This window comes from Erythrolamprus reginae, chromosome 1, assembly GCF_031021105.1.
Source record: "Erythrolamprus reginae isolate rEryReg1 chromosome 1, rEryReg1.hap1, whole genome shotgun sequence".
NCBI classification, from domain to species: Eukaryota; Metazoa; Chordata; class Lepidosauria; order Squamata; family Dipsadidae; genus Erythrolamprus; species Erythrolamprus reginae.
Window position 1 is genome coordinate 155,591,792 of NC_091950.1, and position 260,226 is coordinate 155,852,017.

The 260,226-nt window shown below is 39.9% G+C and overlaps 2 protein-coding genes across 5 annotated transcripts; both read left to right on the plus strand.

The window, feature by feature from the left end:
• The first annotated feature begins 21,828 nt into the window (after positions 1–21,828).
• On the plus strand, positions 21,829–158,780 carry PTPN4 (protein tyrosine phosphatase non-receptor type 4). Of its 3 annotated transcripts, none has more exons than XM_070730088.1 (27): positions 21,829–22,699; positions 82,179–82,333; positions 87,209–87,316; positions 89,808–89,850; positions 89,960–90,038; positions 93,969–94,013; positions 95,782–95,834; positions 101,951–102,071; positions 102,507–102,594; positions 104,488–104,576; positions 106,864–106,927; positions 107,528–107,700; positions 115,406–115,474; positions 119,414–119,548; positions 121,140–121,298; positions 124,776–124,941; positions 126,557–126,640; positions 126,733–126,789; positions 129,887–130,043; positions 134,114–134,280; positions 141,483–141,573; positions 141,653–141,714; positions 141,988–142,134; positions 144,359–144,487; positions 149,581–149,729; positions 151,202–151,337; positions 155,299–158,780. In XM_070730088.1, exons 2-27 carry the CDS (start codon positions 82,196–82,198, stop codon positions 155,383–155,385), a joined length of 2,796 nt encoding a protein of 931 aa, XP_070586189.1. In that variant the 5' UTR covers positions 21,829–22,699; positions 82,179–82,195; the 3' UTR covers positions 155,386–158,780. The 3 variants fall into 3 exon arrangements, with proteins under 3 accessions (XP_070586189.1, XP_070586171.1, XP_070586178.1); XM_070730070.1 differs by having other exon boundaries at positions 22,022–22,699; positions 95,782–95,846; XM_070730077.1 differs by lacking the exon at positions 21,829–22,699 and adding an exon at positions 25,206–25,280 and having other exon boundaries at positions 95,782–95,846.
• Positions 158,781–171,935: 13,155 nt separating this feature from the next.
• Positions 171,936–255,604, plus strand: EPB41L5 (erythrocyte membrane protein band 4.1 like 5). 2 transcript variants are annotated; one of them, XM_070730097.1, is made up of 26 exons: positions 171,936–172,134; positions 179,117–179,301; positions 186,066–186,170; positions 196,482–196,524; positions 198,937–199,015; positions 203,226–203,270; positions 204,583–204,635; positions 207,620–207,740; positions 208,484–208,571; positions 209,533–209,621; positions 211,938–212,007; positions 217,246–217,415; positions 218,984–219,090; positions 222,917–222,944; positions 223,499–223,541; positions 224,623–224,729; positions 238,429–238,595; positions 240,108–240,202; positions 244,697–244,825; positions 245,945–246,006; positions 247,491–247,604; positions 249,665–249,758; positions 252,619–252,696; positions 252,899–252,937; positions 253,988–254,118; positions 255,464–255,604. In XM_070730097.1, the coding sequence occupies exons 2-26, from the start codon at positions 179,122–179,124 to the stop codon at positions 255,516–255,518; spliced, it is 2,292 nt and encodes a 763-aa protein (XP_070586198.1). In that variant the 5' UTR covers positions 171,936–172,134; positions 179,117–179,121; the 3' UTR covers positions 255,519–255,604. The 2 variants fall into 2 exon arrangements, with proteins under 2 accessions (XP_070586198.1, XP_070586207.1); XM_070730106.1 differs by lacking the exon at positions 171,936–172,134 and adding an exon at positions 172,551–172,618.
• Positions 255,605–260,226: the final 4,622 nt, after the last annotated feature.

The window sequence follows — 260,226 nt, forward strand, 5'->3', positions numbered from 1 at the left end:
CTCCATTTTTGCTACCCCACTGCGTTCCCCCCCATCCGGGCAGCAGCCCACCCCTAACCAAACCTTATTCTTTTAATATTTCCTCCTCAATCACTCTGCCTGCTTCGTTGTCAGCTTTGCCGCTGTAACAACATTAACTGCACTTCTGATACAGATCTTGGGGGTATGAACTTTGATTAGAGCTGGTGCTAATCTTAAAACTCAAGCAAGGTATTTAAGTCTTAGTGGACTTTAATATACCGTAGTATATATGGCCTACTGGCTGTATGAATAGTCCAGCTGTTAGATAGCCGGGATGTTGCTGGCTTGAAAGAATCTGAGAAGCTTGTCTGAACAGGAACCATTTATTCAGCACCACAAATTAGCTGACAGCAACAACAACTGAGGGCTGACAGCCCTCAGTTGTTGAGAGCTAGAAGAGATATGAGAGTTATCAGTTGCTCAGCCAATCAGAACAGTCCATTCTCCCGCTCTCTGGCTACCGGCGCCTCAACTAATCAGATTGAGGCAGAAACTAGCGCAGTTGTATGTTGAAACCTTGCAGGGTCGTAAGCCAAAGGCTTCTGGATATAACACCGTGATGCTGAAATAAACATCTATCTTATTATTTTGCTTACTACTATAAGTAAGCATTATTGTGCAATTTCACAAAAACAAACTTTCCCTATCATTCTGTCTAAGGAACCTGTTTCTTTAGCTGAGAAAATGAAGATTTAAGAAAGTCTGCTGGACTGTTTGGAGCTGGATTTTGAATTAACAGAACTGCAGAAATCAGCTAACTCTAGTTTCAATTTCTAGTTTTCCTCAAAGGTTCATCAGGACTACTGCCAATTCACAGAGCTTCCTGATCTTGGTGCTCCAGTTCTTTAACATCTGAGTGAATGAACAATAAAAGACAATGAGTGGTTAGCTCTGACATATACTATATCTTGCCTTTTCTTTATCGTTGTTAACACCTACTAGATCCAGAAAGGGGAAAAAAATGAGTAGTGACAATGGTGTCAAGGAAAAGATGAAGCTACACAGGAAAAGGAAACCCTTTTGGCCAGCAACCCCACCCCATCCCAAACTTCGCAATTGGCAGCGTATCCGACTTTACTAAACATGTATTTTTAAATTCAATACAATTTTTACAATATCCATTGTTCTGTGACTGCTATTATTGATTCTAAAGTTGCTTTAGAAAGGACATAACTAATGTGCTCTTAGTGCAGGGGTCACCAACCTTTCGGACCTCAGGGACAACTACATTTACAAATATTGCAGACTGTAATATGATTTTTTTAAAAGGTAAATAGTATTTAGTGCAATATAAAAAAATGTCAATATTTTTTCTCATGGACCCCCAGTGGTCCATTGACTACTAGTTGGTGACCGCTGCCTTAGTGGACTGGCAGTGGTGCATTCTTTAATAGTGATATTGGCTCTATTCTGATGTCAGAAATTCAGATGTTTAGTTGTAGCATTTTTAGAGTTGTTTCTGTAGGTAATACAGTATTAAGATCCTGTAATGTCTGTCTATTTGGAGTTCATTGCAGGTCAAAGTTCAGGCATTATTTCTAGGTTTATGCAACCAGCTATGCTGTCCATGTAGTCCTTGTTTCATGTCCACTCATTCAGTGATCATTCGAAGTTGCAATGATGCTGAATGATTTACAATAGGTCCTCACAGTTGTGGCAATCATGTAAACAAGTGATTCAATTTGGATGCTTGCATCTGCCTACAATTACTTATGTATGATTCTATGGCATCCTATGGACATCTGTCCCAGCAGTGGGTTGCTCCCGGTTCAGACCAGTTCTTAGAACCAGTAGCAGTGGTGTGGGGAGGTTCCGACCACCCGTCTGGGATACATGCGCAAACTGATTCAGAACCCACCAGTGATCTCTCCCTTTTATTTTTTATTTTTATTCTTTTAATTTTAAACTTGTATTAGTCCTTATATTCTCAATTGTTGTATTTTAATTTTTTTTATAAAATACATACATCAAAAGTTCCTACCCATCTTAAGGTGCACTTGGTGAGATCCATAATTAATTATTTTGTGTTTTCATGTTCCAACCTGCCTATAAATTGAAAGTAACCTAACCCTGTCCAGAAACATGGATGCAGATTATGATGCAGTTAATTCCACAGTTTCACTGTTGAACTTGTTTGGAATGGTTGATGTTACACTTCATCGAGAGGAGAAAAAGATTTTCTAATGTTGGTCACATCAATGCAATGCATATCAATGCAGCTCTAATTGGGAATAATCAGAGCTGGGTGAATGATGAGAAACTATGTAACTTTTTAAAATAAATAAATATTGTAAAATTAAAACCAAAGGAAATAATGTGCATGTTAATTCATCCCCATCAATCTGGACTTTGTGATTGAATAATGTTTAAATGCAATATAATGCATCCTGAAGTCAACTGAAATGTTATTCTTTTCGGGCAGAAGTTTCCAGAAAAATTTGTATCTGGCTGAATTTGACTAGGTTGAGAACAAAAGATGATTGGATGGCTAATTGAGTTATTTCAAGTGAAGGAAGCTATCTACCCATCATGGATGTTCTGATGAGAGCTTTAGTAGTTTAGCATATTTTTAGGCCTCCGGTCTAGATGAAATCTCTGAATTATGCAAAGCTTATGAGTACAGCTAACTGTTTATCAAGGGCTGACTGATCATTGTATCATTACCATTAAGTGGCAAACTTGAAGTAAATTCAACAATTTCTTTGCTTCTTCACTGTGGCAGATATGAAGCCGATACCTATGACTGAATTGACTTTCTCAGGAAAGGAGCCTAAAAATATTAAGTGAATAGTGATGAACCAATATTATATACTGTACTAAGCCAACGGCGAAAGAGATCTCCGAGTCTTGGTGGATAATCAACTAAACATGAGCCAACAATGTGCAGCAGCAGCCAAAAAATCCAATACAATCCTAAGCTGCATCAACAGGGGAATACACTCCAAGACCAGAGAAGTCTTAATACCACTCTACTATGCCCTGGTCAGACCATACCTGGAGTACTGTGTTCAGTTCTGGTCACCACACTTCAAAAAAGACATTGAAACTCTGGAGAAGGTGCAGAAAAGAGCAACCAAAATGATCAGGGGTCTAGAAACCAAGACTTACGAAGAGAGACTGTGGGAACTGGACATGGATAGCCTAGAGAAAAGGAGGGCCAGAGCAGACATGATAGCAGTCTACAGGTATACGAGGGGTTGCCACAGAGAGGAGGGGATCACTTTATTCTCCAGGGCACCGGAGGGCCGGACGAGGAACAACGGCTGGAAGCTGACCAAGGAGAGATTCAACCTGGAAATAGGGAAGAACTTCCTGACGGTCAGAACGATCAACCAGTGGAACAACCTACCAACGGACGTTGTGAACTCCAATACTCTGGACATTTTTAAGAGGAAATTGGACTGCCATTTGGCTGGGATGCTATAGAGTTCCTGCTTAGGCAGGGGGTTGGACTTGATGACCCGCATGGTCCCTTCCAACTCTAACAATAAATAAAATAAATAAATAAGCCTTTCTGGTAAACTGGAAATAGATATATCATTGAATCCAGATGAAATCCATCCAGGCAATTATTTTTTTAAAACTGTAAGTTAACCTGCTGATCTTCCAAAAGGAATAGGCAACTTTTTCTCAGTTCTGTACCAAATAATGGTCAATCTAATGCTATACTTTTTTTAAAAAAAATCAAGAATATATTAATGTAATCTTTTTGCTTAAGCAAATTACTACATAAATTACCAGGCAGTATGATATTGCTAATATTTTATAATCTAAGAGATTATAAAGAACCCCAAACAGATTTCTCCAAAAGGAAAACAGGGTAAATCTAATTGCAACTATATTTCAATGTAAGAAATTTAAATTGTTACAGTTTGAGCTAAAAATAAATAAAATCCTAAATGCATATATATCTCAGATATGTTAACTGACAAAATAAATTATTTACACATTGCATTAACTTATGATTATTTTAGCCATGAGTTGTTAAGTGAGTCATGCTAGCTGGTTTCAATATGCTATTAAACATAATTTACAAACCACACTGGTTATGTTAATACATCACACTAAACCTCAACCAAGCAAACAGGCTCTAATTAAAAAATTAGAGGCAATATTACGCATAAGAACATAAATGTGTTTATGCAGTTTAATAAAAACCCTTTCCTTCCTCCACCTATTTGGCTACAGAAGGAAGGAAGGAAGGAAGGAAGGAAGGAAGGAAGGAAGGAAGGAAGGAAGGAAGGAAGGGTTTTTTTCATTTTTAAAGAATTTAATCTGTTATTTTCCACTTATACTTACTACAGTATAGAGAATGTATAAAGTGCAGTAATCATATAACATACATGATCATGTCCAGTGATATGGTGATGAATAATGTTTCAATTCTTGCACAGGAAAATATTTTGCATATGTATGTCTTCTCCAGAAGGCGATAACATTAGATTATCATTAACTCATTGCCAAAATATTTGACTGGTTAGAGGGTACATATGTAATTTGATTCTGTTCTCCTACTACATGTCATCCTCTCAACTCTCCAAGCATGTAGTTAGAACTGATTTAGGTAGGTTGATTCTTCAAAATCAGCTGGAAAGGAAAATGTTTATATTTCGCCTCCAAAACCCAAAGTAGTCTCCCCTACATAAATCTGTTTTTCAAGCCAAAACAGATTTATGACTTCCAGGCAACAGAAGAAAACAAAATGGTCTTTCACCGTGACTGCCAAAATCAAATGATATTCCAGGATTCATTAGATCTTCGCCGTTAGAAAAGTGATGTTCCAAATTATCAGCCTTCTCAGCCAACTAAATGCGAAACAAGATTCATGTGCTGTTATTAGGTGCAGAGAAAATTGCATATTGCTAAGTGATGATTGACTCCTACTGATTTTATTCTAAAAAGAAAGCGTGCCATAAATGGGAGATATTATACACAGAAGAAAATAGTTTAGTATGCAAATCTGACCACCCCTAAGGAATGGCAGGGCTCCTCCTTTACCGAGTGTTGTTCAGAAGCATTGGATAAAGTTGGCAAGCATTAAAAGTATTCCAACGGCAAATAAACAAGTATCTGAGTTTGTCAAGATTGACCTGTTCTTTTAAAACACAAACATTGCCTGAAAACCTCCAATAGGTGCCACACCCTGAAACATTCCCCAAGTTGGAGTACAGTCAAGATTATGCAACAACTAAGAGCATAATTGCCCTTGATAGTATTCATTCGTTTCAGCGAATGTACAACACCTTCATTTAATGATACCTAGCTTGCTCTCTGGTATGAACTGTAGGAAGGGCTGAGTGAGTAATCCTTTGAACTGAGAAGTGTAACATTCCTTTTTAGCCAAAGATAGAGAAAAATGGGTCATGGTTTATTAATTCAACGTATCTGATTCACCTACAATATATTTCCATTTGAGTAATTGTTGGTATAATGGCATTTGCAAATTACCGCTTTGCTTCAAACTGGTTAGCTGCGCTGTATAAGTTGCTACATATAAGTCATGACTATTCCTTGCACATGTTTGCAACCTGATTTAGATATCCTAAACTAGGTTTTGCATAAGTTTAGTTTTGCGAAGCTACAAAAAATGAAGGCTTCATACATTTCACCGAGCCATAAATCATGGCATGTAGTCTACCATGATTAATTCCATATTATGCCAAAGCCAAACTACACTAAAACTAGGTATGATTTTAAAATCCAGACTTTTTAAATTTCCAATGTACAGGTATGTCCTTTTTTTTTTTTTTTTGGCTAGCCTTGCTATAAAAGCCTTCTAATCAGTAGAAATGATGAACCTTGGACCTTATGCTCTGTCAAGTAGACAAAGTCTACATCACATGCTCTACTGCTGAGCTGTAAGTCTCAAATAGCCTTGCTTAACAGGCATGTCTAGTTTTGTGCACTGCCAAGATATGCAGAACTGAACCTAGGGCTTTGGCGTGCAGCAGCTGATTTGACTGACACTCATCTGGGAACCAGTTCTACTGGAACACCCAAAGACTCGAGAGATTCCTAAAACAAGATTCAGTATTGGACAGTTATAAGTCAGAATCTCTACACACACAGCTTTAAAAAAAAAGAAGCAAGTGTGGTTTAGCGGATGCATTTCCCATCTGAACATATCTCCGGCCCCATCCTGTTTTCAAGGTTCTCCATCTCCAGATTTCCAATTTTTTTTTAATGAAAGTGCTTTTAATACCCCTTGGGAGTCCATGCCTTATTCCCTCCCCCTTGTCTATATTCTGCTCTTATTTGGCTATAATCCTAAAACAACCCAGAGCATTTTAAGTTTATATTAAAGTAATAACTGTTTGACATATAGAAAATGCATCAGTATCTGTGTATGCATATACTCCTGCCGCATGAGTCCCAGCGACCGGTTAGGTTCCATAGAGTCGGCCTTCTCCAAGTCCTGTCGACTAGGTAATGTCGCTTGGCGGGATCTAGGGGAAGGGCCTTCTCTGTGGGAGGTCCGGCCCCCTGGAATCAGCTCCCCCCCCCCAGAGATTTGTACTGCCTCCCACTCTCCTCGCCTTCTGTAAGACCTTGAAAATCCATCTATGCTGCCAGGATTGGGGTCACTAACCTCTGGCCGACGAGTGTCATGTATGCTTGTTCGAATGTGAATGAATGATTTTTAATGTTCTAGGGTTTTTAGAACAGTTAGTTATGTTAATTGGATTTTAGATACTTATATTGTATACTGTTTTCTGATATGTTGTGAGCCGTCCTGAGTCCTAGGAGAGGGGCAGCATACAAATCCAATTAATAAAAATAAATAAAATAAAAAATATGAACATGTACAGAGACAGCAGTAAAGTGTACAATGTTTCCTGGTAAGCATATTGTCTGTGATTATTTGCATTATATTCATATACTTACATTTATATTTTTAACAGTATATACTGAATTATCTTCCACCTTTGATATCAGAGCCTCACAGCCAGTTTTCTTTTATCAGTATTCAACTGCAGCAGAAACGCAAAACTCCCCCCAAAAAACAAAACAAAAAAAGGGACACATTTTCTCTCATGTTTTCTAGTTTCCTACTGATGTCAATGATGCTTCACTGAATCCTGCATGAACTATATGATGAAAAACAGGTCACAGGATTCGGCTTGAATGGCACCAGGCGGGAGGTCAGCACCGCATTCATCTTCACTGGAATTATCTCAAATGTTAATGCATGAGAATGTGCAGTTAATTTTCACAGCATCTCTTCTGTTAATGGAGAAAAAAGTATGGTAATTCTCCAAGAGACTGCACTGAACGAGGTCTTTAGGAAACTTCCCCTTAGAGAAGCCTTCAGGAGACAGCTTTGAATACGGCCCTTTGAGAGATCCATGGGGATCCAGGAAACATCGGTTGTGATTCCTGCTGTCTGAAATGAACTTCTATGTGGCTCCTAATCTGTTGGCATTCTAGAGCAGGGGTCTCCAACCTTGGCAACTTTCAGCCTGGAGGGCTGTTAGCACTATGTACAAAACAGTTGGGTTTGCAATACAGTGATCCCTCGATTATCGCGAGGGTTCCGTTCCAAGACCCCTCGCGATAATCGATTTTTCGCGATGTAGGGTTGCAGAAGTAAAAACACCATCTGCGCATGCGCGCCTTTTTCATGGCCGCGCATGCGCAGATGGTGGAGGTGGGGAGCGGCGAAAGTGCGGAAGCCGACAGATTGCAGCACCCGCTCGCCCGCCGTTCACCGCTCACCCGCCCTTCGCCCGGCCACCCGCCGTTCGCTCGCTGCTCGCCCGGCCACCCGGGTTCGGGGGGGTGCTGGGAAGCCCCCCAGGCCGGCTGCGACCTTTTAAAACAGCCGCGCCGCTTCCCAGCTGAGTCCTGAAGCCAAACGCGGAAGTGGGGTTTTTTTAAATTAATATTTTTTTAAAAATCGCGATATAGCGTTTCGCGAAGATCGAGATCGCGAAACTCGAGGGATCACTGTATATAAACAAGCTAACGTATTGAAGTATGTGTTAGTGTTGCAAATTTCCATAAGAGAGAGCCAGAAAGCATGATTCTCTCTCTGCTGATTCACTCCGACTGACATAGTGTGAACTCTGTGTGTTCGATGGTAGTTTAATGTATTTGTAAGCTGTAATGTATGTCTGACATGTAAGACAAAGACAGGCTTGTAATATTACTATTGTATTGAGAGAGATTGGCTGATTTGAATGTGAATGATCGGACTGTTTAACTTGACTGTGCTATTTCTAAAGTAAACACTATTTTATACACTTTAATGTATTTGTTTTGTATGACTGAATAATTACTCATATCACCTGGATATGTGCTGGAATCCCATGTTTTCCTGTGGGCATGTCCTTGATAACTCAACGGTTCTGCACACTCCTTAAAAGGGACTTCAACTCCCAGAATCCACCAGGCTTAAGGAGACCCCTGTCCGCCAAGGTTAGAGACCCCTGTTCTAGAAGGCCTTAAAGATCTGGCTGGTCCCAAGTCTTGGGCTGTGGTGGCAGATGGCTGGTATACACATGGATGCTCTGGATTAGATTAATTATCTTAGGGGGGGGGGGGTTCAGGCAAAGAATTTTTTTTATTTTTCTCTCCATTCACAATACAATAAAAAAAATACCAACAACATCACGTTGCTTTACAATAGATCAATTTCACAAATTGTGGTATGCAAAAACCAATGCTACCTCCTTGACTTGCTCAGTTTATGTTGTACAAATGCTATTAGCTAAAACCTCCTTTAAACTGTTCTACATTTTAAATATCTCAAGATGACTAGGCTGTAAAATTTCAAATTTCTCCATGTTTCTTCTATGTCAATTTTCATGTATGTTTAAAAACCTTTTTAGATAATAAGCGCCCATTAACAAGAAATCTCTAAAAAAAACCCACCAAAAAACTTCAAATACTGTATCATTTTTTATTATTGTATTTGAAAATCATTTTATTGTCAGCTGCTGCCTAAATTGAACTGAATTATACCTACCTCTAAACCAATTCCTTTTCCTGTTTAATATGCTGTGATTTTGAGTTATTTTCCTTGAGATCAAAATTTATCCCATAATTTAAAAGTAGTCATGCATTCTTCTGGCCTCTTGATTTTTTTTTAATTCAAAAAAGGGGGAGGACTCAAAATATTTTAAATCAATCAAGCAACTAATCAAGCACTTCTGTAATGTCTTCAAGAAAACCCCTGTTCTCTCAACACTGGAACAAAAGATGGTAGGTCCTAATCTCATAGCCTTTTGAAAGGAATTGCGGTAAAATCACAAACTGCATCCTAGGAAGTATTGTACAGAAGGTAATTCAGAAGTAGCTGTGTTTGTTTTTAAATGCAGATTTCTCACCTGAAATTCTTGAAGATTGTTTAGAAGGAATAGCACATATTTACATGGGATGGAAATGGGACTTGCATGTTTAGAAAATACTTATGTGTATGTTGTGTATGTGTGTGTGTATTACTGGGAGACAGAGGCAGATTTTTCCCCTTTGTTGTCCTCCCACAAAACGAAGGTGTGTCTTATACAGTGGTACCTCAAGATACGAACCCCTCGTCTTACGAACAACTCGTGATATGAACCCGGGGTTCAGAAAAATTTTGCCTCTTCTTACGAACTTTTTTCGAGTTACGAACCGGCGTTCGGAGACAGCTGGGAATCCACGCGGCTGTTTTAAAAGGTGACAGCCGGGCGGTGGGGCTTCCCAGCAGCCTCCCGAACACCGGTTCGTAACTCAAAAAAAGTTCGTAAGAAGAGACAAAATTTTTCTGAACCCCGGGTTCAGTTCGGGAGGTTGCTGGGAAGACCCCAGCCCGGCTGTGACCTTTTAAAACAGCCGCGCGGCTTCCCAGCTCTCTCCGAACGCCGAACGCGGAAGTTCGGCTTTGGCGTTTGGCTTCGGGAGACAGCTGGGAAGCCGCGCGGCTGTTTTAAAAAGTCACAGCCGCGCTGGGGGGCTTCCCAGCACCCCCCCGAACCCCGAACCCGGAAGTTCGGCAAAAGTTCGGGGTTCGGGGTGGTGGTGGGAAGCCCCCCAGCGCGGCTGTGACCTTTTAAAACAGCCGTGCGGCTTCCCAGCTGTCTCCCGAAGCCGAACGCCAAAGCCGAACTTCCGCGTTCGGCATTCGGAGACAGCTGGGAAGCCGCACGGCTGTTTTAAAAGGTCACAGCCGTGCTGGGGGGCTTCCCAGCACCCCCCCAACCCGGAAGTTCGGCAAAAGTTCAGGGTTCGGGGGGGTGCTGGGAAGCCCCCCAGCGTGGCTGTGACATTTTAAAACAGCCGCGCGGCTTCCCAGCCATCTCCCGAAGCCAAACGCCAAACCCAAACTTCCGCGTTTGGCGTTTGGAGGCTGCTGGAAAGCCGCGCGGCTGTTTTAAAAGGTGACAGCCGGGCTGGGGGGCTTTCCAGCAGCCTCCAAACGCCAAACGCAGAAGTTTGGGTTTGGCGTTTGGCTTCGGGAGACGGCTGCGAAGCCGCGCGGCCGTTTTAAAAGGTCACAGCCGGGCGGCAGCGGTTTTTTTTGCGGGGGGGTTTTTGGTTGCACGGATTAATTGACTTTACATTGTTTCCTATGGGAAACAATGTTTCGTCTTACGAACCTTTCGTGTTACGAACCTCCCCCTGGAACCAATTAGGTTCGTATCTTGAGGTTCCACTGTACTCTGAAAAATATGGCAATTACTTTTACTCCTTTCTGTTTTAAAACTTTCAGTTCACATTGCTTTTTTAAAAAATTAATGGTAATCACAAATTGCTATTACTATTATTCATTTAACAGGCTGATTAGAGAAGCATCTATATACTATGAAAACTCTTGTGTTTGTATCTTTTAAATGTGAAACAGGGCATCATAGAGCAACAATTTTTGAACCAAGATACCTTAAATGGGCTGTCTTACAGAACGCATTCAAAATCTGAGACCAGGATCACGCCTGTGGAATTGAAGTTTGGCAAAATTGTTGCTGCCTCAGCGCTACTGTGCTTTCTGACTACACTTTGCAGAAATCTGAAGATTGGGTTGGCGCAAGCAAAGATGTAAGGGTGTATCCCAATCTGATGGTGGCAACACCAACAGGCAACCAACACCTGGTTGCTTTCAAATCAAGCTGACCACCTTTGAATTCTTTTAACAGCCGTGAGCAGCAGGGAAAAGACAAGGAAGTGACTTGGTTTGCCTGCTGGTGTAGTAGGGCTGGATGGGAGACACTGGTGATTGAAGGTTAAGCATGCTTCCTCCTTGGTGGGGGGGCTCTTGAGGACACACAAGGATGAAGAATGGGGGGTTCATGATCCTTGGCTCACTTTGTTCCTCCTTCCTCCCAGCAAAGTGGCAGGCAGTTCCACGGGACAGTCAAGGAGGATGAAGAGCTACTTTCAACACAAACACCATCACTAGAGAAATAAGCAGGAAGTCAGAAGTTACTCACATTCCCACTGCATTTTCTGGCTGCCCACTTTCACTCTGTTTCTTTGCTTGGGTAAGAGAATATCTTGGTCATGGATTGTGTAATTGTCCATTGACTGAATGTCCATTAAATCGTAAATGGGACATTGTGAACCAAAAAACATACTTGTGCATTAATAATTTTCCTTGATTTGATAGCAGTGTAAAACACTTTTGCGGGGAAACAGCTGGGGGGGGGGGGATCTGTTATTGCCTGAAAATTGGACAAAACTCATGAAACAGTAGACTCATTCCATTAAATGCAAAGCCTGCTAAACTGAGTCTATTAAATCAAAGGGTCGATGTAGCCCTTAATTTAAAATGAGAAACATTATTCACTATTATCTTGACTACCATATTTTTCAGCTTATAAGACACACCTTTTTACCTCCAGTGGAGAGTGAACACTTGGGTGCGTCCTATACACCGAATGTAGCCCCAACCAGCCACCCCCACCCTTTGGCCTCTGCCTCCCAGCAATTTACCTCCTTGCAGCAAACAGTGCAGAGCCTGATTAGTACATGCAGGTGATTATTGGCCTCCTGACCAGCAGCTGACTGAGGCTGCAGGCAGGCCCACATGCTAAAATGAAAGTGAAACTAAAACTTCAAGAAGGCAAATTGCTGGGAGGGAAAGGCAGAGGCAGAATTTTATTTACTTGTGCTAATCAGTTACTGAAACTGTATGCAAGGAGGTAAGTCAATAGCTATAAATGTCTATAGAATGTTCATATTAGACTTATTTTTTGAAGATTGCTTTATTATTGTTCTAAATAACTTAACAAAGTGAAGCTTTTTAAAATAAACGCTTGATCTGAAGAGGCCCAGTGCTATTGTTACTTCTTTTAAATAGCAGAGAATAATGTAAACTTCCAGAAAGCCACATCAATTTTATCAGCATCTGTTCAAATATAATCTGAAATGTAACAATGTCCTGTTTAGTATTAAGATAAGGCAACTGAGTTAAACCCTGACCTAGTCATGTTTGGAGTAGATTTATTTATATAATTGGGAGGTGTTAGTGTGACTAAATTTAAGAAAACCTTCTGGCATTAATGTACTGCCATAATGTACCATTAATATGTGCCATTAATATGCTGCCATAATGTACATTTCTCCAATTCTTTGCTTTTTCTATGGGTCAGGCACACATGCACAGAAATACAAAGCAAACAGTGTATATCATCTGTACTGTTTGATGTTTGCTGGGAGACAGAGGCAGATTTTTTCCCTTTGTCGTCCTCCCACAAAACTAAGGTGTGTCTTATACTCAAGCGCGTCTTATACTCTGAAAAATATGGTAATTATTTTTATTCCTTTCTGTTTTAAAGTTTCAGTTCACATTACTTTTTTTAAAAAAGTAATGGTAATCACAAACTGCTATTACTATTATGAAACCAATAACAAAGCTATCCAGTAATAAAATTCTTTGTTTTTTCCCCACCCCACCCCAGAATTATGTCTATGGAACTTAAGAGAGGGAAAATATTTCATTCCGCTCTGCATATCCAAATATTGTCTAGTGACAGAAAAGGTTCCAGGGCATATTTAGGAAATACAGATAAGCAGGCAGCAAATTGCTGCTGTGCAAATAAACCTTCATTTATATCACCTTGGATTTCAGCCTAAATATTTTTTTAAAAAAATATTTAATGTAGTGAAAAATACAATATTCAGGGTCTATCAAACTAACACTTTTTGTAAACACTGCATAGAAATACTTTTAAGAAGAGCATATTTATCAAATCTGACAATATAACAGATGGTATCAAAATCATTCCTGCCAGTAAGTCTAATGTTGTCGTCCAAAATTCTGGCTAAATTTAGACATCTTAGAGTTTTATGAGTTTCATGACAAGTCCTAGATGTTAAATGCCATATTTCTTTGTGAAAAGAACTGTTCCCCATACATAAGGACAGAAAAGCCATTGTGGTACAGGCCATAGGTCCAAATAATTCAGTGACCCAAATAATTCAGTGACCAACTGGGTGCAATTGGAAAGTTCACAAAATTGAACTGGACTTTAATTTTTCCTTCCATCAACAAATTATTACAGCCTGCTATTTTTCAGGCGTAATAAATGAGTATTATTAGCCATTGATGGCTTAGTCACTGTTGACCTTACCTATACTCTTTTAAAATCATCTAATGAATACGTCAAGCTCCAAAACTGTCAGGGATGGAGGAAACCTTTTCTTGTTATTAATGCTATGCATGTTCTTTTATGATGTACCTCCCTTACTCATCTTCATTCCATGTTAATGGAACCCAATTGCTGTAGATTTCCTCATAGGAGTTTTATGCCAACTCTGAACATTGTGGTTGTCCTGTCTTTTAAATCTATATTTTTAAAGGGTGACCAAAATGATACCAATCTCTTTATAGACACAATTATCATTGCAAAGTTCATTTTCTTTCTAAAGATCTAAAGCATGAATTTGCATATCCTTTCTTTTCTAACAGCAGTTGACATTTTCATCAAATGGTTGACCATGATTCCAAGTTTCCTCTTCCTTCCTACTGCAAAATTAAAACCCGTACAGGTGAAGTAATTTTATGTCAGCATAAATATTTTACGCTTGTCTGCATTGTATTTGCCATTTTGAAATTGTTCATTTTATCCGAATAGCCCCTTTTGCAGGACTTCCTTTCTTTTTCAATTGTTTATTCTAAACTTAATAATACCAACAGATAAAACCACTCTCTCTAGTTTATATCACTACTCTGTAGTGATATACACCAGCTACAAAGTTATAATGCACTGATCTCTGGTAGACTCTCACTAGTAAGAACTGCTCACCGATTCCTCTTGAAGGATGATTTTTTTTTTTTGTCTTTAATAGCATCCCCTATCTGGTCCATTGGCCAATTTGGCACTCCACTGGATGTAGGAAGCTTCATTCTCTTGACTGCTATGGCATCATCATATGGACTGGGGTAATGCTATTTCACCCAAAAAGGTCACTCCCAGATTCTCTAATTCAATTGTGTTGGGCCTACAGGAACAAATTAGTTTGATGACACTCAAGCACTCATTGCATTAATCACGCACACACAATTTCTGCCAAGCAGTGAAGCCATGACACAAATGACATTCTGTGCAAAAAACTGAATATCACCACACCCTTTCTGTTTCATCTTTGATATATTAATTTTCAGATATTCTTCACTGTGTTATGCCCTCTAAGATGTACTGCAAGTCACTTGAAGTCTTAGTCAACAATATGGCATTGTCTCCATACTAAAGTTTATAGTATTCACATTTATATCTCCGAGCAATACTTGCCTAATGTCACCAAAAGCATTCTTGATATATTTGTTCAAAATAAGCTCAACAAGTCAGAACACCACACATCCTTATCTTATTCCATGGTCCATCTGGAACCATTTGCTAACCATTCCAATTAAATTTTATCCATATTTTACTACCATCATATACAGCTCATACTGACCTGGTTTTTAACTAAATGAATTCTTGCCAAATTTGAATCTTATTGATCAGTCTTTTCACGACATAAAGAAAACCCAATTCCAATTCAGTTACAGTTAGTTTTGAGTGCTTTTCCTACTTCAGCAATTCTCTGAAAATTAGGTTTTAACTTGAAATGTCAGGATTGAGGTTTTGTAATAAAGTACTTGTCAACCAAATGTCTTTCTTTTTCATCTCCTTGTTCTGCTACATGTTCTGCTGCTTTTTATTCATTACTGAAATCGCATCTCAAGGTCATGGCAAAAATATTTCAGTCCTTAAAACACAAAAACTATTGTTTTGTTAAAATAGGATATTCCAACACAGTACAGGTATCTCCACATTCATACAAATATCTATTTTAATTATATTTTTAAGCTGCCTATAAAAAGAAACTGTATAGACATTTAAAAATTAGCACGAGTAATTTAGAAGTTTCAGAAGTTATTAGCACATCAAAAATGCATTTTAACTGAATATATTGCCATTTAGAAGGTTTAGGACTATCTAAATTCTTCTTTCAATATATCAATGTTGGAGAAGTTATTCAAAACAATATGATCCACAGCATTAAAGTCATTTTTGCATAAATAGGGCGTTTGTGTGCAGATTAGCGGGGGGGAGGGCATTGCATTACTGGTATGTGCACGCTATTGCGTTGTGTGCACACTCTTTTAGCACCCAAGCAAAAAAAAGGTTCACCATCACTGGTATAGCAACTGTCTACAATCGTCTAAGTCAGATCATCTCAATCATTTTTTTATGTGCACAGAGGTCAAATTTAAACTTTTGTCCCTAAGTACTCCATATAGCTCTTACAATCTTTAATTCCAGAAAAAAAAGTTGAAAGGAAAACTAAATTCCTCCCAAAAGAGGAGGGTTTATATATGTACTTCAGGGGTGCAATTCAACTGGTTTGGATGAACCGGTACAGGTGATTTGAAACGGTTCGCCGAACCAGTACTTCCGGTCACTTGCCCCACCCTCCCACCACCGCCCACCTTATATATGTTCTCTTCACCACTTAGCCCAGATAACTCTCACCAGTCGCCTCACCTGTTCAGTTCAGTTCACCAAAGATAAGCAATTCATGTAACCCATTTGCCCTTCGCCTTGGGTCTGTGCACCATTCCCCAAGGCCCTGGAGCCACTGCCCACTCACTGCCTGCCTTACGAGCTCTGACCTTGTACTACAGCCACCACCCACTCATTGCCTACTCATCCTCTGCCTCGCTCACCTACCTTTGCAGCTTGGGGGGGGGGGGGACACGAGGAGGCTTGGCCGCCTCTCATGCAGAGATGCTTCCAACCATCGGTGGTCATTTCTGGCTGCCTTCTGAGCATCTCTGCTGTGAAGAGAGGGAGAAAAGTTCAGTTTCTCTCTGTGGCTGCTTTTCTCCTCCTTCTTGGGCTCATACACACAGAGCAAAGATGAAGGTGGTGAGAAATAGCCAGGTGGTAGGAGACTTAGCCGAACTTTTCTGTTGGATCTGTGGGTGTGGCTTGGTGGGGTGGTGCTCACTCAGCCACATGACCCCTACCAAGCCACACTTATAGAACAGGTAGGGAAATTTTTTGAATTTCCTCCATGGTGTACTTGTGTCCAAAATCACTTGCATTCGAACTAAAGAGCATCTCCATCTATACAAGAAAGTTGCAGTCTAGATTTAAAAAAACAACCCTCAAAGGACTATCTTTGTAACTGTAACTTTACATCTGTAAAGTCTATTGCCAGAAAAATTAACATAAGGATACTCCTTAGACTATTACTAGAGATACAATATTTATTTAATATTTATTCTTACCAGAAATAAATATTAAATAAATATTATATCTCTAGTAATAGTCTAAGGAGTATTCTTGTTTAATCTAGTTTTCTATTGATATAATAAGTAGTTAAAATAATTTAATTTTAACTACTTATATCAATAGAAAACTAGATTAAACAGTCTAAAATGCTTAAAAGAAGTGATATTTTTTTAAAAAAACAATATCAATATTTTTTTTTAAATGCCTCAAGTTTGACAAATTTCACAGATATGCTAAGCTCCAATAAATGACAATCTCTCAAACAGCTGTACACCATTCTTTTCCACATTTCACATTCATGCACCCTTTGATTTTGGAATAATTCAGAGGCACAGACTAGTTCCCAGTCTTAGTTGTACCCATGCCACAAACCTCACAGGCTATTCTATGAAAAATTAAAATCTCTGATCAAAACTGCTGCCAGAATCTTGCCACCCAGGAGAGACTTGTATTGTGCAATCACACAGCCAGGATGTGGTAGTACTGGGACAAGGGAAAAATGCTATATTATTTCTTAGATAATAATGCCATTGAAAGGGCTCAAACTAAGTTTTAAATCATTTATGTGCAATAATAAGACTGATTTGCATACAGCTTTCCATACAGAAAGATCCACATGAGTTTAATACACACACACATTGTAGTTTAGCTTAAAAACTAAAACTCATGGCATTGAAGACTGAACACTTTCAAACAGCCTACATATTATTAATGCATTATGCAAAGGTTGGGCCAATTGATAGCATCTCTTAGCTTATGAAATACCAGCTACTAGCCCAAAAGGATGACTCATGGTAAGGTTAAACAAGATCATCAACAGAGAATGCATTAAACTGAGTTCTTAACCAGCAAACATAATTGTAATTCATTAAAAAGTAGCTTTCATCAATAGCTGCCTTATTTTTAAACTGCTTACGCAGGTTGCCTATTCTGTGGAGAACATCTTTTTATACAGAGACCTGGCTTTCTCCATCTAGTGAATGCAAAGGTAGTATCTGAGAGAAGGCTATGCTGGTAAAATGTTTTGGAACCCTTCAGAATGCAATACTGCAATTCCTTAATGCAATCACACACACCTTGAGGACCATTCGCAAAGTGGTTTTCTCCACAGTATCCTAATCCTGAAATAGATACAACTGCTTTAATGAGTTGCATTTGCACCTGAACCATCTCTTCCAAATAGGAAGTGCAGCTAGAATACTAACAGCCTTATTATTTAATTTACAGTAATTTCTTTATGCAAGACAGCTATTCTTTTTCATTGGCAACTAATGCTGTTTTGTTTAAACAGGTAGAATACTGGTGAATATATATTTGCAAAACCTAACCCAGTTTCACATTTTTGTTTTTGTTTTGAAGATTACTAAGTGAATTTGAACAAAGCTAAATTTGATCCATCCTGTAGTTATTAGATTTGCTCATTCCCCTTTTTAGTGAATATATCAATAAATGTGGAATTATTTATGCCCAGAGATAGCAGCTACAGCCCTTCCTAGAGCATCAATTCCTGCAATGTATTTGACTTGCCCAAATGCTGCAGTGGATACAAAATGCAGTGGCCCATTTGTATAAGCTTGAGAGCCATCGGCGCCCTGTAACTGTTTTTCTGAGCAGTGCATTGACTGCCAATAAGTTTCAGGATACAGTTTGAAATGCTTGTTTTAAACTTTATACCTTGGTGCTTCAGTATGCACAGAACTGCCTGCTTTTGCTAAAACTTATTGGTCTGGTTTATTTAGCCAGTATAAGAATGCTGACTGAGCATCCTTGCTGGTAAAATTAGAAAAAAGGGCTAGAACTTGGTCCCCCCCCCCCCTCTAGATATGCTCTAGTATTTTGGAACATATCTCCAAGGATCCGGCCTCCCCTAACACCCTTGCAGAACATTTAATGATGAGAAAGAAGAGAGTTATTACTGAATGCTGGATGTTGCTAGGGATAGGATTTTTTTTAATGTTTCTATGTTTCATGAGTAATTTCTGTAAACTGTCAAGAGACCTTGGAGAGTCAGCAGTATAGAAATGATGTAAGTAAATAAATAGGTTTTCAAAAACATAAAACCGTGGTGCTGGGAGAAGTATCATGAGAGCTTCCTATGATTGACTGCTCTATTTTCCAATTTTAAAAAAGTTTTATGAAGAAAATGTCAGGGATTTTTCAATTACCAAAAGATATTATTATTATTATTATTATTATTATTATTATTATTATTATTATTATTATTATTATTGTATGCCGCCCCTCTCCATAGACTATGATATATACCTTGCAATCTTCAAGAACCTTTTAAATTCATAACCTTTTAAGTGACTCATGCATCACATTCCATGGTTGTTTTATTTATTTGTTTGTTTTTTGGATTTATGTGCCGCCCCTCTCCGAGGATATTAACACAAGGAGCACCGATAATTCTCAAGCTAATAAATACCCTGTAAAACTGGTGAGTTTTTTAAATAACGCATTAGAAATAATAGTTCTGAAAATGATTTGGAGTCTTTAGTTGGCATAGGACACAGGAGCCAACATGTTTTTTTAAAAAGAAAAAAAAATCAAGCCTGTCCATAGCTTTTTTATTTCAAGAGCTCCATGGGGTACTGGTCATCTTCCAAACCCAACATAAGAACTGGTGGGGTTCTTTTTCTATTCAAAGTTGTCTGGCAGCATTCTATGTTTTCTCCCTATCTTTCCCCCTTAAACCATCACAATCTGCACCATCTATGTCTTCATTACAGAGTTTTAATGCACAATTTTCCCTCTTTGATCTACCACTTTCTGCATACTGGACAGGTTTTTTGTTCAGCTGCCTCTACCCATCATTGAGGTAATTACCAAGGGAAACTACCCTCCCTCAAGCATCATGGATACTTTGGGATGTGAATTTTACTGGCAATTTTCTTTAGTACTCTAAGTCTAAGAACTTTTATGGGGCAGGGAAAGGGGTCCAAACATTTTCATCTCTCATTTTTAACAATATCACAGCCTCTCACTACCTCTTTTCTTTTTCCTATTACAACAAAAAAAGATACACTGCACAATATCTTTTGACTCAGAGCTATAGATCTTCCATCTGAGGGTTTCTAGAGCAGAAGCCAAAAATTCATTAGTGATAAGATATCAAGAGTACCTTGAAACAATGGCTACCATGACGTCAGCTTAGCTTTGCCTTTCCCACTGTGGTGCATATGTACCGTATGTATATTATTAATAGTATGAAGAAATTAAGGGAAAGAAAGGTTGTCCCTTATTATGGAAAAAAAATTCTGCATCCATGACAAATTATGAGTATGTGCATGTATGGCAAAAAAACATTATATTTATGTCTGCAAAAGAAACCTTTGCTCTCATCTATGTAAGAAAAGAGCAGAAGAATATGATGTATATGTGTGCAAGCAAGAGAAGGCTGCATGTATTGGGCGGTTGCCCTCATTGCTCAGTTTTGCATACATAAAAATGATCCCCTGAAGACTTAATTTATGTGTCCTGGGGCTAATCCTATAAGTGTCTACTCAAGCAAGACACAGGTTTTAATACATTAAAAGTTTCAGAATTCTGAACAATTTAAAGACTATAGAACTGCATCATGAAGTGTTTACTTCTCTACTGGTAATGTGTTACATTACATATATTTACATATGTAAATAAGCATAATTTAAAAAATATAAAATTAACAAAGGAACAAAAGAGGAAAAGGAAAGAAAACACATAATCAATAAACAGTAGAAAAAGTTGAAGAAACAGAAAAGAAAGCCAGATGTAAAGAAGTGGCTTCCTATAATCTTCACAGTAGATTATACAAATATACAGGTATTCTTTGACTTACAACGGTTCATTTAGTGACCATTCAAAGTGACAACAGCATTGAAAAAAAGTGACTTATGACTGTTTTTCACAATTACAACCATTGCAGCATCCCCATGGTCACAAGATCAAAATTTAGATGCTTGGCAACTGGTTCCTATTTATGACAGTTGTCATTTTCTGTGGTCATGTAATCAGTTTCTGACAAGCAAAGTCAATATGGAAGCCAGATCCACTTAACAACCCTATTACTAACTTAATAACTGCAATTATTCAGTTAACTGCTTCAAGAAAGGTTACAAAATGAGGCAAAACACATTTAACAAATATCTCACTTAGTAACATAAATTTTGGGCTCAATTGTATTTGTAAGTAGAGGACTACCTGTTTTTCCAACTTCTCTCTCCCAATTTACATTGCATATTTTTGTGTATAATCTTCTAAACTGTCTAATCATCAAAACCATACACCACAAGTTATTTTTTTCCATGTTCATGCAAAAAAGTCTGTAAGAGGTTTCTAGCCATCAATGAACGTAGATAGTAAAAAAAAAATATTTAATAAAAAAAATTATTCCTTTCAAAAAATAAATCTTGTGACTTCACCAACCAGTGGGAAGAGTCAGATCTTTTTATTTCCATAATCTCACTGCTGTAATCATATAGTGAAATAGTATTCCAAGGCTGTTTTTAACATTGTTTATCCATTAAATCCTAAAAGGAAACGATCATGGGCATATATAATAACTATTAAAAATTGAATTCAAATACATACAGTGGATTTGAAACTCAACTGAAGCCGAAACTTTATTTTTTTTTTAGAATGGATAGATTTAAATTGCTTTTCCTAATTTTTAGACTTCTATTTGGAAACACCCCCCCCCCCACCTAACTACCATCCAAGGATGAAACGAACATCAAAGAAGACACAGGTAATACACACGGACCAGCAAATACACGTTTTTCGAAGAGTCGCCCCCTCCAGACATACCAACAGATGTCCCTTCTGCTCTGCAATACAAGTGCCTTCAATCTCCCTTTTCTCTATCCCACCACCAACGGTCTCCCCCCAAATGCCAAAACCCCACAAAACCATCCCGAGCGCCCCGAAATGTAATTCGGGCCTGAGTAGGTTTTTTTTAAGTTCTTCAAACAATAACAGACGTGCTTAGCCAACCAATAAGCCGGCCCGAGAAAAAGGAAAGGGTAGAGCTTCAGGTAAAGCAACGTCCAATCACCGCGGCGGACCTCTAAGGCGAAGCAAACCAGGCCCCCAGCGAAAGAAGGCGCGTCCTGCGGGGAAAAAAGAGAGGAAGAGGCGGTGGAAAAGTCGGGAGCTCTCGCGAGAGCTGTTTCCCCACTCTTTCCTCCCTCCCCCCCCGTTCCGTGTCTGCTCGCGACTGGGTGAATGCGCAGCTGCCATGTTGGTTGCTATGCTGCTGCCTGTCTGAGGGGCAGGCGGAAGGGGAAGAAAAAAAAAAGGAAGGAGGGAGGGAGGCTGGCTCTGGGGAGGGGAGGAAGACGAGAGGAGGAGGCGGCGGCAGCACCAGCACCCGCGATTGCTGCCAATCCTCGCCCCCCCCCCTTTCGAGCTTCTTTCCTCAGCGCAGACAGGCATTGCCCTGCTGGATAGCTACCGCCTTCTCCACCCCCTCCCCTTCCTCACCCTCCGGCTCCAGGCGAAGGAAGCGAGAGAGAAGAGGAAAGAAATCCTCCTTGGGGGTGGGTGGGGTAAGAGACGGAGGGGTGCTTTTCCCTCAGGGAGGCGACGACCGAACACCCCACCACCACACACACACGCATAACCTTCGCTCGGTTTGTCCCCCCCCCGTGGCTGGGGAGGCGGGAAGACTCTCCTGTTCCCCCCCTCCCTCCCTCCATCCTCGCCTTTTTTCTGCTTGCAGGAGGAATGTGGGGGGGCCTTGAGTGGAGAGTGGGGCGCTGGGGGCAACGGCTGCGGGAGACCCCCCTTCCTTTCGGCCTGGTGGTGTTGCGCGGGGGCACAAGAACTAAACTGAACTGAGCGGAGGGCTTGAACTCGCCCTTTTTTGGGGGGGGGATACCCCCCCATTCCTCCTCCCCTCCACTTTTTTTTTAAAAAAATAACCTTTCGGCTTTCGAGTTGGTTTATTGCTTCGTTGCCGTTCCCTGGAAGGACGAGGCTTGTTATATATGAAGGTAAGGAAATATCTCTTCTTTTTAATATATTTAGATCTCTCTCTTCCCCCCCCCTCTCTCTTTATCTATATCTATCATCTATCTAATCTATAAAAGAAACTTGTCAGGTTAAAGTGGGAGAAACTCCCCACAGCCACCCTCTCTCCCCCCCCCCCTCTACTGCTCCGAAATATTATTACGTCGTTTCTCTATACTTAGTTAAAAGGTGGAGGAGAGGATACCCGCCAAATCGCCACTCCGCTCTCTGCGGATTGCTCGGGTTCTTGAGTGTGAATTCTGGGTTGAACCCCCCCCCCCCCCCCAACATATAGATGTTGGACGGTAACTCGGAAAAGGTGCCTGAGGTTGGTTGGTTGATGGCTTGGAAGTGGCCGGGACGACATTGCTCGCCTTGGTGTCCCAGGAAATTTTGGAATTTCCTGGGACACCCCCACCCTGGAGGAACACCACGTCCCTTCAAAGATTATTAGTTCCAATTGCTCTAGAAACATTTGGGGGGGGGAGAGGGGCGGTTAGGGTAATAAGCTGGTGTCTTGTCTGCTGGCGAAAGATCCCCCCATGACTTTTTAAAATTATTATATTTTATTCTCCCCTTTTCTTATCCTGCGAAGCTGTGCCACGGCAGTTAGCAGAGTGGCTGACATAACTCAAAAAATTACATGCGTTTCGAAAATCCAATGGCTGTCCTGAAGCGTGCGGTGTTGCGTCGCGTCCTATTATATTAGCCGGAGCAGCAGCAGCAGCAGCAAAGATTACGTTATTCTTTAGAGGGAGTGAAGAAACGACAAAAAAAAAATTAGATCGCCTGCAGGCATGCTGAGGTCCCCCTCGCCTCCCAATTGAATTACTTAGTTGCAGAGATAAAAAGATATTTGGGAAATAAGTACTGTAATAGGAAATGATTTATAATCCAAAACGGAACTGTATTTTTTCCCCGAGCCAAATTAAGATAGATGAAATGTTTTTAAAAATATTGAAAAGGCCCCTCCTAGCCTTTTATCTTAAAGCATGTTTCCTATAGCTACTCTGAGAGTTAAAAATGAAACTAAGGTTATATTACTTTACCTGTTTAAGAGATGCATATGTATATATTGAGTTACCTCTGTCAAGGATATTTGATTGGGGCAGTATCACAATCTCAAAGCAACCACTTCCGTACCGGCATGGGCAATGTAGCATAGTAAAATGTTGTTAAATCATGAAGGAAGATCCTCTGTAGTTTTGTTTTACAATTCTAAAGTAAACCTTTGGGATGATAGTCTACCTGAATACCTCATGTAAAACTACCTTTTCTCCTTTTGTCATAGGAAAATCTGTATTAAGCTAGAAACTGAGGTTCAGAATGCCATTCAGAAAAATAGAAAGGAATAGTGGTAGTACATGTTATGTAGGGATTCCAATGTGCAACTTTAAAGCATGAAAAGAATCTTAAATACAGTACTAAGATTAAACTAGACCACTCTACTGATATATTAGCTTATTTGTGGTTGTGTATTAATGTAGAAAATTGTTTCTAACCTATTATCAAAATTCCAATCCATTATCAAAATTCTAATCTATCTGGATTCTTTCTATGCCTAGCTTACATACAGTACTTGCTGAATGTATTCCATGCTATGTTGTCACTTGGAAAGAAAAATGATTATATGTGGGCTATAATTTTAAATTTAGATATTGCTAATATCAAAATGATATACTCATGTAATAGTCATTTATAAAAGTAGCGTAATTTGAATTTCAGAAACAAAATTGTAAAACAGTGTAACTTCAGTATCAGCTTTCTGATTTTTGAAAATCCAAAACTATCGTTTGCATATATTAACTGAAAACCATATTATTTATATATACAGTATATAATAAAATTATATACTGTGTATGTGTGTGTGTGTGTGTGTGAGAGAGAGAGACAGTTAATATTTTTAGCTTATAATTTTTTAAATTTTGTATTAACTAAGGAAGGAATATATTTGTATCTTGAGGCGTTTACAAAATTTTCAGTCTATACTAGGAAGTCAATAAATTATACCCATCATATGTTTTGGACTACAGTTCTCAAACTCCTTGGCCATATTTGGATGTTGTTGATGGAGGTTGTATTCCCCTCAAAGAGAAAGCACATGAAGTTACTGCAATTTAGTTATTACTATTATTATTATTATTATTATTATTATTATTATTATTATTTATTAATTAGATTTGTATGCCGCTCTTCTCCGAAGACTCGGGGCAGCTCATAGAATACAAAAAAACTATACGACAACAAATCTAATAATTAAAAATTACTACTAAAATCCCATAAACATTAAAACCAATCAGACAACTCATTCAGTTTTGCACCACTTTTTATATATACATTAACCTTGGTATATGATATAGCTTTATCAATATAATCACATTATATAAATATATGTTTATGTTTATTTGATTTTTATCTCACTTTTATTACTTTATAAGAAATTCAAGGTAGTGAACCTGCATAATACTCCTTCCTCCTCTTATTTTCCCAACAACAATAACCCTTTGAGATGTGTTGGGATGAGAATAAATGACTGGCCCAAGGACACCCAGTTTCATGCCTAAGGCAAGATTAGAACTCAGTCTCTTCATTTCTAGGCCAGCACCTTAAGCACTATATCAAACTGCTGTATATTAACCCTATCGTAATTTTTGCTAGGCTCTGCATGGATCTGGATTCAAAATGTACAATGTGTCTCAGTGCTTACAAATGGGCATGCAAGAAGCAACTATCGGGCATGCAATTGCTTTCTTCAGCTGCAGACAAACCCAGGAAAAGGCATTCGTTCAAAATGTTTCTGCTACATGTGATTTAATGGATACCCTGAATTGCATTTTTACTTTTGAATCCAGATAACTGCACTGCTTTTACACTTGTATTCATTATTTTTAATTTTATATTTAATACATTTTTTCTCAATACATTTTATGGGATAAATTCAAAGTATACATTATACCAGTCATTTTAATAATAAAACATATTTAGGATGTTTCATTGGAAGCTACATTACAAGTTGTATGCTCTGGAGGAAGTCACTTAGTTAAATTATACTTTTTTGACTCAGTGACTGGCAGCAATCTAATGTGATCTTGGAAGCTAAGCAGAGTCGACTTTTAATATGTGGATGGGTGCTCTCCGATTATTTCATAGTTGATGGATGACAAGATTGACAATTTTAAAAAAAATCTTGGAAGAAATGGTAGATCACTTCCATTAAGTTGCTAAGAAAACTGTATGGATGGAGTTTGACTTAATAATGTGTTCTACTTGTTTTAACTCTTGATTTCATTTTGGTTAAAGGTTCTTTTGGCACGTCATGCTATTAACATTTGGGAAAGATTTGTTGTACAAATGTATTGTCATGTTCTGCTTTTATTGAAAACATGCTATAAGCATATTGAAATTAGTTTTGCTAAGAATCAGTGATCCACATCTGCAAACAGGTTTCTCTGCATCCTGTTATATAGTATGGCTTATCACATCTGTTTAATTAAGTGGTGGTGGTGATCTCTTGTTATTCTGTAAATCTGCTCAGTTTTCTCCTGCACTAGAGCTGGAAAAGGTAACAGCAAAAAGCATTGGATTGGATGAAATGGGAGGTGTCAGTGTCAAGTTACCTGTTTATATAGATTAAGTTGAAAGGAAGGCAAAGAGAAGAGAACTACAGGTATTTCATTTATATGATAACAAGTCAATTGAAAAGGCATGGAAATGAACTGCTTTTACCTTGTGGATTTAGGCTACTCTCACTATAAGATTAAATGATGACAAGTATTTGTTTAAATAATGCTATGGTTTTAAAGCCAAATTGAAGATCTTTTAGAGAAATATTACTAGTAACAAGCACTTTTACTTGCAATTTAATTGAGGTTCAATCTTTTCTAATCTTTAGTTTTGGGAGAAAAATATTTCTTTAAAGTTATTCTGAAAATATCTATTTTTTTCCAAAAAGGCAAAGGATGTATTTGTATTTTGTATATATCTCTTTTTACATCTATTACGTGCAGTATGTGATGCTGCAAAATATTACGTGGATTACACAGAATAACAAAAGCGTATATTCCCTTTCCTAGTTCCCATTTCTTGTAGATCCAGACAACTTCAGGCTAAGAAGTTGAATCAACACTTGATGTGTGAACTAGTGTGATTCAAAACATAATTTACTAGTTTCAAGAATCTAAATATGACAATATCTTTATTTGACCTGGATATATTTCAAAAAGATACTGGAAGGATTAAATATTACAAGAACTCTTCAGAGTTTATTTGGGTTGCATTTTGTCCTTTCAGATTATTGTAGAATTCTTAAAATAGTCTGATTTCGAGCAGGAGATACCTTGCCTGCATTACATTAAAACTGGACTACAACAGAACTGTATCACACAACTAGATCTGTAGACCACTTTTTCAGAAAATGGCATATCCTTGTGTCTGTCTATATTGTTTGTAACTTGCTCGTGTACTGTAGCTCAAGATAAAAGAATAGAAGAAAATGGGGAAAAAAGTGTACAATACAGTGTTCCCTCGATTTTCGCGGGTTTGAACTTCGCGAATAGCCTATACCACGGTTTTTCAAAAAATATTAATTAAAAAATACTTCATTTTTTTCCCTATACCACGGTTTTTCCCACCCAATGACGTCATATGTCATCACCAAAATAATAATTTTTGCAAATAAATAACAAAAAAAATGATTATTGTTAATAAATAATTATGTTTATAAATATCAGGATCACTAAGTGTCTTATTCAATAGTGAGTACCAGTAATAATGGTGAGTAAATGGTTGTTAAGGGAATGGGAAATGGTAATTTAGGGGTTTAAAGTGTTAAGGGAAGGCTTGTGATACTGTCCATAGCCAAAAATGGTGTATGTACTTCCCCATCCCTACTTCGCGGAAATTCAACTTTCGCGGGCAGTCTCGGAACGCATCCCCAGCGGAAATCGAGGGAACACTGTATTACATTACATGATTGAGTTATATTGGTAGCACTATTTTGGATTGGATTGAAATTTGAAGTAAATGAATGCATTTTAATATGTTTGTCATCTAAAGTTTCATCTCATTGACTTCCATACATTTAAATATTTCAAAACACAAACAAAATTGATTTTTGTAATATGCATTCATTCAGCATTGTTCTAACATAGGTATATAGATTCTGAATACATATGACATGATTTGTTTCTTTTGCTCCCTGAAGAAAAAAAAGGATGTGTGTGTGTCTTTTTGCTCAACCACTGAAACAGGTAGTGTTGGAAAGTACTATTCCAGTTACATTTGGTATGCATCCTCTCCTTAGGAGAAAACTAGCAGTTTGCTTTATGCTATACACATGTAATCACCACAAATGTAACTTGTATGTACAAGGAAGCTAGAACCTGCTGCAATTTCCTATTATAGTGGCAAGCCAGTAAATGGAATTGCCACACCTAAACTCAATTAAAGGTAATTATAAAGTGCTGGGTTTCTTTTTTTATTTTATATGCATTGAATCCAATGATAATGCTCCTCTTCATACCTTTGAGTTTTTCCTACAGTTGCTATGGCTTGTTTTCTGGTAATTTGGAATCAAGATTTTTCTGTAGTCATTCTGAGTTTCTGGAAATCATTCTGTGCTGTGTTGGAAGGATTTGGCCTTTTTGTAGCTTTCTAGAAGGACCCATAAGACATTGTTTTAAATACATTTTAGTTGTTGATTATTTCTAATTTTAACTTTAATGTATCTAATTTTAATTTTGGTCTTGTGATTTTTAGTGTGTACTACAGAATGATTTTGATACATATTGTACAGATAGTCCTGTAGGGCTCAGTTGTAGTCCCACAATAGTCCCACAATTCAGCCCAAAATTTCTGCTGCTAAGCAAGGCAGTTGTTGAATTTTGTTCCATTTTATGACCTTGCCACAGTTGATAAGTGAATCACTGCTGTTGTTTAGTAACATTGTTGTTAAATGAATCTGGCTTCCTTGTTGAGTTTGCTTGTTAGAAGTTTGCAAAAGATGATTCCATGAGCTTAGACTCTGCAATCCTCATAAACATGCCAACTTGTCAACCATCTAAATTTTGATTATATAATCATGAGAATGCTGCAGTGGTTGTAAGTGTGAAAAACAGTCATATATCACTTTTTCAATGCTGTTGTAACTTTGGTCACTAAATGAATGATTATAAGCTGAAGACTAACTGTAGTATATTACATTTAACAAACATGTACAATTTATTTCTTTATTGGATTTTTCCTTGGTAACAATGCATCCATGCCTTTTTTTAACAGATAACTTACTGATCTTTTGATCTACAATTCTGCATGTGCAGTTAACACTAAGTTATATATAGGATCACATCTACAAAAACATTTAAATTGCCTATTTTTTTCTTCCAACACAGAAATTACGTTCCCCCCTTTTCTATTAAGCTGCTGTTATATATGCTGGTTGGGGAATAATATAGTTAATGGGAATGGTATAAAGAGAAACATGGAGGATTCAGTCCCCTTCAGTAATGTCTGTTGTGTTGATGTTGCTGGATAATTAAATCTCCCTTCTAATGATCCCATTTTATTTTACTCTTTGGCTGTTATATTGGGATTATAGTTAGCACAAAAGATATACCACAAATGTCCTTTATGGATTGCATAAATCCTTTGGCTTGACCATCCTTTTGTTTGCAGAATCCAGATAAACTGTTTTAATGTGACAACTATAACTAATAGTGGGCTATTGAAAAAGACTTGGTATTAAAAATTAATCTGCATCAGTGACTAATTGATTTAAAAGAAGGCAAGTTTTCTTTCTAAAAGGGAGGAGGTTTTGCAGACATTTGATCTTGAATTACTGAGCTGAATTTTTGCAGAGTTAGGAGTGCTATGATAAATGGTTAAGAAAAATGGTTGTATCTGGCATTAGCAAGATACTATTGTGATATTAAAAAGTAGCATGTCTGGAAGAAAACTTGTACAGTATATATAACTTACGTACATTTTAACAATTTGTTAAAGAAGGCATGAAATATCTTCCTAAGTGTTACTGAATTGGGTTCCTTTTTTTATCTTAGGTCTTTTTATTTTCAAATTGACTAATCATAAGCTTTCAGTATGACTTTCTGTGCCACCTATTATCCACACTATAAACATTAGTGAACAAGCACATCTTTCTTTGGAATCTAACAACTGTTCTTTCTTTTGTGCCATGTGCATTCTGGTACCATCACTGCTTGTAAAGTACAGTAATAGAAAGCCACCAATCATACTGCTTTTAACCAAACTGCTATAACATTATTTATAGAAGGATAATGTTGCAAGTAGTCAAGGTATAACAGGAATGGTAAAGGTAAGAAATTACAACTGATCAGTTGTTTGATGAGATGGGCAGCTATATAAATTTGAAGAATAAATAAATAAAACTTTTGCTTCATAATTCAGCTGTTGCCTGTCTCTTGACTAAATTTGATGACATTATAGCTGCAGTAGTCTTTTCTAAACTACCGGTACTGATTGTGTCTCATTGATTCCAGTTGTCAATGTGAGTAGCAAATTTAATGTGCCAAAACTGACTGTCTCAATAACTCTTAACAGCTTTAAAGAAGTGGCATATAGATTGTCTGTTTGATTGGTTAACAATTATTGCTGAATTAAATATTAAAATGTGAAAATGTTTTCAAAAATTAAATATACAACAGAACTGAGTATCAGTGTTTAAAGGTGTGCAGTGTTTGTCTTCAAAGTGGGAAAGGTACTTCAAATTTGGTCTTGGCCCACCTGCTGTACCTTCCTCACTTTTCTGGACTCATTTGATAGCTATGTGGTTATAGAAATATCCTTGTTTTGAGTTAGGTACCTATGAATGAGTTCAGAGGTGTCAAGATCTGGCATCACAACAACGTCATGTAGTGTATCGGGATATTTTTTCCTCTTCACTAAACTGGTGGGGATAGAGCCAGCCCGTGATGTATCTGGCCCGTGGCTCGCAAGTTTGACACCCCTGTATTAGCTTGTTGTAGAATAATATAGGTAGTCATCAACTTACAATCATTTGTTTTGTGACTGAAGTTACAAAGGCTACTGAAAAAAATATTTTCACACTTATTGCCATTTCAGCATCCCCAGAATCGCTTGATCAAAATTCGGGCACTTGGGAACTGGCATGTATTTATGATAGTTGTGCTGCCCTGGGGTCATCTGATCACCATTTGCAACCTTCCCGGATGGCTTCCAAGAAGTAAAGTCAATGAGGACACCAGATTTGTACAATTCACTTAATAACTGCGGCAAAAAGGTTGTAAAATGAGGCAAAACTCTTTAACAACTGTCTTGCTTAGCAATGGAAACTTTGGACTGAGGAGTGGTCATCAGTTGAGGGCTTCCTGTAGTGTAATCCATCTAAGTCAGGAGTTTCAAACTTGATTTAATTTATGGACACATCAGGGGTGTGTTTGACCACAAGCGGTTGGTGTGGGTGTGGGTGTGGGTGATGTGGGAGTGGCCAGCTCAACATCACTCATGTTGGGGGATCCTGTGGTGACCTGAGTACTGTGCCAGTGAAAATGGGCCCCCACGCTCCATTTTTGGCTGCAACAGCTTCCTGCAGTCCTCTTCCAGTGGCCTCTTGAGCTGCGTTTTTGCTGGCAGAAGCACTGTGGGCCGATCCTTTGCTGTTTCCAGGGCAGTCCCATGGGTCAGATCTAAGTACCCTGTGGGCCGGATTTGGCTCCTAGGCCTTGAGTTTGACACCACAGATTTAAATGTTCCTCATTGCATCTCATATTAATGATAAAGGAATTCACTACTACTTTACAATAGTTAATAATGCTTTGGGTGAAGATATTTGTCTGTTGACATTCAGTGTCATAATGTGATTCCTCTTTTTGTAAATTCAGGAACGGGGAAGATACAGTACAGTATTTCATAACTGCTGAATTTCAAACTAGAATGGCTTAACCAGCAGTTCTTCTTTTGTAAGATGCTCCAACCTATGGGTCCTCAAACTGTGAGCCGCATGCAGCCTATCAAAGCCATTAATCCAACCCGCACAAGACCATTCATTCATTCATTCATTCATTCATTCGCCTTCTATGCCGCCCAATCCCGAAGGACTCAAGGCGGCTTACAAAACAATAATACAATATAAAAAGGTACAAAGCAATAAAAGAAATTGAATATAATATCTAAAAACTAAACCCCATAATAAAACCCATTTATTATAAAAGGGGCATAATGGCATACATACAAACCATTCATACATTTTGGCCATGAAAGATGTACAATTCATAGCCCCCAGGCTTGTTGGCAGAGCCAGGTCTTTGTAGCCTTATACGGCCAGTAGGGTGGGAGTAGTATGGACATTGGGGGGAAGTTGGTTCCATAGAGCCAGGGCAGCCACAGAGAAGGCCCTCCCTCGTGGTCCTGCCAACCTACATTGCTTAGTCGACGAGACCTGGAGGAGGCCAACCATGAGGCTACCCTGCCCACATCGCCCCATCTACCCTTCGGTCAAGCACAGAATCTATCTTTGCGAACAACCTGTTAAGGTAAGGCCAACAAATTTTGTCCTCCCGAATGCTGCCGGGGTGAAAAATGAGGCTTATAGACGCCCCAGGAGGCCAAAAAAAGTGTGAAAATGACTCACCTTTTTCCTCAAAAAACCCCTGGCGTTTCACCCGTTTTTGGCCTGCAGGATGCTGTGTGAGTGGGAGAAGTGAAAAATGGGCCCACAGACACAGCAGTAGGCCAAAAAACCTGGACAAATTCAGCTTGCTTTTGGTCCAAAAAAAGGGCCATTTTCACCCGTTTCTGGCCTGCAAAATGCTGCTGAAGGCAGGGGAAGTGAAAAATGGGGCACACAAATGCCCCGGGAAGCAAAAAAACTGGCAAAAACTTCCTGGTTTTTTACCTCCCCCACCTCTAGAAGAAAGAGAGAGAGAGAGAGAGAGAAAGAGAAAAAAGGACAGAGACAGAGATTTCTCAAAATCCTTGGGGCTGAGAAGAATTGCTAAAAAACTGAGTTTCCTGAAGTGGACCACTAGACTCCTAAACATCCGAAAAAATGATTAGTAAAAAGAAAAGTCAAGGAAAAGAGCAAAATGTGAATAAAAGCAAATACCGCTCCACTCTCCTCGCCTTTCAAAAGGTGTTAAAAACCTCATGCCAGCAGGCCAGTAGTATGAATGAGGGATGACTGAATGTTATTTATACTGGGTTTTAATTTTTACTTGTTTTTATTCATTGTATAGTAGTATTTTAATCTTAGTTACTATTTTATTGCTATAAGCTGCCTTGAATCTGCTAGAAGAGCAGCCTAAAAATTTGAAAAATCAATCAATAAAAAAGATAAAACACCCTGAGGAACAAAATAAATTAAAGTTTAATTTGTGTGCATTGTTTAATGGACTGTTAAATTGGCCACACCCACATAGTCATGTAACCTAACCAGGCCCACCTAGCCGGTCTGGCCCCTCAACAGTCTGAATTGGCCCTCTGTTTAAAAGGTTTGAGGACCCCTGCTCCAACCCATTGACTAGTTCACACATCACACTAAGTCATAATGTAGCTTATCATATTATGTACATCCAATAAATTATATTTAATTTGATAAGCAATTTTGCAATAAATAATAGCTTTTAAAAGGCCAGTCACTGGATTCAATCTGGACTACTTATGGATGATTTTAAAGTATCCCACTGGATACTTCTTCAATCAAAGAAGAGGGAGAAACGATTTTAGTTTGAAAAGTTGTTTTGAATTTTTTTTCCAGATAGTTGGAAATTTCTACAAAGTAACATAAGTAAATGTTGCTGCAGGCTGAATGTATTATGAAAATCATCTCTTCCCCCTTTACCTTATTTCATTTCATTGCTTAATAGATTTCATTTCATTTTGTTTCACTGGTGAAATCTTTTGCCATCTGGAGGTGGGGGGATTTATTCTAGGATCTCCTACAGTATATTCATTGGACAATGTTTTTGTGATCCTCAGCTCAAACATTAGCTAAAACACCTGATATGCAGATCGGCTCAAATGCTTTTCATGGAACTGTTGAAGGATGTTAAAGGGCTCAGTTGCCCCTTCCCTAATCAAGATCAATCCTCAGATTCCTAGTCTATATTTTAATATCAAGGCACTCAAGAAACCACTATATGAGGCACACCTCGAAATTCTGACACAATCTTTCTTCAGAAATATATGTGGGAAAAGGTGGAAAGCCTCTTCCTGTTCCCATGTTAATTTCTCAATAGCCCTTGCTTTTGGTAGGCCTTAAGGGTGGAGAAGTGAATGGGAGTTCTCCTGGAAGGTAAATCCTCTTTTTCTTACATTTAAAATAATCCCAACCCTCTGAAAAATTAGAAATTGTGCTGAAAGAAAAAAAAAATGACTTCATTTTGGGAAGGGGAGGGTTAAAGGTGGGATTGCAGTAATGATTTCCAAAATCCACCTGTTTCCATTTTCATCCATAATTCTCCTGCATACCAAAAAAAAAAAAGAGGTGAAACATTTTGGACCATTCTTTCTGATAGTATCACCCAAAATACCTAAGTTTACTAAGACTGTTTATTTCATGGAATATAATGCATAGTAAGTAATTGACTAAAATAATGGATATGTGTGGATAAATGGTGGCATAGTCCGCAAGTACAAGTATGTACTATATAATAGTTTTGTCTCTTGTGAAAGTTTTACTGATATGCTTATTGATTATTTTAAATCTTTGGTTGTACATTTATACAAAAATTACCAATTTCCCTAGCAAAATGTTAAACCAGTGGAAAAAAGAGGGTGCAGAGCATGGTATAAAATCTTATAACACAAATGTAAATATTCTCATACATTTATTCTTAAGCACTATGTTACTCAACCATCTTTGCTTTCTTGTCTCATCTTGTGTGTGCAGTGAAATAATTGTACCAATTTTGCTGTTTTTTTTTTAAAATGCTCATGGATATCTGGCAGATAAAGAGGTAGAATACATCAAAGCATAAGAATTAGCATTTATAATATTGTGCACCATAATTTTGCCCATGTTAAAAGCTCATCTTAGGACTGAAGATGCAGTTCCGCTTCAACACAATGTAACACCTCTAACTTTGCTTCTGATATTGGGTAGCTCATTTTCATTTTGCACGACATGTTGATGGTCTATTTAAAGCCATAATAAAAGTATCAACTATTGCAGGTTTGGAAGTTGGAGACAGGATGCACAACTAGAATAACCATGGTAAATGTATGAGTAAAGATGAAGAGGTTTTAGTAAGAAAATATGTGAGTGGTTTTAATGGGAAGAAATCTTGGCATTTTTCACAAATTTTTGGTATAAAATAACTGGTGCAAATTGCACATTGCCATGCTTCCCTGAAAATAAGACCCGGTCATATTTTCTTTTGGCCTCCGAAATAAGCACTAGGGCTTATTTTGGGGGGATGTCTTGTTTCTTTTGAGTGCCACTTCTGCAAGGTGGGGGGGGGGGGGGGTGGACATCTACCTTGCCTCATGGTACCATCCCACTTCTTCCAGCACTGGCGCGACACTGAAGCAGGAGGCCAAGAGATGTACTGGTGCTGCGGCCGCAATGCGAGGCACTTGTTGAGGCATGGATAGCCTGGCTGCGGGGGCCCTGAGCAGCTCCACCACTACCCCCATCTCGCGGCAGTGGCACCAGCATGTTTCTCAGTCTCCTGCTCTGGTGTAGACTCCTGTTAAACATGGCTACTGGTGCTGCTGCCATGAGGCAGTTGTCGGTGCATGGATGGCCTGGCTGCGGGGCCCTGAGGTAAGTTGGTGTGCATGTGACACAGCTCCACCCTCCCTCACCTCACTTATTCTCACATCGGCAGTACTGCAAGCAACCAGACAGAATGGGCAGCCGGCTAGCTGCACAGGCGCTTAAGTAGGGCTTATTTGTGGGGTAGGGCTTAAATTAGGCATACACACAAAAAACACACTAGTCTTATTTTCAGGGAAACAGTAGTAAATTCTTGGGTGAGAATTAACAATTGCTTAAAGTTACTGAAACCAATATTTAAGTTTTACAAATGTCTACTCCTCATATTGTCTGTTTATAATTCAGTTTTTAGGTATGGAAAATTGTGTAGCATTTCTTAAAGGTGAAGTTGGTTTGATAGCTATGTTTTGTAATAAACTGTAGTCATTAACAATAGATTGCCTTATGTTGATGTTGCTCTTATCATCTTGTAAGTGAGAGGATGAAGTTTTATTGCCCGAAATCAACCCTGTGCATAATCTGGGGTCCTCCTGGACTCATCACTCCTGAAAAAGCAGATATCAATCATGGCTAGAAGAGCCTTTAATTATGCTACCTGTTGTACCCTGCTCATGGTCGCTGATGCCCTGGGTCCTTTCCAGTTGGATTATTGCAATGCCTTCCAAATGAAATTGCCCTTGAGGAATATCCACCTACTTCACCTACTGCAAATTGTAGGAACACATGTAGTTATGTGTGTTGCTGGTAGAACACATTGCAATAGCAATAGCACTTAGACTCATACACCGCTTTGCAGTGTTTCACAGCCCTCTAAGCAGTTTACAAAGTCCGCATACTTCCCTCAACAATTTGGCTTCTCATTTGAGTCAATCTTGAGATTTGATCTGCCAAATTGCAGTCAGCCGGCAGTCAGAAAAAGTAGCCTGCAAAAGTAGACTGCTCTACTGCATTCTAACCACTGTACCAGATGTTATATCTCTACTTCATGAGCTGTATGAACCAGTTTGTTTCTGGGTCTAATTCAAGTTGTTAGTGTTAACTTGTAAAGGTCTGCATGGCATGGTACCAGATTATTTGAGGGACCACTGTCCCTGATTTCATCTGCTTGACCCACCCAACTGTTACACGTTCAGTTTCCCACACAGTTACAGTCATGTGAAGAAGAAAGTACATTACAGTAGTCCCTCACCTATCGCTGGTGTTACGTTCCAGACCTGGCCGCGATAGGTGAAATCCGCGATGGGGAATTTATCGACTTATAGTACTTATTTAAGTATTTATATTGTAATTGTTTGGTAAGTTTTCATTGTTTTAAGTGTTTATAAACCCTTCCCACACAGTATTTATTTTAGATACAGTATTTAAATACAGTATTTACAATTTTAGATATATATTTTTTTTAAAAAAAAAAACCTGCCGATCGAGTTCGGCGGGCTGTTTAAATCTGCCGATCGACTTCCTCAGAAACCCACGATGAAGTGAAGCCGCAGTAGGTGAAGCGCGGTATTGCGAGGGACTACTGTATCATTGAGTTCTGTGGTTTTATATATCAGGACATAGTAAAAATTGTCTAGTCCTTAGAGAGAACTACTAAAAGTAGGTAACTAGAACCTCAGATGAACAACACATGGTGTTGTACATATGGTGGATCTTCTTTGCTATAGTCCCCATATTGTAGAATCATCTCCCTCTGACAGGAGGATGGATGCATCTCTTCTGAGCTTCTGAAGCTTTCTCAAGACCTGGTTATGCCAAAAAGCCTAGGGAGCTCAAGGACAGGTGGAAAAGTGAGCTGGCTCTATTATTATTAGCATTCCTTTGTCTACTATTTGTTTTAGCCCTGCTTGCATTTTCTAAATAATAATTATTCTAGATATTATTTTGGTTTTGTTGTACACCGTCCATAACCACTTATTTGTGAGATGTTGCTGTGTAAATTAGATGAAGAACGCATAGGTAAAGAAAAGATAAAAGATTATAAAAAAGTTGTTTCCAATATTTTCAAAGTTATAAACACATTTAGCCTGTCCCTCTAAAAATACATCATAATTTACTTCTTTCCATAATTTACCTTTTAAAATAATCAGACTTATAAATCACCAGTTCATTTTTCTTTTTTTCAACAAAAAGCCTATAAGGGGGTGCTAGTTACTAATGAATGAAGTTGTTGTCCTTTTTCCAAATCAGATTAGTCAGTTTTCCCATCTCTGCTTATTATGTTATCTTCAACATTGTCTTCTGTTGGTATTTCAGAGTTTTTCCATTTTTGTGCATGTAATAGTCCAACAGCTCCTATCACACATAAAAACAATATTCCATAATTATTTTCTTATTGTGTATCCATTAGTTCCAGCAAAGGAAAAAAATGGTTTCAGCAGGGATGGGTTCCAACTTAACTCGCTGCTGGTTCGCTTCCTTCAGCGCCGTGTGGCTGCATTTTTGTGGGCAATACAAAAACCCCTCCAAAATTATTTTTAAAAAACACCAAAACAAAATGGCAACTACAGACACAGTGCCAGAAATTTGGTTCTGCGCATGCTCAGAAGAAAAATAAATTAAAAAATCGTTTTTTTAAAAAGATAGCAGCACCCATAGACCGGCACCAACTGATTTGGTTCAGTGATGTCATTGTGATATCACAAGAAGGTTGCTACCTGTTTGAGTGAACTGGTCCAAACTGGGAGGAAGCCACCCCTGGGTTTTAGTTACATGTGGCCATTAACATTTTTGATATCACTGTATGTATTTGAATCCCAAATCTCCTGTTTTTCTTTTTTTTTTTACAAATCCAGTAGGCAAGGTTAAATTATTATTCGTGTTATCCACATCATCATTATAGATTTGAGGCACTTTTATACATTCTGGATAATTATTTGGGAATCATGTACCAATATTATAACATTTTACCAGCATTTTCTTTTAAGTTATAATATAATTTTCATTCCTTTCAACCATATGTTCTGCCATATGTCCTCTTATATTATGCCCAAAATTCTTAACCCATTTTAACATATGTCAGATTATACTTCTAATGGTAAGTTGGAGGGAACCTATTTTATCTTGAAATAGTCCACATTTAGTTAATTTTATGAAAGTAAATAAAAAGAATGAAGCAAATGGTATTGTACTGATATTTGGTGTGTATATACAGTGATACCTTGTCTTACAAACTTAATTGGTTCCGGGATGAGGTTCTTAAGGTGAAAAGTTTGTAAGACGAAACAATGTTTCCCATAGGAATCAATGGAAAAGCGATTAATGCGTGCAAGCCCAAAATTCACCCCTTTTGCCAGCCGAAGCGTCCGTTTTTGCACTGCTGGGATTCCCCTGAGGCTCCCCTCCATGGGAAACCCCACCTCTGGACTTCTGTGTTTTTACAATGCTGTAGGGGAATTCCAGCAGCACAAAAACAGGTGCTTCATTGGCAACGGAAGTCCGGAGTTGGGGTTTCCCAGCGAAGGGAGCATAAGTGAAATTGCAGAATCGCAAAAACATCGAAGTCCTTGAAACCCCACCTCCGGACCTCTGTGTTTTTGCGATGCTGCGATTTCACTGAGGCTCCCCTTGCTGGGAAACTCCAACTCCGGACTTCTGTTGCCAGCGAAGCGCCCATTTTTGCGCTGCTGGGATTCCCTTGCAGCATCACAAAAACACGTAGGTCCGGAGGTGGGATTTCCCATGGAGGGGAGCCTCAGGGGAATCCCAGCAGCGCAGAAACAGGTGATTCCCTGGCAACGGAAGTCCGGAGGCGGTCCATCCCAGCGGCGGCGGTGGGTTTGTAAGGTGAAAATAGTTTGTAAGAAGAGGCAAAAAAATCTTAAACCCCGGGTTTGTATCTCGAAAAGTTTGTATGACGAGGCGTTTGTAAGATGAGGTATCACTGTACTTATTTTTATAGATCCTGAAGATAACAGCAGAAATATGCAAATATAAATCAATGTATTCATACTTGAAATAATGTTTTAATTCAGGAAGACAGATCTGTTGGCTTGAGAGATCAACTTAACTTGATTTTCAATAACAAAACACCACATTTCAAGAGGAGTTCTAAGAACAATTTGTTATATGAAATGCAAGTGAATTGCTCACATTAAAAACATACTTGTAGCGCATGGACATATAATGTGTTCCCTTTCTCTCTTTTATTATTTCTTTGTATATGAAAGCATTGCACAGAATGGAAATTTTTATTTTTCTGAATTCCTTCATAAAACTATTTTTATTCATTTTTCTGCTACATATATGCATTTAAAAATGATTTGTATCTTGCATTTTCTCTCTAGAGCTCTAGATCTACGAGGTTCGTATTGAGTAAAATAAGAATTTTCAGTTATCCTCTTTTGTTTTAAAAAAAGTTCACTAATCATAATATGTGAAATGAACCCAATTTATGTTTGCGCTACATTTTAACTGCCACCTTTTACTCAGATTCCAAATCAGAATAATATTTTGAAAAATGGCAGCTTTACATATTCATTGCCAATTAGAAAAGAAACTCATCCTGCAACTGGTGTTTATGTTAGAATGGGGTGCCATTTATAGTCTAGGATCAGTATAGGCAGCAGTGTTCCCTCTAATTTTTTTGGGGGGTGGGCGGAAAAGTATAGTGTCTGAGTGGCAGTCCCTTCGGGACTGGGCGGCACTCTTTCCCTCTCACTCTTTCCCTCTCGGCTTCTGGGCAGGTTTGAAAAACTCTGAGTTGATGATGATTTTTAAGTGAGCCATTGCTCACTGCTCAGCTTAGAGGGAACTATGATAGGCAGTCCTTGCTACCACAACTGAGCCCAAAATTTCCATTGCTAAACAAGGCAGTTTGTTGTCAAGCAAGTTTTTTCCTGTTTTATGATTTTTCTTCCCTTGTTAAACAAATCACTACAGTTGTTAAATGAATCATGAAGTCGTTAAGTGAATCTGATTTATCCCATTGCCTTTGCTTGTTGGAAGCTGGCTGGGAAATTACAAATGGTGGTTTCATGACCTTAGGACAGTGCAACTATCATAAATACATGCCAGTTGCCAAATGCCCAAATTTTGATCACGTTACCCAGGGGGATGCTGCAACGGTAATAACTGTGAAAACTGGTCATAAGTTACTTTCTTCAGTGCCATTGTAATTTTGAGTGGTCACTAAACAAATGGTTGTAAGTCAAGGACCATCCATGCCATTTGGGGAGCTGAAATCTGCTTAGATTCACAGGGATTTTGTAACTGCTCTTTAAATTCTGAGATTTTAAAACAGCATCTAGATACTGTATTTTGAGACACTATTTATTACTTTTGAAGACGTAATTGCACCAACCAAATTTTAAGCAACTAAGTGAAGTAATTTTGGCCTAGACAATATGTCCAGTAAAATTTATTGGCTATCAGTTCAATAATTTAGAAGATCGCATATAGGTCAGTTATGTTTATGGTGAGGCTTGGACAGTAAATTAATTAATTGAAATGGGGAAGGTAGAATTTAGAAGAATGGAAAGCTAGAATAAAGATTAGAAGGAAAAGGATACAATTAGAGAGCAAAGGCAAATTCGCTAGATAATATGAAAGTTGAAATGTGTATGCAAAAAGTAAATAATAGATTTTTTAAAAATGTCTTCTAAAGCACTCTCTTTTAACTAGAAGATATACGTATTAGTTATTTCTTCATCTGGCATCTTTCCATTTCAAATAAAGAAAGTTGGCGTACAAATTTACTCAGAGCCAAAATTAGTTTTCAGATTTTGCAAAGAATTGTTAGATTTATTATTCAATATAAAAAGCCAGGTAGGGTAAATAACTCTTCTCCGTACTGAAGGAGCGGGTCCAGCAGTCACATGGGTTGCTCATGTCCAATCCGGTGGAACTGAGCCTAGTATTAAAAAAGCTTGCCGGATCCGCCCCTTCCCCAGAATTCGCTCAGTTCGCATATCCTGCGGTTGTATTGTGAATGCTCGTTCAACATTCTAACACCTTCCCTTCGACCTTTCCTTCAAAAAAGTAGTAAGATTTATTGTCTTTATTCAATTACTTGCACTAATTGCGCCAGCCGCTTAAAAGAAAAAAAGAAATAAAGCGGCTCGGTTTTTTCCTTGGGAGAAGTTGCGGTTTCGTTTTCCCCCGGCGGTTTTGCCGGTTACGATTCCTGCGGCCGCTTGTGGATTCTTCTAATCCCTTGGCCTGGAGGTTCTGGTGCAAGTATTTATCATTGAATTATTATTGTATACAAATATTTAAGGGCTTATAAAATACCTCCTGCGGAGTGAGACGCCTTCTAGTCTCCTGGACTTAGTCGATCGCTTTTCCCTTAAGAAATTCTACGGAGCGATTTTTTTCGGCGCGAAGGCCTTCGCGCCCTTTTTTTTAAAAATATCTAGGCCTCTCGTGTTGGCCTTCTGCCAGCCGCGTAGGCCTCAGTCCACCGCGTGGATCCGGGAGCGGGCCTTGGGGGTCCCAGGCTAAATTCTCCACCGGCTAAGCCTCCAACCAGAGTGCCTTGGTTTTACTTAATTGCAAAGTTTAGGGAGGCTGGCCCCGCTGGATTTGGGGGCACGAACTCTGGGTTTGCCCAGATTGTCCTCACGTCTCAGCAGCTTCGAGGCCTCGAAGCAGGATCCATTCCTCTTGGGAAGTCCTTGAAATCTTCTCCTTATAATTTAGTTATTGGCTCAGCCTTGTCTTCTGTTAATTGTCAGACTATGGCTACTTTTCCCAAGAGAGGCACAACTAAAGGTCCCAGAGAGGCCAGGCCTACAGGCGATGAGATTACTAGTATCCCCCAGGCCTCTTCCTCCTCTTCTCCAGGGGCCCGTCCCTCGACCAAGGTCACCAGGGCTGAGAAGAGAAGGGACCTAGCCCTACAAAAAATTCATGACAAATCAGCAAAACGTTTGAAAGTGCAGGCCCAAGTAATCTGTAGTCAAGACCCACCAGAGGCCTCTAGTCTGCCTCCTTCTGGGGTCCCTGTGTTATCTCTGGATGAGCCAAACCTAGACAGACCCCAACCTAACCTATGGGGCATAGGTCCAGAGGAACCAGATATTATTGAAGATTCCCCCCAGCCAGGATCCTCCCAGGCCTTTAGGAATTCTTCTGCCATTTCTGCTGATATTTCCACTTTACCTCCTGAGTTCCAATCTATTTTTGCTGTGTTGTCCAAAGCCATTGATGCCAAACTCTCCTCCATCAATGAGCTTCCTTTACCTCTTCCTCCTTCTCGTTCCTCCCGCCCCTTGGGTTCTTCCCCAGCGGTCAGAGCTCCTATTCAGGATGATTCAGAATCCTCCCAGGATGAATATGAGGATGTAGAGGAGGATGAAGTCCCTTTCCAGGGCTTATCAGAGGATGAGGAATCCCAAATAAAGGTCCCTCCTCCAATTACTATTTTCCCTTCTCAACTATTCAAATCTCTCCTCCTCAAAGCTAGAATTTCTACGGGATTAGCAGCCCAGGAGAAACAAGCCTCCACTTCCACTGATCCCCCGGAGGAGAATTTACCTTACTTCACAGAGGAACAGGAGGATAATGAGGTAATTCCTATGCCTAAATTGTTTAAAGATGCCTTACTCAAACAGTGGGATTTTCCAGCCTCTGGCCTTAATCCCTCTACCAAGGACAGAAAGTTGTATAAACTCTCCTCTTCCTATGAAGAGCTTCTATCTTTTCCCAAACCAGATGAACCTGTCAAAATTCTTCACTCGGCAGCGGCTGTGCCAGGCGAGGCGGAGGAAGTCCTCCGTCCAGAGGACAAGCGCATCGAGCAAATGCTCAAAAGAGGATTCTCCGCTGATTCCTGGGCCATTAAAAGTTCTGCAGCAGCCTCCTTCTTCTCCAGAGCCATGCTGCTGTGGCTTCGCCAACTTCAACAGCACATTCCTCCCGATGACTTGAGAGGTCAACAAGACTTCAACAAGGTCTTTGCAGCTGCCCAGTACGTGGCTGATGCCACCTTGCAATCTACTAGATTTTCTGCTAAGTCAATTGCAGCCTCTACAACGGCAAGAAGACTCCTATGGATTCGCCCTTGGCAAGCGGGAGTTCGCCAAAAGTGGCAGTTATCCCAGGGCCCCTTAAAGCGCGACCTTCTCTTCGGTGATCTTCTCGATCCACTCCTCACGGAGACCACGGACAAGAAAAAGGTTTTGGGTCCAACCACCAAAAAGGTTACCAAAACGCAGTCCTTTCGTCGCCCAGGGCGCCAGCAAGATCAAGCGGCTTCCTATCAGAGATCTCCAGGTCAGTATTCCCCCCGCTTTCGTTCCCAAGGTAGGAACTCCAGGGGTAGAGGGTTTCGTTTCCAAAGGGGAGCTTCCTCTAACAGGGCTTCAAAAAAACCTAGATGGTAATCTTACCTCCATTCCCATAGGGGGTCGCCTAGCTCATTTCGCCTCAAATTGGCGTCTCACCTCCAAGGACCCTTGGGTCATTGACACTGTTCAAACAGGCCTTCTTTTAGAATTTATTTCTCCTCCCCCAAAACGTTTTATTTCCTGCCCTTCTCCCAGGTCATCCTCAGATTGTAACCGTATGGAGGAGGCCATTTCTCATCTTTTGTCCATCAGAGCCATTCAGCCGGTCCCTTCTAGTCAGAAGGGCCTAGGTTTTTACTCCATCCTATTTATGGTTCCAAAGTCCTCCGGAGGTTGGAGAGCCATTTTGGATTTAAAGAAACTAAACCTATTCATCAAATATAGGAAGTTTAAGATGCACTCCTTGTCTTCTATTTTGGCCGCCATTCACTCGGGAGATTTCATGGTCTCCCTAGACCTCACTGAAGCTTACCTTCACATTCCTATAGCCAAATGCCACAGAAAATATTTACGTTTTTCCTTTCAAGGCAGGCATTTCCAGTATAGGGCGATGCCATTTGGCCTTTCCTCGGCCCCTCGGGTCTTTACAAAGCTCTTGGGGTCCCTGGCGGCCTATATCCGGGCGTCTCCCATCCACATTTTATGTTATCTTGATGATATTTTAATTCATGGGAACTCCCTAGAGAGAGTGAAAACAGACCTTTCTGTCACCATGTCAGTCCTTCAGGACCATGGATTTTCCATCAACTTTGATAAAAGTCACCTCCAACCATCCACTTCCATTTCTCACCTGGGATCCATTATTGATTCAAAATCCTCCCAGGTTTTTCTCTCCCCCGAGAGAAAACTCAGTATAGTGGAGTTAATTTCTAACATTTTATCTAATCCTTCAGTATCCATAGTTACTCTATCTTCCCTTTTGGGGAAGATGGTGTCATGCATAGGCATCATTCCCTGGGCTCGCCTTCATGCTAGGGAACTCCAGTGGCTACTGTTGCCTTTTCAGAGATCGGGGCACAGCAACTCAAATCGACGCATTGTCATCCCACTGAGTGTTCGCAGATCCTTCAAGTGGTGGAAGTCTCCGGCCATGGACAGAGGATCCCCGTTCAGGTGCCCGGATCAATTTGTCATCACCACAGATGCCAGTCTATCGGGATGGGGCGCCCACGCCCAGGGGATGATAGCCCAGGGCACGTGGTCCCCGGAGGAAGCTTCCAGGCCAATCAATTGGCTAGAATTAAGAGCCGTTTCCCTGGCTCTGAAGCACTTCTCTCCTCGCATTCCCAACCGGCACGTTCTCATTCTCACCGACAACATTGCCACAAAAAGCCATATCTGCAGACAGGGGGGCACGAGATCCAAGGCTCTCATGAGGGAGGCCCTCAAGTTGGGCCTTTGGGCGGAAAAACATCTCCAGTCGCTCCTAGCCGATCACATCTCGGGGAGCCTCAACGTCCAGGCGGATTGGCTATCCCGAGCAACGATAGACCCAGGAGAGTGGAACCTCCATCAAGACCTGTTCCATCAAATCACCCTCAGATTCGGCCTACCAGTCCTGGATCTCTTCGCGACCAATGCGAACGCCCAACTCCCTCGCTTCTATTCCAGATTTCCATCCCCGGGAGCGGAAGCAATCAATGCCCTCCGGAGTCCATGGCCTCCAGGCCTACTCTACGCATTTCCTCCAATTCCAATCCTCCCGGACGTGATTCACAAGGTCCTCACCGAGAGGGCCCGAGTAATCTTAATCGCCCCTCATTGGCCCCGCCGGCCCTGGTTCGCGGATCTCCAACAGCTGTCCGTCCAGGACCCTTGGCGACTCCCCGTTTCGGGGGATATGCTGCGGCAGGGGGCCTCTTTCCATCCAGACCCGGAGTGGTTCCACCTCACCGCCTGGCTGTTATCAGGAGAGATTTAGAGCTGCGTGGTCATGACCCCGATTCAGTGGAGGTCATCCTAAAGGCCAGGAGGGGCTCGACCAATCGAATCTACGACCACACGTGGTCCAAGTTTCACCAGTGGTGTCTACAGGAAGGTCTCTCCCCTCTGTGCATCCCCATACACAGAATTATTTCCTTCCTTATGCAAGGCTTCCATAAAGGACTTTCCACCAGCACCCTCCGGCGTCATCTGGCAGCCATTTCATCTGTCCTAGGGGGTCCCCGCAGACAGCCTCTCCGATCCTTCCCTGAAGTTCAGGAATTCCTCAAGGGCATAGCCAACCTCAGACCTTCCAAGGTCCACAGGTATCCATCCTGGGATTTGCCACGGGTTCTCCATTCCCTCACGCAGGCACCATACGAACCCCTAAAATCGGCATCCCTCAGGTACCTATCCTTTAAGGTAGCCTTCCTGGTGGCTATTACCTCTGCCCGGCGCATTTCGGAGCTGGCTGCCCTCTCAATCAGGCAGGACCTTTGTCAATTCCATCAGGACAAGGTAGTCTTGCGACTGGACCCTACCTTCTTACCCAAGGTCAGTTCCATGTTCCACAGATCTCAGGATATTGTCCTACCTTCCTTCTGCCTCCAACGAGACCATCCCTTGGCAATTAGATGGCACACCCTGGATCTCACCAGAGCGCTGAGAATATATATCCAACGCACAGGACCCTTTCGGAGGTCAGAAGCACTTTTTGTAGCCTATCATCCCAGAGTCATGGGGGCCAAAGTGTCTTCAACAGTAATAGGCCGTTGGATCAGAGGGACTATATCTAAGGCCTATGAGTCGGCCTCCCTCTCAGTTCCAAGGAACATCACTGCGCATTCCACCAGGAGCGCAGCCACCTCGGCCGCTTGGGCGACTCAAGCCCCGTTGGAGGAGGTCTGCAAAGCAGCCACTTGGGCCTCGCCAAATTCCTTCATCAGGCACTACAAAATTGATTCTTACGCTTCAGCGGACGCTGCCTTCGGCAGAAGGGTACTCCAATCCGTTATCTCACACGATAGCAAGCTAATCCCACCCTAGGGACCATCTATTGGGTATGTCCCATGTGACTGCTGGACCCGCTCCTTCAGTACGGAGAATAGGCGTTGATTGCTTACCTGAACGCCTCTTCTCGTACGGTGAGCGGGTACAGCAGTCACTTCCCGCCCTTGTATGTGTCTTCTTTACCTTTCTATATCTTTCTTCCTCTAACAATGAGAGTTGAACACTACAGAGCTTCACAACTGAGCCTAGTCTATGGATTCGCGAATTCTGGGGAAGGGGCGGATCCGGCAAGCTTTTTTAATACTAGGCTCAGTTCCACCGGATTGGACATGAGCAACCCATGTGACTGCTGTACCCGCTCACCGTACGAGAAGAGGCGTTCAGGTAAGCAATCAACGCCTATTTCTTTCTTTTTGGGATAGGGTGGTGGTGGTGGTAGGTTTCTTGGCTGAACTGAGCAGAAAATCATAAATCTTACTGGCTTTAAATGTGTTTCTGTGCTGGGGCTTAACAGAACAGTGACAGACATAGTGTAGCTTAGTGTTTTTCAACCTTTTTTCTTCAGGGGAACCCTTTGGTGTCGTCAGATTTCTGGTGGAACCCTGGTTGAAAAACACCGCATTAAGCTGTACATCCAGAAGTTGAAATAGAAATCTTTTATTGGCCAAGTGTGATTGGACACACAAGGAATTTGTCTTTGGTGCATATGCTCTCAGTGTACATTAAAAAAGATACATTTGTCAAGAATCATGAGGTACAACCCTTAATGATTGTCATAGGGGTCAAATAAACAATCAAGAAACAATATAAATCATAAGGATACAAGCGACATGTTACAGTCATAATCATAAGTGGGAGATCGGTGATAGGAATGATGATAGTAATAGTAATAGTAATGCAGCCTTTGAGAATGGAGGCAGAATCAGCAAGTGCTGCTACCACATGGGAGAGAGAGAGAGAGAGAGGCTGTGCCGCGTACCCTCGCCAGGAGTGCCAGGCCTGAATGGGGCAATAAGTACAGGCCATTAGCTCCATTCCACCCACTTTACCTCCCCGTTTTTGGCAGCTGCGGGAGCTGGTGGGAGGATCAGAGTGAAGGCAAAACTGGAGCAAATGCCTTCCACTCTGCCTTCTGCTCCTCCTGCCCTTTCAGGCCCCGAGCGTGAGGGGAGTAGTAGGGCATGCTTTCTTACAGTGCCCTGCACAGGGAAAAGGGAGAGAATGAGTTGGGCACTTAGTCGAGCATGGCGGCGTGTATGCAGGTGCAGGAAGGAGGTTTGAGGAAGAACAGGAGAGAACTTTAAACTGCCTGGCACGCCCCGGCCCTGGACTGGGAAGCTCTGCATCAGAGGTGCTGGAGAGGCAACCGCTCCCGCCTCCTCTTCCTCCTGCTGCTGCAGTCTGCGCTTTGGCCCCGCTGCTGCAGCGAGGGGCTAGAGGGGCACTGCCACTCTTCCTCTGGTTTGGTGGCTGCTGCTGCTGAGCATGGTTGATCTGCTAGACACGAGATGGAAGAAGAGGCTGCTCTGCTGCAGAAGCAGGGGGGATTGAAGGGGGGGGCTGCCTTGCCTTGTTATTAAGTGGCGGAACCCCTGATTGGCCCTTGCGGAACCCTGGTTGAAAAACACTGGTGTAGCTAGTTAAGAAATTTTATTGTATTCATGAAAGAAGTGCATTTTTGCTAGTGTGAAATGTGTTTTTTATACCCATTGCAACTTTTTCTTCCTATATTTCTCATAAATTAACAGATTGTGCTGTACTTTATGGCCTTGAAGTGAGAAGTTATTGAGTATTTACATAACTGCCAACTCTACTCTTAAACTGTTGGCTCAACCTACTACTGATAAGTAAAGATTCAGAACATAAATCTTGTCATGTAATACATGACGGCATGTCTTCTTGCATACTGCATAATGGGGGAAAAGATGTTCAGACATTTCATAATAAAGGAAACTGGATATCATTGTTTTAATAAAATTAATTTCTGCAAGTTTTCTTAGTACTTATGCAAAATGTTTGCACAAGAAGATCCTTATTTCTGAAATATTCCTGAAATATACACGTTTCCATGAAAATGAGACCTATCCAGACAATAAGCCCTGGGTTGATTTTACACGTGTTCCCAATATAAACCCTACCCCTGAATTAAGTCCTAGTTACCATGTTTCCTCAAATATAAGACCCTATCTTATATTTTTTTGAACCTTGAAATAAGTGCTTGGCCTTTTTTCGGGGAGGTCTTATTTTAGGGTGCGCGGAAGAAGACGGGATTCCTCTTGCTGTCTTATCTGATTTGCAGCTCTCTCTCCTTACCCCTAACCAGAGGAAGTGGCAGAGAGAGGCTGCACATGCTTTTAAACATTTTTGGGGAGGTCTTATTTTTGGGGAAACATGGTAAGATCCTGCCCACTCTGTTACACAGGTAAAAATCAAGCTAGGGTGGGGATGGAGGTGAAGCTGCTCCATATGCCCCATTCCCAGTTTACCTTCAGACAGTTGCAGCCAGGCCTTGCACACCCCAGCACCTGCCTCACCGGTTCACTTCTTCAGCCACCTGCATGCATTGCCCTGGCTTCTGTTTCACTGGAAAGGGCTTTCAGAGTAGGCCTCTCAACCGAGAAATGAGGTCTGGATTGACATGTGCGACATCCCCTGACCCACATTTCGCCATCAGAGGCACCATCATAGCTCACTTCTCAGCTGCAGAGGCCTTTCCTGAAGGCCTCTGACAGCGAAACAGAGGCCAAGGGTGCTGCACTTGAGTGGAGGCAAGCAATGGCAGAAGTGGGATGGCAGCAGCCATATAGGCTCCTGCTGGGCAAGGCTGTCTGTGTCACTGCAGCAAGTTGAGACATCTCTCACAAATAAGACCTAATGCCACTTTTGGAGGGGGGAAACACGATGTGTGTACAGTACTCAATTTTTGCAAGTTTTACAGGTTCTTAACATAATCCCATATTCCAGGAAAGGGATTTTACCAACATTGAGCTCTTCGAAGGTTTTTCATAATATTGGTAGCCATTTTTCTTTTCATCTCCTTTGTCTTTTTAAATAAAAGAATAAAGCACATTTTTAACTAGGAGCGAAAGCATTGCATTTTATAGGACTTTGGCTTTCTTTGAACTTTTCTGTTACCATGAAATTTATTTGTAGTAATAAATTCGACATCTAATCATTTTGTGAGTAATCAATAGATTCTAAAGAGTTTCTGACAGACGTATATCCTACTAGACTTAAATATATACTTCAGGTACAATTCATCTGATCACTTTAATTGCATGGTTTAAAGTTTACTTTCAAGTAAACAGCACTAAATCAATAAAACATTCTTCTGAGTTCATATTTATGGAATGTAAATATTTGTAATTAAACTTTGGAACAACTTTTTCTTATTTGCCAAAAGGGGCAATTCAATATAAATACTACTAATCTTTGTGCCATTGTTATATTTTTGACTCTTTTGAATTAAATGTATTTAGTTATCCTGTTTTTTTCTTAATGGAAGCTTTCTAAACATTATCAAGGAGGAGCTCCAATGATAGCAGCTTGTTGTCATAGTAAATTGACTATTTAATCATAATTACACTTTTTTAAATAGCTTGAATAAATGCTTCATTGAGAGAAAGCTTATACTGTACTAGGAGAACAATACTTGTAAATACTTATACAATTTCATAATATTTATGTATTTGCATTCAGTATAAAAACAAATGCTACCTTATTTTCAAATAACATATAGTGTTATGTGGATTTGTGTTGTGAGCAGCTCCGAGTCCTCGGAGAGGGGCGGCATACAAATCCAATAAATAATAATAATAATAATAATAATAATAATAATAATAATAATAATAATTTGTATACATACACACTAATTCATGTCTATATAAGAGAATTGTCCAATTCATACTTACTACCTGCACTACATAATAACATTGTAATCAGTTTTATTCATTGGCCTTGTTGACTCTGCTATAATGCCTATTCAAACAAATACCACTCCATACATTTTATTGGTTTCAAATTGAATTAAGATTATTTTAAAGCTTTCTATGGCATTGGTAATAGTTACTTGATCATTTAAAAACATTCATATATATGGATTAAGTCTGTTCAATAAAATGTAGATGTATCTCTGTTATTATTCAGGCATATACCTAGCCCTTCGGGTATGTCAGCTCTTGTATTACACTAAAATATTTGTGTGAGTCACTTAATATAGCCACCCATATAGAGAACTCAACCAACCTGTTATCAGGCCTATATCTATTTTATAGAAATAAAGGTGACAATATAATATGTGTTATTTTTATTCATGTATTAATGTAAAGATGAAAAATCAGGCTTAGTGGAGTTGCATACTTCTGGACATAGCCATTATGGCCAGAGGAGCCTTTGCACAGATACATCTTACACACCAGTTGCACTCATTCCTGCAATAGCTGTATTCTTTCCTTACTCATTTTCTGACTGGATTATTGCTATGTGCTTTACAAAGCGCTTACACTTGGAAGCTTTAACTTGTACAGCAGGTTCAATTTTGGGTACTCCAGAATCCCCCTGTGCAAGATGCTTAAGCCACATTGGCTTCCAGTCCATCTTCAAGGTGGCATTTGTCACTTTTAAAGCCCTACATGGCATATGATCACATCACCCTACAGGATTTCCTGTCTTTGAGGGTTCTCCCATTCAACCACATTCAACGGGATAAGTATACTCCCTGCTGTTAAACAGTATCATTCTGCAAGAATGAGCAGTGCCAAACTTACCTCCTGAGATTCAAAGGGTCCGTCTTGACCTTCCAAGAGGCCATTTAATATCTCTTTTTCTCCTCAGATATTAGCCTCATATACAAGTGTTAGTTATATAAAATTATTATATGACGGCTCAGGGTTTTTTGTTTGTTTCTTTGTTTTGTTAGAGGATTCTTTTTGTTTAATTTTTTTGTTTTTGTAAATGGGTAAGTAACTCAGAATTACTTGTTTAAAAAGTGACCACATAACATTTCTAAATACAATAAACTAAATATTTCTATATTGCCCAATGTATAGCTTTGTTAAAAGAACATAATTGTAGAATAAATATAATTCAAATTTGGATTTAGTTGGGGTACAGTAAGTAATCAATTTTATTCTTTAAATGCTGGTAATTGTGTATAATGGGCTGGATTTGATAATTGCGTTAAGATTTAATACCAATCCATTCACCTGAACATATGTAGAGTCATATAAATCATGCATGCTAATAGTACTTTTATTATAAGATTAAAGTAACCAAATCTTGCCAGTTTGAATGTGCTTCTCCACCTTCATCACTTTATTTTGTGAGAACTAGGAAGTTATTTTATCTGTCTGGGACCTTCAGAAAGAAGACAACATATTAGGTGCCTGTAAATATGGAAAAGGATTTTAAAAGATCTCCAGACAATTGGACATCACCTTCCAGAAAATCATCTACAAGCAGGAAGATTTCAAACAGCTGCCAATTTGCCCAGTCCAGATCATCGCAGCAAATTCAGCCTGATAGCAGAACACAGGAGGCTGAGAGAAATCTCTGAGAAGTCCAGAAATTTATCAGGCAATCTAAGGTAGCTCTCACCACAGTAGAAGTCAGAGTACAGGTGTTTAGAAAGAAGCTGCACAATGCTTCTCCTGCCTTGCTCTGCTTGCTTCAAACTCCTACCGCCTGCCTGCCTACTTGATTGATTGATTAATTGATTGGATTTGTATGCCGCCCCTCTCCGCAGACTTTCCACCCCATCTCTGCCCTTTTGACCACCCTGAACTCCACTGCCCCCAGTTGATCATCACCGTCTTTCTCCTCCTGACAATGTGCGCCTAGACTGACCCTTTGGAAGGCTACTGAATATTTTCAAGAAGATCACTATTGTATTGTACATTGCCCAATGCCCCTCTCTGAGGGAGATGTAATGAAATATGTTAAATAAATAAAATTCTAGAGTAAAATTTAAAAAAACAGGCAAGGAAAACAAGACTATGAAACAAGACAATCTAGTCTTGCTGATTTATTTCTGAAACAATATCTGTTATGTGTCACTGAATATGGGAATTACAGTCAGAATACCAGATTTATTGCCTAGAACATAATAATATAAATACCTGATTTTTTAATTAGCACTGGAGAAGTTCTAAGATAAAATCTTCATTCTTCACCTTCAAACCAATTGATGCACAGATATGTTAGGTAATCCTATTACTAAAATTTGTTCCATATTATAAACAAAACAAGCTGTAGCCTAGCTAATCAACATTAACAGTTTCCAGAAGATGGTTAAAATGGGATTTTTTTTTCATGGTCTACCAGTTTCTACAAGAATGATGCTTTTCCATAATTTTTTGTGATTCTTTCACCTATTTGATAAGGGCTAACTTGGATTTAGCAAAATTGGATTTTACAAATTACCTAAAGATGTGCTTTGTTCTGAAATTATTTCTCAATGTTTGCTAATAGAAAAAATTCTCTAAATTTGATCATTTTTTTCATAGCTTATTTTTAACTACTGCAATAGAACAGCTTGAATATTACTGCCATATGCTTTGAAAATGAATACAATAGGACCAGATGCCTCAACTGTGTATGAAACAATGTCATTGCCAGGATTGAGCTTCTATTTTAGATCATTAATAAAAATGTTCAGGTGAAGGTCTTTGGGATATCTATGTAGGAAATAATGCTTTGTATTCATTATTTCAGTTTGAGCACAGTGGTGAATCTTAGCTGGATTAAAACATTGTATTAATTAATTAATTAATTAAGTATACCATTATTTGAATACATAAGATGACTACAAATACAAGGGAACATTTGGACAGAGACAGTAGGCACGCTGGTACGCATTTCCAGACAGTTGAGCTGTATTCAAGATTGGTCTGGTGAATGTTTTGTATGCTCTGGTTAGTAGTGTAATATTACTGGAGAAGAAGCTACATAAGATTAGGTTTACAACTCTTAATGCCTTTTTGGCAATATTGTTCCACTGGGCTTTGGCACTTAGATCATTAGATATGAATACTCCTACGTCTTTGACGGAGCGAGGGTCATCTGCAAGGTCATGTCCATTCAGCTTGTATTGGTGTTCTGATTCTTTTTGCCAATGTGTAGGACAGAGCATTTGTTGGTTGAGATTTGGAGTTGCCAGTAGTTCAATCATTCTGACACAAAGTCGAGGTCTTTATGAAGCGTAGTAGTGTTGCCAGTGATGTTAAAAGGTTTTACATCATTGGCGAAGAGAACACAGTCGCTTACGATGTGATCACAAAGGTCATTTATATAAAGTATAAAGAGTGTTGGTCCTAGTATGCTGCCTTGGGGAACATCATGGTTAACATTTAACGGGATTTGATAGGGCGCTCTATATTTTGACCATTTGTTGTCTATTTGACAGGAATGCAGATATACATAGAAACATAGAAGTCTGACGGCAGAAAAAGACCTCCTGGTCCATCTAGTCTGCCCTTATACTATTTTCTGTATTTTATCTTAGGATGGATATACTGTATGTTTATCCCAGGCATGTTTAAATTCAGTTACTGTGGATTTATCTACCACGTCTGCTGGAACATTGTTCCAAGGATCTACTACTCTTTCAGTAAAATAATATTTTCTCATGTTGCTTTTGATCTTTCCCCCAACTAACTTCAGATTGTGTCCCCTTGTTCTTGTGTTCACTTTCCTTTTAAAAACACTTCCCTCCTGGACCTTATTTAACCCTTTAATATATTTAAATGTTTCGATCATGTCCCCCCTTTTCCTTCTGTCCTCCAGACTATACAGAAGTTCATTAAGTCTTTCCTGATACGTTTTATGCTTAAGACCTTCCACCATTCTTGTAGCCCGTCTTTGGACCCGTTCAATTTTGTCAATATCTTTTTGTAGGTGAGGTCTCCAGTTATTTAGAGGTCCAGAGATGCCATAAGATTTTAGTTTCAGAAGTAGTTTGTTGTGTACAACTAAGGCTTTACAGAAGTCTATGTAAATTGCGTCAGTTGTTTTGCCCTGGTCAAATTTTGAAGTCCATAGGTTTTTGCAATGTAGTAATTGTAGATTAAAGGATATTTTTTTCTTAAAACCAAATTTCTTGTTTGAGATAGCTTGTTTGCTTCTAGGTGGAGGGTAATGGATTGATTTATGATTGATTCCATGACTTTTGCAGGTGACACAGCATAAAGAAATTGGTCTGTAATTTTGAAGGACTTTTCAAAGATTATGTTTAATGGTTCAGCCATAGCAGTGGAGAGTTTTTTAAGGAAGTATGCACATAGCCCATCAGGTCTGATTGATAGGGATGGTTTTAGATTGCATAGTGCTTTTTCAACGTTATCTTCTGTGAAACCTATTTGTGTTAAATCATTGTAATTATTACTGGTATGACTAGAGAATGGGCATGAGCCATTGCTGTTTACAAAGACCGAGCCACTGTAGATTGAGACAAAAGTCGATTGTGCTGTGGTTGCTGTTGGAAAAGGATTTTATTTATAGTCCATAAATTGAGCTTAAGCTGTTGCAGAAGATGAGTTCAAGGCCGTTGTTGAGTCTAGTGTTGTTAGTTACTAGTTGATCTAGTCCCAGATTTGTAACAGTGTTGTATAAGGTTGCATGGATGGGTTCAGTCGTACATTCATTTAGGGTCCATTTAATAAAAGTTACATTGAGGTCACCAAGAAAGATAAATAGGGCATGGGCAGGAGGTTAGCAGTGAGGTTAATTTGTTTGTATGTGTGATGTCAAAGTCAGTAGGAAGCGAAGTGTGGTATTTAAGGACAGTTCGCAGACGATAGTTTCAGGAAGAGTGAGCTCATGTGTAACTTGGATATTTTTTAGGTTTAGAAGATAGCTATTCTGCCTCCTCTTCAGGTTTTATGGTCAGATAAACAAAATAGTTTCTTGCTCTGATGATGGAATCTGGGAATCATGCATTTAGCCATAATTTTGATTGTGGCAGTATTTAATGAGGAGTTGGAGCATTTTGTTAGCAATGCTTCTTTCATTTATTAGTTTGCATTTGAGATTAGTATTGGATTCTGTTGAGGAAGTAAGAGGTGCGCTTACCTACTTTTGGTTGATGGTGTATTGGATGTTGGTTTCTTGTTGGGGGATGGTGGGTTGAATGTTGAGAGATGGATTGTGGGGTCTTGCTTTTGATGCAGTCGGTGTCGCCAAGTTCTTGGTGTCTTTTGAGTTCTGCACCGAGTTCTCAGGAGAAGATACGTTGTCATAAGGATAGATCCAATATTGATCTTAGTTTGCTGTGGGTGGTGTTGGTTATGGCTATGGAGTTTATGGTGTAAATAAAGTTCCATTCGCTTGACTCATTTTTATATACTATTTTGCAGAATTGGGAAGCCACCAAGCCATCGTTGTTTTTGTGCTCTGGAAACTTCAATGATTTCGTTGGGGGTGATGATTTGTGTATGATGGCTGCTGCTGATGTTGTGTACTTTAGTGATATCTGGCTCATTGTCATGTAATACAAATAAAATTGCATTATGACATTTTTGTTCGTGCTCAATGGTATCTTTGATGAGAATGGAGATGTTCGTGATTTGATTGATAGATCCTTGTGGTTGTGGTTGAGGTTGATGTGATGGTTGTTGAGTTGGGATAGGTATTTGTTTTGTTGAGTTTTGATTTTTCTGTGCTGAAACCCCCCCCCCCCCCCCCCGCAAAGATGTAAAACATGATTCTAGGCATGCTAGTTATTATGCTTCCAAATTGCTGAGTCTTTATGATTGTTTCTAGGATATGGATTCTGTCAGACTTAGCGATGAAATTATCCAATTTTAGTTAGGGAAATGTAGTAGTTTCTTGGAGAAAGTTGGCTACATGTTAGTTTATTCCTAGGCAGGTGTGGTGGGCATATTTGGCATATGCGGCATTTCTTGAATTTATCTTATCCATTGATAGCATCATTGTATTTGTAGTATGTGCTGGGATTGTTTTGGTTATTATTGTCAACTATATCTTTTGTTTGTGCGTGTTTAGTAGTGGTGTTTTTTGAGTTTGTACCTGGCATAGTCTATGGTCAGCCAATGTTTGACAAAGATAATTGATCAATGTCAATAATAAATCAATGATTAGTAAATTAATTAATGAGTGAGTGATTAATTAATATTATCTGACCAGTCTGATAATTAGTTAAATTAATCTATTGGTGCTTAATTGATTAATTAATATTAGTGCCTAACCAATCAGATAATCAATTGAACAATCAGGCAATCATATACACAATTTGCAATCAATCAATGCCTTAATTTTTGTTTTTTGCCTTTGTTTTTTTTTGCCTTGCCTTTTGGAATTTTATTTTGTTTGAATTGGAGATTTTGAAGTACAGTGATCCCCCGGTTATTGCCTCCCCGACCATTGCGAACAGGGTAATTTGCGATTTTTGAACCCGGAAGTCAAAACACCATCTGCGCATGCGTGCCCTTTTTTCTATGGGCACGCATGCGTAGATGGCGCCGGGCAGATCAGCTGCTGGGCGGCTTCCCTGGGTCTTCCCCCTCTTGCTGGCGGGAGGGCGAAGCCCCCCCAGCACCCGCTCGCCCGCCCTTCGCCCGGGAAGTTCGCCAGGAGTCAGCGGAGAACGGCGCGCCTGTTTTAAAACGATCGGAGCCGGCCTGGGGGATCGGAGCCGGCCTGGGGGGATCGGGGCCGGCCTGGGGGGGCTTTCCCTTTCAGGGCGGGTGAGCCGCGGGCGCGGCAGCAGCGAGGAGTTTGCGTGGGCGGCGGGGAAACCCCAATCTTCGGCTCCTTGCTGCTGGGAAGTAAAAACACCATCTGCGCATGCGCAGATGGTGTTTTTACTTCCGTAGCGCTACTTCGCAAAAACCCGCTCGTTGCGGGGGGTCCTGGAACGGAACCCTCGCAACGAGCGGGGGATCACTGTAATAGACACTTTTGATCTGGTGCTGACCTTTTTTTCAAGTTCAGGGATTCACCAGTGGATGGGATCAGTGCTCCTCAGGGCACGCGCTACAGCAGACTAAGCTGGACTCCGGGAATCAGAGGGGGGATTCAGGGGATCATTCTATGGATATTGCAGGGCTGCAGGTATGCTCTGGGTTCCAGGGAAGGTGCTTTCTAGTTCTGGGAATAATTAGTGGATGGGATCAACGCTCCTCAGGGCATACACTGAGGCAGGGCTCACGGGGCTCCGTAGTGGTGTGCCGTGTGATCACGGGGACAGATCTCAGCTGGGCTTCTTAGGGGAACACTCTCCGGGCTTTGTGGAGCTGCAGTTACACACTGGACTATGGGGGAAATTTAGTCACTGGGGCAGAACTCATCCAGGCGTTGAGAACTAGTTGCTCTGCCAGAGGATCGCTCATCAGACTCTGCTGTGGATCACTCTCGGGATAGCTCACAGAAATCGCAGAAATATTACCCATGAGAATTGCTGTGAAATCTAGTGTTCTGGTCTCTCTCAGTTGTGGTGTAATACCTGATCTCTGGCCCCTGGAGGATGGCAGCAAGGTAGTCTCAGTTTTCCACCTGCCTTTTTCGCAGCTGGCTTCGACTTCCACGTGGTTCATTGTTTTCCATTTTTAAAATATGGCTCTGCTCGTCCTAGACCCTAGCTATTATCATATTAATACTTGGGACTTAATCTAATTCTTTTTTCTTAGTTTAGTCGTTTCTAATTCTTTCTCTAACCCTAGGATTTTTGGTATTTTCTCTACTCCTAATCTCTAGCGAAGTGGCTAGGTGTATGCCTTGACACCTAGCCACTTCCACCTAGCCCTTAGCATTCTCCGTACTGAAGGAGCGGGTCCAGCAGTCACGTGGGTTGCTCCTGTCCAATCCGATGGGACTGAGCCTAGTATTAAAAAAGCCTGCTGGATCCGCCCCTTCCCCAGAATTCGCTCAGTCCCCGCATCCAGCGGGTCTCGTGAAGGCTCGTTCCTCTCAAAAACACCTTCCCTTCGATCATTTCTCTTCAGCAAAAGTAAGATTATTTTACTATTAAAGCTTGCCGGCATTGTAAAGAACTCAGCCGTACCAGGCTTGGAGTTGGGGGAGAAGTTTGGCAGCGCAGCCATTCGCGGCTTTTTTCCCCTCCGTGCTGCCGCTGCGGCCGGATTGGAATTTTCCCTTATTCCTTTCGGCCTGGAGGTCCTGCCGGGCAAGCTATTGTTATTATTATTATTATTGAAAGAATAAAGGGCTATTTACCTCCTGCGGTGTGGGACTTGTTTTGTCTCCCGGACTTAGTTCCCTCCGATTGCAAACGGAGCGGGTTTTTTTGGCGCGAAGGCCCTCGCGCCCAGTAATTGCGCACTTTCGGTTTGCCCTTCTTGGTCACCCATTAAGTGCTTCCAGTCCACCGCTTGACCCTGGAATAGCTGTGAGTTTCCTCAGGTCCATTCTCCATCGGCGTGGCCTCCAACCAGTGTGCCTTGGTTTACTTAAGTTAAGTTTAGCGAGGCCTGCCACGCTGCATTTAGGGACACGAACTCTGGTTCCGTCCAGATTGCCCCTAAGTCGCAGTCGCTCCTTCTCCTCTTGGGAAAGCTCATCAAACCTTCTCCCCCCAATATCTACCTTTGGCTCAAGCCTTGTCTTCTGTAATTTGTTCAGACTATGGCTTCTTTTCCCAAGAGAGGCACTACCAAAGGTCCCAGAGAGGTTAGGCCTACTGGTGATGAATCCACTAATATCCCCCAGGCCTCTTCCTCCTCTTCTTCAGGATCCCATTCTTTGGCCAAGTCCACCAGGGCTGAGAAGAGAAGGGACCTAGCCCTGCAAAAAATACATGATAAATCAGCCAAACGTTTAAAGGTGCAGGCCCAAGTGCACATAAATCCAGCCCCCCCAGAGGCCTCTAATCTGCCTCTCTCTGGGGCTACTGTGCTTTCTCTGGATGAGCCAAACCTAAATCCTCCCCAACCTAACCTATGGGGCTTAGGTCCAGAGGAGCCAGATATTACTGAAGATTCCTCCCAGCCAGAAACTTCTCAGGCCTTCAGGGATTCTTCTAACCTTCCAGCTGATATTTCTTCCTTACCTCCGGAGTTTCAATCTATATTGTCTGTATTGTCTAAAGCCATTGATGCTAAGCTCTCAGCTATCAATGTGCCTTCTCTGTCTCATCCCCCTCCACGCACCTCCCGTCCCGTGAGCTCTCCTCCTTCCCATAGAGCCCCAGTCATTGAGGACTCAGATTCTTCTCAGGAAGAGAATGAGGACGTGGATGCAGAAGAGGATGATGACCCCTTTCAGCGTCTGTCGGAAGATGAGGAATCTCAAATTAAGATTCCAGCCCCGGCGGCCATTTTTCCATCTCAACTCTTCAAATCTCTCCTCCTCAAGGCAAGAGCATCCACAGGGCTAGCCGGGCAAGAAAAGCAGGCTACTCCTTCCACAGACCCTCCGGAGGAAAATCTACCTTATTTCATGGAAGAACAGGAAGATAATGAGGTAATTCCTATGCCAAAATTGTTCAAGGACGCCTTTCTTAAACAGTGGGACCATCCAGCCTCTGGCTTTAACCCCACTTCCAAGGATAAAAAGTTGTACAAGCTCTCTCCTTCTTATGAGGAGCTCCTAGCCTGCCCCAAACCAGATGAACCAGTTAAGACCCTCCACTCTGCAGCAGCCATGCCTGGCGAAGCAGAAGAGGTCCTCCGTCCAGAAGACGAGCGTCTTGAGCAGATGCTCAAGAGAGGCTTCTTCGCAGATTCATGGGCCATTAAAAGTGCTGCAGCAGCCTCTTTCTTCTCCAGAGCTATGCTCTTGTGGCTTCGTCAGCTCCAACAACATCTACCTCCAGATGACCTACGAGGCCAACAAGACTTCAACAAAATTTTCGCAGCTGCCCAATATGTAGCGGATGCTACTCTGCAATCTTCCAGGTTTGCGGCCAGGTCAGTAGCGGCCTCCACAACGGCCAGAAGACTATTATGGCTCCGCCCTTGGCAGGCGGGAGTAAGACAAAAGTGGCAGTTAGCCATGGGTCCACTGAAACGCAATCTCCTCTTCGGGGACCTTCTGGACCCTCTCCTCACAGAGACCACGGACAAGAAAAAGGTCTTAGGACCCACCACCAAGAAGGTCACTAAGCCGCAGTCCTTTCGGTGCCCAGGTCGTCAACAAGATCAGGGGTTCGCCTTTCAAAGAAATCCAGGTCAGTATTCCCCTTGGTTTCGATCCCAATCTAGGAACACCAGGGGCAGAGGTTCCCACTACCAGAGAGGATCCTCCTCGACCAGGGCTTCCAAAAAACCCAGATGGTGAGTTTTCTACCTTTCCCATAGGCGGTCGCCTAGCTTGGTTCTCCACCAGTTGGCACCGTTCCTGTAAGGACCCCTGGGTCATTGACACTGTGGAAAGGGGTTTCTGTTTAGAGTTTATTTCTCCCCCCCCTAAACGTTTTATTTCTTGTCCTTCTCCCAGCTCTTCTCCATCTCGTATCCGAATGGAGGAAGCTATTTCCCACTTGTTAGCTATTAAAGCTATCCAACCGGTCCCCTCTCTCCAGAGAGGTTTGGGCTTCTACTCCATCCTCTTCATGGTCCCTAAGACCTCTGGAGGCTGGAGAGCCATCTTAGACCTAAAAAATTTGAACCAATTCATTAAATACAGGAAATTTAAAATGCATTCCTTATCTTCCATCTTAGCCGCCCTACATCCTGGGGACTTTATGGTCTCATTGGATCTTACGGAAGCCTACCTCCATATTCCCATTGCCAAATGCCATAGGAAATTTTTACGTTTTGCCTTCCAGGGCAGACACTTTCAGTATAGGGCTATGCCTTTTGGGCTTTCCTCGGCCCCTAGAGTCTTTACCAAGCTCTTGGGATCCCTGGCGGCACATATCCGGGCCACGCCCATCCATATTTTATGTTATTTAGATGACATTTTAATTCATGGAAATTCTAAAGATGGAGTGGCTGCAGATCTTTCCTCCACCATGTCAGTTCTACAGAACCATGGGTTTTCCATAAATTTCAGTAAGAGCCACCTTAGGCCATCTACTTCCGTTCTACATCTGGGAACCATCATTAATTCAGAGATATCCCAGGTTTTCCTCTCTTCTGAGAGAAAACACAGAATAGTGGATCTTATTTCACGTATTCTATCTCAACACTCAGCCTCCATAGTCACCCTATCCTCCCTACTGGGAAAGATGGTGTCGTGCATTGGCATTATCCCCTGGGCTGTCTTCATGCCAGGGAACTACAGTGGCTTTGTTACCATTCCAGAGATCGGGGCACAGCAACTCGACTCGTCGCATCGCCATTCCACCGGCAGTTCGCAGATCCCTCAAGTGGTGGACTTCTCCAGCCCTGGACAAGAGATCTCCCTTCAGGTGCCCAGACCAGTTTGTTGTCACCACAGATGCCAGCCTATTGGGCTGGGGAGCCCATGCCCAGGGCCTAATAGCCCAGGGCACATGGTCACCGGAGGAAGCCTCCAGGCCCATCAATTGGCTAGAATTGAGAGCTGTTTCTCTGGCCCTCAAACAGTTCAAACCTCACATCATCAACCAGCATGTTCTGATCCTTACGGACAACATAGCCACAAAAAGCCACATTTGCAGACAGGGAGGCACAAGATCCAAGGCCCTCATGAGGGAGGCCCTAAAATTAGGCCTTTGGGCGGAGAGACATCTCCAGTCGCTACTAGCCGATCATATCTCGGGGAGCCTCAACGTCCAAGCGGACTGGCTCTCGCGAGCGACTATAGATCCAGGAGAGTGGAATCTCCATCAGGCATTGTTCCACCAGATCTGCCTCAGGTTCGGTCAACCAGTACTAGACTTGTTTGCGACCGAAACCAATGCCCAGCTCCCTCGCTTCATCTCCAGGTTTCCATCCCCGGGAGCAGAGGCAATCAATGCTCTCAGGATTCCTTGGCCTCCAGGTCTACTGTATGCCTTCCCTCCAATTCCAATTCTTCCAGACATGATCCACAAAATCATCCTAGAGAGGGCTCGAGTAATCCTGATCGCCCCTCACTGGCCTTGCCGGCCCTGGTTCGCGGACCTCCAACATCTGTCCGTCCAGGACCCCTGGCGACTCCCCGTTTCGGAGGATATGTTGCGGCAGGGGGCCTCATTCCATCCAGACCCGGAGTGGTTCCACCTCACCGCCTGGCTATTATCCGGAGAGACCTAGACCTGCGAGGGTACGACCTGGACACAGTGGAAATCATCCTGAAGGCCAGAAGAGGGTCTACCAATCGGATCTACGACCATACTTGGTCCAAATTCCATCAGTGGTGCTTGCAGGAGGGTTTATCTCCCCTGTGTCTTCCCATTCACAGGATAATCTCCTTCCTCATGAAAGGTTTCCATCAAGGCCTTTCTACCAGCACCATCCGTCACCACCTGGCAGCTATTTCTTCTGTCTTGGCAGGGCCTCGCAGGCAGCCTCTCCGTTCCTTTCTGGAAATCCAATAATTTCTCAGAGGTATGGCCAACCTCAGGCCTTCTAAGGTCCACAGATATCCTTCCTGGGACTTGCCACAGGTTCTCCATTCCCTTACTCAGGCACCCTATGAACCCCTGAAATCAGCGTCCCTCAGGTACCTATCTTTTAAGGTAGCATTCCTGGTGGTGATTACATCCGCCCGACGCATATCTGAGTTGGCAGCTCTCTCAATCAGACAGGACCTCTGCCAGTTCCATCAGGACAAGGTGGTTCTGCGCCTGGACCCCACCTTTCTACCCAAGGTCAGTTCCATGTTCCATAGATCCCAGGATATTGTCTTACCTTCCTTCTGTCTCCAATGGGATCATCCCCTGGCAATTAGATGGCACACTCTGGACCTTACTAGAGCGCTGAAAATTTATATTCAACGCATAGGACCCATTCGGAGGTCTGAAGCACTCTTCGTGGCCTATCATCCCAGATCCATGGGATCCAAAGTGTCTTCAACAATAATAGGCCGTTGGATCAGAGGGACCATCTCTAAGGCCTATGAGTCAGCTTCCCTCTCCATTCCAAAGAATATTACAGTGCACTCTACCAGAAGTGCTGCCACATCTGCCGCTTGGGTGACTCAAGCCCCGTTGGAAGAAGTATGCAAAGCAGCCACTTGGGCCTCGCCAAACTCCTTCATAAGACACTACAAGATCGATTCTTACGCCTCAGCGGACGCTGCCTTCGGCAGAAGGGTACTCCAATCCATTATCTCTCACGATAGCGAACTAATCCCACCCTAGGGACTTATCTATTGGGTATGTCCCACGTGACTGCTGGACCCGCTCCTTCAGTACGGAGAATAGGCGTTGATTGCTTACCTGAACGCCTCTTCTCGTACGGTGAGCGGGTACAGCAGTCACTTCCCTCCCTTTTATGTGGTCCTCTATGACTTCTATAACCTACCTTTCTTCTAACACACGAGAGTTGAACATTATTGAGCCTTCACATCTGAGCCTAAGTCTACGGATTCGCGAATTCTGGGGAAGGGGCGGATCCAGCAGGCTTTTTTAATACTAGGCTCAGTCCCATTGGATTGGACAGGAGCAACCCACTTGACTGCTGTACCCACTCACCGTATGAGAAGAGGCGTTCAGGTAAGCAATCAACGCCTATTTTACAGTATTAAGTCACATTTAATACATTTTATGTATTATTTATTTTGCTTTATTTTACTTTATTTTACTTTACTTTACTTTATTTATTTATTTGCTTGCTTACTTACTTACTTACTTACTTACTTACTTACTTACTTACTTACTTACTTACTTACTTATTTATTTTCTATGCCGCCCTTCTCCTGAGACTCAGGGCGGCTTACAACAGAGCAAATACAAAATATGCAAGAAATCTAACATTTAAAATACTAAAAACCTTCAATATAAAAAATCTAGCAAGAATCATGTTCTAAAACTCCAATTCATTTAAGAAACCAATTATCCACATTTCATCCAAACATACATTATTAATTCAATCATAGGCCAGGGTAGATGTTAGGATTCAGTGACCCCAAGCCTGTTGGCAGATGCATTTTTAAGGTTTGCTGGAAGGCTGGAGGGTGGGGGCAGTATGAATCTCTGGGGGGAGTTGTTTCCAAGGGCTGGAGCCGCCACAGAGAAGGCTCTTCCCCTTGGCAAGTGATGGCCAACCTATATATGCTGGCACATGAGCTGTTGCCCTAGTTCAGCTCCAATATGCATTTTTGGCTTCCAGAGAGCCTCGGGGGGGGGGGGGAGGTATTTTTTATCTTCCTCCGGCTCCAGGGAAGCCTTTGGAGTCTGGGGAGGGTGAAACATGAGCCTACTAGGCCCACCAGAAGTTGGGAAACAGGCCGTTTCCAGCCTACAGAGGGCCTCCAGGGGGGTAGGGGAAGCTGTTTATGCCCTCCCCAGGCATTGAATTATGGGTGTTGGCACTCATGCACCCGAGGAAAAAAAGGTTCACCATCACTGTCCTAGGCCCTGCCAGGCAGCATTGGCTGATGGGAACTGGAGAAGGCTAACTCTTTGGGACCTGAGTGGCCGCTGGGATACATGAGGCAGAAAAAGATCCCGCAAGTAATGTGGTCGCATGCCATGTAGGACTTTATAGGTCATAACCAACACTTTGAATTGCATTCAGAGACCAATCGGCAGCCAATACAGCTGTATTGTACTTATATTAAGTCACACCTTGCTTAAAATATAACCTATTGGGGAGGAAAAAACTAGTAAAGTGGTTTGTTCAGTGTTGAACATAAAAGCATAATGAATAAATTTGGGTTCATACACTGCACTGCACTAAACTAAAGGAATTACATTGTGGCTTAATATATGTAATACCCAGTTTATCTTAATATGTAGTTTAGTAAAGTATTTCTGCAAGCTCTGTTGCTAAGGCAATAAGGGGTGAAACATTTTCTAAACCCAGAATATCTTAATAACATTCAGAAGCAGGTCATGCAACGATTTCCCTAATTTTCTGAAGTATAAGGAGGACCAAACACAACACGATCAGATTTTTAAGATTATGATATTATAACCAGCATCAGTTACAATAGCTCTAACCTTCTTGTAGGGTTTATTTCTTAGTCTGGGTTTACTTAGTAGAGTCATATTTGTACAACTAAAATCTCCTTCTTCCAGAAATACAAGCATTGTGAGTTTTCCTGTATCTTGTTAAGATCAAACTTGAAATGGTAATTATTAGGGGAATATTTTCCAACTATATTTATGTTAATGTTAACTATATAAGTCATTTAATTTGTTAATTATATAATCAACTTTTCATATGTGTATTAGCATTAGCTACTAAGATCTGCTTGGAATTAATACGTAGATGTAAAATTAAAATAATAAAAACCCTGGTTTAAAAAGTTATGTTGTACAGTTTTTGTATTAAAAGATCTTCAGCTTCTGCAGCACAGAAAACTGGAACTCCCATTGATGAACTTGTCGCAAGTGTTGGGAAACCTTTTTGAGGTGATCTCAACAAATAAAGGGTAGTCGTCTAGAAAGAGGCATTGTGAAAAGTAGCATGGAACCCAGGCCATCTATCTAGTGAACAGTCTTTTGTCTTTCAGTTGGAAACAAAGGAGCAGCCAGTGCAAAGTGTTGTCATTGAGTTGTCCCAGAAACCAACCTAGCTGCTGAGTTCTGTAGAATTGAACTTTTGGATTAGGCACTTGGCAGCCCACATAGATGTATTTTAGTTGTCAATCAGGAAACCACTAACATGTGCCTTCCAAGTTTAAAATTATTTCATCAAAGCAATCATATCATCTAAAACAGTGTTTTTCAACTAGTGTGCCATGAGACATAGTCAGGTGTGCTGTGAGGAAATTAAACATGGGTCCCCAAACTACAGTCCGTGTGCTGGATACGGCCCAATTTATCCAGCCCACTGCTAGCCGCCTCCTTCTGAACATAAACATTCCCCTCACAATCCCTCCAGCTATCAGCGACAGGAAGAGTGGAGGCACAGGGAACGCTCACTGACCAATCGCCTTCTAGGATTCATCCCGACCACTAGCGATGAACCAATAGCAGGCCGCCTCTCATCCACACCCAGGAAGGTCCCCGCTCGGGCTGCTGCACACTTGTCATTGTGTGGCTGCGGCGAGTAGTTAAAGCTGCTACTCCTCCCCATGGTCCCGATTTCTAATCCGGGTCAGGACTGGAGGTAAATGTTGCCACCACTAGATGTTCATCGAAACAGGCCCAGGTTTCACACTAAGTTAGTATAAATACATTTAGAAACTATATTATTAACTATATGTATAATATGTACTGTGTTAGAGTGTCATTAGTTGGTGGTGTGCCCCAGGATTTTGTAAATGTAAAAAATGTGCTACATTTAGTGTATAAGACGCACCCAAGTTTTCACCATCTTTTTGGAGGTAAAAAAAGTGCATCTTATGCTCCAAAAAAATACGATATATAAAATATATATAGTGTGCATCTCATTTTATCTACAGATTTATCTTTTTTAATTGCACCAAAGGAGCTCAAAATCTGTGGCTGTGGTTGTGACTGCTCCTACACATTTTTTATTCTTTACAAACTTCCTATGAAAAATATTGTTTTATGAGCAGTTAATATTATGTAAGAGATTTAAATGTATACTTCTCTGGCCAATATTTTTTAATTGGTGCATATTTCTGTTATATTTACATTATTTATGGTTATGTGAATGCTATTCTGAATCTTGTGAGTTGTTGATTTGAAATCTCATTGCGTTCTTTATCTTCGTGTGAATTAATTCATTTTTAATGTCCTTAATCCTCTTAGAGGCAGCTACATTTTTCATTTGCTATTTGGTACATTATTCACCAATATTTATATATTCTGCCCTGTAAGAAATTAGTTATGCATTTTAAAATGAGGTAAAATTAATTTAACACATCTGAATGTGTCCCAGAGATGCTTGGTTTTAATGTTTTGCGTGTGAATATGTACACATGTTTTAAGGGACAAACTTACTTCTCCGTACTGAAGGAGCGGGTCCAGCAGTCACATGGGTTGCTCATGTCCAATCCGGTGGAACTGAGCCTAGTATTAAAAAAGCTTGCCGGATCCGCCCCTTCCCCAGAATTCGCTCAGTTCGCATATCCTGCGGTTGTATTGTGAATGCTCGTTCAACATTCTAACACCTTCCCTTCGACCTTTCCTTCAAAAAAGTAGTAAGATTTATTGTCTTTATTCAATTACTTGCACTAATTGCGCCAGCCGCTTAAAAGAAAAAAAGAAATAAAGCGGCTCGGTTTTTTTTCCTTGGGAGAAGTTGCGGTTTCGTTTTCCCCCGGCGGTTTTGCCGGTTACGATTCCTGCGGCCGCTTGTGGATTCTTCTAATCCCTTGGCCTGGAGGTTCTGGTGCAAGTATTTATCATTGAATTATTATTGTATACAAATATTTAAGGGCTTATAAAATACCTCCTGCGGAGTGAGACGCCTTCTAGTCTCCTGGACTTAGTCGATCGCTTTTCCCTTAAGAAATTCTACGGAGCGATTTTTTTCGGCGCGAAGGCCTTCGCGCCCTTTTTTAAAATATCTAGGCCTCTCGTGTTGGCCTTCTGCCAGCCGCGTAGGCCTCAGTCCACCGCGTGGATCCGGGAGCGGGCCTTGGGGGTCCCAGGCTAAATTCTCCACCGGCTAAGCCTCCAACCAGAGTGCCTTGGTTTTACTTAATTGCAAAGTTTAGGGAGGCTGGCCCCGCTGGATTTGGGGGCACGAACTCTGGGTTTGCCCAGATTGTCCTCACGTCTCAGCAGCTTCGAGGCCTCGAAGCAGGATCCATTCCTCTTGGGAAGTCCTTGAAATCTTCTCCTTATAATTTAGTTATTGGCTCAGCCTTGTCTTCTGTTAATTGTCAGACTATGGCTACCTTTCCCAAGAGAGGCACAACTAAAGGTCCCAGAGAGGCCAGGCCTACAGGCGATGAGATTACTAGTATCCCCCAGGCCTCTTCCTCCTCTTCTCCAGGGGCCCGTCCCTCGACCAAGGTCACCAGGGCTGAGAAGAGAAGGGACCTAGCCCTACAAAAAATTCATGACAAATCAGCAAAACGTTTGAAAGTGCAGGCCCAAGTAATCTGTAGTCAAGACCCACCAGAGGCCTCTAGTCTGCCTCCTTCTGGGGTCCCTGTGTTATCTCTGGATGAGCCAAACCTAGACAGACCCCAACCTAACCTATGGGGCATAGGTCCAGAGGAACCAGATATTATTGAAGATTCCCCCCAGCCAGGATCCTCCCAGGCCTTTAGGAATTCTTCTGCCATTTCTGCTGATATTTCCACTTTACCTCCTGAGTTCCAATCTATTTTTGCTGTGTTGTCCAAAGCCATTGATGCCAAACTCTCCTCCATCAATGAGCTTCCTTTACCTCTTCCTCCTTCTCGTTCCTCCCGCCCCTTGGGTTCTTCCCCAGCGGTCAGAGCTCCTATTCAGGATGATTCAGAATCCTCCCAGGATGAATATGAGGATGTAGAGGAGGATGAAGACCCTTTCCAGGGCTTATCAGAGGATGAGGAATCCCAAATAAAGGTCCCTCCTCCAATTACTATTTTCCCTTCTCAACTATTCAAATCTCTCCTCCTCAAAGCTAGAATTTCTACGGGATTAGCAGCCCAGGAGAAACAAGCCTCCACTTCCACTGATCCCCCGGAGGAGAATTTACCTTACTTCACAGAGGAACAGGAGGATAATGAGGTAATTCCTATGCCTAAATTGTTTAAAGATGCCTTACTCAAACAGTGGGATTTTCCAGCCTCTGGCCTTAATCCCTCTACCAAGGACAGAAAGTTGTATAAACTCTCCTCTTCCTATGAAGAGCTTCTATCTTTTCCCAAACCAGATGAACCTGTCAAAATTCTTCACTCGGCAGCGGCTGTGCCAGGCGAGGCGGAGGAAGTCCTCCGTCCAGAGGACAAGCGCATCGAGCAAATGCTCAAAAGAGGATTCTCCGCTGATTCCTGGGCCATTAAAAGTTCTGCAGCAGCCTCCTTCTTCTCCAGAGCCATGCTGCTGTGGCTTCGCCAACTTCAACAGCACATTCCTCCCGATGACTTGAGAGGTCAACAAGACTTCAACAAGGTCTTTGCAGCTGCCCAGTACGTGGCTGATGCCACCTTGCAATCTACTAGATTTTCTGCTAAGTCAATTGCAGCCTCTACAACGGCAAGAAGACTCCTATGGATTCGCCCTTGGCAAGCGGGAGTTCGCCAAAAGTGGCAGTTATCTCAGGGCCCCTTAAAGCGCGACCTTCTCTTCGGTGATCTTCTCGATCCACTCCTCACGGAGACCACGGACAAGAAAAAGGTTTTGGGTCCAACCACCAAAAAGGTTACCAAAACGCAGTCCTTTCGTCGCCCAGGGCGCCAGCAAGATCAAGCGGCTTCCTATCAGAGATCTCCAGGTCAGTATTCCCCCCGCTTTCGTTCCCAAGGTAGGAACTCCAGGGGTAGAGGGTTTCGTTTCCAAAGGGGAGCTTCCTCTAACAGGGCTTCAAAAAAACCTAGATGGTAATCTTACCTCCATTCCCATAGGGGGTCGCCTAGCTCATTTCGCCTCAAATTGGCGTCTCACCTCCAAGGACCCTTGGGTCATTGACACTGTTCAAACAGGCCTTCTTTTAGAATTTATTTCTCCTCCCCCAAAACGTTTTATTTCCTGCCCTTCTCCCAGGTCATCCTCAGATTGTAACCGTATGGAGGAGGCCATTTCTCATCTTTTGTCCATCAGAGCCATTCAGCCGGTCCCTTCTAGTCAGAAGGGCCTAGGTTTTTACTCCATCCTATTTATGGTTCCAAAGTCCTCCGGAGGTTGGAGAGCCATTTTGGATTTAAAGAAACTAAACCTATTCATCAAATATAGGAAGTTTAAGATGCACTCCTTGTCTTCTATTTTGGCCGCCATTCACTCGGGAGATTTCATGGTCTCCCTAGACCTCACTGAAGCTTACCTTCACATTCCTATAGCCAAATGCCACAGAAAATATTTACGTTTTTCCTTTCAAGGCAGGCATTTCCAGTATAGGGCGATGCCATTTGGCCTTTCCTCGGCCCCTCGGGTCTTTACAAAGCTCTTGGGGTCCCTGGCGGCCTATATCCGGGCGTCTCCCATCCACATTTTATGTTATCTTGATGATATTTTAATTCATGGGAACTCCCTAGAGAGAGTGAAAACAGACCTTTCTGTCACCATGTCAGTCCTTCAGGACCATGGATTTTCCATCAACTTTGATAAAAGTCACCTCCAACCATCCACTTCCATTTCTCACCTGGGATCCATTATTGATTCAAAATCCTCCCAGGTTTTTCTCTCCCCCGAGAGAAAACTCAGTATAGTGGAGTTAATTTCTAACATTTTATCTAATCCTTCAGTATCCATAGTTACTCTATCTTCCCTTTTGGGGAAGATGGTGTCATGCATAGGCATCATTCCCTGGGCTCGCCTTCATGCTAGGGAACTCCAGTGGCTACTGTTGCCTTTTCAGAGATCGGGGCACAGCAACTCAAATCGACGCATTGTCATCCCACTGAGTGTTCGCAGATCCTTCAAGTGGTGGAAGTCTCCGGCCATGGACAGAGGATCCCCGTTCAGGTGCCCGGATCAATTTGTCATCACCACAGATGCCAGTCTATCGGGATGGGGCGCCCACGCCCAGGGGATGATAGCCCAGGGCACGTGGTCCCCGGAGGAAGCTTCCAGGCCAATCAATTGGCTAGAATTAAGAGCCGTTTCCCTGGCTCTGAAGCACTTCTCTCCTCGCATTCCCAACCGGCACGTTCTCATTCTCACCGACAACATTGCCACAAAAAGCCATATCTGCAGACAGGGGGGCACGAGATCCAAGGCTCTCATGAGGGAGGCCCTCAAGTTGGGCCTTTGGGCGGAAAAACATCTCCAGTCGCTCCTAGCCGATCACATCTCGGGGAGCCTCAACGTCCAGGCGGATTGGCTATCCCGAGCAACGATAGACCCAGGAGAGTGGAACCTCCATCAAGACCTGTTCCATCAAATCACCCTCAGATTCGGCCTACCAGTCCTGGATCTCTTCGCGACCAATGCGAACGCCCAACTCCCTCGCTTCTATTCCAGATTTCCATCCCCGGGAGCGGAAGCAATCAATGCCCTCCGGAGTCCATGGCCTCCAGGCCTACTCTACGCATTTCCTCCAATTCCAATCCTCCCGGACGTGATTCACAAGGTCCTCACCGAGAGGGCCCGAGTAATCTTAATCGCCCCTCATTGGCCCCGCCGGCCCTGGTTCGCGGATCTCCAACAGCTGTCCGTCCAGGACCCTTGGCGACTCCCCGTTTCGGGGGATATGCTGCGGCAGGGGGCCTCTTTCCATCCAGACCCGGAGTGGTTCCACCTCACCGCCTGGCTGTTATCAGGAGAGATTTAGAGCTGCGTGGTCATGACCCCGATTCAGTGGAGGTCATCCTAAAGGCCAGGAGGGGCTCGACCAATCGAATCTACGACCACACGTGGTCCAAGTTTCACCAGTGGTGTCTACAGGAAGGTCTCTCCCCTCTGTGCATCCCCATACACAGAATTATTTCCTTCCTTATGCAAGGCTTCCATAAAGGACTTTCCACCAGCACCCTCCGGCGTCATCTGGCAGCCATTTCATCTGTCCTAGGGGGTCCCCGCAGACAGCCTCTCCGATCCTTCCCTGAAGTTCAGGAATTCCTCAAGGGCATAGCCAACCTCAGACCTTCCAAGGTCCACAGGTATCCATCCTGGGATTTGCCACGGGTTCTCCATTCCCTCACGCAGGCACCATACGAACCCCTAAAATCGGCATCCCTCAGGTACCTATCCTTTAAGGTAGCCTTCCTGGTGGCTATTACCTCTGCCCGGCGCATTTCGGAGCTGGCTGCCCTCTCAATCAGGCAGGACCTTTGTCAATTCCATCAGGACAAGGTAGTCTTGCGACTGGACCCTACCTTCTTACCCAAGGTCAGTTCCATGTTCCACAGATCTCAGGATATTGTCCTACCTTCCTTCTGCCTCCAACGAGACCATCCCTTGGCAATTAGATGGCACACCCTGGATCTCACCAGAGCGCTGAGAATATATATCCAACGCACAGGACCCTTTCGGAGGTCAGAAGCACTTTTTGTAGCCTATCATCCCAGAGTCATGGGGGCCAAAGTGTCTTCAACAGTAATAGGCCGTTGGATCAGAGGGACTATATCTAAGGCCTATGAGTCGGCCTCCCTCTCAGTTCCAAGGAACATCACTGCGCATTCCACCAGGAGCGCAGCCACCTCGGCCGCTTGGGCGACTCAAGCCCCGTTGGAGGAGGTCTGCAAAGCAGCCACTTGGGCCTCGCCAAATTCCTTCATCAGGCACTACAAAATTGATTCTTACGCTTCAGCGGACGCTGCCTTCGGCAGAAGGGTACTCCAATCCGTTATCTCACACGATAGCAAGCTAATCCCACCCTAGGGACCATCTATTGGGTATGTCCCATGTGACTGCTGGACCCGCTCCTTCAGTACGGAGAATAGGCGTTGATTGCTTACCTGAACGCCTCTTCTCGTACGGTGAGCGGGTACAGCAGTCACTTCCCGCCCTTGTATGTGTCTTCTTTACCTTTCTATATCTTTCTTCCTCTAACAATGAGAGTTGAACACTACAGAGCTTCACAACTGAGCCTAGTCTATGGATTCGCGAATTCTGGGGAAGGGGCGGATCCGGCAAGCTTTTTTAATACTAGGCTCAGTTCCACCGGATTGGACATGAGCAACCCATGTGACTGCTGTACCCGCTCACCGTACGAGAAGAGGCGTTCAGGTAAGCAATCAACGCCTATTTAAAATTTGCTATTGCACTATATTTGTGGATATAACCTGCTTTCTGTAAACCAAGGCATTGAATATGAGCTAAATTAATTGCATGAAAAGTAGGCCATATGATATAATGCAAATAATTGATTATGTACAATTGTTAATGCTTTTGTCTTAATCATCAAATTATCTAACAAAATCATAATAATAGTGAATATCAAATGAAAATTATCATAGACTTGTATTAATCCATTATAATAAAACTAAAACTCCTTAATCCCCACCATCTGGCAAGTACCCTATCACTATAGTACTACTTCATCTGAACTAATAGCAAAACTATAATGACAAAACTATATTATGATATCAGAGAGCCAAATGTATTTGAAATGGATATTCTTGATTGATTTTGAGGGTTCCTTAACCATCTTTGACTGGGACCCTGAATATATTGGAGTGACAGTTATTTTATGATTCATGATACATTTTTGATTTAATAATCATTTTTCTATTGATGATTTTACCATTTCTTACAAAAGTTAGCTATGTTACTGTTACTAAAATACAACAAATGATTAGGGAGTTAGGCAATAGTGCAATATATTGAAAAACATTGAGTAATTTTATTGGAAGTTAAATAGTCATATTATAAAGAACAAATATTTGAAGAATAGCACGAAATTAAAGCAACTATTTAATTCAGTATTGTTTATTATTGTATAGTAATGCAATATATTAATGAGATTGTTGACTTATGGGTGTGTGCATGCACGTGTTTGCTCTTTTGGCACCCAGCAAAATATGGTTTGCATTTACTGATATAGGCACAATAAAAAGTCATTGTTTTGATAAATGGTGATAGCATCAGTAGAGAGGATATGGCATCCCCTTAGTAGAATGGATTTAGAAGCGCTTGGGAAACTCATTGCATGACCATCCCATGGTCCTGTCACTACATTTCGGCAGTCTGGGCCACCAAATGATTTACCTTTCTGTGTTCATTATTCCCAGATAATATTTCTGAGGATATATAGCCTATAACCTGACTTTCATCATGGCCATGGGAGCATAACACAATGATGGCTGTAATAAATAAAAAAAAACAAAAAAGGTCATGTCATCTATCTTCAAATGCTTCAAATGCTTTACTTATTTGTAATATAGACTCTTCCTCTATATTAGTTAGCCTTGGAGGATATACGTAGGCTATGAGCAGTGCATCATGTCTGAAATGATATAGGGCCATGATGGCGAACTTATGGCGTGTGTGCCTCAAGTGGCACACATAGCCCTCTCTGCAGGCATGGGGGCTGCTCCTCCCGCTCAGCTCCAACGTGCCTCACACCAACCAACTGATTTTTAGGTCTCTGCTGTGTATGCACGGGGGACGGAGTGCATGTGCAGGGGTTTGTGCATGCATGCACGGGGCGTATGTGGCTGGGGGAGCAAGGGGTCACGGGCATGTGCAGGGGACAGGGATAGAATGGGTTGTGCATGCATGGGCCGGGTAGCACGGGGGTTTTGCATGCATGCACAAGGGGGTTGGAATGTGGGGGCAGGGCATGCACACATGGTATTGTATGGGTGCAAGTGACGACAAAAAGGGTTAGCCATCACTGGTACAGGGTTTCCTGCCAGAGCAGGGGGTTGGAGTAGAAGACCTCCAATGTCCCTTCCAACTCGGTTATTCTGTTCTGTTTTATTCTATTCATTATATAATATTGTAGACATTACATTACATTACATTACATAACTTTACATTATAATATATACATAAGGTAGCTTTTAGTTGAACATATCTGAAGGTGCTACTGAATCGCACAATAGAGCTTGAATGATAGAAGGTTTAATTTTAATCATCACTGATCCTTCTATGTTTTCTCATTTTCTATTGTTGTACCTGATTATTGAGGTGTGCTAAGCTATCTTTTTCTTCAGGACTGCAGAATTGGAAGGGAAGCTGTCATTCAAAGAAGTGTAGAAATCTAGAAGAGTTCGATAGATTACTCCAGTTTTGTGTTACAGTTTCAGGCAGCAGCAGGGTCAATGACACTTGTTATTTTAAGGTAGTAGATAACTAAAGAAGCAAGAAAGATATTGCTGTTTCTTCAGCTTATCATAGAAATATTTGTTTCTGACTGGAAAATCCTACACAAAATTCCTTTTAGCCTGGAGGAAGAGAGAAATGGAAAGTCCTTTAAAAAAATTGTTAAATCCCATATTTATTCATGTGAGTCTCCATTAGGTTTCAGAATTCTCTGCTTGATTACAAGTAACTGTTAATACAAATTAATATTTCCTAAGGCATATTCAAAACGGAAGTATAAATAGCTGTGGAGACATGAAGTTTAATAATAGTGCCTGACTCTTGACAGCATGCATGGTAACTGAGATCAGCAGTTCTTGTTCCTTTCCTGAAGAAAAAAATCTTAAACCTTTCCAGGTTACTTCAATACTTTGCCACACAATAGAGTTTGTTAAATGCTATATGTATCTTGATTCAAATGCACTGATTTTTAAATAAAATAAAAACTCATGTCCGCATCTTATAGGTAAATTTAGAAACTACAGTACTCAGAAATTATATTCCTTCACACTTAATAGCCACTTTAAGTCTGTATTGGAGTGATCAGCATATAAATACAATAAATAAATCAGAGATAATATCAGGTACATTAGGTTTTGATATTGTGTCATACTTAATACTGTGGTCATGTGAAAGAAAAGCACATGATTTTATATATCCATTTTAAATAAATATCACATATTCCCTGCTTCACAGTAAGCCTTTAACATGCATTCAACTTCTGTTCTGAAATATATTTGTATCTTAGCTTGGTTTAAAACAAGTTTATAAATAAATTTAATTAATCTTTGAATGTTAGTAGCACATTTCAGAAACAAAAACATAGGAAGAATTATACATATATTTGAGTTATTCCTAGCAGAGTTCCTTTTGTAACAATTGAGAAATACTTCAGGTTTTGAAATAGATATTTGATGGAATATCAACTTGTGGCTTTTATCATATATTTTTTAAAATCTCTTATTTCCCAAAACAGCTGTTTTCCTTCTGTGGTGTCATCTTACAATGTTCTATTTCATTGCAATAGGGAAGCAGCAAATTAACATTGCACAATAATATAATTTCTACATTACATGCATAATACTTATTATTTTCAAGATCTTCATGAATATTAAAATTGATTGCCTGGTGCATCCAAGGATTATACAACAGTCTTGTTGCTATAAATCATTTGACAACAATATAAAATCAAAACATACATTTTCTTTTAATTATACCACTATATACCAGGGGTGAGCAATTAATTTATAATTTATAATATAATTAACTCAGTTCTACCCAATAATATACAGTATTGGGTAGAACTAAAGTTAATTATATTAGTCCGGCCCTGTAAAACCATCCCAATTTCTCATGCGGCCCCATGGCAAAATTAATTGCCCACCCCTGTTCTAGAGGTTACATCTCTTTCATGTTACCAGACCTTTACAGTCATTTTTCCCTTCTCAGCTATGTTGTAAGACTTTCAAGTATCCCCAAAACATGTTGATTAACTGCTATAAAGCCATTAGATACAACTGGTTTCACACTCTTATTAATGTACTTTGTTCTTGGCTTAGGATAATATATGGATCTCTATGGGGATACAACCCAATCATGCCAGCATTGTCCACTTCATTGGTAAATGGGGAAATAATTCAGTGAGATAATTAAAATGCATAATGCAAAATAAGGCATGAGATATAAATGCATAATCAAAGATCAGTTCTTAAAATTCTCAAAATCTTTAAAATATAGTAGAAAATAACATTTGAAACAATTAGCTATTTACAGATTGTGTTCTGCATTTACAGTACTGTATATACCCTTAATTATAATTTCAATATTTCTCATGATTGTCACTTAGTAGGCTATAAACAATCATTAAAGAAGCACTCTTGGAATTTCTGGCACTAACCTTTTTTTCTAGACAGCAATTCTAATATTCATAGGCATAATTCCAACAAAGACAGATTTTAGTGTAGTGTACTTTTTTTCTAACATCCCTGGAAAGCATAGCAGTGGCTTGCAACCTTCCTACTATGCATCTGTTCTTTCTCTCTATTTGTCTGAAAACCTGTGTCTGTAATTGAAACTAAGCAGCTGGAATTCACTTTTAAAAAGTATGAGTGAAGAAAAGATTAATGGTGAAAATTAGAATGCAATAACATAACATTATATATAACATTAAATATCGAACTCTTCTTGCTAGAAGTAATCTATATGTTCAGTGTTCAGTTTTCAGGAACATATTAAAGCACACCAAACAATGTACATTTTAGTATATAAATTTCAGTTGCCATATTAAAGTTGCACTATTTTAAAATCCAACTTTGAGTATAGAAGGAGTGAAAGATGCAGTGATAAGTCAATAGCTAATTATTGTTTAGAAATAAAAAAGCAATCTATGGTGAGTTGAGACTTGGGTGAGAATGACTTAAAAGGAAGAGTAAAAGATATGCATGAGTAAAAGATAAGGTAGGTGTTATAAATGATATTGCTGTATATGTGTACTAGCAAAATAATTATTTCCTGTCCTAAGAAATTGAATCTTGTCTTAACCTATATTACAATGGTAATTTTTAGGACTCCAGATGTATATTCCCTATCAACTTTTGCAAGCATTAGGATGAATAGTGTAATATTTTGCAGATGCTGACGGAAGGCATTTATTTGTAAAATAAGAACAGATTGATATACCTCCGCCTTGTTTGAGGGCCTCGGATAGCTAAATATCAAGCAAAAAAGAAGCTTATATAAGAGAGAAGATGAAGGGAAAATATTCCTTGATAAACAGAACTACATTTGTGCAATGTTACCCAAAATTTTTAAGCTACACGTACCTTCAGAAATTCAGCAAAATATAGATACCGTGTTTCCCCGAAAGTAAGACAGTGTCTTACTTTCTTTTTACCCCCAAAAGCCCCACTACCTCTTACTTTTGGGGTATGTATTACATTGGAGGCAGGGGCGCGCGGGGAGCTGCCGGAAAGGAGGCGGGCGAAGGTTCGCTTCCCTCTACTTTACAAGGAAGGATTCAGAGAAAACGTCGGGTCTATTTAAAGCTTCGGCAGCAAACAGGTTTAGAAAGGAAGCGAAAAGTTTCCCCTCACACACACATCCCGATCCTTCAACTGTGGCGCGAAGGAAGTGCCGCTCCTTCTCAGGGAACTTCCTCCGCCTTGTAGCGACGTGGGCAGAGGATGGACGGAGTAGGGGAGGTGGAGGGGGGGTTGAAAGTCAGAAAACGAGGCGCGTCCGTCAAACCTTGGAGGAAGGGGGACTGTGACAGCTCGGGGCGATCCTCCGGGAAAGAGTCCAGCAGGCGCTTGAAGAGGCGGCCCAAGTCCGAGTAGCTGCGGTGCAAGTAAAGGACGTTGCGGTCTGACCACTCGGTCTGGATCTCGAAGAACTCCTCGTCCCCGCGCCGGTTGACGATCAGCCTCCGGATGCCGTTCACCCAGCAGCCCTGCACGTACATGTTCACCAGCGAGGTGCCCTCAAACACAGCCGAGGCCATCCCGCATAGCAGCCCCGGTGGCGAAGAAGGATGGGGGACAGGGGGGAGACGGCGGAACTCCCTCCCGTCCTTCGCTTAATAAAAGCCGCCCGGCGGAACCACCATGGTCGGAGCGGGGCGTCGGCGACGGCACAAGAAGGCGCTGCCTTCAAGCTCCGCGCAGGGCGGCCTCCGGCGCCTCCGGCATTCTTCGCCCAGGCAAAAGACGAGGAGGAGAGGTTCTCTCAGCCGTCCTCCTCCGCCGCCGCCGCCTCCTCTCCCTTGACTACAACGTTGCTTCTTGTGGCTTTTGACGCTTCCTTCCTCTTTTCTTTCCCTCTTTTCCCCCCTCCTTTGGCGACCTTCCTCAACGTTTGGGAGGGCAGAACCGAAGAATCCGCTGGCCGCTTGCAGCCGAGCCTCGGCGAGGCGAAGGTGAGGGGCGCGCGGGGAGCTGCCGGAAAGGAGGCGGGTGACGGAGGGCGCAGCTCCGGCCGCTCGCCCCTCGCCTTCGCCTCGCCATGGCGCCACCGCCTCTTCCCCTGCCGAGGCTCGGCTGCAAGCGGCCAGCAGATTCTTCGATTCTTCGGCGGCGGCGGAGGAGGACGGCTGAGAGAACCTCCCCTCCTCGTCTTTTGCCTGGGCGAAGAATGCCGGAGGCGCCTGTGGCCGCCCTGCACCTTTCCTGCTTAAGGGGGTTTGACTAGAAGACCTCCAGGGTCCCTCCCAACTCTTGTTCTATTTCTAAGGAAGTGCTTGTGATGTGTTTTGATATCCCTAGATATTATAGAGATCTCAAACTTCAGTTTTCCATCTTTATAGCAGTAGACTTATATACCACTTCATAGTGCTTTACAGCCCTCTAAGCAGTTTACACAGTCAGCATGTTGCCCCCAGCAATCTGTGTCCTCATTTTACTGACTTTGGAAAAATGGAAGACTGAGTCAACCTTGAGCCGGTCAGGATGAAAGGAATCAAACTCCTGGCAGTACTGCATTCTAACTATTGTGCCCCCATAGCTCTTATACAGTGGTACCTCGGTTCTCAACCACAATTCGTTCCAGAAGTGTGATCGAGAACTGATTTGGTTGAGTACCGAATTAATTTATCCCATAGGAAATAATGGAAATGGATTTAATTGGTTCCCAGCCCCTATTGACTTGCTGGGAATCAATTAAATATATTTTCTTTATTTCCTGTAAGATAAAAAATCTGAGAGGCTCTATAGTCTAAACGCTCCAAGCTGCAGGAAGGGTGAGGGCGGCTGCAATCCCGGCAGCTTCGGGGGGGGGGGGGGCTCCTTTCCTCAGTGCTTCGTCTTGTTACCTGTAGGCAGCTGCACCAACTTTATCCTTCCTGGCGGCGGTAGCGGCGGCGGCTTCCCTTTGAGTAGCAACAGCGCCGGGAATGTCATGTAATGAAGGGAAGCTGCTGGAGCGGCGGCAACTGCTGAGATGGCTCCGGCGGCTTCCCTTCATCACGTGACGTTCCCGGCGCTGTTGCTCCCCGAAGGGAAGCCGCCGCCGTTGCCACTGCCAGGAAGGAGAAAGTTGATGCAGCTGCCTACAGATAACAAGACGAAGCATTGAGGAAAGGAGCCCCCCGAAGCTGCCGGGATTGCAGCCGCCCCCGGCAGTAACATTTCGGATAATTAACAAAATTTTCTGTGGCTGTTCGGTATCTGAATTTTTGTTCAGATACCGAAGGAAATTTTTGCTGAAAATTTTGTTCGGTATCCGAAATGTACGACAACCAAGGCATTCAAGAACCGAGGTACCACTGTATATTAATTTTTATTTATAGTATTTAACAGTATCTACTGGGACCCACAGTTTTTTTCATCTACAAATCTAAATGACACAAAACAAGTTTCAACTACAATGAGCCGGGGTGGTGCAGCAAGTAGAGTGCTGTACTGCAGGTCACTGAAGCTGACTGTAGATCTGTAGGTCAGCGGTTCAAATCTCATCACCGGCTCAAGGTTGACTCAGCCTTCCATCCTTCCAAGATGGGGGTAAAATGAGGACCCGGATTGTGGGGGCAATAGGCTGGCTCTGTTAAAAAGTCCTATTGCTAACATGTTGTAAGCCACCCTGAGTCTAAGGAGAAGGGCGGCATAAAAATTGAATGAATGAATGAATGAATGAATGAATGAATGAATGAATACAGGAATAGATGCTACAGAGTAGCAATATAACTTCAGTAATCTGAAATTCATGTATAAATAACAATATCACGGAGTATTCTGTTGTTCATCTTTAAATTGGAATTAGTGAAAACTAAAACCCAAACTCAGTTATGTAAATATTTTCATAGTTTTATATCTGAGATATAAATTCTGAGGACTTGCGGTTTGTATAGAAACATAATTAATTTTTTTAAATAATTTTAATAATTATTAAAAAGAATTAATACATTTGTAATCATGGACATTCTTTTTGCAGATAAATTTTTATTTTTTTCATACCAGTAAGTTAATGTGGTATAATAAAGGGATTTGGAACATTAAACAAACCCTGTATAAATTCTCTGTAGGAGAATTTTAGGTATGGTTGGACTATATTTATGACAGGTTAAGATATGTTAATTGTTATCCTATGACTGGAGAAAAATGATAATCCTGAAGTTTATGAAGGTCATAATACGTGAAGTGACTAATTTATGATATAAATAAAATAGGGGGCACTTTTTTTCTTCAGTGATAAATCTTGTGGCTTAGTATTATAAACTTTTTTAAAAAAAAATCTCAGCTTTATTTTTAACATTAGGAATTTTGGCATTTATTGATTGTTGAATACATTTAATATGACATATGAATATCTTACTTATAAATTACATTTTATGAAATTATTTTCATAGGCAAATACTTTTTAAAGAATTCCACAGATTTGTCCATAAATACTAGTTAAAGTCCATGTACCATTTTGTTTCAAAAGAGTTTGCATTTAAAATAGATGCAACTTCTAGGAGTTTTTTGCTGTTTACTACAAAGTAAATAGTTCCATTTTCCACAATAATTCAATTTAAGATTCAAGAATTGATCTTATACATATTAATAATTATTAAATTTATATGTTGCACAACACCCAGAATTATAGAGGTGTGGATAATTAATCTGAACCATTTTTTTCCAGTTTATTTGCTTATAAAGCTTTGAACTTTAAAAATAGCTGCATTTCTGTTTGCTTAATCATGCATGAGCTTCTAACCTGAGAAGATTAGATATAAGTCTTTATTTTTTTTCCTTTTAAAGACGCTGTGTGGACAGTAATGACTGGACGTTTCCGATTGCCTGCTGGCAGAACCTACAATGTACGAGCATCTGAGCTGGCACGAGATAGACAGCATACAGAGGTGGTCTGCAATATTCTTCTTCTAGATAATACTGTACAAGCATTCAGACTTAACGTAAGTATGGTGTTTAAGAAGCATTCCTAAAATACAATATTTCATTTTTAATCAACCTCCATTTATATTATCAATTATTTTAAATCGACCACCACTTTGGTACAGGAAAGCAAATGAAAGCATCCTTGACCGCTTGCTATCAAATCTCTGTTTAAATATATCCAGTAAAGGAGAGCTTTCACAGTACACTTTCATTCCAAATGTCGTTACTATTTGGAATTTTTCCTGACAGTCAATAAAATTTGCCTCTTTGTAACTTAATGCCATTATTTTGCATCCTACTCACTAAGATGATAAAATATAGAATAGAATAGAATAGAATATAGAATATAGTCACTGCGTTTTCCTAAAAGCATGACTTTCTTTTAAGAACCTGAAGAGTCTTCTTAAATTCCTCACCCATTTTGACATTTTTAGGACTAAGTTGCCTACTTTCTTTCGCCTCTTTTCCTTTCAAGGCTTAATTTCTAGTCTTCCCATCATTCTTGTTTAATGTATTTTGCATCTGTTAATGTTTTTCTGATTCCTCTTATAATATTGAGCCACAGTGGCACAGTGGAACTTCAGTCCTGACTTAGCTCAAAGTTGAGTTAGCCTTCCATCCTTCTGAGGTTGGTAAAACGAGGACCCAGGTAGTTGGGGGCCAATATGCTGACACTGTAAACTTAGAGAGGGCTGTAAAGCTCTATGAAGCAGTGTATAAATCTAAGTGCTATTGCTATTGTACCAAGAACATAACACAGTGCTTGAAGTGGTCCCAGCAGTTCAGAATATAGTTGAATATTATATATCCATAATTTGGAAACTGCTTTGACTAATAAAAAACCTCTTTTTTTGCCTTCTTGCCAGACCATAAGATTGATGATACAATAATATGGTATAGCCATTAATTTGCCTTTGTTCTTGACTATTTTACTGGGATTTTCTAGAATATTTTTGTAAATTAGCAACAGATGTTTCTGTCCTGATCACTGTCAGGACAGAAAAAGAACAGTTTAATATACAAATGATGGTTTAAGAACCAAAATGAAAGCCAACATAGTTTGGCTTTAGTCTGTTAACCTTGATTTTATAAAATGGAATAAAATGCAAGAAAAACCAGTACTAAAGTTTCTAATTCATAGAATCTCTAATCTGTTCAACAATAGATGAGCACAAGTGACATAGGCAAACAGTTATTTCTTTTTCTCAGGCTCCTGTTTTTAATACACAGTGATAATGATTGCATTTTTGGTCTATGGACAACAGATTAATTCTTGGGGAACCAAGGGTTTCTTTTGTTCTTACTGTCATATATAAATAAAAAATCTATTTGAAAGTATATGTTAATTTGATGTTCAGTGGTAATTTCAAAATAAGCATTAGAAGTAAGGAAACTGTGAGATCAGGAAGAGAGCAGACTTGTAAGAAGGTATACAGTATTTATCTTATTTATGTATTTTTCCATCACATATAATATGTGATGGACATTAGCTGAGAATAGAAAAAGCTGTTGAAAACATGAATGAGCGGGAGGTACAGATGGCTGAAGACATCCCTGCTGAGGATGACCTTGAAGATCAGTCTCCCAAGCAACTTGGGAGGTGTGGAGCTTATCCCTGCTGCTCATGCATTTTAATCCTTTCTGAATCACACAAGCAGGATTCCTGTCCTTTTTCTTGCCTGTTCTAACCAGTTACCTCTTCTCTTTTTCACATTTCCCTTCAGTTTCATTTGGCCCTTCTCATATTTAACATAGCCTTCCTTTAATCTAATTCAATAGTTTCTGTTTCTTGTTTTTAATGAAAGGAAGGTGGATGATATGTGCATATTGTATGTATCTAACACTGATTTACTTGGACGCAAGAGAATGGTTGTTATATGGTGGGCACATTTTTATAAGTAGAATATTTATCAAAAATAAAATAATATGTTGTCTTATTTTACAAGAGAGTCAGATTCGTTAATGGTTGAGGAACCAAACTAGAAACCAGGAAACTTTGAATTCTCCAATGCACTTGCAAGGAGAGTCCAGGATGGGTTATTCTCAGCCTGATTGGCTGGGACTGAGTTTAATTTAAATAATTAAATACTAATCAGGCACCGCCCCCTTAGCCCTCCAGTCTAAAAAACTCAGTCGCAGTAATGGGACTTTGAGTTTGATGTTCCTGTTAAACTTGGTTTAATAGGGTAAAATTCTGTTTTTAATAAATGTTATGTGTAGGGATAACTGCTCACTCTACCCGGAGTGCGGCTGCGTCATCGGCCTGGAGGACTCAGGCCTCACTCGAGGACATTTGTCGAGCAGCCACGTGGGCAGCTCCATCCACCTTTATAAGACATTACAAGATTGATTCGTTTGCTTCCTCGGAAGCAGCTTTTGGAAGGAGGGTCTTGCAAGGGGTGTGCTCATTTTCAGTGCCCCTGGTCCAACCTTCTCCCTCCCTCTGACTATAACTTGGGTATATCCCATCCTGGACTCTCCTTGCAAGTGCATTGGAGAAGGACCGTTGAACTTACCTGAACGGTCTTCTCGATGCACTGCAAGGAGAGTCCAGACCCGCCCGGTTCTTTTGGGACCAGGGTCACAGTTTCGTCGTTGTTCTTGTTGGAACTTGGGGGTTGTTCCTGGTTTAATAAATCGTTGTTTTGCATTACTGCTCCTTCGTAATTATTAGACTGGAGGGCTAAGGGGGCGGTGCCTGATTAGTATTTAATTATTTAAATTAAACTCAGTCCCAGCCAATCAGGCTGAGAATAACCCATCCTGGACTCTCCTTGCAGTGCATCGAGAAGACCGTTCAGGTAAGTTTAACGGTCCTTCTAGTCTTTCATTAAACATGAAAGCCAGTTTGGGTGACTTTGAGAATTCTTATTGATCTTGTTTAAAATACTGAACATGACCTAATTCTAGTTTTTTCAAAAGATATTTCTTGGGCTATTAGTAGCCAATATGTCTTGTCCCTTTTCCCCGTCTTTTTCTTTTTTTACTTACTTGGTTATATTATGCTGGTTAAAGAAGTTTAAGACATTTTTAAGACATGAGGATTACACTGTATATAACAGCATGTTTTTACATTTCTTAATATGTCAAGAGCATTGCAATAAGATGAGCTAAGGGGTTTTCTTTGGGGGGGGGTAATATGCACAGAAGGAATATTACACCTGCACATATACATTGACACTTATATGGCTCATCTACGTACAAGCACACAAAGAAAAGGTGTGGTTCAGTTTTGAGACTCTGGGAAGTATTTATGGAATATATGAAGATGTGAGTTGTCTGTGGCATTTGTTGGATTAAAACAACAAGGGCCTTCCTGTTTGGGTAGAAGTGATGCTAATATTACCTAGGTCCTTCTGTTCCTCCCATTCCTATCTACCACTTAGTTTTGAATTTTTGTGGGTTGAAATTGACAGGGTGTGTTTATTTATATGGAGAACTGTCCTTGCAATCTAAAGTGATTTCCCATTATCTTTTTATAACTTTATAGCCATTTTCTCCAAAATTTGACAGAATTCTCTTTCTATACTTGAAAATGGAACTTTGCTGAATTAAATGTCTCAGTATTTCTCCCAAATAAAATGAAGCTAAAATAAGAATATACATAATAATGCGTTTTTCATTTTAATATTTTTGTACACTTTAAAATTAAAATAGATATCTCTTTGTTTCCCCAAAAAGCAAATTATAACACAGCATAATATTTACCCACAATCATATTTTAGTGGTAAACTAGTGTTACTTGAATTCACTATAAAATAAAATTTTACAAGATTCAACATAAACGTAGTACAAAACTGTTGGTTTTTCTAAATCAAAATCTGATTCTAATTTTGTTATATTTTTTCCAGTGTACTCCCAGTTTGTTTTGCAATTAAATTAAAATGTGATAAACATGCCAGTTATAATAAGCAGTAATGTTTACTTATTTCTGTCGCTTTGCTACTGATCATAAACAAGTTCTATGATTTAGGCTCATAAAGGGAAAGGTATTTCCCCCCAAATTGTGTAGAAATATTGCACAGAATTAAAAATGTGGGAAGGGAAAACAGTGTGTACTTGTACTTTCATGTGAAAAGTTTCATCATTTAATGCGGTGTTCTTAAACTGGGGGGTAATTATTCCCGGTAGGGGTAATTTGGGCATATTTGGGGTTAATGGAGCACTTTATAATAGCTTGTTTGTGAGTCGATGATCCAGTTTGGAATTGCTGCTGCTGAGATGCTTTATAAAACTGGAGTCTGCTTTTTTGTGGCAGTAATAACATCATTTGAGATTGATAAATGGGATAATTAGATCAAAACAGTTCAGGAGCTACTGAGTTAGTTGCTATTTCATTTTAAAATTATGTATAAATTGGCCAGCAGGTCAAAGTGTGAAAGATACAAGTACAGCGTCTAAAAGGAACAAAGGAAATAAAGGTGTGGTTAAACAGCATACCTGTGAGGTGTAAGAGGAAGAGACAAGTTTGTATTTTCATGGGCAGGGCAGACTGTTGAAATTGTTCTACACGTTCTAAGTCTATAATGAAATTTAGTGGAAATAGAGGTCATTTAACTCTGAAATGCACATTGACACACAACCATTTTAACATGTGCATCTATATTTAATTATACTTTGCAGAGAGGAATATTTAAAACATTGATATATTAACTTCTTATTAAATGTTTAACAATTGTTTCAATAGACTTGGAAAAGACACATAAATATTTGTCTATTCTGTTTTGGTATATGTTTGGTTTGCTGTGATAAATGTTTGAAAGAGATCTCTTTATTCCCAAATTTCTATATTATTTGGGGCTAATGAAAATTATTACTGGCAGAATGTTAAGTTTGGTTGAAATTTTAGTTTTATCTGTAAATTGTTTTTCTTATTTTTTTTCTTTCTACAGAAACATGATCAGGGGCAAGTTCTGTTGGATGTAGTTTTCAAACATCTTGATCTGACTGAGAGAGACTATTTTGGTTTGCAAGTGGCTGATGATTCTGCTGATAACCCTGTAAGCTATACTATATCTTCCCATTTTCTCTTCTGGCATTTGATGTTTTGTTTTATTAATCATAACACACAGGATTATTCTGAGGTTGCTTATACTGTAAAAATTATTATGAGTAATATATTGGTCATGTTTCACTTCTTTTCCATCTTAAAATAAAATAAATCTGGACATTTGTTTCCTGGTGCAATATAAATACCTTCCGTTTATTTTTTTCTGTAAATTCCTGAGTTCTTTGGCACATTTAAATTGTAACAGGTATTGTAAGAGGCAAATGAAAATCAAGAAAATTCTTATCTTGTCTAGTTCTTGGCGTAGGCTATACAGTTATTAGAAATATTTCAGTTCTTAAGGCAGTTATGAATTGATATTAAAAAGAATTTCAATTTCCTCTACCAAAGAATGCCTAGTGTTTTCTGCTACTGTTTATTCTAGGGACTTTAGAAAATGATAGGCTGTAATATATCAAAGTTTGTAGCATCTCTTGATATTTCTCTTGATATTTTTTCACACATTTAATCTATCTAACCAGTTTACCTCTGACATTTTGATAAGGATAGAGAAAGGTAGATATTTTAATGACTGAGAAAAAAAAACTCTTACAAGGGTTATATATTCTACTTTGAGAAGTTAACATAGTTTACATAAATTCTTCCTTTTACTGGTATTTTGGCTCCCGAGGTCTGTGTAATATCTTTATTAAACATAAAATCTCTTTGTGTGTACATATGACAGACTACAATCGGAAAACATTGCTAAAATACGCTAAATAGGATGGCATAGCTCCTATTTAGTTGGTGGGCCCACACGTAGGTCACTATTAACAGTTCGACCCTACTGGTCCTGACCGGCTGAATTCTACCTCTGCCATACATATATAATTAAATTTTGCTCTGGTCTCTCTCTTGCCAATTTCCTTCCTTGATTTAATTTACCAATAGGAACAAAACAGTACTTTGTAATTAAAAAAAAATTCTCAACCCCCCCCCCCCCCAAAAAAATATGTACATAACAACAACAATAACACCAAAATCTAATATAGAGTTTATTAAATAGTGTAACTAGACTTAGGACAGTATATTCAATTTAGCTGATCATCTATTATATGTGAATGAAATTTTATACATGTCTGTTTTATGTAAAATGAGAGTTTATGAGTACACAAAAGTATAAAGGCAGATGGTTTCTGTTTCCCCCACAGTTTGCTAAACTGAAATTCATTAAATCAAGGGTTCCCCTTATTACCAAATAGCTTTAACAAAGCTAACCAGCTTGATTTTAAAATTTGAAAAAAAAACCCACTAATTATTCTGGCTGTTCTTAAAATTCATCTTATATGTTGATATATAATGCTGTATTTTCATCACAATTTATTTTAACCTAAATAACTTTTCTCCCGTAACTTTCTCCATCATGTTTGTTCATTTTGTTAATGTAATATTTGTAATTTTTCAAATTCTTCCAAGAATCATATGGTAAAATAGTATCATTTTTGTTTGTGTGTGTGTTATACTAAATACCACAATTACTTAGCAAAGGATGGCAGTTTTGTTTGTTGATTTTTATAAAAATGAAATCATAGTGATTGTACATTCCATGAATGTCAAATCCATCTATGATGATTGAGTCTACAGAGAATGAGTTCTAGAAATCATTTGACTAGAAAAGCACTCATGTATGTGCTTTTATATATTGCGTACATAAATTAGTAACACACCCACTGGCTCATAGTACTGAAAGAAGCAAAATTAGGCAAGCGTAATTTCCTAAAGAAAATAAAACTATTTTAAACAGGATGCATGTGGCCTTTTGTTCTTTCTAATCATCAGGGTGCACATCTAAATTCAATTTATCCTAAATTGGTTTTTTGTCAAATTGGGGGATGGAGAGGAAAACCAATATGACGTGTTTATTACAGGTGTTTCCAGATGAATGTAATACAAAGAAACTAAAATATACTTCATTAATCCAGAAATTAAAACTGATAAGGAAAATAATTTCCTGTGGAGTTAAATGGGATTCTTTATTAAAAATGATATACTTGGAGATAAACTAAAATAATCTTGTTGTATGGATTTTTCCATATGATTTCCTGACATTGATTTCAACTGTTATTGTATAGACTAATTTTGGGTTTAAAATATTTGATGTATAGATTAGGGGACATTTAAATTTTTGGCATACCATCCCCCTAAGCTGTAAGATAGTAAGCTTAAAGCATGGTATATTTATCCTGCATTGTTAGCCACACTGGCTTTGTATAATATAATCTGTGAGTGCTGGTTCAGAGTTTCCAGAGCAGGTCGAAGAGTTTACCTGTAGCTGGCTGTTCAGGATGAACATGCCATGCATTTTATGAACTCTGCTCATTTCAGAATCACTACAAACATAAAAACAAAAACTGGGTCTTTTAATATTTCCTTATTTTGAAAAGTGACAAAACATATCTTGCTTTGGAAAAAATATAATAAGCTAATCTTTTTTTCTCCTTCAGAGGTGGCTGGATCCAAACAAGCCAATTAGGAAACAGTTGAAAAGTAAGAACAATAGTTTATCTATTTTGAATAAAAATCATCAGTAAATTTAGGTACAGCCCTAAGTAAGCTAAAATATTAAATTCTAATCAGATGTTTTGCTTCATTTTAGGAGGATCACCCCACAATTTGAACTTCAGAGTCAAATTTTTTGTAAGCGATCCTAATAAGCTTCAAGAAGAATATACACGGTATCTGTCTTTTTTATTTTGATCAGTTACCTCTTTGTTTTATTATGTAAAACATAATGCTGTTTGTGTTAAATTTGCATATGTTTGATTTTATAGAAGGCATTACATAAGATACTAGAACTTCAACTTCAGAGAGTCCTAGAAAAATCCAGTTTTTTGGATCCTTTGCAGTCATTCTTGAGTGGGCAGTTCTATTTTATGTGCATGGGGCAAGTAGGACTGCATCCATGGTTGTTCCAATTTGGTTCAATGTGAAATCCATAATTCTCTTCCCCAAGCTATTTAGTACCTATATGAAACCCTTGGGTAGGTTGTGTGTCAGTTCAGAGGGACTTATTATCCATGTAATGATGAAAATGAATTGTATGTATTTGTCTGAAGTTAAACCTGGGTGCTATCAAACTTCTGACTCAGAGTCTGGAGATTGTCGGGGTCTGTTTGTCTGGCTTGATTTCAATTCCACTGTTTACTTTAGAGAAGATTCCACTGGCCCTAAAGGAGCATGTCTGTGATTTTGGGTTTCTTTGAATTCAGGCTTATGCCGGTATAGCAGGACATTTCCAACATTTCACTGATAGGCCAGTTGTAGGTCTTTGGAGATGAAGCATTTTGAACAGACAGTCAATGTTCTTCACTCTCAGTTGGACTAAAACAATGCCTTACCTTACATGGCCCCTGCCTTACTTGATTGCTTAGATGCTACAGGTGGTTCAAAATATAATGCCTATCTGCTGAGTAGAAATAGGACATCTATCAATGTGCCACTAAGGCATTAGACAAAGTGCTAGTTTTTCCCTTCAAAATCTACATGACTTGGTTCCTGAGTACTTATAGGTCCTTTCTTGGCAAAAATCAGGCCACCTCATTCATGCTGAGTGGGGAAACATAGAAACATAGAAACATAAAAGTCTGACGGCAGAAAAAGACCTCATGGTCCATCTAGTCTGCCCTTATACTATTTTCTGTATTTTATCTTAGGATGGATATATGTTTATCCCAGGCATGTTTAAATTCAATTACTGTGGGTTTATCTACCACGTCTGCTGGAAGTTTGTTCCAAGGATCTACTATATATACCAAAGTATACTGTGTTGAGTGTTCCCATCGATATAAAGAAAAGACTGTGGGAGCCCAACCACATGCTGAATCTCCTTAAGTATAAGGAGGTAGAAAAGTACATAATTCCTTGTGTAAATATATAAGTATACAGTATAGTAAATATTCTGAACAGCTTGTTCATAAACACATATTCAAATTATTCATAACATATATTCAAATTATATGAAGTCTTCAATATATTGATGTAAGCTATAGCTTGCCTATGAGATGGACAGATTCGTGCTTTCTAATACATACACATTTGGTAACTTTTAAAAAGAATATAGTTGTATGTTTAATGTTGATGGATATCTAATGTAGATAGATATCTATATGAACTTTTTTTAATAAAACGTTTTTTGAAAGCATTTATTACTACAATTTGTTTTTTCTAAAGTACCTTAAATCCAGCACAGAAATTGTTTATAATGTATATTGTAAGAAAAAAAATCGGACAACTGAATTTAATTTCATTGTAGATTTGCATATCTGTAGTACTCCATTCATTTAATCTGCTCTTATTTTACTTTAATGCCAAAACGTCTCCCAGGAGAGCACCATTGTTCCAACAAACAAGTAGTATAAAATAACAAATCTATATAGAATGTATAGGCTTTTAAATGTAACAGTAAATAATACAATCTCGATAAATAAAAGAATAAAAAGAAAACTGGAAAGTGCACAAAAGAAAGAGGGGGGGGGAACAAAAATAAGAGAAAAATGGGGAAAAAAACACTGCAAAAAATGGTGCTGATGACCTCAGTGGAATTAAAAGCCGGTAGATAGGATATTATAAACTAATAAAATGATAGATAGACAGATGGTAGATAGCTAGATAGCTAGATAGATAAGCTGGTAGATAGGCTGTCTCTTCAATAATTCTTCTCTAGATAAGATGAACCATATCCCTCAGAAATGCTCCAAACAGCTGCTCCTCAGGAGAAGACCACAAGATATTGGTCTCTAGCGGGTTTAAAGCACTAGTAGATGGAATAACCAACTTACTCAGCCTGCAGTGGTTTTGAAAGGACACTGAGTTTACATGCTTCTTTTTCATGCTTCCTTTTCTAATCACTTTTGGAACTTGGGGCAGCCGAGAAAAGAGGCACAGGGATATCTTGAGCCCCAACCATCCCGCCTCAGGCATGCCGTTAGAAGCCATTTGAGTATAGATCAGCCTTGGGGCTTTATTAAAACTACTTGGAGGGAGTCAAGCCTGCCTCTTCTCGGCCACACTCAGTTCAGTGGACCTCAGTTTCCCAAATGGTTTCTAACGGCAGACCCATTCTCACCCACCATCACCCCCACTTCTCTGGGGCTGTTGCGGTTGGACCTGCCCATCGACAGAGGAAGGAGGAGGAAGCGCAGCACGGTTGGTGCTCAGAAGATGAGAAAGGCAGCAAACTAAGGCTGTCCTCCTTTCACGATACTCAAGGAGAAGTGGGGGGGGGGACTTCTTGAAGCGAGGAATCTGCCGTGTTTTACACACAATTACCAGAGTGGGCGGAACGGCCTCCATTTGGCCTGGCAATCGCCTTCCTTCGCACCCCACGGCTGTTTGAATGGATTGCAGATTCAGCAAGCACTGAGTATTTTTATATTAAAAACACTCAGCGCTGCTTCAATTTGCCCGAGTCCCCACACGAGTCCCACAATTATCAGAACGGGCAAGGGGGTTGGCCTCCATTTGGCCTGGCAATCTCCTTCTTCCACACCACGTGGCCGTTTAAATGCCCCCCCCCCCTGCAGACACAATCATTTACCATCGCAGGTTCTTCTCTCGAAGTCCTCCTCTCCAAATAAGGTTGTAAGTTTAATAGAAAAGTAAGGCAAGCCACCAGCTGGGAAAGCAAAGCAAAGCTTCCTCACAAAAGGATTTGTGATGGCACCAGTAAATATATGGAGAGGTGAGGTGGGCAAGATGATTGGCGAACCACTGAGCCTCTGGCTCGCCAATCACTGCCTGTGCATACACAGAGGTTTTTTAATAATAATAATAATAATAATAATAATAATAATAATAATAATAAATAGCAGCCTCAAGGAACCAGCAATCAACCAGTGATCTCACCAGCGGGCTACTACAAGTATGGCACACTGTACCATACTGGTAGGAACCCATTACTGGATAGGGCTTCCCAAAAAGAATGGAAAGACTCATCTTTTGATGACAATCTATACCAAGATAACATAAGCAATATTTTAAATTCAAAAGGATAAATCCTAAGAGCCAAACAAAAGAATCTTTAAAATTTGAGTCTTTACCCCAAAGGAGCTTATATAAAAAGGAAATACCTGCCTAAAATATGAAACTAAGATACAAAATTCCATTACATAAATATAAGTCAAAACATTTTTTATGAATCTTCACTATCAGTTAATGATTGGAAGTAAGACATTTTCTGAGATGCAGAGAATATTAAAGCACCAGATTTAATGCATATGCATCCCAATAGCAGTGTATCTGAAACTTGATCTGATTATTTTTGAAATGTGTATTTATTAAACTAGTGGTTGTAAATATTGATGACAGATCAGTATCATATTTCTCTTACATTGATTAAAAATTATCCAGTTTCAGACATGGAAGAAATAGGAGATGAAGCTAACAGTGTGAGATTGCCTAATAATTTCATTAGATTACATATCTTCACCTCAATTTTTCGCATTAATTGATTCACTTATTTTAGTAGTATAATAAAAAGAAATTTTGTTTTGTTTTACTAGCAAAAGTAAAGGCATTTCATACAATTTCTTAATTCTTAATTTTGTTAGATAAGAATATAATAGTTAGTTTGTCAACCTGTTGTTCTTGCTTACTTTTTCTTTAAGGTACCAGTATTTTTTGCAAATTAAACAAGATATTCTTACTGGAAGGTAAGATTTGTTTGTTTTACAAACTAGAGTGCCTTGTGATTCAGGGCAGGGATGGGCAGCATTCATTAAACAGATGCTTTAATCAAGAGATTGTATGCATTCTGAAAAGATTTAAAATGTGTATTAGAATATTGTAAATATAAATGTAGTGATGGGACATCACATTTTATAATGAATTTAGTATTATACCTAATTGAGTTTAAATGCTAAAAAAATATTACCTGCCTGCTAATATTCCTGTACTTCCAATTCCCAATAGGATCTAAAATTTCTATTTCTTCCAGGTAGATAATATGTTCTATAAAAAGTGACCATGTTTATTTTGAATTAACTTGCTAAATATTGCTCATGTACTTTTGCCTCTCCCTGAGTTGCCAACTATAAAATACAAAATCTGATTTCACATGTTAATCGACTTGAAGATCTTGATAGTCTTTATCAAGCTAGGAAATAAAAAAACATGGTCCTTTATAAATCCTGGCTTTTCTGGGTGTCAGGCTCTCTGGTTTTGATATTAATAAGCAAATTCTCTTGCTTATGGTTGCAATAAGAGAAACAGAACCAATGTTAGGCTGCATCAGTATTTAGCTTGAACACAGAAAACCAATATTATCCAGAATCCTGGCTTAGCACTTTGATTTGTCTTATATAGATAATCCTCTGTTAATGACTGCCCTGTTTAGCGATCATTTAAAATTACAATGTGCTGAAAAACTTTATAACTGGTCCTTGTCCTTATGTTACAGTGTCCCCATGTGATTACCATTCGGTCACTTTGCAATCAATATACATTTACAACAATCACAGTTTCCCACAGTTATATGCTTGCTATTTGTGATATTCACAGCTGGCTTCTGACAAGCAAAGTCAATGAAAAAAACAGGGAAATCACATGATGACTCACTTAATTACCATAGGTCAGTGATGACGAACCTATGGCACGGGTGCCACAGGTGGCACTTGGAGTCATATCTGCTGGCATGCAAGTCGTTGCCGTAGCTCAGCTCCAATGTGCATGTGTGTGCCTGCCAACTGATTTTTGGCTCACCCAGAGGCTCTGGGAGGGCATTTTTGGCTTCCAGAGAGCCTCCGGTGGATGGGGATGGGCATTTTTACCCTCCCACAGCTCCAAGGAAGTCTTTGGAGCCTGGGGAGGATGAAACACAAGACTACTGGGCCTAACAGAAGTGGGGAAAACAGGCCATTTTTGGCCTCCAGAGGGCCTCCAGGAAGGTGGGGGAGCTGCTTTCATCCTCCTCAGGTATTGAATTATGGGTGTGGGCACTCGCGCATGCGTGATAGCACGCGTGCATACTTTTTCGGCACCCGGGGATAAAAAGTTTCATCATCACTGCCATAGGTGATTCATTTAACAACCACAATGGGACCAATTTTGTACATTCTATGTGGTCATGTGGTATTTCATTGAAAGATTGCACAGCTTAATGATAGAACTGACAGTCTCAATTGTCGTTATTAAGTAAGGAATACCTGCACATATCAGTTTATTCACATCCAGAATAATTAAATGTATACTTTTAATCATTTAAATATCAATTGATAGGCATATTTTAATTTTTTTAAATAGGAAAGTATATCATGATTCAGTTCATGGAAGATACATGTTCTGTATAAAGTTTTTGTAAGGAAATATAGCCACCCAGTTCAAATAGGTTTGCCTAATTTAAATAAATTGATAAAACAGTTTGGATTTAAATATTATAGTTCATAATGGAGATGTTTAGGTTTTGTTTTTTACCTTTTACAGATTGCCCTGTCCTTATAATACTGCTGTACTCTTGGCTTCTTATGCTGTTCAGTGTAAGTACATATGTAAGTGTTTAAAATTGAGAACATACTGGTCAATGCCCTATCTTGTCTGACGTTTCATGTTGCACTGTGCCCCTTTCCTACAAATTAATGATACTTAGAGATCTATATAACAGAAAACTGATAACTCTTATCCAATGATGCTCCCTAGCAGGTGCTAATCAGTATCAGATTAATAAAGCTCTGCTTTTGAAACTAGCTAAATGGATCTTTAATATTAGATTTAGGTTTCCTGATTATGCTAGTTTTCAATATTTATTTAATGCATCTAATTTTATATTTTAAAATATACTTCATTTGTTAAGTGTATACCTTTAAATGGCTTGTATTACTATCTTACAATTTTTAGAAAAATATCTGTTTACTTTACAGAAAGGTAAGAATATGGTTTTTGTCATAATATTATTTATTATGCCATTATTACAAGCCATTATTACATTCTGCCTTGAATGAATTCTGTTTCATTTCTTTGGTGACCCATTTGTTTATTTTCTTGGCTATCCACAGTATTTTCAAGAGCCTTCTTTATTATTATTATTATTATTATTATTATTATTATTATTATTAATAATAATAATTAGATTTGTATTCCGCTCCTCTCCCAGGACTCAGAGCGGCTTTAATATCAAAGTTCAAAGGCATCATTCCTTTTCTATCCTGTTTCTTCAAAATAAATGTTCAATTACATATTGTGCCACAAAGAAAATTACAGTTTGCATTAATTTATATTTACATTTAATCTTAGTCTTTTTTATATCGTGAGTGTTATTTGCATAACATAGATTATTTATGTTTCATCCAGGAAATGGTCTGGAATTCTAAATTTTCTAAATATTTTCTATAGCATGACATGACAAACACAATTAAAGGATTTTTTAAAAATCAGTTAAAAATTACACACTAACTTATTTTGGTATTCTTTGGCTTTCTCAACTGTCCTGTGTGCATCAGAAATAATTTCTCATGTTCCTCAGCCTTTAATGAATCAAGCTTGAACATCTGGCCTATTCCTTTTCCTGCAATATGCTAGGACTTTAATCTGCATTGGATGATCCTAAACAATATTTTACTAGCATGTGAAGTTAAGGATAGTGTACCGTAGTCAACAGATTTTTCTCAATCCTTTTCTTTGCTATTAGTATGTAGATCAAAACCTTCCTAGATACTAGGGGTTTTTTCTTCCAGATTTGCTAGATTAGTTAGGTCCATTATTTAGTTTTCTTCTGTTGTTTCATGTATTTCTGTAGATATTCCATCAATATAACCTTCTGACTGCTTCTGGCCAGAGTGCTGATCTAACTTCATCTTCTAGTACTAGATGTTCTTGTAAGTAGGAGTATCTTCTATGGCATCTGCGATGTTGAAATCTCTATTGTACATAGTTTCAGTGTCTTCGTTCCATCTTTTTTGATCTTCTGTGGAATTTCTGTTCCTCTGGTTAAGTGAGCTGCAGTTCACAAAAGCTTATAACTTGAAATAAAAAAAATAGTTAGAAAAAGCCCTAGCAGTGCTTCTGATTCTTTGCCATCATCGACTAAACATGGTTCTTCTTGTAAAGAACTGTCTATTGGTGTCCCTTAGTGACCATTTTGAAGTTGGAACTCATTTCTCATTTTGGGGATTTTTTTGAAACTTTACCCCACGTTTGCATGTTTTTGTCCATTTTCATTTACAGTGTTGTCTCTTCTAATAGCTATTTAAAATTTTTCATTGTTCCTGTGATTTTGGGGTGATGGGGGGGGTTGCTTTATCTCTTTTCTTTTTTGCAATTTTCATTCTTTGGTCTGACATACAATTTGCTTTCTTCTGTTTCTTGATCTTTGGCAATCTGTTTACATATTTCTTAAAGCTTATTCCTTAGTGTCTCTGAACCCTTATCAATGAGGTCCAAAGCTTCAGAGTGATTCCTTATGTTCTCCTTAAAAATGGTGGGTATTTGCTCAAGGTCATATTATGGAAACTGCTTGGCTATTTTCTTCCACTTTACCTTAATTGGGTAATTGCATATGAGCAATATCTAATCTATTCTACAGTTGGTCCTGCCCATGTCTTTATTGTTAATAACTGAGCTCTTCCACCTCCTTCTGCCAATAATATATTTAATCTGATTTTTATGTACTTCATCTGGGAAATAACATGTATGAAAAGTGTTGCTTTAAAGTTTGTAAACTCTTGAATTTGTTATATTTTTGCATCAAAATGGTTTAAAAAACAATCTGTTTGTACAAGTCTTAAAATTAGATAAAAAGAATCCAATTAATCCAATTAAATAAATGAGCCATAAATATTATACTTGCTCGTTTATTCATTGAGGGAAATGATCCAAACTACTAATTGTGGGCAGCAAAAGTTAGTTTGAAGGGAAAATTAGAAACAGATATATCAGTCATTGGAATGATTATCAGATATGAATGAGGAAGCTCCTGCATTTTATTCAATATTAAGGTCTGATTTTCACAGGCCTTGAAAGTGTATAATGGCTCAAACAAAGCAGGTTTTGTAGGACTTCTGAAAAACAGTTATTGATGTCCAGCTGCCTGGAAAAGGTTTCAAAACTATTTCCAAAGAGTTGGACTCCATCAATCCACTATTAGGAAGATTGTGTATAAATAGTAGCTATTCAGCACTTTTGTTACCTTTCCCAGGAGTGATCAATTAATCAAGATCACTTGATTGGGCTTATTATCAGGGGATGTCTTATTCTGGGAGAAACAGGTAGTACAGCCAAAAATTATTAATGTTAAAGTTAATGCATTTGAATGGTCAAGACAAAGACCTGATCTTAATCCTATAGAAATGTTGTGGAAAGCTTTCCAACATCCCTGAGTTGAAACTTTTTATAAGTAGAAATGGGCTAAATTTCCGCCAGGCCAATGTGCAGGACTGATCAACGATAAATAGATACATTTAGTTGCAGTTACAGGTGAAACTCGAATTGCCAATAAAGTTGGATGTTCCCAAAGTGCTGTATCAAAGCACGTTAATAAAAGGTGGTGTAGAGGGGGAAAGTGAGGAAGAAAAAGGTGTACAAGCAACAGGGATGAACGCAGCCTGGAGAGGATTGTCAGGAAAAGGCCATTCATAAGGAGTGATCTGAGGCTGGAGTCAGTGCATTAAGAGCCACCACATACAGACAGATGCTGGACACGGGCTTCAAATGTCATATTCCTCTTCTCAAGGCACTCCTGAACAACAAACAACATCAGAAGCGTTTTACCTGTGCTAAAGAAAAACAGACCTGGTCTGTTGCTCAGTGGTCCAAAGTCCTCTTTTCTGATTAAAGCAATTTTTGCATCTCATTTGGAAACCAAGGACCCAGGAAGAATGGAAAGGCACACATTGCAAGATGCTTGAAGTCCAGTGTAAAGTTTCCAGTCTGTGTTGATTTGGGGAGCCATGTAATCTGCTGGTGTTGGCCCACTGTGCTTCCTTAAGTCCAGGGTCAACGCAGCCATCTACCAGGAGATTTTGGAGCACTTCATGCTTCCTTCGGTAGATGAGCTTTATGGGGATGCTGACTTCATTTTCCAGCAGGATTTTGCTCCTGCCAACACTGCCAAAAGCACCAAAACCTGGTTCAATGACCATGGGATTACTGTGCTTTATTGGCCAGCAAACTCGCCTGACCTGATCCCTAAAGAGAATCTATGGGGCATTGCCAAGAGAAAGATGAGAGACATGAAACGGAGCAATGCAGAAGAGCTGAAGGCCGCTATTGAAGCATCCTGGTCTCCTATAGTACATCAGCAGTGCCACAGGCTGATAGCTTCCATGCCATGCCGCATTGAGGCAGTAATTGCTGCAAAAGGGGCTCAAACCAAGTACTGAGTACATATGCATGCTTATACTTTTCAGAGGTCCGATATTGTTCTATGTACAACCCTTGTTTTATTGAATGCATGTAATATTCTAATCTTCTGAGATTATGGATTTAGGGTTTTCATCATCTGTACCCCATAATCATCACAATTATGACAAATCACAGCTTGAACTATCTTGCTTTGCATGTGATGAGTCTCTCTCATATATTAGTTTCACCTTTTAAGCAGCATTACTGAAATAAATGAACTTTTGCATGATATTCTAATTTTTCGAGTTTCACCTGTATTGGTGCTCAAGGAGGACGTTCCACTTACTGAAAGCAGAGGTTCATATACTTTTGCCATAAACAATACATAGTACAAATCCATTGACAGTCATTGATATATGTTACAAGCTTCTTATTTCTGTCAGGGCTTTCATATACTATTTAATATTTTTAAAAGTTTAAAGGTGAACAATGCACATGATTTTCACGATTATTTTTAGATTTGTGGTATGAGTCTAATCTTATCTAACTGTGTCTATACTCATTTATTTAGACTTAATTAAAAACTTTCAACATAGAAGAAAACACAGTTTAAAAATCTGGAATATTAGAATGTTGTTGGATCAATATATTTTGTACAAGAGCAGAGTTTTCTTAAAAGAAATTTGCACTAGTTCAGTGATGGTGAACCTGACTTGTATGTCAAAGATGATACAACGTGACATTTTAGTTGACACATCAGCTTTCAGTGTCTGATAACAATTAATCTCTAAAGCATGTCCCATGAGTTTTGGTAGCAGCAGAGAATGGCATGTGTCCTCGCATAGCCTCTGGAATTTGCACAAGAACATAGTGTGCTTTCACACAGTTTTTGGAGGCTGCAGAGGCTGTGGAAGAGCTTTCTGTGAAGCTGCTTCAAGAGAAATGGGCTTGTGCAACTTGGAGCAGTTCTGGGTAGGCCATAGGAGTCTGGAAACATAAAGAGAACATTGCTTGAAGGTACGTGGCACATGGCAGATCTTGGGTAGCAACTGGGGGAATGATATGAAGCAGCCTTTTTGAATGGCAGCAGTGACTTTAGGGTTGATGTCAAAGTCTGGGCCTTTATTTAAGGCCAGATCAGCTCTAACACATCGAGGATATTGTTCAGGGTGGCCTAGATGGAGGTTAGAAAATAGAGAATTGTTTCTCATTTGTTCAGGGTAGAGATGTTAATATATCAACATAATCAAGTTGAGCATTTTTGTGGAATTTTTGACATGCCAAGCTCAAAAGGTTTACTATCATTGCACTAGTACAACAGAAGCATACTCTTTTTTAATAACAGTAAAAGAAGTTATTTAAAAACAAGTCTAGGAACATTGTATGCAGCTCAGCATTTCTTTGAAATTTTATTTGTAGTAACTGCCACTCCCAGGGAGGCACATAGCTTTATAAATTGAACTGTAGCTTATCTCTTTGAAATTGGGTATTTTTCAAAAGAAAGGTTCCAATTCCAGGGGCAACAACCAATGCAATTTTCTCTATATTATTATGGTAGACAATGTACATAAATACTGTATACATTTTTCCAAAAATACTTGATACTGTTCAGTATTGCATATAGCAATACAGATAGTTCTTGATTTATGAACATAATTGAGCCAAAAATGTCTGTTGTTAAGCAAGACAGTTAAGTGGATTTTACCCCATTTTATGACCTTTTTTGCCACAGTTGTTAAATGAATCATAGCAGTTGTTTAGTAACATGGTTGTTAAGTGAATCTGGCCTCCCCGTTGACTTTACTTGTCAGATGGTCGCAAAAGGAGGAATCACATGACTCCGAGACACTGCAACTGTCGTAATATCATAATAAGTTGCCAAGCATTTGAATTTTGATCACATGACTACGGGGATGCAGCTAGTGTAAAAACTGGTCATATGTCATTTTTTTCCGATGCTGCTGTAACTTCAAACAGTCACTAAACTAACTGTTGTAAGTCAAGAACTAATTGTACTGTCATCAGATATTTAATATTAGATTGGTATTGGTATCAAATAATTCAAATTATATACTGTATGTGATTCAATGAAAAATATTTTGAGGGCTATTCATATGGAATTCATAGAACTTGCTTTCAAGCAAACTTGGCACTAGTATTCAAGAAACGATTCATGTATGTTCGTCTTTACAGGATTACATTCAAGTTAATTCATTTGTGAAAAGATCTGAGGAGATAAACTGTTTTTATTTCCATATTTTCTGTTGTTGAAACAGGGTTGCTTTTATATAAAGTAATAGCTTATTTTAACTTTCAGCTGAACTGGGAGACTACAACCTTACGGATAACTTTCCGGGCTACCTCTCAGATTACTCTTTCATCCCTGGCCAGCCTCAAGACTTTGAAAAAGAAATATCCAAACTGCATCAGCAACATATGTAAGCATGACAAAAATATAAAGTTATAATAAAAAATGACATCATTGATTCTCTGCCTGCAAAACTGTTAGGTGTGTGCAGATCAAAAGTAGCCGTCTGAATTATAATATAGTTTTTTGCATGGTGTGCTCTTCACTTCTTATAAAACAATAAAGCATTTAACGCAAACATATAATTGCAAACCCATAAAAAAGAGTTCTTGTGAAAGAGCATGCCCTTGTCGTTGTTTGATACTATGTTTATGTTGAGTTCCTGCTAACATGGTCTATTAAATAAGGTATGTAAAAATACACTTTTGCAATCAACCAGTTCTGTATAATACTGAAAGTGCATTCTTCCATATTTCGTGCAGAAAGTTTTGTTTTTAGGCAAGGGCTTAGATTTTACAAGCATTTTAAAAGAATTTAAACTTTGCTTATTTTTGCTTCCATATAGAGGTTTGTCTCCAGCTGAAGCAGAGTTCAGTTATCTCAGTACTGCCCGAACCTTAGAACTCTACGGTGTTGAACTGCACTATGCAAGGGTAGGTTTGAATTATTTGCTACTGTTTTAGTGGGTATTGTCTATAAACTTTGCTTGTATGAATTACTAAAGAAATTAAGTATTCAGGGTAAAGGAGCATAAATTGAAGTGTATAAAGTGATTTGTTCAAAATTTAATCCAAGTATATTTTGTTTTACTTAACCCAGGCATTTAAAGCTTTTAATAAAAGCTCAAACCTGGCTTATAATGTAGTTAGTATTTTAAAAGGCTGTAACTTGGTTCACCTTTACATATAAGAAAATATTAACTGCTTCTAAATTGCATTCAATGATGTTGTTTTCATGCAGTGTGCTGAAAAATTTGTATTGATGGAAAATAACTCTTAATTTTCATGAGGCACCCTATAACAATTTAAATTCATAATTTATTAAAATTTTAAAAAGAAAGTTTGTAGTAGCAAATAAGTAGTAGTTAGAAGTAGCCATTGAGTGCTGAGTTTTGAGTTGTTTCCTCTCTTCTCCTTTTCTGCACTTAATGAGAATATAGAAAAACTATATTAATTTTCTTAATAGTAGTACTCAGCTGAGCATACAATCCATTGCTAACACATACATTTTAGCCCAATAAAAGAGAAGAAATCAGCCATATGCTGAGCCTTTGTTGTGTTTGAATAGATGTACAGTATATGCAAAGTAACCCCCCACTTCACAATCTCAACTGTAGCAGTTAGCCATCACCACGACATTGTTTTTTTCTCCTTCCCTTTCCCAGGGCCTCCCCCCATTCCATTTCAGTATATAAATACTTTGTCATGTAATATCAGAAGCGATTATCAGCTTCTGAAGTCTTATCACAAACAATAAATGGCTGCCTTTAAGATCAAGGTATTATAAACTTTGCTCTCTTTCATAGAAGCAATTATTACCTATAGTAATAAAGGGCTTAGAGAATGAAGAAATGCAAGTGATCTTATAGTTCAGAGTTCATGATAGAGTCAAGCATGTTTGTTCAGTGTTTCACATGATTTTTAATCAGAAAGGGATTATTTCACTGCGTAATTAACTTATTAATTAAGAATTAATTCAACATATTTGCTTGTTAATCAATTAAATATTGAATTTTTCTGAAGCCCAGAAAAGAGGGAGAACAAGTTTTGGAAGAAGTCTAGCAACCACTCCTTATTTATAAAGCATAATGTTGTGTTGGTCTCTGTTTCAGGGCATTTAAAGATGGTCATGCTTAATTAGAATGTTCAGTACTGCTAGTTTTTGATCACAGTTAGGAACAGAATCTTGGTCACTGAGTGAAGTGGCTGTTAAACAAGACATCACCTGACTTCCTTGCTTAATTACTACAACCTCAATATTCCCAATTGCAGTCATTGAACAAACTTACGGTCGTTAAGTGGACAGAGTTCCAAGTCCCAGGGCTAGGGTGTTTTGGGTGGAGAGACCCTGCAATGCCTGGTGCAGGCTATGTGTTGGGGTCCTACAGTAGAGTGCAAAACCACAGCCACCCCTGGGGGCTCAGCCGTCCCAGCCCAGCAACATGGCCCTTGTCACTGGCAACGCTAGGGCCCCTTACACAGATATTTTCATAACATAGCAGGATATTATATTATTTCAAATTTTGTGATTATTCTAATTTTTTTCTGTATGGTAGTTCCTTAAGATCAATTGTGTTTAAATATATATAGAATAATTCTTTATTGGAGAAAAATACAGGAGAATCTTAGGACATTGATTGATAGTGAGAGTATGGGGAAAGCAGAAGAGCCTGAATATGATTTTAAGTCAATAAATGTTTTTCTTAATGCAAATTGATATTAGAGACTCATCAAGGAAGACTTGCTGCTTCCTTACAGATGATAAAAGTTGTAATATCTCACTCAAGAAATGAATAAATATTCATAATTTTCCTGTTCTTTTTATAGGATCAAAGTAATAATGAAATTATGATTGGAGTAATGTCAGGAGGCATACTCATTTATAAGAACAGGGTACGAATTAACACCTTTCCATGGTAAGGATATGTGTTAATAATGCTTTTAACATTATTGTTTCCTATGTTCCTCACTGAATGACACTAAATAAGCCTGGAAATTCCATTAAGGGACATGGTCATAAGTAAGTTAAGCAAGGACTTCATCTGCCCTCATGAATTGCAATTTCCTGCCAGTTTCCTTCTTGACTTCACTTGTCAGAGGGTGTCAGGAAAGGTTACAACAGAGATGTAAAACTGATGGCCTGTAGGCTGGATTCGTCATGCACAAGCCACGCCGACCCCAGCTCCATAAAGGGAAGGGGAGTTGTAATATATGAGAGCAACGTAACACAGCGAGTTTGACATCTGTGGGTTACAAGCAGGGATGAAATGCAGCTGGCTTCCCCACTGGCTTGGAAGTGTGCAAGCCATGCATCATCGCAGTTGATGTGCATCATGCTCAGCGGGTAAAACCAGGATGTGACCGTCGTCCATCTGGGTGGGTAGGCGGAGCCACCTGCTGCTGCTGCTAAAGAATAAAAGAAAAAGATACATTTGTCAAGAATCATGTGTTGTACCACATGATTCTTGACAAAAGTATCTTTTTCTTTTATGTACACTGAGAGCATATGCACCAAGACAAATTCCTTGTGTGTCCAATCACACTTGGCCAATAAAATTCTATTCTATTCTATTCTAATGGCTCATCGAACCTCACACTGCTGGTGCTACTGGCGCACAAGCTGGGTAGAGCCATCAACATTACACCTCTGGTTACAAGTTGCACTAATATGACTGCAGTGGCTGTAACTGTGAAGACTGATCATAACTAAGACTTATTAATGTAGTCTGCATTCAAACCTTCACTGGATGAATAATGAGTAGTAATTAAACAAGGACCAGCTATATTACAGAGATAAATTTATTTTGTAAGTATAAAATAAGATCTAAGTTGGTCACCTTATCGTACACTAAGAATTGTAAAAAAAATGCCTCAGAATGACAATATATAATATTCTTTATTTATTAATTGGATTTATATGCCGCCCCTCTCCGGGGATGGCATATTTTTCTACTACATGCTGCGGGGTTTATATGTTAACTTTGGGGGGATAAAACATATCAGACTCATTTTTAATCAACTCTGAGGATCAGTATTCAATATTATGCCTTCCTGATCAATTGCAGTTTCCAACTGTTCTTTAAGGACAAACTCATGGAAACCACATTGCAATAACTAAGGTATGAGTGGTTGTGAGCAGTGTCCTTTGATCTAGGAAAGGACCTGTAATGATATGTAAGGAAAAACCTTGAGACAGAGGATGAAGAAAAGCTGCCCAGAAAACAGATAAGAGAGGAAATAGCCAGCAGCTGTATAAGAGAAACGGGCTCAGAAGTAACTCCCTAGCTTTTCATGCTGTAAAGGAAAGAACAGGAGATTTTTGCTTTCAGACCTGTAAGATTCTATTAATGTAATATTACAATAAAGTAGAACTACTTCATCTGGCTATTATTTCCTGTCCAGTTTACCTGGAAAGACTGATAGGGTACAGGTGGGCAAACAAGTTATGTTTTTTCTCTTTGAGAAGAAGCCGAGGTTCCTGGAAAATACCCAGATTACACACACCTCTGATTGGGTGAATATTGCTTCAATGCCTCAACCAAAGTTAAAGATGAATGATCACCAGATATGAGGGATCCTAAAACCCACAGCTATCGTCTTATTAGGGTTGAGCTGAAACTAATTCTTTTCCATCCAGGCCAGTACAGCCTCCAGGCATTGAGAAGGCACCTTGATAGCATCACTTGGGTGACCCAAGACAGAGATGTACAGTAATAATACTTAATTCTGTGCCGACAAATGGCCTCACCCAGCAGTTTCATGTAAATGTTAAATAGAAACAGGGAGAGTTCAGCCCTGCTACACTTGACAGACCAAGGACCTAAAACTGGACCTCCCCTAATTATTCCCCCCCCACACACACACACACACTAATTAGAATTGACCTTTGAGGAAGGAAAAGAACCACTGATGAACAACGCCATTCCACCAGCGGAAATGAACCTGCGCCATTAAATTACAGGCAGTGTTTAAACTCTCTCTCGTACGTGTAATACTCAAAACTACTCAAAGTAGTTTTGTTAGTAGTAAATAGTCTTCTTTGAGGTATAATGCTATAGTAATAAAATTTAGGCTGGAAAAGATTTAGACAGGTAAATGAAATGGTGGATATTTATCTTTAAAATGTTGAATATAGTTACTCTCCTTGTCAAATTAATACATCTGAATAAAGGATTAGCTTATTGTGATTTTTATTTCATTTAGGTTGAAAATCATAAAAATTTCTTTTAAGTGCAAGCAGTTTTTCATTCAACTAAGAAAAGAATTGGTGAGTATTGATACTGCTAATTAATATATTAATAACCTCCTTTTGGGGTGGAGGAAGATTTTTTTTAAAAGCAACAATCTGCTGTCATCAATCTGTGACTGTAGTCACAAAGCTTGCCTCCTGGACAGGTTGTCCTTTCATCTTCCAGCACCTTTGGTCCTTCTCTATTGAATGTTGTCACTTTTCATCTAACAATGTTTCTGTTGTTGCTAGCTGGTTCCTAATTTTTAGGAAAGCATAAGCCCTGGCTTAGGCTGATAGGAAACTGATAATTGCTTCTGAGCATTAACAGATGGCAGCTAATATATCACCCATGGCAGAGAAATTACACAGATTGATGGAAAGAAAAATGGGGAATTTATTTACCTTTTTTGGTGTTCACTAAACTGTACTAAATTGCACAAAGATGTACAAAATATCACATTGGTTCACTCTAATGAATCCTGTACCAAACTTTAACAATTAAAAGTTGTGTGTATTGAGGGAGGGTGTTGTGAAGCAATACTATTTTTACATAATACATGTGGTATCTCCATTTTACATACATTTTAGTACTTAAGAGTCCTTTGGAACTAACAAATATTAATCCTTTCTTTCTAGCATGAATCTAGAGAAACTTTATTAGGCTTCAACATGGTGAATTATCGAGCGTGTAAGAATTTATGGAAAGCTTGTGTAGAACATCATACATTTTTCCGGTTGGATAGACCACTGCCACCTCAGAAGAACTTTTTTGCACATTATTTTACTTTAGGGTCAAAGTTTCGGTACTGGTAAGTTGCGTTTATATTTCATGTGTTGCGATAAGAATAATAAACGTTACAGCTGAAAACTGACCGTAAAATTGCTGTTGAAATAGTGTATGTTCTTAATGAATGAATATTCATTTTGCACAAAATGTGCAAAATCTTTTAGTTGCCAAGTATCACAACATTTTGGGAGTACTGTATATGTTTTACACATAGATGAGGTTGAGTGCAAAATGAAGATTTAGAATTTTTCTTTCTTTATAATTTTTGTTTTTTAAAACCCTGCTGTTCTGTTCGGGTCGTATGTGACCCGAAGCCAAGTTTGAGTCCCTGTAAAAAAATTTTCCCTGCATATCTGAAACTTGAAATTTCATGACTGTTCATCATTTCAGGGGTTCTCTCTATGAGAATTTTTTTGGGGGGGTGGGTGGCTTAGTTTTTGCTGGGCAAAAAAAGGTACAAATCTTCTGTTCCCGGGTCACCCTGACCCGGACCGAAAACTCTTCATTTGCAGTGCTTATGTTTGGTCTTTTTGAAAGCTTTTTTCACTTGGAAAGTAGTCTGAACATTTCTGCACACAATGGAATGAAAATTGAACTGAAAAAATTAATCCTTATTGGTTTATTTTGCACATAAATGTGCCCCCCCCCGTTTTTGTGAAATGTTTTTCAAGTTATGGATAGTTTTGCTTGCAAAATGCATTCTATTTTACTGAAGTTGGTGTGGGATTGGTAGCTTGAACATTTCTGAATATAAGAAAAATATAAAGGAACTGAAAAAAATGATTCTTACTGGTTTTTTAACATCAGAAATAAGCCTTCCCCCCCCCCCCTGGCTGCTTGCAACCATTTTCACTTTTTATTTTTTTATGCTCCAAATCCGAAATATTCTTTAAAATATTAGGCATTCATTTACTCAATTTAACAATGCTGATCATCAAAAAAATATTTGTGGAAAAGAAAATTTTCTGGGCAAAAAAAAAGTCACGTTTAGTCTGTTCGGGTCATATAGACCCGGACCAAAATGATTTTTTTTAGGTACTTGAATTTGGTCTTTTAGAAAACTTTTTCAACTGGAAAACTAGTTTGAACATTTATGAACATAATGATATGAAAATTGAACTGGAAAAATTGAGACTTATATTTCTATTTTGATCAAAAAGCCCCTCCCCCCATCCTTTCTGAATTTCGTGTCAATTTATATTTTTTAAGGCTACAAATCCCTAAGGAATTTCCCCCCAAAAGGTTTGATATACTAAATTGAACAATCCTGAACATAAGAAAAATATAAATGAACTGAAAAAAATGGTTCTTATTGGTTTATTTTTGCCACAAAAGGGCCACCCCCCTCGGCCTTGCTGTGTGCCATTATTGTCACTTGTTTTACATATTTGGCTAGAAATATTTGGAATATCCTTTTGAAAATCAACCACATTGTAGCCAGAGAACTAATTTTATGAAAGAAATCCATTTTACTAAAAAAAAGTATGTAAGTTTGAAATTAACAGCATATTTTTAATATAAATTGAAATAACTTTATGTGCAAAATAAACCAATATGCATCAATTTTTCCAGTTCAATTTTCATATCATTATGTTCAGAAATGTTCAAGCTACAAATCCCACACCAACTTTAGTAAAATAGAATGCATTTTGATAACAAAACTATCCATAAAGTGAAGACTATTTCACAGAAACAGGGGGGGGCATGCATTATATCAGAAAAATAAACCAATAAGATTTACTTTTTTCATTTCAATTTTCATATCATTGTGTGCAGAAATGTTCAAGCTACCAATCCCACACCAACTTCAGTAAAATAGAATGCATTTTGCAAGCAAAACTATCCATAAATTGAAAAACATTTCACAAAAATGGGGGGGGGAGGCACATTTATGTGCAAAATAAACCAATAAGGATTAATCTTTTCAGTTCAATTTTCATTCCATTGTGTGCAGAAATGTTCAAACTTGTTTCCAGGTGAAAAAAGCTTTCAAAAAGACCAAATATAAGTACCTAAAATGATCAATTTGCAGTCCGGGTCAAATAGACCCGGGAACATAAGATTAGGGATTTTTTCTAAACAGAACAGCAGGGTTAAACTGATTTCAGCTTATTCTGCAGTATTCATATTTCTACACTATAACAGGAAATTGCGCTTTACCACACACATGACTCCTAGGTTACAAAAAGGACACTTCAGGAGTATTCAGTCGTCAGTGCACAGATTAGTCAACCACACTGCACCCAAGCGCATTTCTGACTAATGAATTTTTGAAAGCTGAGGTTGCTACATAGACATCGCACCCCTGAAAAAGGACTAGTTTAGTCTGAACTGCATTAGGCTATATACATTGGTGACTTCCCCCCCCCCTCTCAATTTGGCTGCAGTTTAAAATGAGGTGGAAAAATTATTGACTACATTTTGTGGTCACACCAAGGAGGGAAATAGGTAGTGCCAAGATTTGCTGTAATCATGGGAATGAGACCATTAAAGGAGTGTCAGGTCTTAGAATCTCCCAGTTAGAAACATCTGAGTAAAAGTTATATTTGTAGTGATGATGTTCTCTGACACTTTTGAAAGCTAAATTCAGAACAGGCAGATATCCCTAATTGCAATACAGTTAAAGTAAGCATACAGATATGAAATATACATTGAAATTATTTGTAGGATTACAGGAAGGTGGTTGTCAAGGTTTTAAGTAACCCCTCCAACAAAAGAAAATTCTGAGGCTCTGCATTCCTCAAAGTACCATTTTATTAGAGATGTCATATTAGCACATCTGGAAAAACCCACATCTGAACATTTCTAGGTTTTCCTCACCAAAAAGAAAGTCCAAGTCCCTGCTTCTGTGCCCACATGCCCCAACTGCGTCCCAGTCACAGCCCTCCAGGTTCATGCTAGAATGGCCTTGACTCTTAGAAACATGAATATTGTTTTGACTATATTTCTCCCCAGCTCCATACAATCCCTCTCCCAGTTTCCCAAAGCCCTAAATGTGGCAGGCCTGAAGACCCAATGCTCAATGGGTTTTACTGGGGTTAGTTTTTTAGAGCTTATATTCGACTTCTTTTTTATTGCTGTATCATTTTGTATTGCCTTTATGTTGTAAGCTGCCCTGAGCCCTTTGGGATTGGGCAGCATAGAAGTCAAACAAACAAATAATAAACAAACAAACAAATAATAAATAAATAAATAAAATTGATTCCAGGCATGTCAGGTCGCTCCTCCTCATCCGATAATGGAATTCTGCAATGAGAGCAAGGAAGCAACATAGGGGGTTAACTAATATTATATGTAACCACCCCTTCTCCCCAAGGCACCCTTTGGCTTTTCAGGATATTAATGGAATTCTTCACTAACCTGTTTGCTTTTAAATCTCAGTGGCCTACTTTTTAATCCAAGTGGCCTCAGACAAAGGGTACCCCTTCCAATGAATTTTGTTGTTCTTACCTAGGCTTCCGTAGAAAGCATGAAGCAAAGTCTTACAAACCCCTTGTCATACAAACTTTTTGATATACAAACCCGGGGTTTAAGAGTTTTTTGCCTCTTCTTCCAAACTATTTTCACCTTACAAACCCAAGCCACCGCCACTGGGATGCCCCGCCTCCGGACTTCTGTTGCCAGCGAAGCGCCTGTTTTTGCACTGCTGGGATTCCCCTGAGGCTCCCCTCCATGGGAAACACCACCTCTGGACTTCCGTGTTTTTGCGATGATGCAGCAGGGGAATCCCAGCAACGCAAAAACGGGCGCTTTGCTGGCAATGGAAGTCCGGAGGTGGGGTTTCCCAGCGAGGGGAACCTCAGCGAAATCGCAGCATCCCAAAAACACGGAAGTCCAGAGGTGGGGTTTCAAAGACTTCCGTGTTTTTGCGATGCTGCAATTTCTCTGAGGCTCCCCTCACTGGGAAACCCCACCTCCGGACTTCCGTTGCCAGCAAAGCACCCGTTTTTGCGCTGCTGGGATTCTCCTGCAGCATCACAAAAACACGGAAGTCCGGAGGTGGGGTTTCATGGAGGGGAACGTCAGGGGAATCCCAGCAGCGCAAAAACGGGCGCTTTGGCTGGTAAAAGGGGTGAGTCTTGGGGTTGCACGCATTAATTGCTTTTCCATTGATTCCTATGGGAAACATTGTTTCGTCTTACAAACTTTTCACCTTACAAACCTCGCCCCGGAACCAATTAAGTTCGTAATACGAGGTATCACTGTATTTTCATTCACAATCCGCAACAGTTGGCAAACAATTTTTTAGAGGAATATTTATCAACACCAATCTTATTTCACATGGAACACTGCCAGAGAACTAATTTCCAAATGCAGGGCAAGACAAAACTTGGCACTGAGTGTATTAGAGTCACAAACAGAACTTTTCTTTCTTGAAATGATCAAATGAACTAATTGTTTCTTGCAAAAGCCCATGCTCCATTTGTTCCTCTTTTATTTTCTATGGGAGGAGCCAATTAACTCTCAAGGTATGGTTTTAGTCCCAAGTCAACTCTGCTTTCTTAGTTGTTCTTGTCTTCTGGCAGCTCTGCACATGGAACACTGGGAACAGGCTCTAGCTGTTCCTTTATCTCACTAATGTCTGACTCCAGAGGCAGCTGATAACTGCCAGATGGCCTTGGCTCCCACTCTGCCCCTGACACAGAGCCCTCGTCCGAGTCTTCCCTTTCCCCAGACTCCAGGACTGACCTCCTCACTGTCTGAATTTGCTGCAGCTCCACTGGCAGGCCACAACAATTGTAATCTTCCTCTAAACAATCTAGAGTCTAGAATTTGTTTTCCTTCGTAATGGGCTTCCTCTTGAACCACGATAGGTTTAGGAGCTGGCTGAGTCTGTGGTCTCAACCTTGACCTTATATCTGGTTTCAGCAAACTGTAATGAAATACAGCATGTATTTTCCTTACTATTCATGGGAGGCTAAGCTGAACTGTCAAATCACTATAAGGAAAGGACTTTAAAATGTAGGTCCCAGCTTTTTACTGGGCAGCTTCAATCTTATGCATTTATTTGACAGATAAACCTGATCTCCCACACAGAAAGGAGGTTGAAGTGATTAGTATTTGTCTGTTTGCTTCTTATATGCTTCATTGGAGTCTGCCAGCACATTTTTCATATTCTCCCACCCTTTCCTCAATGATTCCATCCACTCAGTCAAAGTAAGGGAGAAGGTGGTTCTCTGGATAGTTCAGGTGTGGGCATAAACCCCATGCCCTTGTGACCTGGAAAGGGGTTGATTTGGGTCTGCTATGCACTGTGTTGTCTGCAAACGGTAACAGGTCCACCCAATTCTCTTGTTGGTAATTCACATAGCATCTTATATATTGTTCCACCATAGTGTTCGCTCGTTTCAACATAGAAACATAGAAGTCTGACGGCAGAAAAAGACCTCATGGTCCATCTAGTCTGCCCTTATACTATTTTCTGTATTTTATCTTAGGGTGGATATATGTTTATCCCAGGCATGTTTAAATTCAGTTACTGTGGATTTATCTACCACGTCTGCTGGAAGTTTGTTCCAAGGATCTACTACTCTTTCAGTAAAATAATATTTTCTCATGTTGCTTTTGATCTTTCCCCCAACTAACTTCAGATTGTGTCCCCTTGTTCTTGTGTTCACTTTCCTATTAAAAACACTTCCCTCCTGGACCTTATTTAACCCTTTAATATATTTAAATGTTTCGATCATGTCCCCCCTTTTCTTTCTGTCCTCCAGACTATACAGATTGAGTTCATTAAGTCTTTCCTGATACGTTTTATGCTTAAGACTTTCCACCATTCTTGTAGACCATGCCATTCCTACTTGGATGGAAAGCTGAACTAAATCCTTGTATGGATCCCACAAATCTCAGGAATTATCTCAAAAACCTAGCAGTGAATTGGGCTCCTTGATCTGATATTATCCATTGGGATAACTCATGCAGTTGGTAAATCTGTTTGAGGAACAGCTTCTTCACGAAGGGTAATCAGGAGCAAGCAGTAAAATGGGCTTGCTTAGAAAATAAATTGGTTACTATCCAAATCACAGTATTTCCCCACTCTCTAGGAGTTCAACTATAAAGTCCATTGTGGTTTCCTCCCAAGGTCTGCTGGGGCTTACTACTTGTTGATGGAGTCCATTTTTTCCCCCCTGGTTTTTTCTTCATGGCAGCATAAGTGGCACAGCTTTTTGCGTAGTCCTCCACATTTGCTTTCATCTTTGGCCACCAACATTGCCTCCTAGCCAGGTGTAGGGTTTTCGGGACCCCGCAGTGCTCGGCCAGCTTTGAGTCATGGCTGCGATGTAGTATTTTCAATCTCAAGCTGGCAGGGACATTACAGTTTGGACCCTTTTCATGCTAACCCATCTCTCATGGTCAAGACATCCTTATTGTCTGTGAGCCAAGAGTCTGCTGGAAGCTCCGTTTTTATTGCTTCTGTCACTTTGTTCTGCCTGAGGTTGGATAGTCATCTGGATTGACCCCTGGTGGTAATTTGTGCAGCTTGTTGTGTGGGGGCAGTGATGGCATGACTTCCCAGAGGTTATCAAACTGCAGCTTTCTTGATAAGGCATCAGCCAGCAGATTTTTTTCCCACTGGGATCAACTCGAAGTTGAACCGTCTGTGCCCAATGGATTTTTTTAGGAGATAGTTTTCTAAGAGTTTTTAGGGCTTCAACATTTTTGTGATCAGTCCAGCCCTTGAAAGGCACCTTACCCCCTTCAAGAAAATGTCCCCAGGAGAGGAGAGCCCAGCGGACTGCATAGGTTTCTTTTTCCTATATAGTCCACCTCCTTTCTGTGTCGATAAGGTTTTTTTGACACATATGCACAGGGCGGAAGTTGTCATTGTAGGTCCTTTTGTAAGAGCACAGTCGCTACAGCCACGTCGCTAGTGTCTGCTTGGATTATGAACTGTTTCTCTGGGTCTGGGTGTTGGAGGATCGGCTCCTCTGCAAAGGGTTGTTTTATTTATTTATTTATTTATTAGATTTGTATGCCGCCCCTCTCCGAAGACTCAAGTTTAGTTTCTCAAAAGCTCTCTGACAGTCGACTAGTGCAGGGGTATGCAAAGTTGGCTCTTCTATGACTTCTGGACTTCAGCTCCCAGAATTCCTGAGCCTATCAGTTGAAGTCCACATGTCATAGGAGAGCCAACTTTGCCTACCCCGGGACTAGGCAAACGGTTGATTTAGCTGCGGCTTCATGGAAGGGGATCCAGTTTTCAGCAGTTCTGTCAGTGGGAGAGTGACGTCTGCGAAAGCTGGAATCAATTGCTTATAAATAATACCCCCAATGAAAGAAAATTCCGAGGCTCTGCATTCCTCAAAGTTCCATTTTATTAGATATGTCATATTGGCATATCTGGGAAAACCCGCATCTGAAAGTTTCCGGGTTTTCCCCACCCAAAAGACAGGGTTTTCCCTGCCCCTGCACCCACATGTCCATCACATGGTCCAATCAATGCACCGTTCCAACTGGAGATGCTTCCCAGTCACACCCCTCCAGGTGCAGGCTAGAGTGGCCTTGACTCTTGGAAACAGGAATGTTGTTTTGACTATATATCTCCCCAGCTCCATACAATCCCCTCTCCCAGCTTTCCACAGCCCTAAATCTGGCAGGCCTGAAGATCCGATGCTGGGAATACAATTATAAATTTTACTCTTCATTTTGGAATTCTTTTATTTTCTTATTTCGGGCAAGTAAAGTACTTTTTTCTTTACAATCTCAATATTACACTTCCCTTTCAGTGGGAGAACAGAAGTCCAGTCTGTACAATATGGCAAAGAAAGGGCAAACAAGGACAGGGTGTTTGCCAGGTAAGCAATTTAAAGTGACTTGCATGCAGTATGATAAACATATTCATATAGGCTCTTATTTGGTTTTCTCCTTAATTTTAAAATTGATTGAGTATAACCAATCAATAATAACCCTGGATAGAAGTTCTCTTGACACATAACATTTTAGACACATGGAAGTAGGAGGAGGACTGGGTTTGTTTTCATATTTCCTATTGAGACATACCAGCTGATCAAGACTCCATTGGCTTTTGGCATTAAGGAGTAAGATCTGATGGAAATCTTGTTCCACAAAAAATCAGAATGCCATTTATTCTTTAACATAGTGAACCTATTTTCTCAGTTTGCTCAATTAATTCTCTAGAATATCTCCAATTTGTGCTACTATTATCTTTGGGCCACAGACTTGCCAGGAACCAATATAGTTAAAAAGTGATATTGTGGAACATTTTTTAATTGTTTAACCTAGATTTGTTTGGTCTAGTGTTCAGGTACCACACTAGAAAACAGGAAATTGCGAGTTCTAGTCCCACTTTAGGCATAAAAAACTGGCTGGGTGACCTTGAACCAGTCACTCTGTCTTAGCTCAACCCATCTCACAGGGTTATTGTGGGGAAAATAGGAGGAGGAAGATATATTGAGTGTGTTTGCTACCTTGAGTTATTTATAAAAAATAATAAGAGCTGGATTTTTAAAAAATCTTTAAAAATAACACATTGCCAAAAATTAGCAATGTAATTTCTGAGAATTTTACATCAGTAGAAGCAATAACTGAAAGCTGAATAAAAAGGTCAAAAATCCCACCTCATCAATCACAAAAAATGGAACGGACTGATATGGACTTGCTTATTATGGGCCTCAGTTTTTCAAACGTGCAATCTCTGGACACGAAAAGTTATACTGTAACCTTTTATATTATAAAGCATCGCTCTGTGGTTAGCAATAGTAAAAACAGAAAAGTGATTTCCAGTGAAAGGCACAAAATTATAGTCATGTTATTGAAGATTACCATAGAAGAAAGTGAGCAAAAGGAGGAAAGCAACAGAGAAAAATCAGGCAGGAGGAACTGAGTGAAAAGCTTTGAATCTCTCAAGTTGAAGGAAGAATCAAATGGCGAGTGGATTCTCAGGGTCAGAGGGGACTGTTCCTAGACCACGCAGAGCAGGTGAAGAGAGTAGGAATCAGAAATAGCCTAAGGCTTCCAAAAGCCAGTTGATAATCATAATCCCTAGAAACAACCACAATTGGGACCAGAACTTCAGTTGCTAACTAAGGTGGTCGTTAAGTGAGGCACATTCAATTTTACAACTTTTTGCCGCTGTTGTTAAGTAAAGCACTACATTCATTAAGTGAATTGTGTGATTATTAGTCTAATCCTGGCTTTCCTCATTGACTTTCTTTTTTGAAAAACGTCTAGAAAGGTCTCAAATGACAATCCTGCGATTTCAGGACATTGTAACCTTATGAATACATGCTAGTTGCAAATCACACAAAGTTTCATCATGTGACCATAATAATCACATGATAGGACTGGCTAGGAGCCACTTTTTTCAATATTGTTGTAATTTCAAACAATCACTAAATGAATGGTAAATCAATTACCCATATATCATTTTTCAGAGTATAAGACACACTTTAGTTTAGTGGGAGGAAAACAAGGTAAAAAGGCCTCTGCCTCCCAGCAATTTGCCAAACAGCAAACAGCACAGAAGATATACACTGTTTGCTGTGTATTTCTGTGCATGTGTGCCTGACCCATAGAAATAGCAAAGAATTGGAGAAATGTACATTATGGCAGTTCTATTGCTAACATGTTGTAAGCCGCCCTGAGTCTAAGGAGAAGGGCGGCATGAAAATTGAATAAATAAAATAAATATTAATCCCAGAAAGTTTTCTTAAATGTAATCACACTAACTCCTCCTAATTATTTAAATAGATCTACTCCAAACATGACTAAGTCAGGAGTTAACTCAGCTGCCTTATCTTAATACTAATACTTAATACTAAAACAGGACATTTCAGATTATACTTTTACAGATATTTAAAATTGATATGGCTTTCTGGAAGTATTCTCTGCTATTTAAAAAAAGATACAACGGCACTGGGCTACTTCAGATCAATCATTTATTTTAAAAGCTTCTTCATTTGTTGAGTTGTCTAGAACAATAATAAAGCAGTCTTTAAGAAGATAAATCTAATAATTTGAACATTCTATAGACATACATTCCCTGCAGCAATTTGCCTCTGTGCAGCTTTAGTTTCATTTTCATTTTAGCATGTGGGCTTGCTGGCAACTTCAATCAGGAGGCAGATGATCAGTGGCTTGTGCTAATCAGGTTCTGCTGCTGCTTGCTGCAGGGAGATAAATTGCTGACAGGTAGAGACCAAAGAGTGGGGGTGGCTGTGTGAGGCTACATTCTGTGTATAAGACACACCTAAGTTTTCACCCTCTTTTTTGGGGGTGGGTGGGTGGGTAAAAAGGTATGTCTTATACTCTGAAAAAAGCACAATACTTATGCTAGAAATTCATAAAAGGCTATTGTGCTAGAATAGGAAGAAAGAAATGTCTTTTTTAATTGATTTTCCAAAGGAAAGGATGTGTGGCAGATGCCAAAGACAAACTTTATGAAAAGAAGGATTAGAATCCAGAAGAGTGCATTACTGTATCTATTTTATGAAAGATCACAAAAACTATTGAGGGTTCAGTAATGTTGTCTTGATTACACTAAAGGAGAGTGGAGCCTTTTTTTATGCCCAGATCTTGGCCTTTACACAGTGAGCATTGTCAGTGTTGTTTTGTCAATCATGTTGTCATTGTCTTTGATTAGTTGTTAAAAGTTCTCAAGGACATAGATATTAAAAGAGGAAACTATATTAAGCTGCGGTAGTAGAAGATACACTGTTGTAATGCAGTAAATGTTTCTTTGAAATTTCCACAAAGAACAGGAAGTTTTGGTAACGGACATGAGTGGGTGGGACTGTGAGTTTCAAACATTTAATAATGCTCTAAAAGTAGTTTGACAGTTCAGTGTTTTTGCTTGACTTATGAAGTTACTGAAGCAGATACTGTTTGATCATTAAGGTGAGTTTTTCAAAGAGTTGCATCATTCCTAAAAGAAAAAAAGATGTTCATTTATTCTGCAAAAAGTTGGTAATATTTTCATCTACCTTATATTTTTCTTTTTCCTTTCATTTTGGATGAGCAGATCAAGTTTTGTTGAAAACAATGCTTATCCATGTTGTCCTTAAAAGCATTTTAGAAATTGTGTAATCCCTTGTATTTTTCATAGCTACATTATGGCTAGATTTTTTAAAAATTGATTGTCGTATTAAGCTATGGTCTAGCTAAGTCAGTAAAAATCCTTAAATTTTATTCAGAGCTGGAGTTTTTTTAATGAGCAAACGTGACACATATCTTTGCTTTTTGTGTTGCATTTGTTCACTGCATCTGAAGCCCTCAAATTTCAGCATTGCTTCTAACTTTGAAATAGAATTCTTCTAAAAGTCTGGATTTCTGTGTCCATGCTTTTAATAATAATGTAAAGTCGGTTCAACTTCTCAGTTGCAAGTGGTTTAGTTTCAATGTAGCTGTAAATGACGCAGGTAATTGTAATAAAGGACTAATTTAGAGTTTTAAAAGAAAGTTGTTTCTTTCACAAATAGCTTTCCTTCCCTCCCCCACCAAATACGTGGTAGTTTAGATGGTTCTCAGCCCTAAGCAATACAGAATTACTGTAAAATTTGCTCTGTCTTTAAATATCCATCTTCTCATTGAATTTGACTTTTTCCCACTTGTGAATAGTTCCATTAGAATATATGTCTAATTTTGTAAAAAATAACATGCACTGCATATGAGTACCTATAAAGAGGAAGGGTAGTTTTATTTTATTTTTTTAACATTGCAATTTCTAGTAGTTTTAGATATATCATTCTACGTAATTTTGTGTAAATTTGTTTTAGATCCCCAAGTAAACCTTTGGCTCGCAAATTGATAAGTGGGATGGACTGGGAGGTTGTCAGCAGAAATTCATTGTCTGATGACAGGTTAGAAACTCAAAGTTTACCATCCCGTTCTCCACCTGGAACCCCTAATCAGTAAGTAAAGTTGAATAATCCATTTACAAGTTACCTGTTTCTCATTTGATTAATGAAAGTAAATTGTTGTAATAGTCTTTCCTGGTGTGCTAAAATAATACCATAGTGAAGCACACACATGTAACTGAGGCAGGATTTGGCTAACAGCTCAATATATTAGATTTTTTTTAAAAAAGTGCTTGCATTCCCCACTTTCATTCTGCAAAAACTTCCATTGATAATAATTTTATTCAGTACCCTTTACTGTACCCTTTACTATTTAACAGTATGTTAAATTTAATAGAATAATTATAATTATAATTATTAATTATTACATTTAATAGAATTATAATTAAACCAGTATAGCCATGATTGAAATAAAGAATCTTGATTTATTTATAGATAATTTCAGAATATTTTTCATATATAGTTGATTTTATTTGTGCAGGAAGTAAATATAAAGCATCATTAAGGATGAGGATAAAATTGCCTTTAATATTATAGCACCTAATTTTAACTATATATAAATAATTTTTGAACAAATTTTGCATCATTCAGGTCATATTACTTATTTTGATAAAATTAATTTAAGACCACTGTGTTTTATCTTAAATAACCTATGGTTTATCCCCTTCATTTCTTGATTACATTGTGGCTTTCCTTAAAAATTATATCACAGCATAATTTAGCATAATGTGGATAATCTGGGCTTACTTTAGGTTACATGGGCTTTTCCCATCTAGCCTGCTGTGAGGATCAGAAAATTGGAAACAGGAAAGTGAGATTTGTTTAAATAAACAATAGATTAAGGTTACTAGGACTTAAATATATGTTTGATTTAAATCAGGAACTGGATGCTTTTTCATTTTTTTCAGTTATATAAGCCTATAGTTTATCCAGGGCATTTGTATAACTGAACTATTGTTTTAACATCATATCTATCCAGGCTTCTCTTTCTGGTCATGGAACTTCCAGTAATTTAGTTACATAAATAGTGAGTCTTACAGAATCAGTGCAGAAGACCATATTTCTGAACTCAGAACTCTGCACAAATACTATTATCTATCTATAAAGGTAACACATTTTACTTCCTGTACAAGCTAAACCACAATCAGGGAGGTCCTCTTTATTCTTTGTGTGACTGTTTTTCAGTTTCCTCTTTTTCTAACAAGCTACATGAAAAGGGACGAGAGCAGGGTTTTTTATTTTATTTAAATATATATTTTACAAAAATCCTTCAGAAGGAAAATATTTGCACTAGAGTAATGGCTGTAATAGTAGGACACCATTTAAGATTCATGTTGGTTCCTTATTTATTGATGTATGCCACACATATATCATTTATATGTCAGTCAGTGTTACAGATAGCCTTCAGTACTGTGGTTACAAATATCTTACTGATTTCTAATATATTTCTTACAAACTTTGTTTTACTACTACTAATTGACTGCTTTTCACACCAATGGAGAGCATGTATTTAGGAGTGCAAGCAGTAGCATTTATAGAAATTGATTTGATTATTTCTTAGAAATGCTGGTAAAACTATTTAAAAGCACCGTACTTACAAATCTTTACTAATAGGTTAATGAATAACTGTTCTTTCCATGCTCAGTCGCAACTCCACATTTACTCAAGAAGGAAACCGTTTACGGCCATCTTCAGTTGGACATTTAGTAGACCATATAGTCCATACTTCACCCAGTGAGGTATTTGCAAATCATCGGTCACCTTCTTCTACACAGGCCAATAGTATAATTCTAGAATCATCACCGTAAGTTTGATTTTTGTAATCCTGCAAAGACATTTTGTACTGCTATAGCATATAGTCTTTCCATATTTTGTTCATATAGCTTTAAGGTTGGCAGATCTCATTTCTATATTTAATTATACTTTATAAGTAAAAACAAGGGTAACATAAGGGATCTAATTTCATGTAGAATATAAATATATAGCATAATAATAGGGAATCTCATAAATTTATAAGGTAACTTCTTATAAGCAAGCTAGCAACCACATATCACATGCACACCTATTTGTACACTTGGAGATAATATTGATTGATTGATTGATTTGATTTGATTTATATGCTGCCCCTCTCCAAGGACTTATCTACTTTATAGTTCTATAAATACTTTTAAACAGTGTAAAACAGCACGCTCAAATAGCATATAAATATTAAATATGCGTTAAACAAATATTATAAATGATTTCCCATTTTTCCCTTGAATAAAATGGGTTATGACTCAATATTAATGTGTTAGAATACCACATATTAATTTTTTAAGGAAGTTGTTGGAAAAATTAGTAGAATCCATATATATTGTACTAATACATTACTTGTGCTTAAGTGATATATAGTGGTACCTCTACTTAAGAACTTAATTCGTTCCGTGACCAGGTTCTTAAGTAGAAACATTCTTAAGTAGAAGCAATTTTTCCCATAGGAATCAATGTAAAAGCAAATAATGCGTGCAAACCCATTAGGAAAGAAATAAAAGCTTGGAATTTGGATGGGAGGAGGAGGAGGAAAAAGAGGAAGAGGAGAGTCGCTGCTGAAGGAAGAAGGTGAGGTGAGGGGACTCAAAAAAGTCCAAAACTTTAAGGCTTTAAAAAAAAAAAGAAGGACTCTGAGGCGGTGAGGAGGAGCACGTGCCTCCAATACACCCCACGCAAAGCTGCCTCCCATACACTGCCTCCCATACACTGGCTACTGCTGTTGCTACCTGCTGCCTCTTCCTTCCCATGCTGAAGGGCTCCCCTCTCCTCTCGCTCGCTCACTCACTTTGTAGCCAGCGCCTTTCCTTTGCTGTGGTGGTGACTCCTCGGCTGCCCAGAGCGAAGGGAACGTTTCTTTTCTCTGGGCACTGGAAGAGATTTATTCCCTCTCCAAGCACCCAGAGAAAGGAAAATGCTTCGTTCGCTCTGGACTGCCAAAGCCTCCTTAAGCGCCACCAAAAGGCTCCTCTGGCAGCCCAGATGGCCGGGATTAAAGAGGGAATGGCAGGAAACTGGCCGGGCCTTCGTGCCGCTCTCAAATTTCCTGGAAAAGTTTTCCGGGCTCGGGTTCTTAAGTAGAAAATGGTTCTTAAGTAGAGGCAAAAAAATCTTGAATACCTGGTTCTTATCTAGAAAAGTTCTTAAGTAGAGACGTTCTTAAGGTACCACTGTAGTAGCATTGGAAGATACAGTATCAAATTTGTGTGACATAGCATTTAGCTGAATAGGAAGTTTTTTTTAAAAAAAATTGTTTATGCACATTGTTGAAAGAAACAATACAGAAAACTACTTTCACTCAAACTATTCCACTTATACATCCATCATTTTAAATATTCAAAGGAAATTTATAACTAACTGGGCAAATATAAAGTTATGAAGTTTTTTTAGTTTATTCTTAATCCTCACACTGTATTATGGTAATATATTACTTACAATGTATTACACTTGGAACCATAATATTATCTTAGTCCAGTTTTGGGTATATGTTGTAAATTTTTTTTACCTTATCAATTTGAAAAAGCAACTGTTCTTCCCAGTTCTAATGCTATGGAACATATCCATTACAACATAATATCTGGGATATTATTGGGTTTAAATTCTTTCTTTTTCAAATTGATAAGGTAAAGAAAATTTACCTTAGCATACTGGTTTGTAAATCAGGAGTAATGTATGATATACACCTTGAATTTCTATATAAGAATAGTGAACTCACACCCATGCTAATTTAAATGAGTCTGAAAATGAGTCAGTGACAACCTTGGTTATTTTTATTTGAATATGCTATTGTGGGAATTGTGTTGAAATTATCAGTTTTACAGTATGAATAAATGAATTGTCATTAAGACTTTAGATACATGGAGTTTTAGCAACTTGTGTAAACTTTAGATGGATTATTGTAGACTTGTCAAATTGCAAAATAGTATATTATCAGGCCAACTTTGAAATTTTTCTTTTACAACACACTTCATAAAGATTTCTACTAGTGAATTTGGATGGCAGTAACAGTGGATATAGGCGTGCTTGGATAATCTGTCATATCTGGTTTATGGTGTTACCGTTTGTGCTTTTTCTTCCCCTTCCCATTTCTCCTGAGCATATCTGGAAACACTGATCTGTCAGTTTAATCTGATATTCCCCCCACAGCATTAATATCCGTCCCCTCCTCCCTTTGGAAAATGCCAAACAGAGAAACCCAGATGTTTTTCCTAATGGAAGGAAATCAGCCATTCTTTCTCATGCAAGCATATGATAAACTGGGTGTTTAAAATATCATTGGAAACCCTATACTGTAGTAGAATATAAAGCATATATGTGGCCTAATAGAAAGTGGCAGAATTAAGCTTTTAGAACAAAATTCTTTCTGTAGTATATATAGAATAATTCTGTTAAAAATAATTATTTTTGTTGACCCCAATTTTAATTTTACATTTTTAATTTAAAAATATTAGTTAAAACAGTATGTTTTTAAAGGGGGGGACTTTCTAATATAAGTGTATTATGAAGCCTCCTTCTTGTATATATGTCTGTCGATACTTAGCAAAAATCATCCTTTGCAAGAGAAAGGTATTACTATGTTCTGGGAAGCTCAGAAGTATAGACATTTTTGCCTGCACATAAACAGAAAGAAAAACATAAACGGAAAAATTTATAATTTAAGAACAACTGTACATATTAAGTGGGACTGGAAAACTGACTAGATTTGGATAATGAAGTGAAGGGAAATAAAACAGTATGAAACAGCATTTGCACAAAATAATATTTTATTGCTAGTTCCATTTTTTCTTAATTTGCAGTTTATGTTCATGAACATAAACAATATGCAAAATTAGTATTTTCACCCAAAAGCTGGTCTAGATTTTGATAAATTATATGCAGAGGTTACAGCCCTTGTATAAACTATATCTACCTGATTTGTTTCTACTGCAGTGCCTTACGACCTACATGAAGTCCTTCTTGGGACTTTTGGCTTTTTCTAATAAATTCTTCTCAAAGATGTAGTGGGCGCAGTGGGCAGAAGCAAATAAGAAACCTACACACACACACACACACACACACACACACACACACACACATCCAGCTTGTAATAATGTTACATTTAGATACTGTCTTCTATTCTATTGGTTATTTATGGCAATTGATGAGGACTTGTAATATAATTCACACACATCTCTAAGTTGTCTTAGAGATGCATTCTTTTTAACATGTAAATAAGTTTTCAAAATGTCTTTTTATTTTCTCATGTTATATGTAGGTCTCAAGAGACCACTATAGATGGCCAACCACCTGCACTGCCACCCAAACAATCTAAAAAAAATAGTTGGAACCAAATTCATTATTCACATTCACAGATAGAATTGGATAACCATATAAACGAAACATATGATGATGATTCTTCCTCGTCTCCTGAAAAGTCTACTGTAAGTGTTTTTTCCACACTGGTTTGATTGGGATATATTAATAAATATAGGGCTTATGTACATTCAGGGTGTCCAGCAAACCTGGAAAAGAGGGAAATGTTTTTTCAAGACAACTAGAAACAAGAACAGTTTTTTTCCCGAATGCCATCACTCTAGTAAACAAATAATTCCCTCAACGCTGTCAAACCTTTTACTAAATCTGCACTTCTGTTTCTACTAGTTTTTTCTCATCATTCCTATCATACTTTTCTTCCCACTTAGGATTGTATGACTGTAACTTATTGCTTGTATCCTAAGATTTTTATTAATATTGTTTCTTCATTGCTTATTTGACCCCTATGACAATCATTAAGTGTTGTTCCACATGTTTCTTGACAAATCTATATTTCCTTTTATGTACACTGAGGGCATATGCACCAAGACAAATTCCTTTTGTGTCCAACCAATCACACTTGGCCAATGAAGAATTCTAAATCGGGGAATTATCAGGGAAATCGGCAGTTCGGGAAATATCAGGGAAATATCAGGGAATTCGTGGAAAAAAATGGAATAAATCAGGGGGGGAAACAAACTGTATTAAAATGTTTAAAAGTCAGGGAAAAATAATGTAAAAAAACCAATGGTCACGCTGCCTGGCAGAGTCAAGCAAAAATGAGCATAACTGTGGCAATAACTTGTTTCCTCAGCTACTGATATTTCTCCATGGCTTAGCCATTTGGTATGACGTCATCAATGACCGCACCTTAATTAGATCGCATGTTACAGGGAAATGTCAGGGAAATATTAGGGAATTCCAAAATGCTTTCCCCCTGGACACCCTGACCTTGATTTTAATTATTGTAATTTATAAATCTGTTAAATGATAATTGTATATTAATTTCCTTTAGCTATATATTGGAGAGATAATTTGATATAGTGGTTAAGGCATCAGGCTAGAAACCAGGAGAGTTTTAGTCCTGCCTTAGGTACAAACCTAACTGGGTGACCTTTGGCCAACCACTTTCTCTCAGCCCTAGGAAAGGGACAATGGCAAATCACTTCTGAAAACCCTTACCAAAAAACCTGTGATTTTGTCCAGAAGGGGGGAAAAGCTATATATTTTTGGGTTTTGCACAAAATTCTTTCCTAGCAATAGGATACTGTGTTAAACTATATCTGCAGACTGCAGGTACTTATTTTACATCCCAAACACCAAATTCCTGCTTTTGAATTTTCAGCTATGTTTGTCTGTCAGGAAAAGATTCTCCTTCCTCTCTACAGACTGTTTCAGAAAGCTGAAAGACTCTGAGAAGCAGAAAGGCTCAACTTATGTTTTCTGGTTTGTTTTCCAATGGAGCTCAATATGTTTAACATCAGATTTTCTTTCTATCTTCCCTATGTGATTTTGTGCTTACATGATCATAACTCCATGAAAAACAATTGAGCTCTAATTTAGAAGAAAAGGAAATAATGAGTTTAGAAGTTATAGATCTTTTTAAAATTCAGCTGTGGCTCTTTAATAGAAGTTGGGATTGATGTAAATAATACTTTGTTCGAGGGGTCCTTGGTGCTCTCTGAGCTTGCTTGTTTTCTTAACAGACATTTCATTACCTAAATTACTTGTTTTCACTTGCAGCCAAATGGTGGTATTCCTCATGACAATCTTGTTCTGATCAGAATAAGACCTGATGAAAATGGCAGATTTGGTTTCAATGTAAAGGTATTAAAATTTTTATTATATCTTTGGCTACTTTAATACTTTGAGAGGGGGTTTTTTGTTCATTTTTTCATTATTTATGTTTTTTCTCAAAGGGTGGATATGACCAGAAGATGCCTGTCATAGTGTCTAGGGTGGCCCCCGGAACACCTGTAAGTCTGTTTAGAGAAAGTTTGCAGTGATATATGTGCTTAATATGCAGTACTTTGTTTAATTTTTTTATTTCTTTGCAACTGCTTTCATAATAGCGAGTTCTGATGCATTATTTTAACACTGGAAATGGAAACTTGGGATGTAAAAATTATAATTTACTTTTATATATCTTATCAAAGGAGATCTTTTTAAACTTCCTAGTTCTTTTTTAAAGTATTTTATTGTATTATAAGATGCAAGTACAGTAATACATTTTGGGTACAGTGGAATTTATGTAATAAAGATGGTGCTAGCTTAACTAATTGAGACTAATGATCTCACTGCTGCCATAGTTGTCACCCACAAATCACCCATAACTTTTAAGTGAGACTGTGTACTTGTGATTTTACTGCTGGTGTGTCCATTGACTGCTTGTCAGAAACTGGCTGAAAAGCATTGAAATAGCAGTCATGGGATGCTGTGATAGTCCATTGGTTGTGAAGTGCCAGAATCTCAACCTTGTGACTGCAGGGATGCTGTGAGAAGCATAAGTGCAAGGACCAGTCATAGAGTTATTTTTTTAGTGCCATCATAATTTTGAACAGTCAGTTATTGGAGAAGAGTTAATTTAAAAAAATGTTGAATGTGCTGTTGAATGTGCTGAAATGGATATTATGACGAGAAGGTTGAAAGGACAAGAAGAAGCAGAATATTATAAAGCCTGGGATAAGGTTTATGATTGGTTAGATAAAAAATTAAGGAATAATGAATAAATAATTAAACTCCAAATATGTAAATAGTAAATAGTTTTAAATGTGTAAATTGCTAATAGTAAACAACATTATAATGCTAAGTATAAAGAATTAGAGAGAAAGAAGTAGCAGGAATATAAGAATATGTATCTTTACATGAAATTGTATGTAAAATTTTACTCCAGAAATTTCTAATAAGAGAAAGTGGCAAAAGCCCCTATATTATTATTATTATTATTATTATTATTATTATTATTATTATTTATTAGATTTGTATGCCACCCCTCTCCATGTTCTATGTTTGCTGGTGTTTTTTTTTTACTTATAAAAATATATTTTTTTTAAAAAGGAAACTTAAGCCTTTAATGATATTATATATATATACTGTATATATAAAATAATTGAGTGTAGCACTAAAGTGCATTATATATAATAAAGTTTTCCATTTTAACTGTAATCCTTAATATTATGGTCTTTGCTAAATTATTACTAGAATTTATGCAAGTTACAAAGTAAAATAAAATGGAATGTAAAAGACGTTGCTCATAAAAATAGATTGGTATATAGTTTATAATTTCCCCCTTCTTTTATACCTCTATCGATTTATAATATAAGTCAAGATGGTTCCTTGTTTAATAACTGCTTGAAATTACAATGGGACCAGAATAGATGCTTTATGGCTAAAAAGCATTTCTGGATGTCATAAACTATTATTCCACACATACCCTCTCCCCATTCACAAGAGCATATTTTGGGTGCTTGGCACAAGCTCACTTTTAGGATCAGGTTATAGCATACGGTGGCCACATCACTGTGATTTCTGAAGTTTTTTCCTCTTTCTTGCAAAAAAACGCAAACCAAAAATCATTCAGAAGAAGAAGTTATTTACTACCATGGTGTTTGCTTAATGACCATACACTTGACAATCATGATGATTCACATAACGATAGCACTAAAAATATAAAATCTGGTCATGTTGCTTTGATTTACTACCATAATAACTTAACTACTAGAAATTCAATCCCAATTGCATTTGTAAGTCACGGACCACATTTGTATATATTTAGGTCCCCTCACATACTATAAGTGTTTATATTCACCTTGCGGATCTCCCAGAGAAGTTGATTCCAATAAGCCGGAGCCGCCACAGAGGAGCCCCCCCACAGTCCCACCAGTCAGCATGGTCTGGCATTGTCTGGCCCACCCTGTGTTCTGTGTTCTGATTGGCTGCTATGTATTTGCCATCTGTCTTGTTGTGGGACTACTCTAAGTGATTTACTATAATAAAAAGAAAGAAAGTGAATGTATAAACAGAATAGAAATAGAATAATAGTACCATGAAAAGCAACACAACTAGAATATATTAATATGATAACCAAAAGGATAGATGGCTGTGGAAGCAGATAGCAAAGGGGTAAGTGAGTTTGCTGTCAATTTATAGCTACCACCTCCAGTGTGGTACTTCTCCTTTGGATCCCCAGGTCAACCAGCAGAACCAGGTTTTCAGGCATTTGTGGAAGGATAAAAGGGTGAGAGCAGATCTTACTTTACAGGATAGGATGTTCCAAAATGCAGGCTCTATGGCAGAGAAAGCTCTTCTGGATCCCAGTAGCTGGAGTTCTTTGATCAATAGGGCCCAAAGTAAGCCTTCTGCTGGCATGAGTAGAATAGGCTTGTCCTAATGGGACAAGGCAGTTCATCACATAGCCTAGACTTTTCTTTTATTCATCTTATCTACCTAGATTTCCTTATTCTATTGCCCAATTTTATTCTTAAGCAAAAAAAATATTTTAGAATTTATTAGAATAATCTAAAGTGTGAGAAACTTTTTTCTGAAAAGGCAATGTATAAATATAAAAATAAATAATGAACAAGTAAGTAATATTTTTGTGACTATTATTTTGATACAACATAAACTGGATTATTTAATGTTTTATTTAAATGTGTAACTCTAAAGAACATAATTTAATATTATGATAGTGAGTGTACTCTTCTGCTTTTCCTCTTCAAATACAGCCATGAGGGAAACATTAAAAGCTTCTATTGTTGAATAAGTGTAGTTCAATCAGTTTTTGATAAATCATGGTTAGTGATTTCATAAAGTATTATTTGATACTTTTACTTTTCACATGCTGCTACAAATCTGCATTGATAAAAAAAGTGAAAGCTTCCAAAACTTTTCCTACAACTACCCAAGTGGGAAAAGTTTATTAAACAAGTATGGACATTTGTACACTGGACTGTGATTTAGCATTGTATCTAATTTTTCAGTACAGTATCTTCATTTTTGTGTTTTTCAGCAGTTAATTTAAAAAGAAAAAGCACTTCTCATATCCGGTAGATATAACTTTGTTTTATGTTGCAGGCAGATGTTTGTGTCCCTCGTTTGAATGAAGGAGACCAGGTTGTATTGATTAATGGCAGGGATATATCAGAACACACCCACGATCAAGTTGTTATGTTTATTAAAGCTAGCTGTGAGCGGCACTCAGGGGAACTTGTGCTTCTAGTTCGGCCCAATGGTGAGTAATTTTACCTATACAAAGCATGCTTCTTCGCCCCCTGTTGTACTATGCTTTTATTAAAACATTTGTGAGATGTCCATATATACCCATATAGTGCTACTATCCTTATATACCCATAGTTTTAATGTAATTTAAATTATCAGCTGGATTTCTGTATTTAAAAAAAACCAGCCAAGTCAGTGTTTGCCCACTAAATAAAATGTTTAAATAGTTATGTGAACATTATATAATTGTCTTAATCTGCTAGTTCACATGTTGAGACTGTTAAACATTCTAGATATGACAAATTAATTCAATGTACACAATATAAGAAGGAATTTACTTTCATCTTTATGCTTTATTAGGGTGGCATAGTGGCTCAATGGTTAAGATGCTAGGCTTGTCGGCTGGAAAGCTGGCAGCCAGTTTCGAGACCTGGGTGCCACGTTATGGGATGAGCTCCTGTCCTTGCCCCAGCTGCTGCCAGTGTAGTAGTTTGAAAGCATGCAAATACAAGTAGATAAATATGTACCACTTCACATTCAAATATAAATTAATGGGTACCATTTCACTGAGAAGGTAACAGTGCCCATGATGTCATGGTAGCCACACGACCACTGAAATTTATTCGGAGACTCAATGAACCTGAAACAGAGATGAACACACACACACACACCTATAGTCAGCAAAAACTAGGGGGAGTAAAATTAACATGGACTCCTTATTTTATGCCTTATTATTTTGGAATAATTGTTTAGTTTGAAAACAAACTGCATACATTTAAAAAAAAATATTATAATAGATAAATACTATACAAACTAAACTTAGAGTACAAAGAAACTAAGAAGTGCTAGATAATGAAAAAAAGAGAATAAAGAGAAAGGTAAGAATATAATTGAGAGGAAAGAGATATATAAAGAAATTATTTTGAGCCTTTATCCCAAATGTAAACAAATTTAGTACCTTCACCCTCTCTAAAGTTACAAACATTTATCTCTTCATCCCATATCTCTTATCTATAAAAAATATTTTCTTTTAGATATCTTCTGTTAATCTGTTTGAAAAACCATGTGCGTTCATAGTTATCATCATAGTTTTCTAATTTATATTCCTTGAAACGATACATGAATAAGCTTTCTTTTTCCCCCAGCCTGAATCTAAAGCTACCTTGGAGAATCTTACATCTGTAGAAATAACTTTTCCAGCTTATTCATTTAATAATAATATGCATATATCTAATGTATCTTTTCATGAGTTATTTTTCCCCTTAAAAATTCAGAAATATTTTTTTTTCCAGTAAAGAAGAAGTTTCACTTTCCCGGAGCACTTTGCTACAATTTTTAATTCTCTTCTGGTGATATTAACTGAAATGAATGGCTAGAAATTTTAAATTTTTGTATGCATCAAACCATATATTTTTTCTAATATTTATTTTTATTATTTTATTCAAATGTTATTATCCTCTGAGAACTGCCTTTCTTGCCTATTTCCTGCTTCTGATCTTTTTATAATTGTTTCTTTTATTATTGGTACCAGTATGCTTATCTTATTGTTTTTAATAAAAGTTATAGAGCTTTATGCTTTCCTCATTTTGGCAAAATTTCCTCTTTTTGAAAAAAAATCTTTCTTTACTTTGTATAGCTGCTTTAGCTCTGGGCAGTTAGTGTTCCAAAATTAAGAATGCTGTCTTAGATTCATTTCTTTGGAAGCAAGCCTCATTGAACCTAATATGACTTATACTCTGAACCAGTGCATTTTACATTTAAGTTTCTCATTTTTAACTTTTTCTCTAAGCCAGATGAATATAACATTTTCTTAATGACCTTCTGTGTAACCCATTGGGGCATCTTTTTGGCTGAGTATGAGATACTTAATTCTGGTTTATTGCTCAGGAACATTTAATAGAAAAAAATATAATGAGAAATAAAACAAACTAAGCTGGTTGAAATTGTTGCACTAGGTCAACAAGCAAGAGAGTATAGTTTTAATCCATTATTTGTGTATGTGATTTGAATTCTATTTTCTATATTGTGGCCATTAGAAAGAAAGTTGATTACGGTATGTATTCTGTTTTAACTTGCCAAACTGTGCTACACGCAGCATTAGTTTAAATGAAAGTGTTGAATGAAAATTAAAAAGCAAAAGCCATAATTTCCTCCCCCACATTTTTTTTTCAGTTTTGTTTTTGTTCTAACCAGTACAGTACTAATAAAATATGCTTGCTTTGCATAAATATTGTCTGGCTCATAAGTGTCAAACTCATGCTGTTTCAGACAGGAAACATATGGAGCATAATTGTTAAATGATAATACATGAAATCTATTAAAAATGACATCTTTTCTTTTTGCCTGCTGAAATCTTGGATGGGAGATGTGTAATTCCTAGATCTACTGTAAATGGTTAAAGGAATTCTCTGAAGCAGATTTCAAGATTATAAGGATATAGAGAGAGTAATTACCTGAGGTACCTGCTCTTCTAGTGGACTAGGCCATAATTCCTTCTGGGATGCCTTGTTCTGAATTTCAGAAGTTAGTCTGAGCAAGCCCCGAGTCATCTGGATTTCATAGTTGGCAAGGCTGCAAGGAGCCTCTCAAAGACTCTGGTGTCCTGTATTATCAGGTTATCTCCTGATAACCTGATTGATGTCTAGTTTGTTCTGGTATTTTTCTAACTGAGGATAAAGGCTGAGTCTAGATACAAAGTAATCATCTGGCTAAATGATGTAGGTCGTTTTGTCAGTCAAAAGTTTATCTTGTAAGCTTTATTTTTGCTTTGCAGAGAAGTTTCAAGAAGTAACTGAAGGCTCCATGATGAATAGTGGTGACTCATGAGTAAACCCTAATATGGAATCTTTTGAAGGGCTGAAAAAGAGCCCATGTTTCTTAATATCAGGATACTTGATTGCAGATCAAAATCAAGGCCCACCTGTAGAAATATCTGAGATGTAGATACTGACCCTATTTGGAGCATTTTTTAAGTTCCAAGAATAGTAAAAAAAAACCAGTCAAGAATAATATACAAATGTGTTTGTTGGCATCCTGCCTTTATTATTTTTACAAATAATAATACAAATATTATTTTTACAAATAATAATACAGTAATAATATCCAACACACCTTCCTCCTCTATTTTCCCCACAACAGCAACCCTTTGAGGTGAGTTGGGCTGAGAGACAGTCCAGAGTCACCCAGCTGGTTTTCAGAGCTAAGACAGGACTTCGATTTACAGATTTCCGCTGTCTAGCTTAGTGCTTATCAGTCACTTTCTCCCAGTTTCCAGTCTAAAATGGAATAGCCAAGAAGGGGAAGTAGGGATGAAAGGTGGATAAATAGCTCAAGCACCAGTTCTTATCTGACCAGTTTAGACAAAAAGTTCAGCAGTATGCTGCTAGCTGGCTATTAGATGGAGAGAGCCAAAGGCTGTTGGTTTCTCATGTAAAGTATTAAAATAGCCCTACTTCTGTTCTCTCATGTTATTTTGAAGTTCATGTTTCTAAGTTCCTCTACTGATACTTGCTAATAGTTTTCTGCAGCAAAATACTGTATACAAAAAGGTGCCACTTAAATCCAAACAAAAATTAATCAGTGTTCTCACACCTAATTTTATTCACAATACTTAGATTTTTAGTACTATACTATAATGTTGTGTTTTCAACAAAAGAATTGCCTAAATATTTTTTTTCCAAACAGTTTTTCCCCAAGCGCCATCACTCTGCTAAAAAAAATAATTCTCTCACCACTGTCAAATTATTCACTAAGGCTATTATGATTAGTCTTATTATTCCTATCACCCATTTCTTCCCACTTATAACTGTATGGCTGTAACTTGTTGCTTGTATCCTTATGATTTATATTAATATTGATTGTTTCCTGATTGCTTATTTGTACTCTGACAATCATTAAGTGTTGTACCTTGACAACACTTGACAAATTATTCTATACAAATGTATCTTGTCTTTTTATGTACACTGAGATCATATGCCCATATATCCTTGTGTGTCCAATCATACTTGGCCAATAAATAATTCTATTCTATTCTACAATTTAACTCTTTGTCTTAGTAATTATGCTACTTTCGGTTTATTATAGCTGTTTACGAAGTAGTCGAAGAAAAGCTAGAAAGTGAGCCAGATTTTCAGTACATACCCGACAAGTCCCCACTTGATGGAATTCACCAGGATGACAATGCTCTGAGAGAATCAATGTTTCAACTAGCAGAAGGGCTTATCACTGGAACAGTCCTGGCTCAGTTTGATGTAAGTAAAGTATTTCAAGAGTTTTGTGGTTGTCTGTGCTCTTTCTAGTTGAGAATTTTTGATTTTTTTTAAAAAAAAGCCACAGGTTCAATCTAGGTTAAGGCAGTGTTTCCCAACCTTTTTTGAGCCGCGGCACATTATTCACATTTTCAAAATCCTGGGGAACATTGGGGGGGGGGGGGGAGTTTGGACAAAAAAAATATCTCTTTCTCCCTTTCGCTCTATTTCTCTCTCCCTCCCTCTTTCTCTCCCTCCCTCTTTCTCTCTCCATCCCTTTCTTTCTCCCTTCCTTCCTCTCTCTTTTGCTCTTTCTCTCTCCCTCCTTCCCCCTTTTGCTGTCTTTCTTTCTTTCCTTTCTTTCTCTCATTCTTTCTCTCTTGCTATCTCTTTCTTTCTCTCTTCCTTCCTCTCTCTTTTGCTCTTTCTCTCTCCCTCCTTCCCCCCTCTTGCTGTCTCTTTCTTTCTTTCTTTCTCTTTCTCTCTCATTCTGTCTCTCTTGCTATCTCTTTCTTTCTCTCTTCCTTCCTTCCTCTCTCTTTGGCTCTCTTTCTCTCTCCCTCCTTCCCCCCTCTTGCTGTCTCTTTCTTTCTTTCTCTTTCTCTCTCTCTCTCATTCTGTCTCTCTTGCTATCTCTTTCTCTCTCTTCCTTTCTTTCTCTCTCTTGTTCTCTCTCTTCCTTCTCTGCGGAGGCCGGCAAAGCTTTTCCGGGTAGGCTGGCTGGGGGATAGGGCGCGCGCAGCGCACGCACCCCCGACGTTCCAAAGAACCTTCTCCGACCTCCGCTGTGAGAAGGTTTTCTCCGAGCGCTCGCCGGAGGAGCTGGAGAAAGGGGCAGATCGAGCGGGCGGGCGGGCGTCAGCGGCGAGAAGCCAGGGGCGCGAGGGGAACGGAGGCACTGGGGGGTGGGGGCAGCCGCGGCGCCGGCCTCCGCACTTTCATCGCTCCCCACCCCAAACTCCAATGCCCAGCTCCTTGCGCGGCACTGGAAAAGGGTGCTGCATTGCCGGCTTCTACCTGGTGCTGCCAGGGAATCTCCAGCTGGGCAGGGCTCTCCTTAAGCTCTCCTTTTTCCCTAGGAGCTTGGCGGCACACCTGGCTGTGTCTCGCAGCACACTAGTGTGCCGCGGCACACCGGTTGGGAAACGCTGGGTTAAGGAATACTTTTCAAACAATTTGCATTGTTTCATTTAAATTATTTTCTTAGATTTTTTAAATTTTTATTTTTCGGATAGCTATCCAATTAATCTAAGTCTTCAGATTGAAATAAAACTTTTAATAAATATACATTTCTTGGAATGTTCCTAGCTAGTATTTTATACATTCCCAATTGAAAAAAATAAGAACGTTATTATTCAATGAGTACAGAATTACTACAAAACTATATAAATATCTGTATCCATTACAAAGCATATTGAAATGTAGATCTGCAAATGTAGATCAGTTATTACCTAGGTCTATTCTAAACTGTCTGCTTTAAAGCAGAGGTGGATAGTGTATTTTTTCACTTTCAGTTTTATTCATGTGTTTATTCTTTAATATCTGACATTGGGAAAAGGCCACATATGTTCAGATGAATGGGAGGGAACAGAGAAATGCTACAATAATGGCCTATCTAATGTGGGAGGACCTTACAGTGTTTTATGCCATTATCGCTATCCATCTGGACTATTGTAAGATATTGTACTTGGAGCTGTCTTTAAAAACTATCCAGAAGGTGCAAAATAGTCCATAACATAGCAGCCCATGAATTGACTAACACAAGACTGTGCTGTGGACCAATAAACTGCTGAATAAAACTTAAAATATTAGTTTTAATTTATAAAGCCTTTTAAGGCTTAGCATCAGGATATGTTTAGGACCCACATTTCCCAACCCCAAAAATATATGAACATTTCAGAAGAAGTAGCTGGTGGGTCCCCAGTCAGAAAGTGAAAGAGACATGAAAAGATTTTAAAACAAAGTATTGATTTAAAGCCAGAAATATTTCTATTAGGTATATTGCCTGAAAAATGTAATAAAGAAGAAACATACTTGATTGTGCATGTAGTAAGATTTGCCAGAATAGGGTATGCGCAAAATTGGAAATTGAACAGAATACCTTTCAAGAGAGAAGTGCTTAAGAAGACCATAGACTGTGTGGAAAGGAATAGAAACATAGAAACATAGAAGTCTGACGGCAGAAAAAGACCTCATGGTCCATCTAGTCTGCCCTTATACTATTTTCTGTATTTTATCTTAGGATGGATATATGTTTATCCCAGGCATGTTTAAATTCAGTTACTGTGGATTTATCTACCACATCTGCTGGAAGTTTGTTCCAAGGATCTACTACTCTTTCAGTAAAATAATATTTTCTCATGTTGCTTTTGATCTTTCCCCCAACTAACTTCAGATTGTGTCCCCTTGTTCTTGTGTTCACTTTCCTATTAAAAACACTTCCCTCCTGGACCTTATTTAACCCTTTAATATATTTAAATGTTTCGATCATGTCCCCCCTTTTCCTTTTGTCCTCCAGACTATACAGATTGAGTTCATTAAGTCTTTCCTGATACGTTTTATGCTTAAGACCTTCCACCATTCTTGTAGCCCGTCTTTGGACCCGTTCAATTTTGTCAATATCTTTTTGTAGGTGAGGTCTCCAGAACTGAACACAGTATTCCAAATGTGGTCTCACCAGCATTCTATATAGTGGGATCATAATCTCCCTCTTCCTGCTTGTTATACCTCTAGCTATGCAGCCAAGCATCCTACTTGCTTTCCCTACTGCCTGACTGCACTGTTCACCCATTTTGAGACTGTCAGAAATCACTACCCCTAAATCCTTTTCTTTTGAAGTATTTGCCAACACTGAACTGCCAATACAATACTCAGATTGAGGATTCCTTTTCCCCAAGTGCATTATTTTACATTTGGAAACATTAAACTGCAGTTTCCATTGCTTAGACCATTTATCTAGTAAAGCTAAATCATTTACCATATTACAGATGCCTCCAGGAATATCAACCCTATTGCACACTTTAGAGTCATCGGCAAATAGGCAAACCTTCCCTACCAAACCTTCCCCTATGTCACTCACAAATATATTAAAAAGAATAGGACCCAGAACAGATCCTTGTGGCACACCGCTTGTAACCTGACTCTGCTCAGAATACTCGCCATTAACAATAACTCTCTGATGTCTACGCTTCAGCCAGCTGCAAATCCATTGAACTATCCAGGGATTAAGTCCAATCTTCACTAATTTATCTATCAGCTCTTTATGTGGAACCGTATCAAAGGCTTTGCTGAAGTCCAGGTAGGCAATATCCACGGCACCACCTTCATCCAACACCTTTGTGACATAGTCAAAGAAATCAATGAGATTAGTCTGACATGATTTGCCTTCAGTAAAGCCATGCTGATTTGGGTCTAATAAGTTATTGTTTTTTAGGTGCTGATTTATCCTCTTTTTGAGTAGAGTCTCCATCATTTTAACTACAACTGATGTCAAGCTAACTGGCCTGTAGTTACCAGCTTCTTCTCTACTGCCCTTCTTGTGAATAGGCACAACACTGGCCATTCTCCAATCCTCAGGAACTTCTCCTGTTAACAAGGATTGATTAAACAAATCAGTCAGGGGGGTAGCAATGACAGATCTGAGTTCTTTAAGAATTCTGGGGTGGATGCCATCTGGACCCATTGCCTTATTTATCTTTAATCGTTCAAGTTCTTCTAAGACATCGGCTTCTAAGATCACTGGAGCTGAATCCGTACAGCTGGAAGCAATGCTATATCCCTCTATAGTATTATTTTGTAAGGTGTCTTTTGAGAAAACTGAACAGAAGTAGCTATTGAAATGGTCAGCGATCTCCTTATTCCCATTAATGCATGTATTATTACCGGTACTAAGCTTCGTGATGCCGCAGTTTTTCTTCTTCTTATCATTAATATATCTGAAGAAGGTTTTATCCCCCTTCTTTACAGATTTGGCAATTTCTTCCTCTTTTGAGGCTTTAGCAGCATATATTATCTGTTTCGCCTCCTTCTGTCTCATTTTATATACCTCCCTATCAGCTATACTTCCAGACTCTTTATACCTCCTATAGGCAGCCTTTTTTTCATTGACTATAGCCCTTACATCATTGCTAAACCATAGCGGTTTCTTCTTCCTTTTACCTTTAGTTATTTGTCTTACATACAGTCCAGTGGCTTTTAAGATGGCCTTTTTTAATACAGTCCACTGGATGCTCGTTCCTGCCATTTTATCCCTCGCCTTTAATTCATTATCTAAATATTCTCCCATTGCATTAAAATTTGTTTTTCTGAAATCCAATACTTTGGTTGCATTATAGGATTGCTCACAATGAGTTTTTACATCAAACCACAAACATAGATGGTCACTGCAACCTAAATTTTCTCCCACCTTGACATCTGAAACCCAATTCCCATTCGTAAAAACTAAATCTAGAATATTCTCCCCTCTAGTTGGTGTCTTAACCAGCTGTGCCAGAGCTGCTCCTGTAAAGGCCTCTACTATATTCTTACTTTTGCATGTAAGGGCACTGGGGATATTCCAGTCAACATCAGGCATGTTGAAATCACCCATAACCACAATATCTCCCTTTACTGCCATTTGGGTAATTTCATCCACCATCTTGTTGTCATATTCCTCGGATTGCCCTGGAGGCCTATAGATCACCCCAATTCTAATGACAGAACCTTCTTTATTTTGCATGCAAATCCAGAGAGTCTCTAGATCTTGACACGTATTTTGAATTAGTGTTGTTTTTAGACTTTCTTTAATATAAATGGCTACTCCACCTCCCCTTCTCTCTATTCTATCCTTCCTATACAGTGTATATCCTGGTATGGATATTTCCCATTCATTAGAATCCTTAAACCATGTCTCAGTTATGGCAACCAGGTCCAAATTATCTCTAGATATTATGGCCATTAATTCACAGAGCTTGTTGCTCAAGCTTCGAGCATTTGTGCACATTACCCGAAGAACATTATTTTCGTTATTAGACTGACTATGAAAATTAAAGATAAGGAGGATTCAGAATTTTATAATGTTTGGGTGAAATTTTACAATTGGTTTGAAGAAGAATATAGATAAAGACTCAATTATTAAATTTAAAATGAATGGGATGAAAGGAGTTGAGAAACAATTGGTGTAACACAGATGAAATTAGACAAAGGAGGAAGCATTAGATAAATAACATATACTTAAGGATAAAATATAATTAGAATGAATATAACATTAAGAAGTAAAAACTAAGATTATAAAAATTTAAAATTTAGAGTAGCTTTTCAGTCTGATATGTAATTGAATTAGAATTATCCACTCAAGGAAGGATTTTGAAGGTGTAAGAGGAAGTGGGACAGAAGGAGAGAAAAGAGAGAGATTAGAAGGGGAGGAAGAGAAGAAAGAGGTTGAGAGGAAAGAAGGGGGGAGGAGGAGGAAGGATAAGGAGAGGGGAGAGAAGGAGGAAGAAAGTAGGTACCATATATACTTGAGTATAGGTCGCCCCAATTATAAGCCGAGGCACCTACTTTGCCACAAAAACTGGGAAAATTTATTGACTCCAGTATAAATCGAGGGTGGAAAATGCAGTGGCTACTGGTAACTTGTAAAAATGGAAACCAATAAAATTAATTGAGGCATCAGTAGATTGGATGGATGGATGGTAGGCAGGCAGGCAGGCAGGCAGCCATGGATGGGTGGATGGGTAGGCAGGTAGATAGGTAGGAAGAATTAGCAGTGTGGGGGTTTCAGGGTCCCGAATAATTTTTTTTTTTAAATCTCCATTCGGCCAAACTGCATGGTAGGTGTTTGCTGCAAGATTCTCAGTCGTGGGACAGTTGAAGGGACTTCTTTTTATTTTCTTTTCCTTATGGGTTCGAAACTTTTCGCTGCTTTATTTTGAACCCACAAGAAAAGAAGCCTGGTTGCCCCACCCCCACTTGGCTCGACTTGCAGACATGCTGCAGATGTGGCTATATATGGAATGCAAGCCCATGAGGAGCCTACCTCCGCTTCGGAAGAGGCTGAGGCGCCGGCGGGTCAGCGCAGCAACGGCGTGTTGCTGGTCACGTCGATGAGCCTGGCGGAGGCAGAGCCCACATGGGAACTGCCGGCGGTTCCCATGGACCGTGCAGCACGCGAGGCCCAGGGCTGCTTTCATTCGGCGTTTGGGAATTAAGCCAGCTGGCCACGTCCCCAAGAGCCGAGGCTCACTTGTCTATCTGGGTTTATATGTCAACTGCCCCGTGGATACACACAACTAGGGCTGCCGATTAAGAGAAATCCGCCCTGTCGGGGAAAAGAGTGCGATCCTAAAAGTTTGCTTTTGTTTTGGGGGAAAAGGTATTTTCCTTCCATCTCACCCTTGGAGAATGTCGGTGCATTTCGGCATTTGCGACTCGGGAAAGCTAAAGAACAGAAAGATAGACAGACAGACAGATATAGCAAAAAATAAAATAAAATGAAATGAACCGGACAAACCCCTTTTTTCCCATCGCACCCAGCCAAAAAAGCAAACCGCCACAATCCCTGAGATAGAAAGAAGGGAATGGGGAGAGGAAAGTATGAGATAGACTGAATATTATGAATTAGAATTTGAATGTAAATTAGTTCATTATTTTAATGTACAGTATTTAAGAGATAATATATTATTTATTATGATTTATTATTTATTAATTTGACTGTGAGATTCAGGGTGGCTTACAACAATATAATACAATAATAGAAGAAGTCAATATTAATATTAATACTAAACACATTAAAATAACAAAAGCCTATTATTTCAGAAGGCCAATAGTGTGGGAATGTATGGATATCGGGAGGGGGGTTGGTTCCATAGAGCTGGGGCAGCCACAGAGAAGGCCCTCCCCTGTGGCCCCGCCAACCTGCATTGCTTAGTCGATGGGTAGTATTTTTTATTTTTGTATTTTTTAAAATCTAAGCATTGGTTTTTTTACTACATACAATTAAGGTATTTAACTTACAGTGCAATTTAAATGCAATAAAGAAAAATAGGTAAGTAGGTGGATGATAGATAGAAAGAGATAGATAGAGAGAGAGAGAGAGAGAGAGAGAGAAATACTACTTTATAATATATAGGCAAGCAGGAACATATTGTGAATTGTTATGTTACTTGCACATGCTGTCTCATTACTGATATTCTGTTTTTGTTATTTTATCATTTGTTGCTATTTAGCAACTTTATAGGAAGAAGCCTGGGATGACAATGTCTTGTGCCAAATTACCTCAAAATATTTCCAAAAATAGATATAGAGACATTTCGCCTTGTAAGTACTTTTTTATGTGTAAGTAAACATATTGCCTTTAGTTGTCATTTGGAAAATTAAATATTTACTTTTATTTCAGATGATGCTACACGGGTCATTTTAAACATTAATGATGATTACATCAATGCAAATTATATAAATGTGAGTTGACTTTTATATATTTTTTCTTTATTTTCTGTTTCCAAGGTAAAGGAGCTAAACATTTTAGATGTAAAAACTGTAGATACAGTTATTTTGTTTACTTCAATAAGTTACACAATGGTAAAGTTCCTGCATTCACTGTAAATGCAGAAACTCTTGTACATATTTTAATATATTTTATAGCCTTCTCTTGAAATGAAGTTTGATCTAATTAAGAGCATGTAAAGTTTTGACATTTCTAAATGGTTTTGTTTGCAAATGTCTTTTTTGCAGATGGAAATTCCTTCTTCTAGTATAATCAATAAATACATTGCCTGTCAAGGTCCTTTGCCCAACACTTGCTCAGATTTTTGGCAGATGACCTGGGAACAAAGCTCCTCGATGGTTGTTATGTTAACCACTCAAGTGGAAAGGGGCAGAGTAAGTCCTCAATTGTAACTTTTGCAACTAATAGATGCCAAGAGGTTGGCTTTTATTTGGAAATTTGTTCTTTTTAAACTGTGTCAGTGAACTGTTCATTAATATTGGTGTCGGTCATTTTCAATAATTTTCTCAAAATGAATGAGGTAAAATTGTGCAGCATAGATCACATTTTATAATAGTGCTATGAGGGTATGCCGTAGCTCTATATTAAAAGGGAAAAATGACATGTTACCTTGCCATGATCCCATGTTAAGATAAATTGCTGTAGTATACTGCTTAGAACTATGCCCTGACCATTCTTTAGAAACATTCACTACTAGAAAAAGAGAACTCATGCCGTACATTTCCAGGAAGATTATTAAAATAAATTATAAATTGAGTTAAGTACGTCTTAAAAATGGAAACTAATTCTTGGTTTAAGAATAAGTTTTAAAAATAACAAGTTATGACTTAGTTTGAAGCTTCTTCTCTGGGTGTGCAGGTCTAAAATATATGATAACAGTCAGTTCACAAACGTAATCTTAAGACATTGCATTAGCTACAGCTTTACTAGTTGATTAAATATTCTTTTTTTCCCACTGGAATAAAAAAAAATTAAGGATTTTTTTTAATTTGTGAGAACTCTTCTAATATAATATTACAGCTTTTATGTTCAAATAATATTTTCTCAAAGGGCATTTTTACAAATGACAAGATAATGCCTTTTTCCCCCTTTAACCTGCTCTAGAAAGTGTACTGAGTTAGTTATTGACAGCATTTAGAAAAACAATAAATATTATTGTATTTTTAAAAGGTTTTAGTGGGGGCTAAGACTAGTTGTCTGCTTTTTTTTAACCTTTTCAAGATTGTACCTTGGTACCTCTTCTTACAAACTTAATTCGTTCCGTGACCAGGTTCTTTGTAAGAAGAAGCAATTTTTCCCATAGGAATCAATGTAAAAGCAAATAATGCGTGTGATTGGAGAAACACCAGGGAGGGTGGGGGCCCTGTTTCCTCCCAGGAGATTCCTAGAGAGGCCCCATGGAGGCTTCTCCCCACCTTTTCCGGCCCTGTTTCCTCCCAGGAGATTCCTAGAGAGGCCCCACAGAGGCTTCTCCCTGCCTTTTCCGGTTACAGTTTCGGAGGCTCGAGTTTCTAAGTGAAAAATGGTACTTGAGAAGAGGCAAAAAAAATCTTGAACGTGCGGTTCTTATCTAGAAAAGTTCATAAGTAGAGGTGTTCTTAGGTAGAAGTACTACTGTACAGTCTGTATTTGGTAATACATTATGCTAAGCCTAAGCCTTCCATTTATTAGTAACTGCTTTGAGCAACATGTTGCAAAGTGAACAAATTAGTGATATCAAATTCAGTATTGTGATGATGCACCAATTTGGTGTAGTGAGATGAAGACACAAGGCTGGAAACCAGTAGATTATGAGTTCTAACCACACTTTAGGCATGAAAGCAGTCTGATTGACTTTGGACCAATCACACTGAGCCCATGAGTTGCTCAGGCTTGGGTAATAAGCCAGTGTTTTAATCAATGGATCAATATTGTTCACATACACACACACACGCACACACACACACACACACACACACACTAACTCTGCACTTGCAAGAAAATGCTAAGAAACAGGGGGGGGGGGGAGAGTATTATGAGGATGCTTAATAATAATGCCAGTTAGTTTCCAACTGATTGAAAAGCAAATGTTCCTATATTAAATGTGCTTATATAAAGTGTGAAAGAATTTTATCCGATTAAACCAAATGTATCGTGGCTATCACTAGGCTTGGCCATCTGAAGAATATAAAAATGCATTACTATATACCTTTTTTTTTTTACTTTATACCATTAGTTTCCAAAAGTGACCTGCATCATCAACATAAATTCCAGGCTCAGTTATTTTCTATGTTGAGGACTACTTGTGTATAGAAACCTTTTTAATAGCAGCAGCAGCAGCAGCAGCAGCAGCAGCAGTAGTAGTAGTAGTAGTAGTAGTAGTAATAATAATAGCAACAACAACAACAACATTGACAAAATCATTAGTCACTTGCAAAAAGCAGCTTTACTTGGAAATGCTTACATCCTGATAATTTTAACACCAACAAACAATATAATCTACCTTAGCCAGGCCTCTGGGAAGGATTCAAAAAGTGGATAAAAATACCAAAGCCTGTCTGAATATAGCTGGTTGTGTGATGAACCATAAAAGAAATAATAATAATCTGTTGACTTTAGGTAAAATGTCATCAATACTGGCCAGAGCCTGGTGGAAGCTCTTTATATGGGAATTTCCAAGTCACCTGTCATTCAGAAGAAGGAAATCCTGCCTATGTCTTCAGAGAGATGACATTATTTAACTTAGAGGTGAGACATTCAGTATAACTCTGTGATGGAGAACCTATGGCACGTATGCCGCACGTGGCATGCAGAGCCCTCTCTTCAGACATGCGAGCTGTTGACCAGTTCAGCTCCACTGTGCATGTGCCTCCCACCGGCCAGCTGATTTTCGGGTCAGATACTTACATGCTTTTTCCTCACCTTCTACAGCCTGTGCCTTCCCAGATCTCTGGAGATTCCACTCCAGCATTGATTGAGTACACAAGACTTCCCCCCACCCCCCAGCTTCGCTTAGGGAAGGGAGGTTCCCCCCCACCCAGCTCCATTTGGAGAAAGGTTTTCCCCCCTCCCAGCTCTGTTAGGGAAACGTGCCTTTTCCCCCTCCCAGCTCCACTTGGTGAAGTGAAGCTTTCCACCCCTCCCAGCCCTGTTTGGGAAAGAGAGGCTTTCCCCCTTCCCACCACTGTTTTGGGATATGAGGCCAAGACAGGGAGAGTCGCACATGCATTTGCAGGGGGCAGGATGTGCAAGAGGGGCATTGCATTATAGATGTGGGCACTCATACACATGCATACACACACACTTTTTGGCACCCAAGGGAAAAAAGGTTCGCCATCACTGGTCTAATTGATCCAATTTTGTGAAATCCATTAATTGAATGCAACTGAGGAAGAGAATATATATAGCTCCTGGTTGAACTGTGGGGTCCTTGGTATTCTCTGAATTTGGTTGTTTTCTTACAGACTTTTCATTACCGAATTATGTAACATCATCACTTCTAGAAAGGATTGGAGTTGGTTCTCATTTATATACTAGTTATTTGCACTGTCAGTGTTGGTGGGATGGTCTGGCTAATTCCTTATTAGCCTGTTATTTACTGTCAGTTTGTTTATCTGAGTTGGTGATTCTGTGACTGGGGTATTCTTTACTTCTTGATTATTATTTTAGTGTTTCTCTTAGACGTCAACTCACCATATAACTTTGTTTCTTCCATAACATTTTGACTTTTTCTTCCTTGTCACAATGGAGAGAGTTCTAAAGCATTAGCATATTATGGCTAATATTTTATTTCAAACAAAGGAATAAATAATACATTATCAGAGATTAGTTTTTAATTATTTTGTTATTTATTGCAAAAATATTTTTTAAAGAATAAGAAATGCTGACGTTTAAACAAATCTATCAATAGTATCAGTAACAAGAAAAGCACATTAATATTAGCAATAAAGAGATAGATTTAGACATAAGCTAAAAAACTATAACCAGGACCTCATAGGGAGAGGGGGTCTTTGACTTATGACTGTTCATTTAATGACAGTTCAGACTTCAGAGCCATGATAGCCCTAAAAAAAAGAAATTCAAATACTTGGCAACCAGCTCCCATTTACAATGGTTTGTCACAGCTTGCGTTCATGAAGTCATGATATGCAACCTTCCCATCTGGCTCTAGACAAACAAAAGTAAATTGGTGAAGCGAGATTTTCTTAACAACCAGCGTGAATTGCTTAATTATTACAATGATTCACTTAACAACCACAATATAAATGGATACAAAGTCAATTTTTGTTAAGTGATGACTCAGTTAACTGTGTCACTTAGCAACTGAAATTCCAATCCCACTTGTGTTTATAAGTATAGACTATGTGTGGTCTGAAGGGCCTTTCAAAATTAGATATATGTTTTTCATTTATTAGTTTCTTCAGTTTTCATATACAGTAATACCTCATGATACGAACTTAATTGGTGCAAGGAAGAGGTTCGTAAGATGAAAGGTTCGTAAGACGAAACATTGTTTCCCATAGGAAACAATGTAAAGTCAATTAATCCGTGCAACCAAAAAAACCCCCGCAAAAAAAACGGCTTTCGGCAACTGCTGGGAAGCCGCGCGGCTGTTTTAAAAGGTGACAGCCGGCCTGGGGGGCTTGCCAGCACCCCCCCGAACCCGGGTTCGGGGGGTGCTGGGAAGCCCCCCAGGCCGGCTGCGACCTTTTAAAAGAGCCGCGCCGCTTCCCATCTGTCTCCTGAAGCCGAACGGCAAAGCCGAACTTCCGCGTTCGGCTTCAGGAGACAGCTGCGAAGCGGCGCGGGTGTTTTAAAAGGTCGCAGCCGGCCTGGGGGGCTTCCCAGCACCCCCCCGAACCCGGAAGTTCGGCAAACGTTCGGGGTTCGGGGAGGTGCTGGGAAGCCCCCCAGGCCGGCTGCGACCTTTTAAAAGAGCCGCGCCGCTTCCCATCTGTCTCCTGAAGCCGAACGGCAAAGCCGAACTTCCGCGTTCGGCTTCAGGAGACAGCTGCGAAGTGGCGTGGGTGTTTTAAAAGGTCGCAGCCGGCCTGGGGGGCTTGCCAGCACCCTCCGAACCCGGACGTTCAGCAAAAGTTCGGGGTTCAGGGGGGTGCTGGCAAGCCCCCCAGGCCGGCTGCGACCTTTTAAAACACCCGCGCCGCTTCGCAGCTGTCTCCTGAAGCCGAACGCTAAAGCCGAACTTCCGCGTTCGGCTTCGGGAGACAGCTGCGAAGCGGTGCGGGTGTTTTAAAAGGTCGCAGCCGGCCTGGGGGGCTTCCCAGCACCCCCCCGAACCCCGAACCCGGAAGTTCGGCAAACGTTCGGGGTTCGGGGGGGTGCTGGCAAGCCCCCCAGGCCGGCTGCGACCTTTTAAAACACCCGCGCCGCTTCGCAGCTGTCTCCTGAAGCCGAACGCTAAAGCCGAACTTCCGCGTTCGGCTTCGGGAGACAGCCGCGAAGCGGCGCGGGTGTTTTAAAAGGTCGCAGCCGGCCTGATGGGCTTCCCAGCACCCCCCCAAACCCCGAACCCGGAAGTTCGGCAAAAGTTCGGGGTTCGGGGGGGGGTGCTGGCAATCCCCCCAGGCCGGTTGCAACCTTTTAAAACACCCGCGCCGCTTCCCAGCTGTCTCCTGAAGCCGAACGCTAAAGCCGAACTTCCGCGTTCGGCTTCGGGAGACAGCTGCGAAGCAGCGCAGGTGTTTTAAAAGGTCGCAGCCGGCCTGGGGGGCTTGCCAGCACCCCCCCGAACCCGGAAGTTCGGCAAAAGTTCTGGGTTCGGGGGGGTGCTGGCAAGCCCCCAGGCCGGCTGCGACCTTTTAAAACACCCGCGCCGCTTCCCAGCTGTCTCCTGAAGCCGAACGCTAAAGCTGAACTTCCGCGTTCGGCTTCGGGAGACAGCTGCGAAGCGGCGCGGGTGTTTTAAAAGGTCGCTGCCGGCCTGGGGGGCTTGCCAGCACCCCCCCGAACCCCAAACCCGGAAGTTCGGCAAAAGTTCGGGGTTCGGAGGGGTGCTGGCAAGCCCCCCAGGCTGGCTGCGACCTTTTAAAACACCCGCGCCGCTTCGCAGCTGTCTCCTGAAGCCGAACGCTAAAGCCGAACTTCCGCATTCGGCTTCGGGAGACAGCTGCGAAGCGGCGCGGGTGTTTTAAAAGGTCACAGCCGGCCTGGGGGGCTTCCCAACAACCTCCCGAACCGAACCCGGGGTTCAGCAAAATTTTGCCTCTTCTTACAAACTTTGTTCGAGTTACGAACCGGCGTTCGGGAGGCTTCTGGGAAACCCCGCCGCCCGGCTGTTACCTTTTAAAACAGCCGCGCGGCTTCCCAGCAGTCTCCGAACGCCGGTTCGTAACTCGAAAAAAGTTCGTAAGAAGAGGCAAAATTTTGCTGAACCCCGGGTTCGTATCACGAGTTGTTCGTAAGACGAGGGGTTCGTATCTTGAGGTTCTACTGTATAAAAGTTTTAAGATGTAACATACTTCATATGGTCTTGTGGCTACTGTAATAATTGACTGATATACAGTAATTTGCATTGTATTGGCATCCTTCGGTCTCAAAAGACCATGATATCATTCTTTGGACTCCCCAGAGCACGAAGCCTGGGTAGGTAAGTATGGAGGATAGACTGTTACCCAAGTAGCAGATTCTCCCCTCTCCTTGTCTCTGAAATAATCCAATGGAATGGCAAAGGCCAATACGATTGGTTCCAGCTATGTCACAAGAGTTATCAGAACATGGCTGTACACAGTCACAAACTGCTTCCAGGGCTCCGGTTCCAAATTATACCTCAAGGTTTACTCCTGAAACCTTTACCAATGATGGATGTAGCCACAAGGCAGTGGAGGTTTGCAGTCAAGAGTTTCCTTTCTCTTAGTGACCAGGGCGTCTTTCATGTCTTGCCGTGCTCTTAGCGTACCACATTGTTTATAGAGACTACCTTCATGACCGTTGACCTATTCTACTAGGTTTCATCCCCTCAGTCCGCCAGAATCTGTCTTCATATGCTCAGGATAGACAAATCCCTATCTCACCGAAGGTCAATGACCCATTCAATGTTTTTGGAAATGCTCTGCTTCAAAGCATTACAAAATCACTGAATTTGTTTCATAAACAGTGAGGAAAACTATTATCCATAAGGGCCTGTTCTGTTCATCCACTTCCCATCTGAAACAGATGGAAAAGGCCTTCAACCAGGGGTGAAGTCCAGCAAGTTCTAACAGATTTTGGAGAACCGGTAGCAGAAATTTTAAGTATTTCGGAGACCCGGCAAATACCACCTCTGGCTGGCCCCAGAGTGGGGTGGGAATGGAGATTTTCAAGTATCGTTCCTCTGCCATGCCCAGCAAGCCACACCACACCTATCAAGCCACTCCCACAGAACTGGTAGTAAAAAAAAATTGGATTTCACCACTGCTTTCAACCTGTGGACAGAGAAACATGCCGCCCAGCAAAGTAATCTGAAAAGAGGCGTGCCTTTCTGTTTGAGCACAGAGACATTTTGCCTTCAGATCCTTCAACGTGCCCTTGGTAGTTCTGGTTGCCCATCCAAACCTGAAAATGGCTTACTTCCAATCCAGCACTGCCTCCTTGATCCAACCAACAGACCTTTTGATGAAGGTCTTTCCCAAGGCATATAGTTGGTTTTGCAATTCTATAGTTTACAATTGTTATAATCTCTGCCTTATCTGCTCCATGATTTTGCTTTTCATTTCATGTCATGTCATTATGTGTCACATGATGTTAATAACTTAAAACACTGGTGCAGAATTTACTTCAAAAGTTAAGTATGTTTTAGGACAATGTGGAACGCTTATTTTAAAGAAAATATTGTGTCTCAATAGAAAAATGAAGATCGTCCGCTCACTCAGATCCAATACGTAGCATGGCCTGATCATGGAGTTCCTGATGATTCTAGTGATTTCTTAGATTTTGTATGTCTTGTCCGGAAAAGAAGGGCTGGGAAAGAAGAACCCATTGTTGTTCATTGCAGGTATTCTGTCATAATAATAATGATGATGATGATGATGATAATGATAATGATAATAATATAGATTTGTATGCCGCCCCTCTCCGAGAACTCAAGGCAGCTATTATGGAAATTCCTGAGGCCTCTTTTCTAATGCTTTTAACTGATAAGATTATTTCACTGTGTAATGTTTTGATTAATGATGTAGGACACAAAAAAGTTAGGATGACATTGAGATAAACAATTAAATAGCTAATAGTCAATAATATGTTTCTTGGTTACTTTTGAATATCCTGTGTTGCAATGGATACAGATAACCTTCAGCCTTTGGTCACAATTGGGACCAGAATTTCTGTCATTAAGCAATGGGGTCATAAGGTGAGATATCATGTGATCCTATTATTTACGGATGGCCATTTGCTACTCCCTGTTACCACTGTTAAACAAGAAGCCTGGTTCATTAAACAAGTAGCCATCCCAAGTCATACTAGTCATGATCCCTCCCATCCCTGAACTTCAGTAATTTCCCCCATCTGCCTATTTCTGGTCTTTGCCCTTTTAGTTACCCTGTAGCCTGCCTGCCTGCCTGCCTTATAGGATGGCAAGCAGCACCAGAGTGAGGATGTGCCAAAATGCCATCTCAGCTACCACCTGCAGAATAAAACTTTCCAGGAATTAAAGGGAAAGGTTTCAACCAAGGTGAGCCGAAGTAAAGTGCACCACTCTGCTCAGCCCTGTTTCTCCTTGGATCTCTTTCTAGCCTTTGTTGATTTTTTCTCAGAATAAAAAAAGCAGCAACCTCCCCCCTCCCTCAATACTATTGTTAGCCTAGGTCTTTGGGCAATTGCTCCTTTCTTTAAAAAATAACATCCACAAAATGAAGCAAACTGTACAGGAGTCCAAGCTCTATGTCCCTTCTTCCCTCCCCCTTCCATACCTCCAACTGGGAAAAAAAGAATTTGAAGAGGGTTTAGTTTCCTTGGAGCAAAGCAAAACAAAAACAGAAAACCACACCCTCAGAATGGATTTTTTTGCACAGCAGGGTGATGCAAATAAGAATGGCAACCAATGGGAAAGCCTGGAAGAGGTTTCATCTAACAGGTGTTTCTGCACAAGGAACCATGTGCAGGAATGTTACTATGGTTGATTATGTTAGCTACTGTAAAATTATGTCATTATTAAAATAGATAATGGAACTCTCAACATGACTGTACTTTTAAAAAGTGTTTAGTTTTCAGAGTTGCAAGGTAAATTTTCCAAAGTAATCTACTTAAAGGTGTACCAAATTATTTTCAGTGGTGATTTATTTCCCAAGGTGCTTTTTCAAGTGACAACTGGACTTTCTTGTTTTTCTTTGAAAAAACACTTTTGGGACAACTATGACCTGGATGACTGAGAATCTCCATAGGCAGTGGTGATTTTTGTAAATTATAGAAATATTTTAAAGATTTTAAAAATATTAAATTTTAAAATAACAACCTTTCTCTCCTTTGCAGTGCAGGGATTGGACGAACTGGAGTTCTTATTACTATGGAAACAGCAATGTGTCTTATTGAATGTAATCAACCTGTTTATCCCTTGGATATTGTAAGAACAATGAGAGATCAAAGGGCAATGATGATCCAAACACCTGTAAGTTGCTAAACAGAATAAACTATTATTGATAACATACAAGGAACCATAATTTCCTGTTTGAAGGGAATGATATAGTGCAGTATACAGGTAGTTCTCAACTTTTGACTATAACAGTGACTAGAAAATTGGATTTTGAGGTTTGCAGTAGTTAAATGAAGCATCACGTGATTGCACCTGATTTTGCAATGTTTTTCTTAAGTAAATCACAGTGGTTGTTAAAATAGTTGGAAAAAGTTCACAAAATACAAAGATTTGTAAAAAGTTGATGGTGAAAGAAAGTAAAGATACTACCATTAGTAGTAGGTGCTTTGGACACAACTCCAAAACAACCTGAACACCATTGGCATTGAAAATTGCAGAAGGCAGCTTTACCTGGTACAACCTACATGCTGTGACAATACCCTTAACACTATCAGACAATGTCTGCCTACACCAGGTCCTTGAGAAGGTCTTGATAAGTAGATAAAAGTGTCAAACAGCTGGCTGATTGTGCAACTCTACATAAGACCAAAGTCTTACTGGTATAAGCAGTGAAGGGCTACCCATTTTTTTACTACCACACTGTGGGCATGGTTTATGCAGGACGCCCTGCATTTTCTTTCAATATCTTTCAGTGCAGATTGGGTGCTCTGAGATGGAGCTCCATTTTCGCTACCCCACTGCGTCCGTCCCCCCTCCCCCCGTCCGGGCAGCAGCCCACCCCTGGGTATAAGTTATGTATAGTTGTTTTATACTACATTCCAGGATAGTTGAGTTTTAACTCTTCAAGAAAAGACCATCTGAAATAATAAATCATGTTAAAATCAGTTGCACAATCAGATTTGCATTTAAATAGTCGAAAAGTTTTTCCTAATTAAGCAATCCCATATGGTAAAAAGATACTGTCTTAAGACAGCAGATGCAAGTGGGGGAAATGTCTCTTTACCCAAGATGATCTATTTGAATTTTTTCCAGTTCTCCCTCTTGCTTCAGCTTCTTTGCTTCATACCACATTCTTCTAACAGTTGAGTAGTTTTTAAAAGAGACATATGAAGGCAGAAAAGCCCAGGTGCAAACATGGGGTATTGCTTTTGTTTGTATGGATTCCCACCATGGATCTGCAACTCTGTTTTGCATATTAGCATATTAAGCAAGACTTCACATTTGAAGACATGTCAGTTTCTTATATTCCGGTGAATTTAATCTTTAAAAAACTATGTATCTCACATTGTAGATTACTATAATCTCCTAAAAGCAAAAATGTTTGCTAACTGACAACATAGTTTTCTGCACACAATTGAAAAATATATATTATTTATTTATTTATTTATTTATTTATTTATTCGATTTGTATGCCGCCCCTCTCCGAAGACTCGGGGCGGCTCACAACATGTAACAACAAATCAAAAATAACCAACAGTTTTTAAAATGTTTAAAGATTTAAAAAACCCCATATACTAACAGACATACACACACGCATACCATATATAAATTAAACATGCCCAGGGGGAGATGTTTCAATTCCCCCATGCCTGACGACAAAGGTGGGTTTTAAGGAGTTTACGGAAGGCAGGAAGAGTAGGGGCAATCCTAATCTCCGGGGGGAGTTGGTTCCATAGGGCCGGTGCCGCCACAGAGAAGGCTCTTCCCCTGGGGCCCGCCAACCGACATTGTTTAGTTGACGGGACCCGGAGAAGGCCCACTCTGTGGGACCTAATCGGTCGCTGGGATTCGTGCGGCAGTAGGCGGTCTCGGAGATATTCTGGTCCAGTGCCATGAAGGGCTTTAAAGGTCATAACCAACACTTTGAATTGTGACCGGAAATTGATCGGCAGCCAATGCAGACTGCGGAGTGATGGAGAAACATGGGCATACCTAGGTAAGCCCATGACTGCTCTCGCAGCTGCATTCTGCACGATCTGAAGTTTCCAAACACTTTTCAAAGGTAGCCCCATGTAGAGAGCATTACAGTAGTCGAACCTCGAGGTGATGAGGGCATGAGTGACTGCTTGTATTACTCACTTTTCTTGTGGTGTGTGTTCCTTTATGTTCATAGTATTTGGCACAGCATACCATGTCATCATAGAAGTATAGGCTTTAATTCAAAGAATTTACTAGATAATGTTGATTAACTATTAGTTTTAGGAGGAAAAGACTCCTCCTAAATACAAAATCAGTAATTATATCATTTATATCTTGTGTTCTCTTTCTCAAAACAGTTATCAGTCATGTATTACAGAATGGTACACTTGATTTTATCAGTGTCTTCATTAAAAATTTTCTGTTTGCATAGCCTTGGATTTGCCAAGAATGTTATTTGGGCACTTCAGATATTTTTCTTCTTTTCCATAACATAATTTTGTACATTCAGTAGAAGAAATCTATGGGTGAAAATATTCTTGCTAACATACTTTTCTGGATCAAGGTGTATACTTGTTTCAAATAAAGCCAGAACTGTGCATTAAAACTTGAATTTAAATATACAGTGGTACCTCTACTTAAGAACGCCTCTACTTAAGAACTTTTCTAGATAAGAACCAGATGTTCAAGATTTTTTTGCCTCTACTTAAGAACCATTTTCTACTTAAGAACCCGAGCCAAGAAAAATTTCCCAGGAAATTTGAGAGCCGCATGAAGGTCCGGCCAGTTTCCTGCTATTCCCCCTGGGTTTCTCTCTCTGGCGCAGTGTATAGGAGGCAGCCTCGTGCTGGGTGTATGGGAGGCGTGTGCTCCTTGCCGTCTCAGAGTCCCTCTTTTTTTTTTTTTTTTTAAAAGCCTTAAAGTTTTGGATTTTTTTGATTCCCCTTACCTCACCTTCTTCCTTCGGCAGCGACTGTCCTCCTTCTCTTCTTCTTCCTCCTCCTCCCACCCAAATCCCAAGCTTTTATTTCTTTCCAAATGGGCTTGCACGCATGATTTGTTTTTACATTGATTCCTATGGGAAAAATTGCTTCTACTTAAGAACGTTTCTACTTAAGAACCTGGTCATGGAACGAATTAAGTTCTTAAGTAGAGGTACTACTGTATATTAATAAGTTAGTACACTATTGTTTCAGTTATTTGGTATTAGTAAAATTAGAATAGGAATTAAGTATATTTTTCCTTTGCATATGTGCACATTTCCATATGATATCCACAAGATGGCATTATCTTATTTTTCATTGTTCTTTTTTTAAAACCAGTTTTGTGTTTGAATCTAATTTCTAGATTTACCCTGTGCCATTAAAAATAGTACCCTGTCACAATCAGATATTTTTCTTGATTTGCTTGTTTGTTTAATTAGTTTATTTTATTGAGTTATTTGCTGTCCATCTGATAATGAAATGACTTTAGACATACCAGTAGGATATCAACAATTAATATATGCAAATTAAAATCTGAAAAGTTAATACTGTACTTGGAATAAAGTGCTATTCATTAAAGTAATGACTTTCAGAATGGATGGCAAAAAGAAACAAGAAGTGGGTTTTTAACACTAATGTTAAATAAAAACTAGTATAGTTCATCAAGCAATATCTATGATGAGCTAATCCTTTATGCTGGCATAATTAACATCAATTTTTGTGCACAAATGAATATTCTAGGAAATATCAGAAAATACAGTACAAACTCTCTGAATGTTGTTTGTAATTAGCCTATTTTTTAATTTGGAAAGCAGTTCATAGAGCAAATATTAGAATAAGTAGAGGTTTCATATATTAAAGAAACTAGAGTTCTTAATTCTGTTTATCAGTAAGAGTAATTATTAGGGTATAAGCATAAAGTATACAAAGAGTTTGGTTCAGTTGGAAGAGTTCAGATTTGTTACTTAAAAGTTAGCTGTATGGGATTTAGATTCTGAATACTATATTTCTCATTTCTGTTAAGAGCTTTAGATATTTAACTATTGTGAAAGTTTGGGGTGTTATTTTGAAAGTTTATTGTTAATCTTTGAAATGTTTCATTCTGCCATACAAATAATTGCACTTTTTTTTTCCAGAGTCAATACAGATTCGTTTGTGAGGCTATTTTGAAAGTGTACAAAGAAGAACTTGTTAGACCTTTAAAGACATCACTGAATAAATAGAAAGCAAAAGATAACTTTCAAAGAAGATTCTATATAAGACACAAACTGTATTTGTGCTATAATGTTTCTTGAAAGAAATGATGTCTGAAAATAATGAAGAACTGAAAAGGACTTCAGCACTATTGCACTTTAAGTTAAAACTGAAAATCAGTCTCTAAAACACTATGATTTCTCTGCGTTGAAAGACTCAATTCATGCTTTGCTTCAAACAAGCCACAGAATTAATGAGCTCCGTGAGTTCTGGATAATTTTCCAGACTTGGTTGCAGTGCCATATAGCCCTTTTGTTCGAAATGCTACAAAAAGAAAAAGGAAAAAAAAAAAAGCTTGGAAAACTTTCATTTTTATTTGACACCTGTTTCTAAAGCAACAACAATACATGCAAAGCTATTTCTTCCAATGCTAAAGTTGTCATGTTATTTGCTACCTTTTATTTTGGTGAAATATTAGCAATATTCCTTTTATTAGATACACTGCCTACTGAAACAGCACATTTCTCCCTGTGCCCTTCTAGAATCTAACCTGATTACTGACAGAAGGCTGCAGTATGATCTAACCCAATAAACAGCTGCATAATGGCCCACTGAACCAGCATTTTGTTTAGTTGGTATATGAACATTATTTGTACTACTGGTTCTATTCCTGTTAATCAGCAGATTATAGTACCAGTATGTTCTGAAACATTGATGGAGTTACCTATGGGAATGAATGTGTGTATTTTGTCTTAACCCCTTAAGTGCCTTGAGACTTACAGTGTATGTCTTACTGGCAAGGGACTTGTGGCCCTCAAGGGGAAACTATCATCATAATTAAATTAATTTTGAAATACGATCCTTGGTGCTTAGAATATGGTACAGTAAGGGGTCACAAAAATACTGTTCCTAAATACTGTTCTTTTTCTCTCTATAAGTACCCATGGGTACATTTTACTGTGGGTAGCAAAAGCACTCTAGCCTATTAAGTATATAACCTTCATTTATTGCTATGAATTGATATGGAAATTCTGACACATTCCTTTCAACTGGTAAACTGCTAGTAGTTTATAATTGAAAGCCAATATATTAATTTAGAATTTGTTCTTCTGTTTTTCCCTCGCATTGAAAAGTAGTAACTTGACTAGGATATAACATTTTAATTGTATTGATCTTCTGCTTGAAATGTGAAGATCCAAGGTGAGATTTCCCTATCATAGTAGTTTTTCTCCAAATTCATGTTTGTTGTTTATCAACTCATGTTTATGTTGGATTTTTTTAAAAAAGGTGTCATTAAAGTTTTATCATTGTCCCCTAGAGCTTTCTGATAAGCTCTTGGGGTCTTTCTATGATACTTCATTCAGAAATTGGTATATACCATTGGAATTAGCGGAATCTGAAAATATTGCACATAGGTTTGTTTTTTGTATCATTCAGAAATGTTCCTAAAGCAATGAATAATCTTTCCCTAGTTAAGTTGAGTTGACAGTTTAATTCTTTATGAACTTAAATCTATCTGTAGTTAAATATTTTGATTTGCTGCCAGGTTTTTAAAAAAGCGAGATATGCAGAATATGGAATGAGACTATGAAGTTTTTAAAATGTGTGTGTGTGTGTGTGCGCGCGCGCGCATGTATAGAAAGAGTGAATGAGCATGTGTATGTATAGATATGCAAACACACACACACACACACACACATTGTGGTGGGAGTAACTTACAGATATGTCAATAGATGAGGAGGCACTTTCTCCAAATCCCCTTTTCCTGCTGTCAGTTGTACTTTCTTAGAACTTATAGAGGGCTGATAATAGAGGTATCTCTTTCTTATAACTACTTCCACAGAGAGATCCCTCACCTTAGATTTTAAGAGTCTTCCATGGACAGGAGAAACTTCTGTATGCGACATGATGCCTCGATCCAACCATGATGCTTTGAGGAAATTCCCAGTCAATTTAAATGCTATTATATAACCCTATGCCATGATGTAAAATGAAGGAGTTAACAAAATCTTTTAGATATGTTTTAAACAGGCTTGTAAGCTAAGCAGTATTGTTTCTTCACAAACTAAATCTATCATATTTTTTTAATAGTTCTTTATTGCCTCCACATACACACCAATACTACCATCAAGGAATTGATCAGCTGTTCTTTTTTTTACCCATCTTATGGTTCAAGTGAGATTGAATCTGAGTTTCAAAAACTTCCACATTCTTAAAAAAAGCTTTTTCCAATCTAAAGAAATATAGTTCTGTTTTCACAAACTGAAGCAAATGCGAAATGCACTATTTCTGACAGCAGTGAAAGTGAAGGGAGTGATGGAATCAAGGTTATTTCTAGATGAAATAACTGAAAAATCCACAGGCTTTTGATGAGCTGTTACTATTCTGTAGAAATAAGAGATTGGAGAGGGGAGTTTGATATGATAAAGTGCAATGTGAGAACAGGCATTGAGGTCTGCAATATCTAAACTTGCCTTACACCTTTGTGTAAGCTATGTAAACCTTTTAATGGAATGTCTGCAGTGGTCGTTCTTACTACTGCTAGTTTTTGGTAAATGCAAATAATAAATGTACATCTACTCGTGTTTGCTTAAAAAGAAGCTTCATAACTGGAAAGTGGGTGTTGACTTAGGTACTATTTTTAATTGTTATACCATTGTTCTGGTAATGTCTCTAATATTGTTGAAGGGGAAAATCTAGGATGACTCAGCAATGTGTATTGTTAATATTGTACATACACTCATATTTGTATGTGAGGTTGCCAAAGTAATTTAAAACTACAAGAAACATTGCTACAAGAAGATAAGGCATTGTTGTAGCAAAGTTTTGGTATTTGGTATATGTATGCAACATAGAGACCGAAATTTTAACTACCTTCATGTCTTCCCTTCAAACTGATTTAGGAGTTACTAATCCATGCCAACAAATACATTTTGAAATTATATTTCCTTGGTAGAGTTACAAACTAAAAGAATTTAAATGCCTAAATTAGATAAATGGAATTATGAAAGTATCCTTATGTCTTTGCAAATGAATATTCAAATTACATCTGTCCACTATGATATTAATATTTTACTAATATTTTATATGACCTAAAAGTTAATACTGCTAATTGCTTTGCATTGGGTTATGAGGATCTGCATCAAGCTGAAATGAAAAAAATATTTTTGTATGTGTTTCATTCTGTGTAGAACATGAAAATGTGTTTCAGGCATAATGTCATATAAAATGATAAGTGTTATGGATGTCAGATTTTATGAGAAATATTTTCTTACTATTTGCTAAAAACTGGGGAGAGAAATTGTAACATTTCCTGTTTTCTAATTCAAATTGCTTTCATTGTAAATAAGAGCAATAGGGTAATAGTTTTGTGCCAATGTATTTTTTTTTAATGTGGAAAATTATAACTATTTAAGGTACTTTCGAAGATTTGTTTCATGCAGAAATCTAGGACTCTAAAACTTGTTAAAATGGTTTTTGTTTTGTTTTGCTATTTAAGTTGTATGGCTTTGGGATGATGGGGTTATACCAAGTTAAATATAAAATATCCATGGTCATTTTCTGAGGAATACAACTGGCTAATTGCATCACTTAGAGAAATCCCTCCAAATCTGAATGGAATATGCATCTCTAGTAACAGAGCCATTCACCCTTTGCTTATAGCTGAACATTGTGAGCATAGAAGCAGATTTCCTCAGATGAATTAAAATAGCCACACCCCTATATTTTATTAGTAGTATGTGACAAAAAATATTCTTGGTATAGTTGATGGAAACATTTGGACAAATAACTTTAGGATAAAAAATGAACTATGTAAAATTACAGCATTACCTGCCATTATAGAAACAATAAAGTCTACCATGTGCTCTGCAGGCCAAAACATTTTACCATTTTAATTCCCCTCTCCTAAAATCATGCTGCAGCTTTCATCAACAGCTTTATATAAAGATTTCACAAACCTTTTCTACTTGTAAAATACACATTAATTCTAATATCTTCAAGCGTTATAATAGTAATATCCTGCAATTAATTATTTAGAAATGCTGCTCTCCTCTGATCAGAAGGGCCAAAATGCAAGTGAAGAGAGCTGTGGAGAGAGGGGTGTTTTTTTGATAGAACCGGTATAGATGGCACTTTATTGGAAGCAAAGTACAGATTAGAAGGTAACATCTATGGGAGGTGCAATCAATTGTTTCAGTTACAGCTGTGTAGAGAGGATTAGTAGAGAGAAAGTAGGATATCAGAAATTTTTACATCTGGTGGAGGCAGAATTCCCTTATATTTTTAGAAGGGTTCTGCTTGGTGGACAAGATTACAACTATGCAGGCCTTCAAGTTGCCAATGATTCCCAGGTCCCTGAGAGTCTTGTAGCATGTCTGCCCCAAACACTATATTAAGCCATATATGTTTCAGTCAAGTGTCCCTCTTCACTGTGACTAAGCTGTCTACAAGGAATGAAGACATTTGGTACTAGTAATCTTAAATTAATGTATAGTTGACAACAATTGCAAATTATTTTGATGTGTACATGTTTTAAAATTACCTCTGTAGATTTCCACATGATGTAAAGCATATTGACCAGAATATTGCCTGTATGTGTATTCCATCAATATATAAGAGTAGTATATTAACCCCCTAAATAAATAGTAAGTGTATAAAGTGGCAGGAAAGAACTCCCCTTGCACTAGTTATTAATAAATTTCTAGCTGTTATAAAAGAGCGGAGGACCAGAAAAAATTTTCATCTTCCAGAATTCCTATGAATTTTACAGTAAGGCTTTTTTGCTGAAGAAAAAGATATTTCCACCTCTGTATGCAGACATTCACAATTTCCTTATACTGTACCTGAATATTGTAGGCATAGAAGCAGATTCTCAAATGTATTAAAATAATCATGGTAGTGATTTATAGTATATCTGAGCATCAAAAAAAAAAACCATTTTGCCATTTGGATTTGCTTCCAAGCAATTGAGTTTAGAGATGCCTTTTGAGAGAGGCCTTAACTATAAATACAGTGATTTGGAACTAAAGATACTCTTACATTTGTCAGAGGCTTCTGGCTTGCAGGAGGGGATTCCTGCAACAGCCTTCCCCAATCTGACATTGTCCACATGAATGTGGAATTCTGGAAGCTAGAATCCATACATCCAGTGGATTCCCAAATTAGGAAAGGCTGCCTAACAATTTCTGTTATTACAGATCTGTGCCACAACACAAGCCAATGGTTCCTAATATTCAGGATGGAATTTAAATTCAGAAAGAGGTGTAAAATTGCAGGGTTTTTTTTAACTCAGTCTGTTAGCTAGGAAGTCTGTTTTATATTCTGGGGAGATGATAATCTCATTTTTTCTTATGTGCTTTGCATTTGTTACAAATCATTTTAGTGATTGTGGGCTGGTTACTTTTAATATGCAGCTGCATATTAAAAGTAACCAGCCCACAATCACTATGAAAACATGGAAGATTAGCTGTTTCAGTTTGTGTCATTGTCACATGCTGCAAAATAAGGAACACTGGGTACAAGCTAAATCATCTAGTTCACTGTAACATTTAAATAGTTTATTTTAAAAATGGAGATACATTTAAAACAAGGGAATTGCTAGAAGGGACAAACTAATATATTTGTTTTAATTTAATTGTTTTAATGGTTAAGCTAGAAGTACAAACCAAAGCTAAACTACTTGTTTCTCAATATTGTGAGTAGGATAACAAATAGGGAAAAATTATCTTGTTTGGATAATTGCCTATCTGGAGCTTTGAAGGTTTCATTCTCTATTTAAATAAATAATTTCACTGGCTATATGGTAAAATTATATTGCCTTAAATAAAATGTTACTGTTGCATGATACATAACTTTGAAGACCACTGCAGTATACTAATATTTTGGAAATTATTCCCCTGGGAAACACAAGTTGGATACTTTGGAAAGTAAGAGTTTTACAATATTTGCTTACTTATACTTATGTAACATCATTTTAAGTGTATTTCATTTTCTAAATTTCTTAAAAGTTCAAAATAGTAGCACTTTATATAATGCTTTACTACTGAAAAACCTTTTAGACAGACAAATCTATTATATGATTAGAGAGATGTTTAACTTAATGAGAGTTTATTGGGATGATTCCTAATGTGAATGCTTTAAAGTTTACCTTTCCAATTTGCTTCCATCTGTGTTAAAATATATGAATTAACTCCAAATTCTTAAACCTTGCCATATTGCAGATAAATCCTTAATATTAATGCTTCTGCATCCATTATAATGCTACGACAGCCTATTTCGTGATATAACAATGCAATTCTGAACTTTATTCAAATTGAGTTTCAGAATTGTAATAATCAGCAGAGATATTAAAAAACTCCCACAAAAAAATATCAGTTATTTTATGTTTAATTTTCTCAGTACAGTATCTGATATTTGCCATAAATGAAAAATGTATAATGGCCTTGAATCCAGTAGTGTACAATGTCTAATTATTTAGACATTTCCAGACTTGGGATACCTTGGAGGAAAACCTCAAATGCAGCTTAATTATGAAAGCAAAAATTATTGAAACGTTTAATATAAATGTGGGAAGGATTTACATGCCCATAGAATGCTTTGATTCCTGTTTAGGATTTTTACATTTGTTTTAAAACCTATGAATCAGCAAGAATTGTTTGTATAACTTTATAAAGTGTAGGTAGTGCACAAAAATAATTTTAAGAGGGGGAAGTTGCAATGTATGTAGGTAAAGTCTATGATAGAATTGGAGATTCTAAAACAATTAGCACTAAGTTGTATTCTATTGTTTAATAAACTAACCAGTATGTTTATTTCCACACATTAGAGGCTGGTTTCAAGTGTAATGTTAATATGGATACTAACTAATGATGCGATTCTCCTATCAAATTCTAAAACAATTTTGTGTTTATATGTAGGATTTCCTTTTTTTCTGGCACAGGTGCTATTCTGTATGTAAATAATAAAGGATATAAAATTTAGTGTCTGGATCATATCCACTGTTCTATGGGTGGCCATATTTATTTTTTGCTGGAATGAATTTGCATGTTTTTTGTGATTTTGTGTTGTCCAGTCTATCTGGATGTACACTGCTCAGTGAATGGGCTTTGACCATCTCATTTATATCTAAAGCCAAGATAACTGGCCATCTTCTTGTTCATTCTGCAAGTTTGTTCTCATAGAGATTAATTTGTCTTTGAACTTGCGTGTTTCCATTTTTTAGAAACCAAGATAATTCAACTAAGAGCCTGTGTATTAAATAGCAGGAAATGTGCTCTGTTTAACATGCACTTGGATTTGTTTAACACTGGACAATGTGGAAAGAATTCATCATTCATCACTGCAGCTACTGTATGTGTTAAAAGGACCTTATATATTTTGCCTGCATTGGAGTATAAGGAGAGTCCTCATCATTACTAAGGTACACTAATGATATACAATACCAGCAGCTCCCAGAGGAAGATAAATATTTAACATTTAACAAATCTTGTTTTTAGTCTTAAGAGCAAATTCCTTCTATTATGTGAAACCTATGCTGTTATACATATTCTGTGGATATATTTAATTTTGATTGACAAATAGTTGTCTAGGTACAAACTTGAAAAATATAGTTTACTTGTGAATCTTAATTGTTTAATTGCAAAATAAAGATGTGCTTTAGTAAAAATGTTACGTATTTTTTATTATAAAAACCTGTGTCTTATGCTATATGACTCCCTATCATTTCTATAAATTTTGGAAATTCTAGGTACTTTACTCACAAATAAGAATTCATGCTCTGTTTAAGTTTGCACATATTTGCCCCCAACCAGCACTGAAACTATGTTTAATCCTACAGTACTTATATTAAAAATTACAGATGAGATGTTTATTCTGGGCTACCCATTGCTTTTTGAATTACTTTTTTCCAGCATCTTTCACGGAAGCCAAGAAGACTTTGAGATGAAAATGATGAAGAGTGTCTTGTAATAGATGTTTAATTTACGCTTTCATGCGTACTTATTTGCTCATATTCTATTTTAGACCAATAAATGATGCTCAAAGCAGCTAAGAAACCAGAAAACACAGTGTAATTAATACATCCTGAGAAACTGAATTTAGCCCAACCATAAAACTAAACACTCATATTACACTTCTAATTTCCACTGTGTTACTGCATTTGTTTTTAATATCTATCACGTAGCTTCAACAATTTGAAGCAGCTAATTAATTAATTAAATACAGAATTATATATAACTTCAATTGCCAAAATACAGTAGCACATTGATATATCAAAGACCAGACATCTATTTTGCCTGTCAACAGAAAAATAAAGTGTAAGATACTAGCCAGATCACTTTTCTCAGGATTCTCAAACTCTAAACAACCCCCAAGTTTCATACTTTCTCAGAGGAAAAAGCCTATGTCCTACATGGCAAGAAGGAAAGGACCATAATTGCTGACATTTATATGCTGACATTAATATTCATGATATTTACTGCCTTATCTTTTCAGTAGGGCTGTTGTCTAACTGGGTGATATAAATCTTTGAGTCACACCCATTTTTAATTCCCATTTTCCAATACTGATGTGTGTATGTGTGTGTACTTCATGTATATTTTTAGATATATGTTACATAAACAGATACTCATTTGAATCTGTGAAGCAGCAAATGGAGAAAAAAAGTTTCTTGAAGCCCTTGCACCTGAAATATTTTTTGTTGAAAACATACATACAGGTGAAACTCAAAAAATTAGAATATTGTGCAAAAGTTCATTTTTTTCTGTAATGCAACTTAAAAGGTGAAACATAATATATGAGAGAGACTCATTACATGAAAAGCAAGATAGTTCAAGGCGTGATTTGTCATAATTGTGTTGATTATGGGGCACAGCTCAAGAAAACCCCAAATCTGGCATCTCAGAAAATTAGAATATTACCTGCAGTCAATAAAACAAGGATTGTACATAGAACAATATTAGATCTCTGAAAAGTATAAGCATGTACTGTATATGTACTATATGTTGGTTTGGGCCCCTTTTGCAGCAATTACTGTCTCAATGCAGTGTGGCATGAAAGCTTATCAGCCTGTGGCACTGCTGAGGTATTATGGAAGACCAGGATGCTTCAATAGCGGCCTTCGGGTCTTCTGCATTGCTCGGTCTCATGTCTCTCATCTTTCTCTTGGCAGTGCCCCATAGATTCTCTATGGAGTTCAGGTCAGGTGAGTTTGCTAGCCAATCAAGCACAGTAATCCCATGGTCATTGAACTAGGTTTTGGTGCTTTTGGAAGTGTGGGTAGGTGCCAAGTCCTGCTGGAAAATTGAAGTCAGCATCCCCATAAAGCTCATCTGCAGAAGGAAGCATGAAGTGCTCCAAAATCTCCTCCTGCATTAACCCTGGATTTAATGAAGAACAGTGGACCAACACCAGCAGATAATATGGCTCCCCAAATCAACACAGACTCTAAACTTTTGCATATCATTTTGAAACCAAGGACCCAGAGTATGGTGGAAGAATGGAGAGGCATACACTAGAAGATGCTGAAGTCCAGTGTAAAGTTTCCAGTCTCTTGATTTCCCTAACTTTATAATGATATTGTCAATATACTGTACAAGTGATACAGAAGAATAACCCCTAAAATCACAAAGTGAATACAATGCTAAGTTAGTTCAATAAGTCATTCACTTGTTGTGCAGTAGGTTATTTTAACATTGCATTGAATAATAACAGTGGATAATATATCATGTCACCAGAAAAGCTGGAAGAGAAAAACCAAACAAAAAGCAACAAAAGAGTTGGGGAAAAGTAGAGGAAAAAAATAAAGTAACTTCCGATATTCCCAGTATTAAAAGTACAAATACATTCTCCACTGCATCTGGAAGGAGAGTCCAACATGGGTAATTTACCAATCTTATTGGTAGAGACTGAGTTAATTTAAATATTTAAATATGAGGTAGTCACCGCCCCCTAGCAGCCCCCAATACCTCAGTTTTAAAAACTCAGTCTTAGTGTAGAGACTGTTGAGTTTCTCTTCTGTGTAAAGTACTGTGTATTAATAATAATAATAATAATAATAATAATAATAATAATAATAATAATAAAAATATTAATCTTTATGTTTTTTCTCCCCTTCCTATTTTACAGATGCTGTGAATGAAAAGGGGATTCAAAGGGGTCTCTGCCCTCCGTGGGCAGGAGCACCCCCACCTTACCTCTCCTCGAGCTTCCCTTCCCTCAGTGGGTACCATGCTGAGCGAGGAGCAACTCAGCCTTGGGTCCCCGGCCTCAGTGGCCATACCCGGCTGTCAGCTGAAGGTGAGGGGGTCCGCCCCCCTCACTGGGAAGCTTGAAAAGCCGCATTTCGGCTAGAAACAGAAGGCGGTTGCATCCAGACGACTCCTTTGGCTGAGGAGCTGGCCAGCGGACCTCAAGTCCAAGTGGAACCTGGCCTCATCTCCATACCAAGGGGAAAAGCTCTTTGGAGAAGCCTTGGAGCCTGTCCTCATTGAGGATAAAGACAAACGGAAGACTCTGCCTAGAGCATACAGACGCCAGGAACGAAGGCCCAATCCCTACGCTCAACGTCAGCCATTTCGGTGGGACTCCGCTTCGGCGGGGGGACAGAATAATAGGTCATACACTCAAAGTCAGTATGGTCAACCCACCTTTAGAGGAGACCGCGCGGCCTTTCAGGATAGGCCCAGAGGGTACCAGCAGTCTCGGCGTCCTTTCAGAGGGAACCAAAGGGGCTTCAGGCGCACAAAATGACTTGGCTTCATTACAGCCCATAGGAGGCAAGCTCCAATGTTTCAGTGCCTCCTGGAGGAATACCTCCTCCGACAAATGGGCAATAGCCACAATATCACGAGGACTGCGCCTGGAGTTCCTGCAGCCCCCGCCAAACCGGTTTGTCACTTGTCCGCTAACGCGAGACCCACTCAAAAGAAGTCATCTGCAACTGGAGATAACTCATCTTCTCAACATACAAGCGATAGAGACGGTGCCCGAGCATGCCAAGGGCACGGGATTCTATTCCATTGTGTTCCTAGTGCCAAAGTCATCGGGGGGGTTCAGGATGATCCTAAACCTGAAACTCCTGAATACCTTCATTCGGTATCGCAGATTTCGCATGCACTCCCTACAATCAATTCTGGCCTCTGTTCGACACAATGATTTCCTCGCCTCTATCGACCTCAAAGAGGCTTACCTGCATGTTCCGGTTTGGCCAGCACATCGTCAATTCCTCAGGTTTTGTCTCAACGGTGTCCACTACCAGTACCGTGCCATGCCATTCGGCCTGTCGTTGGCGCCCCATACATTTACGAAGCTGATGGACATCCTGACAGCACATCTCAGGGCCCAATCCATACGGGTCATGGCGTACTTGGACGACATCATCGTTCTGTCCAAGTCTATGGCCCAAGCGCAACAAGATCTGGCGCTCACACGGGAAACTCTGGAATGGCATGGGTATACGGTCAACGAGAAGAAGAGTCATCTTCATCCTACTACAAGGATCCAACATCTGGGGTCCATCATAGACACCGAAAAAGACACCGTTTCCCTGACTCCGGAGAGGTTACTCAATATCCGGAGGTTGGTAACCAGTCTCCGTCGACAACGGCAGATACCACTGGCAACGTTATCCAAGGTGCTCGGGACTCTTGTCTCATCCATTGGGATTGTTCCATGGGCTCGGCATCACATCAGGGGCCTCCAATGGTTCCTCCTTCCGGCCCAGAGGGACAAGGTGAGTCACTCACACCGGAAGGTGACACTTCCTGCTTCAGTCAAACAGTCGCTGGCATGATGGTTGTCCCCGGCATTGCTCCAAGGTTCTCCTCTTCACAGCCACGAGTGCGTGATTATCACAACAGACGCGAGCTTGTCTGGCTGGGGCGCCCATATGGGTCCTCATATAGCTCAGGGCCTATGGTCTCAGGAGGACTTAACCCAGGTCAATATCAACGTTCTCGAACTCAGAGCGGTTTTCTTTGCTCTTCAGGCCTTCGCTCCCTGGGTTCAGGACAGACACGCCCTGATTTTAACGGACAATGTGGCCACGAAAGCCCACCTGAACCACCAAGGGGGTACGAGGTCACACCGTCTCATGGTTCAAGCCACGGATCTTTTAGATTGGGCCGAGTTTCATCTGGCCTCTTTGACGGCGGAGTATATTGCGGGGACCAGCAATGTGCAAGCGGACTGGCTGAGCAGGGCCACTCTGGATCCTTCGGAGTGGCAACTGGACCCGGCGCTCTTCAAGCAGATAGTGCTGCGATTTGGTCTTCCATTGGTGGACCTCTTCGCAACCCCAGCGAACACCCAATTGGAGAGGTTTTACTCCCGGTTCCCAACGCCAGGGGCGGAAGGGGTCAATGCCCTATGGTCAACGTGGCCCCAAGGTTTACTGTACGCCTTTCCCCCGACGTGTCTCATTCAAAGAATACTAGACAAGACAATTCGGGAGGGGGCAGAGGTGATAATGGTAGCTCCCCATTGGCCGAGACGTCCTTGGTTTGCAGACCTGGTAGCCCTGTCGGTGTCTTCCCCGTGGAGGATTCCGGATCCCGAGGTAGGGTTAATTCAGGGGTCAGTTTGTCATCCGAACCCTCAGTGGTTCAAACTGACCGCCTGGCACTTGAAAGGGCGGGTCTGAAACATCAATTTTTGCCAGACGAGGTTATATCCACCATGCAGGCAGCTCGTCGCCCATCAACGGTGAGGCTCTACCAGGCCACATGGGTGGCCTTTTGTAGGTTTTGTTCGAACCACCACCTTAATCCGGGGGAGGCTTCGGTAGTTTCAATCTTGCGATTCCTACAGTCCGGGGTCGAAAAAGGGTTAGCCCCAAATACCTTGAAAAGACACTTAGCTGCTCTGGCAACCATCATCCGATTACCTCACGCTCGCTCCCTTGCACAACATCCTTGGATTAGGGATTTTATTAAGGGCGCAATTAACACCCACGCGCCTCCAGTACACAGATTCCCGACATGGGACCTTTCCCTAGTACTCCGGGCGCTTACAGACCCTCCTTTCGAGCCTATGAGGACGATTCCAATACGATTGCTCTCCTTAAAGACAGCCTTTTTAGTGGCAATTACGTCGGCACGCCGAGTGTCGGAGCTGTCGGCCCTTTCTACGCGTGCAGATTTGTGTGTATTCCACCCAGATCGGGTTGTATTGAGGTTAGACCCATCATTTATTCCCAAGGTTAACTCTGGGTTCCACAGGACACAAGAATTAGTGTTGCCGGACTTTTGCACACATGGACAGCACCCTCTCGAGTTGAGGTGGCACAAGGTAGATGTTCGGAGGGCCTTGAAGATCTACATCAGACGGACTGACATTTCAGGAAATCTGAAAGGTTGTTTGTGTCCTTTGGCCAGCGATCAATGGGTCTTGCAGTATCATCCAGATCCATCAGTCGCTGGCTAAGGGATTGTATTGAGGACGCTTACAAAGCTCGGTCTCAATTACCACCGACCGGGGTAACAGCGCATTCCACTAGAAGTGCAGCCACTTCGGCTGCTTGGAGTACTCAGGCGTCCATTGAGGACATTTGCAGGGCGGCTACGTGGGCGTCTCCTACGACCTTCATACGCCATTACAAACTGGACTCCGTAGCTTCGGCGGAAGCTTCCTTTGGGAGACGGGTTTTGCAGCAAGTGTGTTCAACTCCTGCGACCGTAGCTCAGCCTTTGCCCTCCCATGGGCCGTAATCTTTGGTATATCCCATGTTGGACTCTCCTTCCAGATGCAGTGGAGAAGAACCGTTGTACATACCTGAACGGTCTTCTCGATGCACTGGAAGGAGAGTCCAAACCCGCCCGGCATGGTTGTTTCGCCAGGTCGCCGGAGTCTTGGGGTTACAAGTTGAATACTTATGAGGTTATATGGTTATTGTTTAATAAATGGGTTATCCTTAAACTGGCTTCGTTTTTAAAACTGAGGTATTGGGGGCTGCTAGGGGGCAGTGACTACCTCATATTTAAATATTTAAATTAACTCAGTCTCTACCAATAAGATTGGTAAATTACCCATGTTGGACTCTCCTTCCAGTGCATCGAGAAGACCGTTCAGGTATGTACAACGGTTCTTTTAACCTCTCTCCCTCAAGTTACATTACTTCTCCATCTATAATTCATCCTACCTAATCATCAAAACCATAAACCACAAGTTCATTTATTTTCTGCAAAAAGTCAATAAGGATATGGCTTCAAAGTTCAAACATCAACAACTGATTCTTTTCTATCAGAATTTGTATTCACTATAAAAGATCAAGTTGGAGCATATGGTAATTCAAACCACTATGTCATTGATGAATTACAGCTAATCTGGTCTGATATAAAAAGACTAATTATAAAAAGATTAAAAGATAATGAAAAGACTAATGACCGGCATGTTGGTCTAAATTTACACGTTTGCTTAGCAGGTTTTTGATGACTAACTAACTTAGAATGGGGAGGGGCGAGAATCAGAGTTTGTGACTCCAGATTTAACCCTGCTGTTCTGTTCGGGTCGTATGTGACCCGAAACCAAGTTTGAGTCCCTGTAAAACATTTTCCCTGCATATCTGAAACTTGAAATTCCATGAGTTTTCATCATTTCAGGGGTTCTCTCTATGAGAATTTTTTTTGGGGGGTGGGGGGTTTCTTTCTTGCTGAAAAAAAAAACCTCCCTAATGTTATGTTCCCGGGTCTATTTGACCCGGACTGCAAATTGATCATTTTAGATACTTATACTGTATTTGGTCTTTTTGAAAGCTTTTTTCACCTGGAAACAGGTTTGAACATTTCTGCACACAATGATATGAAAATTGAAATGAAAAAAGTAAATCTTATTGGTTTATTTCGTGGATATAATGCATGCCCCCCCCCCCCATTTTTGTGAATTTTTTTCAATTTTTCCAGTTCAATTTTCATATCATTATGTTCAGAAATGTTCAAGCTACCAATCCCACACCAACTTTAGTAAAATAGAATGGATTTTGCTAGCAAAACTATCCATAAAGTGAAGACTATTTCAAAAAAACGGAGGGGCATGCATTTCATCAACAAAATAAACCAATATGCATCAATTTTTCCAGTTCAATTTTCATATCATTATGTTCAGAAATGTTCAAGCTACCAATCCCACACCAACTTTAATAAAATAGAATGGATTTTGCAAGCAAAACTATCCATCAATTGAAAAAATTCACAAAAACGGGGGGGCATGCAATATATCCGCAAAATAAACCAATAAGATTTACTTTTTTCATTTCAATTTTCATATCATTGTGTGCAGAAATGTTCAGACTACTTTCCAAGTGAAAAAAGTTTTCAAATTGACCAAACATAAGCACTTCAAATGAAGAGTTTTTGGTCCGGGTCGTATGTGACCCGAACATAACATTAGGAAGTTTTTTCGAACAGAACAGCAGGGTTTTAAATAGCAGTTGAACATGAGGATGTTAAAATAAATTAATCCAGAATATATGAATGGCTTCTAATCCCGTACAGCTAGTAACAGCATGTGCTACTCCTTCCCTGAAATAGGATTTTGAGCTTCATCCTCCTGGAACACTTGTTGAAACATCTGTTTGGTAAATAGCTGAAGACATGCCTGTTTGATTATGCTTTCCTAATAACTACTCCAGTAAATGGAGTTTTTTTAGATTGCCTGTAATAAAATTAACCATATTGGTTTTATTTATTTTTAAAAAATACAGTATCCATATCCGCAGGACTGCAATTCACCAGTTCAAGTAAAGAAAACACTCCGCTTCTATCATGATGGTCTGGGTTCCAGTAGCATGGATATGCAAGCTGTCATATTATCCTTTTCCATACACTCAACGCTTTGAGATTATATGAAAAACCAATTGACTGGAAAAGCCTTAAAAGAAAATAAAACCACCTTAGTCGTTTTATTGTGAGGCCAAAGCCATTATTTTGAGTTGGAGACTTTGGCCTGCCACAAGTAGAATAGTACTGTGGGAATTGAGGGGGGGGGGGTTGCATTAGAGGGAAAATTATTAGCCACAAAAAATTCTCGGAAATTAACTGGGAAGCTGACACTTATTTTATTTCAGTAAACATAAGCGCACCATTGTGCCTACTGTACCTGTCTTACTGTCTGTACTATTGTCCTGATTTACCTGTACCTACTCCTTTGCTTTGTTTATGCTCATACTAATACAGTACAGTGTTTCCCATCCTTGGCAACTTGGAGATATCTGGACTTCAACTCCCAGAATTCCCCAGCCAGCATTCGCTGGCTGGGGAATTCTGGGAGTTGAAGTCCAAATATCTTCAAGTTGCCAAGGTTGGGAAACACTGTACTAATACCTTGTACATGTTTTGACAAATAAATAAATAAACTTCTTAAACGATTCGTGTAAGGTTATGGGTCCCCAAATGTAGCTTTTAAAGGGGTAGCAGTCCCCCCCCCCCTTTTTTTTAATCCGAAACCAGTTTGGAAGGCGACGTGGGAACTCCCCGAAAACCCGGGCACCTTCCTATCTACCCAGACATCTCGCCAAAACACACAAACACGCACGTATTTCATCTCGGCGACCTGTCCAGCCTCCCACTACGCGACCAGCTCTCGCAGGGGCGGCGCGGGCGAAGGAGGAGGAGGAGAGAGGCGGCTCCCTCAGTCTTCCTCGGCGGCCATTTGCCTCCGCCCCTCGTTCCCTTTCCTCGTCGCCACCGGGATCCGATCCCGCCGGAGCTGCTTTTTTTTTTTTTTTAAGCGCCGGCGGCCGGGTCGCGGAGGAGCGCCCTTCGGAAGCCAAGGCGGCTGGGCCGGTAAGTTGGGGAGCAAGTGGGGTGTGGTGGTGGCTGTTGTTGTTATTATTGTAAAAGCAAGGTGAAGTTTCCCCTAAGAACCGCAACCGGGCTGTTGCTTCTTTCCTTTGGCTTCCCTCCGTCTTTTTTTTCTTCTCCCTTTGTCGCCCTCGGGGAGGCTTTCGAAACTCCGGGGATCTTTTTAAGTTTCGCCTCGCCTCCCTCTTCTCCTGCGGGCCCGCGAGGCCGGATCGATCTTGTGGATCCCTGGAAGGGAGGGGGTGGAAACTTGGTGCCTCTTCAGCCTTTTTTGGATGCCTTTAGGGTGACCCCCTCCCTTGGCCACTGCTTCCCTTCCCTCCCCCCCCCGACACGCGCGTCACGCCTCGTTCAGACGACCGTGTCAACCTTTCCCCCCCCTCCCCTCCCTGGATCCATCCAGTTGCTCCTGGTCTAGGCGCCCCGAAAGGTGTCGCGCTCCCTGTGACAAAAGCGCGCTTAAAAGGTGAGAGGGAAGAAGTGTGTGTGAGGTCCAAAGTGCGTCGGAGCAGGGAAGAAGGGGGAAAAGGTGATTTTAAAATAGAGGATTTAAGGCTGGGATTTTCTGCCTCGAACACCTTGATTTTTTTTCCCCCATCCACCTTCGGGAATAGTGACCACTCGTCCTCCCCGCCGACCTGGAAGTCAGGCTCAATGTTGTGGTGTTTCTGAAAGATTATTCTCTGCTCAGTCCTTGTTCAGTTCCCCATTTCTTCTGAAATCTGGCCAATATGGAAAAAGAGGAAGTGCTGGAATTATTGATACCTCCCCACCTTTTCCCATATTTCCATGGCACCTCTGTTTTATTTTTATTTTTAATCCCGTCTTTTAGGGGGGGGGGGCAACGTTAACTAAATCTTAGTTTAATTTAATTTACCGGTAATTAATTAAATTTAATTAAATTAATCTGGTTTTCCCAGATTTTGCTGGAAGGCCTTGCTCCTATGGACAGACTTGATCTGCTTAGCAAGTTATGAGGAGGGTAGTGTAAGGCAGTGTTTCCCAACCTTGGCAACTTGAAGATATTTGGACTTCAACTCCCAGAATTCCCCAACCAGCGGGACCCAGGGGAAGAGCCTTCTCTGTGGTGGCCCCAGCCCTCTGGAACCAACTCCCCCCAGAGATTAGAACGGCCCCCACCCTCCTTGCCTTTCGTAAACAACTTAAAACCCACCTCTGCCACAAGGCATGGGGGAATTGAGATCCTCTTTCCCCCTAGGCCTTTACAATTCTATGCATGGTATGTATGTATGTATGTATGTATGTATGTATGTATGTATGTTTGGTTTTTATATTAATTGATTTTTAATCATCAATACCAAATTACTATTGTACACTGTTTTATTGTCGCTGTTAGCCGCCCCGAGTCTCTGGAGAGGGGCAGCATACAAATCCAATAAATAAATAAATAAATGCTGGTTGGGCAATTCTGGGAGTTGAAGTCCAGATATCTCCAAGTTGCCAAGGTTGGGAAACACTGGTGTAAGAGATTTGGCCCAGATATTATTTTGTTTATTAACATGCTCTAAAATTGGGTTCTAATGCATTTCCCACTTTTATCTTGGTGGAATGGGGTAAGTGTGTTCTGTATATAATGGTCCTTCTGTTTTGTCTTCCTAAATATTGATTGATTGATTGATTGATTGATTGATTGATTGGACTTGTATGCTGCCCCTCTCCGTGGACTCCGTGAAGTCTTCGAGTCTTCTTTGTATGCTGCCCGAGTCTTCAGTGAAGGGCAGCATACAAATCTAATAAATTAAATAAATTAAATTCAATATGTTTGTAATCCCATTATGAGTGCTCTATGAAATTTCCTACATAACAATAGCATTAGCGTTTAGACTTGTATACTGCTTCACAGTGCTTTACAGCCCTCTAAGTGGTTTATGGAGAGTAAGTATGTAATAAAATAGTAAAACATGTAATGAAATAGGATTTAAAAAGGAAGGGATTACATATGTATATGTAGCAATGTGCTATGTACAGTACATCTGTTCTTGTTGCATGCTAGCATGAGAATTTGAACTACTGTACTGCATTGATAGGAATTGCTATGATAGAGGTACCATATTAAAACAAGATGTTAGGTGGTTAAAAAAATCACTATAAATTCCATACTCTTCTGGCAATTTAAAGAAGAATGGACAAATATTCTTTTTTGGTTTTGTCTACTGTCTGTGTATTTACTGATCATTTTGACCAAACAAGTTAATTCTGCCATAAACATACACACTTGCTATGTACCCCTTCTCCGCCTTATTTCTTAATGTATGTGTAAGTATGTGCAATGTACTGTCATCACGAAACTACCCAGCCTTTTTCCCATGAGTATCTTCTCTTTACTCTAGCCAAGATTTTTACTTGCTCCGATTTAGTTCTCAGACTATGAAATTAGTCCTTTCATGCAGCTGTAAATGATTGTTTGGAGAAGGCATACTAACAGAAATTAATTAAGCTAAGAAACAAAATTAATAACACCTCCTTCCAGGTTCCCAGCCCAATAAAATATGCAGCTTTGCTGTGAGTTTTAAACAATAGCCTTTTGGAAAAACAGATGTGATTCGTATTATGTCCTGTCTTGTGCAAAACTGCCAGCGGTAGCTGGTTTGTATACAGAGTCCAGATTTAATCCCATGTCATATGTTTTAAAAAACTGGAATAAAAGATTTGTAAAGATTTATTCTGTATCTCACAGAATCATGGTTAAAGTGACCAATATTATATAGCTAAACCGACTTGCCAAAGCAGCTTTATATATCCAAAAAATGCAACACATTTAAATTTCATGCTCATAATTTCTTTAAGTTAGGATTGTTTGAAAAAACAAACCAGCTTTGAATTAACCATTCTTAATGAGAGCAGAAACAATTGAATTATATTGCCATTTTTAAGGTTTTAATCATAAAAGGTATAGTTGAAGATTAAAATTAAAATCTCCCAGTTCTGCTAACTTGACCTCTGAAGAATTTCAAACTTTTACAAGGACATGTGAAGGCAAGTCCAGGCAAACAAAGTAGAAGTTATTTATGCCAGTTTATTCTCTCTAGTACTGGTGGAAGATAAACTTTCTGCCATCATTTAGATTCAATTAGTCATTCAGGGTAAAAACTCCAGGAATGCTCTAAATGTATTTTAGGTGGATAGGCCTAATCTAGCTCAAAAAGATCTCTTATCTGTCATCAAGATCATCATTTTTCATAACACCGGAATTTATGCATGACCATCTCCCAGTTTCTTTTAATACGAAAGTTAGTCGAAAGGCTTCTTTTGCCACTTGGTCACTGGATCTAATAATGTATGAACCCCCAGTGCTTTTAACTAATTATTGAATATTGTTTAATAATATAGACAATAATTGCATCATCAGCTTACAAATAAAATATTGTTTTATTCTATATAGTGAAGCTGTGTCTTACTGGAAGGCACTGTCCTATCATGCTTGCCTGTCCAAGGGATGGAGAGATTACAAGAATGACTTTAGTCTTCCAACTTTTGATATGAATATGAACATTGTGATCATGAACTATTTAGATGGATGGGAAGTTGCTGAAAAGCTGATTGATTTATACTTACAGAAATGGTGTGGGGGGGTGTTGGAGGAAGTAGTATGGATTATCTGAATTCATGGGTGTCTTCAGACACAAAAGATACTTATGCCTAGGCACAAGGACAGAGACAGGAGAGACATTAGTCCCTCTCATTGGTAACTCTGTGACTTGAATCGAAAAGCACAACCAATCCTGTCCTAGATATTCCAGTGGTTTTCAAAGTTGTCCACACAATGCTGTATCCTTCTGGATGGTCTGCAGAAGTTGGGTTTTTGAGTACTGCTTTATTGACCCAGTCATGGTTAAGGGAGAGATGGGCCCAAAGTTAACAGGTTCCCCAAGGCTTTATACTTTCCCCTATCTTTTTTAATACCTACATAAAAGTTTCGGGAGAAGTCGCTCATCATTTTGGGGTGATCGTCAGTTGTAGATTTGTACCTAAGGCTCATTTGGAGATGCAATTGAAATTCTGATTGATATTATGGATTATTATAACTATAGATTATTTTTATAACTCTTTGATCATGGTCAAATACTCATAATAATCTATACTTATAAAAATATTATGATTTAGAAATAGAAAATTAAATGTAAATTATATTAAAGTATGATATATTACCAGTCAAATACAAACAGGCTGTAATAAATAAAGACAACAGGATGGTTGATGTTTGTGTTAATTGTCGAATGCTTAAGAAGATTTGATATATATTTGTATATATGAAAGTTTATATATGTTTATGTTTTTGTATGTTTTGTAAGGTGTGTCTTGTCCTTGTTTTTATGGTTCTTTTTATGTAAATATTTAATAAAGATTATTTTTTTAAAGAAATTCTGATTGTGAAAAAAAAAGAGACTCGGATTCAATACAAACAAAATGGAGTGGGTTTTAATTTAAAAGCCAACCAATTTCAATCCTGTACCATTTTTAATTGTCAAGGAGGTTGTGCTTTCCCAGGAAGAGCAATCTCCTCTAAGTAGGTAGTTCCCCGGGATTTGGAGCTCCTGCTTGAAGAACAGGTAAAAGTTGTGGCTAGTGTTTTAGTTGCAGCCTTTTCCTGGGACAGCAACTTGGGCGTCCTCCTCGATCCACAGCTCACATTAGAGAACCATCTTTCAGCTGTGGCGAGGGGGCGTTTGCCCAGGTTCACCTGGTGCACCAGTTGCGGCCCTATCTGGACCGCAATCTGGTATGTGTGTATGTATGTGTGTTTAGAAAATGGGGTCTTTTAAATGTTTTTAGTAGAAATTTAGATTTGTTGTAAACTGGTTTTTTTTTCACTTTGTTGTGAGCCGCCCCGAGTCTGCGGAGAGGGGCGGCATACAAATCTACATAAACATAAACAAACATGATCTAAAAATGGTCATATGTGCTCTGATAATCTCTGGATTAGATAACTAGAATTTGTCCCAGATGGATCTGCCTCTGTAGACCAGCCAGAAACTTCAGCTGATCCAGGATGTCTCAACATATGTGCTTACTCAGCCATTGCTCTACAACGTTGCAATCAGTTGCTATCATTGATTACTGGTCTATTTCTAATTCAAGGTGATTCACAGTCCTATATGTCTCAGGGACCGGGTAGCTAGTAGCCTTCCCATTCAACTAGGCAAGGCTTGTAGGCAGTGGTGAAATCCAAAATTTTTCCCTGCCAGTTCTGTGAGCGTGGATTGTTGGGCATGGCACGGGAAGGATATTGCAAAATCTCCATTCCCTCCCTACTCTGGGTGATATATGCTGGTTCTCTGAACTACTCAAAATTTTTGCTACCGCTTCCCTGAACTACTCAAAATTGCCGCTACCGCCTCTCAGAACCTGCTGGATTTCACCCCTGCTTGTAGGGAGGTGTAGCAGAAACAAATCTAACAATAAGCATTCTTTATGGGAGCTTTCTCTATGAGTGTTAGCAGTGCAGCTTTGGTGCCTGTGTTATTAGTTTTAAGGATACTTGTTGTTATTTATTATTTTATATACCTGTATTTAATATCAGCAAACTGCCTGGAACTCTTCCAGTTTGAGAAATATACAGTGAACCCTCGAGTTTCGCGTCCTCAAGTATCGCGAAAGGGCTATTTCGCGAGTTTTCAACCCGGAAGTAAACTCCACCATCTGCGCATGCGTGCCCTTCCACGCATGCGTAGATGGTGGAGTTTCCCCGCCGGGCAGAGGCTTCCCTGGGTCTTCCCCCTTCCCCCAGAGGCTTCCCTGGGTGCCCGCTCGCTTGGGGACATCCCAGCTCCGCTCCCCAGCTGGGAAGCGGAGCTAGGGAGTCCCCACCGCGCGCGCGTTGCTGGGGAAAGCACGCGCGCTTGGGGACATCCCAGCTCCGCTCCCCAGCTGGGAAGCGGATCTAGGGAGTCCCCACCCCGCGCGCGTTGCTGGGGAAAGCGCGCGCGCTTGGGGACATCCCAGCTCCGCTCCCCAGCTGGGAAGCGGATCTAGGGAGTCCCCACCGCGCGCGCGTTGCTGGGGAAAGCGCGCGCGCTTGGGGACATCCCAGCTCCGCTCCCCAGCTGGGAAGCGGATCTAGGGAGTCCCCACCGCGCGCGCGTTGCTGGGGAAAGCGCGCGCGCTTGGGGACATCCCAGCTCCGCTCCCCAGCTGGGAAGCGGATCTAGGGAGTCCCCACCGCGCGCGCGTTGCTGGGGAAAGCGCGCGCGCTTGGGGACATCCCAGCTCCGCTCCCCAGCTGGGAAGCGGATCTAGGGAGTCCCCACCGCGCGCGCGTTGCTGGGGAAAGCGCGCGCGCTTGGGGACATCCCAGCTCCGCTTCCCAGCTGGGAAGCGGATCTAGGGAGTCCCCACCGCGCGCGCGTTGCTGGGGAAAGCGCGCGCGCTTGGGGACATCCCAGCTCCGCTCCCCAGCTGGGAAGCGGAGCTAGGGAGTCCCCACCGCGCGCGCGTTGCTGGGGAAAGCGCGCGCGCTTGGGGACATCCCAGCTCCGCTCCCCAGCTGGGAAGCGGAGCTAGGGAGTCCCCAAGCGCGCGCGCACCCCAGGCGCGAGCAACGGGGTGGGCGGGCGAAGGGCGGGCGGCAGTGGAAGGAAAAACACCATCTGCGCACGCGCAGATGGTGTTTTTACTTCCGCACTGCTACTTCGCTAAAAATCGATCATCGCGTGGGGTCCTGGAACGGAACCCTCGCGATGATCGAGGGTTCACTGTATTAGCATCTACAAGCCACTTCCTGAATTCTTGTGATATGTCGATTCTACTTGGTTTCTACAATTAGTCCTTCTAGTAGCTATTTGTACTGATAGCAAGGATGTAACGTTATTATATGTATATCTGTTTTGCAAAAGTTTTTTTAATACACAGGCACATTTAGAAACTTTCTGAAATGTAAACGTGTATCTGCTTTAGGGAGATTTCTCTTGAAACATTTACAGCTTTGTTTTCTGATCTTATTTAGGAACGATGTTAAGATTCTTTCGCCGAACACTTGGACGCAAGTCTATGCATAAACATGCTGAGAAAGAGCGGCTAAGAGAAGCTCAGAGAGCTGCAACTCACATCCCTGCAGCTGGAGATGAGAGATCTATAATTACATGCAGGGTCTCTTTGCTGGATGGAACGGATGTCAGTGTGGACTTACCGGTATGATACATTTAATGTATTTTATCAAGAATCTTAGCAAATGTTTAAGAAAATGTGTCCTCCTTTATCTCTCCGTTGAATAGAATACATTGTGACTCGCCCCGAGTCTTCGGAGAGGGGCGGCATACAAATCTAATTAAACTTAAACTTAGTCAAGAATGCAAAAATTACTACAGTTAAAAGGTTCTTAAAAGATGTTGGTCAAAAGTCTTCCAAAAAGGATTTTTGGAAGTGTTAGGAACAAAAACTACTGAGGGAATGGACTCTCTTTTTCGTTAGCCCCTTGCATGCTATGCAAATTTTCTCATGATTCTTGACAAATGTATCTTTTCTTTTATGTACACTGAGAGCATATGCACTAAAGACAAATCCCTTGTGTGTTTAATCACACTTGGCCAATAAAGAATTCTACTCTACTCTACTCTACTCTACTCTACTCCACTCCACTCCACTCCACTCCACTCCACTCCACTCCACTCCACTCTATTTACTGCCATTGTAGATCAAATACTACATGCCTAAGGCCAAGGAATTAAATAAAGTTGAACATATAAATTATGCAACTAATTATGTCAGAAGTCAGTAGATTGAGACAATGTCTTTCTATTTTGCTGAAATAGAGTTCTGCTGCTAAATACTGTATTTTTCAGAGTATAAGATGCACTCTCCTTCCCCCAAAAGTGAGTGGAAATGTCTGTTCATCTTATACAGCAAATGTTGCCAAAGCCCTACCCACATGCCAGTCGTTTTCAGCCTATGTATGTCACATTTTTAGTCTCCGTATGCCCTGTTTTTGGCCTCCACCTGTCACGTTTTCAGATGGTTCCAGGTGGCATGGCCCATTTGCATCCCCGCCACCTGGAATGGCCAAAAACAGGATGTACAGAGGCCAAAAATGCGATGCACGGAGGCAGCGATGGGCGATGGTGTGGTGTGGCGATCCTGGTAGCCTGGAATGGGTCTAAAACGGAGCATGCCGAAGCCAAAAATGCAACGCACAAGAGGCCAAAAACGCGATGCGTGGAGGCCAAAAATGCCTAGAGGTGGCAATGGGCTATGCCGATCCCTACAGCCTGGAACAGCTGATTAATGGTATTCTGGAAGGCTGATCCAATCAGTTGCTGGTGCTGAATCAGGCTGCAGTAAAGTACTGAAGCTGACCAGTGTCTAGTCAGATGAATTATTATTATTATTATTATTATTATTATTATTATTATTATTATTATTTATTAGATTTGTATGCCGCCCCTCTCCATAGACTCGGGGCGGCTCACAGCAATAACAAAGACAATGTAAGAACAAATCTAATAATTTAAAAAACACTAAAAACCCCATTATTAAAAGCAATTATACACACAAACATATCATGTATAAACTGTATAGGCGCGGGGGAGATGTCTCAGTTCTCCCCATGCCTGACAGCAGAGGTGAGTCTTAAGAAGTTTACGAAAGGCAAGGAGGGTGGGGGCAGTTCTAATCTCCGGGGGGAACTGGTTCCAGAGGGTCGGGGCCGCCACAGAGAAGGCTCTTCCCCTGGGTCCCGTCAAACAACATTGTTTAGTCGACGGGACCCGGAGAAGGCCAACTCTGTGATAACGAATAACGATGAGCGGGTGGAAATTTCCGCCACAGGTACGTGAGAACTAGTCCAAACTGGTAGCAACCCACCACTGGCAGGAGTGGTCTCAGAGAATATTAATCTCTTCGGACCTACAGATTTCACTGCTCTATTGATGGAGAAAATTGACTCTTGTAGATTTTACAGGATGGGTAGAAACAACTGGTCCCATAGGTATCTAGGTCCTAAGCCATGAAGAATTTACTTTGAATTCTTGCCGGTGCAGCTTATGTAGTAGTGTTGCATAGGCAAAATAAGGTAAACTAAGGATTCATGCTGTTGCATTTTTGGATCAGCTGTGGCTTCAGAGTGTTCTTCAGGGGCAGCCATATATAGAATGTATTGCAGTAGTCTTTATGCAGACTAAGCAGGAGTAACTGCATAAAGATCATAATCTGAAGATCCCTCCACATGCTGGGAAGATGATAACTGGCACATCACACGAATCTCTGCAAAAGCCTATATTTTTTTCATTTATGCAAGAGACACTGCTTGATTGGGGGTGGAGAGTATTTTGCAGAATCATCAAGATTGATTTTAAAAATGGCTTTTGCAATCAAATGGCTTTATTCAGTCTTGCGACAAATGCAGACCTTATGAATTACTCCTTATTTTATTTTTACTTTTAAAAACAAGCAGCCTTTTCTCAGTATGAACTGCTTCAAAAGTCTGTTAGCAGAGTGTATTTAAAGCTTCGGCATTGTGTGTGCATTTTAAACACTTTAACCTTTTATGAATGTTGGGTATGGGAGAAAAACAAGCAGGAATTTAGGTTGACAACTTATGGTAACTGCTTAGGGGCATTCACGATTTCCCATAAAAGAGATCTGTTCTGATTTTTCTCTGCATCTAAACTAGGCACATGAGAAATTTTAAAAGTTCGTAGCTATGGTTGTTCCTTTTCAGTAGGCTAAAAATGGTTGGATTTTTCTTTTAGCGTTTCTCCTATTCACCATCTAGAATGTCGTGAGATTGAATTACCATCCCCACCTCAGACATTGTCCACTTGTTCTGTATTGAATAATAGACCACATAGTTATGATTAGCTGAGATGTCATTAAGATTTATTATAAGACAATTTATTTCTTTGAGAGAATGGTAGTAATTGTGTTTCCCATCATTTGTTGAATTTTATAAAAAGTACATACAGTAATTGGTATTTCAGTTTTAAAATTGTTCAAAGTGCATACCATCCATCATTTGAAACTATGGAAACATTTTAAGGAATTACTTTTTAGTTTTTTGCAACTTTACAATTGAATTTTGCAATTAAATTTTATTTCTGCCGTTGATTTAATAAGTATAAAATTACCTGTATATGGCACAAAAAGGCTTGTTCCGGATATCATACCAAAATAAGAAAAGAAACTGAAACTTTTAATACTAGATATTTAGGGATGCAGAATTCCTGGAATAGAAAGTATTAATAACCAGGGGTTTAGGAATAATTATATACAATAAATGCCTTTATTAACTTATTGTGTATTGTAAAATGTGAACTACTGGTAGATTTGAGATGGGATTGTTGTTCTTTCTGTAATAAAATATTACTGCATAAATTCTAGATAGTATAATTACTATTGGAACTTTAAAAAATAATTTGGATAATCACTTTTAGAATTTTTAAATTTCCTAATTATTTTCCCTAGCATGTATGCATTCTGAATTAGAATGAAGGTTATTGAATAGTTTGTTTGGCACTAAAGTTCTTGTTATGCTTAGGAATGAAATGCTCAATTCCCTCCTCTCCTCTCTAAAAAAACACATCTTAGATTTACAAACTGTGTTTTATCCTAAAGAATTTGGGAATGTTTCTGAAAAGATTCTGTTAACAATAAAGAAATCTGAATTTCTTAATAACGTTGGCTTCAGTAATAAATTCTAAGTCCTTTTGGGGAATTGCCTAGATAATTGGAGATAAAACAATAGGATCTGCTATCATAATACAATAAGAGGTTTGAATTCCAGAACCACTAAACATTTCTGGTTTATTTAGTAAAAAAATGACATAATTTGAAGCCAGAAGAACAGGTAGTTATTTATAAAATTATGGAATAGTGGAGTTGGAAGGGATAGTATTTTATCCAACCTTTAATATATATGAAAAAATCAATTGCATTTTTTAAAAAAATCCCTGGAGACAGAGAACACATGATTTTCCATAGATACTTCCTTTTATTACAAAGATCGTAGCAGAAAGTTTATTCATGTATCTAAATGAAATCTAGATAAGTACAACAGGTACCTGTTGTTTTGATCCTAGTTTTATATGGAGAGGAAAATTGTTCCTGCTTATTTCCCCTGGGGAATACTTTTAGATTACCTGAATGTTGATATCATGTGTCTCTTCAGTCTGTTTTTCCAAAGACTGAATTTCACCCCATTCTTCAGCTGTTCTCATAAGACAGGCCCTCAATTTTTTTGGATTATTTTTGTCACTCTCCATTAGACTTGCTCTGATTTATAATTTGGAAAGTTGAACTTTTTTGTCTCTTTCTTTGGGGTAGCAAACGAGCTAATAAGTATGCACCTCCTATCTCAGGGACCGCCTTCTGCTGCACGAATCCCAGCGACCAGTTAGTCCCACAGAGTGGGTCTTCTCCGGGTCCCGTCAACTAAACAATGTCGCTTGGCGGGACCCAGGGGAAGAGCCTTCTCTGTGGCAGCCCCGGCCCTCTGGAACCAACTCCCCCCAGAGATTAGAATTGCCCCCACCCTCCTTGCCTTTCATAACCTTCTTAAAACCCACCTCTGCCGCCAGGCATGGGGGAACTGAGATACCCTTTCCCCCTAGGCCTTTACAATTTTATGCATGGTATGTCTGTATGTATGTTTGGTTTTATAATAAGGGTTTTTAACTGTTTTAATATTGGATTGTTATATGCTGTTTTTATTACTGTTGTTAGCCGCCCCGAGTCTACGGAGAAGGGCGGCATACAAATCCAATAAATAAATAAATAAACCTCCTATATTTGAATATTTAACTTTTCTCACAGTTGAAAATGCCATACAAAAACTCACTGGCTGTAGATATCGACTTGGACTTGGGAGCTGGGAAGGAATGAGTGAAAACTTAAGGGGAAATTTTCAGGAAAGATTCTTCAGTCCTGAGAAAGAGGAGCGCATGGGGAAAGAAAATCAGAATAACCCCAAATGGAGCAGAGTGAACCCCTGAGGGTTTTTTCAAGATTCTGTTACTCTGCAATAAAGAGCATTCTTGGAATTCCTGCCATGACACTTTCTTGCCCCCACTGGATCATGCTTTCTCAGCCCAACGCACCTCACGGCAGGGGTCGACAAAGTTGTTCAGAATCTAGGAGCCAGCCAAAAAATTTAGGAGCCAGAATTTTTTTTAAGCAAACTTGGTTTTTTGCCGAGTCTCCACCTGACATCGCTTTCACCCCCAAACTTCTCCTCTTTTTCCATCCCTGTCTCTCTCCCCCCCTTATGTGTGTGTATGTATACACACTCCAACCATTTCCAAAACCAGTTGAGGGCTGGGTTTTTTTTCTCTTTTATCCTTTTCAAAAACAGGTGTGGGCTGGGGGGGGGGGTTCTTATTATTTGGATGCTTTTTACCATATGCTTCAAGAATCACCTCTCTCTCTCTCTCTTTTGTTTCTCTCTCCTCTCATTCTCTGCCTCAATCATTTTATCATTTCTCCTTTTTTCTCCCCTTTTTGTTCTCATTTCTCTCACTCTCCTTTCCTCTCCCTATCTGTCTTGCTTTCTCTCTCTCTTGCTATCTTTTTCTCTCTCTTGTTCTCTTATTTTCTCTCTCTCTCTCTTGTTCTTTCTCTCTCTCATGCTTTCTCTCTCTTGTTCTTTCTCTCTCTGTTGCTCTCTCTCTTATTTTCTCTCTCTCTCTCTCTTTCCTTTCTCTCATTCCCTCTTTCTCTCTATCCTTTCTATCTCTCACTCTTTCCTTCTCTCCCTCCCTTTCTCTCTCTTTCCATTCCCTCTTTCTCTCTATCCTTTCTATCTCTCACTCTTTCCTTCTCCCCCTCTCTTTCTCTCTCTTTCCTTTCTCTCATTCCCTTTCTCTCTATCCTTTCTATCTCTCACTTTTTCTTTCTCTCCCTCCCTTTCTCTCTCTTTCCTTTCTCTCATTCCATCTTTGTCTCCTGGGGCTGACTGCGCCTGCCCTGCACCCCCCACCACGGAGGGAAAGCATTTGGCATCGGCACCGCCAAACCCCCCCCCCCTCCACAAGCAGCAAAAGCCTCTGCGACTGAGCCGGAAGGCAAACGGTGCACCCCGCCGCTTAGGCTTTTGCTGCTCCTGGGGGGGGGGAGGATTTTCTCCTCCCCACCCCCCCGGCAGCCAAACGTCGCTGGTGCAGGAAAGCAGCGTGTTAAAAGGCGCGCTGCTTTCACGGAAAACAAACCCGGCTTTCCTGGCAACGGAGGATGACAAGCAGGAAGAAGCGGGGTGGAGCAACGCCAGGCTCAAGCAGGCAGCTTCCGCGCGTTTCTTTCAGCGGAAGAGGAGGAGAGGGAGCGGATCGGGTGGGCGGGGGCAGCGCCTTCTACTGCCGGCGCCTCCCCGCCCCCGCCCCCCCCCAGGCAGGCAGGGGAATGGGAACTGCGCGCCCATGGAAAAGGGCACGCAGGGGGGTATTTTGGGGTGTGCGGGTAGCGGCGGCGGGCAATAGCCGGGGGGCGGCTTCTGCAAGTGGGAGCTCCAGGGCTGAAGCCTCAGCCCTGGAGCTCCCACTTGCAGGAGCCACCTCGCGGCACACCGGTTGAAAAACACTGCTGTATACACATACAGTACAGCAGGCAACATTTTCTAGGCGCCAGACAACATTTTCTAGGCGCCACTGGCGACCAGGCGCCTGGGTTTGTCGAACCTTGCCTCACGGGATTATTGTTGCGGGGGGAAAACCTGGAAGAACGTGTGTTACACATGCCATCTTGTACTCCTGCAGTAGAGGTGGAATAAACACCTCAATGAATCATTATCAATTCAATTATCAGAGTCAATATGTTCGCTGCTATTTTTTGTTTGGTCTCTGGGATAGTTTTACAGCCAGAATTTGTACCTGTATTGTCAAGAGTCCTTCTTGGCGGCTTCCGGCCTTAAAAGTAGAGTTAATCTGTAACTAAGCTATATCTTCCTAACTCGATTCCTCTTGCAATTTCAGAAAAAAGCCAAAGGACAACACCTGTTTGAGCAGATAATGTACCATCTGGACCTTATTGAAAATGATTACTTTGGTCTACGATTCATGGATTCAGCACAAGTAGCTGTGAGTATCATGGTATTTTTTGATATGATCTTCTAAAAGATTAAATCATTTTAAGTGGAATTTGAGATTTATGTATTATATAGTGTGTTATACACAAGTTTTTCATGATAAAACAATTGATCAGTACTGTTACTTGCCCTTAGTCATGTCAGCTAGCATTGTCCAACATACTGTATGTGCAATATACAGTAATACCTCATCTTACGAACCTAATTGGTTCCGGAAGGAGGTTCGTAAGGCGAAAAGTTTGTAACACGAAACAATGTTTCCCATAGGAAACAATGCAAAAGCAATTAATGCGTGCAAGGGGGGGGGATTGCAAAATGGTGCCGCCGCCCAGCTGTAACCTTCTGAAACAGCCAGGCACTTCTCGGCGGCCTCCCGAACCTGAACTTTTGCCGAAATTCCGGGTTCGGCGTTCAGGAGAACGCCGAGAAGCCCCCCGGCTGTTTCAGAAGGTGACAGCCGGGCGGCAGCACTTCTCGGCGGCCTCCCAAACCCGAAAACTTCGGGTTCGGGAGAACGCGGAGAAGCCCCTGGCTGTTTTAAAAGGTGACAGCCAGGCGGCAGCGCCCAGCAGAGCACCTTTTTTGTGATCTGCGGTGGGTTCGTAAGTCGAAAAAAGTTCGTATGAAGAGGCAAAAAATTTCTGAACCCCCGGTTCATATCCCGAAATGTTCGTATCATGGGGGGGTTCGTATCACGAGGTACCACTGTACTCAGATTTGGCAAATATTCATTTAACATCTTTTGGAAGAGTGGTAATATTTTTGCTCACTAACAAATTTTATTAAAAGGCATTTGCTTTCAGATGCCTTTTGATTTTTTTGCCACCATAAGTAAAGTGGTTCTCCTAAAGAGTTGGCATCTTTCATTTGCTATTCTTTCATGTGCTTCTGCCAGCTCACATTAAAAAAATGTGCTGCTTATGGCATATTTTCTTAAATAGTTATGCCATATATCCACAGGTTATTGTTAGTACAGGGTACCATACTAATCTAAGGTAACAAATCAATGGTTCTTATGTGTTAGTAGATAATTTTTATCAATCCTTTGAAAAATTGTTGGAAAGTTTGTTTTAATTTGAAATTTGTTGTATGCAAATCAGAATGGGAGATAGCTGTGATGCCGATGTCACGCAGATTCATATCTCTGGGCATGTGAGCTGTTGCCCTAGATTAGCTTCAGCACACATGTGTGCTCTGGCCAGCTGATTTTTGCCTAGGCCTGCTCATGCCTCTCCTCCCAGAGGTCTCCACATGGCCTATTTTGGATGCCAGATAAGTACAGGGCTCGTGTGGAGGCTCTGGGAAGTAGTTTTTAGCCCCGGGGGACGAGGCAGGCCATTTTCGCCTTCCCCAAGCCTCTGGAATCTGGAGGGAGCAAAATATGGGCCTACCAGGCCCATCGGAAGTCTGGCAACCATCCATTTCTGGCTTCCAGAGGTTTCAGGAAGGCCTGCTAGACCCAAAATGGAGCGCAGGATGGTTGCACATGCATGTGCAGTGTGAGGCTGTGAACACATATGCAGGAGGTGGGGCACAGGGGGCCATTGAATTATGAGTGTGGGGACGCATGTTTATCGGCACCTGAGGAAAAAAAGGTTCGCCATCACTGGGGTATAGTGTCCAATGGAAGAATTGCTCGTGTTAAGGGTTAAATAAGGTCCAGGAGGGGAAGTGTTTTTAATAGGAAAGTGAACACAAGAACAAGGGGACACAATCTGAAGTTAGTTGGGGGAAAGATCAAAAGCAACATGAGAAAATATTATTTTACTGAAGGAGTAGTAGATCCTTAGAACAAATTTCCAGCAGACGTGGTTCAGTAACTGAATTTAAACATGACTGGGATAAACATATATCCATCCTAAGATAAAATACCGAAAATAGTATAAGTGCAGACTAGATGGACCATGAGGTCTTTTTCTGCCATCAGACTTCTATGCTTCTACGTTTTTCTTTGAGCTATGCCTATGTTGAAAGTTTTGTGTTCTTTACCATTCATCTTGCTCTTCCCTCTCACTTTATATTAGAGTTTAGCAGTGAGTTCAGAATCCTTTGCCATTCTAAGGCAAGATACTATTCTCTCTAAGTCCCTAACTTTTCCCTTCTTGTTTAGCTCAGTTAGGAGATATGATTGTACTTGGTTTATAGCTCTGCTTTCTTTCCTGCAAATATTCAGATTTAAAGAAAAGTAGACTAAAAAAAGTAAAATAAATAACACAATAATAATAAAATAATCTTAACAGTTAAAAGCATGGTAAAACATGGATTTGGGGGGATTTTCTGAGTTCTGAGAGAGAGGAATTATTGGATTACATTCTGAGAGCAATGCAGCAACTGGTCTTGTTGCAGGTGCCAGGGAAAAAAAAGAACCTGTGACATAGTAGGTGTCTTCAAGAGGTTCTTTCCTGCCATTCTTAACAATTGGATTGGTTTACAATCAGTGATGTCAGAATTCCCCTGAATAATTTGGGTTTTTCTCTCTCTCCTTCTTCCCTTATCCATGCATCTGTCCGTCCTAAGATTCCAGTGTTTGAAAAGACTTTGAAATTTACAATTGGTCATATTTGGATTTCATGATGATGAATTCTGGTTCCATTTGAATAGCTCTTGGGCTTGTTGTTTTTGTAGTAGACAAAAAGATGTAGTTGAGTTTCGTTCTGAATAGCTGCTACCCTGTTTCCCAGAAAATAAGACGTACCCCGAAAGTAAGGCATGTCAGAGATTTTGCAGAATTTGCTAATATAAGGCACCCCCAAAAAATAAGGCGTAGTCAAGTTTACATACGGTATGGTGGAAAAACATATGGTACCATTCAAAGCTGTTCATAGCGGTACCGTAATAATGTGGCCCCTTCCATCGCTTTGTACCGTCCAGTACAGCAGACACAGTCTGCTGCTGTCTCACTGCCATTACAGTCTCCACTACAGTGCGTAGACTGTAGTTCCTCTGGTGGCCGGAAGCTGCAATAGCGGGAGTATACTGTTGTACCATATAAGTGCCGTCATTTGTGTGTGTGGGGTGCCATACTGACAGGTACCGTACCGTAATCAGTGTACCGTATGGTACACTTTCTTTGGGGGTGTCAGCTTTTCTGCCTGTGAATTGTCTTATTTGGGAAATATAAGGCACCCCCCCCCCCGAAAATAAGGCGTAGCACAACTTTTGGAGCAAAAATTAATATAAGACAGTGTCTTATTTTCGGGGAAACACGGTACCATAGTCCAATGTATATATAGATTCAGTTTTTATGAACTTCTTAACTAGGAAGTAGGAAATGTGTGCATCTCCAGATGTTACTAATTACATTTCATCAGTCTTGGACTACTGAAAGTTCAGCATGGAATATTTTTTTTTTAAAAAAAATTTAAATTATAAAATAAGTTTTATTTATACACATACATACATAACACACAGGACAAAAGACATTTAAAAACACTGGACATTTGAATAGCAAATCTGTGTTACATTTCTGATTGTATTCACAACTATTACACAACTATTTTCCCCTTAACCTGTGGGTTAATAGAAATATTTCTTGTTTCTGTGACCAAATGTAGTGATCAGAAATTTAGGAAGCATCGTAAGGAAAATGTTTCAATCATTGTCATAGAACAGATATTGAATGTTCCTCAGCTCCACAGAGGCTAAAATCCAAGTGGGAAAACAGATTCCTCCTCTTTAGTTAATTGAATGATACAGTTTATTTGAATTGAATTTAAGCTTTTTTTTTACAGCTGGTTTTGGTTCAGAAGCGTCTCTGATTAGTCATATATAGTATGGATGATTGATGTTAGATAGCGGAATGCATTCCTGTTAGTTCTGTTAAACTTCTCTGTAACTTGACCTTGCTGATTTGAATTGAAATCATAATCTTACAGGGGACCATCTATCAATGTACGAAAATGCATCTTATTCAATGTCTTTGCCACTGATTTATGGCAAAAGTGGATTTAATACACCAATTTTGCCTCTTCATCCTTCCCTTTGCTAAAAAATTTCCCAATTTACTCCATCACTGTCATTACAGCACTAACCTTGTGACCTTGATGATGTGGTTTTAAATAGTTTTCCGGTCACAAAGGGTTCACTACTTCTGGATTAGAACAATCCACCAGAGTTCTGCTTTGTCTCCTGTAATGATTCTATTTGTTTCCAGTATGTAAGAGTTCTTACTTTTATTTATTTATTTGTTTGTCTCATTGTTCAATATAGCACTTCAGGATGTATTGAATCTTGCATTGTATACTTTCCTAGTACAAGAGAGCTAGGATTCCAAGTGAATAAATAAAACTGTGCAACTCTTAGATGTCAAAATCTTTTTTTAAAAAAATTATCCAAACAGATGAAAATTAATTAATTATTTTTTTCAAATTGGCCTACTGTCATAGAGATGCATTTTTAAACATTTATTTTACAAAGGTTTTGTCTCGTACTTTCAAAAGTGGGTCAGTCGGAACAATTGACAGACTTTATGGATGAGATGAATACATGCACTTTGACTTACATTTTATTGGGAACATTGTTAAAATTATACTGAAAAATTGGCCACTTTGCCATTAAATGTTAACATAGTGATCAAATGGAAACAGGTGGTTACTTACAGATGGTTGGTTTCCTACCTGTTCTAAAAAATAAGAAATAAAACATTACTACCCATGCTTACAGAAGAGGTAGAGCTCACACTATCATTCTACCATCAGCACAGTCTTTCCGATTCTGACTATGAGAGAATTTTCTTTTTTCTAGCTAAATCAGTATTGTGGACTTGTGGAAAAACAAGCTTTCCTTCTTTGGCCAACTTGCTTTCTTATCTACCGGAAATTCTGTGTAGTTACAGAGCATTATAATGGTATTAAATGTCAGGGTTACAGTAAATTATTCTCTGGCCTTTATTCTGTGTAATCGTGTTTATTATTTTAATATTTAAGTTTGAAATATTGCATCCTCTTTCTAAAATGCGACTTGTGTGTTTGTGTGTGTGTGTGTGTCCCCTGTTGTGTTCTTGATGGAAGTACATATGCCATGCTAAGCTCTCAAGAGGTGCCGTAGTAGGGACTAACTAGCTAAATATGCTGTAGGACAGGTGTCCCCAACCTTTTTGCTTCTGAAGACTGGCAGTGGAAGCAGATTTAGTGGGTTCACTTTCAATAGTTTTTCAATAAATGAACTTAATCCAAGCACTACTTGTATATTTTGGGATTGGCTACATACTGTTCTGTCGGGCTCTCTGGTAGACTCCTCCCAAAAATTCACAGGTACAGATTTTCAGGCACACACACGTTTGAAAATTCAAAACAATGTTCTTTATAATGAAAATTCACTTAAACTAAGCCCTCTTTTGGTATAGCAAAGAGCACTCCTCTCCAAACAAACTGGTAATTTGTACAAGTCCCTTATCAGTTCTGTGATACTCAGCTTGCAGCTGTGAGGCAATTCACAGTCCTTCTTCTTTCACAAAGTGACACACACTTTGCTCTGGTTTAGTTTCAAAGCGGGGGGAAATCAGCACACAAAAGGTCAAAGTCAGTAAAGCAGTCACGAAACACAAGGATCAGATAATCCTCCACAATGGCCAAACCCACAGGCTGCTCTTCATAGCAGCCTCACTAATTACCACAGCCCCACCCAACCACAGGTGGCCTCATTTTCTTTGATAATAATCTCTCAGTTGTTGTTGTCTATGCATCGCTCTCTGCATGCGTGGCTGTATCATTAACTCTTGTTCTGAATCCAAGGAGGAGCTAGATAATTGATCTCCTTCTGAGCTGTCTGCCCCACTCTCCTCCTCCCTGTCACTCATGTCTTCTTGGTCAGAGGAGCCTTCATCAGCAGATTCCACAGGGGAGGGGGGGGGCAAAACAGGCCTGCAGCATGTGGATGGCTCCCCCACATCCACAGTCCTTGGGGCAGGAGCTGGGCCAGAGCTAACCACAACACATACATAATTGCAAGAATCGTGTAACAAACCACAAACCCCCAAAACTTTAACTGTATACAGTGATCCCCCGAGTTTCGCGATCCCGATCATTGCGAAAGGCTATATCGCAATTTTTCCACCCGATGATGTCACTCCCTTCCTTTCTCATCTTTCTTTCTCTCTCTCTTTCTCTATCTTGCTTCTTCCTCTCTCACACTCTCTTCCTCCCTCTCTCATCTCTTTCTTTCCTTCTCTTTCTCTATCTCTCCCCCTCTTGCTCTCGAGCGGCAAGCGAGCAGCCGGGCGGGCGGGCGAACGGGCAAGCGGCAAGCGAGCGGCCGGGTGAGCGGGTGACGGGCAAGCGGCAAGTGGCAAGCGATCTTGGGGTTTCCCCTTTGCCTGGGCGGCGGGAAGACCCAGGGAAGGTTCCTTCAGCCGCCCAACAGCTGATCTGCTCCGCAGCGCGGCAGCAGCGAGGAGCCGAAGATGGGGTTTCCCCGTTGCCTGGGCAACGGGGAAACCCCATCTTCGGCTCCTCGCTGCTACCGCGCTGCGGAGCAGATCAGCTGTTGGGCGGCCGAAAGGTCTTCCCCGCCGCCCACACGCAAACTCCACCATCTGCGCATGTGCGGCCATGGAAAAAGGGGCGCGCATGCGCAGATGGTGTTTTTACTTCCGCACCACTACATCCCGAAATATCGATTATCGCAAGGGGTCTTGGAACGGAACCCTCGCGATAATCGGGGGATCACTGTACTATCTCCTATTGACCTCACCCCATTACTAAGAGGTTTGTAAGGGGCATACATAAGCGCAACATTGTTCCTACTACCCCTGTCCTACTGTCCTATTGTCCAATTTTTAACTATACCTACTTCGCTTTTGTTTATGTTTATAAAATACCTATTATCTTGTATACATTTTGACAGATAGGTGGGTGGGTGGGTGGATAGATGGAATGAACATTTTTTTTTGTCTGAGGAAAACAACCAAATAATGCTGCTTTTTATAATTGCATTGTCACACTGGAAGAAAATTATTTTGATGATTGTTGCATATAAGAATTTGAGTTCTTGGTCAATATTCAGGCACTATCAGAGTGGCTGTCAGTTAATAGAACAGTGGGCTACTTGGGCCAAAATTGCTGAGCACCTTCAACCATTTGAAGTCGTATTATTTTAATTTATATATCAATTTGTGTTGACTTTTTTTTTTGGCTCGGTTCTGCTGAATTAAATTTGCCGGAATCTAGTTTATGATTTTAAAAAACCTAGAATAGGGAAAGTAGCATCTTTTGTGCATTCTCATGAACTGGCTTGGCTGTTGTTAACCTTGGTGAGAAAAGTGGTGCTAATGCCCCAGGTTTATGTCTCTCACCCTTTGCACTGTGTGTCCCATTACCTCCTCCTCTTGGGTGTGTGCCACTCAAGCTAAATTATTGGTGGTTAGTGGTGGTGTTAGGAACTGAGTTGAACTAAGTGGTGTTGGTGCCTGTCTCTGATCTGTTAACAGACCCCTTTTGGAATGTGGGGGAGGTGAAAGAAAGCAGTCTGCAGCTGAAGCCAACATATTCTCTCCCCTTAAGTGTGGGAATATCCTGCCTCTTCATCCTAGCTTGTGCTTTCATAGCACCTGCAGCGCTCAGGTCTGCTGAATTGTTCTCAGCAAAGCAAGTTTAAATTGGAGGATACCAGCTCCGCTGATGGATCACTATCCCTCAAAATGTCCATGATGTAATTTCCTACTGCTGATTTATTGCCTGGGTGTCTAGGAAAATTACCTAAGCCATTTCCTTCTGCACCAAGAACCAGCTGGATAACAAAGCCAGCCTCTTTTAACTACTTAAAGTACTCCCCAGCTTTAGATCATCATTTATTTCTGCTATAATCCTGTGTGCAAATTTCTCAGTTCGTTAATACAGCTGTTGACATATTATTATTATTTTGCTAAGATACTGATTTCTTTGGCAAGAATGAATGTTTGATTAGAGGTGAGTTTAAAGGTGCCGTGGGATTGTATAAATATAAAATATACTAATCCCTAGCATTCTTTTCCTCTGACATCACACAATCCTTTCAGAAATGTCCTAACCACTGGGGAAGTATTTGCTCAAGGATGCAATGGAAAGGAAAAGAAATACTGTAAATATGATCCCTTGCTCATTTCATAAAAGGACACATGGATCAAAAATTAATTGAAATCAGATTGCTAGGGTTTATATCCAGACAGACTACAAAACAAAAGATAACTGATTAACTGATTGTTGCTCCTTGCGGGGGCAACCAGTGTACAGCAGAACAAATCTGACTATCTGAGTCGATGGACATCGATAGGTGTCAAGACGGTGTAAATGTTGGTGATAAATTAATGGCTTGCCACACTATCTATAGAAGGTCTGAGGTTTATGGGAACTTGGGAGGGGTGATTTTCATAAGTGAACAGGTGCAGACACAAAGCATTCTTTCCCGAGTGGTTCAAGGCCATCCTAGACCCACCCACCTGGTCGGAAGCGGAAGGAGGACTGGTCACGCTGGCAACGTGACAGGTTTGTGGGTGGGGGACAAGGGATGTGAACTTTCAACTGGGCAGGAAACTCAGATTCAGGTTTCCCAGTGTAGGTGCCAGGATGGCTCCGGCAATAAATTGGAACTTTGAGGAGTACTTTGACTTGGACTTTGATTTAGCTTGGATGCTACCTGGCACCTTGACATTAGATGCCTACAGTTCTAGAACAAGTTGCTTTAATTCCCCATATAGTTCAGTCACTAGGATTCCTTTGATGATGGAATGGTACATGGATGGTACATGGAATTGGCTCTATTTCTTGCATTAGTTGCATAAATTAAAACCTGAAACTGTGCTTGTCTTGGTGTTCTTTGGCTTCATCTTTTGTTGTTGTTAGAAAAATAATTTACAACGATGCTCATGAAAATGAATTACGTGCATTTTCACTCTGCACTGTTTTGCCATTGCCATTATTTGATGGCAACCCAAAGGCAGGCCTTCAGACTAACAAAACCATGTGCTTATGTAGGCCACCAGGCTGAAAGTGGGAGGAGGCATCATGTCTTGGTGGGTCCCAGTCACAGGCATTTAAATTAATATAGCAAGAAGAAAAATAACTGTTTTATGATTGCTTAGTTTCCCTACCTAAGAGCTATGGTGGTACAGTTTTTAGAATGCAGTCTTATCCTGCCAACTGCCCATGGCTTGTAATTTGACAGTTTGAATCTGACTGGTTCAAAGTTGATTCAGCCTTCCATCTTTCCGAGGTTGGTAACGTGAGGACCCAGATTGTTGGGGGCAATATGCTGACTTTGTAATCTTATTCATTTTTACCCTCAAAATATGTTCAAAACAATTGAAATTTCCCACTTTGAACAGATTGGCTATTCCGAGCTTGATAAGGAATGCTTCAAATTCAAAATGCTCTTCACATCCCTACTAAAAACGGTTCATTTGGATAATTTACATTACAGGAATCTCCTAAATTCAGTATATGCTTAGTAATTAATGTGATAGCCTGTGTATTGTAGAAGAAACTAACCAGTCTGCCTACAAGCTATCATTATGTGATGTGTATGTATAATTTTAGAGATGAGAAGAAACCTATGTGTAGTGGAGAACTGCATGTATCACTTTAAGTCAAGAGTATCAATTTTCACTACAGTGTTCCCTCAGTTTTCGCGGGTTCAAACTTCGCAAATAGCCTATACCACGGTTTTTCAAAAAATATTAATTAAAAAATACTTCACAATTTTTTTTCTATACCATGGTTTTTCCCGCCCGATGACATCATACGTCATTGCCAAACTAATAATTTTTGCAAATAAATAACAAAAAAATAATTATTGTTAATAAATAATTATGTTTATAAATATCAGGATCACTAAGTGTCTTATTCAATGGTGAGTACCAGTAATAATGGTGAGTAAATGGTTGTTAAGGGCATGGGAAATGGTAATTTAGGGGTTTAAAGTGTTAAGGGATGGCTTGTGATACTGTCCATAGCCAAAAATAGTGTATTTACTTCCGCATCTCTAGTTCACGGAAATTCGACTTTCGCGGGGGGTCTCGGAACGCATCCCCCGCGAAAATCGAGGGAACACTGTATTATGAAAGCTGAAACCTCTCCTGTGTCACATATCAACCAGCACGCTATTAACCAGATAAGTGTACCCCAATTGATACCCTTCAGATATGTGGACAGCATTTATTAGTCTTAGTTCCGTCTATAGGTAATCATAATAATTAAAATGATTTTGCTTGTGTCTCTCTGTGATAATTTTCTTTATAACTTAGTTAGCATTTTCCCATTTTTATGCCTTTTATATTTTTTCCTTACATCGATCTTTTATAGTTTTCATCCAATTATTCTTCTTTTTTCAGCACTGGTTGGACCACACCAAGAGTATAAAAAAACAAGTTAAAAGTAAGTGGTTGAGTTTTTACATATTTTTCAGTGAAGTGTTGGGTTCATATTTTGGGATGCTGTTCCTCTAACATATACAGTAATACCTCGACTTACGAATTTAATTGGTGCGGGAAGGAGGCTTGTAAGTTGAAAAGCTTGTATGACGAAACATTGTTTCCCATAGGAATCAATGGAAAAGCGATTAATGCGTGCAAGCCCAAAAATCAGAAACCGGCCGCCACCACCGAAGGAGGCTTGAGCCTCCCGATCCTCCCCGCCCCTTTGCCATGCATGTCATCCTGCATGCAGGATGCCATGCAGTCAGGAAGGTCATCCTGCTCCCCCCCCAGCCAAAAACACAAAGGCGGTCTGCCAGGCGACTCCCCCCGCTCCGTGCCTCCTTTCTGTTTGTTTTGTCTCTGGGTCTGCGGAGGGAGGGAGGGAAGCAGAGCGGGGCGGCAGGCGAGGCGACCGCCTCTCCATTCGCCAAGCACCGCGGGGAAGGAGGGAGAGAGAAGCAGACGGGCAGCAGCCGTAGCGGAGGCCAAGTCTCGCTCCGGGCTGTGCCCCCTCCGAGTGCTCACCGCCTGTCCCTGTCAGCGGCCCAGCCACCTTCACCTGCCTGGACAACCGCCAGAGGGGCTCCTCTGGAGGGGCTCCTCCGGAGGGGCGCACGGGGAAGGGCTTGAGCCGCCGCCTTCTGCTTTCCCCGTGGGAGCGCCGCACTTCTTATCTGCCCGGCCCGAGAGGCACGAAACCGGTGCTCATGCCGGGCGGCCCGCCTGGAACGCCAGCAATGCTGCCGGGCCGATTGCCGAGCGGGGGTGGGGCGCGGGGCGCGGGAGGAGGCGAAGGGGGCTCCGGAGGAGCCCCATCCCAGGCGGAGCGGCCTAAGGGGGCTGGTGCGCCGCCGCCTTCGCCTCCTCCCGTGCCCCCGCCCCCGCTCGGCAATCGGCCCGGCGGCATTGCTGGCATTCCAGGCGGGCCGCCCGGCATGAGCACCGGTTTCATGCCTCTCGGGCCGGGCAGACAAGAGGTGCGGCGCTCCCACGGGGAAAGGAGAAGGCGGCGGCTCAAGCCCTTCCCCGTGCGCCCCTCCGGAGGAGCTCCTCCGGAGGAACCCCTCTGGCGGTTGTCCGGGCGGGTGAAGGTGGCTGGGCCGCTGACAGGGACAGGCGGTGAGCGCTCGGAGGGGGCACAGCCTGTGGCGAGACTTGGCCTCGGCTCGTATCCCGAATTTGAGCTCGGGAGTAGAACAGAAATATCTCTCCCCTCCTAGCTCATATCTCGAAATGCTCGTATATAAAGCAGCTCGTATCTAGAGGTACTACTGTTTATTTTGACAAAATGAAATGAAAATGTTCCAGTAACAGAAAAAGTGCATTGTATTTCCTTTTGACTCAAAAGAATTAATTACACTGCATGGAACATTGGCTTGTTGTCAAACTGCATGTAGTTATTTTAAAAGAGTCTTTCCATTTTCACTCAAAGACAGATATTTGAGGGTGATATTTTCTAGGAAACTTTGTTCCTTTAGTGTATTGTTCATATTTCTCGCTCTTTCAAATTATTCTCTTGGTAGTAAAATACAGAATAGGCCAAAAGGCTTGAAATTCTAGTATAACAGGTATCCTGAATCAACATTTGGTAATGATCCATTTGTACCATCCGAGGCTACCTGGTCTAGAATTTATCTTATTGAAAGATAATGTGAAATGGAACAGAACAGAATGGAACTTACCATAACAAAAATTAAATAGCAATATGGGTAAAGGCAAAATGCATATAATCTACTGCAAAATGGTTGCATTTATTTTGCTACCAAAATAATATACCAGTAGCTTTCAATAAGACAGCTGAAGTAGATATCAGTGGGATGCAAAACTGAGAAGTAGTGAAAGTTTTGGAAGCTGGTTAAAAGTTCAGAGAGGTTTCAGGATTAGAAGATCTAGAGGGGTGGAACAAATCCCCCCCCCCCGAAGATAGAGTAACAATATGCCTCTTTCATTTGTGCTTTGCAAATACTACATAAACCTATCTGTATAGCTTTGCAATGTTTTTACACTCCCAAAATGCAATGGTTCTTCTATTAGCTTTAAATCTGTAGAATGTGTGCTGATACAGGCTCCCACAGCCAAGATCTATGGATTTCTTACTTCATAGAATAGAGCTTGGTAATGCTGGGATTAACCTAGATTTGTCTGTTCTTAGCAAGCCAAATCAACTTAATGTAATGTAACTTTGATGGCTTCTAATACCTAATATAAAATTACCTTTGCATTTTTAACCCTTTATTGCTGATATATATTTTTATTTATATTTTTAAAAAATTAATTTCATTTTGAGAACAATTTGTAACTGGTTATGTACTTCTGAATATTTTTGCAAAATATTGTCTTTGCTATCAGTAACCCATTTTCCTTTCTGTAGTTGGTCCACCGTACTGTCTTCACCTTCGTGTTAAATTTTACTCTTCCGAACCAAACAACTTACGCGAAGAGCTCACAAGGTACATTATATTATAAATCCTATCGAAAAACTTTGATGATCTGTATTTGTAACTTAGTATATAACATTCTAATATGAATATGAATGCTGTAAGGTTCCTAGTTTTTGAATAGTTAAATAAAAGTTGGGTATTCATATTATGCCTCCAAAACCAAGGACTAGAATAAATAGTGGAAAGGTAGGAGCAAATGCATACAATATCATTTAAATGTATTCAGATTTTATATCCAGTCCTCATAGCATTCCTATTCTACTGAGAAAATATATGAAGTTCTACTGAACAAATATTATATGAACAATTTTGGACTTGTCCAAGAGATCTGATTTGGGATTGCTTTGAATGAAGTTAAAAAAATAAGGGGAAAAAATAATTAAAAACCACTTCTCCGCATTCTCCCATTTCAGTTTTACACCCCAGGAAAACAGGAAACTGAAATTAGAAAATGAGTATTCCTCAGTCAGAATTGTATTCTGCTGTGATAAAACGCAACTAAACTGTTCCTTGTTTCTGTGTTTTCACTGAGAATCCTTTGTGTTTTATATGATATTTATAAATACTGTATGTATAGCATTAGTTTGTTTAATTTCTTGATTTATTTTCAAAATATTTATAGTCTATCCAGCATCCAGAGAATTTGCAGAAAACTGGTTAGATCAAATTGGTCATGACGCCGGGCATTATCAGACCCTGGCAACAATTTCCTAGCTTTTTCACAGATGTCCTTTATCAAGCTTAATTCTTTTCTTTCCCTTTTTTTTTTTTTTGCTAAACTAGTTCCCTCCCTCTCCCTCTCTCTCCCTCCCTCCCTCCCTCTCTCTCTCTCTCTCTCTCTCATAAGATCATTATCTTTGTACTCTCTACAACATACTGCCCGTCTCTTGAAATTAAGAACATGAAACTATGCATATACTACTAAAACTCCTGTGACTCTTTATAACGTCAATTGGGTGAAATGATGTAAAATGATGGAAAGTTTTTGAATCAACATCCCTCAAATGGACTAAATTAAAGAATGTGTCTAAAAATTTGGACCCATTACCATAATGGGATTGAAATTTGGCAAATTTGCTGCAGGACTGAATTGCTCTAATGCTACCGGTGTGCTGTGTGCGCAGCATGGGGATTCTCACATGCATGTGCACGCTACACAAAAATGTGTTGAGATCTCAGAAGGGGATGCACGTGTGTGCATGATTTTGCTTCTGCGCATGCGCAGAAGCAAAAACATGCTAAAATCTCACATGGACAACTGTTCCTTCGCAAAATTTTGCTTCTGCTCATGCGCAGGAAGCAAAAAAGATCAAAATTTAAAGAAAAAAAATGGCAGCGCCTGAAGGACTGGCAGAGGAGCAGTCACGCGCAAATTGCATGATCTGATGGCCGCTATACCAGTGCACAGTCACCTACCACACCGATAGCAACCCACCAATGATTTGTTGGCTGCTTCAGTGTTACCACAGTGCCGTCGTTGGCCACAATCATAAACTCTCATGTCCAAGCTCCCTGCCAGCTTCCCACCATGAAAGTCACTAAGGAAGTCATACTTTGCACGTGCCCCACCCACCCCTCTTTTTCCCATCCATGGTAATTTTTTAAAAATTTTTATTAAATTTGTGTGCCGCCCCTCTCTGTAGACTTTCTCTACTTAGGTAAAAAAATATCTCTGAAACAATGACCCAATGGCTCATGGATTGTCTAATGTACTGCTATCACTTTGCCATAAACAGCCAGTACATTGACCATACTGGTTGGCATTAACCCAGACTATTCCATTTTTATTTTCATAATGAACTTTCCATTTTGTCTTTGTGTCAACTTATTTTATTTTGTTTTAGCTAACACTGTGGTATTGTCTGCATATCACAGATTGTTAGTGCTTCCACCTTCAGTTTTGATTCCAGATTCCATCTCTTCCAATGTTGCCATTGACATAAAATATCCGCTGTGTAATTTCAACAGATGGAGGGACAATACGCATCCTTGTCTCATTCCCTTCCCTATTCTGAACCACTCTGTTTCTTCATACTCAGTTCTAACAGTAGCTTCTTGTTCTTTTGAGGAATAATCAATTGTTCTGGTTCACCCATTGGCCCAATCCTTTCTGCCATGATCTATGCAATCAAAAGCCTTGCTACAGTCAGTAAAGCAGAGAGAAAATTCCTTTTAAAAAGTCTTGCTCTCTCTATTATCTGTCTTATGTTTGCTGCCTGGTTGATAATCCTTTGCCTTTGTGAAGTCTTCGTCTTCGTTTGGTGTTTTACTCTTCATGTATAGTTTTATTGTTAACATAAGTTGTTAAATAAAATTTTATTCACACGAAGAATTAATGAAAATTTCCAATTTTCTAGCATCTTCTTTAAATATTTTTTCCAATCTCTATGCATCTCTGGAAGCAGGTTAAAGTCATCACAATTTCCCCTGCAGTAGCATTGCTTCTGGTTCTGCTGTTATCTGAAAATCTATTCACACAAATTTCAGATACAACATTCTTTCCATTCTCACTCAGCCAGGTCTTAACATCCCAAATCCAGTCTTTTCCTCACCAGACAAGGTCTTCTTAAAATATACAGTGATACCTTGTCTTACGAACTTAATTTGTTCCGGGACGAGGTTTGTAAGGTGAAAAGTTTGTAAGATGAAACAATGGCTCCCATAGGAATCAATGGAAAAGCGATTAATGCGTGCAAGCCCAAAACTCACCACTTTTGCCAGTCGAAGCGCTCGTTTTTGCACTGCTGGGATTCCCCTGAGGCTCCCCTCCATGGGAAAGCCCACCTCCAGACTTTCATGTTTTTGCAATGCTGCAGGGGAATTCCAGCAGTGCAAAAACGGGCGCTTCGCTGGCAATGGAAGTCCGGAGATGGGATTTCCCAGAGAGGGGAGCCTCAGCGAAATCACAGCATCGCAAAAACACGGAGGTCCTCGAAACCCCACCTCCGGACTTCCATGTTTTGCACTGCTGGGATTCCCCTGCAGCATCGCAAAACACGGAAGTCCGGAGGTGGGGTTTCCCATGGAGGGGAGCCTCAGGGGAATCCCAGCAGCGCAAAAACAGGCACTTCGGCTGGCAAAAGGGGTGAGTTTTGGGCTTGATGCATTAATCGCTTTTCCATTGATTCCTATGGGAACCATTGTTTCGTCTTACAAACCTTTCACCTTACAAAGCTCGTCCCTGAACCAATTAAGTTTGTAAGACAAGGTATCACTGTATATATATTCCCTTTATTGTTATTTTATCTTAGTTATTACCATTCAGGGTAGATCTATCTTTTCTTTTCCATTCTTGCTTAACTGGAAGTATGTGTTTAGTCATTCCAGATCTTCCTTATTGATGAAGACTTCCATCCTCTGTTTTCTCTGGTTATCACAAAACCTTGTTCTGGCTGCCACTTGAATCTTTAAATGTTGGAATTTTTTTTCTTCTATATCAATTTTCACACATTTCACTTTTTTTCTGTGAAAATGTTTATCTTTCTTTAATCTACTGATCTTTACCCAAATATTTTAACAATACTGTAATTACTAATTTGTTCCACAGTCTGCTGCTGGAAATGTTCTGGTTGAATGGATTGTATCTCATCTTCTGGTTTCTTTTATGTAATTGATTCAATTTGAGGATTGTGCCTATGCAGTAGTGATCTTTTGTTGCAGAGTACATTTATGGTGCTTGATAGCAATTTCATACTTCAAGCAGCAAAAACAATCCTCATTACAAAACTATTAATTTGTCCCTGTTTTACTACATTATGCAAATCAAACTTTTCTGTAATTTCAAATTCATTTATTTCCCCAATATTTGTGTTCCAATCATGCATGAATAGCACTTCTTACTTTCTAGGTGATGCTTTTGACATATTTTGCAGTTTGCTATAAAAATTTTCAGTGTTGTATAATGTTGCATTTCTAGCTGGGTGCATATAATCATATAACATTGAAATTCAGTTGATATTCATTTTTTCTAATAGATTTGGTGTTGGCTGTGATAAAACTGATCGTGATTTTTTTGCATATTATTACCACTCCATTCCATTATACAGTTTCATATTCAAAATATATAAATTAATCCTTTTCAGTACCTCTAAGTACATTTGTTCCTAAATCATTTTTTAAGAAGCATTAAGGTCATAAACTCTTCAAACCTTAAATATTTATATTCAGACAATCCTTGCTTTCTCAATAATATTTTTCTTGCTTTTCCCTTTTAAAACAGATATTTATTTGTTCTTCAACTAAAGCAGGACATTCTGAGTGGCAAGTAAGTACCATTCATGATTATATTGACAGTTTAGTTCACACAGTTTTGTAAATCTAGTTTAGTTTTGATCCATATGTTAATTGTTTTTAACCACAACTTTAATAGCTTCCTAAATTTCGTCAGAGCAGTAGGAGGCAACCAGATCTCTGGGAGTCAGCGACTTTTTTTCATTCCAGGTTTTAGTTCTAAAGTTAACTCACTATCCCATTTTTGGATTACCATTTTTATTTCCTAATCCTATCTCAAACTAGAAAAAGCCGTCCGTTGTTAAAATGCATAGATATTAGTAGCAGACTCTTTAACTAGGACTGCTGTCTTTTGTGGAACCCAAGAAGCTTCGGTTTACAGTCAAGGCCCTAGGAAGATTTTTCCTGTGTGAATCAAAAGCTATTCTGCAGTGACACATCGTTATCAGTTAGTTCAGCTGCTAAATCATTTCCCTTGAGCGCTTGTATATCTGTAGCCCGCTAGACCGGGGAAGAGATTCTGTGTTGTCTTGGCAATCTACATGTGTTAAGCATTACAGTTTGCATATTCAAGCAAGAGTAGCCATTGGATGCATGCTTTGGAAGAGTATACTTTCTACTTTCCCAAGTTACACAAAAAGCTCACCCATAGTATATTACCTTGTTATCAACACAGGCCACAAAGAAACATATGGTAATCCATTTAATCATGGCTTTTTGAATGCTTTTCTGAATTTATATATAGGCACAGCAGTTCTCATTGTAGTAAGTTTGTTTTAATTTGGTTTCTGATTGCCAAATGTAAGGATGCTTTGCCAATTTATTGAAACAAATTTTATTTATTTATTTATTTATTTATTCATTTGTCCAATACACAAATACATAGGAAGAAAAATAGACATGTGATAATATAAAAGAGGGTGAAAGTGAACTTAGAGGAGAGGATATATGAAAGGAAGAGAATATATAAGATAGGTGAAAGAAAGGAAAGACAATTGGACAGGGGACGAAAGGCACACCAGTGCACTTATGTACGCCCCTTACTGGCCTCTTAGGAACCTGGAGAGGTCAATCGTGGAGAGTCTAAGGGAGAAGTGTTGGGGTTAGGGGTTGACACAATTGAGTCCGGTAATGAGTTCCACGCTTCGATAACTCGATTGTTGAAATCATATTTTTTACAGTCAAGTTTGGAGCGTTTTGAAGCGGTTATTATTCCATTCCTTTAAAATCTAATTATATTTCTGTACAGCCTACAGCCCAATTCTTAGGGATTAATAAATAAATGCCCCAGAGAAAGAAAATATTGAAACAGTTTGCCAGATACCTTTTTTCCCCCCTTGTTATAGGTTGGAATGTCCCTTTGAAACAGCCGTGCAATTAGCAGCTTACATGTTACAGGGTAAGTTGGCTGGAGAACTTTATGTGGGTGTGTTGCTTAAGACCAAGGATTTCTTTAAGCCAAACAGATTTCCTTTGCCAGTAGCAAACCATGTGTGTATATTTGGTCACTTTTGTACGTGAAGGATCTATTTCATGTTCAGTCTAACTGCAGGATTTTAAAGATGATAGGACAACGTCAAATAATGATAACCACCAAGATCTCAGCTTTGGATAACTGTTTTGCAACCCATCATGATTAAGAAGTATGAATGGAATTCTGAGGTTTGCAGAGCTGTGATCTTTATCTGAGGTTGGGGATTTAAAAGGAATAAGAAGAGTCTGCTTTCTTCAGTAAAATAAGTATTTTGTGAATTTTGTTCTGAAAAACTCAGTGAATCACAAAATGCAATGTTGATTGCTCTAACAAAACAAACTAAAAACCTGGCTGACAGTCGGAGTCCTGCATTGGCAAGGCCATGTTTCCCAAGCCCTCTTTTAAAAAGCTTCCTGATTTTTATTTATTTTTTAATTGTTTCTCATAAATATAAAAGCTGTTTTCTTGATTTAGTTTTAATTAGCTTCTTAATTTTTAAGAAATATGTACAACTCTTATGTGTGATTTTGTCATATGGTGTCCTTAAATTATTTGGCCTCATCTTTATTTCCACAGATATTTACTTAATTTTTATACATATAATTCACCTAACTTCTTCCTATTTTAAGTCCTTAAAATTTATTTATGCAGAAATAATTTCCACAAAAATCAGTGGAATGTTCATATGATAGCAGTTTTAGTGGTTTTAGTGCTACTAACGTGCTTTTTGGCTTTAGATAGCTCTCAGTATAGACAACTAATTCATAATTAGACATTCATTTTTGTCTAGGAATATAGTGTTCAGGGATTGCTTGTATGTGTGTAATTTTTTGATAAAATCAAAACTGTAAAGAGCAAAGATTTTGTTTCCTGGTATCTGCACAAAATCTTATAAATCTGTTCAGTTATTCAGTAAGCTGCTTTTAAATGCAAAAGTGGAATTTTTTTTCCTTGCACAATTCATTATATATATAATATAAAAATGTACTACATTCCTTTTTAAGCCACATTAGTGCTATTCATTCCATTATTTGCTACTAGTTTGGAAATAACTACCTCCCTATATGTTCTTTTATTTTTTGTTCTTTATGTAAACTGCTGAGCTCTTTTGATTAGATTTATGTGTAATGAAACCATATTTACCGTAACTGTATAGCATATATAAACTAATTAAGCTGAGAGGAGAATGAGCCCACATGCAAGAAGAGGAGAGCAATAAAAACTACGTTTACATAGCCAAAATCATCCTCAGTATTGCAGAAAAGTTACAGAGAGACTTCCAGAGCTTCTTGAATCACTGCTAATGTACAAGGATAATCTTAGGATGCAACTTACAACAGAAAACATTGAAAAAATTGTAATTACGCAGATGTATGTTCTGTTTCACATATACCAATGTAAAACCTTTCATTTTTGAAACTATCAGAGTTTTATCCAATATTCTAGCCTAATCCTGTAAATTAGGTTTATAGAAGTAGTATCCCTTATTACAAGATAACTTTTTACAAATAAGAAATATTAAGGCATGACTGTCATTGAGAGAAAGAGGCATGTCTAATTAAACAGATTTTCTACTCTTTTCAGCAGATTTAGAGCATGTGTGTGGGAGAGTACAGGAGAAATAAAAATATGGGGCATTCTCATTGGGCAAGCAAAATTCCATTTGCATGACATTGGAAGAGACCAGTGTAGGAGATAAATGTGTTAATCAACACTATAACATTATGTTCTCTCATTTCATGATAGCCAAAACACAGCAAGTCAACAGTTGTAAGTCTTGGTAGAGTGAAAGATCCCATTACTGCAGAACTTCAGAATATCCAAACTTCAGAAGAAAAGGATTTAGGGGTAGTGATTTCTCAAAATGGGTGAACAGTGCAGTCAGGCGGTAGGGAAAGCAAGTAGGATGCTTGGCTGCATAGCTAGAGGTATAACAAGCAGAAAGAGGGAGATTGTGATCCCCTAATATAGAGTGCTGGTGAGACCACATTTGGAATATTGTGTTCAGTTCTGGAGACCTCACCTACAAAAAGATATTGACAAAATTGAACGGGTCCAAAGACGGGCTACAAGAATGGTGGAAGGTCTTAAGCATAAAACGTATCAGGAAAGACTTAATGAACTCAATCTGTATAGTCTGGAGGACAGAAGGAAAAGGGGGGACATGATCGAAACATTTAAATATGTTAAAGGGTTAAATAAGGTTCAGGAGGGAAGTGTTTTTAATAGGAAAGTAAACACAAGAACAAGGGGACACAATCTGAAGTTAGTTGGGGGAAAGATCAAAAGCAACATGAGAAAATATTATTTTACTGAAAGAGTAGTAGATCCTTGGAACAAACTTCCAGCAGACGTGGTTGGTAAATCCACAGTAACTGAATTTAAACATGCCTGGGATAAACATAGATCCATCCTAAGATAAAATACAGGAAATAGTATAAGGGCAGACTAGATGGACCATGAGGTCTTTTTCTGCCGTCACTCTTCTATGTTTCTATGTATCGCTTATTACAAGATAACTTTATACAAATAAGAAATATTAAGGCATGACTGTCCTTGAGAGAAAGAGGCATGTCTAATTAAACAGATTTTCTACTCTTTTCAGCAGATTTAGAGTATGTGTGTGGGAGAATACAGGAGAAATAAAAATATGGGGCATTCTCATTGGGCAAGCAAAATTCCATTTGCATGACATTGGAAGAGACCAGTGTAGGAGATAAATGTGTTAATCAACACTATAACATTATGTTCTCTCATTTCATGATAGCCAAAACACAGTTGTAAGCCTTGGTAGAGTGAAAGATCCCATTACCTGAGCATTTTGGACATTAACTTCCAACCAATCTAACTGAGAGGAAGACTATTTTTATTGAGTGAGTGACTGAGATACCTTGCTTTTTTTTTTGCAGCTGAACTTGGGGATTATGATCCTATTGAGCACATCCCAGACATAGTGTCAGAATTCAGATTTGTGCCCAACCAGACTGAGGAGATGGAAGTGGCCATTTTTGAGAAGTGGAAGGAATACAGGTAACTAAGTCCTGGACTGAAAATATCCACAAATTGCCCTTCCTGTATAATCTTTGTATTTGTATGTATTATTTTCTATCCATGTTTGATGGTGTGCTATTGAGATTTCTTTTCGTATTTAGGTTAAACTGGGATTTTGATTTTGCAGATCTGTAATTGATCGTTACAAGAGAGACCACAATGAATTAATTATTATTTCAAATACCATTTTAAACAATTTCACATAATATAATGTATTTTTGATAACATTTATGCCACAGTAGTGTGTATACTTGCTTCATCTTTAATTTTTTTTTCCAGTTTTCACCAGGGTGGGGATCAAGAATCTTAATGCCCCCAAAATACAGAGTAGTTACTTTTGCTCAGTACTTGAAAGCCAGATAAAGAAGAAGCTGCTTTTCAGTATTATGCCATTTACATTCCTCTTTGGAGCAAATACCAACTGATCTTAAAACCATCTGGTATCTTTTAAATACCAGTCCACAAATTTGACATCCCCGAATTTATCAGAACAACTGGACAGGTTACCATAGTTTAATTATGCATTGCAATACTTTCCCAGTCCTTAAATTTCTAAACAAAATATGCATCTACAGCCCTGTCAAATTATTAACATTCGAATGAATTAGAACTAGTACTTAATTTATCCTCTTTGGCACTTTTGAAGTTATGTGTGGTCAGTTTTCTCTATAAGGATTTTATAGTTTTGCTGTAATTTTTGTGTTACATATATATTATTTCAGGGGTCAGTCTCCAGCTCAAGCAGAAACAAATTATTTGAATAAAGCAAAATGGCTCGAAATGTATGGCGTAGATATGCATATAGTAAAGGTAAGATTGTGGTAACAATCTTTTGAGAAATGGTTATATTGTTAATATTGAAAAAACACAATTCAGGTGTAAGAAAATGTTTTGGAATGGTATTTTTTGTTGTTGTTGTTGTTGTTGTTTGTTCTGTTTGTTGTGGCATGGTACTATTGCTATATCAGATTATCTGTCTCACCAACCATCACAAATCTCTGAATCTTAGGAGACTGTCCAGAATAGATTTGGTGGAATGTTGCACAAAGGAAAACAGACATGCAACCACCAGTTAGAGCTCTTTCCAATGTATCCTAATAGAATGTACTGTTGTACTGGCATTGATAACAGTACATTTAATACAATCATCTGTGACTAAAAGCTGTTTATTTGTTTCTGGCTCATGTAATGAATACATTAGTATAAACCAGGTGTCGGCAACCCGCTGCTCTGGAGCTACTTGGTCTTTGGGACCTCTGCTGATTTGGCTGACTGCCAGGAATTCAATTCTGACTGGCTCAAGTTTGACTCAGCCCCCTATTCTTCCAAGGTTGTAAAATAGGGAGCAGATTTTTTGGGGAAATATACTGACTCTGTAAACCACTGAGAAAGGACTGTGAAGTGTTATATAAGTCTAATTATTATTGCTGTTTACATTGTTTTCTCCCCCTCCCCATGTTTTTAAAAAATTCCATTCTTTCCAGTATAGTTATGGAATGTTTTCAGTGGTAATAGCATTGTAATAAATAACCACGAGGTAGTCTAAATACAAAGATAAAATATTATGAAAAGTACAGATCTCTCTAAATGTTCTGTTGGAAAGCAGGGAATTTATTGACAAAGACTGTTCACTCACTAGGTCATGAGTTAACGTGACTCATTTTGCTGCAAAATCATAACAATGAATAAAAGAATAATTATATTATGATAATCTGTTAAAAACATACCTGGAGGAATATTTTAACCTAATTTTAATTATTATTATTATTAGGCAAGAGATGGCAATGATTATAGCCTTGGATTAACACCAACAGGCGTCCTTGTATTTGAAGGAGAGACCAAGATTGGATTGTTCTTTTGGTAAGCTGGATGACCTATATATCTATGGCTTGTCTGTCAAGGAAACCTTGAGTAGTCCTACAGTCACAGTGCCAGGATCATGAAACCTTTGGGGAAATTTTGAAAAGTGACCTCAAGATATGTCTTTCATGGGGGCAATCAGTAGGAGATGACACAGTTCTTCCTAAGGAACTCCACATGGACTAAAACACTATATGAACAGTAAATAGGCCTATCAACCACAGAATGCTCTGATCTGTCAATCAACAGAAATAAGAGTTCATAACCATAAGATATTAAAGACAATTAGTAATAGAAACTACAGAAGAACCGGGGGCATTTCTTTACCCTTGAAGTGCATAATATCCATATCTAAGGTGAAATTGTTTTGATGGAATCCACTTGCATACATTATTTTAGAGTTTATATAATCTAACTCTGGGCAAGGCTTTTGGTAAAGTTTATAACAACTGAAACACTTTAAATTGGTGTCCTGTGTGACACAGCAGGGTGATTCTTACAAAGGAATATATCAAATGGCATATTTGAATGTTTGAGAAACAAATATTGACATGGGTGTTTAAATAAAATTAATTAATTTGACATTAGTTACGTCTTGTTTGGATTGTGCAAAATTGATGTAAATGTTGGAAGAAAAATAGGGCACATTAGAATAGATATTTCTTAAATATCTTTATTATCATGAAAAAATGGGATAGATAGGGTAATTGTGGCATTATTTGCATAAAGTGGTTTAAAACTGTTCAAGTGAATGAATAAAATGAATAAATACATACAGTGGTTAACTTTTAAACAAAGTTCTACATGGGGCTACCTCTGAAGAGCGTTCGGAAACTTCAGATCGTGCAGAATGCGGCTGCGAGAGCAATTGTGGGCCTTCCTAGGTTCGCCCATGTCTCGTCAACACTCTGCGGCCTGCACTGGCTGCCGATTAGTTTCCGGTCACAATTTAAAGTGTTGGTAATGACCTATAAAGCCCTACATGGCATCAGACCAGAAAACCTTCGGGACCGCCTTCTGCCGCACGAATCCCAGCAGCCGATTAGGTCCCACATAGTTGGCCTTTTACGGGTCCTGTCGACTAAACAATGTCGTCTGGCAGGCCCAGGGGAAGAGCCTTCTCTGTGGCAGCCCTGGCCCTCTGGAATCAATTCCCCCCGGAGATTCGAATTTCCCCCACTCTCCTTGCCTTTCATAAGTTGCTGAAAACCCACCTATGTCGCCAGGCATGAGGTAATTGAGGTATCCCCGTACTAATATGATTTATGTATGGTACGATTGAGTTACAGTGATCCCCCGATTATCGCGAGGGTTCCGTTCCAAGACCCCTCGCGATAATCGTAAACTCGCGATGTAGCGGCACAGAAGTAAAAACATCATCTGCGCATGCGCGTCCTGTTTTCCATGGCCGCACATGCGCAGATGGTGGAGTTTGCGTGTGGGCGGCGGGGAAGACCCCTTCGGCTGCCCAACAGCTGATCTGCTCCGCAGCGCGGCAGCAGCGAGGAGCCGAAGATGGGGTTTCCCCGTTGCCCAGGCAAAGGGGAAACCCCAAGGCCGCTTGCCCATTCGCCCGGCTCCTCGCTGCTGCGGTGCTGCAAGCGAGCAGCCGGGCGGGCGGGCGAACGGGTAAGCGGCAAGCGATCTTGGGGTTTCCCCGTTGCCCAGGCAAAGGGGAAACCCCAAGATCGCTTGCCGCTTGCCCGTTCGCACCGCCCGCCCGGCTGCTCGCTTGCAGCACCGCAGCAGCGAGGAGCCGACGATGGGGTTTCCCCATCGCTGGAGAGCAAGAGGGGGAGAGATAGAGAAAGAGAGAGAAGGAAAGAAAGAGATGAGAGAGGGAGGAAGAGAGTGTGAGAGAGGAAGAAGCAAGATAGAGAAAGAAAGAGAGAAAGAAAGATGAGAAAGGAAGGGAGTGACGTCATCGGGTGGAAAAATCGCGATATAGCGATTCGCAATGATCGGGATCGCGAAACTCGGGGGATCACTGTATATGGTTATTTAATGATAAGAGTTTTTAAATGTCCTTTTAAGTATTGGATTTGTTACATTGTTTATTATTGTTGTGAGCCGCTCCGAGTCTTCGGAGAGGGGCGGCATACAAATCTAACAAATCTAATAAATTAAATTAATTAAAATTTAATCAAAGTTAACATTGATATTTAGATTTAAAGCATCTTTTAATTGCAATTATAAGACTTTTTTAATTCACTGTGCAAGATAATGTTCTTTCTATTACAAATACTTCTTGCAATTTATTTTTTTTACTCTGAATAAATTGTAGTATAAATATATACACAATTTTTCCTTTTGCAGGCCAAAGATTACTAGATTGGACTTCAAAAAGAATAAATTAACATTAGTTGTGGTTGAAGATGATGAACAGGTAAGAGGGGAAAAAATCTTCCTCCCCTTTCTTCTATGGAAAGTAATGTCTCTGAAATTAAACTTATTTTTATTGTATCTCATTAAGATTATGCCAGGCATATGTACCCTGTGGTCACTAAATCAGTGGAGTCAACATTATAGGTTATCTCTCTTCTGAAGAATTGAAAGCTCTCTTGTTTTTCCATATCTAAAGCTAATCTATTGGAACCTTTTTAAAATATTGCCTCATTCTGAGAATTTGGAGATTGATGATAAGAAAGATATTTTTGGTGTTGCCCTCTTGTTCTTGGATATTTTCCAAAGGAAATATATGTGTCATACACACATCTCTATTTATTTTAAACCTTTCAGATTGTAAAAGTAATTTATGATTTATTTTGTTTCCTCTAGCGCGGTATTTAATTGTAATGCCTGTTGATGTTTTAATTTCGTGTTTGCTTTATTTTATGTTAGGTCAGCATGTTAATCTGTTTCTATTGTATTTTATTGTTTAAGTGATCCTGCACTGTGCTTAGAAAGCTTATTTCATCAAGAACTGTGTCTGTATTGATACATTACATTGAGCCATAATCTCTGGCAAAAAGCTTGTATAGTGTACTGATTAAGTTGTTGGGCTTGGATTGGGGTTATGCAGGAAAAAGTCCTTACTCAAATAGTGCTTGCTGTATTACATTTCACCATTCAGTCATTCTCAACTCATCTCATCTCATAGTGTTAATGCCACTTTACAATGCCTTGGTAAGGCCATACTTGGAATGCTGCATTCACTTTTGGTCGCCACGATGTAAGAAAGTTGTTGAGACTCTAGAAAGAGTGCAGAGAAGAGCAACAAAGATGATTAGGAGACTGGAGGTTAAAACATAAAGAACGGTTGCTGGAACTGGGTATGTGTAGTTTGATGAAAAGAAGGACTAGGGGAGACATGATAGCAGTGTTCCAATATCTCAGAGGTTGCCACAAAGAAGAGGGAGTCAACTTATTCTCCAAAGCATCTATGAGTAAGACAAGAATCAATAGGTAGAAACTAATCAAGGAGAGAAGCAACTTAGAACTAAGGAGAAATTTCCTGACAGTTAGAACAATTAATCAGTGGAACAACTTGCCTCCAGAAGTTGTGAACGCTCCAACACTGGTAGTTTTTAGAAGATGTTGGATAAGCATTTGCGTGAAGTAGTATAGGGTTTCCTGCCTGAGCAGGCGCTTGGACTAGAAGACCTCCAAGGTCCCTTCCAACTCTGTTTCCTATTCTATTCTAATTGCTAGTGGAATCCAATGGATACTGCTAGGAGCTCTCAAGAGAAAAAGCAGGATGTTAAAAATAAAATTACTGATTCAGGCACTCTCTAGCTTTTCTTCAGGAGAGCCCAGAAATGATTCCCCCCCCCCATTTTTTTTCTTTCTTATCTTATTAAAATTGTCATTAAAATAAAATTCTGCATCGTGGGCAGAATTAGAATCCTATTGCTAAACTTAACTAAAGACAGTTCATGAACAGGTGATTATGATAGATTTGGAAGTACAGTGTTCCCTCGATTTTCACGCGTTCGAACTTCATGGAAAGTCTATACCACGGTTTTTCAAAAATATTAATTAAAAAAATACTTTGCGGGTTTTTTCCCTATACCACGGTTGTTCCCACCCGATGAAGTCATATGTCATCGCCAAACTGCCTTTAATAAATATTTTTTAAATAAACTTTTATAAATAAACATGGTGAGTAATAATCTGAATTGGCTACTAAGGGAATGGAAAATTGCAATTTAAGGGTTTAAAGTGTTAAGGGAAGGCTTGTAATACTGTTCATAGCCAAAAATAGTGTATTTAATTCTGCATCTCTACTTCGCGGAAATTCAACTTTCGCGGGCGGTCTCGGAACGCATCCCCCGTGAAAAGCGAGGGAACACTGTATTAATATTGTTTTTGCATTACAGTGATCCCCCGGTTATTGCGTCCCCGACCATTGCGAACAGGCTAATTTGCGATTTTTGAACCCGGAAGTCAGAACACCATCTGCGCATGCGTGCCCTTTTTTTCTATGGGCACGCATGCGTAGATGGCGCCGGGCAGATCAGCTGCTGGGCGGCTTCCCTAGGTCTTCCCCCTCTTGGCGGGCATCAGCGAGGAGTTTCCCCACCGCCCACGCAAACTCCTCGCTTGTCCGCAGCCTACCTGCCCGCGTGCCCGCGGCTCGCGCGCCCTTCTCCCGCCCACGCCGTTCGCTCGGGCCGCTTCCCAGCTGAGTACTCAGCTGGGAAGCGGCCCGAGCGAACGGCTTGTCCTCAGCCTGCCTGCCCGCGCGCCCGCGGCTCGCGCGCCCTTCTCCCGCCCACGCCGTTTGCTCGGGCCGCTTCCCAGCTGAGTACTCAGCTGGGAAGCGGCCCGAGCGAACGGCTTGTCCGCAGCCTGCCCACGCCGTTCGCTCCCCCTCTTGCTGGCGGGAGAGCGAGAAGCCCTCCCCAGCACCCGCTCGCCCGCCCTTCGCCGCTCGCCCGCCCTTCGCCCGGCCACCCGCCCTTCGCTCGCTGCTCACCCGGTTTCGGGGGGGGGGGTGCTGGCAAGCCGCCCATGCCGGCGGCGACGTTTTAAAACAGCGGCGCGGCTTTCCAATGAGTCCCGAAGACAAACGCGGAAGTTTGACGTTTGTCTTCGGGACTCATTGGAAAGCCGCGCCGCTGTTTTCAAATGTCGCCGCCGGCATGGGGGGCTTGCCAGCACCCCCCAGACCCCCAATCCGGGTTTGGGGGACTGCTAGGAAGCCCCCCATGCCGGCGGCGACGTTTTAAAACAGCCGCGCCGCCCCCAATCTTCGGCTCCTCGCTAGCGTTGCGGGAGTAAAAACACCATCTGCGCATGCGCAGATGGTGTTTTTACTTCCGCAGCGCTACTTCGCGAAAACCCGCTCGTTGCGGGGGGTCCTGGAACAGAACCCTCGCAACGAGCGGGGGATCACTGTACTCCTTTATAAAATATGTATAGCTGTATGCATACCAGAGAACAAGCTCCATGTAATAAAAGTGTATGCTGGATCGTTATATTACAACTGTATAATAACCTATCATATATATATATATATATATATATATATATATACATACATACATACATACATACATACATACATACATACATACACACACACACAGTGGAACCTCGACATACGAGCAGCTCTACTTACGAGCTACTCGAGATAAGAACTGGGAGGGGAGCGACATTTTTGTTCGCCTCCCGAGCTCACATTCGGGATACGAGCGCCAAGGAGCTGTCTCGGCTTCAGGAGACAGCTCCTTGGCGCTCGTATCCCGCGTGTTTTAAAAGGTTGCAGGCGGCCTGGGGTGCTGGGGGGGGTGCTGGCAAGCCCCCCAGGCCGGCTGCAACCTTTTAAAACACGTGCGTGCCACTTCGCAGCTGTCTCCTGAAGCCGGAACGCTAACTTCCGCGTTCGGTTTCAGAAGACAGCTGCAAAGCGGCGCGCGTGTTTTAAAACGTGGCAGCCGGCCTGGGGGGCTCGGGGGCTTCCCCCCGAGCCCCCCAGGCCGGCTCTGACGTTTTAAAACACGCGCACCGCTTTGCAGCTGTCTTCTGAAACCGAACGCGGAAGTTAGCGTTCCGGCTTCAGAAGACAGCTGCGAAGTGGCGCGCGTGTTTTAAAACGTCAGAGCCGGCCTTTGGGGGCTTGGGGGCTTCCCCCTGAGCCCCCCAGGCCGGCTCTGACGTTTTAAAACACGCGCACCGCTTTGCAGCTGTCTTCTGAAACCGAACGCGGAAGTTAGCGTTCCGGCTTCAGAAGACAGCTGCAAAGCGGCGCGCGTGTTTTAAAACGTGGCAGCCAGCCTGGGGGGCTCTGACGTTTTAAAACACGCGCGCCGCTTTGCAGCTGTCTTCTGAAACCGAACGCGGAAGTTAGCGTTCCGGCTTCAGAAGACAGCTGCGAAGTGGCGCGCGTGTTTTAAAACGTCAGAGCCGGCCTGGGGGGCTCGGGGGCTTCCCCCCGAGCCCCCCAGGCCAGCTCTGATGTTTTAAAACACGCGCGCCACTTCGCAGCTGTCTTCTGAAGCCGGAACGCTAACTTCCGCGTTCGCTGCGCTAAACAGTAAAAAAGCCGTTTGGCTACGGGGTGGATTCTCCCTTCTTAACCGGGCAGTTGCAGCTTCTTTCTGTTTAGCGCAGCGTTCGAGCGCTAAACAGAAAGAAGCTGCAACTGCCCGGTTAAGAAGGGAGAATCCACCCTGTAGCCAAACGGCTTTTTTTACTGTTTAGCGCTGGAACGCTGCGCTAAACAGTAAAAAAGCCGTTTGGCTACGGGGTGGATTCTCCCTTCTTAACCGGGCAGTTGCAGCTTCTTTCTGTTTAGCGCTCGAACGCTGCGCTAAACAGTAAAAAAGCCATTTGGCTACGGGGTGGATTCTCCCTTCTTAACCGGGCAGTTGCAGCTTCTTTCTGTTTAGCGCTCGAACACTGCGCTAAACAGTAAAAAAGCCGTTTGGCTACGGGGTGGATTCTCCCTTCTTAACCGGGCAGTTGCAGCTTCTTTCTGTTTAGCGCTCGAACGCTGCGCTAAACAGAAAGAAGCTGCAACTGCCCGGTTAAGAAGGGAGAATCCACCCCGTAGCCAAACGGCTTTTTTACTGTTTAGCGCAGCGTTCTAGCGCTAAACAGTAAAAAAGCCGTTTGGCTACGGGGTGGATTCTCCCTTCTTAACCGGGCAGTTGCAGCTTCTTTCTGTTTAGCGCTCGAACGCTGCGCTAAACAGAAAGAAGCTGCAACTGCCCGGTTAAGAAGGGATAATCCACCCCGTAGCCAAACGGCTTTTTTACTGTTTAGCGCAGCGTTCCTTACAAATGCACTTTATTGGATTCTGTTGTAGCATGGCATTTTTAAAATGATAAGCGCAGTATTCATTTTAAGCAACGATGTAACAGTTGCAATTATTTTTGGATTGTGCTGCACAAGGGAATCCATTATCTTGTCAGTTTATTTGCGTCAAAACAGCAAAATGAAGCGTTTACACTGTCAGTCTTAAAAAATATCAAAGGCAATGTTGTTCTTAAATCACTAAGCATTCACTTCAATCTTTTGTAATGTTGGTAAACATCAATTTAATTGCTCAGGAAATGTGTTTGAAACAAACAGTCTTTTATTTCAGTGAATATAGTATTATTCTTGCCCTAGGCAGTGAAGTCAATGTTTATGTTCCTTCTGTTCCACAACATTTCTTTGGTGTTTATCTTTCTTTAAGGGTAAAGAGCAGGAACATACTTTTGTCTTTAGGCTGGAACATCCAAAGGCCTGCAAACATTTGTGGAAATGTGCTGTTGAGCATCATGCTTTCTTCCGCCTCCGTGGACCTGTTCAAAAAGGTTCCAGTCGATCGAGCTTCATTCGGCTGGGGTCCCGATTCAGATACAGGTTAACCATATCTCCCTTTTGCTTATTTCTCAAATAATAGAAAGCAAATAAATGCACTTGGTTGCCTTTATGGAACCAAACCCTGAAGGTGGGAGGTCTAATCACAACCAATTTCAACTTCTTTAAATGAATGTGTCATTTAAAAATGTGGAGTACAGAAGTGGTTTCACAGCAAATGCAATTAACTTGGGAGGCAGTGGTTTTGGTGTTTTTAGATGTTTCTGAGCAAAACCTGTATAAACATTACCAAGGGATGCTGTAAGGTGTTTTCCTGACTTTACTGGGGATTAATTAGTTAATTATATGTAAACTAGTTAAAATTATTTAACCAATCCCCTGAAACTCTGTGATTTTATGCAAAGCCAAGCATATGCAATTGTTTTTAATTTTGCTACAAAACTTATCATTGTTTTTGACCTCATTGGCATGGTGCTAACTTTTTTTCAAGATGGATTGTAGACTTGAAAAAAAAAGTTTTTACTTTAATGAATTAGATGGGGGTTGTATCCTTGGTGCGAAGTCCAAAATACTTCTGGATCAGTGGTTCTCAACCTTTCTAATGCCACAATCCCTTAATACAGTTCCTCATATTGTGGTGACCCCAAACCATAAGTCTAGCGCCAATTCTCCCAACAGAGCTTTAAGCTAATCAATTTAAGGTCAGAGGAACACCCCCACTGTTAAATGCCTGTTTGGTCAGATTTTAAAAATATGTTCCAAGGCGCCAGAATAAAGCTTTAGTTTCTAACACCATTGGAAATTTGTCTTTTCCTATAGTCTTAGGTGGCCCCTGTGAAATGGTCGTTCGACCCACAAAGGGGTCCCAAGGCCCCATGGTTGAGAACCACTGGGCTAGGTAATGTTTTAAAATCCCTACTATTTAATATACAGTAATACCTCGTCTTACCAACCTAATTGGTTCCCGGGGGAAGTTCGTAAGACGAAAAGTTCGTAAGACGAAACATTGTTTCCCATAGGAAACAATGTAAAATCAATTAATCCGTGCAACAACAAAAAAAACCGCAAAAAAACACCACCCCACCGCCCAGCTGTCACCTTTTAAAACAGCCGGGGGGCTTCTCAGCATCCTCCTGAACTCGAACGCCAAACCCAAACTTTCGGGTTCGGCGTTCGGGAGGCCGCCGAGAAGCCCCCCGGCTGTTTTGAAAGGTGACAGCCGGGCGGTGGGGCTTCTCAGCGGCCTCCTGAACCCGAACTTTTTCCAAATATCCGGGGCTTCTCAGTGGCCTCCCGAACCTGAACTTTTGCCGAACTTCCGTGTTTGTTTCAAAAAGCGACAGCCGGGCGGCGGGGCTTCTCGTCGTCATCGGGTTCGTAAGAAGGAAAAAGTTCGTAAGAAGAGGCAAAAAATTTCTGAACCCCGGATTCGTATCTCGGGTTGTTCGTAAGACGAGGGGTTCGTATCATGAGGTACCACTGTACTTTTGGAACCTTGTAACTATTCATAGCTGACTTAAATACACATGTAAAATAATTATGTGTTGTCTTTTGGAGAAACTTAGCAATATAAACCTTTTCTCTTCTTGTTCATTGTATCCTTCATGTAGTGGAAAAACTGAGTACCAGACTACAAAGACTAATAAAGCCAGAAGATCAGCATCTTTTGAGAGAAGGCCTAGTAAACGATACTCAAGGAGGACACTACAAATGAGAGGTGACCAGACTTCTATTTTTAAAGCACATCTTTCTTTGCTCCTGTTACCTCAGTAGAAATGATTACATTTTCTTTCAACTTCTAACCTCCATGCCAGTTTTGAGACAACTTTCTGGGTGGTTTACATGAAAGAAACAAGGCATATCCTTCTTTGTGTTACTGAACTGCTATCATAATTTTTGAATTGTACTGATGACAATACTGTTAACAGATATATTTTCCTCAGCATTCGTTCCAAATTGTATCTCCTTAGCTCAGTGATGGCGAATCTATGGCACGGGTGCCACAGGTGGCACGTGGAGCCATATCTGCTGACACGTGAGCGGTTGCCCTACCTCAATTCCAACGTTCATGTGTGTGTTAGCCAGCTGATTTTTGGTTCTCACAGAGGCTCTGGAAGGGCGTTTTTGGCTTCCAGAGAGCCTCCAGGGGGGTGGGGGGGTGGAGGAGGGCATTTTTACCCTCAGCTCCAAGGAAACATTTGGAGCCTGGGGAGGGCAAAACACGAGCCGACTGGGCTCATCGGAAACATAGAAACATAGAAATATAGAAGTCTGACGGCAGAAAAAGGCCTCATGGTCCATCTACTCTGCCCTTATACTATTTCCTGTATTTTATCTTAGGATGGATATATGTTTATCCCAGGCATGTTTAAATTCAGTTACTGTGGATTTATCTACCACGTCTGCTGGAAGTTTGTTCCAAGGATCTACTACTCTTTCAGTAAAATAATATTTTCTCATGTTGCTTTTGATCTTTCCCCCAACTAACTTCAGATTGTGTCCCCTTGTTCTTGTGTTCACTTTCCTATTAAAAACACTTCCCTCCTGGACCTTATTTAACCCTTTAACATATTTAAATGTTTAGATCATGCCCCCCCCCCCTTTTCCTTCTGTCCTCCAGACCAGTGTTTCCCAACCTTTTTTGAGCCGCGGCACATTATTCATGTTTTCAAAAATCTGGGGAACACTGAAGGGAGGGGCGGGGGGGCTAAAGAAAAGTTTGGACAAAAAAAATATCTCTTCCTCCATTTCACTCTATTTCTCCCACCCTCTTTCTCTCTCTTCCTTCCTTCCCTTCTTTCTCTCCATCCCTCCTTCTTTCTTCCTCTCTTTTTTGCTCTCTTTCTCTCTCCCTCCTTCCCTCCCTCTATGTCTTTCCCTCTCCGTCCTTTCCCCCTTTCTTTCTCTCTCTCTCTTGCTTTCTTTCCCTCTCTTTCTCTTGCTTTCTTTCTCTCATTCTCTCTCTCCTCCTTTTTCTCTCTCTCTCTTTCTCTCTCGTTCACCACGCCAGCAACAGAGAGAAAAAGAAAGAGCGAGAGAGAGCCGGAGAGAGAGTGGAGTGCGCCATCAGCCTCCTCGCCCTCCCAGACGTCCCCAGCGCCCGGCCTCGCGCCGCCTCCCGTTAGCCCGGCCGAAAGCCACACAGTCCCGGACTCCCGGATCGCTCGCTTCTCCGGCCAGCGCGGCGCTTTCCTGGGCAGATGGCTTTGCTGACCGGAGAAGCGAGCGATCCGGGAGTCCGGTACTGTGTGGCTTTGCGCCATGAAGAGAAAACGGCAGCAGGGAAAAGTCGGCCGTTTTCTCTTCATGGCGCAAAGCCACACAGTCCCGGACTCCCGGATTGCTCGCCCCAAGGCAGGAGGCGGCGGCGGAGGAGAGTGGGCGGATCGGGTGGGCAATGGGGCAGGGCGGAGAAGCCAGGGGCGCGTTTGGCCGGAGGCACCGTGGGGAGGCAGGGGCAGGGAGGTGCGGCAGTAGGTGCCTCCGGCCAAACGCGCCCCTGGCTTCTCCGCCCTGCCCCATTGCCCGCCCGATCCGCCCACTCTCCTCCGCCGCCTCTCGCCGCGGCACACCTGACGGTGTCTCGCGGCACACTAGTGTGCCGTGGCACACCAGTTGGGAAACGCTGCTCCATACTACACAGATTGAGTTCATTAAGTCTTTCCTGATACGTTTTATGCTTAAGACCTTCCACCATTCTTGTAGCCCGTCTTTGGACCCGTTCAATTTTGTCAATATCTTTTTGTAGGTGAGGTCTCCAGAACTGAACACAGTATTCCAAATGTGGTCTCACCAGCGCTCTATATAAGGGGATCACAATCTCCCTCTTCCTGCTTGTTATACCTCTAGCTATGCAGCCAAGCATCCTACTTGCTTTCCCTACCGCCTGACTGCACTGTTCACCCATTTGAGACTGTCGGAAATCACTACCCCTAAATCCTTCTCTTCTGAGGTTTTTGCTAACACAGAAGTTGGGAAACAGGCCGTTTCCAGCCTTCAGAGGGCCTCCGGGGGGGTGGGGCTGTTTTGCTCTCAACAGGCATTGAATTACGGGTGTGGCCACTCACGCATGCGCAACAGGGTGCGCACACTCTCTTTCGGCACCCGAGGAAGAAAAGGTTCACCATCATTGCCTTAGCTATTGGTAATTCCTGGGTAAAATAATAATTGCACATAGGTACTTCTCCACTTACCACCATCATTGGGCCCAAAATCTTAGTATTTGAGTGACATGATCATTAATCAAGGCGCCATGTGATGGTTTCACTGTACAACTGCAATCCTGTTTCTCCCAATTAGGGTTTTTAAGTGACTGTGCAGGTTATAAGCAGATGGATTTTTGGATTTGAGATGTCCTGTGCACTAAAGAATTTCACCTTCCAATCCATGCAGGGAGGGGAAATCCTCCCAGGTCCTGGAAGAACAGGCCTCAAAATTGGCTAAAATGTTAGTGAATAGCAACATGACTGTTTTTACATTAAGGGTTTTTAACTGTTCTTTTTAATAATTGGATTTGTACTGTGCTTTGCTGTTGTGAGCCGCTCCGAGTCTCCGGAGAGGGGCGGCATACAAATCTAATTCATAAAATAAATAAATAAAATAAAATTTTGAGTCAAGATACAATTTGAGTCAAGCCTATACAATTTATGTATGGTATGCTTGTATGTATGTCTGTTTAATAATGGGGTTTTTAAAAAAATATTTTAAATTGTAAATTATTAGATTTGTTATGAACTGTTTTTATTGTGTTGTGAGCCGCCCCGAGTCTATGGAAAGGGGTGGCATACAAATCTAATAAATAATAATAATAAGAAGAATCTTGATCATATTATAAGCCAGTGTTTCTCAACCTTTCTAATGCTGCGACCCCTTAATACAGTTCCTTATGCTGTGGTGGCCCCCAACCATAAGTCTAGTGCCAATTCTCCCAACAGGGCTTTAAGCTGATTGGCAGGAAGGTCAGAGGGACACCCCCACTGTAAGCGCCCGATTGGTCGGATTGTAAAAATATGTTCCAATGCGCCAGAATAGAAGCTTTAGCTCCTAACAACATTGGAAATTTGTCTTTTTCCATGGTCTCAGGCGACCCCTGTGAAACGGTCATTCGACCCCTCAAAGGGATGCTGACCTCCAGGTTGAGAACCACTGTTATAAGCCATCTAGGGTTACCCTGTGATAAGATGGATGGAAAGGGAGATGGGGAAGGAGTTTGGGCCTCCCAGGCATGGTGGGACAGGGAGAGGGTCATCTGGGAGGGCCACCCATCACACCAGTTTTACAATGATCAAAAACACTTTTGAACCATAAAGCAATTGTTCCAAGGCCATTGTGACAGTGAAACAGTTGTTAAGTGAACAATCATAAATTGATAACTATGTGTAGTTCTATGCAGCAAACTATATATCATCAGTTTTCCCCAGCATTCACTTTTTAGATTTTTGAAGTATCACTCATAATATTTTGCAACAGTTTAAATTTTTAAAATGTTCTGTTTGAAAAATTGTACAAACTCAATAACATTTTTGTTTTGTATTTTATTATAGGTAATCCTCATGCATCTGAAGGAATTCGGTAAGATATTTAATTATGCATGTTAGGTTTCTTCCATAGTTAATCTTACCCCATGAATTTATCTGTTTGGAATTCTTCATGTGTATTTAGGAGTGGGGGGGAAATGTTTTCTTAGCCTCTGTTTTTAAAAAAAATATTTCTAATGCTGATGGACTTTTTGAAATCTGCCGTTTCAGAAGATCTTAGAAAATTTTGTAAGAATTTTAACGGAAAAAGCAAACTAAGCATTTTAAATTCATGGGATTTTGAATGTTCATGTATTAAAAACAAACACGTTGGGATTTACAGAGGGGAAATAATTGGAAGTAGAACTGCTTATATTATGCATTGCATTTTGTTTTCTAACAAAATATTCCTTGGAGTGCCTTGGAATCATAGGGTTGAAAGGAGCCATTCAATCATTTACTCAGTGCAGAAATCCAATTGAAGTATTTGCACCATCTCCTTGAATACATCCCGTCTTCTTGAACATGAGAGCATATAAGTCTTCAAATAACAGTTCAGTCTTTGGGAAAGTAAACTCTTGGTTTGTTTTTTTTCTTTCTTTCTTTCAGCCATTCAGGCAATGCTTTGACTCAGAACAATGGGCCACAGCAAGTAAGTCTGTCTGAGAATTTAACTTAACTTATTAGGCTCCAAAATTAAACAATAATTTTAGCTACTAAGTGTGGAAATATTTGGTAACACAGCTTTAGAAGTTTAAAACAAACATTTGTAGACTGAAAAAGCTTTTTTTTTCACCCATTTTCTTGTACAAGAAAGAGAGCCTTTTCTCTAAATGATAAAGAGAAAACTACTGCTAAGAGTCATGGTGGTTAAGTTGTTAGAATGCAGTATTGCAGGCTAACTCTGCATTCCACTGGTGGCCAAGAGTTTGATTCTGACTGGATCAAGTTTGACTCAGCCTTCCATCCTTCTGAGGTTGGTAAAATGAGGATCCAGATTGTTGGGGCAATATGCTGACTCTGTAAACTGCTTAGAGAGGGCTGTATAGTGAGGACTGTAAAACTTCTTAGAAATGATTATAAAGTCTAAATGCCATTGCTTCTGCTACTATCTTTAAATGCTACTAAAGTAGGGCAAATGTTGTGTCTCTTGAGTATTGAACGTTCTGAGATAGAATATTCATTCTTGGAAATTTACGCATGGTATGTTTGTATGTATGTTTGGTTTTATAATAAGGGTTTTTTTTCGTTGTTTAGTATTGGATTGTTACATGCTGTTTTTTGTCACTTGTTAACCGCCCCGAGTCTGCGGAGAGGGGCGGCATACAAATCAAATCAAATAAATAAATAAATAAATAAATAAATAAATTTCACTTCATTCCTTCAGTCTGTTGTAAAGAATGCTTTTTAAAGCAGGGTGAAATTTCAATTTAATAAAGCCCATTTACTGGATTGTATAACCAAACCATATGGAGATTACACTCCCAAATTAAGGCATATCTATAGGATTTTTTAAAAAATTAATGTAACAGGAAATCCCTGTTAAATTCATTTTATTCACAGAGAATGTTCTTTTTGATACTATTATGCAAGTGATGCAGATTATATCATTTTCAACAATGTGTATATTTGCAATCTTTAAAGAAAGGATGGATACCTCCTTCATCCTGAATGGTCCATTAAATTAAAAATAAATTAAAAATAAAACATTTTTATCTTTCGTTTTTTTCCAGAACCGGAGTGCGTTACCCTCTGCAGCAGCAGTTCCTTCTGGTCCAGTTTTAGTTGAAATAGAAAATATTTCCCGAAATACTGGAACAGGCCAACAGGATAAGAAATGGTATGTTACTCTGATCTCTCATCTTGTCCTATATCGGGAAAGAACAGTTTATTGCCGGTCACTTCAGATATCTTTTGCATGATTAAGTTTGGACACTGTTGTACTGTGTCATCAAAAAATTAAAATTGAGATTTGAGTTTGGCAGCAGGCCAGCCCTCATGACAAATGTTCTTGCTGCAGAGAAGATTGTAGAAAATAAAGCATTTGCCCAGTATCGTCCAGAGAATATTCACAGCAGTGAGTGGTCAAGTTATATTTGTAGAAAGTCACACTTTTCATGTATTTTCCATTGTAAAATACATAAAACTAGCATAGCATAGGTTCTACAGTGATCAAGAAGAATTTGTGTATAGTAACAACTGCAAATAAGAGCCTGACTTGGGCTTAAATTACTATTTTTTTGGTGGTTCAATCCTTAGCTATCGATTCTGTTCAAGAAAACTAACTTCCTTTTGACTTCAAAAGCATATTATGCATTGCAGATACCTTGACTTAAAGTTATCTTAAGAGGTTCCATTTTATTTATGATTACAACTTGACTTAGTCTTGTTTTAAACCACTTGCAGGTATATTGAAAATACAAATCTAAATAACATGTGATACCAAATACTAAATCACAGAAAATTGTCTAATGCAAATCCAGCAATTCTATCTGTTGAATTCAACATGGTCAGGACCTTAATTTTATATCTGAAGCTGTTTTTTTTGCAGCTGCAATCCGAAGCTTAATCAATAAGATGCTTTCTCTTTTCTTTTTGCCCTTGATTTTATCCAGTGTCTGAAATTGGAGGTTTTTCTCTAAGATCTTGATCAATCAGTTTCTTCCTTCCCATGGTGGTGGTGTAAGGTGGTGGTATTTATTTATTTCTATTCTCATTTGTCATACTGGTATGATAGCCTGTCTTGTATAAGCTGAAATATAATTGCTGTGCTCATGGTTATTGATCCTTGCCTGTCTTTTTGAAGACTCCAGCTCCAAACTGTTCTAGCCGTGCTTTTATAATTTCATGTTGTCTCATATCATTTCTGAGAAAAGTAAGAGTGTGCTTTAAAAACCTGCGTACTTGGATTTGTGTTACAAATTGGGACTTTTAGTAAAGTTCGTTTTGCTTCCGTCTCTCTTTCTCTGCCCCACATACATGAATTTGTGTGTTTATATATGCACATTTATGGATACACAGAAATACATCCCCTATACATTCTCTACATGCCTACAATATTTATTTATTTATTTATTTATTTATTCATTTGATTTTTATGCACTTTTTATAGCACTTTTTAACATATTGCCCCCACAATCCGGCTCCTCATTTTACCCACCTCGGAAGGATGGAAGGCTGAGTCAACCTTGACAAATATAAATATACTTTCCCTTATTAAATGTTCTTTCCTAAAACATCTCCACAAGTCAGGTGTGACTTCCCACTCTTGAATAGCTTGTAAAGGGTATGCAGGTAGTCCTTGAGTTACGACCACAATTGAGCCCCAAATTTTTGCTGCTAATTGAAACACTTGTTAACTGAATTTATCCCATTTTTACAGCTTTTCTTGCCATCATTAAGTAAATCATTGCATTTGTTAAGTTAGTAATGTTAAGTGAATCTGGCTTTCCCATTGCCTTTCCTTGTCAGAAGTTTGTAAAAGCTGACCATATGACCCTGCAACCATCACAAGTATGAACCACTTGCCAAGCATCAGAATAGTGGTCATGTGACCATGGGGGTGCTGCAAAGTTTACGATCTGGCCTGTGGGGCCAACCTGGAAACAGTGAGGGACTGGTCCGCCTTACCTCTGCGAATGGAAATGGAGCTCGAGAGGGCTGCATGTGGCCCTCTCGTTTTCCCTTCCAGAGGGTTGTCACAACTGAAAATGTTGCTTGGGAGCTCGTTTTCGCTGGCAGAGTGCTTGGATGCCCCTGACATGAGTAATGTCGAACTGGCCATGCTTACCCACGCTCACCACCATCACCCAAGGTCAAACATAAACCTAAGGTGGCCTTCAATGAAATTAAGTTTGACGCCCCTCTTCTATAGTATATGTTCTGTTGGGCTCTCTGGTAGAATCCTCCCAAAAATTCACAGGTACAAATTTTAGACACACACACGTTTGAAAATTCAAAACAATGTTCTTTATAATGAAAATTCACTTACACCAAGCCCTCTTTTGGTATAGCAAAGAGCACTCGTCTCCAGACAAACTGGTAATTTATACAAGTCCCTTTTCAGTTCTGTGATACTTAGCTTGCAGCTGTGAGGCAATTCACAGTCCTTCTTTCACAAAGTGAAACACACTTTGCTCTGGTTTAGTTTCAAAGCGGGGGATAATCAGCACACAAAAAGTCAAAGTCAGTAAAGCAGGCACGAAACACAACGATCAGATAATCTTCCACATTGGCCAAACCCACAGGCTGCTATTTATAGCAGCCTCACTAATTACCACAGCCCCACCCAACCACAGGTGGCCTCATTTTCTCTGATAATAATCTCTCAGTTGTTGTTGCCTATGCATCGCTCTCTGCATGCATGGCTGTATCATTAACTCTTGTTCTGAATCCAAGGAGGAGCTAGATAATTGATCTCCTTCTGAGCTGTCTGCCACACTCTCCTCCTCCCTGTCACTCATGTCTTCTTGGTCAGAGGAGCCTTCATCAGCAGATTCCACCGGGGGCAAAACAGGCCTGCAGCATGTGGATGTCTCCCCCACATCCACAGTCCTTGGGGCAGGAGCTGAGCCAGAGATAACCACAACAGTATAGATGGGATCTATGTTCAAAAACTATTGCGGCTGTAGGAGGCCAGTGCATAAAGCGCAAAGCGATCCTTCATTGCCTTGATAGAAAAGGAACCACTCCCCCCAAAATGGTGTGGTGAACGGACTGACGATTCTATTTCTCCCGACGATGAATAACTGATTTTGCCACCAAAGCTGATGGAGAATTATGCCATTCTTTTTATTAACAGAGAGAACGGATTAACTCCTCATAGGCCTATGTTGTAATAAATCTATGTGGTAGACGCGATCCTTCTAAGAGGCTGGGTTGTTGTGTTCAGGGGAGGAAGGGAAAGCAGAAAAGATAATGTTTGGAGCTGTACAGTCAGTCGGGTGTGCTGAGTTGCAAAGTTTGGAATGAGGTTAAGCACAATGTGTTGTCGGAATGGATGCCTGCTTGGTGGAGAATGGCCTGAATGTTTAGGTGCTGTTTACAAGGGCTTTCCTACATCAGCCTCTGTCCTGCCTCTTTTACTTGGGCCTTTACCTTGATTTGGCTTTGGGTTTTTTCCTTTATGATCAGTCTTCTTTAGGGAACATTTTCCAAACACAATACCTTAAACCAGGGGTCGGGAACCTATGGCTCGCGAGCCAGATATGGCTCTTTTGATGGCCGTATCTGGCTCGCAGACAGGGCTCCTAGCACTGAGCTCCCGCTCGCAGCTGTCCCCTGGCTCCTGCTCGATGCCACGGTTTTCGGCGCTGTCCTGCTGGGCCCCAAAGACGGAAGGCAGGAAGAAGGAGAGCTCCATTCTTCTCGCCTTTTTCCCGCCTTCCGTCTTTGGGGCACAGCAGGACAGCGCCGAAAACCGCAGCATCGAGCAGAAGCCGGGGGACAGCTGCGAGCGGGAGCCCCAGGAGGGAAGTACCGGCAGCGCCCCGCCCAGCTGAAGCTTTACTGGCGTCGGCGGCAAATGTCCTTTGTGGCCCGGTGGGAGGGGGGGCTGCAGCGGCCGCAGGCAGTCGCAGCGAGATGGCGGCGGCGAGAGGGAGCTCCAGCTGGGCTGGGGGTTCGGGGGGGCCATGAACGCCGCCCGGAGCCAATGGCTTCTTTTGGGCTTACTTGAATTCCTGCTGCTGGTAAGCGCGCGCGGGTGGCCGGGTGGGAAGGGCGAGGCGCGAGGGGGAGGCAAGTGGAGAAGCGGAGAGAGAGAGAAGTGGACCAAAAGAAAGAAAAGGGAAAGAGAGGGAGGGAAAGAGAAATGGAGAGGAAGGAAGGAGGGAGGGAGGGGAGGGAGGGAGAGAAGGAAGGAAGAGAAAGGAGGGTAGAAAGAGAGGGAGAGAGAGAGGAGAGAGAAAGGAAGAGGAGAGATAGAAAGGAAGAGAGAGAAAGAAAGAGGGATAGAAAGAGAGAGAGAGTGAGAGATGCTCTGAGCCTTTCTTTGAAGTTGCCTTTCTTTCTTTCTTTCTTTCTTTCTTTCTCTCTTTCTCTTTCTCTCTTGCTCTCTTGCTCTTTCATTCTTTTTTCTTTCTCTTGCTTTCTTTCTTTCTCTTTCTTTCTGTCCTTCCTTCCCTCCTTCCATTTCTTTCATTCCCCCTCTCTATTTTTATTTCTCTTTCATTCTTTCTTTCTCTCTTTCTTGCTTTCTTTCTTGCTCTTTTTCTTTCTCTCTTTTACCTTCCCTTCCTCTATTTCTTCTTTTCTTTCTCCTTCCTACCTTCTTCCCTCCCTCCCTTCCTTCAGTCCTTCCTCTCTTACTCTCCCCTTTCATAAGTTTCCTTGCTTCCTTCCTCTGTTCCTGTCCCTTCCCCCTTTCTTTCTTTCTTTCTTTCTTTCTTTCCTTCCTTCCTTCCTTCCTTCCCTCCCTCCATTTCTTGCTTTCCTTCTCCTTCCTCCCTTGTTTCCTCCCTCATTCCCTTCTTTCACTCCTTCTTCTCTTACTCTCCCCTTTCACACCTTTCCTTGCTTTCTTTGCACCCTTCCTCTGTTCCTGTCCCTTCCCTCTTTCCTTCCTTCCTTCCCACCCTCCGTCCATTCATTCACCCATTCCTCTCTTGATCGCCCCTTTTACCATTCCTTCCTTCCTTCCTTCCTTCCGATGTGGGCCTGGGCCAGCAGAGTAGTTTGCTTTTGCACCCCGTCTCGAGCTCCCTTGGTGCCAACCCGGCCCTCCCCACTTCAGAGAGAAGGGGGAGAAAGAGAGAGAGAGAAAGAGAAAGAGAGAGATAAAAAGAGAAAGATAGAGGGAGGGAGAGAAAGAGATAGAAAGAGACAAAGAGAGGGGGAGAGAAAGAGAGAGAGAAAGAAAGAGAGAAAGGGAGATACGTACGGCTCTCGCGGAATTATATTTCAAAATATGTGGCGTTTACGGCTCTCTTAGCCAAAAAGGTTCCTGACCCCTGCCTTAAACCATTTTAATTGAATAAATATCAATTTATTAAAGGAATGGTTCTTTGTATTCCTGGAATCTTGAAATTATGTTCCACAAATCCAGCGTTTGAACTAAAATGCTGCAGACCTATTAAAAACGTGGATTGAATTATCATTCAGATACTTCCCATGAAAAAATTTCCTATTCTTAGCACAGTACATAATCTGTAACATTGACTTAAATTTCATGCTGTCAATTTTTTGAAATTGGTTTGTTTTCCCAAAAAACAGTGGAAGCCTATCTAAATCTTTGTCTTTAAATTCCACACTTAAATGTGGTATATTGTGCTGTTTTGATGATAAAAGAAACCATTATAAAAGAGTTATCTGTACTTCTGCCCATGTTATTTATTCTGAAAGAGATCCAGAATGATATTTATCTAAAGTCTAAGGAAAATTGATATATAGACTTTTTATTTACCTTTAAGAAAACCTTGAACAGGTGATCAGCAATTGTATCATTTCAAAACACAATTGATGTTTTATTAACAGCCATGATCATCAACTTCTCATAAAACAAATGTTCTGTTAGTGACATGATTTATTACAATAAAGAACCAGATCCTTAACATAAATAAAACAAGAGCGAAATTGAATAAAATTGTTTCTAAAGAAGACTGCTTCTAGATGTCTATGTATTTGCCTTAACATTCTGCATGCTTTTTAATCTACATTATTTTAATTGGCATATTCTAGTTTTATATACCACCCGTTTTCACACTGTGGTATAACTTAGATTTTCTAAATTTAACCTTACTGATACTTGGCTTTAATTAAATCCCTCATTTTTATGAAAAACAGCATCAGTAGCATGCCAGTATATTTAGCATACTTACATTTGAACCTCTTCCTTCCACCATAGAAAAATTATTTGAAATATTTTCTCAATCCATAACAGAAGAAAGATTGTAGATGACTACTATATAATTGTGATTAATACAAACCCAACAGTTGTAATTGAGGAAATGTTGCCTGATTTAGTCAAAATAATTAGCCATAAACTTAGTCTACAAACTAAGCCTAGGGCGAACACCCTAGCACAAGGACAAAAGCATAAAATATCAATCAATCAATATCAACTTTATTTGATTAGTCAATCGATCATATCAAAGCGAGGAAAAGGACCACATCGGTCGTCATAAAACTGTGACTGGTTAAAATACAATAAAATTGGCTAAAATACAGGGAATATGAATAAATAATAGGTTAAAATGCAGTATAATATGCTAAAATTGAGTAGTAAAACATGAGAATATAATTCGTGCAAAGGATTATATTAAACAAATCTAAGATACTGATATAAAATATTCTTAAGTGAGTTCATCTCCTTTGCATGCCACCCTAATATGTTCTATAAAACGTATTCTCATCTGAACAGCCCTGACTATAAACTTAGCGGTTCTAGAAACTACATATATATTTGTACCCTGAAGAAAATATGATAATTGTTTATTACAGTCCCAGTGTATGATTTTGTCAAGTAGGGGCTGTAAATACTGAGGTCTTACTGAGGAGTATAGCTTACAATTGAGTAGCACATGTGCAATGTCTTCTATTTCTGGTGCACCGCAAATGCATATATAAAATAGATCTATCCTAGTCTCCCTTAATTTTCAAATTCAGCAAAAAAACATGTGACATATGTATATATAAAAAACTTAAAAGTCCACTTGGTCATGTGATAATATTAAAGGTCCCTTAAGGACCCAAGCACTAGATAATCGCCTTGTTTCTAGAGAAGTCCTCATTCTAAACATACGGACTGCTTAATATAGCTTGACAGAGTTACTCCAATTAAGTTTCGCATGCAAATATCAAGTTACAAAAGAGAAGAGTAAATTGGAAGCTGAAGAAAAGCTCCCAGCCCTGCTTCTTTTTGATCTGTATGTCATTAGTGTAGCTAATCATACCCTCCAAGTCCATTAATCAGTAAAAACTGGCACATCTTGAATAGCTTTGTTCTTTAAAGTACATTAAAGTTACTTTAACCAGGCAACAAGGATTATTTTATTACATTGGAGCGAGAAGTACCATAGGTAAAGTATACATACCATCTTGTCTATCTAGTTGACTTGGCTCTGGAAATTTAATTTTGCATGTTTCTGAAATGGATTTCAGGCGCAATAAAATAAGAGAAGCCAAAATCTATACCAGTGCATTCCAAATAGCATGTTGTGCATGAAATACTTTTTTCTTATCCTTCACCAAATATAACCACAGGCTTTATGTTGAACTGCTTTATTTTGTGTCCTTGCTTTATTTAAAAAAAACAATTTTTTTAAATAGTTCATAGTTATTCTGTTATGAGTCTGTAACTCTTGAATATTTTATTCTATGATTTAAATGCTTCGTTGCTGCTATATGTATAAGGCACTTGCTTTTGTTTATGAGCATTGAAGCTGAAGGTTAACTTTTGGAAGCACTAACCAGCTTGTTCGATGCTGAGAGTATAGCTGATGGATAGAGGGTGGGGAGGGTGAGTACTTTCTGCCTACTCCTGATTTAGTCTACTAATATACAGTGATACCTTGTCTTACAAACTTAATTGGTTCCGGGATGAGGTTCTTAAGGTGAAAAGTTTGTAAGATGAAACAATGTTTCCCATAGGAATCAATAGAAAAGCGATTAATGCGTGCAAGCCCAAAATTCACCCCTTTTGTCAGCCGAAGCACTCATTTTTGCACTGCTGGGATTCCCCTGAGGCTCCCCCCCATAGTAAGCCCTACCTCTGGACTTCTGTGTTTTTGTGATGCTGCAGGGGAATCCCAGCAGGGGATCCCAGCATCGCAAAAATGAGCGCTTCGCTGGCAACGGAAGTCCGGAGTTGGGGTTTCCCAGTGAAGGGAGCATCAGTGAAATCGCAGCATTGCAAAAACACCAAAGTCCTCGAAACCCCACCTCCGGACCTCTGTGTTTTTGCGATGATGCTATTTCACTGAGGTTCCCCTCACTGGGAAACCTTACCTACAGACTTCCGTTGCCAGTGAAGCGCCCGTTTTTGCGCTGCTGGGATTCCCCTGCTGGATTCCCTTGCAGCATCACAAAAACACGGAAGTCCGGAGGTGGGGTTTCCCATGGAGGGGAGTCTCAGGGGAATCCCAGCAGTGCAAAAACAGGTGCTTTTCTGTCAACGGAAGTCCGGAGGGGGGCCATCCCAGTGGCGGTGGTGGGTTTGTAAGGTGAAAATAGTTTGTAAGAAGAGGCAAAAAAATCTTAAACTCCGGGTTTGTATCTTGAAAAGTTTGTATGACGAGGCGTTTGTAAGATGAGGTATCACTGTATTGCTGTGTTTAGAATAAATAATACTGTAGACACTCATTTTAGAGGCTCTAAGGGTAGAATGTGATAATCCATGGGAGAAGTTATATATTAATGTATTACTTTATTTGTTGGTTATAGAAAGCGCTAGATGAAAATAGAGAAGCATTCCAAGTTAATTCTTGCACAGATTACTTTAAAGCCAGTGCATCGCGATAGCAGCATGAAGGGTTTAAATTGTAAGTCCGTTTCCTAAACCTGTGCTTGCTCTTCAAGAAATTTGCTCTTGCTAGCCTGATACTTCCTCAACTGCATCTTCCACCTTCGATCCTCTCCCTTTATTTATACCTAGATACTAACTGTTCCCCATCCCATTCCCAAACCAATCTAGGCCCCATGATGCTCGTGACTGCTGCCAACGTGGTGGAAATGCATGGAACATGTGGTCCGCCCCCTCGGCCCACACTGTGGATAGACACTGCAATGACTTTGTCCGTGAACGCAATGTGAAGAATGCAGGAATGTACAGACAGGCTTATGGTTCTGGATTCCAGACTACTGTGACTGACCTGTAGGACTTTTGATCTTAAGGAAAATCTTGACCGTCCTCTGGAATCATGAATGCTTTGAAGGGCTTGATCTTTAAGAGATAATCCCGTATGCCAATATATCCAAACGTGAATGACCAGCATAGATGTTTCTTTTAAAACGTAGATGTGGTTTTTACATTGGGGGGAAAAAAAGGATATGTGCGTGCTTTTCTTAATAGGGAAGAGGTGGGTAAAGTTGAAATGGATTCCTTGTTTATGACAAAGCTGCTGCTTCAATCTTTAGAAACCAATATTTTGTTCGCCAGGTGGAAAGATACCAACAGTGATTTAATGATTCTTATATAATTATTTTCCGGGTTTTAGAAGAGAGCAAAGAGGTCTGCTGCAGATATAATAGAGCAGGGTTGTTGTTTTTTTAAGGAAAAAAATGTTCTATTTGGTTCGCCTGCACTTTTGATAATGTGCCTATTAATAATAATGTTATAAAATTATGCTTTTTATATTAAAAGTGCTTTCAAAGAAATGTGAAGGAATGCCAAATAAGGCCTTTGAAGGTTGCTTTCTGTTCTGAGATTATTTGTTTTAATGCAAAAATCTATTAAACGGCAAAAGGTTTATTCCAATAACTACAAAGTTGCCTCTACTATATTCCGATTGGTGTAATGCTGTCACGCTATCCCTGTGGGATCGATTTATGCTCATACATACTTGATAAGACAATATCAACTACAAAATATTTAGGCAATGCTCGTCTTTCATTTTGTTCATTGTTTTGTGATGTAAAATTGTGTCATTAAAGAAAAAGGTGCTTCCCTCCTAACTGGAGATATATTGTATTCTTTTTATAGTCACACCCAACTTGATAGCTGGAAATTTGAAGGCCTGTATCCTATATACCAGTGATGGTGAATCTATGGCGCAAGAAGGCGTATCTGCTGGTGGCACGTAAGCCGTTGCCCTAGCTCAGTTGCAATGTGCTGACCAGCTGATTTTTGGCTCGCACAGAGGCTCTGGGAGGGTGTTTTTGGCTTCCAGAGAGCCTCCAGGGGGGGAATGGGGGAGGCCATTTTTACCTTCTCCTGGCTTTAGGGAAGCCTTTGGAGCCTGGGGAGGGCGAAACACGAGCCTACTGGGCCCATCAGAAGTTGGGAAACAGGCCGTTTCCAGCCTCCAGAGGGCCTTCGGGGGGCAGGGGAAGCTGTTTTCACCCTCCACAGGCATTGAATTATGGGTGTGAACACTCGCGCACATGTGATAGTGTGCACACTTTCTTTTGGCACCCGAGGAAAAAAAGGATCGCCATCACTGCTATATACTGTATATGTGGGAGTCTCCACACTGTTTTGCAGAAGTTGTCTCGTTTGGCTGTGTGCTCTCATTGCAATCCTATAGTGGTCTAAGATTGCCTCATGTACACTGGAGATGTTCCAAAGACTGAAACGATGTCTGCCTGTTGCCTGGGGAGATTTGATTTCATTACCTTGACACTGAAGCTTAGAAAGGTGCTTCATCAAGAGATTCCAGACCCCAAAAATTAGAGATTTTCTGGAAGTGTTTCTGGTTCCCAGAGAAATTTCACTTGATCAAAGGCTTTACTTGCCCTAGTAATATCTTTGAATGGGGGAGCATTGATGTTAGTAGGATGGAAGCCACAACAACAAACTACACTTTGCATGGGGATGGAGGAAGCAGAGTGACATGTCTCTTGCTAGGGCTAATTATAAAGAAACTGGCCTTGAAAAAGTTACAATAGATCTATTAAAGGGGTAGGGGGGCTTAGTGGGGGGGGGGATTAGAGGAAGATGGAAGGAAATGTGAGAAGTAAGTCAAAATAATCACAACTTGATTTTGTTAAGGGAAAACAGAAAATAATCCCTATTACCCTTGCATCTTAAGGGGTTTCTTTGAGGAACTGACATCAATCTAGAAAGCTGATCCAAGGTAAAACAGAGAAACTTGGACATGATTTGTAGATTGATGTCAGCTTCCAGGAAATACATATTATATATTAAATTAACAAGGGGTTGGGGTTTGTTTGTTTGTTTGTTTGTTTGTTTGTTTGTTTTGACAGCCTGTTCACGTTTCTCTCTGCCCATCTTAAACAAAATCAAGATGGAATTATTTTGAGTTTCTTCCCCCTGTTTCTCTCTAACTCAAAATTCTGGACAAATGGCTTCCAGTTCAGGCTGATACTGAAATTCCAATGGAATGATATATAACAATAGCTTCTGTGGATGAGAGAGGTGCTTAAATAGTTTTAAAAACTGCTGAACTCTATATGACATTCAGTAATTTTGCACTTCTGGCTAAGTGCTGTAAGTATCCTTTGAAAAATTCATTTTCCATTTTCCTCAATTGAACAGAGCCTTGAGGAAAATGCTAGAAAACACTGTCTAATCATTGTTAATTGGTAAACAAACTGTTTCAAGGGTTGTGGGAGCCATTTTTTTTCCTCACACAGATTTTTTCAAGTATCCAGATGAGATGGCAAGAAAGTAAGTAGTAAAGGTATGTGTGGATGGTGATGGTGGAAAAACTAAATATATAAGCTATGCCATATTTTAACCAAATTCTGTTATGGCTTAGTGTGAACCTAGCTTCTTTGCTGCTTAAAGCCAAAATCAGACCATGTTTCTGCTAGAACTAGTATTTTCAAAAGTAACAGACAAATGTGCTAATTCAGCTAAATACACCAGTATTTTACAGAAATACCATGGATTTTATAATCTAAGCTGAGTATTTCATTTGAATGCAGAGTAGCTACAATTACCATTAACACTAATCAGAATCTGAAACATTGTTTTTCAAGTTCATGGTCTCACCTTAGACCATGGTTAAAATTCTGAGTGGTAAGAGAAGTGAAATGGTATCATTTAATATTAATCACCTAAAGGAATTAAACTTTTTAGGCAAAACGCAACTATCTGGGATTTTTTCTATCAGACAGACCAGCACAAGTTATCTCTGTTTTTTGTCCTACTTCTACACTGTAAAGAGATTTCGAGAAATGCAATGCTATTTCTCTTATTTTTTGCACCTGTTCAAAATCCTAAAATATAAGAGAAGTGAAGTTTTTGATCGTTTTAATCCTCCGCAGACCCCATATTTCCATTTGAGGCTTTAGACGAGATCAAAAGTGCCATATACTTTTATAGCTCTCCAACGGACTCTTTAGCAACTGGTCGCAAATGTTCTGGATAGAGGAGATTGGTAAAGACTGAAAGAAATAATTTAAAAATCATAGTGATCTTCGCAGGACTGGTAGCCTCAAGGACTAGTTGGAAGGCTTCATTTTCCTCACTGTGTTTCTACCTATTCCAGCCCCTCTACCTGCATATGTGTTGACTGAAAAGAAACGCCAAAGAGATGAAGCAGCTTCAGCCATCCAGTTCTGTAGGATTATTCTGAGTTCTTTTAGGCAAGCAGGCAAAAAGAGAAAGTTAAATTTATATTAATCCTCTCTCCTAAATTTGTATGCCAATACTGGGTGAAATTAATTGACCCTGTCCCTGACCCTAATCCTGGGTACTTTTCAGTTAACCAGGATGTGATCCCAATCTGTAGTAATTCTTTACTGTGTTTAAAAACAGAATGGAGCCATTGTGATTTTAGCGAGATTTCTACAGTCCTTCACCTGCAAACCGTATATGCTGCATAAAAACATAACTTAATTCTATTCTATTATAAAAGGAGAGGCAGCCATTACAGTTTTCTTTCCCTCCTTGGATTGCTCAGCAACACAAGGTAATAACTGCTGCATGTATTGGAACTCGATCAAGCAATTTTTTTAAAAAAAACCAATGATAGTATAGTTCAGTGATTTTCAACCTTTGGAATTTGCTGGTTGGGGAATTCTGGGAGTTGAAGTCCATGCGTCTTAAAGTTGTTGAGGTTGAAAAACACTGGTCTAATGGATGTTAACCTCTGGTGGTGGCATGATTTATCTTATTTTGCTTTCTGTTCTGATTACACCTGTAAAGTATGAAAAACAATTACATTCCCATTGTTTGTTTTGCTTGAGCTACAAATATGCCCATACACAAAAATGTGTGTCTGTCGTTCACATTTTATTGCAGAAGCAATAAACTCAGTATTTTGTGAGCAATTGTCATACAAGGTAGCAATGGATTCATGAAAACACTTCTGATTTTGGTTTATCTTTACATTCATTTAAATCCCCACATTTATTTATAGTAGGGATATGCAGTAAGTTTTGAATTCAAAATGTTTCAAGCTTGTCTTTAGTGGAAGCGTTTTGACAAAAATTCTGAACATCCTACAATTCAATTCAATTCAATTTATTAGATTTGTATGCCGCCCCTCTCCGAAGACTCGGGGCGGCTCACAACAATAAGCATTTGAGCTCAAAATATTGCCTTGAGCTAAAAATGGACTATTTTTGCTCAGAACACTTGCAAATGAACAATACCAGGACCTTCTGGAAGGATTAGGTAGAGTAGCATTGGAACAACTCTTGAGATTGGACCATTTCCAATTTGAATTTTTTTTTTGTATGTTACTTACCTATATTAGTTGTAAGCAAATTAAATGCAATTGGAAAATGTTAAAAATATGAATACCTTCAGTTGCATGGCTACTGAATTGAGAGGGGGGAAAAGGAAATGTTTCAATGCTAAAACCTTTTCTATACATTGTCATATTTAATAGGAGTATAAGTAAGTATCAGTTTAAAGGTATATAACATGCAGGCCAATTTGAATTTCTGAAAGTCTTATTTCCTTTTCCTAGCCTATGCAGCGTGCCTCTGACTGCTGATTTGCTTGATAGCAAAGAAATGTTGGATCCTTGTACTACTGACAGTGCTGCTGGTTTTCTTCCTGCTGAGGGATTAGGTGAAACATTGGAAGGGGAAGATGCTACAAAGGAACCTCCCTCTGAGAATATAAATATTGTTGGTAAGGCACCATAGGAAGTAAGATACTTAGATTGCTTTATTGGTAGGCTGAATTGCTTACAACTATGTCTCTGATCTGTTCTTACATTATGAAATAAGCATTTTTAGCATAACTAATGGTTTATATTGAACGTTATTGATTCCAAATGTTCAAGAAAAAATGCAAGCAATCTCTCTTTCTTTCCCTAATAATGTCTTTGTTCAAATAACAATTGCTATGATTTCTTAGCCCCGCCCCCCATGCATGGCCTTGTTTTGTTTTTAGCAGCATGTAACAATACATTTCATAAGTGCTCTGAAGTTGCTTGGACAATCTTGTGTTCAGAGAAGTGCAGGCAATAGTCAAGGAACTTGTTGGTCTAAAATCTATTTTGTCATGAGTTACTTATTCTTCTTGCGATCCTCTTCCAACCTGCTGCCATGTTTCCTTGGAAATAAGACCTTGTCTTATATTTTTTTGAACCCTGAAATAAGTGCTTGGCCTTATTGCCATGCATTCAAAAGCCTGATTGGGCTTATCAAGGGATGGCTTATTTTGGGGAAGCATGATTCTTGACAAATGTATATTCTCTTTTATGTACACTGACAGCATATGCACCAAAGACAAATTCCTTGTTTGTCCAATCACACTTGGCCAATAAAGAATTCTATTCTATTCTATTCTATTCTAAATAGGGTAGATATGTAAAAGTATTACACTTTGCAAAGATTTTCAGATGATGTAACTACAAGTACTTCTTAATTGTGATTGCATAGAGCAGTGTTTTTCAGCCAGTGTGCCGTGGCACACTAGTGTGCCGTGGAACATGGTCAGGTGTCCCGCGAGAGGGGAGAGAGAAAGAAAGAGAAAGAAAAAGAAAGCAATAGAGAAAGGAAGCAAGAGAAAGAGAGAGTGAGAAAGAAAGCAAGAGAGAGAAAGAGAGAAAGAAAGAGAGAGGGAAGGAGAGGAAGGGAGAGAGAAATGAGAGAAGAAAGGGTAGAAAAAAAGAGAAATGAGAAAATGATTGATTGAGGCAGAGAATGAGAGGAAAGAGAGAGAAACAAAAGATAGAGAGAAGTGACTCTTGATTTAAAGCATATGATAAAAAGCACCCAAAGAATAAGAGAGGAAAACTCCCCAGCCCTCACCTGTTTTTGTAAAGAATAAGAGAGGAAAACTCCCCAGCCCTCACCTGTTTTTGGGAATGGTTCAAGAATGTGTATACACACACACACACACACACAAGGGGGGGGGGGGATAATATGTATAATATGTACTGTCTTAGTGTGTCATTTTGTGTCATTTTGGTTGGTGGTGTGCCCCAGGATTTTGTAAATGTAAAAAAATGTGCCGCGGCTCAAAACAGGATGAAAATCACTGGCATAGAGCACCTAAGAAAAAATAGTAGTTAGAGACAATAAAAATCTATTTTTACTGTGAAAGCAATGACAAGGGATGAAGTGCCAAAAATTTGTAGAGCTTTATATCAATCCTGTGTCCTGTATGTCCAGTTTCTTTCTTCCTCTCTTCTAGTTGATGAACCATCCCTGAAACTGAAGCACCTGGAAAACGAGTTCACTCCCGCATTGCTTTCTCAGTCCAACATAAACATAAATGTCAGCAAGCAGGTATTGCATACTTTCTCTTCCCAGAAATATGGGCTCGGGATCTTTGTTATTTTTGGTTTTTCCCCCCCATAATGGTTTTGTTCATGCAAGATTAAAAACTGCTATGTTTTGCATCTTAGCGACCCATGTTTGATCATTTGAAAGTCTGCAAGATTGGCAGTGCCAAGCTCATGAAGGGCGTGTTGGCACAGAAGGGAGCAATTAATTTTTAATTAGATAGGCATTCCAATCTCTTTTGCTCCTGGAATGCAGGAGCTTGGCTTCACTATATTTTCCATGTGTTAAGAAGATGTAATATTCTGTATCTATATCTGCATCTCTTCTGAAGGACGTTCTGTAATGAGCAGTAGGTGGAAAAATGTGTTTGAAAGGACAAGCTTGAGTTGAATTGACATGCTGAAAGTTGTAGAAGTACATCACAAAAATCTTTTGGGACCACCACAACAGAGTCAAAGGCAGTTTTTCTTTCATGTCAGAAGCTTAGTCTATTTCTATAAGCTTTCAACGTAAAAGATTAAAATTCTACCTCTCAGTATATTCCCAAAACACAATACAGTACTCTAATATAAAATTAAAGAATCTGAGCTTATCTCAGCAATCATCCTGTCTATAATAATGAAAACTCTTGTGGGTGAGGCTTGGCAACTGCATGATACCTTTTCTCTGGATACATTTAAGGGCATCCTTGGACATGCGCTTAAACACTGTGACACAGTCAACTAAAGTAGGATTAATGCCCTTGGCTAAAATAAACACTAGGCAGTTTTCAGGAGAGAGATCTGACCTGACATGTGCTTTTCTCCTTAGAAAAAAATAAATTACCTAAGAAAAATAACTGCTTCCTGTCATTTGAGACAAGTAAATATTTATTGCCAGATGAGATCCTTTCACCTTGCTGAGTTAGCTTTGTTAAATTATGGCTGTTAAATCCAAGCATTGAATCAGGAATACATACATTAATAAGTATTCAGTTGTTTGATTATAAAGCAGGACGATAAATTTTGAAAACTAAACAGAATAAATAAGTACTGGGAGTAAAACTTTTAATTTTCTCCTTTGCTTACCGTAATTAATTTTAATTAAAAATCATAATTCTGGGGTTTTTTCCCCAAGGACAAAGGAAATTTATATAGAAATAGCCATATTATATAGAAAGAAATATATTTTACAAATGAATGCTGAACAGAAAGCTTGGGAAATATATTTCTGTGATATACATTAATATGCTAAAAGTTGATTAATTAATCTTGCTTGATGCATAGCTCTATAAAACAGTATTTTCTTCTTTTGAATTTTCAAAAATTTTGCATTTAGTTTTGACTGGGTATCTTCAGTCGTTCATGTAGGTGCTTCGGATTTAGTGATTCATTTGAGTAATCTATTAGCAAGGTTAGGGTTAGGTTGCCGCTCCCTAGTTCATTCAGTTCAATCAAAGTCATGTAAACATTTCATAGAACAATCAGAGGTGTTCAACATAAATTTCACAGTGCTGTCCCTCATCATCACAGCGATATTTTCACCACACAGTTTTATGACACGTACATCCCCCTTTCCAAATAAAATTATGAAGACCTCCATTAAAAATCATTGATATCAATTAGAAAAAGTTACAAAATGATTCCTAAAGCTACGGGGCTCTAACAGTCCACAAACAAAATTATTCTTACAATGATAAGATTTATAATAGAGAAACTTCCAAGGAATACCTAATCTGTCAAAATCATTCAAACGTTATGGTGTAAATTATTCAGGAAATCACCCAAAAAAATCAGAACAATCTGCAAATCTCTCTAACTATGGTACTAGATAAAAATCAGTTTGTCAGGGTTCTAAATAGCATCCGAAATTAAATCAGAGTCCGATTTAAGTTCCAATTTATTAACAGAGCCATGTTGGTACAAATCTAAAGCTATGAGGGTTTCTCCACTCAGTTTAAAGTTTATTCCCTTTCTCCCTCACCCACAAGTTCATCATGTTTGTGAGTGACATAGGGGAAGGTTTGGTAGGGAAGGTTTACCTATTTGCCGATGACTCTAAAGTGTGCAATAGGGTTGATATTCTTGGAGGCGTCTGTAATATGGTAAATGATTTAGCTTTACTAGATAAATGGTCAAAGCAATGGAAACTGCAGTTTAATGTTTCCAAATGTAAAATAATGCACTTGGGGAAAAGGAATCCTCAATCTGAGTATTGTATTGGCAGTTCTGTGTTAGCAAAAACTTCAGAAGAGAAGGATTTAGGGGTAGTGATTTCTGACAGTCTCAAAATGGGTGAACAGTATGGTTGGGTGGTAGGAAAAGCAAGTAGGGTGTTTGGCTGCATAGCTAGAGGTATAACAAGCAGGAAGAGGGAGATTGTGATCCCCTTATATAGAGCGCTGGTGAGACCACATTTGGAATACTGTGTTCAGTTCTGGAGAGCTCACCTACAAAAAGATATTGACAAAAGTGAACAGGTCCAAAGACGGGCTACAAGAATGGTGGAAGGTCTTAAGCATAAAACGTATCAGGAAAGACTTAATGAACTCAATCTGTATAGTCTGGAGGACAGAAGGAAAAGTGGGGACATGATTGAAACATTTAAATATGTTAAAGGGTTAAATAAGGTCCAGGACGGAAGTGTTTTTAATAGGAAAGTGAACACAAGAACAAGGGGACACAATCTGAAATTAGTTGGGGGAAAGATCAAAAGCAACATGAGAAAATATTATTTTACTGAAAGAGTAGTAGATCCTTGGAACAAACTTCCAGTAGACGTGGTAGATAAATCCACAGTAACTGAATTTAAACATGCCTGGGATAAACATATATCCATCCTAAGATAAAATAGAGAATATAGTATAAGGGCAGACTAGATGGACCATGAGGTCTTTTTCTGCCGTCAGACTTCTATGTTTCTATGTTGACCAGTCGTCTTTTGCCAATGTGTCCATTACTCCCATACTGAAAAAAGGATGATCTTGAGAATCTAGAAGGAATTTGTTATAACTACCTCTTTTAGCCTCTCCCAAGTTCCCAAAGGAAGAATACATTCTAAAGCATAAAGTTTGGCAAACCAAAGTCCCCAAGCCAATGATGGCTTCGGCTTGACACAGTTCCTGTGTCATCCCAAGTTTGTCAAAAGCCCATCTGGATGACTTGCATTCCAGGGGGATGGATAGTGGATCTGATCTGATATAGATGTTACTGTGTCTGATAGAACCCCCAAACGCATTTCATAATAAAGAAGCTTGGGCGTGGAGGTGGTGGTGTCATCTTTTGGAAATGTTTTGCTGCTTTAGGAAGGAAACATAAATTATGCTTTGAATTGGAATTCCACAGGAAAATATCAAGCTATTAGTGTAGCCATACACTAAGAATGTGCTTCCAAGCCTACCAAAAATCTGTAAGAGAATGAATGCCAAATACATTTAAAGGTGTGGGTTAGTCAACTCAAAGTCTAGACCTAAACCCCATAGAAATATTGTAAAAGGTTCCTAATGAACAATTAATGCTATAAGATCCTCGAATTTTAGTAAGTAAAAGTTGTTGACCATGCAGTAATGAGCCATAATTCCTGAGGTGAGGTCATGAATCACCTCAGGAATTATGGCCATGCAATAATGGGCCATAATTCTTAAGGTGAGGCAGTGATTTATAGAACAGATTTAGCTGAAGTTAATTGGGACTAAAGGTAGTTCAAACAATTACTGAATCTTAAGGGTTGTTTGCAATGGCACATCACAGGTTCAACGACTTTGTAAACATAAATAAATGCTCAATTCAGATGTTGTTTATTCATGCAGGCTGTCTTTTTCACTAAGGCCTACAGCTACACAAATTGAATAAATAAGTAAAATGAAGTTCTGATAATATAGACTGTGGAATATAGGCAAAAATTCAGAAAACCCAAATGATTTCTTTTTAAAACTACATAGCAGATAGGTCCAGCTATAAATTAGCCCTGTTTTGTAAGCCTTTTGATGTGCCACCTGCATGTAAGTTTTTGAGCCATAGCAATTGTCCACAGTTTGTTTGTGTATGTGTGTCTGTAGTCACACACACACACACTGTTCAAAATTGTAGAAATGTTACTTGTTTTCCAGCGTTTCAGCATTTCTGTGCTAGATAAGAATAGGAAAGAAAATATTCCTTGTTTAATAGGAAGCTTTTATCTTCATTAAAACTGAGTTATTACCTATAAGATTAGATACCAATTTTTTTTAGTTAATGAGGAAAGAGACAGACAGGCATAGATATTTTAGTCTATTAATGTACACAATGGCTTGGTCTTATCTCCTTAGTATAGTTTCTGTTCTGGAATAGTTTTAGTGTTGATCATCCTATATTTCGCATGGAAACTCATAATAAGGCAGAGTCCTGGTCCAAAGCATATATCATACATTTATTATGTGCTGGTTGTGGAAGCTGTTTTAACTCCTTGTATGTACTGTTTTTGCTGACTGTTCACCTAATGAGGAGTACTGTTTATGAATATAGTTTTGTTTATTTCTAGGAGGAAGTTGTGAAATTGACAGACAAATGCCTGAACAATGTAATTGAGAGCCCTGTGAACACATCTATGCGGTTGCCTCCGGATATTAAAAGCAATATTTTGAAGGCCCAGGTGGAGGCGGGGCACAAAGTAAGAATTTTGCTTCTATAGTGATCTCTATTAAATATAAAAAAACCTAATTTTAATTTTTTTTGTAGTACTTTGGATCAGTATTGATATTTTGTTTATCATTAATCTTACTTAAGATAATTTAAGCATCTGTGCAGACCCTGTTCATAATATTCTATTGCCCTCTCCCTCCATCTGTTCTACATGAATAAGTGTATTCTCAGTGGATGAGTGGGATGTGTTACACTGCTGGAGGCTTAGGCAAATCTGAGATTACTGCTGAAGAGGACAGCTGGGTGAGGTCATAGCAATTTTTATGCTGAATCCTTAGAAGATAGGAGAGAGGCATCTTATCATCCAGATCTAAGGATGGACGCCTATACTAGAGAGAAATTGTCACATGCATATTCAGCCTTGTCTACAAAACATTCCAAAGCTTACTAAAAAAGAGTCTTTAAGACAGCTTGCCACAGCCAACTCACCCTGACCAAATCACTGCCAGACAACTTGGCCAGGACAACTCAACACAGCTAGCTTGATACAAGACAGCTCAATTTGAGACATTTCAACACGAGATAACTGTACTGTTATCCACCACTGTTTCTTTGACATTGTTTTAATTTTTGTCATTCACATTTTGTTTTGTTGGCATCCTTTCTTCAATGATTTTATTCCACCATTTTTTTTCATCCCTTCTTTGATAATAATCTCGCATTGAATTATCCCACTGCAAGTTGTCCTGCAGTGAGTTGTCCCATTCCATACTGAAAAAGCAAGAAATAGCTGGGCTCAGCCAATTTCTCTGGGTTAACTTATTGCCGTGTTGAGAATATCTGTAGAGTAAAAGAAGTGGGTTGCTGTTTCTTATCCCTGCATCTACCACCTAACTCTGTTACAGTGGAAGCATCATAACCAACCTTCTATCATCTGGAATATTTCTCCATCCAGATACAATGAAAGCAGAAATCCTGAATGCATGACATATCCTGCAGTGGTATAATTCATTTTTAGGAGTCCAAAAGAAGTGGCAGAGAAGGGCATTTGTGTAATGTTAGGTTGCCTTACCTTTGACCTTTCAGGCAAAAAATAAGTTTTAGATTATATCCTTAATAAGTTGAGTTGTAATTGTGTTTCTTTTAGGTGGCGAGGGAAGGAAGCATATCTAGCAACAAGAACACCAATATTCAAGATACAGCTGGAAGGTATCAATATGGAGTTTGAAATGTACTGAAGATTTCTGTTTTGTGGTGTGAGCAGGTTCCTGTACCCACTTAATAATGGAAGAAGCCACTTGTTAACAAAGTTCTGTAAAACTGATTTTAGTGATTTGAAAATGCCCTGAGGATAATATTTTCGATAATGTTATTAACCGAACTTGCATTGTTATGGTTTAGTCTTGTTTCTGCTCCCAGGGATTCTCAACCTTCCCAATGCCATGACCCTTAATACAGTTCCTCATGTTGTGGTGACCCCCAACCATAGGTCTAGCACCAATTCTCTCAACAGAGCTTTAAGCTGATTGGCAGGAAGGTCAGAGGGACACTCCCATTGTAAACGCCTGATTGGTTGCATTGTAAAAATATGTTCCAAGCAGGGGTGGGCTGCTGCCTGGACCATGGGGGGGGGGGGCGAATGCAGCGGTTAGCGAAAATGGAGCTCCACCCCAGAGCACCCAATTGACACTGAAAGTTGTTGAAATAAAATGCAGGGCATCCTGCATAAGCCATGCCCACAGTGTGGTAGTAAAAAAATTGGTAGCCTTCACTGGTTCCAAGGCACTAGAATAGAAGCTTTAGTTCCTAACACCATGAGAAATTTGTCTTTTCCCATGGTCTTAGACGATCCCTGTGAAATGGTTGTTTGACCTCCAAAGAGGTCCCAACCCCCAGGTTGTGAACCACAGGTTTAGTCCTTAAAAAGAAGGCCCTGTGTCTTACTCGACTGAAATTCTAGAAAATTGAATATGCCTATCCTGCCCGGAGAACAGAAATTTTGGGACACATTACTCTGTTGTTTAAGAAGCTAGTATTGATGGTAAATTCCCATACTTTGGTCCTTGTTCACCCCTCCAGCTTCTCTAGTATCTGTCTATAGTACTCACCTTAGCTGTCACTCAGCAGCCTGCTTGGGACGTCTGCCACTTCTTGCTTAGCAATCCATGTGGTCCTTGGGTTACAACTGGAACAGCCAGGGTTACTTTGACAAGCATTAAAAATCCCAGTCCCTTGTAACCCAAGAACAATTCATATAAACCCCTGCATCCTTTTTCATTTTAATAAAGGTGTGGTTAAAGTTGATGTGTATTTATGAGAGAAAGAAGAAGGGGGAGAGAGAGCACTAAAAGATTTAAACCTAAATCTCACCGGTCATAATACCACACTCCCAAGCACTGCGTATAGAGTTGTGTCGCATCACACACCTTCTCCTTGTAATGATGGTGTGGCAGAAACACAAAGCATGAGGTAAGTAAATGTGCTTATCCAGTTGCTGTTTTCCTAGGTTATTAACTTCCCCTTTTCTTGCCTCAATACTGATATCCACGATGACAAAATATTTCCAGGAAATGGTTTCCATTAAGAGAGTTCCAAGCTGCTTTGTTTTGTTTTGTTTTTAAATGCTGAAAGAATGTTCTTGGCCACAATGGAAAAGAACTCAATTGTTACATGTTTGGCTCTGCTTTATTTAGAAGCGTTCTTCCATCAGGAAAAGAGAAAAACAGCCCCCTGAGAACCCTCAGCCCGGTGTGCCAGGAACCAAGAGAGGGACAAAAAGTGAGCCCAGTCACCAATGCCTTCATTCTGTAAGTCCTCTTGTGGGGAGGGCGGGGTATCCCCACTGGAAAATGGTAATGCATGAAAATCTGGGATGAAATAATCTAAGAACAGTATAAGGGACACTTGAAGGGCTCACTCAGTTAATAATTGACTCTTAATTTCCAGTCAGGTTGGATTCTGCTGTTCTGTGGGAAACCTCAACAGGAGTAGAGTATATGTGCCTCTCTAATTAATATTGTTTCTTGTTGAATTGGCAAAAGAAAGACCCCATCCTACACCTTGGTTTTCCACGAATCCCAGCAACCAGTTAGATCCCACAGAATGGGCCTTCTCCGGGTCCCGTCAACTAAACAATGTCGGTTGGCGGGGCCCAGGGGAAGTGCTTTCTCTGTGGTGGCCCCGACCCTCTGGAACCAACTCCCCCCAGAGATTAGAATAGCCCCCACCCTCCTTGCCTTTCGTAAGCTCCTCAAAACCCACCTCTGCTGTCAGGCATGGGGGAATTAAGATAATCTTTCCCCCTAGGCTACTACAATTTATGCATGGTATGTTTGTATGTATGATTGGTTTTATAACAAGGGTTTTTAGCTTTTGTAGTATTGGATTTTTACATTCTGTTTTTTGTCACTGTTGTTAGCCGCCCCGAGTCCACGGAGAGGGGCGGCATACAAATCCAATAAATAAATAAATAAATAAATAAAATAAATTACTGAAATTGTCAGTACTACTTACTTTACCGGTTGGGTTTGTTAATATATGAACTAACCAGAAATGTATGTTTGGAGGAATTAGTATAATGTTACTTTAAGAGCTAGGGCTGCAATTAGCCATAAAAGGGAGTCAGATGTGTTGCTTTCTGGGTTGTTGCTATTGCACTTAGTCTTGCTAATGCTTGCCATTGCTCTATTGCTCTTGCTAATTCCCTGATCTCACTCACAGTTTTGTCCCTGTGACTATACTTGCTGGTGCTAAATATTGCTGTGTGCTAAATATTGTTCTGTATATTATACTTATGATATTATATAGAGCTCTATGTTCTGCAGGAGAGGAATATTATAGAATTATACACTGCTCAAAAAAATAAAGGGAACACTCAAATAACACATCCTAGATTTAAATGAATGAAATATTCTCACTGTATACTTTGTTCTGTACAAAGTTGAATGTGCTGACAACAAAATGAAATTGATTGTTAGTGTTGCTTCCTAAGTGGACAGTTTGATTTCACAGAAGTTTGATTTACTTGGAGTTATATTCTGTTGTTTAAGTGTTCCCTTTATTTTTTTGAGCAGTATATACGTGTATAGAACTGTGTGTTCTGCAGGAGAGGAATATTGTAGAATTATATATGTATATAGAACTGTGTGTTCTGGAGGGGAATATTATTGGTTAGCTGTTGTTGTATGTATAGAACTGAATATTATGATATCTGGTTTGCATATGATTGTTTGACTTGGATATGTATGTAGCTGATTGATTATTGTGTACATTGTAAATAATATTTATACTCTATTGGCTGAACAACCACCACTGCCACATATACTCTGTTTTAAGTTTAGTATTCTAACATTGGTTATAAGCCCAGTTTGAAACGATTAAGTGAATTTTCATAGTTGATCAAGATATGCTCTAACATAGGGCATATCTTCTGGAAATGATGCGTATTTATTCGTTAAGCAATTTATATGAATCTGTTCTTTATTTTTGTTAAGTAGACGAGTAGTTAGACTATTGGACTTCCTTGTGGCAAAAGTGCTTTTCTGTCACTCTGCTAGAGAGTTGGCTATTTTTTTTCTATATATTTTATTCCTTCCCCTTGGTCACCGAAAGCATGGAGATCAATAGAAGCACCGATTCTGGCAAGGGTGTGCTAATTGAACCCTAAATTAAGCAAGTTCCCCTACCGGCATACTCAGGGGCACAATATGGCTTAACAGGAAGGCAAATTATTGCAGAAGGTCTTGAAGTCAACAGGTCATATGGCACTGATTTCAGAGGCTGCCTTTGCCTCCAAGCAGGAATTGCAAGTGTCAGCAGTTGCTTCACACATGCTCTGCATCATGGGTGTTGTGTTTACATCTTCCAGGAATGAATTCAATGAGAATGCTACTGCCCCTGACTCCAAAGATTGTGCAAATCCTACTGATCTGGCTCCTGGAGAAGAGGATGTTCTTATAAAGGTATGTTGCTGCTTTGTGGCAGGCAGCGTGGGTCTTTAGAACAGTGTTTCCCAACCTTTTTTGAGCCGCGGCACATTATTCATATTTTCAAAATCCTGGGGAACACTGAACGGGGGGGATGGGGGGGGCGGGGGGGCTAAAGAAAAGTTTGGACAAAAAAAATCTCTTCCTCAATTTCACTCTATTTCTCCCTCCCTCTTTCTCTCTCTTCCTTCCTTCCCTTCTTTCTCTCTCCATCCCTTCTTTCTCTCTCTTTCCATCCCTCTTTCTTTCTTCCTCTCTTTTTTGCTCTTTCTCTCTCCCTCTTTCTCTCTCCCTCCTTCCTTCCCTCTATGTCTTTCTCTCTCCCTTGCTCTCTCTCTGCCTCTCTTGCTATCTCTCTTTCATTCTCTCTTTCGCTCTCTTTCTGTCTCTTGCTATGTCTCTTTCTCTCTCTCTCTCTTTGTCTCTCTCTCTCTCTGTCTCTCTTGCTATCTCTTTGTCTCTCTCTCTCTCTCTCTCGCTATCTCTCTCTCTTGCTATCTCTTTCTTTTTTCTCTCTCTCTTGCTATGTCTCTCTTTCTCTCTCTCTCTGTCTCCCTCCCTCTTTCCTTTCTATCTCTCCCTCCCTTTCCTTTCTATCTCTCCCTCCCTCTTTCCTCCCTCCCTCTTTCCTTTCTATCTCTTTTCTTTCTATCTCTCCCTCCCTCTTTCCTTTCTATCTTTCTCTCCGTCCCTCAGCGGGGGCAAAGAAGAAGGAAGGCAGGCTGCAGAGGGCACCGAGGACAAGAGCGCTCGCTCGCTCCCTCGCCCTCTGACTTCCCTCCCTCTCTGCTGAAGGGACGAGCGCGGGCACGCTGCAAGAAGGGGTTTTTTGCTTTTTTTTTCCCTTCCCCCGCCTCACAGGAGAGAGTGAGAGAGAGAAAGAGCAGCGCCCTGTCGGTTCCGGGGAAAGCGGCCTCGAGCCGAGTGCGAACTGCAGGATGCAGCAAAGGACTCCTTGTCAACCAAAAAAGGGTGGGGGTGGCAAAGGCAAAGCCTGGGAGGTGGGGAAGGGAAGAGCGGGAGACCCCCAGACAGAACGGCTGAGGGGAAGGAAAGACGGAAGGAGGGAGGGATTGAGAAGCGAAGCCAGGGAGGGCTGAGAGAAAAGGGGAGCGGCGCGCGCGCGAGAGGAGCGGGGCGTGCATTCCCGAAACAGATGGAGAAAGCCCTCTCTCGCAGCGAAAGCGCTCCCAGCCAGGGGGCTGCGAGAGAGGGCTGGGAGTGCTTTCGTCCCGAGGAGCTGAAGCTGCAGCCGCAGCCGCCACAAGAGAAGTCGCGCCCCAAGGCAGGGGGCAGCGGCGGAGGAGAGGGGGCAGATCGGGCGGGGAGCTTGGCGGCACACCTGCCTGTGTCTCGCGGCACACTAGTGTGCCGCGGCACACCGGTTGGGAAACGCTGCTTTAGAAGCACAAGATGAGTAGTCCCAGGCAGATTGCTTGTGTTAAACAGAGCAGCAGTTCCTGGGATATGTTCATGGGACAGACTAATATTTGGAGTATACAGTGTTCCCTCGATTTTCGCGGGGAATGCGTTCCGAGAAAGTCGAATTTCCACGAAGTAGAGATGCGGAAGTAAATACACTATTTTTGGCTATGAACAGTATCACAAGCCATCCCTTTACACTTTAAACCCCTAAATTACAATTTTCCATTCTCTTAGCAACCAATTAGATTACTACTCACCATGTTTATATATTAAAGTTTATTTTAAAAATATTTATTAAAGGCGGACGAAGGTTTGGTGATGACATATGACGTCATCGGGCGGGAAAAATCATGGTATAGGGGAAAAAACCGCTAAGTATTTTTTACTTAATATTTTTGAAAATCCGTGGTATAGGCTTTTCGCGAAGTTCAAACCCGCGAAAATCGAGGGAACACTGTAATATTAAAAATGAGTTGTACAATTTCTGTAAGTGTGTCTCTGTCTCCCAATTTTGCATGTAGGCACAGCAGGGATTATGAAAATGGCAAATGAGATCTTTTTCATGCAAGGATTTTCACTATCAAGAGAAGGAAAAGGGGGGTAGAGAAGGAAATAAAAGTCCCCCAGGCCCCCAATCTGCTTTTTCCAATATATAGCTTATCCCCAATTATAAATGTATGACCTCCCCTTCGTTAAATCATAATTTATGTATATATCCTTTAGATTGTGGGAAGAACGGTTGGAACTGACAATAAAAATCTGATGATATATTTAAAATATTAATTCAAATCATAAAATATTAATCAGCTTTGAACGATGAGAAGCACATCTGTATGAATTTATACTGCATGCAGGAAGTGCATGAAAATCCTACTTTTAATGGCATTTTTCAAAGATTGAAGTGCCAGATACTTTATAAAATTGTGGGGGGTAAAAACCATAGGAAACTTACATCTAAATCCACTGGTTTTGTGTAGGCTGTCTTACAGGACTCAAGAGCCAGTTTGGTGCAGTGATTAAGGAGTGGAGGGTGGGGCACCATGAAATCTAACCCTCACTTAAGTCCAGGACCAAATCACTTTTTCTCAGCCCAATCCAGCTCACAGGGTGGTTCTCATAGGGAGAATAGAAAGAGGAAGCCACTCATTTACTATCTTAAATGGTACAGATTAAAAATAGGTTATAAATCTAATAAATAAGTTACTGAATGTATTGCTTCAATTCATATTGCAACTGAAATTTAAATCCACACCAGAGTCTAAAATGTGTATTTACAAAAGGAAACTGTTGGGCAGCACTCACAAACCTCAGTCATAAACTTGTGGCTTGTTCAAAAGTGAATGAAATCTTACAAAACACTTTGGATCTTTATCTGTGATTGAGTGCAACCTGTAACTATTCCATTTTGCAGAGTTCCTCCGAGAGCATGGAGATTTTGTTGACTTCACAGACAAAGAATTTAATTGACTTCACAGAAGCCACGCCTCAGGTAAGAGTAAAAAATTAAAACGTAGCTGTTTTCATTGTATCATTTGAAAATATAATTAGTACTTCCATTGTCAACTCTTTTTTTACTTTCAGTAAAGCTTATTCGAGCCGGTGTCTCATGATCCGTTTAGTTGATAGGGAAGTTGGCTATTAAGATTGTATTACAGTATTATGAGTTTTTTTACTGTTTCTTTTACTTTTAGGTGTCTTCACCAATAATTATGCCCAGGTGGTTAGTGCCAGTAAGTTATTGAATAATCCTTACAAACAATTAATATTCATATTCTTGTGTACGTCGGTGTACTTATTATTAGTAGCAGTCATACAATTGTTGTTAGAAGTGGTACAAATTAGCATTGATTTAGATAGTTTCTAAAAGTCTGCCATTTCTATCGCACGGTGGAAAATAAAAATATTCAGCATTATCAAAAGAAACCATCTGCCACCTTGAAGTGGACCTTAATTCTTCTGGGGGGGGAAAGGGAAAGCTTCCCCCTCCATTCTCCAGTCAGGTTCCTTCCTTGTGGTTCCGATTGAAAATTATCCCCCTTACTAATTCCAAACTATTTGGAGGATCTGTATATTCTGACCTGTTTTCAGGCTACCTTCTCCCTTGAAGAGTGATTGAAGGTGGCCAATTCAAAGGCTACATCAGGCTTTGTACTATACTTCCAAGGCTACATCCCGAAAGCATAACCAGGTGTCACCCCAATTTGGGAGGATGGAAATTTGGGGGGGGGGGGTTTAATCTGCGGATGATAAGTCTTAGGGTTCAGGACCCCTTTTGTTCTTCCCAAACCATCTCTCAAAACTGAAAATGATGCTGAAACGTTTGGTGCTGCTCATTTTTTTGGGGGGGGGGGCATATTTCACCCCCAGAAGACCCCTGCCAGTTAAAGATTTTTATAAATTTCATCTTGACCATTATCCCAATCTAAATAGGTCATTGTCCCAACCATTCTACCTTTCTTTTTTAACTTCAGAATAATTTATAAATGCATCAGAGCAGTGACAAATGTCTCTACAAGTTTCAACAAATTATTTGGTGCAAAATAATGCAGTAGCTACTAGATTTCCTGCTGATTGTATCTCACGAATTGGAAGGAAAAACTATGAAAGAGAAAAGGTAGCCTGGAGGAAAAAATTCCAGGGCAAGAGATAAATTGACCATTTATTTCACATATTAATCCTTTCGTGTTTTCATATTTGCATTTGATAGACATGTACATTTCTGACACGTATCAAAACAACTGCACTTAAATCACCTGACTTTCCTTTGGTTTCCTTTATAGAGTGGACTGACTTCTAATGGGCTGCTGGGAAATGATGTTGCTTTATCTCTTAAGACAACTAAAATAAACACTGAAGCCCCATTGGCTATTGACTCATCACCTCCATTGTACCCCTCCGAAATCTCACCCAGGTAAGGCTTTTCTTTTCATGAAATTAAAACAGTCCTCCCTTCCCCTGCCTATTATCTTCCACGTGTTCCAGCCAACTAGTCATCGTGAGAAGTCAAGTCAACAACTTTAAGAATACACTAGTTTGAGGAACAATGGAATGTTGAAGGAATTGTACAGGTTCTAGATTATTGTATAACTTCTATGCATGTCTTGTAAACAATACTTACTGGATTCTTATTAATCTAGTACTTCTGTTAGGTGTTGTGAACACAATACTGTAGTATGTTGCAGTTCCCAAGCACACTGTTAAGTCTACCAAGTTTCACTAGAAATTTTATGACTCATCTTTAGCAATGTTCATAATGTCACTGAAAGTCAGGATTTGTTCTATCTGATCTTCCAATTACAGTGTTCCCTCGATTTTCGCAGGAGATGCGTTCCGAGACCACCCGCAAAAGTCGAATTTCCGCGAAGTAGAGATGCGGAAGTAAATACACTATTTTTGGCTATGAACCAGTATCCCAAGCCTTCCCTTAACACTTTAAACTCCTAAATTTACAATTTCCCATTCCCTTAGCAACCATTTAGATTATTACTCACCATGTTTATTTATTAAAGTTTATTTTAAAAAATGTTTTTTAAAGGCAGATGAAAGTTTGGCAATGACATATGACATCATCGGGCGGGAAAAACCGTGGTATGGGGGGGGAAACCGTAAAGTATTTTTTAATTAATATTTTTGAAAAAACGTGGTATAGACGTTCTGCGAAGTTTGAACCCGCGAAAATCGAGGGAACACTGTACAGTGAATAATTTCATATACTTTTAAAGGTGGGATGTCATTGGGTATATGAAACACCTTTTAAACTATATTTACTCTGTGCATCAGATACTTGAAATTACAGTGTTTCTGAAAGGTAATGTGGATATTTGATGACCTTACGTAGCTTCAGGGCTGAGCCTGAAGGATAAAAGTTTGGAGATACTCAATCTTTAAGATCACATCCCCAGCCTTTGCCTCTGCCTTGCTTGCCTCCTGCAGAGGTTGGACGATAACTGTTGCTTTCTTTTCCACCCCAACAATGCTGGAATGTAGCTTTATTGTTTTTCTCCTGTCAGAGAACTCGTTATATTTTTAAAAATACTGATGTTAGTGTACCTCTGGGAGATCCTGCTTTAAATCTATAGTTTCTTTCCAGACAGGGAATATATATCTACCGTGGGAATGGTAGGTGACATCACAAAATATTTGGAATTGTTTGTTTTCCACTTGACCATTAAGTTAATATCAGACAAGTATGATTCCAAGATAGGCTTTCTGTTCATCATCCACCCAAATTTATGTAATTTTTTTTTTCTTTGCAGTCCTGTTACTGAAGATACTAAGCAGCAGAAATGTTTACTCACCACTGAACTCTGAGCTTCAACAAATTTCATTTCCTACTGTATTTAGTGAGCAAAGGACTTACCTGAAATTAAACCACGTTTATGCCATGGTTAACAAAAGAATGGTTGCTTTACAGTAAATCCTTCAACTGGAACAAAGAGCATGATTTTAGGACACAGAGCTACTGGGAAACCTGAGTATCTCATGCAAAATATATGGGAACACATTTTGAGATGTCATGAAAGCTACAGGGTTTTCATCCACTATTATAATGCTTTTGCTAGAGAATTCCTTCCTGGTTTATAGATGCAAATGAAAATGCTCCCAAGGATAAACTGCCCCCCCCCCCCACCGCTTAAACCCAAATACAGGGAAGCTGGTGGTGAGAGAAAAAAAAAATAGCAGTGACATTTGTACAGTGCTTTTTTGTGGCCATCTCTGTTTATCTTCTTTTGTATTGTTATCTAGCAAAAGTTCTTGATTTTAATCTTGTTTCTAGACCACATTTTCGCTAACCATCTATGGAAGTGAAAACACAGTACAGTAATACCTCATGATACGAACTTAATTGGTGCAAGGAGGAGGTTCGTAAGACGAAAGGTTCGTAAGACGAAACATTGTTTCCCATAGGAAACAATGTAAAGTCAATTAATCCGTGCAACCAAAAAACCCCCCGCAAAAAAACGGCTTTTGGCGACTGCTGGGAAGCCGCGCGGCTGTTTTAAAAGGTGACAGCCGGCCTGGGGGGCTTCCCAGCACCCCTCCGAACCCGGGTTCGGGGTTCGGGGTGGTGCTGGCAAGCCCCCCAGGCCGGCTGCGACCTTTTAAAACACCCGCGCCGCTTCGCAGCTGTCTCCCGAAGCCGAACGCTGAAGTTCGGCTTTAGCGTTCGGCTTCAGGAGACAGCTGCGAAGCGGTGCAGGTGTTTTAAAAGGTCGCAGCCGGCCTGGGGGGCTTTTCGGGGGGGTGCTGGCAAGCCCCCCAGGCCGGCTGCGACCTTTTAAAACACCCGCGCCGCTTCGCAGCTGTCTCCTGAAGCCGAATGCTAAAGCCGAACTTCCGCGTTTGGCTTCGGGAGACAGCCGCGAAGCGGCGCGGGTGTTTTAAAAGGTCGCAGCCGGCCTGGGGGGCTTCCCAGCAACCTCCCGAACCGAACCCGGGGTTCAGCAAAATTTTGCCTCTTCTTACGAACTTTGTTCGAGTTACGAACCGGCGTTCGGGAGGCTTCTGGGAAGCCCCGTCGCCCGGCTGTCACCTTTTAAAACAGCCGCGCGGCTTTCCAGCAGTCTCCGAACGCCGGTTCGTAACTCGAAAAAAGTTCGTAAGAAGAGGCAAAATTTTTCTGAACCCCGGGTTCGTATCACGAGTTGTTCGTAAGACGAGGGGTTCGTATCTTGAGGTACCACTGTACCATGATTGCAATTTATTCTGCTGGCAGATGCCCTCATAAGGATAGAAACATAGAAGATTGACGGCAGAAAAAGACCTCATGATCCATCTAGTCTGCCCTTATACTATTTTTTGTATTTTATCTTAGGATGGATATATGTTTATCCCAGGCATGTTTAAATTCAGTTACTGTGGATTTACTAATCATGTCTGGTACAATGTTGAAATGTTTGATAAAACAATGTTTTATCAAACATTTTAAGGCTACATGTATGGATTTAAAACTTTCACATTTTGTTCCATTAAGTCACTAAAATATTGCTAGGTAGACAGTGCATCTAGTATGGGGCCCTTTGTGCTCTCTGAGCTTGGTTGTTTTCTTGCAGAAAACATATTTGTTCTCTTGCCCTGTCAGTAATAGTGGGAATGGTCTTTGTCATTTCTTAATTTGGCTGTTCTTCATTATTAGTTGTTCGACTGAGTTGGTACTGAGTTGACTTCTTGATTGTTGGTATAGTGTTAATCTCTGCTCATCTGTGTATTGATTGTTGGTGAGGAACTGTTTTAGTCTTTTCGTTTTTCTTTGGTTGGTTGTCTTTTTAAAATATCTGCAAGGAAACAACCAAATTCAGAGAAGAACCAAGAACCTCATGGTTCAGCCATGAGCAACAGATACTCTCTTGTATAAGTGAACCTAGTTTCTGCTAGATTATCTTGAAGGGCTATTCGTTTTTGGGCTTTCCACTAGCTATTTTTTTGGAAAGTTCTAAGGTTTGTGCAGAAATAATCTGAGGCATAGTTAGAATTTACTATGTTTTTTGGTGTGCTCCATTCTGTACCTTTCTTCAAATCTACTTGTAGTTGGAATATGTATTTTGTTTATGACTGGAAAATTAAAAAGCAAAATATACCAACATTTTGCCAACTTTCCTATATTAGACAAGTAGCTATTTATATTATCAGATTCCTTTCTTTGTGCACTAAACTGCTGATCGAACTAGTTTGAACTAAACCTATATTCTGTTACAAAATCGAGGCAGGGGAACTAAGCGGATCCTGAGTTTAATTTATGCTTAGAATTTTTGAAAACAAAAAATACCCTTGGGCTTGTGCAGTTAAGATTTATTCCTACAGGTCAGGTATCCATCTCAACCTGCATCTTTCTGTCCCTTTTCAAAATAAGTAAGGAAATCTTACAACGCCTTAATTCTGATTCTTCCAGAATGGTTCTGCTTGCTGTGCATTATTGAAATACAGTGATACCTCATCTTACGAACTTAATTGGTTCCGGGACGAGGTTTGTAAGGTGAAAAGTTTGTAAGACAAAACAATATTCCAAAAGGAATCAATGGAAAAGTGATTAATGCGTGCAAGCCCAAAACACACCCCTTTTGCCAGCTGAAGCGCCCAATTTTGCACTGCTGGGATTCCCCTAAGGCTCCCCTCGCTAGGAAACCCCACCTCCGGACTTCCGTTGCCAGCGAAGCGCCCGTTTTTGCGCTGCTGGGATTACCCTGCAGTATTGCAAAAACACGGAAGTCTGGAGTTGGTGTTTCCCATGGAGGGGAGCTTCAGGGGAATCCCAGCAGCGCAAAAATGGGCGCTTCGCTGGCAACAGAAGTCCAGAGGCGGGCATCCCAGTGGCAGCGGCTTGGGTTTGTAAGGTGAAAATAGTTTGGAAGAAGAGGCAAAAGTTTGTATGAAGAGGGGTTCGTAAGACGAGGTATCACTGTACCAAGTTCTAAGTCATTTAAAAGCATGACGTTACTTCTCCATCTGTTTCTGTTGGAAGACTTGTAAGCATTTAGGCAAGAAAGCAAGGAAACCTGTGTGCCATGAATTTCTGGATGAACTCTGAAAGGAAAAGGAAAAGGCCCCCTGTCAAAAGTTCCTTTCATAGTGGAAGTTATGTTAACAATGCAGATGTTTCTCACTCCACTGTACATACTTCTTCCTTTCATAGCTGGTTGCTGCTTGTAAAATAACACAACCTACTTTGCTTTGATCTGCAATACTTGTTTTAAGCAATTGCTTCATAAAATAGTAGAATGGGAACCAGAGTGGGGGAGAGGGAGGGCAAAGAACTTAGCATCAATAACCATAAGGCATATCCTTATTACCAGACCTCAGGAGGCATGACTTTTGAAATAGCTTAAGTAACATTTAATTGGTTATTGATTTTTCAGACATTTCCCTGAGCCAAGATAAACTCAAGGCTTTTATGCATCCTGTATTTTTTACAAGGGATTAAAATATTTTGGATGACACTTATCTTAATTCTCGATGTAAGAATGTGGAGGGGTTGGAGAACATGGTACTGTTTGCCTACTATCCAGAAAGATAGTTTGCTAATTTGAATTGTCAGGACAATCCTAACCACTAGAATGTTGTATGCTGGCCATTTTTTATTCTTTTAGTCCAATGGCTGTTGTCATTTTATTTTACTAACCTGATGTACAGCTGCGACAACAAAAGAAATTAAGATAGCTAGTTATCAATTTTTCTTTTTTTAAAAGTATGAGGAATTGCTTTTAAATTACAGTATCACTGCCTCATTTGGCAATATATTTACTGACTTGATCCTTATTCATTTAACTGACAGAATTTTCCAAAACACATAACCAATTAAGATAGCTAGTTATCAATTTTGCTTTTAGGAATTGCTCTTAAATTACAGTACCACTGCTTCATTTGGCAATATATTTACTGATTTGATCTCTACTCGTTTAACTGACAGAATTTTCCAAAACACATAACCAATTTTCATTTCTTTGGAAACTACCATATTTTTTGGAGTATAAAATGCACTGGAGTGTAAGACGCACCTTAGTTTGGGAGGAGGAAAACAAGGGAAAAAGGCCTCTGCCTCCCAACAATTTGCCAAACAGCAAACAGCGCAGATGATATACACTGTTTGATGTGTATTTCTGTGCATGTGTGCCTGACCTATAGAAATAGCAAAGAATTGGAGAAATGTATATTATGACAGTATATTAATCTCAAAAGTTTTCTTAAATGTAATTACACTAACTCCTTCCAGTTATTTAAATAGATCTACTCCAAACATGACTGAGTTGAGGGTTTAACTCAGCTGCCTTATCTTGATACTAATACAGGACACTGTTACATTTTCAGATTATACTTTTACAGATCAATTTTAAAATTGATGTGGCTTTCTGGAAATATTCTCTGCTACTTAAAAGAAGATACAGTAGCTCTGTGCCTCTTCCGATCAAGCATTTATTTTAAAAAACTGCTTCATTTTGTTAATAAAGCAGCCTTTAAAAAATAAGTCTAATAATTGGAACATTCTATAGGCATTTATAGTTATTGACTTATCTTCTTGCAGCAA

Excerpts from the sequence above, each read along its gene's own strand:
- PTPN4 (XM_070730070.1), top strand. The coding sequence starts at position 82,196 with ATGACTGGACGTTTCCGATTGCCTGCTGGCAGAACCTACAATGTACGA. Across the intron at positions 102,595-104,487 it reads TTGAACTGCACTATGCAAGG|GATCAAAGTAATAATGAAAT; the intron begins GTAGGTTTGAAT and ends TTCTTTTTATAG. Across the intron at positions 141,574-141,652 it reads ATATAGAGACATTTCGCCTT|ATGATGCTACACGGGTCATT; the intron begins GTAAGTACTTTT and ends CTTTTATTTCAG.
- EPB41L5 (XM_070730097.1), top strand. The coding sequence starts at position 179,122 with ATGTTAAGATTCTTTCGCCGAACACTTGGACGCAAGTCTATGCATAAA. Across the intron at positions 179,302-186,065 it reads ATGTCAGTGTGGACTTACCG|AAAAAAGCCAAAGGACAACA; the intron begins GTATGATACATT and ends TTGCAATTTCAG. Across the intron at positions 252,697-252,898 it reads TCACAGAAGCCACGCCTCAG|GTGTCTTCACCAATAATTAT; the intron begins GTAAGAGTAAAA and ends TTTTACTTTTAG.